The sequence below is a fragment of the Sarcophilus harrisii genome, chromosome 5 (assembly GCF_902635505.1).
Source record: "Sarcophilus harrisii chromosome 5, mSarHar1.11, whole genome shotgun sequence".
Taxonomy (NCBI): Eukaryota; Metazoa; Chordata; class Mammalia; order Dasyuromorphia; family Dasyuridae; genus Sarcophilus; species Sarcophilus harrisii.
This window is the reverse complement of record NC_045430.1, coordinates 164,516,485-164,804,842: the sequence shown is the minus strand read 5'-3', so window position 1 is coordinate 164,804,842 and position 288,358 is coordinate 164,516,485. Positions and strand designations below refer to the sequence as shown.

The following is a 288,358-nucleotide window of genomic DNA, read 5'->3' as shown; positions in this document are numbered from 1 at the left end:
TGATCCATTTGAACTTTTGTTCTCACATATAATTGAAAAGTGAGATCACAGACAGCACACATGCTTCCAAAAAAATGAGCTACATTTTGGTGCAAGCTTTTTAATGTGACACTAAATGACATGTGGCATTCTTAAAAGAGTTATCTCCAAAGTTTTGTGTCTATAACACATAAAAATGGCCACAGCATCATCATCAGTGAATTGTTTTTCTTTGTGTAAAATAAATTCATTTTATGAGGGGCAAGCAGAAGCACAAGATTTTTATCATGTGTTATGCCATGCTTTCCTAAACTAACAGGCCTTTATTAAACACCTGTTTTATGCAAGTTCCTCTGCTAAGTACTGAAGATACCAAGATAAACAAAATAGATTCTGCTTTCAAGGAGTTTACTTTCTATTGCAGGGATATAACACATATATAAACAGATAAGTACACAATTATTTAAGGGGCAAGTATTAATTTAGAAATTAGGAAAGACTTTCCAAAGGATATGATACAATGATACATAAAGTGCACCTTGAATGAAGCTAGAGATTTTGAAGAGCAGAGGTGAAAAGTAACAACAATAATAACAGAGACAACATGTATATTACTATGTGCCAGACACTATGGTAAGTGCTTATATCTGTAATAGAACAATATGTAGGGCAAAATGAATGAGTTGGTTCTGTGGCATATCATCACTAGTTGGAAATCTGTACCAAACCTTCACTTCCTAATATGTTTTAATTTTTTTAGTTCAGCATAATATTATTATTAACATTTTGAGTTATGCTAATTTTAAATTACCATTTTTATAATCAAAGAATTCTTGGTTCTGTTACTAATACAGAACTCACAAAGATATGCTACATTCTTAGATATGAATTTCATATATTACAAGAGTTATTTTTTTCCTAGCAAAACATCTGCAATTTTATCTTATTTCATCTACTGGAAGCATGCCAGAATAGAATTTACTTCACAGAAATTTACTTTAGGTATAACTTCAATTCAGAAACTCAATGAATATCAAGTGTCAAATAAGTCCCTAGAGCTATGGTTAGGATGCAATGACAAAAACTAGGTGGTCTTGGACCTAAGGAGTTTATCTTTTTTTAAATTATTATTGAATAAGAAATTATCATAATAAAGATAACAGCTTGTATTTACATAACACTTTAAGGTTTGCACAGTACTTTACAAACATTATCTCATTTTATCCTTACTACAACCCTGGAAGGTAAGTGCCATCATTAAACTCATTTTACAGATGAGGAAACTGAGGCAAGTAGAAATTAAGTGACTTGCCCAGAGTTATATAGTGAATTAAGTACCTGAAGCAAGATTTGAATTCATGTCTCTCCAACTCCAGATAGTGCTATTCTCTCCACTAATGTATAAAGGAGTCCTATGTAAAGGAGTTCAGACAAATGTGCCAATGAAACTTAACCAATAACTTCCCCCTTTAAAAGATTATTTTTGTAAGATATTTTAATAATAAATTATAAAAGGATTTTCATTTTCTCTATGAGTTAAGTGGCATCTTCTTCCACAAAAATTGGAAATTTCAAAGTCCAAGTAATCCAATACATACACAAAATAAAAGAAACAAGAAAATGAATAGCATCTGGTTAGGCCTTCAGAGTATAATTGAAATAGTAGAAGTTGTAAAGACATTCCTAGCATCACTTCATTTTACTAACTCTTCAACCATAGAAACAGTTAGGACACATGTTATTACTATAGAACTTGAGTGTTATCTCCATTTGATTTTGAAGAGCCAGCCATAATTGCAGGCTGTAATTGTTAATGAACCCATTTTTTCCTCCTGGTTCCAAAGAGCATAATATACCTGAAAGCTATAGTCATGGAGAAAACTCTCCATTAGCAGCTCCTATTAGAGGGTAACTAGAGAGACATATTTTTCCACCCACTACACCACTGGAGTTCCAATTTAAAAGATCAAGAACTGGCTGCAAACTCAGTAAGACAAATACAATACACACAGTAACAGTTCATCCCTTCCCTTTGGCTTTCCAAAATAGAGTATGTCCATGAATGCCAAGAATATTAGGCTGCTCCATGCATCTGATCGCTGCGGGGGTTCACACTAATGTGACTGTCATATTATAATAGTATTTTCAATATGTAGTGGATTAAGGATTTATTAGAAAACTCAGCAGCATGTTATGATGTGTTGATAATATAAGATGGGTACAGCTTTGCCGAAGCATAAAAAGAATTATCATGAGAGAGAGGGATGTACCTCTCCACAAAAACAATGTACACATATTTTGACCTTAACTGTACTTATTTATAATATTTTTCATAGGTAAACAGAATATTGAACATGTTTAGCATGTGTCATCACACTTTCAACTAGTACAAACACAGTGGGAATGGTGTTTTCATAAATAAAAAGCTGCAGACCATACCATTATCCTCCTCTTTGACTCTAACTCCTCTCTGCATGACTCTGGTGGGAGTTGTGCTTCACAGTAGGCAACAGAACTGAATGCTGATGAAATCTGGTCCACCCCTGGGCAGTTATTTTGTGGGTGAAGTGTATAAACATGGAACAAAGTCTATGTTTTCTAGAAATTCACCTGGGTTTAATCTGATCTGCCAATTAGTCACTAATGTAATAACTGTATTCAGGGTTGCAAAGTAATTCAACTAAATAAAATCCACATTACAATAGCACCTAAATTTGATACTATTACTCATTCACTACTTAATAATGGGCCTAGTTCCCCCCTTTTAGGCATTTGAAGCAGTGTCTAAGAAAAATTATGCACCTCCCTGAGTGTGTAATTTACTGCCAGAAAGTGACCTGGGCACTTGAAAAGGATAGTCCATTATTCCAATAAAACTTTCTTACCAAAAAACCTTTTTAAGTAAATATGCATTCACTCTTCTGAAATTTCCTGTATAAAATTTATGACTTATGTAAAAATAGAAATGGAAATAAACCACAAAACAGCTTTGTGAGATGTGACTGGTGGCTGAAATATGTCAATAGAAAGGTATAACTTATTCAAAAGGAACAGATAAATAAAGTGGTGGTTGTATGATATTACACACACACACACACACACACACACACACACACGCATGCACATACTCAAGTGAGGAAATTCAAAAAACAGGGTTGAGAAGTATGATGGAAAATATTTGGGCAAAAATCAGTGGAGGGAGGATTACAGGTTGTATTGCTTTGGAAGAACACTGCAGACCACATGAATAGAAGGAAAAAATGCAGGACTTCTGCAATAGATTGCAAAAATGGCACAGAGACATGAACCAAGATCAGTTCATAAAAATTACTCATTTCTACTTTTAACAAGATAACTAGCTTATATAAGTGTTACAGATATAGTGTAACTATTTTATAGTTTAACATTTGACAAAATGTTTCATGATACCCGGTTAGACCCAGAGAGATTTACCTAGATGAAAGTAGTTAAGTGGATTCGGGAAATCCACAAGACACAAACAACAATGATAAATAGAACTATGTTAGTCTAGACAGTGGTAGCTCATGAATTCACTTGCTCCTATTCACTTCAACAAGTTTACCAGTAATCTGCATGAAAGAATACCTGGATATTTATCATCTTTTCTGATGATATGAAATTGGAAAAAGTAACCAACATGTTGGATGATGGATTCAAGATCCTAAAAGATCCTGGCACACTAGGATGATGGCCAAACATAGCAATATGTATTAACAGAGATAAACAACTTCATTGGGATTTTAAAACATATTGATCAATTTCACATATACAGTAATGGAAAAGCCTAATTACCAAAAAAAAAGTTTCTATAAAAGGGGCTTGACTTCCAGAGAGGAAAATACAAACTATATTACTAATGTCATTCTTCTATGGATTATTTCCATATTATTTCCATATTTCCCATTTATCTTGTATATAATCTACTTTAGAGTAGTTGTTTACATGTAATCTCCCCCATTAGACTATGAATTTCTGGAGAGCAAGGTCTTTCCTTTGCCTTCTTTGTATTCTCAGAGCTTAACAAAGTGCTTGGCACTTGCTATGCATATACAAGGCAATAAATAAATATGTGTTGACCACCTGAAAAGGCAGTCAAAAAAGTTTATTTAATCTTGAGCTGCAATAATAGAAATACAAAATGCAGAATTAAGAAAGCCATAGTCTCACTGTTCTCAGATCTCATCAGACTGAGATATCTTTGGGATATTTCTAGATATATCTGGTATATTTTGCTCAAGGGATATGTGACACATTCTAATGCATTTCAATTTTTAGAAAATGTGAAATAAGCTCCTATTTTTGTATAAGTGTTCATTGTAAGGACACAAAGACTTTTTGACTTTGTATAGAAAATTAGGGAATTATTAGAATAGGGAAATATTCTCTACCCTTAAAAGAATGAATGGCTCACACTTTTTTGGAAGAAAATAAAATATGCAAAGACAAATCAGAAAAAAAGGTATATAGAATAATAAAAAAACAATTCCAGGTGGATAGAGATGAGACATTAATGACAAAAAAGATTAGGAAAAGTTTTATCCATGAGGACACACAAGTTGAGCTTTGAAGAAAAGCAGGAGATACAAAAGAAGGAAAACATTTCAGGCCGTAGAATATAAGCTTTGCTAAAATACAATCATAGGAAATAGAATTTTATGCACAGAGAACAGCAAGTAAGCAACAGGGTAAGGAAAATTTGAATGACAGATTCAAGAAAAGACAGATTGGAAAGGACAGATTGGAACCAGATTGTGAAATACTTTTAAAGCCAAAGTTTTATTTTATTCTAGAGGCAATAAGAAATCACTAAAGGTTTTTTTGAGGAGCAAAGTGACATAGACTTGTGGCTTAGGAAAATCAATTTGATACTGTGTAGGTAATGGATTAGAAAGGTTTGGAAAGACATGAGGCAGGAAGACAAATTATAGAGTTGTTGCAAGAGTCCAGATAAAAATTGGTAAGGCCCAAAACAGAAATATATGTATATGAGTGGAGAAAAGAAAATAAAGATGAGAGATGTAGAAACAAAACCATTAGGATTTATAAGTTGATTAGATATAAGAAGATGAAGGAGAAGGGAAAATTTGAAACTCCTGATTTTCACACAGGTGGTAGCAGAAGAAAGGGTATTGACTATGACAGAAACAGGGGAGTTAGGGACATGATTAGTCAGGGATAGAGAAAACAAGTGAACTCTACTTTCTACATTCTGAGTTATACCCAAGTGGAGATTCCAATGGCAGTTGGAGCCTAATGCTCAGCATAGATAGTAGGACTAGTTATATAGATCTGGGAGCCTTCTACATAGAGAGGATCATTGAACCTATGAAACAGAAAAATATCATGAGACTTCTGAGAGAGAAAGGAGACTTAGGTCAGAGACCTAGGAGACACATTGATGCTCCTGGAGAGCATCTAGAAGAAAGCAAATAGTACAAAAAAGGAACCAAAAATATTCCACATGAATACTTGTTGTGAATATGCAAACTGAAGAAGCAAAATATAGAGAATGCTAAAGGTTCAATGAAATATTAATAGACAAAATTAATTGTATCAATGAAGAAGCAGAATATAAAAAATAAAATAAAATACAGTTTTCCTGAATTTTTCTAACAAAACTTCACAGGAATAGGTAGAGAAATTCCATTCAAAATAATGAAATACAATATCTGTAAGTTTCCCTAACAAGATATGTCAGGAATTATAAGAACACAGCCAAGAAACTTAACATATAACTGTAGATATTAAATAAATAAATAAATAAAATAAAATGAGTCCCAAATAGATACAAGTGTAAAGCACTTGGCAAATCTCACAATACTATATAAGTGCTGGTTATTAATATTATTGAATGTGTTTATGAATTACAAAGCACAGGAGAAATTTAGGTATGTAGTTTCTTATTGCTTATCATTATATCTTTTGCTACTGTTTCTGGGCTATGTAGGAAGAGCCAGTTTGGTGTAGTAGAGAACCAGGCAAACTTCAGTCACATCCCACTTCAGACTTCTAGTCCTTATGGAACCCTGAAAAAATCATTTAACTTCTTAGCACTTTAGGCAAAGATGATGAGTGGCAGAAAATGTGAGCCATATTGAAGGAAAATTTTTTAGGAGTTTCCCATGACAGTGAAATTATAGGCCCAGTTCTAATTACTAATACTGTAATGCAGTGAAACTGAGGCAAGCAGAGACTTGCTTTTAATCTTTAAAGAGGAGTTTAAACTTGTTGACTGCATGGGATTTTTGTCCAAAGCATTCAGTGCAGATCAATTGAGGCAGGGAACTTATATAGGATTTTAGCTAACCAGGACTTGCCAACAGAATATAATGTGAGTGTACAATCTTATTGGAAAAACAAAAGTAAATAAGATAAGGGGGGAGCAAGATCACTGGGAGGATGGACAAGTCATAATTCCAAGAAAGGATCATAACTTAATCCTGACAGGATAATGGTCGAGATAAGAAGGTCTAGGATATGAGACAATGAGGTGAGGGCCAACACTCAAAAGCAGGGGGAATTATCCTAGCAAGGATTGAGATAAAGCATCTGAAATATGACTCAGTAGTATGTAAAGATTGTTGGAGTTGCAAAGTTTTTCCTGGGCTCTTTTTTTAAACTCAGTGTCTAGTCCTAATGGCAAGGAAGGGAGGGTGACTGATTTTTTTTTTTATCCAGTGCTCAATATTACTATCTCTTATCTTTAAATGTATTCCTTTTTAAAACAAATGTTAAATCTGTTTAAGGGGAACCATCAAAATGACTAGCAGTCTTCTTAAAAGAATGATACCGAGATGTGAAACAACTCAGTTCAAATTATTTAAGTTGAACCTTCCCCTCCCTCTCAGCAACAAACCCATTCTCTAAAAATCAAGGTGGTGTCTTGGAATCTCCATCATCGCTCCATTTTTGCAGTGGTCTCAGAGATTGGGATGGTCCTTCTATTTTGCAATATCATTACCTCAGTACCCTTGATTTTAGCCCTCATCTTCTCCAAGAGCTTTCTCCTTCAATCATACTCTTTCTATTTATATTTAATCTTTCTCTATCTGTTGATCCATTCCTACTACTCTGAAATATACATTGCTCTCCCCACTCTTAAGAAAATTTCAGTTAATCTAACTATTCCTATAAATTGTAAGTCTATCTTATTCCTCATTTTCATTGCCAAACTCCTAGAGGAAAAAAAAACTATCTTTACTTATTACATCCATTTCTTTATCACTCAACTATGTCTCAGCTCTTTACTATCTGACTTCCTATTCTGCCATTCAACTGAACTAGCTTGCCCAAAGATTACCAAAATATTATTAACTAATAAATCTAGGGGTCTTCTCTTAATTGTCATTCTTCTTGACTCCTTAGTGGCTTTTGACATCAATGACCATGTCTTCCTTGTAGACACTTTCTCTCCTATTTAATTTTTTGTAATCTTGGGCTCTCCTTGTTTTCTTCTTATCTCTTTCTACCCTTCCTTTTAGAACCTCTTTGCTAAATCACAATCCATGCCCCTCTTTTTTGCATAAATGTTCCTACAAGTTTTCTCCTGAGTCTTTTTTCTCTTCATTATACTCTCTCTTAGTTAGATCACCTCCCCCAATATTCAAAGACCATCGCTATGCATATGATTCCTAAATATATAATATATAGTCAAAGTTCATCTTTTGTAAGCTGCAATTGCACGTAACTAATTGCCTTAACATTTAACATGTTAAAATGAAACTCACAATCTTATCCAAAGATCCTAACTTTTGGGATAAGAATTCATTATTTGACAAAAACTGCTGGGATAACTGGAAATTAGTGTGGCAGAAATTAGCCATGGACCCACACTGAACACTATATACCAAGATTAGATCAAAATGGGTCCATGATTTAGGCATAAAGAATGAGATTATAAATAAATTGGAGGAACATAGGATAGTTTATCTCTCAGACTTGTGAAGGAGGAAGAAATTTATGACCAAAGATGAACTAAAAACCATTATTGATCACAAAATAGAAAAGTTTGATTACATCAAATTAAAAGGCCTTTGTACAAACAAAACTAATACAAGCAACATTAGAAGGGAAACAACAAACTGGGAAAACATCTTCACAGTTAAAGGTTCTGATAAAGGCCTCATTTCCAAAATATATAGAGAATTGACTCTAATTTATAAGAAATCAAGCCATTCTCCAATTGATAAACGGTCAAAGGATATAAAGACAATTTTCAGATGATGAAATTGAAACAATTTCCACTCCTATGAAAGAGTGTTCCAAATCACTATTGATCAGAGAAATGCAAATTAAGGCAACTCTGAGATACCACTACACACCTGTCAGATTGGCTAAGATGACAGGAAAAATTAATGATGAATGTTGGAGGGGATGCGGGGAAAACTGGGACACTGATGCATTGTTGGTGGAGTTGTGAACGAATCCAACCATTCTGGGAGAGCAATCTGGAATTATGCCCCAAAAGTCATCAAATTGTGCATACCCTTTGATGCAGCAGTGCTACTACTGGGCTTATACCCCAAAATGATATTAAAGAAGGGAAAGGGACCTGTATGTGCCAAAATGTTTGTGGCAGCCCTGTTTGTAGTGGCTAGAAACTGGAAACTGAATGGATGCCCATCAATTGGAGAATGGTTGGGTAAATTGTGGTATATGAATGTTATGGAATATTATTGTTCTGTAAGAAATGACCAGCAGGATGAATACAGAGAGGCTTGGAAAGACTTACATGAACTGATGCTAAGTGAAATGAGCAGAACCAGGAGATCATTATATACTTCAACAACGATACTGTAGGGTGATGTATTCTGATGGAAGTGGATTTCTTTGACAAAGAGAAAATGTAACTCAGTTTCAATTGATCAATGATGGACAGAAGCAGCTACACCCAAAGAAAGAACATTGGGAAATGAATGTAAACTGTTGGCATTTTTGTTTTTCTTCCCAGGTTATTTCTACCTTCTGAATCCAATTCTCCCTGTGCAACAAGAGAATTGTTCGGTTCTGCACACATATATTGTATCTAAGATATACCGTGACCTGTTTAACATGTATAGGGCTGCTTGCCATCTAGGGGAGGGGGTAGAGGGAGGGAGGGGAAAAATCAGAATAGAAGTGAGTGCAAGGGATAATGTAAAAAAATTACCCTGGCATGGGTTGTGTCAATAAAAAGTTATTAATAAAAAAAAAAAGAAAGAAACTCACAATCTTTCTCCACCACACCCATCCCTATTCAAAACTTTCTTATTCTGTCAAAGGCACCATGAAGTTCCAGGCACTCAGATTCCCAGCCTTGGATTCATGCAATTAGTTCTTCTCTTCCATGCCTGAAATACCCCTCATCTCACTTTTACTTACAAGAAGTCCTGATTTCCTTCAAAGCACTACTCAGATACCACATCCAGAGGTGGATTTTCCTAATTACTGTTATTAGTACTCCACAAAGAAATACTTAGTGTTTATTCTGTAAATATACTTATCCATATTCATATTACTTTCTCCTAGTAGAGTGACTGCTTCTTAGGGAGAGGGATTTTTCATATGTTATTTTTATGTTTAAAGCACTTAGCACAGTAACTGGCAATTCTAGGCATTTAACAAGTTCTTCTTGAACTGAATTGAACAAGAAAGTTAATAATTTCTGTACTCTGTTCTGAGCAAGCCACATCTGGAATATTGTGTGTATTATAGGCATTACATTTTAGAGAAAATATTGACAAGCCAGATTATACCGTGAAAAGAGCAAACAGGATTTTAAAAGTCTGGTGGAGGCATTAAAATCTATGCCATGTGAGAATATGTTGGAAAAATTTAAAGAAGAAAAGCCTTAGCTTGGAGCAGAGAAAACATAAGAAAAAACATAATTAATGAATCCAAGAATTTAGAAGAATGTAATATGTAGGACATCTGAAGGAAAAAAATGTCCTGCTAGATCCAATGGACAGTAACTCAAATAATGAATGAAAGTTAATGTTTATGTAGATTTTGACTCAAAATGAGAAAGAAATCCCTAAGAATAATATATATTCAAAAATTAATTATGCCATAAGGGTCCCCCTCCATTTCAGAGAGGTCTTTGAGAGAAAACTAGATGACTACTTCACAGGAAATTTATGGAGGGAATTACTAACAGGCATAGGTAGTAACAGAAAGTTTCAATTCCCTTTCAATTCTAAATTGCTGATTGTGGCTTAATTGCATAAATATACATAAATAACACACTTTGAATTGCCCTTTCTGTTAATTTTGCCTATTACTAAGGTCAGTTGAAGGCTTGAAGATCTCCATACAAGAGATCTTGTATGTGGAAAGGGAAAACTCATTTAGCCTGATCTAAAGTGATTCTAGAGTCCCATAAGCTAAAATATCCCCACTGAGTTCTGAAAGAAGTTTTAGATTCTTTTCTTGAAAGTAAGTTTTGAAAGGGAAAACACTTGAGAACATTTTGGTCCCTGAATAGTAAAGGGAAAATATAGTCAAGGAGAGAAAAGAATACAAATGGAAAGCTGAGGGGAGAAGATGGAATCCCCCTAAAAATTTTTGCCTATTTCACAGTTTTTCTTAAAGCTACCATTGACAGATTATCTCTGAAATATGGTAGCTTTCCACAAACATCAGGTTTTGCCAAACAGAAATCAATTTACATGTATCTATTGAGCCCATATTGCCCAGCACATTAAAAAAAAAAATCTTGTATGCTAAGAAGTAGTTTAGAATCTTGAAATAAATGCAAATTAAACAAAGAGAAATGTATAAATAAAACTTGTTGAAGTAGTACAAAATGGAGCAATATTTATTTTGGGATAAATGGAATAAACTGAGTGATGATCTCTCATAGGAATATGGCTTTCACCTATCCCCTAATTGTGATTTGAGACTTTGCAACAGCAACAAGTTGAGCTATAGCTAAAAAGCTACAGTTATTCGATTATCTTGGATGAACAGTTCCCCTCCAGTTCCCCCCACCATTTAATTAGCATTTGAGTACTTAATGAATAAAGAGTTTGCTATTCATTAGTATTCTTTTGTTTCTGGAATAGATTTCCATATTTTGTGTAAACCTGGACTCTCCCAGATAATGGGAGAAAAGGTGAAAGGGGGGTGGTAATTTGAGACTTCTGCATTAGGGTTTATATAATTTTGAGTTTGGAGGTTTGCAGTTTCCACTTCTCTACTGATACCTGGTCTGTTGGGAATTACCCTTTCTCTCATGAGGTGCAAGAATTGAGGGTCATTGTGGCAGTTCTTTGGGAAAGAATTCGCAAACCCGAAGTCTGTGGCAAAAAGGAATTTATTTACACTAAGAAGACAGCTTTCTTAGTGATCAAAGAATCTTGGCAGGATAGTTTTGCAAAGATGGATTTGCACTGAGAAGAAAATATCTTCATCAATAAGTTAAGTCCAGAGGGGTAAACAGCTCCTGATTAGGAATTAGCAAAGGGGTTAAGAAAATAGTATGCTAGGAAGCAACTTTCTTAGCAGGCAAAACTTCTGATTAGGAATTTGGCAAAGGTGAGTTAACACTGAGAAGAAAATATCTTCATCAGTGGGCAAAATCCTGTTAGGACTTCTGCAAAGATTGAGGCTTCATAGTTGTCTTTTATTAGCCTTCTGAGGTCTTATTGGTGTTTTCCCAGGGCCCCAAGCTGAAAGCAGTTCAATGGACTGATCTCCAATTCAGTAATGGGTGGTAATTATGCCCCTGGCCAAGATCTCCAATTGAATGAGACCACTTAATATGGAAAGGATATTGTCAGGGAAAAGTGTTTGAGGCTCAGGAACACCCTCCCCCCAAAAAGAGAACACAGTTTCAGGGCCTCCACAAAGGTTAAAGGGGACACAATTTACATCATTTCCCCCCAAAAAGATCTCAGTTTACATCAATTGTAATAAATCCTTTTTTTGCTTTTTACCTTGAGAGTCTCTGATTTTAACTTGGATTGAGACCATATCTGGGACACATGGATTTACCATAGAAGTATAGAGTTGGAAAGAAGTTTAGAGATAATTTAATCCAGTGCTTTCTTTTACTGATGAGGAAATTAAAACTCAAATAAGATAAAAAATATGCCCAAGTCACAGAAAAAATGTTGTAGTAAAACTAGAAATAAAACCCAGGTTTCTTAACTTTCAGTCCAATATGCTTTCCTTTATACCACAGCATCTACTGCTTACATTAAAAAAGATTATTACAAGTGAATGTGAGTAGGAAATAAGATTATTTATTATTCTTAAATTTAATTAAGTTACATATATATCTGAATAACAGAAAATACATAAAATATTCTTATTTTCCATATCTAGAATTTATTAGACCTTATTTAAGACTTGAGAGTTAACTTTAGACAAAATTTATTTTGAGATAACACTTCTAGTATACACAGACTATATGAAGACTTAGAATGAATTGAAAAATTTTCTTATTAATCATGATTTTATTTGTGGAACTCAGATGCCATCTATTGTTGAAAAGAGTGAATGCACTTTCATGCCTTTGCCACTGAGCACCTTGAAAGCTGTTTTAAAGATCAAGAAGACAATAAGTAATATTATTTTCCAGTTCAAAGATTTGAAACTTTAAGAGAATTTTAAGAGAGAAATACCTGGTAGGTTTGTTTTGGGATACAAAATTTTAAATCTTTTTCAAACTCCTGATCTCAATGATTCTAGAAGCAAGGAAAAACATTTTTAAATGAAAAATTAAAAGTTCTAGATGACATACTTTAATTTCTTGATGCAAGAAGTACATTCTATCATGTGCTAGTCTCTTTGTGCTCTCTCAGGCTTTATGTACTTCTGACAGATTTCTATTTGCTGACTGGTTACTTCCATTCTGACTATGGTATTATTATTCATCTTGCAATATAACTTATCTAATGTGATGTTTCAGAATCTATTTCTGATTCTTTGGCTTGAGTTTCCATTAATTAGCATTGAATTCTTACAATTTTAATCTTGACCCTCAAGATAACATCCTTCTCCATTCTCCTTTCCACTATTTCCATCACTCTTATGAATTCTATTCTTCCTTTCCATAACTTTTTAGTGGTACCATTAACTTCTTTCTGAATTAGCAATTCTTACCCCTACTACCACCACCACCACAAAAGTAACCACTAAAGTGTTTCCTCCACTAGAAAGGATTGGAGATTAAGTTGTTGCAATACAATCCTGGCTCCTTTTGAAGATATAGGATATTGTTATGTAGAATAAGGCTATTAAACTCTCCAGGTAAATTAGTTTAAGAGAAAGCAATTTTAATAAAATTCAGTTGTATTCAAATAACCTCCAATCAACATTTTGCTAACATAAAAATGTATGTAGAAAGGACCAAATGAACTTTGAAATATCTGTGAAATTTAAAATATCAAGAGAGAGAAATCAAGGCAATAGCTGTGAAATAATCTGAAGTCTTTACAGGAACATGCAGTGGTTTTATTGCTGGCAAGAAGTTGCAAAGGTAATCAACTCATTCAGTCTGCAATCCCCAGGTTAGTGATTTGCATGGGGGGGAAAGTATAGAATTATGAGTATAAGAGTAGTAGGGATGGGAGTATTTGGAATATCCTCACTACAGATTCCCAGCTTCTTTACAGTTTTGCTAAGTGATATTCTTGGAATTGACATCCTGGGATTAAGAATTAAGACGAATTTTCTGATGGTAAATAACCTAAGGACAATTCTGAGGCACTCCAAATGAATGTCAGCAGGAAAATCAGTTCAAAAGGACATACATAAATGCCTAAGGGCTGTTCTTGCTAACTGGAGGATGAGATGTGGTTGGCTGAAGTATACATTGCAAAAAATAAAAAAAGCAAAATGGCCTACGGCCATTTTCTGAATTGAAATCTTAGTAGCTGCCACAATAGCTCAGCAAAGAAGCCATTGCTGCTAAAACCAGTAGACAGCAATGGAAAGAAAGCAATTCAGTAAAGTTGTTACCAAGTACAAACAATCCCTTAGCATGGATACTTACAGAAATGCCCAGCAAAAAGTAGAAGTGCCCAACAGAGTGTAGATATGAGCAGAAAGAAAAAAACACTATGACGTCTTGTGATGGTGGAGGACGTTGATTCTTCTGCAATGAAGAGACATGAGATGCTCTAATTGAATACATTCCTAAGACACACATGTTCCCTTTATGTATGTTTCTTCATGCATGTTCACTATTCATGTGACCCTCTATATTTGTTTCCTGGTCACATGTGTTTCAAATAGATTGTTCCTGAATGTATGTTCCCTGTTGTGTTTCTTGATGTTCCTATTTGTGTTCCCTAAATGTGTCCTGTTGCCAACTAATGGCATGGTACATATAAAAATATAATTTTGTATATATGGTGTCTCAAAAATCTTAGTGCAGTTTTAAGTTATCTTAAGCCAAAACTTTAGCAAGATTTGGGGGATGCTCTGTATATGGGGACAAATATTCCTTTCTGATGTGGTATAGGGAGACCAAATAATGTGATCTAGGAGAACAATTTCTGATCACCAAATGATGAGATTGTTGTAGGCACCAAATATTGGGATTTCGTCATGTGAAGAATTCACAATGGCCATTCTCTTTAACAAAATATGTTTATTGAGGAAAACAAGTTACAGAAAAAATGAAGATGAAACCAGTAGAGATAAATATGAGATAAATATGAGTTGGGAGAGCATACAGCTAGCAAACAAAGAGGTTTCAATAATTAATGATGGAAAAGACAAGTTCCCTAGTACAATTCACAATTTACCAGGAAAAAGAAAATACCATCCAAGAGATTAGAGTATGTCCTTACCTGTAGACTAAATAACAAAAGATATTTATCACCTTAAAATAACTAGTTAGCTATAAGGAGAAAAACACCATAAGACATGGTGGAGGGTTAATAAGAAAGACACCACATGGCATGAGGGAGGATGAGAAGAAAAACACTTTGGTGGACCATATCCCCAAGAGGGATTCAGCAAAGATGGCATAAATCATGGACAGATTTATATGGGAAATTTAACTTCAAAGGTTTGACAAAATTAGAATTATTGACCAGACATAGCAAAAGGAGGCTAGACCTCTATAAAAGGTGGGACCAGGCTGCTAGCTGATTCCTTATCAGTGCCTTTCCCTGGCTGTCCCAAGAAGCAATCCCATCAATACTCCAGTTACTCTCTGCTAACCAGTTACTGAGGACCTCATCACTTTCCACTTTTTTTATATTAAATGTCTTTTTCTTTGAATTGTATTCTTTAATAAAAGATACTGGTTGAAAGTTGTGAAGTAGGGTTCTGAATGAATGCTGACCTACTAAGTTCCTTGAACCTGAGATATCATCAAAGCCCCATATCTGATGGGGATCCCAGAGTTATGTGAATATTGTAGTATTCTTGTTTTACCAATATTTGAAATAAAACGATTCCTATTTTAAAAGCAAATAGTTTTTCTCTTAAAAAAATTAAATTGAGTCTTGTCCTATTTTAAGAAGATAATGACTACAAATCAAATAAATTAATCCCCACTCCAATCTGGCTTCTACAAAGCTATCAAACTGATCTTCCCAAAATATAGATCTGACCACGTCACCTCCTTATTTAATATGACTTCTAGGGTCAAAAATAAAATACTTTATTTGGCTTTTAAGGTCCTTCATAATCTAGCCCTTTTCTACTTTTGCGGTCTTCATATTACTGACCTATATGTTGTTGTTTTTGTCCTTCATTATCAAAAAGGACCATGACATCAGTGAGATGATGCTATGACATGCAAGTGAACTGGATTTAAGTGAGCAATCTAGGTCCAGTGGCATAGATCCTGGATGCAAGGGGAGACCTTGGCCTTTTTAAGCAAAGGTGTTTCAATAAGTCACAGTTTGACTAAGGCCACACCAACTTAGGGATAAAGGCTTGGTATAAATTGAGGTAAATAATGGCCTCTTTCATCTAGTCAGAAAAAAAAATCTAAATAAATATAACTGGGAGAGGAAGACCCTCAAGGTTTCTAACCAAAATAAAAATGACTGCTATTTGCATTCACTCTGAGTCAATCAGGACCCAAATAAGGTCCACTTAAGGCTTGACCTAGGACCTATTGTTGGCCAATCCACGCTAGTCCTTAAGAAAAAAATCTAAGTCAATAAACTCCAAGATATCTTGGGAGGGTTCAGAGATCCAAAAGGAAAAAATGTTTTTAGGAGCATCTGTAGATAAAGGTATGATACCCTACGTGGACAGAGGGAGGGAAGGAAGGAAAGGAATAAAAAGAGGAAAGAGGAGGAGGGGAGGTGAAAAGGGAGGGAAGGGAGTAAGGAAAGCAAGGGAAGGAATGATAGGAAGAAAGAAGAGAGGGAAGGAGAGAGGAAGAGAGGGAGAGAAGAGGAAGGAAGGAAGAGAGGGAAAAAGGCATGTGGGATAGTAGAGAAGGCAAAAGAAAACAGAGACTCTCAGAATAAGAAAAGCAAAAAGGAGGTTATTATGATCTCCAGACAAAGAGCAACTCCCATGTGATAAGGTGTTAGTAAAGAAGTGCAAAGCACAAACTGCAAAACACATTAAATAGAACAGAAGTATCTCTCCCTCCCCCTTTGACCTTTTTTCCCATTGTCTGGGGCAGTCCAGGCTTGTACACTAAATATGGAAATCTATTCCAGAAACAAAAGAATAAATTGTCTTTAAAAGAAGTACTTAAATGCTAATTAAGCAGTGTTGGGAAACTGGAGGAGAATGTTCATTCAAACAATGGAACACCTGCAGCTTTTTAGCTATAACTTAACTTATTATTGCAAAGCCTCAAGTCACAATTACGGATTTGTCTTTTTTTTTTTTCCTACTAGAATACTGCTTCTCTAGTCTGAGTGGCTTAATCTGTTAACAAATCCACTGTCTTGTGGTCTGAGTCTAATAAACTTATTCAGCATACAAACTGGAGTTCTGTACCCCCACCTCCCATCTAGGGGCCATCTAAAACCCCAACCATTTGTGTCCCCAGTAATTACAATGGGTAATAAAAATGTCTATCACGAAAGTCAGCAATAAGAAAAATACTAAAAGAAACAGATATATACATTCAGCAACAAGTAGATGACTAGGCCAAATGCTCACTTACTTATTAGAATATAATGGCCACACATTTTAAGATAGGAAACTGCAAGATCTTACATACTTGAATTGTGCTCATAACTTTTAATGAATACTTGCTCTTAATATAGAAATTTGCTATAAGAGGAAAAAGCAGGGACATGAGTATAATCAAAAAGTAGTCCTTTAGGCCTTAGCCTGAGAGCATATACATGACAGAATAAAGCATCCTTAGCTCAGTTTAACAATTCCATCTTCTAGCCAGATGAAGGAATAATCAGGTTAAGTTCTTATTCACAGAAACACTACTGGAAAACTGAATGAGAAAGATCTCACCTTAAGTGGAGGCCAAAGTTGTCCTCCCAACTCTTGCCCAGATACTAATCTCCATCTGTAACAATTCATGATCACAGTCTTCTGAATAGCTTTCATATGGTAGATTACTTGCTTGATAATACATCAGACAGTCATATCTGAATTCAAAACTCCATATAATATCAGCTATAGTCCCAAGTGATTTTATCTTAAAGAGCAAGTCTCATTAATCAAAGGATCAGATGAATTTAGCTCTTAAGGATCACATATCCTATCAGTATTGACTATACTTACATTCATAACAGTAAAAGATTCTTCCTAGAAAGTTCAGTTTATCTTCATATCTAAGTAGATGGGTTTTAAATTCAATATCATACAAATCTTTTTACTTTAAGATGCTCAATAACCATCTATATCAAAACATGTTCAGGTATTAATAATATTCAAAGAGATAAAGAGACCACTGTTCTCAGAATCTTCCTAAGCAATGGGAATAGCTTTAAAATGACAGCATAACCAATTGAAACTAATATATAATATCTTGATTTCACATTAAAGAACCATATCAGAATTAACATTAATAATTTCTTCATCCTAAAAAATGTTAATTTAACATCCTCCAATTGAGGAGTCCCAATAAACTTTCCTGGAAATATAAATAACAGGTACAACACCAATATTGTTAAAATTCCTCTAAGCACAATTAATTTCCCCTTTCACCAAAACATTCCTAATTGCAGAGTCAATTTTAGAGCTTAGAAATTGTGCTTAAAAAAAAAAAAGAAATTGTGCTTAACACTTCATTCTTGAGGTTCATTCACATATGCTTTAAGTCTGGTGTTCTCAAACTCCAGACCGCTGTCTCAGTCATCTATAATATCTGGTAAAGCCCTTCCCACTCTGCTTCTTCAAGGATTTAGTAAGTGCACATTCTTCCACCAATTGCAAACTATAAAGGTGTTTTCTGGATTAACAATCCTTGTTTTTTACATGCTAAAAATGGATGAGGACATTGCCAGTATATAATTCCTTAAAAATTTGTCCTTTGTTTCAAAAGAGGGTCTTTCTTTTTCTTCTCCCAAATAAAATAAACCAATCTCATATGGAGAAAGTTCCAGGTTGCTTCTGGGAACAGTTCTAATCTTTAACAAAGCAACAGGCAAACATTTAGTCCAAGGCAATTTAGTCTCTAATATGAATTTAGTAATCAATTTCTTAAGAATCTGATCCATTCTTTCCACTTTCCCTGATGAGGGCAGATACCCAGGTATATGGAATTGCCACTCAATTTGCAATCCCTCCCCATTATTTATTATAAAACCTTAGAGTAAAATATGTTCCTTTATCAGAATCATTGGTCTCTATCAACCCATACTTAGGTAGAATCTTTTCCAGTGTTACCACTAACCACTCTTAAAGCAGCAGAGCCCAGGAGAAAGCTTCCACCCATTCCTATTATATCTCAGTTTCCCCACTGTTGTTATTTCATTAAAACCCAATCTGAATATTTTTGGAGTCCATCTCCCTCCCTCCAGAGTGACACTTCAATACCTTCTTATTTATCTTTGACATATTACATACTTTTCAGATACAATTTGTTCTACAGTTACACATATCATTATAAGCCAGATTTTCTTGATTTCAATTCTTTGTTAAAGGGAGAAAGTAAGACAAACCAGCCTTAAGAGTAATATTCAAAATAGCTTTGGACCAAATTTCACAAAATTTATATAACATATCCAACTAATTAGGAGATACAAACATGTGACCTTTTTAGATGAGTTACCAGGGAACCAAAATGCTTAACTTAAAATCAAATCAAATACAGATTTAAACTTCTAGTAGCAATACTTCAATATTAGTGTACACATATTTTTAAAAATCTTATACCAAAATAAACAACAATTTTAGCTAGTACTTGTTAATAGTAATTATCTCAAACATGAGAATTTCAATTTAAACACACATAGCCCCAAAATTTAAGGTGGCAGAAAATTGCCTTTTCAAATCCATCTACAGGGGCTTTAAGAAATTGGAAGACTTTAGTATCTGGAAGAGAAGGTCAAAGAAATTTGAACCCAGATGTCCGGCTGCAGGTCTACGGCCCAGTGACTAGCCCACCCTCTGTCCAGTGACTAACCTACCTTCCATGCCAGAAATGGAGGGGCATATCAAAGATATTGGGGTACCAGTGCAAACCCCAGAAGAATTCAAGCCAGCCAGAGACACTAGCCTAAGAGGCTTGGAAAATCCCAGAGAAGGCAGTTTTGGTTTTTCTGTTAGATAAGTTCTGGCCCTCAGAAGGCTTTTGTGTAAATGAGGCTCTACTCACAGGTTGTTGTTTGTCCTTCATTTTCAAAGAGTGAAGTGCCCACATCCCAAGAGAAAATACAAGACATACAAAATAATGAAAATTTAAGAGCATTTATTGCTAGCTTGCAACTGAACCCCACCAGAACAGGGGAGTCAGTATCAAGGAATTTCAGACACATATTTGTAGAAAGAGACATAAAAGTTCCCTAATACATTCGTCATACTAAAGGAATTTCATCCTAGACAGGAGGCAAAGGTTATCACACTAATGGTGCCATTCCCAGACAGGCAATAAGACAGTATTTTTTTGTTTGTTTGTTTATCAAGTTGTCAAGGTCTTCAGTCTTTTAGGACAGCACATCTAGGAGTGTAAAAATACTATCTGCACTAGGGTGTGAACAGCTAGTAACAAACTTCTAACTACAAAGTTTCAAGATTATGTTTCTCATGGTCCAGAGGTATGTCCTTCCATTTCAAGAGGATCATGAGTTCAGGGAGATGATGGCATGACATGCAAATGAATTGAATTTAAGTGAGAGAGGGCTCTGGGTCCTGTACATAATGCTCTCTGATCCAGTGTCACTGGAGTCCTTGCTCTTTTTCAGTCAGTTCTAAGCAATTTCACTGGAAATCTCTCCCTTTTCATCTTCACCTCTTGGCTTCCTCTAACTTTTTTCAAGTCCCAGATTAAAAAAAAAAAAAAATCCCATCAAAAGCCTTTCCTGGTCCTCCCTAATACTATTGCCTTTCTCTTTGAAATTATTACAAATTTCTCCTGTTTTAGCTTCTATTTTCAACATAGTTTTCTTGATGCCTCTTCCATTAGACTATAAATTCCTTAAGAGTAAAGGTTGTATATTTTCCTTTATTTATATTTGCAAATGCAAATCCCTTCCCTGATGCCCCATTGACTGAGTATACAACCTGCCTTGAATGTATAATCACCCCAAGAGTGTGAATCTCCATTCCTGATTACATAATTATGCCTCCCTTGGCAGTTCACTTTATTTGCACATAATTCACTTCTTCCCCTGAATCCGTTTTGGCTGAGCACTATCCTATTTGAAGAGTGTAACTGCCCCATATAAATCAAAGTCTCCTCTTCCTATTAGTCATTACATCTGCCTTCTCCCCCACATGTGTAAGTGGAACTCCACCTCTAATTATATCTCAGCAGTTTCTTATTCTAAATATCCACCTCATTTTTATTTTAAATCTTTACCCTTGTTTTTATTCTAAATCTCCATCTTTAATTGCATTCTCTTTTTGTTTTTAAATCTAAATCCCCCATCCCCATTACATTCTCCTTTTATTATCCTTTATTATTATTTCCTTGTTCCACATCCTAGTCTCCATTTTTGGGGTTTCAATTTTATTTTTCTAACTTAAGTTTCAATTCTCTGTATTTTTCCAATCCAATTTTCATAATTGTGGAAACTAAGCCTCCATACAATTCTTACATTTACTTACCTCAGAGCCTGTTTCCTCATTTGTAAAATGAAAATAATAATGGAACTTATCTCACCAAGTTATTGATCAAACAAAGCAGTACTTCTAAAGAACTTTTGTCGTTTTGTTGTTTTTCATTCATGTCCAACTTCTCATTACCCTTTTTGGGATTTTCTTGGCAGAAATAATGGAGAAATAATGTTCCATTTTCTTTTCCAACCCATTTTACAGATGAGGAAAGTTAGGCAAACAAGGTCAAATGACTTTTCCAGAGTCTTTCCCAACTGACACAAGTTGAATGCAAAAGACTGGTTCACCTCGAGCACTCTATCCACTGTCACCTAACTGCTCCTTTACAAATCATCAAATAGTGCTACATACATGTAATCTGTTATCTATAGTTCTGCTGTATTAAAATTTTATTTCAAAAAACCTTTTTTTTGGTTTGGGCTTGTCATTTAATAATTGTAGATTACTACATGTGTAGAAACCCCTAATCTTTATACAGATGGGTAATTTTTCTATAATTGTGGTCTTGGAGAATTACCCAGGAGAGAGAGAAATTAAGTTACTAATAGGCCCAATTAGTGCTAGAACTTGAAACTGTGCCTTCCAACTCCAAAACTGAGCCTCTTTTACATTATATTCTACTATATTATTGCAGTATATTATATCTACCTCCAACAGAATATTGATTAAATGCATCTTCATTTCATTGGTAAACTCTCTGTCTTTTAAAGCAGTTCCAAAAGAGGCTGTCAAGAAATATTCTGAGCAAAAGCAGCATGATGAAAATAAATAAATTATGTAATGGAATGATCCCTTTCAAAGGTAAATATAAAAAGAATAGCACATTTATTTCTAATACAAATATACAAGTCTGATAAATATTAATCTTCAAATAACCATTTTGTTAAACAATTAGCTTATTTACAATTACATTCTGAGATTAGAGATTAGATTCAAGGAAAGTGATGAAAGAACATGAAAATTAAGTTTATTTATTTTCTTAAATCTTTCATAATGAGTGTAAACTTTAAAACTCAGAATTACATAAGAATCTGTAGAATAAAAGATGTTTTATTTTCATGGTTTGTTCTTCATGATCCCCAAAGAGATGGACTTTTTTTTAATGTAATGAGGAAACAAATATATTATTTCTTTTCTTTGGTACTAGTAATTCACAGAAGTTTATTGGTTTTGGGAAAAGACATTGTAGTTGTTTTTAATCTACCTCTTAAGTATCCCATAGGAATCAGTTAATTTAATATAATAGGAACATGAACATTTGTTGTTGAATTAGGATTGCTAGCAGTGCCCACCATCTCTGTCTCTTTCCTCTCCAGAGTTTTAAGGGGCCATTCTAAGGTTTCTCTGAATCACAGAATAATTTTCATGGCTTCTTTCTAATCACAAACAGAATATCAGTAGTTAGAAAGACAAGCTAAAAGATATTTGAGGAGTAATTATTTCCAGACTCAAAAAGAATCAATAAAAGATACTGACTGTTTGAGTGGCTAAGTGGTGGCTAGGGACTTTTGGTTAAGAAGAATGAATCAATTGATCTTCAGACTATTTTCAGAATTGTTGAGGGAGTCCCTTCATACCAGCCCAACACTACTGAAGGACAAAAAACTGGCAACGGAACCGACCCTGAGCTGGTTAAGATGCTCTGAGCTGACTCTCTCTAAAAGAGCTGTGGTAGTAGTAGCATAAAGCAAAAGAGGCAAGGGATATAGCTAGAGGTAACTGATACTGAGTGGAATGAAAACAGTAGAAAAAGAATCAAGTAGCACCAATAGTTAAAACAGTAGACAGAAAAGAGAAATGGAAGTGATCCTGGAAAAGGCTAAAACTCACAGGAATCAGAACAAAGGGGAAATAAGATAAAGACCCATTAAAAAGAAGAGTACAGCCAGATCTTGCCCTTTAATGGTATTTAATCACATTGACTCTTTGTAAAGTGGTGTGACTTGATGTAGTGGGCTGAGGCTTGAGTTGATGCACTGAGGTCCCAAACACGTGTGGCTAAATAGTAATTGGACTATACTCTATTAATATATATGCTTGGAGAAAGAATGGCCCCCGTCCACTCTCTGTGCAAGTCCTGATGTGTTGTATAGGAAATGACAATTTTGGTGGATGGAGGCAGAGGGGCAGGAAGAGAAGTGGAGAGAGACTGCTCCCTGGGTTCTGCTCTGGTGGCTGCTGCTCTCGTGGCTTCTGGTCTGGCTAGCTTCTTGATTGAGCTGCACACATTGCTATTGCCAATTCCCTTTTACTTCTGATCCTTCTTCATCTCTACTGAGAATAAAGATTGAAGATTTTCCCCTAACCTGAATTCCTGACTCCTGCTGACTTTAAAATACACAGTCATCACAACTTTCTATTAACCTCAGTTGTTTCCTCACTTAGGAAAGGGAACACCAATCTCTGAATGACACTATAGATACTGAGGTGAAAGTGGGACTTAGGAGAGGGGAGAGGAGGTTAAGTTCACTATCTCTCAACCCTCATATTCTACCTGTGAACAAAGCCTGTTGATTTCACTTTTGCAATATCTCTCATATGAGTCCCCTTTTCTCCACTGATGCTGTCACCACTTCTTCCTTCACCACCTCACACCTTGAATACTACAAAAGTCTATTGAGACAAAAGACCTGTCTCAAGTCTTTCCCCACTCCTACTGTTCTTATACCTTATTCCAGCCACATACTCTTTGCTCCAGTGCTAATGGTCTCTTAGCTGTTGCACCAAAAAGATACTTTGATCTCTTGAACTTAGGCTTTTTTTCTGATTGTTCCCCATGCCTAGAATATTCTACCTCCAATTGCTAATCTTTCTTAATGCTAATGTTTTCCTTGTCTAGAAATATTTCCTATTTATCCTGTAGGTAGCTTGTTTGTACAAGTTTATTTGCTTGCAGTCTTCCCTATTAGACAGTGAGCTCTTTGAGGGCAGAAGTGGGGATGATTTTTTTGTTTTGTTTTGTTTTTACCACTTTTTTGTATCTCTGGCATAAAGCACAGTAGTAGATGCCAAATAAATGTTTTTGACTGACTACCAACTTGAATTCCTTTTGGAAAAAGGGAGCTAATACCAAGGTGGCACTAACATTATAAATCAATTCTATAAGATCCTGGGAAGAGGGGTGTTTACTAGAGTGGGAAAAGATTATGACTATCTAAAGGCTCAAATATAAATTCTTTCTGAATTTTTTTTATTGAATTTAATGTGAATTGTTGTATATGCCATATATTATAAATTTGGTGATTGTATGGCAATTGAAAAAACCTAGGGAAGAACTACAAATAAACTGAATTTTTTGTTAAGGAAATTCTCTGGGTAGCAGAACATATCATCTAGATATGTTAGGATATCTGAATATCCAAAACTGAATTTAGTCCTCTAACTGCACATGGATTATATCAGTAATTTGGATGCAAATATATCTTTGTGGTGTTCATTTTTTTCATCATTCTGAATTTGAGGGAGAACTAGTTAATCTAATTTTTATATATTTGATATCTATTTAGAACATCTTATTATTGTGACACTAAGCATAAGCCAAGTTAATTTTTATTTACATATAACTAAATATCTAATTTTCATTATTCATAAGAACTGGCATTGCCATCTATGTTGTGGTGTCTCCTATCTACAGTTAGCCAACTTTTCAACTCTTAGGTATATCGAGTATTATACAGAGTAAGAAATTTTAAAAAAATCTAGTCAATCAATTTTGTTGCTTTTTAGTAAGTGGAAAAGATGATCAAAACTAAACAAAATTTAAATAACATTTAGTATTATCTGTTTTACTTTTCTATAATATTCTAGACTCCCATAGTTAAAATTGATTATATCAAAGCTACCTAATCAAGTTTGAGTGTATGTATGTATGTGTGTGTTAGTATACTCAGTCTCAAATGACAGCACTTTTTTATTTTAAGTAAATAGCAACACATCTTTTGGGTACTAATTCCTATCCTTTTCTCTTTTTTATGTGTTCTCTATACAAAGATGGCCCTAAATTCTTATATGGTCTCTAAATGATATCATTGACTCTTCAATGAAAATAAAATAAAGGGGGATTGCATATTGAGGAAAACTAGAGTAGAAAATAAAAATAGGATTTCAAGTAAAAAAGGAGCCTCAGAGAACAACTATGGTAAATCTCGTTTTGCAGAAGAAATTGGGACCCAGAGAGATTATATAATTTATCCACAGCCTATAACTAGTTGGTAACAGAGTTTGAATTTGAATCCAGATGCCCTAATTTCTCATTCAGTTCATGAGGAACCACTTAAATGACTTACATAGGATATTCGAGGAGAATTAGAAAATTTGCTTATTTAACACTATTATCAAGATTAGTAATTTATAAGTTTTAACTAATATGCTTTGCTTCATTAAAGATAGAATGCAGACCCAGAAAAAAATGGCCATGTGCTTAAATTTTTAGAATTATATATAAATATATATATATACATATATATACACACATCTTACATTCAAAAGACATAACATAGACTCAGTTAATACTCTTCCATACGGAAACGTGTAATTAAAACACTGAGTCTAAACAATCTGAAAACTACAGTTGATACATAATCAGTTCATTTTTATATAGTACTTTTAAGATTGGCAAAGTGCCTTATATGTTGTCTCTTTGTGCCTCACAAAACAAGTAATATTACTATGCCAAAGTTATAGATATTATATATAACATGAGAAAGAGTAAGTGATTTGCCCAAGGCCATATATGGTGACTTAAGTATTTGAAACAGGATTTGAAATCAGGTCCTCCTGATTCAGTCTTCTGTCCATTACTCATACCCATTATATTAACAAATATAATTATAATTATAAAAGTACATAATTATTCTTCCAAATGTATAAACAGAATAATATATCAAAAATGATACAGCTTTTTCTCTGCAGAAAGCCTATAACTTACATTATTTCTCTTTCTATCTGTATCTCTATCCCACTGCTGCTTCAGGACATCTAAGATTTCAACTTTATATACTAGGTATTTGGATATTCTAAAAAGCAAATAACTTTTAAAGACTTAAGAACTCCGATTAAAACAGTGATCAATCATAATTCTAGAGGAACAATGATGAAGAATGCTATGCCCTTGCAGAAAGATGTGGAATAAATATGCAAAAAAAAAGACATTTTCAAATACCAACATGGGAATTTCCTTGGCTTGACTACATATTTGTTACAAGTACTTTGTTTTTCTTTTTTTAGTGAATTGAAAGATAAAAAAGAAAATTTTTAAAAATTGTTTATTGAAAAAATGTAATAAAAGGAAAAATAGCTACTCTTTTCTAAGAATTGATAAGGTTTTATAAATAAGACAATGTAAGAATGACATCAGTCAGCAAGTGTTAAATACTTTATAATTTATCTTCAGATCTGAAAATTGTTCTTTAAAAAAAAAACTTTTTTAAACCTCCACATTAAAATTATTCTGATACAATTCAGCTCTTGCTGACTTTACTGAATAATAGATGCTACAGGCTTGGAACATCATTAAACCCATCCTCTCCCCATGTATTTATAATAGATTTCAGCAAAGCTACTTATTTGGGGCAGTCAGGGTGGAATAACAGGACTGGGGAAGATGTTAACCACCTGACTCATCACTTTTTGTACATAATATTTTCCTTTTTTATATAATCAAACAATGGAAAACATATGGAAACATGGAAACATGGAAACAATGGAAAACATATTATGCCAAGTACTATGGCACTGACTTCATAACAGCAGGGCACAGAATGGATTTGAAAAAAATTCAATTAATTCAATTAGGCACAACCTTCAATAACCCAAGGTCACTCCCACACCATGATTAGATGCTAAAGGATGTGCAGTATAATCTCCTTCTATATTGCAAACTCTTTGAAGACAGGGATATTCTTAAGTATACTTTGTACTTTTCCTCTTCATCTAAGCATAGTGGTATGCTTATCATAACATAATAAATATTAGACAGTTGCTATCCATATAAGTGGAAGGAGTATCCTTCCTTGGTGTTCTGAAGTATGATACCTATTCCAATAATTACAGTTAAAGGAAAATTTCAATACTTTGACAGATTAATAATTAATTCTCTGTGAATGTTTCCTCCGTCATTATAAAGACTCTCTTTGCCCATTCTCTCTGTATGATTCTTGTGTATATTCTTTAATAAACTCTCTTTGAGGAACATATCCAATTCAATGGAGACACTCCTCTAATTCTTTTTCTATTTTGTGGATCTTGTGCAATCCTCAGGCTGTCTATCAGTTATACCTCAATCTCACTATCTGATCAACTGACGTTCCTTTGAGGCATACACTACTCAATAATATCATCTTTATGACTCTTTTATCCTTGAGTAAATTAATAATATATTGCAATCTACTTATTTCTACCACATCTTTGAGTCACTTATTATTTTTATTTGATTCAGATAAACAAATATTTCCTGAACATTTGTTTCTTACAAAGCATTAGGCTACACTGAAGGACAGAATGACAAAAATAAGACAATCTTTATCCATAAAATTTGCATCATTAAATTATGGCACTTTGTGAATTTTAGCCCTATGGTAAGAAAAGAATGATATTTAAAAAGTGGGTTTTGTGACAGGGAAGAGGTTGGCCCCAGTGAAAGCACTGTGCAATTTTTCCAAACCATGTACTTCAATCCCTCCCAATTTCATTCTGGGCCATTCATTGCCCATCTACATTTTGCCTATTCCAACAAACAAACAAGAAGTTAACAACAAAAAGAAACACATTAGGTACACCTATATATGAGTTCTCTGCTTGGTGGCAAGGATTCTAACGAAGGGAAAACATAATTACCCCTGCCCTTAAGAAGCTACCCTCTACTGGAGAAATACAAATGCAACTGTCTATATAGTTGGATAGATAGATACATAGATGCTTAGATGGATAAATGAATGAATGAATGACTAGAAGAATGAATGAATTCTTGGATAAATTAATTGTTGGATGAATGAATGAACAAACAAATGAATGAATTGTACACTATTTATCCCAAAAATTTTAGTGCAGTTTTTCAGTCTTATAACATGATTATAGCATGTTAATAATAAGATATTTAATAAGATAAGCATAATAATTCTAAGGATCACATCTGGGTCATCCAATAAAGTCTCATAGCTCAGAATCTTAGCTTGCTGGCTGCTCTCCTTCATCCTAGATTTTTTTGGGATGAGGCAGTTGGTTGACTTGCCTAGAGTAACACAACTTGTAAGTGTTAAACATTTCAGGCCAGATTTGAAGTTGAATCTCCCCTACTTCAACACTGCTATTCTATCCATTGTGCCTTCTATAGGCCCCTCATTCTAGAATTTAAAATCATTTGTAAGGACAAGCTGAATGAAAGCTTTCAGGAGAGTGAAGAAATAAAACAAGTTGATATTTCTGCTTCCTTCCTTTATTACATACTTTAGTACCTATGACCTTGGAGAAGTCGCCTGACTTCTATGAATGTCAGATCTGTAAAGTGAAGCAACGTAATATTTTTCCATTAAAAAATCTTTTTCAGAGAAATTTTTGTTGATACAATGAGTACTCAAGAGAGTAAGAACTTGAAATTTCTGTTGGTCTCTTCTAAAGAGATGGTAACACTGGAGATAATTTCACATGCACAGAATCACCAAATCTGAGAGATGGAAAAGAACTCAGGATCCATCTAGTTTAACCTTAACGCTAAAAAAACTTCCACTATAGCATAGCAAACGAATCTATGTGAAACACTACTTTCCAAGGTAGCCCATCCTACTTTTGTATTGGTCTGATTTTAATACAGTGTTTTTCCCCTGATATCAAGCCTTAATTTGTCTCTTTGCCACTTTCATCTATTGCTCTCAGTTTGGCTCTCAGGAGAAAAACAAAAAATTCTAACCCTTCTTCTGCATGATGTTTGGTATTTGTAGAGTGTAATGACTGTTTAACATGTGCCCAGATTGCTCAAAATGGAAGCACCTCTGTCTAGGAACATGCATCTGGAAAACAGATAGACTGGTGATTGTCACTTCGGTTTTGTTAAAGTGATATGACTATGTGCCAAATAACTGCTAAATAAACAAAGGCACTTCAAATACTTGATGAAAGCTATCATATCTCTCCAATTTTCTTTTCTCTAGTCAAAATATGCCCTTCTATTTCATCCAAAGAAGTTTCATTCTGCACCATAATCCCTGGCTTGCTTTTTCACTTGTTTTCAGGTACATGACTTTATTTTTGCTTCTGTTCCTTTAAAAACAGGGAAACCAATGTGATGCCTTTCTCTCACACACTTCCTTATCCTCTCTCACCCTCTATGAGGTGTAAACTACTTTGCTCTCCTAGTTCTGTCAAAACTTTTGAAAAGAAGAAAGGCAGGAGTTAAAATGAGGAAGACTTCCTTTCTTTAACATCACTTTATTTTAACTTTAGCTCCTCTTTAAATTCTCTTACAGCTCTTTACTTCAAGAATCCAAGAATGCATATTCCTCAGCTATGCTTACCCTTGCCATTTTCTTGGTCATACCACCCATTTCGAATGGGAGATAACACTAACAATTGGAGAATTGCCAATTTCAGGTATAGACAAAAATCAATAGATTGACCTTCAGACTATCTATTATAATCTTAGTGAGATTATATGTGGGGGGGATTTGTGTATGTTTATATATACATATACATACACATATGTTTCATTTACATACTTTTAATTAATCTTTTTTGAATGGACATTGAGTCCTCTAATGAGATCTTACAATGTTTTCAGGCTTGATATAGCTTGCACAGTGTTATCTGCAAAGAATGGCAACTATAGAACCTCATAATCCAAAAAGAATCTCTCTGCCACTTTAACTTTGTGTAAGATATACTCCAGAGATCTTTAAAATAAGATATATACTGACTGATAATTTTTTTAAATTGACTTTGATTATTACTATTTCTTAGACAAGTCAATTAACAAACATTTATTAAGCACTTACTATGGGCCAGATACTATCCTAAGTGTTGAATATACACTAAAAGCTAAAAACATGATACCTACCCTCAAGAAATGAATATTCTAAGGGAGGAAACAATATGCAAACAATTATATACACACACACACACAAACAAGAAAGATGGGAGTGTTTTAACAGAAACATCAAAAAAGAAAATGTTTGTGGAGAGAAGTATAAAGAAATTAGAAAGATAGGACGGAGTCAATTTATTAAAGTATCTAAAAATCAAATAATTTCAAAGTTTTCAAGTAACTTCAAAGTGTTTTTTTTAATATATCATCCGTTTTCTATGAAATACCAATGTTTGTACATTTTACATGAAGAATTGATAAGGTCTAGCTTTGGGGTATCTAAATGAAATTAGGGTTTAATTGAGGTCTAATGGCAGGTTTGGGGTACAGGGAATCAAATAGAGCTTCCCTGCAACCACTTTGGATTTGGTGCAAGGATATGGAGTTAAATGAGGTCTAGTAAGGGCACAAGAGTTCCCTGTAAAGGAATTTACAGGTCTGAAAAGCTAGATTGATAAAAGAGGTTTATTATGGGGTTTGGAAGTAAGGTTAAAGTCTAGTTAAGGAAATAGGTGAAGGTAGAGAGAGGAGGACACCGGAAACAGGGATCCAGTGTACAGAGGGTCCTTGGGGCATCAGGCATGGTGCTAGCGTGTTTTGACCCTCTGCAAAGAGAGGGCTCCAGCTTGACTCTTTTATAAGGAGAGATTTAGCTAAAGGGGCCTGTGAGTGGAGTCCCAAGTTGGCTGCTTTTGGCTTTCAGTGGGGGCTCGAGTTTGCTTGGTGGGGGTTGGGAAAATTGAGCAGATCATTAGAATGGGGGCTGGCACAGCCCAAGTTGGCTTAGATCCAGGTGGGGGCTGGGACAGACCTGGATCTTTTATTGGAATTCAAAGGGATGTTTTTGATCAGGATTTGTGAATCAAAGGTCCTAGCTTCCTGGATTGATAATTCATCAGCTAGGAGGGGTTGGGAATCAGAAATAAATCAATTCTTAAAGGGACCACAACCCGCATCATTATAATGTTAGAATTGTTGAAATGTATTTTACAACTCAAAGGTGTCTTCAATCTATATGCTTATTGCCCTAGGCAATAGACTATGTCACCATTAAAAAGGGCAACAATCTGCTGTATTAAAAAAGGGCATCGATTATAAGGGTTGGAATGGGATTTCCAGAGCTAATCAAATATAATTCATGTACAATGTCATCCAAAAAGATGGAGTGATTGAAGGCCATAAAACTAATCAGAATGCCCATTTCCTACCATCTTTCTCCTTTCCCTGAAACTACCTTTTACTTATCTGACTGAACATGTTTAAAGTAGGCCATCATATCATGCTTAAATATAAGGTGCAACAAAGATTAAAGAAATTAGATACTTTTTTAAAAGTAATTCCTGAATTCTGTTAAGCAAGTTCTGTATTCCCAGTTTATTAAGTTCTGAATTCCTTTTCAATATTATTACTATATTATTCTTAATCTGTTTCCCCACCACTACTACCTCCTCCTTTTCTTTTAGCTTAAGGATAGGAAGTGGTAGGAGCTTTATTTCTTATTGGATCAAGGATAAAAGACGTGATATAAGATATTACAATTTCTGCCTATTAAATGAGATTAATTTCTCTTCATTTTCTGTTTTTCCCCTCATTTCTCCTATCACTATTACTTCTCTCTTGCTTTTTCTCACTCTGTATGTGTCTCTCTCCCCTCAAAGAAATACACACATATACACTTCTTTTAATGTAATCTTTCATTGCCATATACATTCTTCCCAACATAATACTATAAATTTGAATTACAATAAAATTCAAATACTATCATTTTTATCATTTTACTGGCATTAATTATTTATTCATATAGATATACCAGAAACATACACAAATACACCACAAAATATTTATTGTAGTCTTATCATGTCATAAAGGTAGCAGGATTTACCAAGCTGAAAATGCTTCAATTAGGGGTTTGGTGAAACTGACTACTAACAAATGGATGATCTATGACAAATTTGAGGATCCTGACAATCCACAAAATAAAAATACTAGAGCTTTCAGCCCTCTATTCCTTCTTCAGAGTTGTAGCAGAATTTAAGAGAAAGTGATGAAGGAACCTTAAAATCATAGTTCTTAGGAGTATTTACAAACATTAATTATTGATTTTTTTCTCATGCGATCTTTGTTCAATGAAATCAGAGCTAATATTCTTTGGAGAAACTGGCTGATTGGAGGAAATTTTTGCTTTAAATGAAGCCAGAAGAGATAAATAAGTTGCAGCTAAATAGAAGTATAGTTCACAGGTTCTCCTTGGAAAAACTAATAAGAAATTTAGTTTCATTATGGATACAAAATTGGGGAGTGGGAAAGATTCATTTTACTTAGACATTTGGGCATTGAGTAGTCACACTAAGTGAAGCAAATCTTGCTATGAAAATAATATTTATAATACATTCTACGTTCTCACATTTAGCACTTCAAAGTGCTAATATTTACTGAGTTCATTGTTCAGAACAATTCACTGAGATAATTAAAACTTACATGCAAACATATGTTTTAGAGAATGAAGAAATTTAGAAATTCTCTGAAGAATTTAACAAGCTCCACCACCATGATACTGGATAATAAAAACAGAAAATTGACATGGGACATGAGACACAAACTATGTGTAGAAATCTAATTAAGAATAAAGAACTGAAAGTGACTACTCTGAAATCTTGTGCCTACATAACACGAATATTTTCTTTTCGAGAGTAGAAGTCATCAAATATGGTGAACATTAACACACACACAAACACACATGTGCACATGTATGCATGTGTGCTCATATGGACAAGAGGAAACTGAAATCTTAAAAGACAGAAAATCACTGGTTCCTGGCATAGAAGTTATTTAAGAATGAGCTATCTATAGAGTCCAATCATGTACTGATTAGAACTAAGGTCAAAATCAATAGAATGTTTTTAAAGCAAGAAAAGAGGAAAATATAATGTGCAATTACATGAGTTCTAACACAAGGAATATAAATAGTCAATGAAGATTACTGGGAAATGGACAAAAGTAAAAATATAGACTATAATTTGATTTAAAAAATAATTTTATCAATCTTTTGCTTTTTTGTATCACCAGAATTTCTCTCAGTGTCTTTTCCTATGCTTCTAGAGCCGTCTTGTATAACAAAGTTTATTTTAAAAGAAAAAAATAAAAGAATGATGAAGAAAAAATCAGCAAAACATCAATTTAATTTCTCATCATTTTCTGTTTTTCCCCTTATTTCTCCAATTACTATTACTTCTCTCTTGCTGGTCTGGAAACATATGCAATGCTCCATACTTATGAATCTCCCATCCCTGCAAATAAGTGAGGTGGGAGTGTTGTCTTAATTTTCTTTGGGACCAGGATTATTATTACTATCATTATTATTAATTCCACAACATTAATTTTTGATCATTGTAGGCTTGTGGTTTCATTTACATTGTTGTAGTTTGTCCATATTACTTTACTCTATATCTGAGTCAGTCTGAGTACTCTGTATCAGATTATATAAATATTTCCCTTCTTTGTTTTCATATTTGTAGTTTCTTACAGCACAGATAAATATTCAACTTTATGTACAACGATCTATTTAGTTATTCCTCAATCATATGGTATCTATTTTGTTTCTAATTCTCACAAGTACTGCATTGATATAAATACTTTATTGTATGTGAGGACTTCATTCTCATCAAAGACCCTAACAATGTAATCTCTGGGTCAAAGAATATGGATATTATAGTCACTTTATTTGCATAATTCCAAATTGCTTCCAAAATGTTTGAACTAATTTGCAACTCTCCCAACTTTGTATTCATGTAGTTATCTTTCCCAAACCCCATATTTTGATTTCTTAGAAAAGTTTAATAGCAAAATAGTGACCACAATGAGAAAGACCAGAAATTGCCTCACCAAGAAAATACTTGATTTCCTTGCCAATCAAAGATGTTGCAGGGAAGGCAAGGGTTATACAGAGTTAGAATACAAATCCATTTGTGAGATTTTGTGGAAAGTCAACAAATCAACAAAAAGATTTTATTAAGCACCTGCTATGTGCTAGGCACTGTGCTTAGGACCAAAGGACATAAGAAAAGAAAAAGCCTAAACTCACAAAACAGTGAAAAGCAGCTGAGGAAAAAATTTGTATGGACTTCCTGGCATTCAAATAAAGTAAGACAAATTATCCCAAGACCATTTATAAATTAAACGTGGATGAACAACATGTAGATGTGAAATGGAATAGATCTGACCTTTCTATGGTAATTTTTCTCACTACTAGTGATAATGGAACTACAATATTTGGACTTCACTTTTCAGTACCTTGTTTACTGTATGAGAAAATGGCAATAGTAGTTGAACAGACAAAACTAGTATAAAAAGTTGGATCCAAGCAAATATACAAAAAAGAGATCTATAATGATTAAGATTTTGCAATAAATTAAATTTAAAAATTTTGAAGTTATTGAGGGATCTGTTTTCAAGGTATCTAAAAAAAGAAAAAGATCCAAAATAATTGAACAGATCAGGAACACAATCTTTACTTTTTAAAAGATGGAATTTAAAAAGTCAGCCACAAATAAGACTTACACACAGTTCTTATCTCCATAACCTGTAGAATTGGTCTATCCATGCATATAAAGTATCTTGAATGGATGCATCAAAAGGGAAGAATAGGTTTTCAAAGATTGTTATAAAGCAGACAATACCTTTTGAAAAGAACCTACTTTGTTATTTTTATTAATTTTCTAAAGTATTTAACTCAGAATAAAATGTTTAAGGTCCTCCTGAAACATGGTATCTCCAATTCATATGCTAAAATCAGATAAAATCCTGTGGCAAATGTAATCACTCATTTACAAAGGACAAAATAGAGAACTATAGAGGCATATATAAACACATAAAAACAAATAGAAAGTAATTTGAGGAGGGAGAGTTACCAAGGAGAGGTACTTGAGAAGATTTTGTAGAAGAAACCAAGCTTTGAATGAAAATAAAAATTCTAAGGATTGGAGATGAGGAAAGTGAGCATTCCAAGGAAGAAGATGGCTTGAATGAATTCACTGGGATGGCACATGGAATGTAACATTTGGAGAATATCTCTGTTTGGCTAGAATATAGCATATAAAGTAGGGAGGGAAGTGAAATAAGGTTGGAAAAGCAGGTTGGAGATAAATCACATTGTCTTAAATAAGAGATAATACATTCTTATTACACTATTACAATAGATTGAGTGAATAGATATTAGGGTCAATATTAAGGTGATTAGTCAAACAATACAAATACAAAAATGTTTTTGAAACAGAATATACAAAGCATGACAACAAACTAGAGAGGAATGGGGAGGGAAGGAGGGAAAAAGAGAACTCAAAGGTGACCCCCAAAGTTGAGGTGGTAATTTTTTAAATAAAAATAAAGGTGTTTTTAAAAGGAATATATTTAGAATGAAAGATAATAAAATATTAGGAATAGATATATAGATTTTAGTGTTACCTGCATAAATATTAAAACCAGGGAAAATGATAAAGCCACCAATGTGAAAAATAATAGAGTGAGTAGAGAAGAAAGTCCAGGACAGAATCTTAGGAAACACCGGTGTTTAGGAATCTGGAGATGGACAATCTCCAGAAGAGAGAAAGGAAAATAGGTGATCAGACTAGAAAGAAAATCAAGATAGCTAAACAACAGAAACCAAGCAAGGAATGAATTTCTAGGAAGAAGGAATTGATTGCCACATCATATTACAGTATCATAAGCAGCAGAGAAACCAAGAAAAATGTGAAATGGTCAACAGATTTAGCTGTTAAGAAATCACTGGCATCTTTAAGAAAGTAATTTCCATACAATGGGAAACTAAATTTCAAGGGGCTGGTTAACAGGTTAATTAATGGCATGAAAGTGAAGGGAACAAATATATATAATTCCTTCTAGGAACTTGGCAGTGAAAAAAAAAAACAAGTAGACATATTGGATTTTTAGCTTGTCCAGTGAAGACTTTTTGTAGAGACTTCAATATGTTTATAGATAGCAAAAAAGGTTTAGCAAATGGAAAGAAATAGAAGGTGAAAGAGAGAAAGAATATGATCAAACTCCCAGAAAAAAAGAGGGGGTGGCATCAAGGGCAGAAGTAGAAAGATTGCCTTTGACAAAAAGGATTGTAGAATGTGAGAAATTATAGTAGGATTTTAAGATGGAGAATAAAGGGATCAGCTCAGTGTTTTCAGCAGGGTAGAAAGTGATCTACTAAGACAGAAGAGGGATCGTAACCTAGGTGGCTTGAAGAGAAAAGAGAAAGTTTGGAAGGACAATGCAGAGACTTCAATAAAGAGTCAACCAGGAGAAAACAAGAACATTGGAATATAGATTGACTCTTTCTACAAAGTTACTGAAAAATTAAAAATCACATAAGATGAGATTGTTGATGTATTAGAGTTGCACTCAATACTGATAAAGAAAATAATCTAATTAGAAATCAGATATAATTAAATAATTATTTGTCTACACTAAAAGTTGATGAATATTGGACTAGTACAGAACTTAACAAAGAAGAAAACATGGGTTCAAATCTTACCTTATAAACTTACTTCCTCTATAATTTGGGAAGTGCCTTAACTTCTCTAGCTCCAAGTTTCTGCACCTCATAAATAAGTTCAGGATAATAACTACCCCATAGATATATGTATTTTTTTGGTCAGGAGAAAATTATATATCTTGAAAACCTTAAAGTATCATATAAACCTCATCTATTATTCCCAATTATCACTGCATCATGACTTTTGCTTCAAGTAAATATGTCTCTAAGATCAAACCTGCTGGAAAGAGAGAGAAAGAGAAACAAAGATAAAGACAGAAACAGAAACAGAGACACAGAGACAGAGAATAGGGCTTGTATGGGGACAGAATTTTCTTGTAAAGCTTTTTCTAATGTGAAATATATACACATTTTCTAATGTGAAATAATTAGAAATATATTTCTAATGTGAAATAAAGCTATTAAAGCCCTAGGAAATTTCAGTTTTCTTCAAGTTTTCAATTATGTCACTTAAATTTTGTGCTTTTCTAAGATTAAGGGTAATGTGAAATTTGACCACTAGATGGCAAAGATCTACATGAAGAAAGAAAGGATGGAAGGGTGATTTATATAGAATTGTTGGAATTTGCTATGAATCAAAGAAAGCAGAATGTGTTTACAAAAGAGACAATAATAGCTGACCCCATAAGATCTCTGCACTGAGCCTTATCTAGACCAAAATCTCCTTGCATCTTTTTAGTTGAAGGTCTTATAATCAAACACTTAAAACAACTTAAGAATAAAACTTAAAAATGCTAAATGGAGTTGTCCAGGGTGCCACCTGGAATTCACTGAGAGAAAACATTAAGATATAAAGCATTCCCAAGTAGGCCTGTTGAATCTATCTATGCTTAAGTTCTCCATGACTCTTTACCAATGACAGCTACATTTTGGGAAGGACAGCTATAGCTGAACTGCCAAAGACATTACCCAAAGAATAAGGTACACAATGGGGATTTAGTTTATCAAACTCATAACAGTGATTCACTACTTTTGAAGATTTCACTTATGCTGGCAGATATTTACTTCAGACACTATACTAAACACTACCAATAATCCCCACTTTGATACTCTACCTCCTTGCACTTGCCTGTGAGAACCAAAGCCTCCTGGTAACCACCATTGCTAATAACCACTTTCCCTGGACTCTTTTATTAATAACTTTATTCCATTCCTACCATGAACAAATGAAACAGTTGCCAAAAGAGATCCTGATGCAGCAAACTGTGCCTCAACTACATCTATCTGCCTCTTCCAAAATTCAAGAGCCTTTGAGCCCTACTTTCCCCAAGTCTGTCTGCCTAAGTGCTTTTTTGTCTTTGCCTCGACCACAGTAATCTAAGCCATGGAATTTTTCTCCTGTGCCCTAAACTATGGCTTCAAGCTAAACCAAACCAGGATGGAACAATACATATTGTTGAGGTGGCTTTTGTCACTAGGAATCTATAAGAAGAAATCAATTAATTTTTTTAAAAATATTGACTAGTAGGTAACTAATCCAAATATATAAAACTAAAACACATTTCCCCAATGGATAAGTAGTTAAAGTATATTAATATATAGTTCTCAAGAGAAAAACTATTATCTATTAACAGTCATTTGAAGAATGTTCCAACTCACCAATAAGATAAAAGTAAGTCAAAACAACTCTTAACTTTCAGCTCACACTCAGTATATTTACAAATATGACAAAATATGAAAATAATAAATTTTGGAGAGATTTTGCTACCCTAATGTGTTTTTGTTGAAGCTATAAATTGGTCCTACCATTATAGAAAGCAATTTGAAAATAGACTAAATGACTAAAATTCCCATATCTTTTGACTCATGGATCCCATGTTAGGAATCTACCAAGGAGATCATTGATAAAAAGAAGGGTCTCATGTACATCAAAATATATAAATGGTAGCAATTAAATAGTACCAAAGTACAAGAAACAAATTATGGTGCATTAATGCACCATATGCAATAATATAATATGAAGCATAGGAAAACATTAATCAATGCAAAGTAAAGAAAGCAGAATTAGGAAAACATTACATACAATGACTATAATCTACATGGAAAGCATAATAAAATAATCAAAAATACATTTGTGAAATTATAATAACCACGCTTTGCCTAAAAAGAGAACTTCACTGAGCTCCTCCTTATCTATAAAATTGCCCAGAAACATCTTTTTCACTCAAGTCTCTGATGATGGTCTTTCTATTCACCAAAACAAAACCCTCTACATGGTACACCTAGATGTCATCCTCTCCCGTATATTAACTTCATCATCATCTTCCTTTCTGTGTCTTTATCTATCTATCTCTGTCATTGTGTGTCTTTTATCTTCTCTTCTATCTATTAATTCCTTCCCATCTTTTACATTCCTAAAAACTCTTGTTGTATCCAACCATTTCTCACCAACTATTATCCTGTATCTCCACTTAGCAAAACTCCTTAAAAAATAGTTGTCTACAATTTTTGATACTTCTAAAGTCGTCTCTCACTCTCTTGTAAAACTTCTGTAGTCTGGCTTCTGAATTCTTCATTCAGCTGAAACTGCTTTCTCCAAATTATCAATAATCTCTTAATTGCTAAGTCTAATGACTTGTTCTCAATCATCATCCTTCTTATCCTTTTAATAATGTATAATGTTGATCAATATCTCCTCTTAAATATGCCTTCTTCTCTGTGTCTTCTTAATTTTACTCACTTTTTGGTCCTATTTCTATCAAACTACCCTTCCTTCTAAATTTCTTTTTTTTGGATTATCATACATGTTATGCTTAATAATTATGGGTGTCTCCTATATCTCTGTCCTGGGATCTCTTCTCTTTTCTCTTTTTACATTATGACTTGGTGATCTCATCAGTTCCCATGGCTTCAATATTCATCTCTATGTAGTTGATTAACAGAACTACTTGTCTAGCCTTACTCTTTCTTGAATTCTAGTCCCACATCACCAACTTATTACTACTCATTTAAAATTTAGTATGCTAAAAGGCATCTCAGGCTCAACATATCCAAAATGGAGCTCCTTGTTTTTTTTCCCAAAAAAACATGTTCTTCCAAATTCCTCTATTATTGTTAAGGGTACCATTCTTTTACTCACCTAGATTTACAACTCTGGTATCATCTTCAAATCTTCAGTCTTACTTATCCCAGTCAAACAATTGCTAAATATTGTAATTTAGCCCATCAATATTTCCCATATGTATATCACCTTTTCTTCCAATAAGAAATCACTATCCTACAGAAGGCCTTCATTAGCTTTCCCTACTATTGTAATAGCTTTATAAATAGACATCCAGAGTCAAATTTCTTCCCACTTCAATCCATGTGATATATATGGATATGGATATAGATATGTATTTTTTTTCTGAGTCAACTGGGGTAAAGTAACTTGCCCAGCGTCACACAGCTAGGACATGTTAAATGTCTAAGGCCAGATTTGAACTCAGATCTTCCTGACTTCAGGGCAGGTGCTCTATCCACTGCACCACCTACTTGCCCTTGATATATTTCTTTTAAAAACATAAATGTGATCATATACTTTTCACTCTATAAAAACTACTCTATTATCTCCAAAATCACATTTAAACTCCTGTGACTCAGTTTAAAAGTTCATTACAATCATATTTTTTCTGTCTTTCAATTTTTTCAACACATTCCCATTTACATGTTATGAAATCCAGTTAAGTTGGCTTATTGATGTTCCTCCCATATCTTCATACAAGATGCTGTCTTCAGCCTTCATCTCTTTGTCTACATTTTATCCATGAGTGATCCCATTTATGTCAATAATTTCATATTTTCTCTCTGCTCTAGAGGACTTCAATGACTATTTCTCAGCAAATGACATTGAAATTTGCATATGAGCCCTTACCTCTTTCCTGAGTTCCAATCCCTAACTTCCAGCTCTGATGTCCATCCATTCCTAAAGCTCCAACAACACCTGAATTCCAACATTGGCTTAAACTGAATTCATTAATTCTCTCCAAAATTTCCAATTCCTCCCAGCTTCCCTTTTTTCTATTATTGCTAACATCATTCTCCCAGTTAATAAGACTGAAAACCTAGAAATCATCGCTTATTCTTCCCTTTCCCTCATCTTCCACAATCAATTGCCAAATTCTCTATCCTCAAAAAACATCTCCTAATATACATAGAGATGTGTGTATATACATTTATATGTATAAATGCATGTGCATGATATATTACTTTTGATATATTGGTCTGACCATTTCTCCCCTACTCCAAACTTTTAAGAAGTCATCCAATGAGCAGCATAAATACAAATCTCTTATTTTATTATTTAAAGTTTTTTACAATCTGATTCCACTCAATCTTTTCAGATCTCATTTCACACTATTTCTCTTTCATAAATACTACTTTATAGCCAAACTATTTCTGGATGTACAAATAGTTTCAATAACCTCTTTTATAAAGGCTTTATATAAATGCTACTATTGTGTCTCTAAGAGCCATGAAGAATATGGAGAATAACATGTTAAATGACATTCTTTGCAGAGTGATCCTAAAATGAGACTATTATGAATTATTATTTGAGAGAAAATAAAGAAGAGAAAGAGGAAAGATAATGAGAACTTCCTTCCTGGAGAGAATCTTTTAATCTTTATTTCATGAATTGAGAAGAGAATTATTGGGAAGAAACTTTAATCAGTATCCCTAGTGAACTGAATTTTGAGACTGTTTTCAGAATTCATCTGCTATTATAAGTATGGTTTAAGTTAAATCTGGCTATAATCTTTATCATAATTAAAACATTATAATTAATTACATTTGTGTTACTATTTATTTCAGTGTTAATAAACTACATAGTCTATAATTTGGTGTTTAATTTGTCAGAGAGGATGGGAAACTTAACAATATGTATATACATACATATGCAAATTTTACATCTTACGGCTTATAGAGAGAAGCAGAGAGAGAGACTGACACAAACAACTTCTTATGGAAAATTATTTCCCCAAGTTATATAAAAATTTAATATATTCAAGAAAGAATACAAGCTAATTAATTCATGGCAAAGATGTATTTTCTGTAATTATCAAGATGAAGAGAGTGGGAAAGAAAAGGTTTTAAAATAAAATAAGTTTGTTAACAGTGGAGCAGTTATTTCTAACATTTGGAAGTATTTGGTTTGGGTGAATAGAAGTAAAGGAGCAGACAGTGAATGTTGAAAAATAGGGTTTTTATGACAGCTGGGGCATCAGATTCACTGAAATAGAAACAGTATGATGGGGTGGAATATGCTGCCTAATGAAGACTTGAGTAATAGCAGTGGCTGGAGAGATGTCTGTTGAAGGAGGCAAGTGATTAGATTTTATTCAGTGACCTTCTTTGAATGTCTAACCTAGTGGCAAGTTGTATGATATAAGGCCCAAGAGACCTAACTCACAGCAGCCAGAAGTAGAAGTTATAGCTTGTCAGAGTCTGAAGAGGAGGCAAGAGCTAGCAAATTTAGTTGGATCTGATCTGGAAAAATCAGGCAAGATATTAAGAATTAAAAGGGGTTGGAGAAAAGAAAGTGTTAGTTTCCAGCACTTTTAAATGTGAGATAGGGAATAAGTAAAAGATATTTATAAACTCTGGGCTTTTTCTCTTTGTCTATTTATTTTAGCTCATTGTAGTGTTTCCTAGTAAAAAGCCTTAAAATATTTAGAAGGATTATGTGCTATTATTAAGGAGCAACATTTATAAAAAGAGAAAGCTTATTTCTTCCATCACAAGTTAGACTTGGATGTTGTGGAGATCAAATGAAATGATATATTATGAAGCTGAGTACTTCACAAAACTGAAAGGACAATAAGCAGAAATTGACATTAATGACCTAAATTTCTGCTTCCTGGTAGAGGATTTTGTGGGGAGAAAGTATATCTCCTTTCAGGCAACTAAAGAGCTATCATTGGAAGCAATGATTAGAAATTCTTTGCTTGGTCCCAGAGTTAGAACCTGGGATCACTGGGCAAAAGTTGAAGAGAGACAGGTTTCAATGTGACATAAAAAGAATTTCCTAACAATTAAAGTGACCCAAAAGTGAAACAAGGTTCCTCTGAAGGAAGTGAATTTCTATTATTAAATCTTCAAATTAAGGTAAAATAACCCTTTGTCAGGGATATTTTAGGGGAGGTTTTTGTCTCAAATTTGAATTAGACAAAATGAATTCTGAGATCTCTATATTTTTACTTCTCCCTCCTTTCCCTTCAGAATATATGTTGCCTCTTTAAGATTTATTTTCCCTATCAATTTTTCCTTTTATGTTCATTTCAATCTTGTTTCTCCAGGATTAAAAGCTGCTAGTTGGAAGAGCGGGAGGGATAATGCAAATTTTTCCCTTGACCTGAAAAAGAATTGAATTGATCTTGAATATAATCACATGATATCTATAAATCATAGTATAGTTATAAGAAAAGAAATAATAAATATAATTATCAAAATGCCATTTTATACTATTCAGAACTATGTTGCATTGTTAATTGTTTCTGCCCATCAGATCTGTTCTGTCTTTTAATTAAATGATAGCTACATATAAGTATAAAAAATTTAATCAGGGTTGTTGCATTTATTAAATATTCAAAGACAATCATAGATGTGTGCCCAGGAGCTGAACATACCTTTTTAGGGCTTTGCTTGTTTTGTGATCTCATTCATATGTGTACTCCTTCCACTGTTTTCTTCTCCATGTTTTCATGTTTTCTTATTCTGTGATATTCCTGCCATTGTTTTTCATAAATTCTCCATGTGAGAGGGCGAGGATTCTGAAAAGATGGTGGAGGTCAGAAAAAATTTAAGCTCATCAGATTTCCTCTCAAACAGAGCAAAATTGCACCTCAGGGCAAACATAGACTGGTGAAAAACAAAAAAGACTTGGGGCAGAACAGAGGTCCTCCAGGGACAAACCAAGAAGATTTGACTCTAGATCAGGGATTAATCAGTGTGAAGTGCAGACACCCAGCTCCACAGAAACTGCAGCAGGAACTCTGAAGCTAGCTGCATTGGAGAAAGCCTCCACCTTAATTACAGGAACTTTTGCCTTGTGAAGAGTCAGGGGTCAGAGTCCAGTAAAACTGAGGAAACTTCTGATGATTATGAACACCATTCCAAGCTGTGCTCTGAGAAGCAGCTCTGGGAAAGAAGGAACCAGAGGGGGTAGCTTTGGGTTTGGAGCTCCAGGTCAGAGGTGAGAGCTGAAGTGAAGTTATAGGCACCATTCTCCCACACTATGACACTTAATATTTTTTTTTAAATGAACCTGCTGAGAATAAAGAACCCAACCATAGAAACTTCCTATGAGAATGGGGAAGACAGGGCTTCATCTTCAGAGGAGGAGAGTGAAATTAAAAAAAAAAAAAAAAAAAAAAAAAAAAAGCTTCTTCTATCCCAAAGAGTAACTTCAAATGGCTTCCTGTCCAAAAAGAATTTAAAGAATTTTAATTTAATTTACTTTAATTTTAAACTCAAAAAACTCAAGAAACTCAAAAAAACTTTTTAAAATCAAATGAGAGAGATTAAAAAGCTTTTTAAAATAATAAAAGCATCCAAGAAAAACAAGGTTATGAAAAAAAGTTAACCAACTAGAAAAGGAAATACAGTCTTTAAAAAGAAAATAAGTCTTTGAAAGTTAGAATTGGGCACGGGGAAGCCAGTGAAGCTATGAGATCAAAAAATAACAAAACAAAATATAAAGAATGAAAAAAAAGACAATGTGAAATTAGAAAAACAATAGATCTGGAAAATAGATCAAAAAGAGAAAATATGAGAATAATTGGACTACTTGAAAGCTTTGACTAAAAAAAAAAAAAAAACAAACCTTGACACAATAATGCAAGAAATAATTAATGAAAATTATTCCTGAGTGATAAAATAGGAGGGGGGAGTAAAAATAGAAAAAAAATCCATCAAATAGCATCTCAAAAGAAATCTTTTGTAGAAAATACAAAAAAATTGAATTGCCAGCTTTCAAAACAACCAGTTCAAAGAAAAATTTTGCAAGAAACAAAAATATAACAATTCAGATATGCTAGCTACAATTAGAATTTTACAGGACTTAGCAGCAGCCACAATAAAAGATTATAGGTCCTGGAATAATATTTATCAGCAATCAAAAGAATTAGGCCTGTGGCCAAAAATATATTCCATAATTATCCATAATATTGAATGAAAAAAAGGACATTAAATGAATTTGGAGATTTTCAGGACTTTGTCCCAACCAAACTTGAATTCAGCAGAAAATTTATATATGTATATAAAACAAAAGACCCAAACTAAAAAGATGATGACTTTAAAATACTGGCAAAGCAAAACCTTGAGGAAAAATGCAGTTTAGGTATCACTTCATCTGGCATTGCTTAAAAGAGATGAAGCAAGAGTTGGAAGGGTTTTAAGACTTGATGTATTTTTATATATGAAATTATTGCTTGAGAAAAAAAATGAAAAGAAATGAGATCTATGGAAGAAAATTTTGAAAAGATATTTACCACATTGACACGAGATACAAAACATTGTTCAAACAGCAAACTCTTCAAAAATTAGAATGAACAAAACTGAAACCAACGAATCAGATAGAAATATAACAACAAGAAATATTAATACACTATCAAAAGATTGAAAAAATAAGAGGAAATACACTATATCTCATAGCAAAAACAACTGATCTTAAAAAAAACAGAGTAGACAAAAAAATTAATAATAATTCAAATACTTGAATGTCATGCTCCCTCTCCCACCCACCCCAAAAAAGCATAGACATATTATTTCAAGAAATCTTAAAAGAGAACTTCTGAGATGGATAAGAACCAAAGGGAAAAATAAAAATACAAAGAATATACTGTGTTATTTCTGAAAAAAAATCCTCAAATAAAAACTCCCAAGAACATTTTAGCCAAAGTCTAGGTCTTTCAAGTCAAAGAAAAAGTACTACAAATAGCCAAGAAGAAGGAATTCTATACCAAGGAACCACAGTCAGGTGCTTTTAGAAACTAACACTGTTAAGGAGTATAGAGTTTGGAATATAATTGTTTATATACAAAATGGGAAGATGATATATGTCCTCCCTGAACCCTATCATCATCTGCTATAATAAAAGGAGTCTATTTAGAGAAGGAAGACATGAGAATACATCTTGATCATATTAAGAAAGAAATAGAAAGACAAAAGAAAAAGAATATAGTGTAAGTGTAGGGAATGAAGAGAAAAAAAGGAGGGTTAAAGAAAACTGCCCCACATAAATAGGGTAGATAGAAGATATATTTCCTCAAACAAGGAATGGGAAGCATTTAACATCGGAATCTCACTATTATTTAAACTCACCAAAGGAGGGAAGAATATTCTCTCTTTTTTTTTTTTTAATTTAATAGCCTTTTATTTACAAGTTATATGTATGGGTAACTTTACAGCATTAACAATTGCCAAATCTCTTGTTCCAATTTTTTACCTCTTACCCCCCCCACCTCCCCCAGATGACCAGTAGATGTTAAATATATTAAAATATAAATTAGATACACAATAAGTATACATGACCAAACTGTTATTTTGCTGTACAAAAAGAATCAGACTCTGAAATATTGTACAATTAGCTTATGAAGGAAATCAAAAATGCAGGTGGGCAAAAATATAGGGATTGGGAATTCAATGTAATGGTTTTTAGTCATCTCCCAGAGTTCTTTTTCTGGGCATAGCTAGTTCAGTTCATTACTGCTCCATTAGAAATGATTTGGTTGATCTCGTTGCTGAGGATGGCCTGATCCATCAGAACTGGTCATCATCTAGTATTGTTGTTGAAGTATATAATGATCTCCTGGTCCTGCTCATTTCACTCAGCATCAGTTCGTGTAAGTCTCTCCAGGCCTTTCTGAAATCATCCTGTTGGTCATTTCTTACAGAACAGTAATATTCCATAATTTTCATATACCACAATTTATTCAGCCATTCTCCAACTGATGGACATCCATTCAGTTTCCAGTTTCTAGCCACTACAAAAAGGGCTGCCACAAACATTCGTGCACATACAGGTCCCTTTCCCTTCTTTATGATCTCTTTGGGATATAAGCCCAGTAGTAACACTGCTGGATCAAAGGGTATGCACAGTTTGATAACTTTTTGAGCATAGTTCCAAACTACTCTCCAAAATGGTTGGATTCGTTCACAACTCCACCAACAATGCATCAATGTCCCAGTTTTCCCGCATCCCCTCCAACAATCATCATTATTTTTTCCTGTCATCTTAGCCAATCTGACAGGTGTGTAGTGGTATCTTAGAGTTGTCTTAATTTGCATTTCTCTGATTAATAATGACTTGGAGCATCTTTTCATATGACTAGAAATAGTTTCAATTTCTTCATCTGAGAATTGTCTGTTCATATCCTTTGACCATTTTTCAATTGGAGAATGGCTTGATTTCTTATAAATTAGAGTTAATTCTCTATATATTTTGGAAATGAGGCCTTTATCAGAACCTTTGACTGTAAAAATATTTTCCCAGTTTATTGCTTCCCTTCTAATCTTGTCTGCATTAGTTTTGTTTGTACAAAAACTTTTCAGTTTGATATAGTGGAAATTTTCTATTTTGTGATCAGTAATGATCTCTAGTTCTTCTTTGGTCATAAATTCGGGAAGAATACTCTCAAACACACAGAGAGACATGCATGCACACAGAAAAAGTTGTGTTTAGAAATACATTCATTCAACAGAGAAATAGAAAGGAAAGCAAAAAAGAGAAAGAGAACTTCATGGAATGGTAGATTAAAGCGGGGATTATTCCTGAGCAAAATAAATTCTAAGGATTAATTACTTTATTGTTTATTAATTTATTCTTATTAGTTAATCCTTTTTGATGTGACAAAGAATGACAATCTGAGGTAGTGCTCACAAATTGGGGGATGATTGAATAAATAATAGTATATAAATGTGATGCAATAAATAAGTATACAAAGTGCTAAAGGAAATGGATTTGGAAAATCTGAAAGACTTATATGAATTGTTGCAGAGTAGAATATACAGAATCAGGATAATTTATACAGTATCAATGATTTGATAAATATAAGCCTTACAACAAAAACCTGTGTCTTATGGTAATGATTTGTTTTTATTTGAAAAGCTAAATACTATGTAGATATTCTTCTCAATTTAACTTTTATAAGCCTCTTGAAAATTCACTATTAAATTTTTGCTACCATGGTACTTTTGCAATGTCAGGAGGGGAGCTATGAAAACATTGGGTCTAAGACATTGGGTGAATGAATTATTAGAGGACATAAACAAATGTTATAAAGAATCAATAGACATGGATATATTTCAGAAGTATCACTGGAGGAAATTTTAAAATTGATAGATTATAGATACATATTAGTATTCTACATAGAATAGAAGAATAATAGAACATTGGAGCTATAAAATAAATGAACAATCACTGCAGTAATAAATCAGAGATCACTTTTCACATGGAGAGAAAAAACTGTATGGAAACATGTATAGAAAAAACTACATACTGATCATGCCATGCTAGAGTGTGAATATTAGAATCACTACCAGAGATTTTAGCTTTGAATAGAAATGGTACTAAGTCACTTTAGTAGTATACAAGTTAGTATACATTATCATGCACACTGATAAGTCTAATTTTAGTAATATACACATATATTGCTGAGTTTACTAGAGGCAAATTTTTTAATAATCACATATGGGGGAAAATAAATTATATCAATGATATCATATTTTAATATTTTTCTAATTTATAATTATTTTTAAAATACAATCATATTTACTTTTTCCAAAATAAAAAACTACAGTTAACTCTAGTGGTTAGGAGGATAGGTGATGAAGAATTGCCTGGATAAATAAAACCTATAGATAATTTCTGATTTTTCATTTTAATTAGTAGTTTCAACATCTCTTTGGAAGACATTTTACCAGAATTACTAATTAGTAACTTATATCCCATTAATTCCTGGTAAGGGTTTAATGAACAATGAAAAAGTCTAGGAGTGGGCAATGGGTCATGAAGATGGAGACTCAGAGGACTGGAAAAAAACCTGGTATTAAAATTTTCCAAACACACAGTTGATTTTATGTATTTTATTGTTATCATCACTATGTCAAAGGAACCTTGCTATTCCCTCTATCGTGATTAATACAGAATTGCTATAAAGTCTTCATCCAAGTAGGGATAGTTACTGAGATACTAAGAGAATATTCTCAATATTTGCTATCACTTTTGTATGGTACAACACAAATAGACCAACACTTAGGAACTCTGAAGACTTAATTATAAAGTAAGGCACCAATACACCATAATTACCATTTCTTTTTGCCAAATCTATGATTTTCATATATGTGGGGAACTTTCTATACATCTTACAGTCTAAGTGAGCTGTATTATCTGCACAGCCAGTATGGGTGAAGAGGCAGAATTTGAACCCAGGTTTTTATTACTCTGAATTTGGCTTTTTATTTACTATATAGTGCTATCATATATACCATTATTATTAAGCAAGTATATTTAAAAACTAGTATTCATATAGCTGTCAATATGAGATATATTGACATAAATATTTTTAACAAATATAATACTTTAAATAATACTACACCCAAACCTAAGCATCCATTAAAACGAGAGTATATAAGAGTGGGATATATTACTGCATATTACAAATGGGAAATAGTTATGAAGATGTCCAATATGTAATAGGTGATTCAATAACTTGACCTTAAATCTGAGATCCTTCTTTGTGCAGATAAGAGACAATAAAAGAAAGCAGACAATTGATATATTTGAAATAGTTTTCAGAATTTATTTTATGAAAATATTTTTATTTTAACAAATTCTATTAAATGTTTAAAATATTATATTAGTAATGTCAACTAATTCATAATTCATAAAGCTATATTCTACAGCATTCAAAGGAGTTAGTTGTAAGAATAAGTACATTTAATATGATTCAATTTTATTAAAATGCATTGTGATATTACCTTTCAAGATTATTTCTTTTTTTTAACATGTATTCTTTAATTATACATCGTAAATGAATTTTTGTCATAGTGGAAATTAAGTATACCTTTGACAAATATTCTATTTTTCCAAATCTCCCCACCAATTATAACCCATAGGTTTTTAACAGGATTTAGATCCAAAACCATTGGAAACCTATAGGCTATAATAGAATTTATATTTTTATTTTTTTATTTTTAAATCACATTGCTTTATGAACCATAATGGGAGACAAAAATCAGAACAAAAGGAGAAAACCATTCTTTTTCTGGATTCAGATGGCATTTTCTAGCCAAAGTCTATTAGTATTGTCTTGGACCACTGAACCACTGAGAAAGACCAAGTCTTTCATAGTTGATGATCACACATTTTTTCTGTTATTGTATACAATGAAATCCTGGTTCTGCTTATTTTGCTCAGCACCAGTTTATGTAAATTTTTCCAGACCTTTTTAAAATCAGCTTGCTCATCGTTTTTTTATACAACAATAATATTCTATTACATCCATATACAACAACTTATTTAGCCATTTCCCAGTTGATGGGCATCTATTCATCTTCCAATTCTGTGCTACCACCAAAAGAACTGCTACAAACATTTTTTCTCATGTGGGTTCTTTTCCCTACTTTATGATTTGCTTGGGATACAGACCTAATAATGGCACTGCTGAGTCAAAGGGCATGCACAGTTTTATAGTCCTTTGGGCATAGTTCCAGATTTCTCTACAGAATGGTTGGATTATTTTACAACTCCACCAACAATGCATTTGTGTCCCAGTTTTCTCACATCCCCTCCAACATTTATCACTATCTTTTCTTGTCATTTTAGCCAATCTGGGAGGTGTGAGGTGATACCTCAGAGTTGTTTTAATTTGCATTTCTCTAATCAATAATGACTTAGAGCATTTTTCATATAACTATAGATGGTTTCAATTATGTCATCTGAAAATTGTCTGTTCATATCCTTTGACCATCTATCAATTGGTGAATGACTTGTTTTCTTATACATTTGACACAGTTCTTTATATATTTTAGAAATGAGACCTTTGTCAGAAACACTGGCTGTAAAATTGTTTTTCCCAGATTTGTACTTCCTTTTTAATCTTGTTTCCATAGATTTTTTTATGCAAAATCTTTTTAATTTAATGTGATAAAAGTTGCCCATTTTGCCTTTCATAAATCCATCCTACCTCTGGGAACCTGGCCTATCAATGGGAGTTAGACTCCTACTTTGGAGTAGCCTACTTTGGCTACAAATGCATATCCTCCCATCTTCAGTTCCTATTTATTTATCAAAAGAAAAAAAAGATGAAAAACAAATTAAAACCCTGTTTTAGTTTCACTTCACTAAATTCCATATTCCTGTTTTATTGCAAACATTCCCAAATATTGTTTTTCCACGTGAGATTATATTTTTTCACTCACCACATAAATAGAATTTTCAAGGAACTCCATTAAAAATAAGAGGCCTATTGGAAGAGCTCAAAAATGAATTTAAAAATCAAATAAGAAAAACAAGGAAAAGAAAGGCAGAAGAAAAATTGGAGAAAAATGAGAGTTATGCAGGAGAATTGAGAAAGGAGTCAACAGCTTGAAATAGGAAGCACAAAAATTGACAGAAAAAAACAACTCATTAACAACTGGATTGGCCAAATCAGGGTTTGGGGGGTGGGGGGGGGTGGAAGATGAAGAAAATATTTCCTTTAAAAGTGAATTGGCCAAATGAAAAAGAAGGTACAAATGGGGCCCTGTTCTTCTAATTGAAGAAAATAATTCCTTAAAAATTAGAATTGGATAAGTAAAAATTCATGATTCTATGAAATACCAAGAATCAGTCAAATAAGATCAGAAGAATGAAAAAAATAAAAGAAAATATAAAATATTCCATTGGAGAAACAAGTGACCCTTAAAATAGATCAGGAGAGATAATTTAAGAATTATTGGACTACCATCATTTAAAAAAAAGAGCCAGGACAGCATATTTCAAGAAATTTTTGAGGAAAACTGCCTTGATATCCTTGATATCCCAAGGTAAAATAGTCATTGAAAGAATCCACTAATCACCTCCTAAAAGACATCCTTAAATGAAAACTTCAATAAATATTGTAATCAAATTCCAGAATTATCAAGTCAAGGAGAAAATTTTATAAAAGGCCATAAAGAAGTAATTGAAATATCAAGAAGTCACAGTAAGGATTATAAAAGACTTAGAAGCTTCTACATTAAAGAATTGGAGAACTTGGAATATGATATTCCAGAAGTCAATAAACCATGAATCAAATGCCCCACAAATTGATTGTAATCTTTCAAGGGAAAATATGGATATTAATAAAACAGAGGACTGTCAAACTCTGCTAATGCAAAGACCAGAGCTGAACTAAAAATCTGATTTTCAAATACAGGAATCAAGAGTAGCATTAAAAAGTAAACAGGAAAGAAAAAACTGTTATTCAATAAGATTAAACTCTTTAAACATCACTAAACAGGAAGATGATACTTGTATGTCTTGAGAACTGTATATCAATTAAGACAATTAGAAGGAGTGTACACACCTCTTAGATAAAATTACAGGAAAAGATAATAATAAATGTTGGATGGGATATGGGAAAACTGGGTCACTAATAATACATTGTTGGTAGAGATCTGAACTGATCCAACCATATTGGAGACTGTGATGACCGCATATTTTAAAATCAGCCGGAGTAAGGAATTCAGGTTAGGGGAAAATCTTCAATCTTTTATTCTCAGTAGAGATGAAGAAAGATTGGAGGTAAAAGGGAATTGGCAATAGCAATGTGTGCAGCTGAGTTAAGAAGCTAGCTAGACCAGAAGCCACGAGACCAGCAGCCACCAGAACCAAATCCAGCCAGCAATCTCTCTGCCTCTCTTCCTGTCTCTCTGCCTCCACCCACCAAAATTTTCATTTCCTATACAACACATCAGGACTTGCACAGAGAGTGGGCAGGGGCCATTCTTTCTCCAAGCATATATATATATATTTTTTTTAATTTATTTTTTTTTATTTAATAGCCTTTTATTTACAGGTTATATGCATGGGTAACTTTACAGCGTTAACAATTGCCATACCTCTTGTTCCAATTTTTCACCTCTTACCCCCCATCCCCTCCCCTAGATGGCAGGATGACCAGTAGATGTTAAATACATTAAAATATAAATTAGATACACAATAAGTATACATGACCAAAACATTATTTTGCTGTATAAAAAGAATCAGACTCTGAAATATTGTACAATTAGCTTGTGAAGGAAATCAAAAATGCAGGTGGTCCAAGCATATATATTAATAGAGGTATAATCCAATTACTATTTAGCCTCACAAGCTTGGGACCTCAGTGCATCAACTCAAGGCTCAGCCCATTACAGAGAACATTTTGGAACTGTGCCCAAAGGGCTATCCCACTGTGCATACCCTTTGATCCAGTAGTGTCTTACTAGATCTATAACCCAAAGAGATCATAAAAACGGAAGAGGACCCACATATACAAAAATGTAGCAGCCCCTTTTGTACTGAAAGGAAATGGAAACTGAGTGGATACCCATCAGCTGGAGAATGGCTGCATAAGTTAATAGTTTATGAATATTATGGATTATTATTTTTCTGTAAGAAATGACCAAAAGAATGATTTTAGAAAGGTCTGGAGAGATTTACATGAACTGATATTAAGTGAAGTAAGTAGGACTAAAAGAACATTGTGCAAAGCAACTACAAGATTATGTGATGATCAACTCTGATGGACATAGCTCTTTTCAACATGAGGTCATTCAGGCCAGTCCAATAGACTTGTGATGGAGAGAGCCAAAGGCATCTAGAGAGAGAACTGTGGGACTGGGACTGACTGTGGATCACAACATAGAATTTTCACCTTTTTTGTTGTTATTTGCTTGCTTTTTTTTTTCTTTCTCATTTTTTTCCCTTTTGATTTGATTTTTCTTGTGCAGCAGTTGGCTATAGAGATTTATCTTACCCTATAGAGAAGATGATGAAAGGAGAAAGAAAAGGGAATGATAGAAGCTGATAGAAAGGAGGGCAGAAGTATAAGGGAAAAAAAAGGAGAGGGCTGATAGAAGGGAGAGAAGACTGATGGAGGTGCTGTTCAGAAGCAAAACACTGGTGAAGAGGGGCAGAATGAATTGAGAGAGAAAAATATAAATGGGGGAAAAGAAGATAGAGAGAAATAAACAATTAGAATCATAACTATAATGTGAATAGGATAAAATCTCCCATAAGAGTGAAGTGGATAGCAAAGTAGTTCAAAAAACAGAAATTTATTATATGTTATTTACAAAAAAACATAGGTCAGAGATTGAATGGAGCACATGGTGCACCTAGACAAAAACTGACCATGTATTAGGGCACAAAAGTCCTACAATCAAATGTAGAAAGACAGAAATAGTAAATAAATTCTTCTCAGATCATGATGTAACTAAAAATTACATGTAATAAAAAGTCATGGAAAGATTGAGTAAAAACTAATTTGAAACTAAATAATCTAATCCTAAAAAACATGTGGTTCAAAATAGCAAAAATCACAGAAACAATCAATAATGTTATTGAAGAGAATGACAATAATGAAACAATATTCCAAAACTGATAGGATACAGCCAAGGCAGTCTTTAGGAGGGATTTTATACCTCTAAATGCTTACCTGAATAAAAAAAGAAAAGAGAAGATCAATTAATTTGGCATGCAGATAAAAATAAAAAAGAACAAGTTAAAAATCCTTAAATATCAAAAGAGAAATTCTAAAAATCAAAGGAGAAATTAATACAATTAAAAGTAAAAAAAAACTATTGAACTAATAAATAAAACAAAGACTTGGTTTTATTAAAAGATAATTTTTGGTTAATTTGTTTACAAAAAAGAGAGAGAAAACCAAATTATCACAAAATTGAAAAAGATGAATGTATCAACAATGAAGAGGAAATTAAAACAATAATTAAGAGCTATTTTGCCCAACTGGATACAAATAAATCTGAAATATATTCTATTTTACTTAGATTGTCAGATTTATTTTATTGCTTTATTTATACATATATGTATATCCAAACAATAGAGAACATTATGAAATGCAAAATGAGCAATTTTGATTACATTAAATTTATTTTTTCATTACCAAAATCAATATAACCAAGTTTAGAAGCAAAGTAGAAATCTGGGAAACAATTTTACATCCAGTTTTAAAATATAAATTGAGGGCAGCTTTTAGATGAGAATTTGGCCTTGTCTCCACATAAAAGTTTGGGATCACCATGAATATTGTATTTTACTATTCAGTCAACAAGCATTCAAATAGGTGCCCAGTATGTGTCAGTCTTAGCTAAACCTATTTTTATTCCAGTCCACCAGTTTCATAAGGGTTTATTTAGATTTGCATTGGTAGAACAAATCACAATAAGATAAATGCAAATCTAATGGTTTGTCTATGGGGAAATTATCATTTTCCACAATCGGTGTTCATGAATACATATTATTTTGCTTAGAAAATATGTCACATAGAGGCAACTAGATGGCATAGTGAATAGATCACCAGCCCTGAGGTTAGTAGAACCTGAGTTCAAATCTGTTCTCAGACACTTAATTCTTCCTGTGTGACACTGGGCAAGTCACTTAACTCCAATTGTCTCAGAAAAAAATGTTAAAAAAAAAAAAAAAAGGAAAAGAAAATATACCTCATACAAGTCACCAGACCAAAAACTATCCATGATAGCAATACTGAGCTATAATAGTGTTCTGTTAATTTAAGAATAGGTTCAGAACGGTCCTTTGAATGGCCTTTTTTAACTCAATTAAAATAAAAATAAAATTATAACTCAATTAAAGTGGACATAAAGTTTAATTACACAATACATGGAATAGATTGCCTACAATAATGACCAATACAGCAAATAATACATAAAAGACAAAGAATAAGGAAAACTATGACTAAGATAGGAGAGAGAGAGAGAGAGATAGTACACATCACCGATCTAGGAGCACAGCTGGGGGCCCCGTTGCAGCTCAATTGGGAAAAGTGTTAGTCCCAGGCGGAATAGTCCCCGTGGGTGAAACCCAATGAGGAATAAACCTAGACTGATTTTATAGAAAAAAGAGCTAACCTGCTCATCTATAGAAATGCAAGTATAGGAGAAGGAAATGCCAGATGGGCTTCCAAGATATGACTTAATAAATGTAGATGTCAGGGAGGGGCCAACCCTCCCAGACACCTATTGTGTCCCAAAGAGTGGCTAGTTCCTGGGATTGTAGAGGTGAAGCTAAACAGATGTGGCATATTCCCGGTCTCAAAGAGTTAAAGAAAGGCTAAGTTCCCATGGAGAGTCACGTTCTTGAAATGATTTGAAATGAACTTACTAATAAGAAGGCATTTCTTTTTTTTAATTTTTTTTATTTAATAGCCTTTTATTTACAGGATATATACATGGGTAACTTTACAACATTAACAATTGCCAAACCTCTTGTTCCAATTTTTCATCTCTACCCCCACCCCTCCCCTAGATGGCAGGATGACCAGTAGATGTTAAATATATTAAAATATAAATTAGATACACAATAAGTATACATGACCAAACGTTATTTTGCTGTACAAAAAGAATCAGACTCTGAAATATTGTACAATTAGCTTGTGAGGGAATCAAAATGCAGGTGTGCATAAATATAGGGATTGGGAATTCAATGTAATGGTTTTTAGTCATCTCCCAGAGTTCTTTTTCTGGGCATAGCTAGTTCAGTTCATTACTGCTCCATTAGAAATGATTTGGTTGATCTCGTTGCTGAGGATGGCCTGGTCCATCAGAACTGGTCATCAGTCTTCTCATTTTTCAAAGTTTTATCTCTGCTTATCCCAGGGTAGTCTTTTCCTAAGCTATGGTATAATAAATGTCATTCTCATCAGTAGCATCTATTTAAAATCAGCAATAAGCATCATATGTAATGGGGACAAACTGCAACCATTCCCAATAAGATCAGGAGTGAAACAAGGTTGCCCACTATCACTGTTACTATTTAATATTGTATTAGAAATGCTAGCTTTGGCAATAAGAACTGAGAAAGATATTAAAGGAATAAGAATAGGCAATGAGGAAACCAAATTATCACTCTTTGCTGATGATATAATGGTATACTTAGAGAACCCCAGAGATTCTACTAAAAAGTTATTAGAAATAATCCACAATTTTAGCAAAGTTGCTGGTTATAAAATAAACCCACATAAGTCATCAGCATTCTTATATATCACTAACAAAATCTAACAGTCAGAGTTACAAAGAGAAATCCCATTTAAAGTAGCTACTGATAGTATAAAATATTTAGGAATCTATCTGCCAAGGGAAAATCAGAAACTTTATGAGCAAAATTACAAAACACTTTCCACACAAATTAAGTCTGATCTAACCAACTGGAAAAATATTAAATGCTCTTGGATTGGGTGAGTAAATATAATAAAGATGACAATACTACCTAAACTAATCTATTTATTTAGTGCTATACTAATCAGACTTCCCAAAAACTATTTTGATGACCTAGAAAAAATAACAACAAAGTTCATATGGAAAAACAAAAGGTCAAGAATTTCAAGGGAATTGATGAAAAAAAATCAAATGAAGGAGCCTAGCTGTACCAGATCTAAAATTATATTATAAGGCAGCAGTTAATAAAACTATCTGGTATTGGCTAAGAAATAGACTAGTTGATCAATGGAATAGGTTAGGTTCAAAGGACAAAACAGTCAATAACTTTAATTATCTAGTGTTTGACAAACCCAAAGACCCCAGTTTTTGGGATAAGAATGCATGATTTGACAAAATTGCTGGGAAAATTGGAAATTAGTATGGCAGAAAGTAGGCATTGACCACACTAACACCTGCATAAACAAGATAAGGTCAAAATGGGTTCATGATCTAGGCATAAAAATGAGATCATAAATAAATTGGAAGAGCATAGGATAGTTTCACCTCTCGGATGTGTGGAAGAGGAAGGTCTTTATGACCAAAGCAGAACTAGAGATCATTACTGATCACAAAATAGAAAATTTCGATTATACCAAACTGAAAAGTTTTTGTACAAACAAAACTAATGCAGGCAAGATTAGAAGGGAAACAATAAACTGGGAAAACATTTTTACAGTCAAAGGTTCTGATAAAGGACTCATTTCCAAAATATATAGAGAATTGATTCTAATTTATAAGAAATCAAGCCATTCTCCAATTAAGAACAAGCACCATTTCATTCATCTTAGCAGTTCTTCACACTGATCGTCTTCACAACTAGACAACTCTCCTTCCTTACTTCTGCATCTTAGAATCTTTGGCTTCCTTTAAAATTCAGTTCAAATCACTTTCTTAAAAAGACCTCTCTTGGTCTCTATATCTGTTAATACTATCTTCTCTAAGATTATTATATCTACTCTCTAAGTATCTCATATGTATCTATTTATATTCATGTGATATAAGCTCTTTAAAGGCAGTAACTGTTTTCATTTTTTTCTTTCCATTCCTTGCACATTACACACTTTCTGGAACACATTAAGCATTAGAATGATTATCACTTTGTTCACTGTTGACTGCTAGTTAATGGAAAGTCTTGTTGATAATGATGCCTCAGCTGGGTTTGGAGATGATGTTCATGAGTTCAAACACTATGCCAGTGTAATGCAAGCTATAATCATTTCTATGATTTTGGAAAGAGTCTGTTGTCTGAGAATCAGCCTAGTTAAAAGTGGAAAGGTTTCTAATTAGTAGACAAACCACGCGATGATGAACTATTTATCTATGGGAACCCAAAAAACAAATAAAAGGTTTTTTTGGGGGTTTTTTTTAAATAACTTTTTATTGACAGAACCCATGCCAGGGTAATTTTTTACAACATTATCCCTTGCACTCACTTCTGTTCCGATTTTTCCCTCCCTTCCTCCACCCTCTCCCCCAGATGGCAAGCTAGTCCTATTCTTGTTAAATAGATTACAGTAGATCTTGGATACAATATATGTGTGCAGAACCGAACAGTTTTCTTGTAGCTCAGGGAGAATTGGATTTAGAAGGTATAAATAACCTGGGAAGAAGAACAAAAATGCAAGCAGTTTTTACATTCATTTCCTAGTGTTCTTTCTTTGGGTGTAGCTGCTTCTGTCCATCCTTGATCAATTGAAACTAAGTTAGATCTTGTCTTTGTTGAAGAAATCCACTTCCATTAGAATACATCCTCATACAGTATCGTTGTTGAGGTATATAATGATTTCCTGGTTCTGCTCATTTCGCTCAGCATCAGTTCATGTAAGTCTCGCCAATCCTCTCTGTATTCGTCCTGCTGGTCATTTCTTACAGAACAATAATATTCCATAACATTCATATACCACAATTTACTCAACCATTCTCCAATTGATGGGTATCCATTCATTTTCCAGCTTCTGGCCACTACAAACAGGGCTGCCACAAACATTTTGGCACATACAGGTCCCTTTCCCTTTTTTAGTATCTCCTTGGGGTATAAGCCCAGTAGTAGCACTGCTGGGTCAAAGGGTATGCACAATTTGATAACTTTTTGGGCATAATTCCAGATTGCTCTCCAGAATGGTTGGATTCATTCACAACTCTACCAGCAATGTATCAGTGTCCCAGTTTTCCCGCATCCCCTTAAGAGCATTAAAAAATTAATGCTCTTTAATCTTGTATAGACCCCTTTCATTTCTGCAGGGATACTGAACAGAATAGAAGAAAAGAGATTTGAAGGTACTAAGAATACCAGTTTCTGGAATATTTATGGATATGAATTTAACTGTTGATACTATATTAAATTCTTGTGTGATGATCAACAAGTTAACCAGTTTAATCTATTATTGAGACAACAGAACCATGTTATTATTGTCATTTTCACTATAAATTTATAAGATTTAAGTTGCAATAAAATGCAAAAAATGGCTCAGAGATTATCCTTGTAAGAGCATGACAAGAGCTGACAAGAATAGTTCAATCAAAAGTTCTAAGGCAATAAGAAACATCATTCACAGAACAAACCAAAAGACTACTATGAGGATAATTACAGCTTATACAACAATATATATTGAATAAGATTTGCAGCTAAATACATTCTACAAAAAATTAATAAAACATTAAAATTAGATTAATATATAATTGAATCCCTTTCATTTTTAGGATCAAATATAAAATTTTCTTCTTGACATTCAAAACCCTTCACAAGCAGATCTTCCATCTATTCATTCTTCTTATACTATTCACACCACCCTCCCCCATCCATATTTTGTAATCCTATAAAACTGGCCTTTATGATTACTAATACATGACACTCCATCCTCTTGACTCTGGCAATATTCATTAGCTGTTCCCTATGCATCAACTGCTCTCCCCCCTCATCTCTGCTTTATAGGTTCTCTGGCTTCATTTAAGTTCCAGATAAAATCCCACTTTCTACAGGAAGGTTTTACTTCTAGCACTTTCCAATGTATCCAGCATTAGACTACTCTGGAGAATGTCTTTTTGCTTTTCTTGGAAAACTCTCAGTCCTTAGCACAGTGTCAGGTATATATGTTTGATCAATGTTTATTGATAGATTTAATTTAATGCAAAATTGAAGACAGAAAAATATAGTGAAAATGTGTTGGAAAATATTAACTGATCCAAAATCAACCCACAAATCATAATCATCATGAATTTATTAAGTGTTTACTATGTGCCAGGTACTAAGACTATTGAGACAAAAATGAAACAACCTCTGGCTTCAGAGAGCTTATATTTTATCAGAAGAAGCAACATGTGCAAGTATAGGTATTTCAAAATATATACATACTACATTTGGGATGGGCAAGGAAGCACCCTCTTCTACTAAGGCACTCTAGGTTTGGGTTCCTGTGGTCCCAGGTTAATGTCCTTTCAGATTTTTCTTGAATTCTCTGACTCATTAGCTCCTCCTAGAAAACTTCTAAAGTAAAGCTAAAGAATGGCTTGTAACTAGGATCCACCTAGAAGGGACTAATGGGATTTATTATACTACTGAAGAGGAAAAAAAAAATTACAAAGCATATCTTTTTAATTTAGCACTATTTATTCCTTTTACCGCAAAAGAAAAGCTAAAAACACAAGATTCATGAATATGCATTGACAAACATTAAAAATATGAAACAGTAACTAATCACTACTACACTAATACACATACTACTATAATATTCTGTCAGGTGATTGTTACTTAAAGCATTAAATCATGAAAAATTTAATAGGATTAACAAACAGGCTCTTCATTGTCTAAGTATATTCATATCACTTAGTCTCTGGACAATAGTTATCTTTACTTTGAGTAGTTGCTAAGAAAATCATTCTTCTATGAAGCAATCATCAAGAAAGTAAAGAATTTCTTTAAATTATAAGGTTGCCTGCTCTGAGGCAAGAAAAACCAGTCTCAAGATCACTGTTTGCTTAAAATAAGGGAAAGGGACACAAAGTAGAAGAGGCAGCTATGACCTGGGTATCTATTCTCATAGATCTCCCATTGCCATCTTCCTTAATGTCTGAGAAAAACATGAAAATTCTTAATGTATTCAACAGAAAGGAAAAGAAAGTGAGCAAATAAGAGTTCTTACAAGTCTAATGAATGGGGCAGGTTTTTTTTGGATGTGACCAGTCTTTTCCTGCCACTCCAAAAATGGTGAGCAAAGGGCCAACCAGGAGCCAGTCTCTGTTCATTCATATACCCTTCAGCAAGGACTTAAGGCATATGTGTCAATGGAAGTGGGTTAGTAATGAGGTAACCATAAAGAAATAGGGCATTTGCTCATCTCCTGGGAAATATTCTAGCCAAAACAGAGAAAAGCAGAAGGAGAATTCAAATAACTTTCACCACAAAGTAGAAACAAAGCAGTTTTATGAGGGAAGGTACAACAAGTTTTGAAAGGTAGTCAGGAACTACATTACAACTGATTGACTTGAGATTTAAAGAAAAGTAGATATTTGAACAAAGGAAGTTACAGAAGATATGAATTTCAGGTATGGGGGATAGATCCCAGGGGTGTGAGATGGAACGTTATATGTGGGGAACAAGAAGGTCAATTTTACTGGGCCAAAACATGCATGATGAGGTATAATAAGTAATAAGCCTAGAAGGTATTTTCTTATTAGTTGAATAAGATAATATTTATAATAAGCCCTTAGCACAGTGCCTTGCATATATATATATATATATATATATATACATATACATATATAACTATGCCTTGCATATATGTGTGTGCTATATACTTATTCCCTTCTACTATATAAATATTATATTAATATTTACATAATTAATGGTCCTCACTTTGGAGACCACTGCTCTAGCCAAAATGGATCCACAAGCAGAAATGGACAAATAAATGTAAGGATGGTCGAATAAGGTGTACTACCTAAAATGGGCTTTGCAGTAAGCCTCCTAAGTATCTAGGAATTTTACCCAAAACAAGTTTGACTATGTAAGATTGAATAGTTTTACATAAGCAATACCAAAGTGGCTAAAATTTAAAGGGAAACAGGTAACCAGGGGAAAAAATATTCAAAGTTTCTTTGATAAAGGTATCATTTCCAAGATAATTAAAGACCTGATTCCAATTTCTAAGAATAACTGATAAAATGTCAAAAGATATGAACATGTGGTTCTCAAAGAAAAATATCTGAGCAAGTCTTATGTTCCAAGTCATTAGTAATTAGAGAAATGCAAATTAAAATGACTCTGAAATTATCGCTCATGACCATTAGATTGGCAAAGGTAAAATAGAAAAAAAAAATGCTAATGGGAAAAATTAGGAAAAACAGCATATTAATACACTTTTGGTAAAGTTGTGAGCTGGTGTAGCCATTGTGGAGAACAATCTGATAAACATAACTCAAATGTCTTTGAATTACGCATACTTTTGTCCCAATGATACCCATTCTAAATCTATATATAAAAGAGATCAAAGAAAGAGTAAAAGGTTCCATATGTATCAAAATACTTATAAATACATTTTGGGGGGGTAAGGAGTAAAGAAACATATGGATTCATCAACTGGATAACATCTAAACAAATAATGGTATATAAATATAGCAGAATAGAGTTGCCATTACCACTTCATTTCAAACAGAATGAAAATGTTGGTTGAAAATCACAATATTCAAATAATTCTATCAATTGACAAGCATTTGTTTTTTTTAATTGTAACTTTTTTTTTCAAATACATGCTAAGATAGTTTTCAATGCTCATCTTTGCAAAATTTGTGTTTAAAATTTTTTTCCGTCCCTTTCCCTCCTTCGCTAGACAGCAAGCAATCCAATATAGGCTAAATGTATAATTAATTTTTCTAAATTCATTTCCATATTCATCATGCTGTACAAGAAAAATCAAAAAGTGAAAGAAAAAAAACAAGCAAACAAACAATAACAACAATAAAAATGTGAAAAATGTTTTGATAGTTCACGCTCCATAGTTCTCTTTCTGGATGCAAGATGGCTCTTTCTATTACAAGTCTATTGGAATTACCATGAATCACCTTATTGCTGAAAAGAGACAAGTCCATCAGATGATTATTACAAAATCATTTTGTTGCTGTGTACAACATTCTCTTAGTTATGCTCACTTCATTTAGCATCAATTCATTTAAGATTTGACAAGTATATCTCAGGCACCTATTATGTTTCAGGCAATTCTGCTAACTGCTAGAGATACAAACACAAGAGTTGGGGCAAGGTTTGAAGATCAGGGTCCAGAAGGAAAGCTAAAAAAGCAGACTTCACAATTCAGCTCATGTAAACTACTGCTTGCTGCCATTACTATATGCTACTTTTATAATGAACCAAAGGTTCATTTGTTCTTGTTCCATTAAAAGCTAATTAAGTCAGTAAAATATTTTTATGGACATACTTAAAATCAAAATTGAAAATGTACAAAGCAAAACTTAAGGAAACATCTTAAATCTGATTTTAACTTCACATATCTCTAATTCTCCCTAAGCATTCATCACAATTTATAATGGTACTTTTCACCCTGGAATTGTTACCAGGACCCCAGCCACCTTATGATTTCAGGCACTGGTGTTTCTATTGTGGAACTGTATCCTACAGCTCTCTGAACCCTCTCAAGATATCTTGGGGTTTACTGACTAGATTTTTTTCTTAAGGACCAGGCTTTAAACCAAAATTAATCTGATTCTAATTGGCCATCAGTAGGTTCCTACCAAAACCCATTTGGTCATTGTTTGGGTCTTGATTGACTCAGATTGAATGTAAATAGCATTTGTTTCTGCTTTGGCCAGAAACCATGAAATTCTGCCCCTACCAGATTCATTTATTTATTTAGATTTTTGTTTTTGGACTAGGTGAAAGGAGACATTCTTTGCCTTAATTGCTATCTATCCTTATTGTTTGAATAGGTACTGCTTCAGTCAAACTGAGACCTCTTGAAGACTTAAGTTTAAAAAGGCCAAGGTCTCCCATTTCATCCAGGACCATATCTAGTCTTCTTGATCTCTATTTGATCACTGGACTCAGATGGCTCTGGAGGGAAAAGTGAGGCAGATTACCTTCCCCAGCCCTCTTTCACTTAAATACAATTCACTTGTATGTCATGGCATCACCTCCCTAATGTCATGGTACTCTTCAAGAACAAGAAAGCACAAACAACAACAACAATGTAAAGTTGACTTTGTATAATTGTGATGAATAATACTCTTTCCTAATAGTACATCTGCAAATAAGTTTGTTAACAAAAATTATCGTGCTTTCATTATTATATATTCTTTATTATATTATAATATATATATAATTATAATTATATTATAATATATTATAATTATAATATATTATATTATAATTCTCAAATAATAGGATATAAGATTTTCAGGAATACTGTGTTGTTGATTATTATAGAGATGGTACAAGGCCAATCAGGAAGACCCGAGTTCAAATCTAAATTTAGATATTCTCTGTGTGACAACAGACAAGTCACCCAACCTTTCTCAGTGTTAGTTACTTCATCTGTAAAACGGAGATAATAACACCTACCTCAGCACTAGGCTATTATAAGTATTAAATGATATTTACATATACAAAGTAATTTAAGACCTATATAAATGCTCATCGTTTTTATAGGAATATTCTCAGCAAGATTGTACTCATTTGTTTACTGATAAAACTCACAGATATTTATGAACTATATTTTTCTTTTTCCAATCACTGAATATTAACAGTACTTATAAAATAATCATTCAGTTATTTGAAGAATTATATGAAAAGAAGAAATAAGCATGATATCATCTTCTTTCTATTACCTGAGATTAAGCAATTTTCAAGAAATTTCCTGGAATAATATAGGTCACCCTCTATGCCTCGAAGATGGTTTTTTATGAGTTGCTGCTACAAAAAAAAAGTATCATCTTACAATTAATTTCTTGGAAAAATTTCAAAAATCAATATGGCTACATTACAACTATTTATTACCTATTTTGACATAGCTGCCTCATTCTTATTTTATCTTGCTCTGGGTTCTGTTAATGTAAAATGTTGAAACAACAATTTTGTCCACTTAGAAATTATAGCCAAACAAAAACAAACAGAATACAACTTGTTTTGAAGTCCATAACTTGTACTTTTTGTTTGTAAAAGATAAATCACAGGATAATAGCTTTACAAAATCAAGAACCTTATTCTTTTAAACAATCCTAGAACTATAAAGCCTGCTATGTCTGGAGAAAAGGAAATAGGAACAAGAATTCAAGTCCATGAGAAATATTGAGAGTGGTGCTAAATGTAAATCCACTTTCCCCAAACTTGATAGTATTTTACCAAAGAAAAAATGAATTTCCTTAGCTTCTCCCAGCACCAGAGAAGCCCAGTTAGTAATACTTTCTCTCCATTTGGGATAATATCTAGCATAGTAGCTAGTGAAGCATAGTTTAACTGAGGTTCCAAGTGCCAACAATTTGGACCAAAACCAGGCTTTCACTTGCCATTGTAGTTTGTCAAAGTTTCCACACTAAGCTTGGAAGCTTGACTTCTCAATACAATTGTCCCCTCCCCAACTCCTGGGACAATTCTATAAATTGTTATCTATGATTTCCTGAAAAAAAAGGAAAAGTTGTGTGTGTGTGTGTGTGTGTATTTGTAAAGATGGAACAGGCAGCTTTGTTCCTAAACAGAAAAGAAAATGCTAAGTAATAATCATAGAATGATTAGATGAAAATCCAGTAATTTATTAGTATGAGATACTTTAGTAAGCTAATATTCAGTTTTTGCAGTGCTGCTAATTAGTTCAGTACAGTTCACTTTTACTAGATATGAAAATTTAATACTCGATAGAATTTTCTTCCTGATTTCAGTCTCTTTTTCTCTACCTGTTTTTCTTTCTCTCCTGCCCTCCCCATGAAAAACTATTCCCATGGCACCAGCTTTATGTTGTAATTACAAACACCCTTGGCATAAACTCTTGCTTCTATTATCTCTAGGACCTCACAATATTCTCAAGATCATTGCTAAAGGAAATAAATACCCAAGAAAGTAAAAGGAAATCTAGAGGCCCTGGAAGAAATCTAACTAGTTGATCTATACTTAGACTCTCCATAAGCCCCTCAATAACTACAAAAATCTTCTATGAAAAACCTCTCCAATATTTATAATCATCATCATTGCTAATATTTATATAGTGTTTACTAAATTCCAGGCACTATACTTCACAAAGATTATCTCACTTGAAACTCACAACAATCCTAGGAGGTGGGTGCTATTATTAGCCCCATTTTAAAGATGAGGAAACTAAAGCAAACAGAAGTGACTTGTTCAGACTCTCATAAGTAGAATATATCTGAGGCTGAGTTTGAATTAAGGTCTTCATTCCCTGTTCTGCACTCAAGCCACAGAGCCTCCTAATTACCCTACAAATGCAAAGACTTCCAAAATTATGTCAAAGTCTCATATCAAGTAAAATGACTATTTAGATACCCCTTGGCTTAGCCACAAAGACTCTCAACTTCCACAAATTTTGGTACTTTACCCACCAACAATTTTCTCAGGTTTCAATTCTAGGAGATGTCTGATTTTCAAATAGCAGAAGAAAGCTATGAAATTGGAAGATATTTGAACATTCATTGGCTGCTCACCTCACCTCAGCTTCACAAGGAAAATGGCTGTTAGGTTGCTTAAGAGAATCTAGGATTTCCCCAAAGAAGAAGAAATAAGAATGCTATCTTATGCATCAGACAATAGAACAGGTTGTTTTCTTTCCATATAGAGAGAGCAATGATGAGCATAAAAGAATCAGAGTCTGAATGAAAAGAATAACTTAAATAGGATTTGGAAACTCAACTTGTAGCCAACTTGTAACTTGTAGTTATCTGGCAGGAGACTAAGAGAAAGCAGTGTGTGTGTGTATTTCCAAGGCAGAGATTTTCACTGGTTCATCTTTCTCAAATGCCAACTCTTCCCATTTTTTTCCAGCTTGCTGCTACCATCACAAGTTACCACTTTAGTAGATATTGCAGCCATAGCTATAGTGACCTTCCAGGACCTCATGATTTTCTGAAACTTACAAGATCACCTGGGCTCAATCAACTTAAGATTTCAGCTTAGTCACCTGGTGACTTTGGAAGAGCTTCCATCATTTCTTTATTTTACTCTCCCATGAGGCTTTAAGAGAGACCTCATGATTTGAAGCCATAAAGGAAAAAGAACACTTTGAGGTGGAGGTAGACCAGGGGTTTGAAGCAACTTACTGATTTTTGAGCCAGAACTGTCCATTTACAGCTAAGTCCTGATTAGTACATATAATGATTTCTGTGACGTTATCCCAAGTATTTACACTTTTTGAAGATATGATTATGTGAAATATAGCAGTTTATTCTAGCTCAATTCAAATATGTAGTACAAATCCAAATAAAGTGACCAATACACAATATTCATTATTTTCATTAATTGAAAGCTATCTAAGTTCTGGCTTGAGAACCAATGGAAAGACTTAACATATTGACAGAATCTATATAGTCTCAAAAACAGATGGGGAAAAGGACACACATTACACATGTGTCCCATAAGTAGAAAAACTAATGAAAAACTTCATTACACGTAAGTTTATTAGATTTGATATCCAAATAACTAGGTTTGAATCTAGTCTCTGTCATTTATTAGCTGTGTCCCTAGCCATGAAATATAGAAAATCATACTTAAATTGCCTGTTTGTTGTAAAATTTGAGATAAAGTATAGAAAATACTATATGAAAGACAAGCTACTAAGTACATGGGAGTGATTAGTATCACCAATAATAATTATAAGAGGAATAATTTATCCATTTTCATCACGTTTAATCTAGCCATCTGTTTTTCTTTAAAAATTCATAAAAATGTTTTTCAACTTCCACAAACTTCATATTAGGTTTCAACCAAATATCTGTAATTAAGTCATGAAATTTTAATTGATGATTATTCTATTTGATTTTATTTGACTTGTTTGATTTTATTTGATTAACATTCTACTTGATTCTACTTGATTAATAAACTTAATTTTCATCTTTACTCTTCACATACATTGGCCTTCTCCCCAATAAGTATATATATTTTCAAATAATTATGTAATTCATTACTAATTTTCTGTCCACAAATTATATGAAATAATATGTATATAATCATGGAGTCTGTTACTTGCTCGATAGGATTTCTAAATAGCTATGCCATAGTTCAAATATATTTAAAGGAATAGATCATGGTGGTAGATGGTAGAAAATGTTATAGAATACCACATGCCATTTAGAGTCATTCTACAAGATATCAAGTACGGCATATATAATAGAATCTATCCTTTGAAAAGATATTGGCAGGTTAAGGCACAAGTACAACCAACAACATATGGACCACCTGATTTATATACTGTCACAGGCAATGCACTTTGGAGTCCAAAAAACCTAGAAGAAGGAAAAGGAGGGGGAGAAGCAGAGGGAGGAAAAAGAGAAAAGGGGAGGGGAAAGGAAGAAGAAAAAGGAAAGGGGAAATGAGAAGGGGAAGGGAGAATGGGGAAAGGAAGGAGGAATGGAGAAAATGAAAGGAAGACTGGAGGGGAAAAAAAGGAAGCAGGGAAAAGAATAAGCAGGAGCAGCAAGAGCTGGTGGTCAAGATGGGTATGCATCCTTTCTGCATTCTCAACATCCTGGAACTGAAAAAACAAATCAATGTGAGCTAATAGTGAAAAGGATACATTTCACATCATGAATGTTAAGTAGAAGAGAAAAGGGGGAAAGGAGGGGGAACTGCAAGCCAGTTAGATAATCTATGCTGTTCCCCCTTGCAGAAATTTCCTCATGTTTTTTTTTTTTTTGGGGGGGGGGGAGAGTTGAACCAAGATCAGTAAAACAAAATATTACTAGCTTCTACTCTACATTATGTGTACCTTAAAAACAAAGTAAGCTTTGATGATCTGTCCTAATGGAAGCTCGCAACAATATGATATAATTTAATATTGAGAAAAAGTGTCCCTGTTGGATTTTAAACATAGACATAGTTTTCCTTCGTCTTCTCTATCTCAATCATTCTTAGTTATTCCGTATCTCTTGTCTCTGAATCCATCACCGTCCTTCCTAGAAAGTAGCATCTATAAATAAACAATACTTTGGATAGGGTCCCATTAGCCCAGAGTTAAACGGGACTTATTCTCTCTGTGATTTAAACGCTATTTCCATCGTCTTGGGGTGTGTTTAAATCTTTCAATTAAAGCTGACAAATCTGTTGCCATATAGTCCTTCTTCCCATTAATAACAGAATCAGTGCGGCAATTTACGTAATGCACAGAGGCTTGGCTTGAACTCAGGTCTTACTGGCTAAAATCAGCTCTTCCCTCGCTGTGTCAGACTCTGAGTATACAAATCCGCTCCGGAAGGCAGCAAAGGGGAAGGAAGAATCAGAAGAGGAAACTACACTGTATCTGTTCCAGGGGAGTCCATCAGCACCCCCCCCACCCCCACCCCCGCCTCGTTTTCAGTCTAGGCTTCATCGTACCATTAATAACTACAAGAGACTTGGGAGATGATCAAGTCAAATCTCGTTTTACAAGAAAAGAAGCCGAAGTTCGGAAAGGAAGGGATTTGTCCGTGGTCACAAAGGAAAGCATCGAGAGCGGGTCCCGAATTCGAATGTGGCTCCTTCCAATCCAGATCCATCCGGCTCCATCAGGCCGCACCTTAACTACTTTCCATTTCCAGATTCCATTTCCAGCCCGCCCCGACGCGTCGGGTTTCGGAGCGATGCTCGAAGGAACCTAGAGTTCTGGAAGTAATCAGCCCGGAGCTCAACCACGTCGGGAATCGGATCTGCGGCCTAGCCCGGCCACAAGTTACCGAGCCGGCACATGCGCACTCATCCTTGGGTGACTACCTTTGGGCCCATCCCCGTGACCCGCGGCTCTTGCTCACGCGTGCGCAGTTCAGTTCCCTCCCGGCGTTGCCAGGGTTGCAGCCGGCTCTGGGTTTCGATTGGTTCTAACTGCTGCGCGCTCGCAGCTCCCCGAACCTCTGGACTCTGGTGATTGAGATTTCCCCCTTTAATTCTGGAGCGGAGCCTAGGCCTCGGAGCGGGCCGAGGGGCCAGGGAAGGACTCCCCCGCGGGTTCTTCCGACGGCGCCGAAGTCTGCCTCCAGCATGAAGAAGATTTTCAATTTCGGCAGCAAGAAAGGTCAGTCTCCATCTCGCTCCTTCGCCGTCCCGCGGAGGGACTGCGGGGTCCCGGAGTCCGACACCAGCGCGGGATACCTCCTCCGGGACAAGGAGCTCGGGAAGCTCCACAAAGCCGCCTCGGTCGGGGATGTGGCGAAGGTGCAGCAGCTGCTGCTGCTCGGGAAGCACGACGTGAACGATTTGGATAAAGTGAAGCGGTAAGAGCAGGAGTTGGGGGATGGGGGAGAGAAGGTAAGGCCCCGTGGAGGAGCCTGAGGTAACCCTCCTTCCCTCCACGTGGGTCCGTTTCTCCCCTCCCTTTCCCTTCCATCCCCCTCTCCCCTTTCCCGCAGATAACCCTTGGAAAAGCAATTCCCCTGGCCAGTCAGGATTTGCCTCGCAGAGACAGGGTAACAAGTCCTGCTGTCCTTTTTAATGAATGGGAAACTCCATCGTTTTACTTTTCGCCAGTGTCCAACGAACTCATTCATAGTCCGTAGCGAAGTGGGAGCAATACTGTTCTGCTGAAATCTTGGATTCAACCGTGGCGACGTTTGGGAAGTTTTCTTGGAAAAGTTGCTGGAATGGTTTACCATTTTCTTTTCCAGCTCATTTTTACAGATAAGGAAACTGAGGCAAATAGGGTGAAGCGACATGCCTACAGTCAAACAACTGCTATATATAGCAGTTATATATATTATATATAATATATATAATATAATATATCTCATCTTTCTGAGTTCAAATCTGATACTGTTATATTATATATATATATATATATATAATATAACAGTATCAGATTTATATATATATATATATAACAGTATCAGATTTATATATATATATATATATAATATAACAGTATCAGATTTGAACTCAGAAAGATGAGTCTGCTGATGAAATATGGACAGGATATGGGAAGTGTGAAAGTATCAAAGCAGGAAACTAATTACTGCTTTTATTAAGTATTTACCATATGTATCAGGCACCTGACTAACAGCAATAGCTACAGAGAAATGGGGAGCAAGGATTGCCTCTATATTGGGATTGCCTCTATATTCTAGGAGGTTAAATGGGGGACTAAATCTGCAAGGGTGACTGAGAAGCAGAGGATCAGATACATAGGAGAATCAGGAGAGAGCAGTGTTATAAAACCTGGAGAGAAGGGGATATCAAGGAGAAAAAGGGGATAGTTTTCAAAGTTTTCAAAGAGGTAAAAAAAGGGTGATTATTGAGAAAAGACCATTCGATTTGGAAATTCAGTGATCAATAGTATCTTTGGAGAATTTAGAAGCCAAATTGTAGAGTGTTAAAAGAAAATGACAAAAGAGTAAGTGGAGACACTTTTTGTCCACAGTCCTCAAGTGACATTCAGCTACAAAAGACAGGAGAGATGTGAGGTGATAGTGGGGATGGATTGATCAAGTGAAAGTTCTTTGGAGAATGGGGGAGAAGACATGGGCATAGGGAATAGCTAGGATGCAGAGAGAGTGAGGTTTAAGTGAGAAGAGTAATAAGAGAGGGGGCAATCTGTTGTGGAGATAAGAGGGGACTATCGGTTGTAAATATAAATTTTCATTGGCAAGGGGAAAGGCCACCTCTTTATGTGAGATAGGTGAAGAAAAAGAGAATGGCGGAAGGCATTTAGATGATATTAAGTGAGGACGGGAGAAGAGGGAGATCTCAGGTAATGAATCATTTTTTTTTTTTTTAGTAAAGTATGAGGCAAGATTCTTAGCTCAGTGCAGAGTGAACCATAAGGTTCACACAGTTTGAGGAGGGATGAAAAGGTTTGGAAGAACTGCTGTGGTAAGTGACATAGTGAATTATTTAGGAAGATAAAGCCTTGCATCAGTGAGAACCCAGTTGAGGTTATATAATAACATACTCTCTTGAGTTTATTAAATAGTATATATAATAGAACCTTTCAACTTGAGGCACCGAAATTGTACATAGGGAAGTTAAATTTCATATTTTTAAAAGGACAGGTATGTTTTATTTTGTTAACAAACATAAATTTGTAGTGGACCTAGTAAGCGCAATTGCATGATTTTCTCCACCTTTTTTAGTATGTGCATGAGCAAAGGCAGCAGATGGCAGGAGTGATTCAAGGCTGAGGCTTAGCAGGACATAGTTGGCAATATGATAACGGATCACTGGACTCAAGGGAAAACATTGTGGAGTTGAACAAAACTATTGAATGGTTCATCAAGGAGTAAAGATAGGAAATGGAGAAGAGTGTATCTAGTATAGGAGTGATAGCCTTGAATTAGAGATCATAGTCTAGATGAAAAACAGGTTTGCACAGCAAAAGAAGAGGTGAAATGACCATTGATTGTGATCAGATAAGAGAAACTTAGTATTTGTAACTATAACTGTGCTATGTTTGTGGGTGATCAAAGATAAAATTATCTGTGTATCTGGCTGAAATAGGATGAAGATTTAGATCATATAAAACGAGGAAGTTGAGGAATTGTGAAGTGAGGGTGTTTGAGGGATTATTAGCATGTATGTGGAAGTATAATGCTTTGGAAAGGAGAGATTGTAAAATAATGGGTTGAAAAGAATTATATATAAATAGGGTACATACAAGCTGAGGTGGGAGTACCAGAGGGAAGGCAATAGTTTTAAGGGAATTGGAAAAAGGCTTCTTGTAGAAGGCAAGCCCTGAAAGAAACCCGGAGGGGAAAGCGAGCAGCACTCCAGGAATGCAGAGAGCCAGTGGAGACAACACTTAATCAGGAGATGGAGTGCTGTATGTGAACAGCAGTCAGTCAAGAAAGATTTAAGTGTCTACTATGTAACTGGCACTGTGCTAAGAGCTGGGTATACAAAGAATGCTAAAAGACAGTCCCTGTTGTGAAGGCACTCACATTCCAATGGGGAAGACAACATGAAAACAGCTAAGTACAAACATGATACTACAGATAGGTTAAACTAAAATAATCAGCGGAGAAAGACATCAGCAGTAAGAGGATTGGGGAAAGCTTCTTGTAGAAAGTAAGACTTCAGCAAGTCAGGTAGGGCAACAAATGAGAGGAGAGGGGAGAGAATTCCATGAGTGGGGGAATATTTAGTGAAAATGGCTGGAGTCAGGAGATGGTAATGCATTGTACTAGGATCAGCAATCAATATTTACTTCATGCATACTCTCTCATACCAAATTACTGGTAGCAATAGGCTAATTTGTTATACCCAATATTGAGTGGAAGGAGACCCTATTAATCATAGAAAATGCAACTCATCCTACAATTTGCTCAGTCTTTTATATCTACAGCTACCACACGACATAGCTTCAATGGGATTTCTCTTCTATTTATTTTCTTTTAAATAATAATAAGGAGAACTGTCCTGCCCCAAACAAATCCTAAATTCTTGAAAACAAGTCATTTATCTGTATTTTCAATTTAAAATAAACATTTAAAACATGATTTCCATATAAAGGTAGATTTAAAAAAAAACAGATAATGAAGTTATGACTATAATGTAAGGAGACTGATTTTTCATATGTAGTTTATACAAAAACTTCATTATTATCTCAGCATACTAATATAGTTGTCCAATTAAATGTGTATAATAAAGTTTCTCATGGACTATAGACTGGATGTGTGGTTTCATTGATAATAAGGAATCCCTTTACCATTGCAGGTCAGTTTCTTCTCCACCAGTTGAATGTCAGAAAATTGCTTAAATCAGTGAGAAGTTAAATGACTTTACCCAATCTCATACATAGCCAGTATATGTCAGAGGTAGGACTTGAAACAAGTAATTTTCAGACTTCAAGATGACTTTCTATCAACCATACTGTCCTGCATCTCTTGAGTTTATTAAATTATATGTATATATATATAATAGGACCTTTAAACTCGAGGCACCGAAATTGTACATAGGGAAGTTAAATTTCATATTTTTAAAAGGACAGGTATGTTTTAAATACTGAAAATCAGTGAAATCCTGGCTGGAAATTTGATGGTACATTATTTACTTATCCAAACTGAATTTTATATCAGTAATTGGTGAAATATACAAGTGATCATATGTGTTGTTAAAAATAATGTTAAAAAACTTATTTTTATGTCATTTCCAATATGCCATTCATTAGCTTTGAAAAATAAGTGACAAAGTATTTCTTAATATTTTTACTTATCCTAAAAGCCAAGAAATAAAAGCATAGGCATGTTACTTGTGTACATACGTTTTATACATCTGTGTACCTGACAGCACTTGCAGAGTAAAAGTAGGAGTGGATACGTGAGAACACTAAAGTAAAAAACACTAGAATGTCTGAAACCAAAGGCCTTCATGGTTGGCTGATTATCTTTACTGATTTTCTTCTAATGGATATGGTGTGATTTACAGGTTAATTAGTTCAGAACATGTATAGATTTAGATGTTTTGTTGATAAGATTATTTTTTATTAAATTTGTTTTAATATTTTTATTTTACCAAGTTAAATATAAAATAATTTTTTACATTTGTTTTTAAATTTTTGAGTTCCAGATTTTTTTCCTTCCTGTTTACCAGTCCCCTGTTGAGAAGGCACATGGGAAATTATATAAAACTTTTCCATGAAAGTAATACTGGGAAAGAAAGTGTAGTTCTCTCCCCAAAAAATTCAAGAAAAATATAGTTTAAAAAAGTATGCTTTGATCTGTATTCACACACAATCACTTCTTTCTCTGGGTATGGAAAACATTTTTAGTCTTAAGTCCTTCAGAATAATCCTGGATCATTACATTACTGAGAATAGCAAAGTCATTTAAAGTTCATCATCCTACAGCATTGCTATTACTTTGTACACAGTATATTTCACTTTGCTTGAATTCATTGAGGATTTTCCAGGTTTTTCTGAGAACATTCTGCTATTGATGTGATTATTAAAATCCCATTTAAATATAATAATGATAATGGATATGAGTGTAGGTAACCATTGACTTAAAATACAAATGTTTTCTAAAATTAAAGAAAAACAAAATCCTACAGCCATGACAGTTAAAAAAACTATTAGTACCTATTCGAGATTGCGATACTTTTAAATGTGTTCATTAGCTATCAGAGAACTCTTGTTAGTTGAGTATAAACAGTATGTCAACTATTTAGTTATCCACTAGTTTTAATATATAAACACTCCCAGAATGATGAAGAGTGAAGCTACATGTAAACTCAAAGACTCTTCTCTCCCCTTTGTATTTATGGTTATATTTTCCCCTAAAATGCACAGTGACTACATTGCCCTCCAACCATGGTGCCACTCAACCAATAATATGATGACTGACCCAACATCTTTGTCTTTCAATATCTTTTCCCCTAATGTGAGCATTTTATGCTGCTTTGCTTCCTTCCCTTCTGATTTCTTTTACTATTCACAAATCAGTTTCCTACTTAAGTAATTTCACTAATGTACATGAATACATTTTTAATAGCTTTCTCTTTCTCTGACAATTCTTTCCCAGTAATACAACAGACATATTAGGCTCTTACTTCACACCTTTCCAGCATGGTAGAACTACCAATGCATGCACCCTGCTCAAATAGCCTTTAGCAGTACAAAGCCACTTCAACTATACAATGTAGTATTTGCAATAAGGCGTTCATGGAGAATACACACATATGTACACATGTACTTATACAAATATACAATATTCAAATGTGTAAATGTTTTTCTAAGGCAGTTGCTTTATAAACTATTTTGTAATTGTCAATACTCTTAGTGGAAAAAAGTTGTTATTAGACTTAACAGCCAAACTTGGTGATGCATAGCAGTAATCCCATATACTAGTGAGGTCTAAGGCTGGCAGTTGTATAAGGAGAGGTGAACCAGCTGAGGTCAGAAACTGAGCAAAGTTTCCATGCCAATCTGTAATAAAATATAAATCTACCTGCTGTATTTATTTTTCAGTCCTGATAGTTTTGTTCATTAAATCCATCAATAAGAGTTAATGCATATTTTATATTTCTTTAGGTAACAGTAGTAGCCACATATTTATTTTGGCAATGATTTATAGTTTAGCTATAAGAATAATAATGCATATTTTATTAAAAATTATACTAACAATGGTACAATTTTGATTATTATAGTACATTGTCAAATAATTACATTGCTTTCTCATTCCATAGGACTCCTCTCCATCTGGCCTGTGCAAAAGGATATCCAGATGTTGTGTCTCTCTTAGTACAAAGAAAATGTAAACTAAACTTGTGTGATAATGACAACCGAACACCTTTAATTAAGGTACTCATTAGTTAACCATGCTGGTCAATGAAATGCTTTTTGATTTCTCTCCTTGACTAAGAAAATATGCTTTACTAACATTTTTATATGCCACTAATGATACTTTAATATACTAAATTTTATATTTAGAGTATTTATTATCTCTTTGTATTATACTGACAGGCAGTACAGTGTCAGCAGGAGGAGTGTGCAACAATCCTGCTGGAACATGGTGCAGACCCTAATCTTGTGGACTCGAACAACAACACTGCACTTCACTATGCTGCCTCTGGTCAGAACAAAGCCATAGCAGCACAGCTGCTTAAACATAAAGGTGATATTGAAGCAAAAAACAAGGTAGAAGCCCACTTCTTGTATAATAAAAGTATTTTACAAACTAAAATGTATAATCGGATAATGTTCAATTTATTTATTGAAACCTTTCTTTAATGAAAATAACTTAAAATTATTCTGTAGCAAAAAATTATTGTCCTGTGGAATTTTCTAATGCAGGTTGGAGAGGTAAGAAAGGGAGAAAAGGGGCACAACTCAGGAAGATATTTCAATTCACCTTGGAATTCCTTCTACTGATTTAGACCAGCATCTACTGTATAATTTAATCTTAGAGTAGGAATTCTTTTTTTTATTTTTTTATTTAATAGCCTTTTATTTACAGGTTATATGTATGGGTAACTTTACAGCATTGACAATTGCCAAACCTCTTGTTCAAATTTTTCCCCTCTTTCCCCCCCCCCACCCCCAGATGGCAAGATAACCAGTAAATGTTAAATATATTAAAATATAAATTAGATACACAATAAGTATACGTGACCAATCCGTTATTTTGCTATACAAAAAGAATCAGACTCTGAAATAGTGTACAATTAGCCTGTGAAGGAAATCCAAAATGCAGGTGGGCAAAAATATGGGGATTGGGAATTCAATGTAATGGTTCTTAGTCATCTCCCAGAGTTCTTTCGCTGGGTGTAGCTGGTTCAGTTCATTACTGATCCATTGGAAATGATTTGGTTGATCACATTGCTGAGGATGGCCAAGTCCATCAGAATTGGTCATCATATAGTATTGTTATTGAAGTATATGATGATCTCTTGGCCCTGCTTGTTTCACTCAGCATCAGTTCATGTAAGTCTCTCCAGGCCTTTCTGAAATCTTCCTGTTGGTCACTTCTTACAGAACAATAATATTCCATAATATTCATATACCACAATTTATTCAGCCATTTTCCAACTGATGGGCATCCACTCATTTTCCAGTTTTAGAGTAGGAATTCTTAACCTGGGTCCATTAATTTTAAAAAGACAACAATAACTTTATAGTTATTTCAATGTAATTGGCTTTGTTTGTACTTTATATATTTAGGCATTTAAAAACATTATTCTAGAAAGAGGTCATTAGCAAATTCATAAGATATTCACAAAATATCTTAAGCTGAATTGAAATATAAATAGAATTCTTCCATATTATAACAATGTCTTTCTTATGATTTTACAGGAAGGCTATACACCACTTTTGCTTGCAGTTACAGAAAATAACCATGATATAGTAGATTTTTTCTTAAAGAATGGAGCAAATGTGAATGCCTCAGATAAGTCTAAAAGGTACAGTAATTAAAGCTAAAAATAAAAAAAGCAAAAAATTAAAAGAAAAATTTCCAGAGGAATAATAATTTAAATGGTGGACATTTAGTTAATAGCAATAATTGAAATTGATTATTATTGCAAAAGGATGAACTAAATCCCCATATATCAACTATGAAAGGAAAAATAATTATTTATGACTGCAACAGCTCATGGCTTTGATATCACTTATTACATCAAAGTCATTATTACTTTTATCTATTTCTATTCATTGTGCATATTCCCATGGCCTTTGGTACTATCTATAATTTTGATTCTTCTGAGCTTGGTATTTATAAAATGAGCTTTTGTGGCAGTGGAATCATTAGAAGTGTGATGTAGTTTCTCAAATGAGATACAGTTATATCTCCTTTTCAGTAATTTTGAGACCAGTGCTTTGTTCTTCAGTGACCTTGGAGGCTATGTGCATGTTTATGTATAAACAGATTAAGCACATCTACAAAGATATAGGTAGACTAACTACAAGGGGCTGCCCATTAAACAACACAATTACTTTTCATCTACTTTTACAGGTTGGATTCTTAGACCAATCTCTTTTTACTAAGGTGGGATTTCATCATGGAGCATTTTTCATGTTCCATGACTTGATGCAGATAGCACAATACTTAAAATAATAGCATTTGTAAATACAATCTCTATTATATTTGGACTTTGTAAAGGACAACCTACATAGCATTGGCAAACACCTTAGGTGAGCATGTGCTTCACTATTTACATCTAGCTTAATGCTGATAATTACAGAATAAAGTTATCCCTTTGGATGGCATGTGCCATAGAATCTTGTATAATTTTAACATTTGCATGGGAGAAACTTGCTTGATATCACAAAAAAAATTTTTTTAACAAGCCAACTCCAGACATAGAACTGACATTATCTAGTAGACAAAAATGACTGGTTATTAAATGTCTACATTCCATTCAAATCATAGACTAGCCAGAGTGAAGGTCAAAATTATATAAATGAGAAGTAAGAATAAAGATGAAAAGTAGACAGTGGTTGTAACAGTCATAACCTGTTGCGATTAAACAATCTCTTAGCTCCCTAAAATGGGAAATGGACATATCAATCATCCAGTTAACAAGCATATAATAAGCACTGCTATATGCTAAGCATTGTGGTAGACAATGTATATATATAATTTCTCAGAAGTTTGTTCGATACAAAACAGTTGTCCCAAAAAGGAGGCCAAAATGGTGCAAAAATTGTACCACTTGGGAAAAATAGTCTCTGCCAAAAAGAGAACTATTTTGCTAAGATTAACTCAAGCTTAGAATACAACAAAAATAATCAAGAAATAAGAAAATACTAGATGGAGACTAATATTTCTTCACAAAACAATGAAAAGCAATTGAGGAAAGAATAGGTCTGTAAGTTGTTTGCCTTGAATCCTAAGCCAGATCTTCTTCAAACACTTCTGAATGACTTCTGGGTTTCAAGATAGCAGCTAGCAGGAAATTGTTGTAACTCTCTTGTATTCACCTCCAAACAACCATAAAATAGTTACAATAAAATTGCTTCCAAAACAAATCCTGACCCAGTAGAATCATCAAAAAGACAGAGTGAAGAAACTTGGAAGATCAGCAGGAAATGTCTTAGGTAAAAGTAGAGCACAGTCCAAGAGAGAGCAAGCCAGTAGCTAGCACTACCTCACAAAACTAGCTATAGACCTTGAACACCAGTGTGATGCAGTAAGCAGATGCCAGCACTAGAATCCCCATATAACTCATAGTCAGGGGAACAGGTAGACTCCAGGTTTTAGAATTGCCACATGGCTTCAGCACAGAACCATGCAAACAGGCAGAATCCAGAAGCCAGACCTTCTTTAAGTGCAGTACTAGACAAATAAGTAAACCCCAGACCTTCAGGACTCTAAGCAAATAGGCAGCTGCCAGTGGCTGGATCACCACATGCTTCAGTATATTCAAGTAAATACAGGAACATTCCAATAGCCTTAGCACAGACCAGAAACAAGCATTAGGACACTGACTCAATACCAAGTACACTGCTAGATCCCTACAGCCTTCAGCAATGTCACCCAGCCACCCCCTCAGCACAGTACCAGACATGAGAATCCCCACCCCACCCCAGGACTTGCCCATATCAGTGAGCAAGACCAGGCAAACAGCCAGGGTTCCTTCCATCTTGGGAGCAGAGCTGAAATTTAAAAGAAATTATAAAGGGCAAAGGGCAAATTAAAGATAAGCCCCCAAAAAAATCCAAAACAAAAAAGAAAAAGAATATGACCATAGAAAGTTATTATGGTGACAGGGAAGATCAAGACACAACTCAGAAGAGGATGGCAATGTCAAAATATCTATGGGCAAAATCCCAAGGAAAAATTCTCATCTTTCCCCAGTTTTTCTGCTACCTCTCATATCATTTTGAAGCTCCTTTTTGAGCTCTTCTATGATTTTGAGTTCTTCCTGGGCTTGAAACCACTTCCCGTTTTTCTTTGAGGGTGGGGTGGCTAATGCTGCTGAAGGGCTTAGGGGTCTAGCAGCTTACCAGTGTCCTAGCACTTGTATCTGGCTTGTGCTGAGGCTGCTGGGCTGTCTGCATTTTCTCAGGGATACACTGAAGCATGTCTTAGTCTGACCACTGGTGGCGCTATTTTAGCCTAAGTATCTATAGGTTTGGGGTCTACCTGTTTGCCCACGTCTATGCTGAAACACATAGAGGTCTAACCTCTGGAGGTTACCTGTCTTCTTGGGACTACGATGAAGTATGCAGCAGTTCTCAGAACTGGAGGTGGCTCATTTCCCTGGCTAGCTGAGATTCATGCGGGATCCTGATGTTGGCATCTGCCTACTGCACTGCTGGTTATCTGAAGTGGAGCTTGCTGCTGGCTGGTTGGGATACTTGTCCTGGACTGCACTCAAGTGAGATATTTCAGATCTTCCAAGATTCTTGGGCTCACAGATTGTTCTTTTTGATGGTTCTGCTGTTAATAGAATTTGTTTGGGGAAACTATTTTGTGTTGTTTAGAGGTGAATATGAAAGAGTTAAAGCAATTTACTGTTTATTCCACCATCTTGCCTCCCTGAACTGAATATTAAAAAATTATTTTATTAAATATTAATAAATATTAAAATATTTTATATTAATATTATTACTTAATTAATAATTATAATATAATAATTAATTAATTAATAATAACATTAATTAAGAAATAATATTTTAAAAACATAACTTTTTAAACATATGATAATATTAACTAGTAATCCCAAATTACTAGTTAGTTACTATTTATGACTCCATCAGTTTCAATTTCTCTCATAATCCCCTATTTGCCACCCAAATATATTTCATGTTCCTTTTGACCCTTTATTATGTTTGGTATAAGAGAGTTAAGATCAGAGAAAAAAAGATTTAAAGAGAGTAAATATTTCAGTCTGCTAGAAAGAGATTATTAATACTTCAGAAGATCATTTAAAATGTTCATGATTTCACCAGTGAGCATTCTCTTTATACTAATTCATCCTTTAATGGAATCGAGCTATTTGTAAATTATCACTAAGTAGTCAAGGGACAACAAATCTTCCCATGGCATTATTGATATCGCTTCAGTACTTCAGTACTATTATTATTTAGACAAAAAGCCAGTGCATCATTCAGCATAGAACAAACTCAGTACTAAAGAAGATTTCTGTTTTCATCAATGTGGATATTTCCTCGCTTTGTATAGCTCAAAACCAATCTGCATCTTAATAAACTGCTTTCTTGAGTTAATGGTCCTTGCCCAATCAACTGGTGCTAGTTTTCTGATGATGAACCTTTCTTAAGTTCATTGATGTATTCTTGTTCAGAGACTTATTAAGACAAAATATCTTGTTCTAGTTTCATTTTTGACAACCTAGGGTCACTTCCACATTATAATGGGGCATTGGAGTAGGAATTTAGTGGAATAAGTTACTAAGATTATTTTTTAATCCTTTTCAAAGAGCTCCCACTTTACTTTGAAGGTGAGTGAACAAGTGGAAACTCTTTTAAGGGTCCCTAGCTGAAAGTCCTAAACTGTTTCACACAAATGGCTTTAACATACTCCCTTCTTGTCTATTATAAAACCTAAATTTTGTCAATCCTTGCTAAAAATCCAAGGGAACAAAAAAAGTTCTCTTTTATCTTTCTTTCTGGTTTTATTGCCATTATTAATATTGCACATGAGCACTTAAAATACTCCTATCCATTCCTATGTGTTCATACTCCACAATACTTATTAACACTAACAATATCCTCTTTTTTGTAGAATATCAAGAAAAATCTGCTTAAATGTGATTTGTTTAAATTTTTAAATATGAATTGTTTCTTTGTTATTCTAGAACAGCCCTCATGATTGCTGTCAGTAGTGAACCAACTGGCATAGTCAGTCTTCTTCTTGGATATGATGTTGATCTCTCTTGTCAAGATATATACGGATGGACAGTTGAGCAGTATGCTAAGCTCAGTGGATATCCTATGTAAGTATTAATATCATTCTAATTATCTTTATATAATTGCATCTAAAAGAATTTTCCTCCATGCAACTGAGAATGATGCGACTTTCTAAAGTAACCATCCAGCAAGCATACTTAAGTATGCTTCAGTAGGATACTTCATACTTCAGTAGGATATAAGTAAAAAATGGAATACAAGGTAGAATCATGTAATCTGAGATCAGAATGTTCAGAAGTAATTATGATGATAAAAACTTCCATTTTTATAGTTTGTATAAATTAGTATAGTTTATAGTTGGTTATTATAGTATAGTTTTATAATTTGTAAGGTTTTCCAGTGTTTTATATGCATTTTATTATTTGATCTTCACAAAAGTTCTGTAATTTAATAATAAGATCTGATTTAAATGAGGTAATAGTTTTTTGTTTTGTTTTTGTTTTTGGGGTTTTTGTTTTTTTTTTACCTGTGCTGACACCTCTCAATTATAATAAACCTAAAGTTAGTTTTAGGGAAAATTGCATTATGTCTTGGATGCCTTCATATGAGTGAAAACTCAAAAGAATCATAAATGTTAATAGTCAACATTAGAATTTATAGAGAGGCAATTTAGTACAAATGAAAGAGTACTCCTTTGTAAAGTCAGAGGACCTAGGGAGGGATCATACTTCTCTTACTATATGTGTGATCTTGGACAACTGTAACCTTTTCTGTGATTCAGACAGAGATTAGAATTAGTGACCTGTATGAACTTTAAATTCTAAAGCTACATATGATACTGGGTCTCTGAAGACAAACATATTACATCCAGATAGAATGATTACAATAAAAAATTTTGTTGATAATCTGATTATTTATGATTTGAGATGCACAGACTTGGTGCATGTAATTTTTATCTTCGTTGATGTAGAATTATTACATTTTATATTCTATTTTATATACAGTCATCGCCAACTAATTAATCAATATGAAATACAGAAGGAACGTAATCAGCACCTTTCACCTCAGATCAACTGTTCAAAGAGGGTGTCTAGTACTGGCTTTATTTTGGGTGGACCTGCCCTGGACAAAGAAGGTAGGATTGACAAATCCAAAAAAATAGTTAATTAAAAAAAATAATGAAACATCAATCTTAAAATTCATGTGTAGTCTATATTTGCTATTTAACTGGTTTATTTTTGTTTAGTTACTTAATTATCCTTGTAGGTCTACTATTCTGAAACTGCAAAAAAGTTTCAAGACCTTTTATTATTATCTACTTTTATCAAAAATAAATTTTTTTTAGATAGGCTACAATAGCAATTTTCTGATTCTGTATTTTTCCAAATATGCTTAAGTAAATAATAGAAAAACTCTTAACACTTTAAAAATATATTAAGTTTAGAATTATTATTTGTTTCTGATTTTTAAATATGGGGGAAATAATACATACAATGACCTGTAAGTATAACATGTGCATACATGCACATGTACATGTACAAACTCACACACACATAAATAGAGAGACTGATCTAATATATGATATATAAAGTTTGAACAGTAGAGTCCTCGTTCAATTTTTGGAACTCCATGTAAATCAGTTATCCAAGCTTTGGAAATACATTTTAAATGTTTCCAATATTTTTAAATGTTCATAAAGCTTTCTCTTTACACAGTGAGAATAATAAAGCCATAGGAATTAGTGGGAGTGGGGAACAGAGAAAGTTGAAAGGTAATGGATGTGTTCCTAAATTTTCAGTAGATGTTTTCAAATGTGTCTACCTCCAACATGACCCTTGAAAGACTTACAGTTTCCTGATTTAAGCAGTTAAACTTCAAAATAGAGAGCATTTTCTGACTTAGCTCCTAACATTTTATCCTGATAGCTGCGTTGAAATCTTACTGACCCGGGCTTGTAATAATAAATTGATCTCACACTTGTAAGATTTTTTTTTCAAATAAACCCATTACTTTATGAAAAAGATAGTTTAGTATTCTGGTTACCTCCCATTTGACTGGTGATGAAACTGAAGAACAGAAAGCTTAGATGATTTGTGAGGATTTAACCTATGTCTTTTCTGCCCAAGTTAAGTAGGAAACTGTGCCTTTTTCAAAGAATATGAAAAGCCTGTACAACTATTTTGGGATTTTCAATTCAATTCAAAGGAATGTCATTCTGAGGGAATGGAAGAGACAGTTAAATAAAATGTTCTTTATTACCATTAAAATCCATAACCAAAATAACCTATATTTATTTGGATTTGGTTAATCTGATTTTACTTTTTATAAATAATAGAAAATATCAAAAAAGATGACTTGTACCAATCCTAATTTCCTGTATATCCATATTATAATTATAATTTATATCTATAATTACTTTCTAAAAGTGATGATGGATGCTATAAATTCTCTATAAATTAAATTTTGTTTAATATAGTTTTAGAGTGAAATGCATTTAAAGGAACAGTGCATTCCTCATGGAATATTAAAAAAAAACATGCCAGATAAATAATTTATGTTTTTTATAGCAAGAATAAATTCTCTTAAAAATATTGATATTCATAAGCCAATGATCTGGGAGGAAGAGAAGCCATCTTACTTGTATTGAAATTGCTAAATTGTAGTAGCACATCATTTTTCTTTGTACAGCAACTTATTAGGTAAGAAATATTTTTAATATTGTGCTATTAGATAAGAAATGAGATTGGAAGTAAAAGAGAATCATATTATCAGTAGTGGATTAATTGTATAGACAGAGGCATCTCAGTTGGCAGATTGGCATATAAACTTTTGAAATGAAGTGAGTGAGAGAAAATCAGTTAACTTTGTTTCAATAAGGTTTTAATAATATCTTTTATTTCTCTTTATGTACTTTCACAATTAGTAAATCAAATAGTTTACATTCCTTTTAGAATAGAGTTGCTTGTCTTCATGGGTTTTTTTTCTGATTTCATTGTTTCATCTATCCCTTTCATGCCTATTCCTAAATGGATTTAGAAATGCAGGAATCTCCATTGCAGACATCAGGAACAAGAATTTCAGGGAAAGGTATTCTGTGAAATAACAAAATAAAAATGTTTATTCGAATAATGATTAAACTATTTCAGGTGGTGTTCTAGTTCAAATTTTATTTTTGGTGTTTTTTTGTTTGTTTGTTTTTTGTTTTTTTACTAATTTTGTTTTTGTTTAGTCTAAAGATTACATAGAACAAAATAGGATAGGATAAGTTATATTCATATTTTCTTTGTGGCATGCCATTAGAGAGTAATTTACAATTTATGAACTTGATAAGCTTTGAACATTTTGTTAAGAATCATTAAGAGATTATTTCTTTTCTAAAGAGTTTCTTGCTGTAAGGAATCTGTTCTCTGCAGGAGGCTGCTTTTTTTTTTTTTTTTTTTTTTTTTTTGCTTTTGCTGAGGCAATTAGGGTTAAGTGACTTGCCCAGGGTCACACAGCCAGGACGTGTTAAGTGTCTGAGGTCACATTTGAACTCAGGTCCTCCTGACTTCAGGGCTGGTGCTCTATCTACTACACCAATTAGCTGCCCCGATTAAGAGATTATTTCAGTGGTAAAAAGTAGTAGTAGAATCTGTTTTGGCATTCCACTATTTTTTGAAACATAATCTTAAGAGTTTAAAATTTTTATAAAGATCTTCATTTGAAATTCCTATTTTCAAAATCATTTTGTAATGTCATTTTTTGATGTTACTCATAATTGAATTGAGTTAATTCTACTCATGTTTCTATTGATATTATATTGACTATATTATAATGATCATATTCCTATTATAGATACACTCTTTGTTATATATAAAGAGATAAACAAATCAGAGAGTTTTGCAAGCTATTTTAATTTGTGTGTCTAGTTTAAGTTAATTGCTTATGAATGCTACAAAAAGGGAAGGGATATCATCTGGCTACTACTCTGATTTTGATAAAATTTTCAGATAATTGCTAACTATACTGAAGTTATGCTTCAATCATTCTATATTGCAGGTTGAGTACTTTCCTATTATTTAAAAAAAAAAGTATGATTTTTCTAAACCATGAGTCTTAAGTTACTTGAGATCCTTCACCATAAGAGGCTCTGAAGAGGTAGTGATGTACAAGCCCACAAATCATGATGATTCTTCTTGGCTTTATTATGTAAACTTCATTTTGCCACATAACATAAGGCTGTCTCTTCAAATCATGTTTAGAATGAAATGAGACTGGAGACAATGTGCCAGCTTTGAGAGTCTTAGAGCTTTTATGCTTTTAAAAACCACTACAGTAAAATCTTTCCTGACTGTATCTACTAACTAAGGAGGAGATCTATATACTTTATTTTGTGTGAATTTAGCTGACTTTTGATGTTCTATCCTTTGGGAAAATGATTAGGAATTTTTTTGGAATACTTTTATCCTGCACAATAGAGCATAACATTTTTAGCTTAGTTACATTTTAATGGGGAGAAACTATATTTGTCACTCATTAAATAATTACTAAGTACCCCCAGTATTTATTATGCTCTATACTGAAATGCACTGAAACCTTATTCTAAAATTCATCAAAGGGTAGACAAAAGTGAACCTTCTTGAACATGCTAGCCAATGGGAAAGACTGGATAGAGAGCTGGTCTTTATATTAAGTCATGGATTTAAAACCTACTTCTTGTAGATACTGGCTGGTTGGTTTTATACAAATTGCTTAACCTTTCAGTGCCTCAAGTCATTAACTCGCTAAAACTATAATTTGCAAAGAAATTGCCTGTCTGTATCAGTGGATAATATTTATCACTGTGCATTCCATACAAATGAGATCTCATATCTAGTTGAACATAACGAGTTCAAAAGTAAGCTGGCAGCAACTTGTTGGGCAATTTGAAGAAAGTAAAGTTTGGAGGTTGTTTATGAATCCAAAAATAAAATTATATATCCAGTGAAATGGCAAATGGTCACCTCTTAGTTGCTTCTCTTAGACTAGTGTGATGGATGATAGAAAAAAGAAGTGCTTATTTCACTGCCCATCTAACTATCTTTACATATATTTGGGCAGAGAAGGTCACAGGAAATAATAGATGTGCATTGTAAAACATAAGTTTTTTTGGTTTTGTTTTTAGCTTCCCTCCCCAAGAAGGCTTGAAAAGAAAAAATATATTGATTTGAAACTCATCAACCCCTTTCTTTTAGGGGTTGTAGAGGTTTGTACAAGGTACATTGTTTCTGGATCATTTGCCAATGGAGAAGAACTAGAAATATGTTATGTCATACTAAACATTCTCTGGATCTGTCCTGATTTATAGAATCGACCAAACAGGTCCTGCCATGTCATATTGTACATGTCCATACTATATCTCCAAGCATTCCATCTATGAAGAGTGTGGTGAGAAAGGTGAAACAAATTAGGCCTTTCTTAATCTACCTAAATAAAAAGTCCAGATTAATCATGTTATGTCAGCTTGTTCCTTCTATTTACAATATCTGCTTATGTTCCTTCTGTTTATTATGATCTGTCAGTGTGAAGAAGGCTACTAATGAAATGGTTAATGTAAACAAATCACTGGCATATCTCATACTTTAAGAAGACCCCTTTGTATTCATGGAATCTTGATACTTAATACATTTATCTATAGCATTTTATAGCATCTCTAGATATAGCACATCTATAGCAATTCCATGTGAATCATAGGTCCTTGTCATGTCCCAGCAGACACATTGTAACCAATCTTCATAAATTATACTTTTCACATTAATGTCATGTGTTGATATTTATGTTTTAATTGTATTTTACTTCTTTCTACAATAGTGGAAGAAAGTTCTGCAGAAGAATCTCTAAGCAGGTAGGCTTCATAATAAGTTAATATTATATTTAATTAATTAATCCTAATTAAATAATAGCCCATTCTCCAATAGGTTTTTCTATCCAACACAAAGCAGATTTTCATGCTTCCCCAAAAAAGACATACCTTCAATTTAACCAATTACCACTATTACATTAATCCATATTTTTACTTCATTATCTTGCATAGAATTAGGTTTACTAAACAGCTAGTATGTATCTATATACATATATATTCACAAAGCAATTACAAATACAAAAGAAAGTTTATTTTTACAAATAAATAATCATTCAAACACACACAGGTGTATATATGTTTGTATGTATACAATATACAAAATAAATTTATAAATAATATACAAATAAGTAAACATATATATGTACATGTGTACACATTCATGAATGTTTGTGTATATGTTTGTTTAGTTAGCAGATTGATACTATTCTTTGTTAGTTGCTTGAGAACTCTGAAGGTTTAAATCACTTGCTTGGGTTTACAAAATCAGTATATAACAAGTGGAGAACTTGAATCCACTATATTTTTACTCCCAAATCTATTCTCTATTGACAATGCCCTAATGTAACTATTAGAAAGTAGTTATTAGATCAGTTAAGAATGAACAAGCTACATTCTTCCATGTGAACACACTATATATTATTTACCTGCAATGGATTCCTAATAAGCCTACAGTGCAGCTAAGCAAAGCAGTGAATAGAGCCCTGGGCTTGGAATCAGGAAGATTCATCTTTATTAGTTCCACACTGGCTCAGACACTTATCAGACACTTATTAGCTTGTGATGCTAAACAATTTATGTAATCCTGTTTGCCTCAGTTTCCTCACCTGTAAAATGAGCTGGGGGAAAAAATGGCAAACCATCCCAGTACCTTTGCCAAAAAAATGCCAAATGGAGTCACAAAGAGAAAGACACTACTGAAATGATCAAACAGCAACAAATACAACTCATGTCTTGAGCCAAAATCAATTGAGTTTAACTTCAAGAAAAAATGAGAAACCATGTAAACGTTTGTCAGAACCTAGTGAGATACAGAGGGCAATAACATGCTACAAATACATTGCAGGTTTTTGATGATTACATGATTTACAGGGTCCCATCGTGTTCATTTGTCAACTTTAAAAGACAATAAAAATTAGAAGTGTGATTATTCTGGAAGATAGATCCACTGATCATTTCTATACCAATATTTTCTTCTCTGCCAAACTAAATCTTGGAAAAATGTATCATTTGGTGGTAAACTATCTTGCAACAACTGAAAAGTCTTCTTGATCATTGTCTTCTGGAAATAAAACTAATTTTTGTTTTCTTTTTGAAAAGACTCTCTGACAAACCAGGAGCTGATGATTCCTGGCCAACCACAGATGATGAAGAATTAGATTTTACTACAAAGGTAAATTTTCTTTATGGAATTTTTTTCTACTATTAAATTTCTGTTTGGAGGATACTTTGATCTGTAAAAAGACCTTTTTTTCGTAAATATAATTAGCCATCAACAAAAGCAAACAATCAAAAAAGTAAAATTTTAAACAATATCTTTAATATTTAACACCAAATGAATTCAAAACATTTGGAGCCAAAATAAACGAAAAGCAAATAAGCTTTTGTTGTGTCAAACTTTAGATTTCTTTTGAGTTTCTCCACCACTAGATTTTTGATTTTTTTACTGAAAACTAGGTGAAACATTTTTCTGACTATTGGAAAATTGGAACATTTTTCATAAAATTGTTCATATATGTCATTCAGTCATTGCTTCATTTGGAGATATTTTACTAGATTTAGAGATACGTATCAGATACAGTCAAACCTCAGTTTTTGTGGAGGTAACATTCTTAGAAAATAACATGGTGGTCAAAAGCTTGAATGTGTATACAAAGAATATATGGAAAGTAGAGAGGAAAGGGTTCCCTTGACTAACAATATCTATAATCTTTCACTAGAGGTGGCTGATCATACCATTTTGAACCAAGTGTAGCCTAACCTACTTCTCTTTAGTCTAATTTTCTGCCAAGCTCCCCAGGTAGATCCTTTCCCTTTGGACTCTTTTATAGCTTCCTTTTATGTACTGTTTTCTCATTGGAATTTAAACTCCTTAAGGGGAGGGCTGTTTTTCCTTTTGCTTGTATTTGTTTTCCCAGTACTTAACATTGTTTGACTTATTCTAAGTGTTTAATAAATATCTTTTCTAAGCTATAGAATCTTATGATCACAGTATTAATTACAGTTTTATTGTTGTTGTGTAATTTGTAAAGTTTGTTTTTAAAATTTTTGCCTTAAAAAAACCTTCTCATTTCAGTGAGGCAATCTGCTTTCTTATAAGTTCCATGTGATAATGAGATGTATTTATACAATGGTCTTGTTCAGAGGACCTCATGAGACTTGCACATTTGAGGAACATAATTGTAACACAAAACTTTAGTTTTAAAGGCAAACAATAAAATTACACAAAAGAATGCACAGGCAGTTCTTTAATCTACAAAGGTAGTGTGAACATGACCAGTGAAGTGCCCACTAGACACCAGCAGTTCGACAAATTTGCAACATTGTGCCTCTCATTTTTTGTTTGTTTCTTGTACATACAGGTTGTCAATGTGACAGGGAAAATAAAGTTAAAGTTGCCAAAGTTAAAAGCACATTAATGTTAAGGATGTAACTTGTATGTTACATGTTGTCTTTATTCATTAGTTTTTAAAAATACTTTTCTGAACTTTTTCTATTCTTTTAGAATAGAAAATTCTTTTAGAAGCATAAATTTTTGTTATACAGATTTCTATATAATCACATCTAGTGATTTTTTCTCCAATAATTCTTTTGTTTGGTGAAAAGTGTCTTCCATAGCCGATCAATTTTTTTACATTTATTACAGCTTTTAATTTTAAATACTTAATTAATAATATAGTTTATTGTAGTATATAGTATGAGATATAAATCTAAAACCTTACTTTCAGTAAGATAATTTTAAAATTATCTTACTTGCCTAAAAAAAATCCTAAAAACCATAGAAATTTGATTACTCTTCTCTGACTATGTTTTGTAATCTAATTTCCAAGACTTAATTCACAGTTTCTTCCTCCTGAAATGTCTTTCCCCTTCATTTGCTTATTGATCCTGTAAATTATAGATTAATGTATAAATAAAAGCCTGAGTCAAATGCTGCTTATTTCATGAAATCTTCCTTTATCCCATTTCTTTCTCCTTTCCTATATGGAAGTAAGCTCTCCTTCTTTTGATGTCCATTAATAACCTAAGTTGTATCACATTTCTCATATTTATCACACTGTTTTATATTATAGTTAGTGGTATAAATATCTTATACCTCTTTAGGGGTAGAACTCTATTTTTATCTCCCATTGAATCTAGTAAAAATATGATTGAATGAACTTTTTTCTTAAGTGAATAGATATTAATAATGGGCTATATGTATTTAATAATAACTAATATTTATATAGCACTTGCCACATGGCAAATGGTGTGCTAAGCACATAACAAATATTATCTCATTTGATTCAAACAACAACCCTGAGAGGTAAGTGCTTACCATCATTTTACAAATGAAGAAATTGAAGCAATCACTGAGTAAGTGACTTGCTTGCAGTCACAAAGCTAGTAAATGTCTGAGGCAGAAATTGGATTTGCATCTTCCTGACTTAAGATTTGGTATTCTAGTCATTATTTTTGTTCAAATATCGATCTCTACTACCTTTCCAGAATAAACTTGAGTTTTATTTGGTAGATAATTTTGGGTTGTAACTCATATTTCTTTATTTTGTAAATACTGGGTTTCAGTTTCATTGTCCCTTGTCTTAAGAAATTCTTGAAAAATCTGCTTTGATTCTATTAATTACTTGGTACATGATGCTTCTAGTAAAAAGGTAGTATATTGTGATAGCAATGACTTAAAGAACTACAAAGGACAGAAGAGAGAAGATAGCAGGGATGGAAAGACCTGTGAGGGTTTTTTCAGGATGTGGGAGAAATGGACATGTTTGTAGGCAATAAGCAATAATCTAGTAGAAGGCAGAAATTAAAAATAAATGAGTTTGAATGAGAAGAGGGAGCAAATCTGTTGGAGGAGCTAGGATAGGATGGGATCACCTGAACAAATAGAGGGCTCAACCTTGGAAAGGAGTAAACATACTTCATCATTTGATATAGAGATGAAGGAGATGGTGACAGAAAACATATGAGAAGAGGGGGCTCATGTCAAATGGTATGAAATTTTTCTTGTAAAATATGAAGCAATTTTATCAGCTGAAAATATGGGGGAAGAAAAAAACCATGGAAGGTAATAAAGGGGATGAAAAGGTATAGAAGAGCTACTGTGGGGAATAGGATATGAATTGATAAGGGAGGTTTGGAAGGCTTGCTAGAAGCAATAAAAATCCAGTTGAGGTTATATAACATAAATATGTGATGGTCCAAGTCAGAATGATTAGATTATTTTTTACTTTTTAATGGGTTTCCTATTTAAACTTATGTATTTTATTTCATGAGCTTAAAAGCATTTGTTTGAATAGCAAGTCATAGGTTTTACTAAACTGCCAAAGAGGCCTATGGCTTGCGCTCTCTCACTCTCTCTTTCTCTCGCTCTTTCTCTTTCACAAACACATACACACACATCACACACATATAAAATGTAAGAAACCTCTGTTTTAAATGTATTTTTTAATTGAATGTATATAGTGCTTGACTGTTGACATTGACTTAAATAGTACATAATAAAATATCCATCATTACATTGAACTTTCACAGCTTTTCCTAGACCTAGATATTTCTACAAGGTAAAACTCAGTCCTCCAAATCATTTATGTATTTACATAAAACACAAAAAAATTCTTACAGTACAAAAGTTTGCAGCTGATGTTCAGAAGTGAAACCTAAACTTAAAGATCTCAGCTTTTCTCACTAGTACAGTGAAAGCATTCAAGATCTTGTATAAACTGAAGTTTTCATAGATTGAATTTTTCAGTTTAGTGATCTCTTAGCTAGCAAGAGCCTTTGATATTTTCCTGCTGTAGGTGTCAAGTATAATGAGTGAACCCAAAAACCAGATCTAGAAAAAGTCAGCCTGACATTAGCATTTCCCTAGTTTCCCCAGGTATCCCCAACTACCTGACTGCTACTCATGTCCTTCCTTTAGTTTTAACAAAACAAATAATTCAGACTAATTTTTTACTATTCCAAAACATATAATCTAAAACTAATGACTAAGATACTTTAAATACTAATTTCTAAAATCTAGTATTTTTCAATAATATGACAAAGTGTTGAAGTATAAAAACATTTCTTCTTGTATTGATTTTTGGTGAACAAAATAGTCCAGAAGATTTTATTTTCTATAAAATGATCAGATTAAATAATAGCAAACCTCAAAGAAAAGTGAACTATTTAATGTTAGTATTGATACTCATTATTCTTACCATCTTTTTCTTTTTTTTTTCTTTTGGCAGAAACTACCCAAGTCAAACATAACCAAAATAATAAATGTTTCTCAGCAAATAAGAAAAAGCAGTAAGCTATTTGAAGAATTTCCACTCTTGTATTTATTATTTATTGCTTTGAAATGATAGATTTGTTCATGTACTCTTTTATTTGTTTTCAATATAGTAGATGAAAAGAGTAGCACTGTCAATACAGAACATAGAACTTTTCTTGGGCACCATCAGTCAGATAGTGAAAAAGAAGATATGACAGATTCCCTTCCTAAGCCTTCATCCCAAGCCCAGTGCTCCCCTCATCCTGCCCATCCCTCACTTCGCTCCTTTTCAAAGTCTTCCCATATGATGTCTACTCTTCTGGCTATTAATAAGGTAATTATGTTTATTATAATTCCTATCCTTCTTTCCACATTTTTCACCTTCTGTCCTTTCCTCCCATGCTCATAATCACTTCATGAAGAAGGGGAAGGATTCTAGAAATGGAAGTTCTCAAAAGTCACATCACAAGAAAATTCATGATTATTTACGTATTAAAGATAAAACATTGATGGGTCTAAAGAATTCATGTGTGAATTCTCAAAAAGAAGAAGAATTAGAAAGCAATCAAGAGGAAGGACAATTAGAAGACTATGAAGGTAAAGTGGCAGAGGAAGAAGAAAGTGAGGAAGAGGAGGAAGGAGAAGAAGAGGAATACAGTCAAGATGTTCAGGATGTGATAGATGGAGAGGAAGAATCAGACTATGTAGATACAGAGGATGAAGATGAAGAAGACTTTGAAAATACGAAGGAAAAAGAGGGTGTGAATAATCATCAGAATCTCTGTCTTCCTACTGTTAAGTATGATAGAATTGAAGCTAAATGCAAAATAAGTAAAGAAAAACAAGTAACGAACATTTCTACAGAATTTCCTGTGTCAGTTATAACTGATATTTATGGAAAATCAGATGCCACTTCTCTTAAGGTAAAAAAAATGACAGAATATTTGTTTCGTTAAAAAACCTTTTATTTTTTTAGAAGTATAAGATATAGATCTAAAATGATCTTTAGAGCTTACCTATTTTATTCAGCACCTTAATTTTAAAGTTCTAAAATTTGGTTGTTTTGTTCTTAAAGGTAAGTTAAAACAAGGAGAATTATGTGAAAAAATATTTTAGGCTATAATAACTTTCATTTATTCAAAAACTTGTATATCTACTACATATTATAAGTGTTAAAATTAATGAAAATGGAATTTTTGATCATAAGGTAAAATATATCTAGTAATAATAGAATTATAAAAACAGAAGGAACTTTGAAAGGTTTAAGTTGTATATATATATTTGCATTTATTTAAAATGTATGTGAAACATCCCTAACATTCCATATTTTAAAATTTAGAAAATAATGATTCCAGAGTATTTCCATCAGACCTTTGTAATTTTAACCTCAAGAGCAAGAAAACTTAGAATTGAATTTTTTTTAAAATTGTGATCAATTTTAAGCTTACCTCTCTTTGTTCTTCAGATGGACACAGATTTTTTTAAGGTAATTACTAACATATAGCAGAGGAATTTAAATCAGAACATGAATAATAATTTTATTGTAATGCTTTATCTTCTAATCTAATTTTTAAAATAGACCTAGTTTTCAAAACTTTATATCTGTTACATATAGTAAATGTCATTAATGAACATTGTATTGTGACTTCATGTAAAAGTGGGAAAAAGAAGTAGTAAAATCAAATCCCAAAATTTCAGTTCTAATTTCTCCATTATATTTTAAGAGCAGTCATGTTTTAATAATGGAGTTCAGCAATTTATTGCACACTTATAAAATATACATTCAAGGTATTTTGTTTTATGGCATTCAGAGACAAAGACAACACAGACCCAGCCATTCTGTAATTTATAATTTAATTGGGGATCTAACACATCCACAAAAACTTGAATTTTTCATAGCAATGGAAAAAGTCAGTTTAAAAACTGACAATATTATTAACTTACTTGAAGTATGTGGAATTTTAGTACTTTAAATGAAATTAATTACGTCTGTCCCTTTTCATGTATCTCTGTTTCAGTCAAGTATTTCCTGGATATATATCTTCATCTTTTTCTCCCTCATTGCTGTTTCTGGTGTTTGGAATATCTTCCTTGGCTTCTTTTTTGCCTCTTGAAATTCTAGCTGTGGTTGAAGGCCCGAATGGAAACCTATATAAACCCCTATATAAAGCGTTTATTGATCTTTTTTAATTGTTATAGCTTTTTGTAATTCTCTAATACATTTCACAGATTGTTCTTGCTTTCATATTTATATCTTAGTAAACACTGCTTAAGTGCCTACCAGGACCAGGCAGTATATAATTTCAGGAATATTAATATTTAAAAAAAAAAAAAGAAAGAAAGAAAAAGTCTCTGTCCTCAAGGAGCTACAGTCTAATGGAGAAAGATAGCATACTATATAAAAGAAAACCAAGAATTTGGAAGTTTGGAGAAACTATGTAGTGCTGAGATATGGTGGAGAAGTCTGAGAAGTCCCAAAAAGTAGAAAAGTGAGAGGTGACATGTCTGTGCTGAGTCCCCTATTTAAATAGAGGCTTTGAAATTCAAGGCACTTCCTCCAGTGAGAGAGTATCTTCCTTCCTAAATTCTTGAGAATACTAGAACTTTGTATTCTATTGTTTTTCTCTACTATTTGAATTTGTTGAAGAATTGAAACACTCATCAGCATATATACTGCTGTAAATCAATATTTCTGAAAAGTTTTTCTATAAATCAAAAGTCTAAAAGAGATGATTAGAAAAATTAATTCTTTGCATTACTTGATTGTTAGATCCATCAACATCTGGCAGTTGTAGTATGGTCAATGGGCTTGCATTGTTTCTGCTAGCAATAGATTAAAGAAAATCTTTAGAAGACATTGTATATTTCATTTTTATTAATTATAGGAAGACTCAACAGACTCAGAAGAGGAAGAAAAGGAAGATGGTATATTAGTTGACAATGATACTGGAAAGCAAACACCTCATGAAACTCCAAGTATTCCCAACGAACACAGTACATCAGCAAGAAGTGTTGTTAGAAAAGGTAAATTATTGTTTTGATAGTACATGTAATTTCAGCATTAGGGAATGTCCAATGAAGACGTTTCTAGCAATGCATATTGGCTATACAGCTTAGTCTTTCTAAGTATCCTGAGATACTAAGAAATTCAGTCTTTTGCCTGTGGTCCTACCGCCAATATATCAGAAATAGCACTGGAACCCAATTCCAAACTGGCCCTGTATCCACTATGCTGTGTTATCCCTCAAGTTGTAAAATATGCTTATAAAACTTTCATGTTAGAAATTGCCATTATAAATTTATAAGTTTAATGCATATTCTCTAACATTGGAGTATGTTAAATATAGATAATCTTCCTTTTTCTCTTTTTTACCCATTATATTAAGTGTATTATAGAAAAATAATTGTCCCATAATTTCACATAAAATTACTACTTAGCTCCTAATTTCTGCCCATAATCCCTGAATTCAAATGTTGCTCTTTTAATCTATTTTTGTTTCCTCGAATTTTTCTATTGTAATTTTCATTTAATTTTTCTTGAAGCAGTTGTGAAATAGACACATTTGAACAGTTTTTATGTTCTCTTAGCCACACATTTTCCAATTATTAATGTGGTTATTTACCTATATTTTATAGATATGATGTCAGCATTAGGATTGGAAGAGGAAGATGATGCAGAATCACCTTGGGATTCAGAGGTATTTTTATTAAGTTATTTTGAAGCTTCGGTATTAATGGTTACATTTCAGATTTCCTTATTTACTAATTACTCCAATTGCCTGGGTAGAATTAGAATCAGAATTTTAGAGCTGGAAGGGGCCTTAAAGATAATCTAGTACAACTAATCATTTAACACATGAGGAAAATAAACCCAGAGAAGTCAGTTAATTTGCCTCTGGTCTTAGAACTAGTTTAGTGATAAAGCCAAGAATAGAATTCAAGGATCTTAACTTTCAGGACTTCACACTTTGCACTCTATCCCTTATTACCTTATCAATTTCAGTATGTCATTTATTCATTAGTCAAGTCAATCTTTCAGTGAATAAATGCCATAGTACCATATATTGTCCTATTTATTAAGATGTATTTTAGTAAAGAAAGAGATTTTAGGCAAAGACTTAGTATACAACCCTGCTTCTGTACTACATGAGTAGCTTCACTTTAAATAAGGGGATAGGACATAAACAAATATGTAGTTAATTTTATGGCTGCTAGCAGATGCAACTTGTATACACAACTGCTAAGGCCAATACAAAGGGAAATGGCAGAATATATTGTGGTTAATCAGGAAAGACTTCATCAATTAGGGCATAATGATAGAGCCAAATTGTGATTGGCAGAGAGAAAGGAGGAGAATATTCCAGGAGAAAAGATAGGCAGAAGGAAATAAGGATACTTGCAAGGAATGTAAATTGTGAGATATAGCTATAACAAATGGCCTACTATAGAGAGCATATAGTATTTTCTGTAAATGAGATAGTGTAAGTAGAGGCCTTGAATGAGAGCTTTAGGATTTGAGGTCAAGGAGCCATTATCATTTCTTTATGCCATATTTTGAAATGTATTTTAGTAAAACTTTTTTGTGATCAGTATAGAAGATAAACTAGTAAAGAGGTGTATTATAGGCAAAAAATGTAATTTCTTTTTTTATATAAGATTTTATTTTTCAAAATACATGTAGAAATGGTCAATATTCATTTTTGTAAAACTTTATGTGCCAAATTTTTCTTTTCCCCTCCCTTATTACTCCCCCTCCCAGCAAGCAATCTGATATGTTAAATATGTATGATTCAAAAAATAGAGTTTTAGTAGATATAAGGTGATAAACAGGACTGCTTTTGGAAATAGGAAAGGTTAAATAATAATTTGTTTATTTTAGAGAAAGATTCAGCCATATCTAATGATTACTTGAATACTGTAGCAAAGGAGATAACTAAGTTTTTAAGTCTAAGGATTTGTAAAAATGTAGCTTTCACTAATAGAAAGTTGGAAAAGGCTAAGGAGCTTACTTGATGACAGACTAAGATAACTTTTTCATGTGTTAATTCTCAGAAAACACTTCAATGGAGCTATCTTGTTGATTGCTTGAATTTAGAAACTTGAGAGAAAAGTCAGGTGGTTTTCCATGTTTTCCTGTAAAAGAAGATCAGAAATCTGGGTCATGCAAGAATCTCTCTTGAGATAGGCTGAATTGAAGGGATTAACTCTCAGTTTTATGTTGGAAATAACCAGAGGCAGAGGCATGAAGTGTAAAGACAATAAAAGGACAATGAGTATACTTATGCTTAGTAGTGTATGTAAAATGTAGTATGAAGACTGTTTTTACCAGATACCATACAACAAAGAAAAAATCATGATTCATAAGAGATTTGGAGGCCATCATATATGTTAAGGACATCAAGCATGAGGACTGGCAATTAAATTAAAAAAAAAATCTAAGTATGGGAGAGTTTTAGAGAAGGTGGTAATTGTATTGAATATTAGATTATCAATATTGTTCATTACAGTAGATATGGTTGATGTGATTAAGCTAAACTATTTTGTGTGCTATTTGGAGAAATGTCATTGGGGAATTTACAGAAGGCTAAGCCCTCCTTTTTTTTTATAGCATTTGCATATTTGTATGTGTATGTGTTTATATATAAGTATGTATAGGAGTGTATATATGTATAAATGTGTGTATAGATATATAATCTGTGATAAACCTAGATCAGTTTGCCTAGTGCAAAACTTTGTTGTTATTCAGTAATTTGGATCATTTGTGATCTCATTTGGGGTTTTCTTGGCAAAGGTTCTGACATGGTTTCCCATTTCCTTCTCAGTAATAAAATAAGGAAAACAAGGTTTAGTGCCTTGGCCAGGACCATATAGCTAATAAGTATCAGGCTAGATTTGAACTCAAAAAGATGAGTCTTCCTGACTCTAAGCCTAGGACTCTGTGAACTGTGCCACCACTTCTGAGGTAATTATGTATTGTACATTCATCCTCAAATAATTTCTTCTTCAATGTTGTTAGCATGTGGGAAATAGTATCTTACATGTACCATAAACTATTATTATGACTATCATAGCAATAATATCCTGACTCATAATTCTACCATTACTGACAAGTCAGCCATTTCTGTATGAAAAAGTAAACTCCAACCCACAACATTAGGTTTTACTAGAGTTATATCATCTAAAGACAGAAGAGTAAACTTACATGTGAGCATCAGGTTGTTCTTTTGAAGAAAATATTTTATAAAAACCATTTTTATTTTCTGTAGAGTTCACATTTCTCTCTAAGTGATCCTCACAATTTTTTAGCAGAAAGCATTCAGGACTGCTTTCACCAGTGATTTTACTAATTATTTTGTTGATCTTTTCATTTGACAAGTGTACTTCTGAAAGTCTTCCAAAAGGATCTTCCAGGCATATGCTTGCAGCCACAAATCAAACCATAAAAAACAGTATTTCAATGGAACAACTTGAAGGTAAGATTATATTATATAGATGGCTAATTTTGTTTTTAAAAAGAAGAAAAGAAAAGTGGTATCAAGGATCCAGAGATAAGGAGGTTTTTGGAGGGAGGGTTAGAAGAAAATCTATCATCAAATATGTAGATTTGAAAGTACATGAAGTCTTAGTGCTAATAACATAATAGAATCATTGAAGGCTTGCCTGAGCAAGATCAGAAACGAGGGAGATAAAAAGGAATGTAAGGGAGAAAAATAAGGAAGAAGAGATAATGGAAGAGTTAAATGGGGGAAAAAAAAGAGAAAAGAAATAGAAATGAATGATGTGGAAAGACGGATTTGCTCTAGTAATAATATTTTTTCCTTTAGAAACTTTCTCATGTGTATATTCCATAAAGCTTTCCTAGATTTTACTAGTCTTCCTGATAATTATTTCCCAATATATTAATTTGTTGCTTTCTTTAAAAGGCATACTTGTTGTTAACAATTTCAACTAATGTTATAGAGCACCTATAACCTATCCCACTTTACTAAATTTAGACATAATAGCCATTGCTGTTTCTGAACTTTTCCTAATGGTAAACATAGGACAAATGTAAAATAGTAACAAAAAGAATTATATGTAAATATTCACTTACCCCAAGGACCCCTGAATTCATTTCATCTCGATGCTCTAGAAGCTGATGGATTGTGGATGAGTTCCCCTCCCTACCTTTTCTGAGTTATAAACAGTCTTCATTAATTTCTGAGGCTCAAAAAAAAAAAAAAAAATCACTACATTATTGTCAGTCTTTCAGTGATGCCCACACAGAAAGACACATAAGGCAAGTACTGTTCACCTCTAACAGAATAGACTGTCCCTCCCTCTTGGAAATTAAACACATGTTCCAGCTGTGCATAGCTATTAGAGTATATTCTGCCCCAATCAAAAAATGCTGTCACCAGGAGTGAAGAAAAAGAGAGCCAGAGTTAGAAAGAAACATACAAGGTAATTTGTCTATCCTCTCTCTTTGTCGTGAAGTCTCTATTTTATCCTAGTTGAGTAAGGATTTTTTTTTTTTTTACACAGAAGTTAGTTAAAATGCATATATAACATATATATGGAATAAGAGATAAAGTAATATTATGCTGTTTTAGAAATATCTATTTTAAAACCTTTCAATTTCTTAATGCTTGTGTGTACTAACATAATAAGTCTAATTTTATCACTTATTATAGTAAACAATTTCTTAAGATTTTTTGAACTGATATATAGTAAATGAATTTAATATTGTAAAATAAGTAATTTTCTTGCAGTTTTAAATTTTATTTTCTAAGATTTATTGTCAATATCTATGTAAATAGCTTTGTTTTCCATTAATGTTAAATTACATATGTTGAAAGAGTTTTTGTATATTAATAGCATAGATTTAGTAATTAAGATGATTAAAACAATTTTGCTTTTTAAAAATTACTTGCAAAATTGAATGCTTTTGTACATCATTTCTTAGATGTACCTTATATACCTTCTTTCCTGAATGAATCAAGAAACTTTAAGATGGATAAACTAACGGATACAAGAAGTATACGTATGCCAGTAGGCAGTTTGGGTATGGAAAGAAATGAAAATATATTTACTATTCTACAAGTGTACATCTAAGTGGATGTATTCAGAACATTCATTTCTCTAGCCTCCTATTTCTATGATAAGATTGTGGTTTATAGATTTTGTTTAAGATTTATTTTCTCTTATTGTTTACAGTATTTTTTTTTTTTTTTGCAAATTATATACCTAATTAAGGAATCATCCACACTATGAGCACTTGTAGTATAATTGCATTAATCACTCTCATTGCTTGGAAAATACGTTGCTGCATTAGAACATCAACTTCGTAATTAACCCCTTGTGGAACTTAATCATCCATCTCTTAAAAAGATAACTTTTATGTGTGTCATTGATGAGCATGTTTATATATTGTTATATATGTACACATATGTTTTTGAGTTCCTTAAAATCTGATCCATTTGAAATGTAAATTGCATGTTGGGCCAACAGTACGTTCTTGTTTTATTTCTAGCACTAATACTTGATTCTAATTACTGTCACGCAAATGCCATAATAAGAATTATACCAAATTGAAACATTAATTCTTTAAATCCTGTGATGGGATCCAACAAACCTGTTCATTTTGCATGGAGTTGTGATTGAATTATACTGTTTAATTACATTGATGATAAAACTTTTTTTTTTCAGATCATCCTCAGAGAAATCCTATTTTCAAGGTATTAATATTGACATTTTAAATTTATTTTCTGATATGTGCTGAAAACTTTTAATATAACTATCTTATTTAATTATCTTGTTTCATAGCCTATTCAATCCACTCTTGAAATGAAAGATTCTTTCACAAACCAAGAAGTAGAAAAGGAAGTTAAGGAAAAACAAAAGTCAGGTAAATTTCATAATTCTATAATTTAGGAAGAAAAGTATATTTTAAATATTTTTCAGTATTCATATTTATTTTATTCTTCCTCTCCATTTGTATTACAGATTTCATGGAAGAATTTGGTTTAGATGATGCAGATGACATTGATGGTATTTACCTTTTTTCCCCTTATTTCCAAGTATGAGAATAAATGATTTTTTAAAAATCACGCCTAATAGAAGATGAATCCTATAGTCTTCAGGTTTTTACTTTTGTATTTTGAACACCATATTTCAAATTGATGTTTATACTTCCTGGCTGTTGTCTGTATTGCATGAAGGCACATGTATTATAATATTCTTCTCTAAAATATAATATTCTCTGGTGAGGTTTTCTTGGGATCTCTGGAGGCAGCCTTAGTTTCAGTTCAGTAATCACCCCAAATGCAACCAAGTATTATTGTCTCTTTCTAAGTCTTCTCTCCTTTCCTGCGGCTGGGCAGCTTTCTGGAGAGCCTTTCAGTTTGGCTTTGGTTCCGAGAACTTGAGCTCCCACCTGCCTTGTCTGGCTTCTAAATCACCCCAACTTCCAAGGGTTTGTGCTTCAGCTTGCAGCCACAACAAAGGTGGACGATAGAATGAATCTCTCTCAGCTTCTGAGAGTTTCTAGTGTGCTTGTGTGTCTGGCCCTGAGAGCTTCTAGTTTATATGCTGTACACTGAGTATACACCAATCATTATATCACTAGGAAACCATTATTTGTTGTAGTACTAAATCAGAGCTAAACTAGATTTAACCATTTTCTCCTCAATTCCACTTAGTACTTTGTTTCAAATTCTGGCCCATAACATCCCCTTGTAGGATTAAATCAATCATACTGAACCATGCTAAGATAACTATTGTCTCTATCAATTCCACTGACTTAGCACCTTGTTTCAAGTTCTGGCCCATAAAAATGTATGTATTCTCCCAATTCAAGTTAAAATGTATTAATCAGCTATTATGTTTCATCCAATATCAAATGTCTACTGTTTGCTCTAGGATAAAAAGATAAAAAGAAATAGTTCTTTGCCTCAAGAAATTTACTTTCTGTGAGGGGATACAATATATAAACTGAAGGTTTGAATGGTCTGAAGTAAAGGAGGGAAGAGAGAAACAAAAGTGCTCTGAGAAAATTGAGGGGAGAGAGCAGGAAAAGGTAATTAATAGTTGTTGAAGAAGGGTTTCATATCTCTGATGCCTCCCGAAGTGGAAGAGTATGAAACCACAGTAGGCTTTAGAGCAAGAGAATGGCCTACGTAAGTGCCTTAAGAAGACTACCTGACAGCATTGTGTAGAATTGACTAGAGAAGGTAGGAATCAGGGATAAAGCCAGTTAGTAATTTACTGCAAAAATCCAGGTAAAAGTTGTTGAGGTTATGAAGTGGGAGAGTGGATTTAGGAATTATGAAAAAAGGGAAATGACAGATGTTGTGGAAATAGAATCAGTGGGATTTAGGAATTTTTGTGTGTGTGTGTGTGTGTGTGTGTACACACATATGTTTAGTTAAGAGGGAAATGTCAAAGACGTAGATCCAAATGACAGAGAAGATGGTCTGTTTTTAACAAAGATAAAAATATTAGTGGACTAAAGAGATAGAAGAGGGGAGGAAAGGAAATGATAAATTTAAGCTTGTTTATGTTTAATTTGAAGGTCTAGGAAAGCATACAGGCTGAGAGGTCCAAAAGCCAGTCCTAATATGTGGTGTCCAAAACTAAGCACAAGATTCAGGTGTTGTTTGACCAAAGCAAAAATCAGTCAGACTAGCATCTCCCTTCCTCTGGATGTTATATCTTTCTTAATGAAATATAAAATTGCTCCAGGTTTTATGGCAGCTATATTAACTGATATTGAGCATATAATCAACAAAATCCAATAAATTCTGACCAATTCTTATGTATCTATATTTCTGTTTTGTGTTTGTGCTTATGTTTTTCATTTTGTCCACCAAGATAATGAAAGAATTTGCCAAATACTTTGCTGAAATTTAAGTAAGCTATAATGAAAATAATTTCTCGATTATTCAATCTAGTAACCCTGTCAGAATGTGAAGATAATCAATATGACCTGTTCTGAAATCATGAGAGTGGGATGAGATCACCAACAAAAACTATCAGAAAAGATTTTTCTAGTGAGGCAGTATCTGAAGCTATATAATGTGGTCAAGAAAGATGAAAAGTAAGAAAGAGTTGATCAGATTTAACATATAAAATATCATTGATCATCTTGGAGTAAGCCCAAAGCCAAATAAAAGGGTTTGAGGAGTCACTATAAATAACTCTGGTAATTAGATAATGAAAAGGATGGGAGATAGTTGGACAATAACTGAGGTGGTACCATGATTAAATAAAAGAAGGGAGAAACTTTAAAGACATAGAAAAATAAATGTTTATTGTGTATTCTGACACGTTTATCCCTTTATACATAATGGCCCTTTGCACTTTTTTGAAACTAGTATAATTGTAGTCTTGTCATATTTTAAAAGTGAATACTTAAACTTATAAATTGTCATTTTCATGTTGAATTTGTAATGCATATTAAAAGTTAAAAGACTAATCTTCAAAAAGAATAATGAAAAAGATGGGAGATAATTGGACAATAACCGAGGTGGTGCCATGATTAAATAAAAGAAGGGAGAAATTTTAAAGACACAGAAAATAAAATGTTTATTGTATATTCTGACATGTTTATCCTTTTGTTTGCACTTTTTTTGAAACTAGTATAATTATAGTCTTGTCATATTTTAAAACTGAATACTTAAACTCATAAATTGTAATTTTCATGCTGAATTTGTAATGCATATTAAAAGATAAAAGACTAATCTTCAAAAAGTTAGATTATTCTGAAAAAGCTTATAGTTAAAATAGTTCATATTTGAAAAAAAATGATGCAACCATGATTAGAAGAAATGGCAGTTCTTTTTTCTAAAAATAAGGTCACTGAAGGGATCTTAATTGCCAGCATTTTCTATGGGAAAATATTTTAGCATAACAGATACAGAGCTATTCTTATAGCCAAAAAGACGTAATTTCAAGTGTTATCTGTGACCTCTTCTGACTATGTGATCATGCACAAGTCATTTAACCTCTAAATACTCTAGGAAGCTATAAGATATATAGTTGTAGAGAAGGTACCTACTTACCTTATTACAGATAGTTTCCTTATTAAGCATTCTTTGTTAATAAACCATAGGTTAAAAATCACAGGTTTCACAATTCTATTTCCTAATCCTAAGTAATTTGAAAAATCACATGTTATACATGTTATTTTTAAAAGATATTCAACAAAAGTAAAACTTTCCCTCAAGGATCTTAATAATAAATTCTTTAGCATCACACATGAAAATAGATATTGTTGAGAAAATTAGAGCTGTTAATCTAAGGAAAAGAGGATAGACTGGATAATGAAAGAAAACAGGTATTTGTGCTTTTTTCTCATGTAACCTAAAAGATAAAATACCATAAATAAACAAAGTTACAAAACTGGTGGTATTTTTAGTGACATCCTGTGAAAAAAATTAAATAAGATCTCAGGTGGAAAAACTGATGTATTATTTAACACTAGTATTTACATTTCAGATGCTTCTGATTGGGATTCTACCAGCATTTCTCAGAAAAATGAGAGTCACAGAAATTCCAAGGATTTAAATTTTAATGGGAATTATCCTTGCAAATCACTGCCTCTAATCAAAAATTGGTCAGGATCCACAGAATTTGAAAAGATACCTTTAAAAGAAGATGAAGCAACAGAAACTGCGACTGAAGCTGAAAGTGGGCCTGCAACTAGATTTAGAGTTGCAACTTTAGTAGAAAATGCAGTCCTTCGGAAGCAGTGTGAATCACCTTTAGAGAAAGAAGATGATAAAGAAGGTAAGAAAAAAGTGTGTAAGGTTAACAGTCTGAATTTTCCATATGTAGATTGGTGCTCAATTTGTTCCATTCCAATTTTTACTAGGATAGGTAAGCAAAATAAATGGTAAAATCATGTGCTCACAAAATTCACTGCCTGTTTTTAGTCCTCTCAGCAGACTAGAATCTAGCGGGTGTTTTTGTAGCAGGTATTTGGATTTTCTCCTCTAATCAGTGCAATATATTCCACAAACACTGAAGGGGGGTAGTTTAAGTTTGTGTCCTAAATTAGTCTTCTCCTCTCTAATTTACTGTTATTTCCTACTTCATTTTTTTTTTTTTTTTTGGTTTTTTGATTGTTTCAAATTCTAAAACCACTTGATATTTCTATTCATATATAAAATCCATATATGAATGATTTTTCTTTTTTTCTGTCATTTTGGATTATTTATAGCTATCTTCTCCAAAACTAAATATAATCAATTTAACTTTCTCCATGTATTAAATTACCTAGTTAGGTGATGTTTCGCGGTCATTGTTTCAATAACATTAATTTGACTGGAATGCAATTATATAATATGGAATAATTTATTATTATTATTATTATAGTAACTTTTTATTGACAGAACCCATGCCAGGAAAATTTTATTACAACATTGTCCCTTGCACTCACTTCTGTTCTGATTTTTCCCTCCCACCCTCCACCCCCTCCCCTAGATGCAAGCAGTCCTATATATGTTGAATATGTCGTAGTATATCCTAGGTACAATGTATGTGTGCAGATCCAAACAGTTTTCTTGTTGCACAGGGAGAATTGGATTCAGAAGGTAAAAATAACCCCAGGAAGAAAAACAAAAATGCAAACAGTTTACATTCATTTCCCAGTGTTTTTTCTTTGAGTGTATCTGTTTCTGTCCATCATTGATCAATTGAAACTGAATTAGGTCTCTTTGTCAAAGAAATCCACTTCCATCAGATCGCATCTTCATACAGTATAGTTGTTGACGTATATAATGATCTCTTGGTTCTGCTCATTTCACTTAACATCAGTTCATGTAATTCTTTCCAAGCCTCTCTGTATTCATCCTGCTGGTCATTTCTTACAGAACAATAATATTCCGTAACATTCATATACCACAATTTACCCAACCATTCTCCAATTGATGGGCATCCATTCATTTTCCAGTTTCTAGCCACTACAAACAGGGCTGCCACTAACATTTTGGCACATACTGGTCCCTTTCCCTTCTTTAGTATCTCCTTGGGGTATAAGCCCAGTAGAAACACTGTTGGATCAAAGGGTATGCACGATAACTAAAAGTTTTACAGTGAATATCAAGTTAATTGCTGAAATATTATCTGCATATTTTGTTTTCACATTTCTTTGGCTTAATCGGAGAGGCTTATAGAGTTACTGAAGGATACAGATCTCATTTACTTTTATTTCCCTATTTCTTTTTGGATAGTTCAGGCCAGTGGTTTGCTGTATTAAAACTTAGATTTCGTTCCTTCTGTGATTTGAAATAATCAAATTTATGAGGCAGCAAGGTGGCACAGTAGATAGAACATCAGCCCTGAAGCTAGGAGGATCTGAGTTCAAATCTGGTCTCAGACACTTAACACTTCCTAGCTGTGTGACCCTGGGCAAGTCATTTAACCCCAATTGCCTCAGCCAAAAAAAAAAAAAAAAAGGAAGAAAGAAAGAATCAAATTGATTCTGTCTTTTTAAAATTGATTTTGTCCTCTCTCTGCTTAAGCCATGATTTTATTGTCTCTGAACTTAGTTCAAAAATTCATCTGTTCTGTCGTGAATTAAATTTAGCTATCCACTTCCTTTATTATACTTTTGTATTCTTATGTCAAAGAAATCTGTTACCCTTAAAGGAAGTATATGGATATGGAGAATGTGATCTGCTGTCTTTTTACTGCCGAGCTATCCTTCAACGATACCTGGCTTGTTATCCAAAGACAAGTTTACTGATTCAAACCTTTCAGATATACTCAAACAATGAACATTCCTTAGTCACAAAAGAGAAGGAAGGGATTGTTGCTAATCCCTCATTCCCAATTTTCCAGTTCTATTTCTGTGATGCTATCTGTTCTCTAACCTATCTCATTATTTTCCCTACCTCCCCAATTCTGTTCTTTGTTCTCTTGTATTCCCAAAATTATGTGAAGGCTAGTAATCCCTATCTTTTTGGTTATTGAGAAAGCCCACTGACCAAATTTATTAATAACTGCTAGCCTAACTTATAAATTGAACGTGCACAGACATTCATCCCTCTTTTTACCTTTAATTTTCAAGTGTAACCATTTCAGCTAGATTAAATATATTAATCAATCGTTAAAGGTTCCTGTGATTTACTCCTAAAATGTAGCAGTAGATTGAAATTTCAAACTAATCAGCTAAATGCATAATTAGCAAAATAGATATTTCTTACATTTTTATATCTTATTTCAAAATCAGTTACACTAGATAAAATTATAGCTATCATAATTACCATTAATCGGGTGGGATTTAATTCATATAAGAAAAATAATTCTAACTAAAATAAAATTTTACTTAAATATTAATTTAGATTTTACACGAGAATTGGAATTTAAAGGATCATCAGAGGGAAACCAAGAAAGTTTTGATAAAAGTGACCAAGAACAGGTATGGAAAAAAATGATATTGAAATTTCTGATATTTTATTCCAGTAAACATGCCTTTTATGATTATTTTATTGGAAGTCTGTCAGAACTTTGTATACTTTTAAATGCATTTTTGTCTTACTTCACTGTATTTTTGGAGGTACAGGAACCAGCAGCAAACCTTCAACCCTAATTGTATAATAATTTAGAGTAAAGGACACCTCAATAGATAGTATTTATGCTGAAATTTTTATAAATTTTACATGATAAAGAAGCTAATTAACTATTTGATCATGTAATTATTTTGTTCTTTGTAGGCAAACTAATTGTGATAATAGAATTATCATAGAACTGGATGCATGTGAAAATGTCTTAGACTTGTATTCTTATAGACAGTCTCAAATTATTAGTTGCCAACTGAAAGATAATAACTTGAAATGTCAATATCTGGGAATATATATCATTTTATACAAATACACTAAATTCTATCAATATGTTAAAATGTTAATGTATGGCATTGAAAATACCATGATAATAAAACCTTACATTGATAATTCAATTTAATCTAGTCTATCCTTATCCCAAATAATGAATCCTGTCTTCAGTGTCCCTCAAGTAAATGCAACTCTTCTGTGACTGAAAAGGTACTACACAAATGAAGCAGCCCATTGTATATTTGAAGAACTTTCATTGTTGGGGTATTTTCCTTATATTAAGCTATAATTTGCCTTCCCATATTGTGCATCCAGGGCTCGTGGTTCTGACTTCAAGAGTCAAGTTGAACAAATCAAGCCACCCTTCTGCATTCTGTTCCCCTAACTGTTAATGATTATTATCCTGGCATCCCTTAAATCTAGTCCTATAGACTAGATACCCCACTTTCTTAGGAGATCTTCCTATGATATTAATCATAATTAATTTCTATGGATCTCTTTTAGTTCTTCTGAACTACACTTTTTCAGTGTCCTATCTAAGCATAATAATATACATGAGGTCTGAACATAGTAGAGAATTATTCTGTCTTACTGAGGATGCTATACAACTGTTACTGCAAAGATCATATTTGACCTTGTGATAGCCCCGTCATATTAAACTATAACTCACTAACAAACTTTTAATCTAGTCTTCTATTCTTTAGCGTATTGAAAATTAAAAGAAAAAGGAAACTTATAAGTTATCTAGTATAACTTGTTTTTATTGAACTCATATCAATTCTTTTAGATTCCCCCTTTAGAACTAGAACCTTTTTTCTGGAAGTATGCACATACTATTACTTTGATAACTTAAGTTAGAATTTCCCAGGAATCAATAACATTCACCTTTTTCTACTTCCATGGCAACTCCTTCTTAAACTGTAACTGCTTAAAGATTTCAAATAAAGATTCTTCAGTCCAATATGCAAATTAATTTCAGTGTTTTGTGATGCTAACTCTAATCATATAACTTGAAATCACTGGGGATGTTATCAGGATGTCCCATGCACTAGAACCTTCCAGCATTGTCTTCAGATATTCTATACAAGATATTTGATCTTAAGAGTCTTTTGATCATGTCTCACTTAGTTGGCATAACCTGCACAATTAAAAGACCAGAGAAAAATCAGGTCACACAGTCTTACCTTCCCACAGAATCTTTGAAGTATTAGATTCCAGTTCACAACCAGGGCCTTCAATTCTATACTTTATCTAACCTACGCAATTTTATTCATTCTATCACTACACTGTAACTATTCCAATGTGATTTCTTAAAAATCAAAAACTTATTACTGTATAACTTATCCTCATGAATTATAGAACATTAATCTGAATATTGCCCAAATAGCATCACAGTCATCAACAAGTCAATGATTTGAATATTTTCTTAGAATTCATAGATTTTAGTTCAAGGAGTAGCCATAACATGCAATCAAAAGTACTTATGATCTAGAGCTATAATAACCTTTTGAGTCCATACTGTTACATGATATGATTTTATTGTCTCATTTGCATTCATTAAAGAAAATAATTGTCTCTATAATTAATAGATCAATGAAGAACATAAGTACTTTAGAAAGTAATATGTATCCTAACATTGGTTAGCTGGAAGCTTACTTGTTAGTCAGCTTATTAGGGATATTGTAGATGAGATTTCTGTCCAAATGTAATGAACTCATTTTCTTGATAGATTTGTATATTTAGAATACAGTGAAAATCAGTCAAATAAAATGTTGCCACCATAGTAGTTTATTTTGTTATGGACAATTAAGTAGTATGGTGGATAGAGTGCTACCAGGCTGTAGTCAGGAAGATCCATCTTCATGAGTTCAAATTTGCCTTCAAATGATTACTGTTTTATGATCCTGATCGAGTCCCTTAATCCTGTTTACTTTAGTTTCTTTAACTGTGAAATGAGCTGGAGAAGGAAATGGCAAACCTTTCCCATATCTTTGTCAAGAAAATTCCAAAAAGAGTCCTGAAAAGTCAGATATGACTGAACAATAAAAAGTTATTGTAGTCATTTGTAAACAATAGAATGTGTTTCTGTCATGTAAACAGTTTTAATATAATTTATTCATGAATACTTGTATATCAATTAACTACAGTGCTTTATCACATGCAAACTAATTGTGGGAATATAATTCTAACACATCTGAATATCTGAAGAACATTGTTTTTAGAGTAGATCCATGATTCTTATAATCCATGGTTCTTACCTGTACTGGGGTCAGGGAATCATGTCTGTTTTAAAACAGTTACTTCTTACCCTATAAAAATCTTATTAATTCTTTTAATGTGTCTAAATTATATATTATAATAATTTTTATTTCTTGTTCCTAATTATATATTAAAAAATCATTTGGCTTCTCTTGCCAATTCCAACCCTCCAATTAGTTAAATAAGTATTGAAGTTTTCTGAACTGGCACCAATCTTAGAAGGGAACAATCTAGACAGGTATATTTTTTGACAGTACAGTTTTTTAAAATCATATTTTAATTTCCCATAGACTTATGTAATAATTTAGAGTTGCTATTTTTATACTTCTAATTGTCCCTCAATTAAAAGAAATATTAAAGTGAGCAACAAATACATAAATGTAGCGAAGAATCTTACTACTTAAAAGGAGTTGTAAGGTGAGTTTTTTATCCCATCCTGAGTTTTATTTTATTTTTTTTTATTGAATATATCTGTATTATAATTTTGAACATTGAAAATTATCTTTTTAAACCTATTTTAAAAGTATTGTCTTATTAAAGCAGAAAAAATTAAGATGTGAAATGGAAAATTGTTCCTGTTTTGTTATGAATATAGTATGACATGTATATTAATACATTTACCCTAAATCAGAATACCCTGAATAAAACTTATGAAATTTTATTTGTGTTGTTATTTAGAGAAAGTTTAAATAAATTTTTAACTTTCCTTTGAAACACAATGATTTATGATTAGGTAAGATCCTAAGCATAAAAGATTAATTTTAACTATTGTTTGTTTATTCTTTAATTCTTCTTTGTCCATATTTTATTATCCAAGGATAAAGTTACTTTAGAAACAGCCAACATACCAGAACAAACTGCATTTAACAAACAAGTTAAGCCACTTGATTTACCAGTTTTGTATCTGAAAAGAATGCCTCAAGGACCAGAATGCAATAAGAAAGCTCATGGTGATGATGTACATTTAGAGGCAGATCCAAATTGGGAAGAAAAATATGAAAAAATGTGGGTGGCAGAAGAGAAAATGGAAGTCAAAAAGAATTTTAAAATCATTACAACTGAGTTAAAGCAGATGTTTGGTGAAATTTATGAAAAAGACAAAATTGCTGATCAGCCAACAGAGAAACTACAAGAAGAGATACTACCAGGCTTTGAAGAGGAATTAAAACAATTACAGGAAGTGTCCCCTTCTTTGACAAATAACTCAAGTGATTCTGAGGAAAAGAAGAAACATGGAGGCCCTTTCAGTGTAGAAGTTCTATCATTTCCTAGACAAAGGGAATATGGTATGGAAAGTGCTACTTTGCAGAATTTAAAACTCATTTTTGACAAAAATGTTCTTCAGTCATCTTGTAATCTATGCTCAGAAAGTAGCAACCTACATCTTAAGAATGATAATAAGCCAGAAATTGAATGTACCTGTGATGTAAATGAAGAGGATATTGCTTATAATGCAGAAAATATAAAAAGAGCTGACTCAAAAAGAGGTATAAATGAAATGAAGGAAGATGAAGCATTTGGTATGCAAATGGCAGGAAGTCTGAACAAACATACCACAAATTTGGAACCAGATTCAGGACGTTTGCTACAGTCAAATGGTCTAGGAAGCCAATTTGCTGTCTGCCTTACCTGCTCTGATGAAATGAAATCAGTCGTGCAAGAAAAAAAACCTACACTTATTACTGCAACAAAATTTAATGAGAAAACAAAAGTAAATGAAACCTTATTCCAGAATAGTGATCACAATGCCAATAATGCTACAAACAAGCTAAGACATTGGAGACACTCCCTTCCATATAGTGACAAAATATCAAATGTGCAACTGGATAAAGAATTAAAGGAAGACATGCAAAGATTTAAAAATGAGTTAGGAATATTGCAAGTAGAGTTCCTGACTTTGGAGAAAGAAAAAATACAACTACAAAAAGAGGTAGATTCACCTCCTGGCCTCTACATTCTATTTATTTTTCCTACTCATCAATCATCCTGTGGAACTGATTTTTCACATGATGAAAAAGCCATGTTTAAATGCTTGCTATATGTAAAAGGTATATTGAAATTTGAATTAAGAAAAATATCCAGAAAGCCTTTTTTATAGTTCTTATTTTGGTAATGTAATTTATTTCATCTTATTCCAAAATATTTAGCATGTAAACAAGAAACTCTCTCAAGTAGATATGTAAATTGGAATATTAAACTAGGTTGCCAAAAGAACAATAAGTTAGGATACAGATTGAAAAGAAATGTAATGAACTCAGATGCTCTTTTATGCAAATCCTTGTAATATTTGAAAGAATTTTGCTTTCTATGAACATTTTTTTTTTAGCAAAGTATAAGATGTAAGTAGCTTAATTTTTGAAAACATAAGCTAATACTGGGAAATTTTTAATTTATCCATTAGATTTAGACTAATACTTTTATTATGATCTGTTAAGTTTATCTTTACTGACTTTACTAAAATGATTTGATATTACTTAATTTTTTACTAAAATTTTTTGCTAAAATGATTAGATTTTATTTAATTTTTTTGCTAATAATTTTTTCTAATAACATGAAACTTAGTTTTCCTAATTAATAGCAATTTTCAAAAAGGCATTAATACAGTATTTGTTTATCCTACAACTAATAAATGATGGAGTTGGAATTTAAATCTAGATTTTCTGACTACAAGTTCAATACTCTTTTTCAATTTAGTTGTTTTAAAAATATTTTCATTTGCTATAGATATTTGTCATTTTAGCACATAAAAATGATGTAAAATGTGAGAAAAGATGGAAAAATAACGTCAAAACAATGACTTGTGATATATTTCAATAACTGACTGGCTTTAGATACTATCAAATTAGCACAGTTCATTTAATCATTCAATTTTATTTTTTGTAAGGGGCTTTGGCAGTCTTTGAGTCAAAACCCACTATTTTATGAATGAGGAAAGATTATGAATGAGGGAATTATATTACAAGTCATTTTATGTTTTATGTTTTGTCCATAAATTCACGTGTCTTTGTTATAATTACCCTTTCACAATAGTAAGATACAACAGAGGATAGTGGATAGATAACCAAACTCAATTAGCCCTAACTCAGTTAGATTGAAGTTCTGCTTCTGACACATACTAGCTGTGTTACCATGGACAAGTCCATTTATCTTATCAGGCAATCCCAAGACTAGAAGCAGGAGATATTTGCATTTCTAGAAGGAGTTTCTTCATTTAGAGTAACCTACACTGATTTTATCAGCTTTTATACAAAAAATAAATAGTAATTCACATTTTATTTAATTACAAATCTCAACAAATCATTTAATCTTCATTACTATTCCTATAAAGTACATGTGACCCATATTTACAGACAAGGAAATTGAAGCTGAGAAAATTTAAATGACTTTTGGGAATGGTATTTAAGCCTTAAAGCTTCTGACCAAATTCAATGCTATCTCATATATATATATATATATATATATATATATATATATATATATTTTAAGTACTAAATAATGCAACTTCATTATGAGTGTCTTCCAAATCAAATATGGATAGATTCTGCTACTAGTTCATTAGTATGATTTTGACTAAGTTACTTAATGTTTCTGTGCTTCAGAATCCTCATCTATAAAATGATAGAATTAGACTAAGATTTTTACCAAAACTAAAAAGATTATGCTTCTGTGAACATGCACAGTGAACAACCATTGTTTTTCCAGCAGTCACAAATGCCTAGATTCCACTGTGCTTGATTTCTATGTTGTTAAGAATGTTGATCCAATATTTTAGTGACTACCTTAAGTTTTTTTCTCCTTCCTTAACTTCACAGTAAGGAATAAGAAATGAGAAATGGGATGGGAAATACCCATTGTATGGTGAAAAATAAGGCAAGGTAATTATTTCCATCCTCAGCTTGGTCTATCTGTTCTTTGTGGAATCAAAGTAGAAAAGGCTGAAAAAGAGTCTGAATGTGCATCTCTTTCTCCCATATGTTTGTTAAAAAGGAAAAAATAATAGTAGAACCTGAAGAAAGGATGAGAAAACAAAATGAGATAGTAATTGGCTATCATTTTGAAAGTTGAATAAATTTATCTTCTTTCAAACAAAATTTTTTAAAAGTTATGAGAATTTTGACTTCCAAAATAAAAAAAATTGAATATAATATATTTAGACTTATAATTCAAAATAAAAATAGGTAAATGAAAAGCAGTATATCATAATGGTTGGTGTGCCAAGAAGATGTTCTTTTAAGTCCTGCCTTTGATTAGATAGATAGATATAGACAAGACATTTAAGATCTCAATGTTCCAGACAACTCTACAACTATAAATTGCCAAGAAAGTATAGACCAGGTAGGGGGAATTTTCTCTTCGGATAGTTCCTTATACTATTTAAATCACAGGTCTAGTATTTGTCTCTAAGTAAGTATGTGTGTGTGTGTGTATGTGTGTGTGTGTATTTTTTTAAGAAAGTGACATTAAGTACTAAACTTTCCTTTTAGGTTGAAGAGGAAAAGAAAAAGCATCAACACAATGAAATGGAAACATTGGAGGGCAAAAATGGTGATAAATTAAGTGAAAATATAATGGCTGGCAAAGTTAATGAGCTATTTTCTATGGAGAGCAATCAACTTAATAAAGATGATGAAAACAAAATCCCTAGGGAAGAAATTCCAATAATGAGCATTTCTAAGGAAATTTCAGCACCTGTCCACCATCTTTTAAAGAAGTAAGTTTGTCAAATAATTAACTGAAATATAATTGTAAAATATTAATGTTAATAGTAAGTTCAGTTTGCTCAACATCTGAATTCAAATTCACTGTGCATACATTTCTGTCTTGTTTTTTTATCAAGAAAGTCCCATGAATTTTTCTTTTTGACTTTCAGTTTTTGTTTTTTTGTTTTTGTTTTTGTTTTTTTCTTTTGGAACGGTTTCATCATTTTCTATTGAAAGAAGGTAGGTAGCTTTTAATGAGATCCAAAAGAATAACATGAAATATAAGATATCTGTGGCAAAAAGCAAAAGCAAGACAGTTTGCAAATGTATAAATACTACATCCTAATGAGGTGAAAATATGCTTGTTAGAAAGTTAAGAAAGAAAAACCCCACAAAATTAGATGGACTCTCTTAATAGTTAGAAAGTTCCCCATCAGTAGACGTGTTCATGAACAAATCAGTTTAAGTACTTCTCATTTGTCAAGCACTGAGGATTCAAAAAAAAAAAAAAAAAGTCAGACAATCTAGATTCTCAAGAACCTCACCCTTTTAAATATTGATATGCAAAAAATAGAAAAGAACTACCCACCAACCCACCATCATGTGAAGGGTGGTTAGAGGGCAGCAGCCAGAGGTCCAAATGGAAAAATATTCTGGTTCTTCCCATGAGGATGGAACTGAGTAGAAAAAGAGGAAGGATGAAAGAAGAAAAATGGGAAATTGACAAAAAAAAAAAAATAGAGAAGGTTTCATGTAGCACTTGCTCCATAAGGCCTTCTATTGCTCATATGGGTTATAGACAGGCTGGGGAAAAGCAAAAATAGCAGATAACTGCTACTTCCTGCCTCATCAAAAAAATCATAGGACCTAATCATAGGACCTTAAGATGATAGGTAACAACCTGACAGGATTATGATAAAAAGGATTCACAATTCAAATTTGGATTATACTTACTAGACCACCTCTAAAGTTCCAACTCATAAGAGTTGGAATCTGGAAGTGTTCTGGATTGACATTTAGAAAGTAGCAAATGTAAAAAAAGCAAGCCCAAGCATACTTTTATTAAACTGATAATTTAACAATAGTATTAAAAAACCTATCATATAGAATAATTAATTTCAAGAGCAAAAATGGCATAAGTTCAAGAAGACAACATTTATACAAGCATAACATATTTGACAGCCACTGAAAAGGGGATCTTTCCCTGCCTCAATAACAGACCTCAGTGGCATACGGAGAAAAATTGTTTACTTTTCCTTTGATTAGTAAGAAGTAACAACATTGGACTTATTTGTGAAAGACAGTAAAGTCATGGACAGTTGAAAGAAAGTATACTTTTGTTTTAATTGTCATCTTTTCTTTTTGTATTAGCCTCATTTTCTACTCTGTCTCCTTATCCTTCTAGAAAAACATCCTTAATCACCACATCAGTATTAAGTTCAACTTACTACATAAATAGTCCTCTAGCCTGCCTAAATGGAAGGAGAGATATTCTCATCTAGATGAAGCTTGGTCAATATAATTTATAGGCATTCAATTTCAGTTGTTTTATTGTCCTTAATTTTTACGTTATTGTAGTTACTATTTATATCATTATCCTTCATTTGCATTAATTCTTAAAAATATTCTGATGCATCTAAATAGTTATTTCTAACCACACATTGTGAGTCCTATTACATTAATAGACATGTTTAGCCTTTCTCCAGTCAATTAACAACTACTCTCTTCCCAGTTATTTGCCACTATAAAAAGTGTTGCTATGATTATTTTGGTTTTATCTAGGACTTTCCTTGCTTGGGTAAAAATACCTCATTGGGATATATATTTAGCAGTGGGAGAGAAAAATAATTTTAAAGCACTAGAGAAATTATTATTATTTGGAAAAGTTTTGCTTAAAAGTCAGGGCAAAACAGGGTGAGTTGCAAGAGAACATTCTGTTCAAATTCTTCGAAATTTATGAATAAGATTAGGGGCTGGAATAAATTGATATCAAGAATGATAACAAAATGTGCCAGTTATCCATTTTTTCCCAACAAAGTACTTCTTTGATACTATATTAGAGTGGGAAGGGGAAAGTCCTTACAGGTTACGTGAACAGAGCAACAGACAAAGTTTGTGAGATCCATTCAAACTAGAATCAAAGCACAATCTTCCCACATTTGTGATTGTTAATTGTTTACTGATTTTGTCCACATACACACTCATACATGCATATAAACACACATATACATGCACACACATAAGCACATTGTGCTTAATTCCTAGGATATCCATTCCTCTTTAAATAAGTCTAATTGTTTGAGAAGTTGGTTGTTTTTTTTTTTTTGATTTTTGTGTATTGATCCCAAATGTGTTTTTCTGTCCCTAGTCCTACTTTTTGGGAGAGTCAAATAAATATAATAGTCTTTTATATATGTTAAGTGTATTTATCACTCCCTATACTCCCAATTCTTCATCTTCTCTTCTCTAGCTAGGGTAAACATCTGCATATCTTCTGAGTGCTAAATATATTTCCTAAAATATGTCTCCCAGAAATGAATATGTTCTTCATATTCTGTTCAGAATGTAGCATGAGGAAACTGTCCTCTCCTTCTTCCTAGATTCTAAGCCTCTTAGAATTCAGTCTACAATTAAATTAAATTTTTGGACTCTCTCCTGGTATTGTTATCTCTAATCAGGCCTGCCTTGATAATTCTCAGATATTTTGCACATGAATTATCTACTCAAAACTATCCAGTTTTGTATAGTTGTTGTCTTTTAATCCAAGTATAGGTAGAAAATGAGGAACATTGTAGGTGAAGAAAAGTTTGGTAGAGAAATAAGCAAAACACATTCCTAGACTAGGGAAGATACAAATCTGACTGGAATAGACCTTGCATTCTGAAAAGTAGTGTGAAAATCTTTGATAGATTAAGAATGTAGGCTTGAATATGAAGAAACTTCATAGCCTGGCAGTGCAGATTTGATTCACTGCAAAACAGGGGACCATCAAAGATTTATTATCTGAGAAATGATGTGATCAGAGTCTTAATTAAGAAAGCTTAGTAGGGAAGCAAAATCTAATATGTGTTAAAAGAGAAAGAAAAATCACTCCCCCATTGTTTTGTTAAAAAGTTTTCTCTATTCCAATAGAGAATAGTCTAAATTAAACATCCCTACATGAACTTTTTTTTCAGCAATGATTTTGCCACGAATAGGAAAAATGTTAAAAAACCTCAGAATAATAAGTGGATTCCCAAGGATCCTGGTATGACTTTATCTTCTGAAAAGGTGAATTCCTCATCTGGTATCTTACTCCACAGTTGTGATGACAGCAGTTTAAGTGAAACAGATAATTATGAATTAAGGTAAGCTGTTACTTTTTGTAGTGGCAGAAGATTATTGTCCTGATATTCTTTGTTCTAAGGGTTTAGAATTCTTTCTAAATAGGTGGGAGCATGAGACATATGCACAATAGCACTTTTCTCTTCAGGCAACTGAATTCCAAATGCCAAGAAAGCTAGCTATTATGGTAAAACAAGGAGGCCCAGACTCCTCCTTTATATATATGCCACACTACTTCCCACTATTTGACAGTTGAAATTCTCATTTTCTCCAACGTGACTAACCGGTCATAGTGATAATGCACTCTAATTTTCTCATTGTGGTGACACAATACAGCAGGATCGACATTAGTTCATAGGAATGGGGTTTTCACTATACAAACCTAAGCACTAGTAATACCAACCCTAGAATCAGAAGATGAAGGCTGAAGTTTCCACTCTCCTCCTGTCCTAGTATAGACTGAAAACTGGAAGACGCTGTAGGGCTTTGTGGTTTACCTACAGTCACACAAGTGAAAAGAGGAAGAGCCAGGGTTTGCTCTCCAGATTCAGCTCACTTTCCACTGTACCACAAGGCCATCATTAGCAGTGGAATATAGGACATATCACACATTTGTAAAATAAGAATGATAATCTTTGGGTTATCAGCAGGATTGTTGTAAAGAAAGTTCTTTGTAAAGTGCTATAGAAACAAACTATTATTCATTCAATAAATATATTTCTCTTGCTTTCAGTATGATATTCTGCTAATGATTGCTATTGTTATAAGTCTTCATTGAAACAGATCATATTTCTAAAATTATGTGGCAGTAGATATACTAACTTTTAAGTTATATAATGTATATATATTAGTTAAAGTCTGTTTAACTTTTAATTGTTTTTAACAGAATGGTTGCTTAAGCCCCTGGGAACTGATAGAACCCATTTTCTTCACTTATAATTCGTCAAAATTTACTTACTTCTGCCTGATTTTTCTCCCTCCAGTTTATACGTTATTAGGTCACTGAAGCTAAAATATCTCATTATTTTCTAAATACCTAGAAAGAGCCGATCATTCTTTCATAGAATTTCTGTCTCTGAATTTTGTTATTTTATTTAATCGCATTTAAATTTGAGAATTTGTGTATAGTCTTATCATCATGAGTACTTTCTCCAGAGGAGAATATCATGGTTTCTCATCTTGTCAGAGATAATGTACATCCTTTCCTATATCTTCCACAAGGAGTCCATCCAATGTAGTGATAAAATTATTTAAAAAATCATTAATTGCATGCAATATGAAGTTATGCCAGGCCCTGGGAAAGATAGAAAGGTGAATAAGATAGTATGTGATTTAGGAGTTTGCAATATGGTAAATAGAACATACATGCATATAAATTGAATTTTAAAAATTATGATTATGTTGGTTATTATGTATAATATTTTCTAAAACTTAGAATACAATGAAACATAATGGATATAATTTAATATTTATTGGTGGCTCAGTTCATACTAACAATTGTTACAGTATTCTGTCAAAATTCTTGTTATTTTAAAATCTTAATAACAAGGAATTTAGGATGCAAATTATTGTTATTCTATTACAAGTTAAGATTTTTTTGGCTCATGTTTATTTTTAAAATATATTCTTTCTATTAATGGAAGAAATTCAGATGTTATTTAAATTTCTTTGTTTCTTTAAAAACTTTAATGAGCAAAGAAAAGAATTATGGTTATGAGATTAAATACCGTTGTATACTATAACTTATGTGGTTTACTAGAAACATGAAAAAGCTTGATTTTCAAATGAGTATATATTAAACCAAATAGCTAAAATGATAAGAAACTTTATGTGTATCTTCTCTATTATATTCACACTAAAAAGAATTATTTGTCTTTTAGGCCTGCAAAGAAAACATTGAATGAAAAGAATAAGGTACTGTAAAAAATGCTAGAATTATAAATTAGAAAATAATATAATATTCAATGAATAAAATAGGACCTCTTTTCTGCATTATAAAGTATAGGACTATTTAACCTCAAAATTGATACTTTTAGAAATAGTCTCCTAGTAAAATGTGAAATATGACTATCGGAAAGCTAATTATGTTGCCTGATTTTCTTCATTTCCCCCCATAAATAAAATGAAGACCATTTACTATTTATAAGAAATATTGTGATGATTTGTGATCATTTTCATAAAGTTGCTAAATAATTCAGCTTTTAGATAGTAAGTGGCCTAATGAATAGAATGAAGAAGACCCTAAGTGTGAATCCATCTTTGAGCTTTTAAATAGCTTTATGATTTTGGATAACTCACCTAATTTCTCTAATAACGTGTTTCAATAATTACGAGTGGTGCTTATCTTATGAAATTGTTGTGAAGATGCCATGAGATAATGTATACAAATTGTTGTAAAAAAACCTTAAAGTACTATGTAAATGTTAGCCAATATTGTTATTTTTAAGTTTTTGTTATTTTATAGTACTTTTATTTATTTTATAGGACAAAGTACAGGTGGATGCAGATGATCTTGATGATCTCACTCAGTCATCTGACACAGCTACAGAGGATTATGATTTGCCTCCCTCAAACTATAAGAATATTATGTTATTGATCGAACAGCTTAGTGTTGATTGCAAAGGTAAGAATATTTTTAAATTTTGCTAACAGAATATTAGTATTAAATAGAATCCAAAAATGTGTGTAGCAGAATAGAAGTGACTTTAATTCTTGTAGGCTCTGACATTGGAGTCTAATCTATGGCTGAAAAGGATTATGATGTTGGCTTCAAAGTGATGAATTTTTCAGCCACAGACATTCTCAAAGTTGACCTATTTGTTTCAATTCAAAAAGATATTAAATACTTAGTGTGCCAAATACACAAATTTTAAATGAGACAACCTTTTTCCTTATTGAGTGTGTAATCTACTAGGGGGATAGAGCATATTTAGGTAACTCTAATATTAAAAAATACATACATTTTTGAAGAATTTAGTCATATCGCTATATGAGATAAAGTGGCAAAGAACATTAGCTATCAAGAATAAAAAAAAATCTATTTATGAAGATAGTATTTGAGTTAAGTTTTAAAAGATGGCTTTGAATTCAATAGGTCATGGAATTATAGGGGAAATGAAATGAACATTTCAAACATGGGAATTGTGAGCAAAGAGGAAGGAAAATGATAGTGAAAATCCAGTTTTACTGGAAAATATATATCAATAAGAAGTAAATATGGAAAGATAGAGTATTACAAAATTATAGATCTAGCTTTGTGTGTATAGAAAAATCATTTAATCATTTAGAGTTTTGTTTTCTATAAAATACTTTATTTCAAAGGATTGTTATGGAGAAAGTATTTTGTAAGCCTATATGTGCTATATTAGTACTTCATGCGAGTTGTTCATATTGAGTACTAGGATAAAGTGTATGAATTTTACTTGGTTGGTTAATAGAAGAGCATTGTTGAAGCAACATGATTTGTTGCATAAAGTGCTCTCTTCCATGGAAAGAATAGCCAAAATCTTAAAATCTTTCACCGAGTGGCCAAAAATGTCACCAATCTCACACATTTTCTAATTTTTATAATTTTTCTGTCAGCATGGCTCATAAGATAGTGTACTGAACATGATATCTTAATACCTATTTTCAAATTCTGCCTAATATAGCTACTGACTAATCTGAACAAATCCTTTAACTTCTCTGTGACTCAGTTTCTTCTTTTGCTTTGAAACTTTGATGTTATGATTTCCCTTACTGTCAACTTCACCACCCACTACAGTTACTGTGTCTACCTCTAAAAGTCCTGTTTTCCCCCATATCCTTGCTGCTTCAGTTCTGCTAAATGCTGAAAAATATGAAGAATTAAATGTTGACAAGGGAAACCAGATAATCAAGTCTGTCTGTAACTTTATAATTTTTTCTACTTTTAATAGTATTTCATTTTTTCAAAAAAAAAATGCAAAGATAGTTTTCAACATTCACCCTTGCAAATTTTTGTGTTCCACATTTTTTTCCCTTTCCTCCCATCTCTTCCTTCCCCCCCCCCCCCATATATGCCATATCCTATATGGCAATCCCATATAGGATAAATATGTGCAATTCTTCTAAACATATTTTCACATTCATTATGCTGTGCAAAAAAAAAAAAATCAAAAGGGAATAAGAAGAAAAAAATAAACAAGCAATAACAACAAAAAAAATGAAAATACAATTCTTCAATCTACATTCAGTCTTCATAGTTCTCTCTCTGGTTGTGGATGGTACTTTCCATACAAATCTGTTGAAATTGCATGAATCACCTCATTGTTGAAAAGAGCTAAGTCCATCTTTGTGTACAGTATTCTGGTTCTGCATACTTCACTTAGCACCAGTTCATGTTTGTAAGACACTGCTGGATCAAAGGATATGCAGTTTTATAGCCCTTTGGGCTTAGTTCTAAATTGCTCTCCAGAATGGTTGTTTCACAACTCCACCAACAGTGCATTGTTGTAAAATACACATTTCTAACTCTGGATTAAGTCTAAATTTATCTCTGTAGAATAAAGTACATGGGTTTTATGCCATCTATTTTTCTTAAGGCTTGGAAGATTGTCTTTTTCTTTTTCTTCTAGTATATTTTGTTTAAAGTTACCAAAAATCTGGCCAGTGAATAAATGAAAAAGAATTTTATTGTATGATCTTGCACCTGATTTATATTATGTCTCTAAAAAATAAGCAGTGTTTTAATAATAATAGCTTTTTATTTTTCAAAATACAGGCAAAGATAGTTTTCAACATTCATCCTTTCCTAACCCTGCATTCCAAATTTTCCTCTCCCCTTCAACTGCTCTGCCCCCTAAACAGCCAATATAGGTTAATCATAGGCATAATTCTTCTAAACATATTTCCACATCTGTCGTGCTGCACAAAAAAAAAAAAAAAAATCAGATCCAAAGGAGTGGGGAAATGAGGAAGAAAAACACAAGCAGGCAAACAACCAAAGGTGAAAATACTATGTTGTAAACTACATTCAGTCCCCATAGTCCTCTCTCTGGATGCAGATGGTTTTCTCCAACACAAATCTATTGGAATTGACCCGAATCACCTCATTGTTGAACAGAGCAAAATCCATCAGAATTGATCATCACATAATCTTGTTACTGTAAATGTTTTCTTGGTTCTACTCAACTTACTTAGCATTAGTTCATGTACGTTTCTTCAGGTCTTTCTGAAATCAGCATTCTGTTCATTTCTTATAGAACAATAATATTACATTACATTAATATACCATAACTTATTCAGCCATTCCCCACTTGATGAGTATCTATTCAGTTTCAAGTTCCTTGACACTACAAAAAGGGCTGCTACAAAACAAACAGTGTTACATGTAACTATTTGGGGTAAAATGTTTATTATACTTACAAAATAATTCAGCATATTTGTAATATATAGATATTAAATATATAAATTATTTTATTGATCTTACTTGTCCCACTTTCAGTACACATCAGAATGTTTACTTTTCACATTTTTTTTATTATTGTGAAGAATTCTGAGGTTTCAATTAGTTTTTTTTTTTTAATAAAATAATGTGTAACTTAGAGATTCTTTTTAATTGTTCACACTTCTCACAGGAAAGTAGGATATTTTCAAATTCAATTTAAATGTAGAGGCAAAATAATATTTTTGGCATAACCTTATGATTCATATATGGATACTATTTTATCAGTGCCAAAGAATCTGAATTCTAAGTATACTGCTGCTGTGCTGAAGATTTTATAAAATATTTTTATTTATTTGTGTTTTTTCTATACAGATTCTATTCACCTTCTGAAAATTCAGGATGCAGTTCTTAAATATGAACGATCAGTAGAACTTAAAAAAGCACGATGTACACAACTCAAAAGGAAAGTTAAGAGTTTGGAAAATAAGATTACTGGACTACAGGAAGAATTATCAGAAACAAGAAAAATGAAATCCCAGTTAGAGCATCAAAAAGTAGAATGGGATAGAGAACTCTATAGACTCAGGTATGGAACTCCTAACTTTAAATAAAGACTTGAAAGCTTTTCTCTAACATTGAAGCAATATGACAGAAGATTTAAGTAGGAAAGAAAAAAATGACACATCTTTAAAATAATACTTGGGGCAGCTAGATGGCACAGTGTATAGAGCACCAGCCCTGAAGTAAGGAGGACCTGAATTCAAATCTTTAAAATAATATTCTAAGGAATCCTACTTTAATGAAGTATTATCTATCTTCCTGTTTGGAATAATTTCCATTGAGTTCAACTATTACTACATGATATTACTTTTTGAAGGGCAGATAGTTGTCTTTAATCAGCAAACATTTATCAAGTCCCTTCTATGTGCCAAGTACTGTGCTAGGCACTGGAGCTATAAAAACAAAAATGAAATGCCATCAGGGAGTTTACATTCAATACAAGAATACAACATGTAAATACAATTAAGTCACAGAAATTTGAAACGGGAAACAGGGGTGTTGTTTTCAGGGGATAGTACTAGCAGCTGGTGGAAGGATTGAGGAAGCCTTTATGTAGAAGGAGGTACCTAAGCAGAGTTTTAAAAGAAACAAGAAATTCTAAGACATGGGGAGATTAGAAGAAGAGTAGGAGTACATCCAGTCATAGAAGACAACCAGGACTAAGGTGAGTCCTTAGGAAATAGAGTCTGTATTGTCCTGTGTAGAAAAAAAGATCAGTTTGACTGGACTATAGAATACAAGAAAGGGAGCAATGTATAATAAGGTTAGAAATATAATTTCTATTTCTCATATACAGTAAACACCCACTTATTCAAATTCCTCGACAAATTTACTATCTCCCAGCTATATATGCAAAATGCTTTATGAAACTCTAGGGGAGACATGAGATGAATATGACTTGACCTCAGCTTTAATGGAGTTTACAATTTATTAAGGTGTTTTACCTCTTTTTAAGCTCATCTATTTCTCATGAATTCACATAATATTCCTATGAAGAAATGGTTTCCTGTTCTGTATATTCAGTCCTAGTTTCTCTCTTGAGAACATCCATACATCACTAATTTTTTTTTACATCTCAAACTGGACATTCTATATACATCTTGAACTTAACATTATCTTTCTTCTTAGGCCCTCCTCTTATGAATGTGTCTATTACTATCAGTGACACCACCTTTCTCTTATTCACCCAGATGTACTTCCTTAACTCCTCCTTTTTAGGCTTCATATTCAATCTGGTGACAAATTTTCTATCTTTGTAGCATTTCTCATAGATGTCCATTTCTATCTCCTCACATAGTCACCACTTTAATTCAGTTCTTCATTACTTCTTTTATATTATTGCACTAGGCATCCATTTTCTTTCTGATTCAAGACCTTCCATGATACCATCTATTCTTTGCTCACTTCCAAAAAGAGATTTTCCTAAAGCATAGATCTTACTATGTCTTTCTTTCTTTTCATTAAGCAGTAGTGACTGTATTGCTTCCAAGATCAAATGCTCCTATTTTGGGCATTCAGAAGGCCTTATTACCTGGTTTCTTCCTGCCTTTCCAGTTTTCTCATATTTTCCTCCTTTCCCCCTGACTCTACAATCCAGTCACACTGACCTACCTCTTAACATTTCCAATTATATATAAAAATTATTTTGTGCATCCATTTTAAAAATATTTTGAGTTACAGATTTTTTCTCTTCTTTCCTTTCCATCCCTCCTCCCTGAAAAAAACAAGCAATTTGATATAGGTTGTATATGTAAAATCACGTAAATTCAGTCATGTTGTGAGAGAAGAAAAAACCAAAAGGGAAAAAAAAACATGAAAAAATAAAATGAAAATAGCATAATTCAACCTATTCAGTATCCATCAGATCTTTCTTTGCATGTGGATAGCATTTTCCATTATGAGACCTTTGGGATTGTCTTAGATCATTATATTGATGAAAGAGTTAAGTTATCGATAGATGATCATTACATAATGTTCCTGTTACTGAGTACAATGTTCTTTGGGCTCTACTCCCTTAACTTTCCATCAGTTCATGTAACTTTCTAGGTTTCTCTGAAATTCACCTGCTCTTCAATATTCAGTTCCCTTATCTACTGGTGCTTTTTTTTTTTTTCCAATATTATCTCCCAGATATTGTCTGTAACTTGCATGTACCTATTTATTTACATGTTGCTTTTCCCATTTATAAAGTAAGCACCGTAAGGACAGAATCCGTTGTTTTTGTCTTTGTTTATATACCCATTGTTTAGCACAATACTTGGCATAGAGGAAGCACTTAATAAATGCTTGTTTTCTAATAGTGATTGACTTTTTGGGAGGTCTAATATATACAAAAATAGCTCATAAACAGCATTCAGAATCTCTCTTGACTTTCTTAATGGAGTCTTTGGGAATGATTTCTCTGCCAATACGTAATCTATCCTATATATTTGCAATAACAGAACCATTCTGTATGCTTTTAATCGAACATCATTTAAAGTTAACACTCTTAATTCTTTTTTATTATTTTATTTTCTCAATCAATATTGAATTTTATGATAATAATATGACAATATTGCCTTAATTCCTCATCCTGGAGGATTATGAAGTACTGAAAATAATAAGCCAATAAGAAGAAAATAATGTCAGTAATAAAATTTGATCTCCTTACTTTTTCCTAGAAATCACTTCAAATTGTGATTGTCACTTCAAAGAATTGAGTATTAATTCTTAAGTATGAATGGTATACACAGGGTTGCTAACTCTTAAGTGGTTCAGGCACCTCCATTTAGGATGTAGTCTGAAATAATATCTTCAAATCCTAAGCTCAATGGCAAAAACAGACAGTAGACAGATTTTTAGACAAATGTTGGGTTTCAAATAGAAAATAGAAAAAAATAGAAGGGGTTTCCTGATAATGAATTTCCTACAAAAATCCAATTCCTCCCAAATTTATAATTTCCTTTAGACTTCCAGATAAATATACTTAAATGGGATTGTAATCCTTATTTCAACTGACCTGTGATTTTAAAACAAAGAATTTTAATCTAGGTTTACACTAAAACAAGAGAAAGAAAAGCAATTGAGTACAGAAATGCTATTTGAAAAAACTAGGGAACAACTAAGAAGAAAAGAAGAACAATATAGTAAAGAAGTGGAGCTAAAACAACAACTTGAATTCACCCTTAGAACTCTGGACTTAGAACTGAGAACAGTAAAAAGTAATTTTAAACAGGTAAGTTGGAATTTAAAAGTCACTATTTCCATCTTTTCTTTGTTAAATATTTATATGTGGGTTTCCTGGGTATGGGGAAGTCAGTACAATAAAATCTTTTCAATCTTAAAAAAGGGTCATGGTATTTATATGTAATATAAGGAAATCAGATGCAATTATTCATAAATATATAAAGAAAAATGTAAAAACATTTTAGCATTTTAATGTAAAATTTCAGCTTAAATACCCATGATAAAGGTAAGTACCTTTTAGAGTCTATCTCACAGTAGAGAATCAGAATGGTATAGTGTATAGAAGTGTTGCTACTGATCCATCTTAATTGGGTGACCTGAGACAAGTTGTTTCACTTGACCCCAAGCCAGGTGTCCAACTTCCCAAAAGCTGCCCACAAAACTCAATACTGGGGAGAATCAATTTGACACCTCTGCTCTAAGCAACTCACTTAAGTTCCAGTGGAGACATGAACACCTACATTAATAGAAGGAATTTCCTTATCTGAGAAATCTCTAGGTCAAGAAAATTGCAAGTTCAATCCCTTTCTCTGTTCCATATATTCCACATATAAGTACTACATTCTTCAGTCTTTCAGAACAGTTTTTTGTTCTCTAGCACCTTTAAAATATAATTATATATAATTAAAATTATATATAACTAATATGTGTTATTAGTTATATATATAATTATATATTTATAACTAATATATATTAATTATGCATGTAATTATATATTTATAACTAATATATTATTAATTATATATAATTACATAACTATAAATATTTATTTATATATAATTATATAATTAAATTTATCTTACCTAATTATATATATAATGAAATACTTTATATAATTATATGCATTTACATATATATAATATAATTAAAATTATCTAAGCCTTAAAAATGGAAGAATGGCAAAGTTTGAATAGGTCAGAAACTGGATTGAACCTACTAATAAGATGAAATTCAATTAAAATGAATGTAAAGCTTTATCCTTATGTAAAAAGAAATAGTTTCACAAGTATGAGTTGTAGGAAATATGATTCGCTAGCATTTTGATTTGTTCATTTGCGGCCACCACAGAATTACTGCCACCACAGAATGGCAGTAAGCAAGATGGCAAATAAGATGAGAAAAGAAGTCTAGAAAATATGAGGATCTTTTAAAGGAACTAGAGATTGGAGGCCCATGGTAACTGTTTTCACATTTCTAAAGGACAGTCATGTGGAAAACAGACTTAAGTTTGCTTTGTTTCAGGCTCAGAGACAGAATTAAGAGCAATGGATAGTAGTTGCAAAAATGTACATTTTTAAAGTTATTGTCAGCAAGAATTTGCCAACAAATGGAACCATCCATAAATAGAATAAGTTGTCTTGAAATATGGTATTCTTCCACCTGCAAAGACTTCAAGTTGAGGCTGAGTAAAGTCTACTAAAACTGAGGTACAATGAGGTTTATTTACAACTCTTAATATTCTATCCTTTTTGTTTCCTTTTTTTTTTTTTTTTGCTCAGGCAATTGACTTGCCCAGGGTCACATAGCCAGGAAGGGTTAAGTAGCTGAGGCTGAGGCTACATTTGAACTCTGGTCCTCCTGACTTAAGGGTTGCTGCTCTATCTACTACACCAACCAGCTGCCCCTCCTTTTATTTTCAGTAGTCTACTTTTCAGATTCTAAATTCTCTTAAAAATGAATTTTTTTACTGACTTTTGAAGAAAAAATGTAATTAAAACTGTTACGAAATTGTTGTTTCCAGGTTGAAGAAGAGCGAAATGATGCTCAAAGACAACTTTCTCGAGAGCAGAGCGCCAGAGTTTTGCAAGACGGAATTCTGAATAATTATCTATGGAAGCAAAAGGAAATTGAAGCAGCTGCTTCCAAAATGATTCAGAGTTCTGAGGTATTTACTTTGGTCATTTTCAAATCTATGTGCATATTTAAAAAGTCAGGGTTGTGGTAAGTCATTTTTGGATATATTTGTCATCCTCAGTGATATACATATGTCTGCAACAAACAAGCAGTGATACATAAATGATGACCAAAATCAGCACAGGTTGTTAGGTTTGCTTTGTTGATTCTTTTCCTTGAATTGCATGTTCCCTCCAGAGAACCAAGAGTACTCCCATTGAAAAGATTCCTGCTTTTCAGTAGTGCCCCTGCCCTTTCTGGCCATAGGAAGGGGACAGCTCATCAGTTTAACTAACCCCTAAGGGGAAAAAAGAATGCAGCCATGTAGGAAATGACACCTAAAACACAAACAAATTTTTTTCTTTAATTAAGTAATTCCTTCTGTCTATCCTTTCCTGGGCAGAAAGTGAGGGTTACCAAACATGATAATAATTTGGTCTATTTCACATTATTGTCTTATGTTTCATGAAAAAAAATACATTAAAATATTTACAATCAAAGTAAGTTTCACTTGGATTTCTCAAATAAAGATGTATACATTACAAGGGTTCATTCATTCATTCACATTCATCATTGCTCAACATAATGAAAGCACCAGTTCATAAAATGCCAGATTTAGTCTTTTTCATTTATTTTTAACAATGGTGTGAAGTAAATTATCAGACTTTTTTTCTTAGTAATCATTTGGTACCTGAATACTGGAGTGTTTCATTTAACTCAGCTGCTTATTCATACTTCCCTCCTGGTTTCATTGAAAAGATCTCAAAGAATAGGGTTTCCAAGCTTTTGGATATAGCATTTTTTACTTATCCTGAAAGAGGCCAAATGTTCCTGGACCACTTTGACCATGATGGGAGTACAACATCAAAATTTTCTACTTTGGTCTTAATAATTCTTTTTATTATTTCTTTAAAATGTGATGGTTATGGTTATATTATCATCTACTGATCACACACTGGGCCTCACTTTTCCCATCTGTAACATGAGAAGTTTGGACTAGATAATCTCTAAAGATTTTGAATTAGTGATTCTATGATAATGCTACAGATGTGTGAGAGAACAAGTTATTCTCGAAATGTATACTAAGATATTTGAGGATTGTTATTTCTTCATTGTTCTGCAATTAAGATACTTGTACTTGGACAGTAACTCTAAATGTAGGACAATTTTATATCTTCAACTCCTAAGAGGGAATTAGCTATTATAAAAGAATCCTATATATTTGGAGTATGAAGAGGCCTGAATTCAAATACTCTTTTAATATTTACTAGCTGTGTGACAATAATCAGGTTGTTTAATAACTTCTCCTACCTGATATCTTTATCTGTAAAATGGGTATAATAATATGAGTATTTCTCACAAGGCTTAAATGAGATAGTGTTGAAAGTACTTGGCAAACTTTAAAAGTCTTGTATGATATAGTACATCTTCTTGTTTTTGTCATAACCCTATGAAAAACTAAAATGGATATAGAAAATAAAATAAAATATCCTAAAAATCAGACCAATTTGAGTGCCTAAAAATACAGCGTTTGTAAAATGTACTCTGCAATTATAAACTGAAATGCCTATTTATCTTGAAGACTGAATATATCTTAAGTATATATCTTCTGATTGATGTTGCACTTTTAATGTCTGTTCTTTGGGAAAATTGAATCTGACAGAAATGTGAAATAGGTAAAATTCCCTCAATTTACTTTTTCCTTACAAAAGTATGCTTCCTGGCCTATTGGAGTTTATTTATAATTACTAAGAAAAAATCAAAATATATAATTTTTTTGAGGAGCAATATTTTTTTCTGTTTTTTGTGTTTAGGTTCCTGATAGTCATGAAAAAGAAAAATGTCTGCTACATGAAAATCAATCCCTATTGGATGAAGTTGCGAAACTCAAACTAGAACTAGACACAATAAAAATTAAAGATCAGGAAAAAGAAGATCGATATACTGAAGAAAATGAAGTTTTAAAAGAAAAGAATGATGAGCTTCAAAAAGAATTAAAACTGAAGGAAGAAGCATTAAGAGAAACAATATTCCAGTATAGCGGACAAGTAAATGTTCTGACAACTGAGAATACAATGCTGAGCTCTAAACTGGATAATGAAAAACAAAATAGAGACAAACTAGAGACAGAAGTTGAATCATACCGTTCCCGTCTAAATTCTGCTATTCTTGATCATGAACGAAGTCAGACATCAAAACTAGACCTTGAAAATATCTTTCAGCGAGAACGAGATGAGTGGCTTCATTTACAGGACAAACTAAGAGATAACAATGGTGTCCTTTCTCAAGAGCTTTCTAAAGCTGAAAGTAAAGCTAATAGATTAGAAAATGAGCTGTATCAAGTATGTGATTCACTCAGAGAAAAGACACTAATTTTAGAAAGCACACAGAGAGAATTAAACCAGACCCAAAATAAAGCAAAGGAACTTGAAAATAAAAATCAAATGGATAAGGAAAAGCTGGACAGATATATTATCAAACAAGAATCCATCCAAGAAAGATTAGCCCAAATCCAGAGTGAAAATATGTTGCTTCGACAACAACTTGAAGATGCCCAAAACAAAGGTGTCATTAAAGAAAAAGTAGTAAATGATGTCCAGGTACAGTTTAGTGATCTCTTCAACAAACTCCGTGCTGATACTGAAAAACAAGTTCTTTTGGTAGAAGAGAGAAATAAAGAGTTAATCAATGAATGTAACCACTTAAGAGAGCAAATGTGTAAATATGAAAATGAGAAAGCAGAAAGAGAGGTAGGTCTTTAATATCATTTGATAAGTATTTAACTTTTTGAAATGAATTTCAAAGTTATTTTGACCAACATAAATTATGAATTTGAATTTTAAGCAGGTAGATGATATATTAGGTATTATTAATTATAAAACTTCTGACATAGGAAAGGAGAATGAAGAAGCAATAACATGATAAAAATTAACCTGATATCCATCTTTTAGATAAGATGACTCAGTTATTTCATATATATATATATATATATATATATATATATATATATATATACACACACACATATATATATATATAATATAGCTATCCTATAAAATGTTAAGAGCAGAGTGTTGGTTAATAAATGCAGCTAGAGTTACATTACTTCTAAGTAAATATTGATAAACTTACCATTCTAATAATATGCCTGATATTCCATTTAATGCTGCAATGAAATAAATATTTGATATGGTAAAACTCAAAATAAATCCTGAAAAATTATTCTAGGAGTAATGTAACAATTCCAATTAGACATCTGAATTGAAATATTGTGGGATATATTGTACTTACTCTTTTCATAAGCATTTAAATATGTTTATCAATCTGACTGGTTTTAAGTCAAACTACTTAGAACTATTTTTAATGAAATTGCGAAGATTAGCAACTACTTTGCTATCAAAATTTAGTATAGTAATTTTTTTCAAAGGCTTTATTTATACATTAAACATTAATTTCTTTGTGTGGCAGTAAGAGCCATTTTTAATGTGTTTCTGATTTCCTACTACTTTTATTATTTGTCTCAATTTTTTTACTGTTTTTTATTAACACTGCTTAATGTCCACAATTGCAATTTCTGGGATTACTACTTTCATTTGTTGAAGATATGTTTTCCAGTTTTAAAACAGTTCTCATTGTCTGTGATTTGTTTATATATATATGCAGTGCAGGGCTATCAAAACTTTTTGGACAAAAAAATTTCAGATTTTTTTTTTTTTAGTCTTTATGCTTACATGTTTGAATCTATTTCATGCTAGAATTTAGTTAATTGTTGTAATTCAATTAATTATACCAATTTTTTTCCTTTAACAATTTTTACATCGGCTTCTTTCCACTTGTTTCTTTTTAAAAATTACTAGGCTTCAGTTGAATATATTTTTACACGTCACTTAATCTTATCTAATGAGATAGATAATTTTAAATTTCTTTTGCTTTTTAAGCTTCATTTGCTATTAGTGATATAAACAACAATTTTTATTGCTGTGTAGTGAAATGCACAGGATTTTTTATTAGTATAAATAAACATATATGTGTGTGTTTTTGTATATATATGTATATAGACATGTGTGTGTATTTATATTTTTATGTATGTATTTTGGTATTCCTACTAGATTAAACAATGAAATGAAATTACTTCCCTTTAGAAATGATTTGTGTTATACTCTATATTCATAGATGGGAAAGCTACCATATTTCCTATCATTTCCCCCTTTTTCTCTCCATTGACTATGATCAGTAGTATAATTCTTCTCACAAAAAAAAAGGAACTGCTTTGAAAGCTTGGTAAGGACAGTTGAAGATATGAACAGTAGCTAGCAACATATCTACCCTTCCTTTTTTTGCTTTCAGCAAACTAGATCAATCACTTTCACTGCTTTTTTTTTATCAAGGCCAACAAGCATATATCACTTGTATATGATCATTCTTCAGGGGAAAACATATGAGGAGAAAGAAAATACATATTTTTCTTATAGATGGATGCCTGCATTCTTGTAAGAGTAGGTACAAAAAAATGATAGTTAACTTTTTTGAGAAATGGGAGGGAAAAACTCCTAATATACAAGTATATTATCAAGTATAAAAATCTATATATTCTTCCCTTCCCCATATCCCACCTTCCATGTGAATTACACATAAAAACTTGTATGTAGCTTTGGAGGGGTTATAATTCTCAAAAAGATAGAATGGGGAAATCAGACTATGTATTGTTTTATCATGAGAGTACTGAGCAAGTAAGAAGATACTGTTTGGTCCATGCTGGTTGGAAAGTGAATGGTATAGTCAAATAGTGGTATCAGAAACCAAGTTCACATACTTTTTTCCTTTACTATCTTTATGACTTCAAGTAATTGATTTAACCTATTTGGGGCTTAGTTTCGCAAAATGAGGTGTTTGGATTAACTAGTCATTCAGATTTTGTGTAGTTTTAAATCTGTGATAACCATATGAATATTTTTGTGATATTAAGTTGTATATAAAATATTTATATGAATTAATTTTAAAGGTATATTTATTTCACATAAGCTAATATTGATTTATGAAATCAATAGTTGAAATAATATGGACATATTTCTATAAGGGTACAGTAAGAAAGCTTCAACAAGAACTTGCTGATTCCCTGAAAAAACAATCCATGACTGAAGCTTCACTAGAAGTTACATCACGTTATCGAAATGATTTAGAAGATAAGAAAAAGCAACTCCAGAAGGAAGTAGATCAAATCAAAAGTAAAGTATGTATAACAAAAATCAATAATTTGTCATTGATTAGGTGAAAATGTTTTCAGTATAACATTTATTTTTTTCCTATATTATGTATTCTCCGGCACTATGCCTTCATTTAAATTAATTGAACAAGACCTATAATATCTACCATTTGTACCCTTAAATTGGGATGATTATTCACTGTTTAGGTAGTTAACAATTTTGTTTATCTATCCTCATAGTGGGAATGAAGTATTTTTCTAAGTCATAAAAATAAATAAATCATTTATATCATATTATGATTAGAAAGCCTTGTACCATAAATAAATAAGGTTCATTCATTCTCCCTCTCCTCCTCCTCTTCCCTTCACTATAAAAGCTTTTTCTTGACTCTTTCATGATAGATAATTTGCACCATTCCACTCCTTCCTTTTCCTTTCTCCCAATACATTCCTCTTTCATCCCTTAATTTTATTATTTTAGATATTATTCCTACATATTCAGTTCACACTGGTGCCCTCTATCTTTATATACTCTTTTAATTGCCAGTATAATGAGAAAGTTCTAATGAATTACAAGTATCATCCTCCCATGGAGGAATGTAAACAGATAAAATCTTATTAAGTCCATTATAATCACTTTCCTTATTATCTCCTTATGCTTCTCCTGAGTCCTGTATTTAAAAATCAAATTTTCTGTTCAGCTCTAGTCTTTTCATCATGAATGCTTGAAAATCCTGTTTCATTGAATTTCCATGTTTTCCCTAAAGGATTATACTGTTTTGCTGGATAGGTGATTGTTGATTGCTCTCTGAAATAACATATACCAAGTCTCTGATCCTTTAATATAAAAATTGCTAAATCTTGTGTTATCCTCATGATGGCTCCACTATACTTGAATTGTTTCTTTCTCAATGTTTACAAAATTTTTTCCTTGACCTGGGAATTCTGTAATTTGGCTATAATATTCCTGAGAGTTTTTCATTTTGGGATCTCTTTCAGGAAGTAATCAGTAGATTCTTTCAATTTCTATTTGACCCTCTGGTTCTAGAATATCAGATAATTTCTTTAAAGTTGATGTCTAGGCTCTTTCTTTGATCATGACTTTTAGGTGGACCCAAATTTTTTAAATTATCCCTTCTGGATCTATTTTCCAGGTCAGTTGTTTTTTTTTTTACCCCCCAATGAGATTTTAAACATTCATTTTTCTATTTTTTGATTCTTGGTTTTGCTTTATTGTATCTTTCTTTCTCAAAAAAAGTCATCTTCCATTGACTCAGTTTTCCTTTTCAAGGAATTATTTTTCTCAGTGAGCTTTTACACCTCCTTTCTCATTTGGCTTATTTTGCTTTTGAAAGCATTCTTTTCCTCATTAGCTTTTTGTATTTCCGTTTGCACCTCCATTTTCTCCCTAATTTTTCCTCTCTCTCTCTCTCAATTGATTTTCAAAATTTCTTTTGAGTTCTTCCATGGCCATAAACCAAATATTATTTTACTTGGAGGCTTTGGATGTAGGAACTTTGACTTTGTTATCATCTTGTGAGTGTGTGTTTTGATTTTCCTTGTCAGAAACTTTTTTGTTGTCTGCTCACTTTCATAGCTTATTATTCTGCTTTAATTCTTTGTTAAAGTAGGGCTCTGTTTCCAAGATAGATAGTGCAGTGCCCCAAGTTTCAGGGGTTTTGTGCAGATATTTTCAGAGATCTTTCTAGGGACCTGACTCTTTTCTGCCCTAGAATTGTTGTGTTCTTGCCCCTCTGTAGCTATAAGGTCTAAACCACAGAGTCTTTCCTTAATGCTAGTAAAGAGACCTCTTGTGAACTAAGTTTTGCAGTGTCTGGCATAAGGCCTCAAGAAACTACTACTCCCAACACCTGCTGATTTCCAGTGCCTTTCATCTTAGTGACAAACTTTTTCTGCCACTTTTCCAAGTCATCTTTTGTGTCTGAGCTGAGAGGTCTAGAAAACACCAGTTCTGCTATTGATTTAGAGGTCCCTAAGCTCATTCCTGCATTGCTGGTATGGGGCCAGGGTCAGGCAGTACTGGTGTGGTCTGTACCAAGACTGCATGCTGGACTCCTGCCCTAGTGCCCCAGACCTTTCCTGCTGACCTTTTAAGTTATATCCAGCTCTAAAATTTGTTTAGAATCATTCTTTAAAGTAATTTAGAGTGGTTTCAGGGAGAGCACATCAATTTTCTCCCTTTACTCCATGATTTTGGCTTCACTTTACCCTCCTATTCTTTTTGATCCACATTGATTAACTTTCAAAATATTAACTTTCAAAAAAAAGCATTAAGCTTCAGGCTATACAGTCTAGAAAATAGGTATGGAGTGAACCATAGAAGGAATAGAAAGGAAGCAATAAATTAGTGTCTATCTTTGGCAATATGAATCAGCTCAGTTAATTGGCATTTAGGACAAACTGGCACCATTTCTTCCCTTCTTTCCTTGATCATGCAAGTAACTAAACTTTTGCTGTATAGTAATTAGATAAAATTACTATTTCTTCCTTTTTCAATATTTAATCCATCAGCTAATGAATATCATTTATGTGAATTATAGTATGATGGGTTTTGACTAAGTTACAAAGAGTATGTGTAAGATGTATCCTCTGTTCTTGAAAAATTTCCAGTCTCTCTGGGAAGCCAATGCAAAATAGGGAAAATTCATTTATAATACAAGTCAGCATGTAAACAAATATAAGCATTTGTAAAAGGAAGAAAATAATTTGGTTAGAAATTAGATCAGATGATACTTAATCCAGTCCTCTTCTTCCCAACATGAAAAAAAAATACTCATTGCAAATTTCCTGAGTTAGAACTTTTTGGGGAAAAACAACTGTCAAACAGCTAGATTTAGTAACAAATATTCTGGATAAGCATAAATATAAATTATTAAAAACCTACGTTTGAAGGTTATTTTTCCAAAAGTTACTTTTTTAAAAAACATGTGTTTGTTCCTTAGGAGCAAGAGTTTTCATTATGCAGCTTCATAATCACCAAGCATAATCTTGCTCATTTTACATTGGACAACTTTCATGTAGAATATTGGTTTGGAATTAGGAAAGTGAAGTTCAATTCACCTTCTGAGATTTACTAGCTACTGTAACACCCCAGGAAAAATTTCTTAAGGCTGTTTGCTTCAGGCAAGTCTCTTGGCTTTATAGTTATAGATGGCTGTGATCTACATTGATGAAATTTCCTATGGTACTAAAATCATGTATTTTTCACTTAATGTATGGCATGTGCTCATAAAAATGAAATTGGTCATTTGGAATATAAAAATCTATATAATGGGCTACTACTTGATATAATAGTAGAAATTTTGGTAAATTTTAATATTTATGTACTGACATTGTTAATTCACAATTCTATAGAAGACTGTGATTTTATTTTTAAAACTGTAAAACCTGAGACATTTTGTTTGCAATTTTCATAGCTACAAGAATCTCAAGAACGGCACATACAGTCGCAACGATCTACTAATGAGTTGGAAGATCATATACAAAAGTAAGAGTTAAGGCATTTTAAAAATTTAGCATTATGATTAGTTGTAGAGCAGATAAAAGTGATAAACTACTACAATTTATTCAGAATATAACATAACTCAATACTATTATCTTTAAAAGTTTTATGTTCAGTGGGAGAAAAGAACATCTACTTAACTATGGCTTATTTAGAGATGAATGAATGAATTGTATTAAACACTAAGGATATCAATGCCAAAAACAAAGTGTCTGTGCCCTTAAGTAGAATTTACATCCTAATCATGGACATCCTAATCTCAGGACTTGGGTCCTGAGAATTGTAGGGGTGATGAATAGAGCTATAGGGAAGTAAATTGGATTACATATCCAAAAAAAGCATTGATTTTTAAGTTTTCAGTATATTTGAGTGCTACACTTTGATTGTAATGGAAATCTTCAGCAGAATTTGATGGATAAGCAGTATAAATTGCTCCTTAAAAAAAAAACCTATGCCAAATTATCTATTTTTCCCCTCAAGAACTAGGTGAGAAGCAGTGTAATCAAATGTAGAGAAAACCTGCCTACAAATCATGAAAATCCCCATGCAAGTTGTATGTTTGACATGTTATTAGCTGTGTGTCCTGGGAAATTTGTTCCCCATACAATTCCCCAAAAGTATACATTGCAGAGCTGGCACAGTTACACACTAGTGGGAGGAGTTTCCTCATCAAGAGTTCCTTCCCTATGCCAATAAAAATTTCATGTTTTGCTACACGTCCAGCCCTTAAAAATGCCCCCTCAAAAAATCTTGGATAATTATGCTTTATCAGTGTTTTTTTCTTTTCAAAAATAATACATTGTTTTTCATATCTAATTGCTAGTGTGGTATGTATGTACATTAAGAAAGTGTGTCTTAAGAATTATCAAAAGACAGGTTTTCTTTAAAACAAAAAAATTGATTGGCTTTATAATCTCCAGAAACAGTTATAAGACAACCAAGTTTAATAGAGAGAAGAACCTTGGAGTCAGGAAGAGCTGGATTCATATCCTGCTTCTGACATACACTAACTGTATGACCCTGGTCCAGTCACTGAATCTTTAAGTGCTAGCAGGCAACTTTGGAAGACTTGAAGTTGGAGGTTTGAATATATAGTGTCTTTCTACACCTAGGAAATCACAGCTCCAAAACATTATGATTTTAGATGCTGATCGTGTATGTATGAGAATTTATTAAAAGAATTATATTTATCTAAACATATCATATCATAAAGATAGCAGTAGGTATATACAAATGTAACATAAATTTCCTTAAAAGGAAGTACTGCTTTTTTAATTTTTGTATCCCAGATTTCAACTGCTGTCTATCTTCAGCTTCTGTGACTTTGAATGGACTGATTCTCTTTTTCTCCTCACTTCCACTTCATGCAATCCCTTACAAAAGCCCACCCCAAAAAAGCACTGCCTCTGGATTAATTCTTTTAACTCCTTTATTAAATTACTTTACTTCAAATATACTTCACATATTTATTTGCCTCTAGATGTTATTTTCATTTAGTAAGATAAAATCTCAAGACTGAAGCCCTTTTTACTTTTGTCCTTCTATCTATCTTCTAGAAATTGCAATTAAGCCCCTAAACTTTAATAAGAACTTGTTTAATTAAATTAAATATAAGAAGTCCTTGATATATATTGAATTGTTGAAAATATATTTATCTTTTTTAGGCTTGAAATTGAAAATGCCAGGTTAGAAGCTACAGTAAAACAGCAAGTGGGAAAAATTGAGAACATTCAGAAAAATATTTTGGATTCTACTAAAGTAAGTCAGCTCTGGGATTTCGTTTTTCTCATTTTAAAAACCTTTCCTTTTTTAAGCAATAGAATGGTAAGAATTTTTAATTGTAAAAAAAAACCAGTAGTTTATGTCATTTGATAACTAACTATATTCATATTGATTTAAGATGCTGTTGGTGTTAATCATTATTTTGTGGGAGGGATGAACTTTTTCCATATAAAATTAAAATTTTATTGGCATTGCATTATCAGATTAAAAAGTTATAATGAAATTTCAGGCAAGTGTTCACATTTTGCAAAGAATTAAAGAATAATTCAGTGTTGATCATGGTTATGATTTAGTCATCTTGATCAAAAGCTTTTTGATGAATTTTTTATATCAGATTAGTTGTCATAATTATACTTCTTACTAAATTATATCTAAATTATTAATAAATAAGATTTTTTTTTACTTGAGGATTTGTTTGAACTAATTAAAACCATGAATCAAATTAAAACATATTAAGTGCTTAGTTTGCGGCAAATCTCAGTAGCCACATGCCCAGATGGCCTGGGCCTAATGTGTAGCATTAATTTGTAGGAGACAGGTTTTACTTACTGGCATTTGTTTCTCTTCTCCTGTCTTTTCTGTTTAAGCCTTCCTAGTAATCCTAGAAAGTGGAAGCATTGGCTGATGATTCAAAAGCTACTATTACCAGGTGTGAAATGGAGTTCATTTTCCATATTCATGAAACAAATTCTACTTAGAGATTTTTTTCATATATTGAACTCCTTAAACAAGGAAGGAACAACCCGAAAAACCTAAAATTTAATCCTAATCCTATGATACTATTACAGTATTAGAGAAATAGTCACACATTGAAGATTGAGTCCTGGGCCAGCCCCTTGCTGTCTGTATAATTTGACAAATGGTTTTCTGTCTTTAGACCTCAGTTTTCTCATTATAAAATGATGTAGTAACTAATCACTAGGGTCCCTTTTTCTTCTAAAAGTCTACAGTTCTAAATGAGTGTTTTCCAGTTGCTTATTATTCTCCTATCAAGTCAGCTTTCCCAAATGTAGCATTAAAAAAAAATTTAATCTGTTCTTGCTATGTTTCTATGCGATATAACATAGATACTGAAAAAAATAAAAAATTAAAGTGGGTGGTTGTACACAAATTAGAAGCTAGTTGGAATGGCAGGCTTAATGTATGCCACAGACAAAAATAGAGAATGTAATGAAGAAAGAGCTTATTGTTGCAAGGTAAGAAGAAAAAACTGTATCAAAAAGATAGAACCTTGAGTTGCCTTTGAAGTGGGAAGGTATTAGTAGTAAGAGGACAGGAGAACAAGAACAGTACAGCCTAGGAAAATTAATTGCATGAGCAAAAAAACAGAAAAGTAAGTAAAGAAACAAGAAATAAAAGTTAGAAAAAGTAGATTGAGGTTAAATTTTAGAGAAGGAAAGGTTAGATAAGATAAATTAAGTCCCAATCTGTTGATCATAGTAATCTCATTGTGGGTTTTTGAGTAGGGAATTAATATGATCTAAACAGTGTTTTATAAAAAATTAACTTAGTATCTTCTAATAAGGATTAATGTAGGAGCAAAATTAAAAACAGAAAGACCCTTTAGGAGATTTTTGTTTTTATTAAATCATTGGCAAGTTACTTAATATCACTGTGCCAGTTTCCTAATTTGTAAAATTAGAAAGTTGGACTAAGGTGTTCACCTCTCAGTTTATGATCGTCTTATTGAGATTATGAGTTTGGACTAAAGTGGTACCCATGAGATATATGAGGAAACAAAAACAGTGTGAAGAAAAAATGTATGGGGATGATAAATAACAAATCAGATAAGAGAAACAGAATCCTGTACTGCAACAAAATGAAGGACTAAAAGAAAAGTTTTTGAGTATGTATAGAACTTCTGCCTAATGGGAATGCAGTTTCAGTAGACTAGTAGGAAGTTAATTCAGATTTCAAGGAAATAAACAAAAGTACTATGTTAGAGACTCAGCTTCAGAGCCAGGAGAACATGTTTTCAAATCTTAACTTTGACATGAAAGGTTTTGTAATCTGGGGCAAGCCTTGTAACCTCTTGATATCGTACTCCATTCCCTGAAACTAGAATTGCAGTTTCTAAATTGAAGACTAGGCTCAGGGTCTATTTCCCAAATGAGGAGGGCTATTTATTCCTTTGTAAGGTGGAGAAGACCATTAGACAAGGGAAAGGTTAAAAACCTTGAAAGGAAGATGTAAAGAAGACAGGTCATTTAGCTGGATCATAATCTAAAGCAAAAGGTACCTCAAGGATAATAACAAAATAAATTTACACAGGTTTCACCTCAGCCAAATACAAAGAGATTTGGGGAACAGCCTAACATAAGAACACATTTATAAGCCATTTCAACATGGGAATTCTTAGAGCATGGGCCCAATTGTGCCAAGACAAGTGAAATGGGGATGAGGGTCCATTTCCATTGGCTATTGACAAAGGGGAAAGGCCAGTACTTCTCCAAAGTGTGTTGAGAAAATTAATGCACATTCTATTGTTTTCTATGCATTTCAATGATTTTTTCAATTTATTAACATTATTAGTAAAAAGTAACACTTATGTGGAAATCCAATGAAAACTTTCATTGACCTAAATTTAAAAAAAAAAGTCTGTAATGAAATTAGAGGAAAGGTCATTTTAAATAAGAATAATCACTTTCAAATCTCTCTATATTTGTTTTGATTTTATAAACTACACTTAAATTGATATTTATAGTAGAATATGAAATGAATGAAAAGTACCTTTTTTTAAAATGTCAGTTTAGTTCTAGTAATATTTTTCTTTTTAAAAATGTTATCAAAGCTTGATACTGAAAGAGAAAAATTAAAGAAACTAATTGAATTAAAGCAATCCCTGGAAAATCGTCTAGAACAAGAAATGAAGAGAAATGATGAATTACAGAAAGACGTGAGTGGGTAAGACTCCTTTTTTTTCCAGAATGTTTCAACCAAGCATTAAGTAAGCAAGGACTTAACTATTTTGTTAAATCCTAAGTATAAATTCATTTTTATACATTAATGCTTGGATAATTAAAGTACACCAATTCTGAAATTTTTATTTTCATTTTATACTTAAAATTATTGCTGAAAATTAACACTTCTTACCTACATCTTTGAAATTATAGTAAAATGTTATATAGCACCTGTACTTAAACTATGTTTTTCAGAATCACATTTTGCAGCATTTGACAGTCTCTTGTTAAGTACACTATTTCTGCACATTAGTTTCTATAAGATTTCTATTCTGTTTTCTGATTTGTATTCTGTTTTCTATTCCAATTTAATTTCCTTTATTATTCCCCTAATTATTCATTCAAAAAGCATGATTCAGCATGTGTTGTGTGTAAAATATTGTGCTAGTCTCCAGAGCTGCAGAGATGGATATTATACAGTCACTGGTTTAAAAGTGATTACAATATAATAAAAGAGTTAGTACACAAATAACTGTTGTGCAAATAAGAAGATAGTAAGTGCTTAGGCAGTGATCCAAAGAAAATGCTATCAGAGACTGGAGGAGGAAAAGATCTCTTTTTACTTTATGGGATCAGCAAGATTCTATTAAGGATATGACTTTTGAACAAAAACCAATAAAATTTCTAGATCTCAAATTTAAGGCCCTTTACTTTGTGACAGAAACCTGCATTTTCATACTTTAATTATATTATTTTTTTTTATACAATAAGTTTCAATTAAACTGCACTGTTCTCTTCAAAACTTGCCTTGTGTTTTCCCACCTCTGCCCTGTTCCTGTAATGTTCACATATGCCTTCTGCACTCAACCTCACACAACTGCAGTTCCCCTATGGGCCTCTTCTGATCTTTGTTGTTGATAACATGTGGCCTTAACCATCACACTTCACATCCAACTTTTTGTGATATTTCCCTAATGGTCTTACTCTTTGTTGTTTACCATAACAATCTACATGTATGTCCTGTATTCTAGTTGCATGAGAGAACGGACCATAGTCTATCTAAATTTTGTATTCTATCACAGTCTTAAGAGTAAGCACTTAACGCTTTTTGATTGAACCTGAATTGAATATGGCAAGAGCCACCACTATTGAGGTATCAGATCCTTTAACCTCTAACCTCTCAGGGTATATTTAAGTGGCAGAGGAGTCTCCAAATCATCATGCATTTTCCAGGACTGTAATTCAGCTATATTATATTAAATAAGTTTTAGTGGGTTTATATTGAACTGCTTTTTTAGAGTACTAGTTCTAAGGGGAGAAATTCATTTCCTGTTTCAATCAGTCCAATTTGAAGTTACTTTTCAAGTTAGGGACTGCCTATATTTCATCCATTTAACAAACCTTTTAAATACAACTTTTTATTCTAATAACTGAAAATGGTATCATTTGTATTTTGTGGGCTAGGCCATTTAAATACTTCATGGGCTAATTTATACAAATCTAGACTTAAAATTACAAAGGCACAAATCATCACCATAAAGTTTTAAAAATAAATTTACTTATTTGAATTTCTGATAATATTAATGAAAGGTATCTCCCTTTTTAAAATTATTACACCTTGACCAGAATCATTTGGGGAATATTCTTCAATGAAGTGATATTACTGAAGATCTGACAATAAAAATACATCTTTTGAAATGAGTTGAAATTTAACAAAATATTGTCAGATTCAAGTTAAATGATTTCATTTATTTTATTCTTTGTGATTGAAAATAATTTAAGGCATTGGGTCAAACATAATATTTCAAAATGTATAATATTTAAACCATAAAGAGTTGGGCTTAATTATTCTGTTCATTCTCACAGATTTAAAAAATTGTTGAAAACAACAAAAAAGAAATTAAGAGAATATGAAAAAGGAGAGGTTATTTCCCAAGAAGTACTGAAGCAAACACATTTTGATGAGGATAGACAAATTAATAGGTTGAAAAATAAGGTAATTCTTAATATTGGAAAATGTGCAATGTCTTATCTTTTTATTTCTTTTGAAATGGATATAGATGTAGCAGGTTCTTAGACATCATGGGAAAATATAAAGTCTCCATGTTCAATATGCAAAACTTCCTACCTAAAGCTTAGTCATACAGTTCTTACTGCTCTCAGGAACTCAGTAGCTTTCTATATAGATTTGTATATTAAGAATTTTTCTTTTCTTCACATTATAGAAGTCATGTCAAAAAGAATTATTTTGATTGTGAATGGAAGTTGTAAAGATACAAATTTAGTTTTAATGTATAGAAAAATTTCTAATAGAGGGATCCCAAAGGGGAAAAAACTGTTTCAAGAAACCAAATTCTCAAAAGCCTTTTAAGATCAGTATTTGCAGGCCCCCTTAGAACCACAGAGTTCCTCTCAACACTCTACTTCTGTATGAAAAGAATATCTCTTTAAGAAATTTTTAAATGAAAAAGAATAAATAAAGCAACAGTTTGCTGGTAAGGTGATCTCTACTAATATTAAATATATACATATATCCATATACATACATACATACATATATATAATACAGAGTTAAAAGTTAAGGACTGGTTTAAGATTGGGAAGTACTCTCAAACTTAGATTTTCTTTCATTGCACCAATAATTGGGGGAGCACTATTCCATTGCACTATGCCCTATATACATTGCTTTTCTATTTTAGGGAAGCAAAGATTTTTCCCCCTGCTAAAAGAATAATATATTGACTAATATATCTAAAGCTACTATGTTTTGTTTTTAAGATTCTAGCATTTAATAATATTGAGACATTTCCCCCACTCTTAAGACTTTATACAAGTTATAATAGGAAAGTCCTAAAGAGGTTTTGAAAAACATAAGTATTCAAATAAGGTTACATTTACTAATTCTGTTTGGTCTGTATATATGATAACTAGTAAGTAGTATTACTTTTTAATATAATGACAAATGACTCTTTAGAAACATTTTATTTTACTATCATTACTTTGTTGTCCTGCAGTTCTCATCAATATTTATCACAAAGAATTGACTTCTTAACATTTAAGGAGTTTGTGCCATTTGGACCTCAGTAGTGTCACACTTTTTTATTTATCACTTATTTGAGTTGGTCATTTAACTCCTGGGACTAAAGGAAAAGAGGTAGAAATCCTGCTAAGCTTGTTGGTTTATTTTGTTGAGGCATTTGGGAAACAAGAAGAGGGCCACAACACAATAAAATCTTTGGCAAATGTAATATATTCCCTGGGTACTATTGCCAGATCTTTTGGATCAGAAAGAAATTATTTTCTGTGGCTCTGTGTTACACATCTCACCATGTAATATTCAAATTATCATAAATTCATTTGTTTTCTCATTAATGTCTGTCACCATAGAATCAGTGTTTTCATTGGAATGACAAAAAAGAATCTCATTGCTTTCCAAATTCCTTTTAAGATTTATTTATGCTTTAGGCCTAGCATTACTTAAGAAGGATTTGTTGATATCCATCTACGATGAATTTTTTTGATATGTGCTCACTATAATAGAAGTTGAAAAGAAAAAACACGTAAAAAATGAGAGAGAATCCAGAAGACAATTTGGGGTCAAGTACTAAATATAGATTATACAGATTGTAAAAAACTAGTAAATTAATTTTATGATTTCTGCTTTCAATCTTAACTTTGTTTTGGATTTGTAAATTTACCTAAATAATTGCTTTAGGAAATATATAATGTAAGGATAATGATGCATTTCATTACAATTTAATTAAAAATAATTAAATCCTTATAATCTTAAATTAGCATTTAAGTTGAAAGACTTTTTTTTACCTGTGTAATTTGCTAAATTGATATTTTATCTAAACAGAATGAAGACCTTACACAACAATTGGAAGCAACATCTTCAAAATGTATACAGTTGGAATCAATAAATAGAAATCTTCGAGAAGAATTACTTTCTATGAAAAGCTTGCAAAAAAAATGTGACAGACTGGAAAGGAATAAACGAGAATTAGAAGAAGAAGTAGTTGATCTTAAGCATCATTTAGAAATTACTAAACTAGAACATAGTCAAGTAGAACAATATAAACGAGAGATTGAAGAACGTGCAAACCAAGAGATTGTAGAAAAACTAAAGGAAGTCAACCTATTCTTACAGGTTACTTTATTTATCACTACTACACTTTTAAAATATTTCCATGTAAATGAAGATTTAGGATTTTTTTTCCCCTTTCTAAATCCAGGATTTTTTTCCCCCCTTTGCCTTCTTTTTTCTATGGTCTCGATAAAGTTGGTGTCACCATAAAAAAAGAAAGTAATGGCCTTTGAAATTTTAAGTGAAAATAACCATATATGCTATCAAGTATTTTGGGGTTTTTTTATTGATTTTGTGGGGGGGTTCCAAATTTATTTTATTTAAAGAAACAGAATAAGAAAAACAGAAAAGGAGTACAAAACGAAACAAAACAAAAGGAACATTGTCATATGCCCAGCAGAATGTCAGGGAGAACTCAAAACATATAACAACAAACACCAGTTCAAGAAAAGTAGAAGAAATGTCCATCTTTTCTTTAGTTCCTCATAAATTGCTTTTTTGTTCTGTTACGCACCTTTTTTATTTTATTTTTTTTCTTTTCATCTTTCACCACTCCCAAGCAGTTTGTAGTTAAGAAATTATATATTTTTATATACATATGTAGATAGATATATACACATACATCCACACATGCATACACATATTTTCCTATCCCTGCTGACCTTTTGCTTTAATTCTACTCCTAACTTACCTTACTCTTACTCTTACTTAACCTCTCCCCACATATGGATCTCTCCTTTGTCTTCTTCCCTCACCCTTTGCTTCCCTGTTCACCCATATCTTCCCCCCCTTATTTCTTTATAGATTGTGGAGGGTACTATACCCTTCATAAATTGTTACCTATTTAACCTATTCTGATGTAAGTAGGTTTTCAGAAGTAGGAGTTCTCCTTCTCCCTCTAATGCCTCTGTATCTATTCTTCCTTTGCATCTCATTCATATAATCTAATTATTATTTTTACCTTAACTCTACCCCAATTTTTCTTTTGAATTGTCCTATCGTTCCAATCTTAAACATATGCTATACATTTCCTATGTTAAAAAAAAAAATAAACAATTTATCCATGTTGAGTTCCTTAAAATTGATCTTTGATATCGGCTCTTATATGTTAAATTTTCTTTAAAATTTGGGTTTGGTTGATAGAAAGTCCTGAAAATCTGCAAGTTCATTGAATGTCCTTTTTTTTTTTTCTCTCTTTCAGTATTATAATTTTGCTGGATATGATTTTTTTTTTTTTTTTTTTTGGCCACAGGCCTCATTCTTTTGATTGTTGATAGATATGATTCTAGGATCTGGGCTCTTTTATTGTGGCTGCTAAGTCCTATACAGTTCAAATTGTAATTCCAATATATTTGTTTTTTTCTTGTTTCTTGTGAAATTTTCCATGTGATCTGGGGGTTTTGAAAATTTGGCAATAATGTTCCTATGTGTTTTTCATATTTAGGTGGGGATTGGTGGATTTTTTTGTTTCTACTTTCTCCTCCTGTTCTATCACTTTAGGACATTATTCTTGGATTATTTCGTGCATTATTGTGTCAAGGTCACAATTTTCAGGCAGTCCAGTTATTCTTACATTTTCTCCTCTTAATCTGTTCTCCATAGCTGTCATTTTTATTTTGTTTCACATTCTGTTCTATTTTTTCATTCTTTATAATCTGGTTTTTTTTTTTGTTTGTTTGTTTTTTTGTAATCTCATAGCTTCACTGGCTTCCCCCCTTGCCCAATTCTGATTTTCAAAGAGTTATTTTCATCTTTGAGACTGATCTCCTTTTCTAGTTGGCTAACAATTTTTTTCATAATCATCATGTTTTCCTTGTATGATTTTTGTTTATTTGTTTATTTAGTTTTTAGTTTTTCCTCAAGATGTTTCATTTGATTTTTAAATTCTTTTTTGAGTTCTTCCATAAATTCTCTTTGGGCAGAGAGCCATATCACATTACTCTTTGGGGTAGAAGCTTTTTTTTTATTTCAGGGTTCTTCTAAAGAACCACAGTCTTCCCTGTTCCCATAGTAGGTTTTTATAGTTGAGGTCTTTCTTCTTTGCTGGTTTATTTAAAAAAAAAAAAAAAAAAGACAAGAGAGATTAGTGTAAATACCTTTAGTCCTGGAGTGGTGCCTCAAGCTTTACCTTGGTTCTCCCATCTGACCTAGATTTCCAAACCAAGAGCTCCATTCTCCAGTAAGTGCCTGCAGTTAGCAGTGTCCCTGCCCATCTACTTCTGCACTTAGCAGGTGCTGATTCCTTCTCACCTAGGGCTGTGTCTACAGCACAGGTGGGCCTGGCATTCCTAATCATCCCTCTGTCTTCCCAGACTTAGACCCTGACTCCACACAGTCCAGGATATGAAATTCTCTGTGGTTCCTGCTGAAGCTCTAGCCATACCCAGCTAGCCTCAGGGTTCCCCATTCAGTGTTTCTGTGGAACTAACCCAGAGGTGTTTGCACTTCACACTGGTTAATCCCAGGCCTGAGTCTTCAGATCTTCTCCTGTTTTGTGTGGAGGATCTTTGTTCTGCCCCAAGTCTTCTTGGTTTTTCACCAATCTATGTTTTCCCTGAGGTACAAATTTGTTCTATCTGTGGGGGAAATTGGGAGAGTTTGAAATGTACCAACCTACTCTGCCATCTTCCAGAATCCTCCCCTTGCTAAGTAATTGGCATAATTTTAAAAAATTTTCTTCCCAATAGATATTTCAGTTGTAACAAAATATTCTGGAAAATTCTAGAGTTTAAAATTTCTTTAAAATTATAACTATTGTTTTTTATAATTTAATATATTAGCACAAGAATTAGAATTTATGAACTAACATCCAGTAGAAATAGTTTGGGTTTTTCTTAACTTCAAATTTAACTCAGCTGACCTTGATGATAAGTTCTTTCAAAGTTAGATCTATTTTTAGGAATTCAGAATTGTTCTCTGAATCACTGACTGAAATAGAAATTGAAACAGAATGTGGCAACGAACATCTTATAATTTTCAGGATAGAGTCAGGCATTTTTTTGTTAACTTTTTTTCCTTTATTTTCCATTTGGTTTAGACACAAGCAGCAACCCAAGATTACTTAGAACAATCAAGAGAAAATAGCAATGCTTCAATAAGAAACCAAATGGAGAATCGAATTCGAGATCTGGAAGCTGAACTCTCCAAAATGAAAAACTCACATCAAGACTCCACTAAGGCAGAACTAGAAATATATAGACAGCTTTATTCTGAAGAATTAAAAATCAGAGAATCATTGTCAAACAAATTAGACAGGTAAATCTGAATATATAGACACTTAATCTTATCAGATTACTTTTAAAGTTTTCCATTTTGAATATAACTAATACTTAATGGATATATTTATGATTTTATTGAGAAATGAAAGAATATTCTTTTGTAAATGTTAGCAAGCCAAATATTTTTAAATGTTACATACCAAGGAATGCATTGGAAAGATGATACTATGGCTATAGAGTCAGAGGACCTGACTTCAAATTTTTCCTCTGATGCTTACTTCTGTATAACCTTGAACAAGCTCCAACCCTGGGGCTTCAGTTTCTTCATTTTTAAAATCAGGATGTTTTATTAGGTGGCTTCTAAGATCCCTTTCCATCTCTAATCTATGATCCTATGAAATTTATTTTTAAGTGTGCCTTGTTTATATGCTATATTTCTTTTCACTATTTGCTACAGATTAGTCCTTCTATGACGATTAGATAACTTGAAAATTAGAATAACATTTCTATTATTTCACTGAATTACAATATTAAAAGGTTTAAAGTATTTTGCAAAATGTATAACAGAATCATAGCAGTATATGACACATTATAACTACTCTTCGCCTAATGGTAACAGTCAGGACTACAAGACTCAGGGCCATCCTGTAGGATCTTGAACCATACCCTTCAATTGCCTGCTGCCTGTCTCTTCCATTTTCTGTACAGGTGAAAACTTATTGAAGAATGAATGGAAGGGAAAAAATATCATACATATATTACATAAGGGTTTAGAGTAAAGTGTTGTATAGCCAAAAGACACCATCTATTAAAGAAAAAGGCATTCGTCAATATTCCTTGCTATATGTCTTGGTGACTATGCTGGGTAGGTTTTATGAGCTAGTTAATTATTTGAGATCTTCAGGACATTTTTTTTTTAGCTTCAACTGAGTCACCTCCTTTTCTCCCTAGAGACTGCAACCCTGAGTCATTTGGCTACTACCTGATACTCTTAAAATAATTCTAGTAATTTTTATAGGAATTTATAGAATACAAGTGCTTTTAATGGCTTCCATAAAAATCAGATTAATAAGGAATCCCAAATTTGCAAGTATCTTTTGTGGTTTGTTTTGTTTTGAATTTTCCCAGGACACTCTGAAAATCCTTTTCTTCTCTCAGTTTCCATTTGTTAGGAAAGGATCCTAATGGAAGTAACTGAATTATATAAAAACCTTTAATAACCTATATACTTTAATTGTTTTTGGAGTAAAGAACTATGGGGGAAACATTATGATAACATTGACAAAAAATATCATTTATGTGCTTTGAATTGTTCACAGAACTAATGAGAGGCTAGCTGAGTTGAGTTCCAGACTATTAAATGAAAAACAAAAGAGTAGAATTTTAATCAACAGTTTTACTACAAGTCCAGTTCTGGAGCCTCCTCATGTTGGGGATCTTCATACTACTATGGTTCTCAATAGGCGTCTCATTCCAAGAGGAAATTTATTATATTCTACTGGAAACACAGTGTCTTCAACAAACAGTATGGAGGCCTACTTGACAAAGGTTAGTTATTTAGAAATTTTATTTTTACTTTCTTTATATTAAAGATATAATGTAAAATATTCATTGAGACGAAATTTCCTATTTATGTATTTTTGAATGTATCATTGATTTTTGTGATTTATTAAAATAAAGGTGGTTCTTCTAACTAATGATAATTTAAAATAACGGATAATTAGTTTTAAAATGTTTTTTGGATCCACAACTATCACATGTTCCAGTTTGTTAACTTCTCAAATATAGTCATACCTAGTTTTACACAATTTTTGTAACCTTGAAATGAAATTCATATAAGAATTCTTTAAATTGAATATTAGTTTCCACCAACCAATATTTAAAGAGAGACTTAACTTTACTGATTTATTTTCCCATGGTAATAGTATTGAGGTTGGGAAGGCTGGGGATCACAGACCAATGTCATGAGGTGTCTCCAAAGAAAGACAGACTGCCAGAAGAGTAACATTTCAAGGTTGGGGTAGGGGGGAACTTGGGATCAAAGATTCTAAAGCCAGAAGCCTTTAGAATCACTGATAGCTTGTTAGGACAGAACACCCCCTTCTACCCCCAAGGTCAGGGGAACCTCCCTAGTGCTATCTCCCCTAGAACCTACATTCCTTCAATAACATCTTAACATTTAAAAAAAAAAAAAAAAACTATGATTCTTTTGTTTCTTTTTCAGAATTTCTTAAAACAAATGTGTGTATAAATACAAAAATCCCCACACATATAAACACACCCCTTTTTAGAGTATCCTAGAGAAATCTTTTGCAAAGCAATCTCATGTGATGTGGATAATTATGTGCTACATTTTTTCTTAGTTCATATTTGTATGAAGATTTTCACAAGGTATATAGCCTTAAGAGGCACTGTAGATCTGTAGTGTCTTTCTCCTCCTAAGGACCTTCCAGCCTTGACACAGTACATGTAATGTAGTCAACATTACTGCAAAGTGCCCTCAAAAATTTATTAATAAATTAGTCAAGATGAAAGCATCTTGTAAGCATGATATTGATATGATAAATATGAATGTTAGTTAATAAATAAATCTTTCCTCTGAAGCATTTAATTAAAATGTTCATTTTAAAAACAGATTGTTTTGCAATTTTAAAGAAAATAATACCATGAAAGTCTCCTTCTCAACTCTTAGTTGATCACTTCATTTTACCTGTATAGACACAGACATTATATTTATTCTTTGGGAATAAATCTCACTTTCACTACTTTCTACTGACTCTCTTTGTGTAAGATATATGCGAGTTCTTAATTATTCAGTTCCTTGATCAGCAGTCTGTTTCTCCCTACTCTTCTCTATAACCAGATTAGTGAAAAGGTGTGTAGTCAACTTTGCTCAGTATTCTTATTGTCTCTTCATTTGTGAGTTGCACCACTATGGTCTAATAACTCATTTTTTGAAAGTATCCTCCATATTAATGCATTTTTTGGTAATCATACTTTATTCCAATGGTACAAAGCTGATAGGAAAAAATTATATCACTTACACAGTCCAATAAAGGGTAAGAAAAAAGTGATATGGGAAAACCAAATTTATTCTTTTTTTTTTTAAACAGTGCATTCAGTGATTTATCATCTTAAAATTTTCATTTCTCTTTTATGTGTTTATTTAAAATTTAAATACAAAATAAAAAAATTAGAAACATACGTGTACATACACAAATTGTCAAGTGCTCAGTAGAACATTGGGAAGGATTCAGAATATTGAACAATAAATTCCCATTTCAAGAAAGTATGTATAGTTTATGTATTATTACATAAGAATTATTGTATTATATAATGTAATATTACAATGTTACATTATTACATAAAGCCTATGTAATAATATAAGGCATTCATAAACTGTCCATTTTTTTCTTTGTTGTACTTTTTATTTTATTATTTCTTATCCTTTTCCTCCCCATCTTCCCAAAATAGGCAACAGCATTACATAAAGAATAATTAATTCCAATTACTGTGTAAACTAACTGGAAAAATAGGTAAAAAAGGAGTCCTGCCAAATTCCTTTTATGAAACAAATATGATACTGAAATCTAAACCAAGACAAAACAAAGAGAGAAAATTACAGACCAATCTCCCTAATGAATATTGATGCAAAAATTGTAAATAAAATATTAGCAAAGAGATTATAAGAACTTACCAGTAAGATAATATACTTTGACCAAGTGGGATTTATACCAGGAATGCAGGCTAGTTCAATATGAGAAAATTTTCCATAATCGACCACATCAATAACAAAACCAGCAGAAATCACATGATAATCTCAATAGGTGCAGAAAAAGCCTTTGACAAAATACAGCACCAATTTCTATTAAAAACACTAGAGAACATAGAGATAAAGAGTGCTTTCCTTAAAATAATAAGTAATGTCTATTTAAGACCAACAGCAAGCATTATTTATAATGGAGAGAAGCTGGATTCATTCCCAGTAAGATCAGGGGTGAAACAAGGATGTTCATTATCAGCACTGTTATTCAACATTGTACCAGAAATGTTGACTTTAGCAATAAGAAAAGAAAAAAATTAAAGCAATTAGGATAGGCAGTGAGGAAATAAAACTATCACTTTTTGCAGATGATATGATGTTATATTTAGAGAATCCTAGGAACTCACCCAAAAACCTACAGGAAACAATTAACAGCTTTAGCAAAGCTGCAGGATATAAAATAAATGCACACAAATCATCAGCATTTCTATATATTGCTGACAAAGCCCAGTAGATAGAGCAATTCCATTTAAAATAACTATAAATAAAATAAGATTTTTGGGTGTCTACTTGCCAAGACAAACCCAGAAACTATATGAACATAATTACAAAACACTTTTCACACAAAGTCATATCTAAACAATTGATAAAATATAAATTGCTGGTGGGTAGGCCAAGCTAGTATAATAAAAATGACAATTCTGCCTAAATTGAACCTACTATTTCAGTGGCATACAAATCAAATTGCCAAAAAATTATTTTTTAGAACTAGAAAAAAATAACACAATTCATCTGAAAGAACAAATGGTCAAGAATATCAAGGGAATTAAAGAAAAAATTTACGAAGGATGGTGACTTAACAGTACCAAACCTATATTACAAAACAACACTCTATTTGAAACAGAGTGGTGATAAATGGAATAGATTAGATATACATGACATAATAACCAAGTAATCTGGTTTTTGATAAACCTACAAACTCCAGCTTCTGGAATAAGAACTCACTATTTGATAAAAATTGCTGGGGAAACTGGAAAATAATATCAGAAACTCAGCATAGATCTACATCTCACATCCCATACTAAAATAAGGTCAAAATGGCTACGTGGTTTGGACATAAAGGATGATTCCATAAATAATAAGAGAGCAAGGGATAATTTACCTGTCAGATCTTTAGAGAAGGGAGGAATTTGTGACCAAAGAAAAACTGAAAAACATTATAAAAGGCAAAATGGACAACTTTAATTATATTAAGAATACACTGGTGTGTGTATTTCATTCTTATAAAGATTTTGTAAAGTTTAAAAAGTCTGTAAATGGACCATTTGTCCTTGTCATTGTTCTTGCAGTGAACTTTCTTGGGTACAACAATATTTTTTTTATCTCTCTACTGAAAAGTCTTATATATTAAAAAACCCTTCAGTGCTTTTTAAATTATATTTCCATGAGTAAAGATTTCTTCATACTTGATCTGATTCAACTGCTCTTCCTAATTCATCTTTAATGCTGTATCTACATTCTCTTATTGAAAACTAAAGTGTTAAAATCCAGTTGTCTTGACTTTTGAAAATAATTCTCCCATTTTACAAATGAGCAAAGTCAAAGAGAAGTTTATTGACTTGCTTAGGAACTGTGAAATATCTCAAATAGGATTTGAATATAGATCTTCCTGACGCCCAACTCCAGTATCTTAACCTTGATATCTCATCTCTCCAGAAATCTAGATTGTTTATATAACTTTCTATAATCTTGTTCTTCCTTTTCACATTTGTATGTGTTCTGCTCAATGTTTTACAAATGAATTTATCTTCTAAACCATGTCACCCTCTTTGTCTCTCAGCTTTATCAGGAACTTCAGTATAATCTGGCTAACATCACTTCTTGGCTCTTTTGACCTTCTCGTTGAGGCGTCTCTTTTTTATCATTTGATCTTGATTTTCACCATTTCCCACAAAACTTACATAGTTTGTCATTTTGCATATCTGATCTTTTGGTGTCACTATCTGATTTTTAATGGGTTAGATTGAAGTAATATATAAAAATGCCTTCTCATGTTTTATCACTTATGACTTGATGTATATTTTTATCATTAAAAAAAAATACTCAATATTCATATTACACTCAGACTGCTAATGTCATTCCCAAAACAGTAGCCAGTCTTTCCTTATCCTTTAATAATGAATTTCATTTCTTTTAATTTTTTTTTTATTTACCTTCTAACTCTTCAGGAAGAAGTCAGAAAAGACATACAGACAGACAAACAGATTTCTTGGAATCTTGAAAACTTTTGTCTCCTTCATTTCTCAAGTATGAACTATGTTTTCTAGCATTCTTCCTGGAATCCCATCCTATTCTTATTTTTGTTTCAAAGTTACTAAGGATCAAAATTAGTTTTGACTTGATTAAGAAAATCTGTTTTTAATAGATTTTCTCTATTTAATTCTTTTCAACAGATATTGGCCCAAAAGCTACAATTATCATCATGGTGAACTTTTTTGAAAATACTTATAATAAACATTGTGATGGGAAATGTCCAAATAACATGAGAAATTATGGTTCTTGTTGCCTTTGGGTACATAGTAGAACTAACTGTGGTCCATCCTTCTAAGTCATCCTTCCCTTTAACTAAAACTTCATTTTGTCTTCTCACTTAATTCAGTAATATCAATATGGGTGTTAGTTGATTTCTTCCAATAGCATAGCACTTTATTAGTCATCGAAAACTTACATTACCAACAGTTAAGTTAATGTTTATAAAAATAATTAAAAACTATGATTTATTCTTAGCAACATTTCTCTATTTGTGGAGGAAGGGTGCCATTCAGGAGGACTAAAAGATATTTATAATTTTTCTTTGTTTCATTGGTTAACCTAAATTCATTACTACCTGTCAGTAGTCAAGAACAATTATATAAATCTAAGTAAATACAAATCATATACAAGTACCTAAAAAGTAATTTGGTTGTACAGGGAGGGAGCCTATCAATTAGGACTATCAAGATAGGACTTAAATACACTTGAGCTGAGGCTTCAAATGAAACTGGGGATTCTGAAAGACCCAAGTCAGATGGGATTACATTTTGATATGGAAAAAAGTCCTTGGAAAAGCCTGGAGACAGAAGATAGATATCTTTTATAAAAAAGGTCAGATAGGCCAGTTTGCTTGGAATTTAAAGTGTGTCTGAAAGGAATTAATATACAGTAAGCTAGAAAAAGTATGGTGAAGCCAGATTATGAGAGACCTGAAATACCCAATAGCAGTTTCAGTTTTTTTCCAGAATACTTTAAGCTTTTCAATTCTGGTAGAACCAGGCAGATAGTGTAGTGCATGGGTTTAAGCTTTCAAGATCAGCTTCATGTCACAAAGAGACCTCAGAGAAGCTCTTTTGCTTGGAAAAACTAGCTACTGTGTGAACATAAATCCAGCAAATGCCTCCAGTAATAAGAAAGCCACCAATAAGTAATCTGTTTGTTCTGTCTCAGAAAAAAGCGTTCTAATTTCTCACAGTGTTAGACTGATCTGAATCTTGCTTTTTACCTTTATTGAGGATCCCAGCCATTTCTGTGATCATCATGGCAGTTACCGGTGACCCAGTATCAGTGTACTATTTTCTGATACCAAAACATATTCATACCTATGACCACTTTTACAGAAGGGCCAGATCCCTGCCCTGGAGCTTGTTTTATACTTGAAGATGTTTTACAAATGGATATTCGGGTCTAATTCAATGACTACTTGAGGTAGTTCCAACAGACAGATTTCTATAATAAAACATTTTCTGCAAATTACTTGTAGGGAACTTCAAAAATATCTTGAGGCAGTGTTTCTGCTGAGCATAGTTATGCATCTCTTTGCACAAGGCTTTGATTGCCAAAGTAGGAATTCATAGAATGCTAAACACAACCAATAGAGCATGTGACAAGCTAGCATCTAGATGCTATATTTGTTTAATTTATCCAGAAGTGCTGCCCCAGGATAACTTGGTCACTCCTACAGCTTTGTACACTGAAGATGAAGGATTCTAAACAGAATAAATTTCTTACTGTATTCTTTTGGGATATAGGTAATGCTTTGAAAAAAAATAACCATTTCACATCCATTTTTATAATTACTTTGTGGTCATATTATAGAGATCTCTGTAAGAGCTAAGAATGTTTTACATTTTGAAGTGTTCTTCAGAAGACCCTATATAGTGATGACTATATGAATTGTCAAATATGTCTGTGAGAATCCTAAAGATAATTAGAAAAGAGTTATTGATGGAGTTCATTCGGAGAATGTGTGTGATTTATTTAAAGAAATGAAGTTTTATAAAACTCTCTGAAAGGTAGGAGTTTGCTGAAAATTTGTCACTGATAACCATCTTTTTTAGAAATGTAATTTTTCAAAATATTTAATCATAACCAAAGCACCACATGCTTCAGGGTATATGCTAAGAAAAAGAATATTAACAATAGTTTTCCTAATAACAAGAGTTTGAGTTAGTGGAAAAAATCAAAATCATTTTTAAAAGTTGTAGGATTTCAGGGGCACTTAAGTTGCACAGTGCATAGAGCACCAGTCTGAAGTCAGAAGGACAGGTGTTCAGATTTGGTCTCAGACACTCTACACTTCCTAGCTTTGTGACCCTGGGCAAGTCACTTAATTCAAATTGCCTCAAGGGGAAAAAAAGTTATAGGATTTCAGACAAAAGTTAGGTTCTAACTACCCCTAATAGACAGGATGGGTACCAGGCCAAATTGATTGTTATTGGTGCCTTCTTATCTCCCTTTCTTGTACTTTATTCTTTCTTGTACATTCCCCTTTTCTTGAATTTTCAGGGCCATTATGCTGTTGCTAGCCACTCATTGTTGTGCTATTAGATGACTTATACATACCTTACCTGGACCTTGTTCTTTATTCTAGTAACAACAACAACGATTGTGTAGTTATTTTTTAGCTGACTGTCATACAGCAATTTAAAGTTTACAAAATGTTTTAGGCATATTACCTCACGTGATTGTCACAACAACCCTGTAAAAACAACCCAGTAATGCAGATGAAGAGACCCAGAATCAGAGGGGCTAAATAACTTAGCCATAACTGCTGTCTGGAAATTAGACTATATAGAGATGTAGATGCAATGTGACTATAGATACACAGACTTGGTGAGCAAGAAGAGCCTAAAACACTTGATAAAAAAAAAGTGTTAGATACACAATTGGAACAAAGACTCTCTTGAAGTTCATTGTTCTTTCTATCACACCACATTGCTCCTCCTATTAGAATGACCTGCTATGTATCATCTCATACTCAAAAGAGAAATGTTCTCGGCCCTTTCATATTGTAAAGTATTTAATCATCTCATTCATGCTAAAGTGTTCAAAGCCTATGCAGATTTAATCTGTTTCTGTCTCCTAAGGTTATATATGTTACCATTACCCAGAGGAATGAATCTGAATTTCAGACTTCACTGAAAGTCTAGTAAAGAATCTGTTTGAGAATAGGAAGCTTTTCCAGGAACAGGAAACCTTCTCAAAATGAGACACTTGGCTTATGATTTACCCTACCCTTGGGTAAGGCCAGCCTTATTGAGAAATATCATAATAATAGGTTGAGTGGTTAGGGTATCAATATGATAACTTCTCAAATCTAAAAGCTGAAATTGTGTTGGAGGATGTATAGATGTATAGGTAGTGCTTTATACTTAGCAGAACATTTGACATGTATTATCTAATGTCATCCTTATAATACTCTATAAAGTATCAGTGTAAGTATCATTCCCATTTTGCATATGAGAAAATTGTAGTTCATAGATTAACTTTGTCTAAGTTTATATAGCTATTAAGTTGGAAAGTAACTTTAATATAAAAGAATGCCTTTTTTTATGGATTTTTTGAAAACTACCTGTTTCTTTTTTTAAAAAAAATATTTATTTTTTAACATCTATAAATAGCTTATAAATTTTGCTTTATTGGTATTACAGCTTGGGTTAAAATGAAGACCTCGAATTGACTCTTTCCAGGAAATTGGCACTGATGTGTGGAAACTGATATGAATAAGAATCTTCTTATGCAGCATAGCAAGCCTGGGGCAACAAAGCATACATACAAATGCTTTCTATGGCTATATTGAGTTTATTAGTAATTTCTTTGGATGTATATGATACTTTAAAAGATTTTTTGAGTTCTGTATATTATCTGTGGTTCTTTGTTCCTCATTTACTTCATTGTTCAGAACAGTGTTTTATTGTTTTTTTCAGATGCGGCAGGAGTTGGACAAAAGTATAAGTAGGGAACTTGATGAAGGTATGTATATCCAAATGGTTCATAAATAAAATATCATGATTTGATGCTATACCTGATTTTTATAAACTGCCACAAAAGAGCTATTCCTTCTTTACCACTTTAAAGTAACCATGAATTCCTCTATGCCAGTGAAATGTAAAATCTAGCAGGTTCTTCCTAATAAGCTCTAAAGCTAGCACAAGCCCAGAGATAGACTGTATCTGTTTCTAGAAGACAAGCCTGGTTACTTACAGAGAGGCTTAGATACAGATGATTGGTCAGTAAGTGATGAAGTCTTTGGTTACAATATCCCATGAAACAGAAATATAATTGGTCCTCAGTTCTGTATAACCCCTTCTGATCTTTAGATGTGAAGCCAGTCAACTATTTTTGGAGGATGCAGTTGGAAAAGAAGCTTGCTGTTCAAAAAAAGTTTGTACCAGAGAGCTTTTGAAATCATATCCAAGTCTTGAGATTCTGTTATTCTGTTTAATCCTGTGATTTCAAGAGAATGATGGGAGAGGGGTCAAAGATGCTCAGAATCCTATAATTCAAAAACCACCTACAAATAGCATCTACAAAAATTAATCCTTAATTTACATCTTTTTCCAGTAATCGCCAGTACTGGAAGAACAAAGTAATATTCATATGACAGCCTCGTTGCAGATTTCAACAAAATTTAGAAAGAAGTGAATAGCTACATAGAAGTGTACTTCACTTTTTCCTCAAATAGGCAAATAAAATAATTGGCAAAGTTTCATTGTGATCCCAAAGGCAATAATAAACATAATTAAATAGGAAATAGAGCTCAACAGAAGCAAAAATAAACAGATCACCATGAACATAATTATATTTGCAGCTTATATATTGACTTGTATTACAGAGTATAAAAATACTGTATGAATTTGATGAGTTGCTCCAAATGTAATTATAGTATCCAACATTTATATAGCACTTTAAACTTTGCAAAACATTTTGCATACAATGTCTAATTTGAACTTCAAAACATACCTAGTATGATAGGAGATTTCCAGGAAAACTTGAGTTCAAGTCCTCCCTATGATATATATTATCCGTAAGACCATAGGTAAGTCATTTAACTTCAAATGTAAATTGTTTTTTTCTTCCTTTTTTTTCCTCCAGCTAATGCTGAATTTGAATCGAGATCTTGCTGGGCTTTTCCAGTAGGATCTACCGATGAGTCCACAAGAATGCCAAATCTGAATCAGGATCCAGTTTCCAGGGCAACTCAGGAATATTTAGAAGTTTTAAAAAAAAATTACATGCTTTAAAAAAGGAAGAAATAATGTACATTTATGAAATGAGCTATGTTTACATAATATTTAATGGGTTTCCACTAAATATATAAATGAGAAAAAAAATCTAATGTATTAGAAAATGTATCATAAGTTTTAATATGTACTATTTGAATATATGTATATGTAAATATATTTGTATAGTTATTAAAAATTTATTCATATTTATAACACTATCCCCTAAATTGTGTGTTGTTGACTCTCTAGAAACCACTAAATTGTGTAACACTTTAATTATCTTTCTCTAAAAGTTGTATTGTGTTTTCTGTTAAATATGTAAGATTAAGCATTTAGGAAATTTAGATATAATTATTTTGATAAATTGCTGCTATTTCTACTGTCAGTATTTGAATTTTAATATAAATAACAGTGTCATAAACTTTATATGTAGCACTTCAACTTATTGTAAGTTGCAGTGCACTTAAACTATTTTGTTTTTAAACTTTAGTTAAATGAATCAAATACATCATTTCTCCTACAAGTTTTATGATAATAATACTTTTCATTATGAATTTTCTAATCTAGTAAACCTATATTCATTCAAATCCTAATTTTCTTATCTTTTTTTCTTAAAAATATGCAGAGTTGAACATATCATTACCTAAGAATCAAATCTGGCTGCTGCTTATTTTTGTACCAAGATAAGAATTATTTTTTTACATTTTTAAAATAAAATTGTACTATATTTATTAAAAAGCATTCTTAACTCTATAGCCTAACAGAACCAAGCATGATTGGTATTTAGCCAGCTTAATGTAGTTTGCCAACTCTTAAGTTAAATCATCCATGGAGGAAATTTCCACATTGGGAGTTTCCTACAGTGATAATATTATGGGTCAAGGCTTATGAAGATGTGCATATAGATACACACATACCTTTACAAGTGCACACATATACATATACAGACATATCCTGTATGTGCCAGACTTTCACTTCATCTCAGGTAATCATTCAGCAGGTCACATACTCTTATAGGGGGAAAAAGATTTTATACGTATGGTCATAAGAGAGAATGTAAAGCATAATTAGAAAGTACAAAACAGTATGGGCAGAATGAATTCAGAGAATTATACAAAGGGAACAAATTCAGTAGAACTGAAGTTCTGGAAAAGAGATCATATATATATGAAGCTGTAAAGGCCTTTAAAGTTCATCCAATACAGAAGTTCTTAAAGACCTATTTGAAAGTCTGGTAAAACCTGTGGACTAATCAGAATAACATTTTTCAGTAAATGAAATACAAAGGAAATGAAAAGTTAATATGTGACTATATAAACATAATTCTTTTCCCATCAAAATTCATACAACTCTCCCCCAAAAAAATCTACCCAGAGACCACTTGGGGGTCTATAGATCCCAGGTTAGGGACCCTGATCTAATTCAGTAGCTTTATTTTAGTTATAAGGAACTGAGGCCCAGAATTACACCTAAGGCTTCTTGCCATTGTTTAGTTATTTTAGTTATGTCCAATCTTAGTGACATGTGGATTTTCTAGGCAAAGATGCTGGAGTAGTTGCCATATCCTTTCTTCTCCAGCTCATTTTTCCAGGAGAAAACTAAGGCAAAAAAGATGAAGTGACTTGCCTAGAATTAAACAGTTAGCAAGTGTCTTGAGGCCAGTTTTGAACTCAGGCATTCCTGACTCTAGGCCCAGAGGGTTGCCCACTGCACCACAAGTTTACACAGGTAGTAACTATCAGAACTGGGATTCAAAATTAAGTTCTCTGATTCCAAGTTCCACTCTCTCCTTTTATTTATTATAAATATTATAAATACCAATATTTCCACATATAAATAAAAACAAAATGATTTATAGTCAATTGAATCTTTATTATGTAACTTTTTAAATATATACTTTTTTCTACATATTGTTGATTTTTTTTATTTTTACATTGCATTTTCATATCAATAAGTCCCTTGTAAGAAAGTAAAGCTAAAAAAACAAAATTAAGAATATGGTGACTTCATCAGAACATGGAAAATTTCCACATCTGTTACTTCCCTCTACCTCTTTATTCTTAAAAAACAAATATATATTTTCTCTCCCTTTCTGAAAGAAAGAAAATTCATTGTAACAAATATGCATAGTTTTGATGACCACATTAGCACCCTGGATACTTTAGAATCATCCAGAGTCAGGATAAACAAAAGTCCTTGATCTTTATTTATTGTTGACGGGGAGGAATGGCTACACGAATCTGGCCAGGAGTCACTCTGCTTTCTTACTCTACACTTTAATCCCTCCTCCAAATCTCTCTATAGGCCAACAGATCAAGCCCGCGCAGAATGGTGGGAAGGGCCATTTTCCAAGCAAATGCTAATAGAGTATTGTCCAATTGGTAATTAGCCTTAAGTCCTTGCTTGTTCAAACCTCAGTGCATCTGCTCAGTTTCAGCCCATTACACATAGTCAAGCAAAACAAATTTTCTCATTGGCCCTAAAAATCTTGATGGCATTTTAAGCTTTAATAACTTCAAGCTGAATGCTACAAAAAAAAAATAATAATAATAATAATTTGAAAGTTTTAATTATTTAAATTTCGCATTTAGAGCACACTGCCAGTATGTCATTCAGAAACTGTTGCACTAGAAAAACAATCTCAAACTTGTGGATCAGTCTGTGGAGAAGGTCCTTCCTTCTTAGCTACTTTTGTCATCTGATATATGTCCATTAGATATTTTTTTTTTCATTTCTTATCCCATCAAAACTTTTACATCAATCAAAACCTCATTCCTGGATGATTTTAAGACTAAGATTGCAGATGCAATCCTTTACAAATGCTGCTTACTTGCTAATGAAAGTTTAAACAATATAGCACAAGACAGAAATTTTAATTTTATTAAGTATATTGATATTTTCAAATGATTTTTCAGATGTTGGTTTTGTAAGTGTTTTTGTTTTTAGCATTTATATTTCTGAAGTTTTTAAAGTTTAAAAGTTGACTAAGATTTTTGAAATGTCTTGTTATATAGAGCTCTCCTTCTGCCACCTAAAACTACCACCTCTATGTCAGGAGGTAAATAGTATGTTTCATCAATGATCCTTTGGAATCAGTAGTCAGTCATTGTATTGATCATAGTTCTTACAGCTTTCACAGTTGGGTTTGGGGAAAGGGGAGGATATTATTTGATGCACATTTTTTTAAAGTTTCATTTTTTTTTCTTTTTGAAATCACTTTCACTACTCCCTCATTTTTCTCTCTATCCCATCTCCAAAATACATCTTTAAATTAAAGTCCTTTGTAAAGTCCTTTGTAATTAAAGTCCAATGTAACAGTCCTTTTGCAAAACAAAATTATACATTGTTCTTACCTGAAAACATGTCACTCTCCTTTATTAGCTTTCTGACAGTATGTAGAGAGCATGCTTTATTATCCAGAAATCTGTCCAATACACCATGATGTCTCTTCAACAGTAAAAAAGAGCCTCTTTCTGAAGTCAGAAGATTTGGGTTCAAAGCTTCCCTCTGACACTTAACTACTTATATCACTCAGCCAAGTCACAATCTCTTTGAGCCTCAGTTTCCTCATTTATAAAATGAGGGATTGAACTAAAATTCCTCTGCAGTCCCTTTCAATTCTGTATCTATGATTCAATGAAGAGAAGAAAGAAATATGTATAATTAGTTCCTTGAGGGCAGGTGCATTTTTCCTTTTCTATTCATCTTTCTTACCTGGCTCAGCTACTTTTGTATAGTGTTGTTCTGCTGTGTCCATCCCTTTGTGACCTTGTAGACTATGCTGTCCATTAGATTTTCTAAGCAAAGATGTGGGAGTGGTTTGCCATTTCCCCCTCTGGTGGAATAAGGCAAACAGATTAAGTGACTAGCTTAGAGTCATACGATAAATGTCCGAGACTACAAGCCAGGACTCTATGCTTGACCCACCTACTTGGCAACAGAGATCAAGTGTCTTGGCCAAGGTCACACAGCCAGTAAGTGTCTGAGGCTGGATTTGAAGTTTGGTCTACCAGACTCAGGCCCATCTAACTGCCCCAAGTGTACGTTCTTAATTAATGCTTACCAGAATTAAAGATAGGTTTACTAATCATTAATATCCAACTGCTAAACCAATTGGGATTTTTATTTTAAGATGAGCTTTCAGATATTTTTCTTCAGTTTTGGGTTTGTTGGAGAAAACTCTGCTAATACCTATGAGAACCTGCTACTGATTGCTACTGTCAGAGTATTAACAGAGGCTAGCAGGAAGGATAGGATGCAGCTAAACTGGATTAAAGGTAGGGTTTCAAGGAATCTGTATATATCTGAAAGGCATGAGAAACTGGCTCACTTTGGTGTCCAGGACATAACCAAAGGAACAGATCTTTGCTACAGGGCATTTGCTCATCAATTACGTATATCAATTGTATATACAGGCTATAAAAATACATCTGATCCCTCCACTCAGAAAGAAGGTAAAGAGAGCGAGAAGCAGCACCTTTATGTATATTTTGTATTATTTGGAAAAGTTCCATAGACAGTCCAGGACAGGACAGAAGATAATCCAAATACAAAAAGGAAAAAAAATTCCTGAGAAGGTAGAGGAAAATTTATAGATATCTCAGATACTGGTGGTTATAGAAAAATACTCCAGGAGAAAGACAGGAGGCAAATCTAATGCTGGAGTTATATAAATGTATCTCATAAATGTAAATAAAATAATAACAGCCCATATTTCACAGTATATTGAATCTGGGCAAGGCTAACAGACATAGATTGGCTTATGGTACATATGTCAAAGTCCTGCAACTAATGGCTTTCATACCTATATCATTATGGGGTTGTGGAGTGATTTAGGAAAATGCAGTGGCAACTTGTTTAGAAAATACATTTTGGTGTTGACTCATTTAGGAATTATTTCCCTAATTGTAGTCCCACCTCTTCATTACCTTCAATAAGGTTTATAGGATGCGTCTGTTTGAAAATTAAACAAAATGTCAACACATTATCTTAAGGCCATGCAACTGTACTGAGCCAAACTCACTAACTATATACTGAAATAATGCTGACTGAAGCTGGTAATCCTTTGAGGTAGTGCATCCTCTCTTTGTTCAGCCTTACAGGTTCACAAACTCTTTTCTCAGTTCATGTAGAAGTAACTCTTCCCATTTGATCCAGCAGTGCAGAACTGGGCCTCATCAACCAATTCTTAAGAGATTTCCATGTGAAACAAGCATCTAACTTATAAATTTACAATCAAAAATGATATGCCTGGGAAGATGCATTGTGGCACATAATTGGCAAAAAATTAGTCTTGAAGTCAAGAAGACCTAGGGTTCAGATCCCACCTCTGACACATATATGTGATCCTGGGCAAGTCATTTAACTGCTCTGTGTCCTAATGATTCTCTGTGACTAGAAGTTACAAAGAAAGAATTGACCTGCATTGGTGGAGGGAGCACTTCAAGGGAAACCCTATGTATCAGTGAAATTACAAGTCAGAAGGGAAAAAAGGCCTACTTGGGATCCAGGCCTTAGTCCGTCCTTGGTAGATCAACTCAGAAAATTAATCAGGTGGTTTCCCCGATGAAAGGAGAATCAAGTTGGAAAAAAATAATTCCTAATGCTGTATTTTCTTATAAACCATATTTCTATTTCAAATGTGATTATATAATAAAGATGATTTATGATCATGTGATAATCATAATCATTTATATATAATATCAATATCATTTGAATTACTGAATAGAATTTTTTTTAAGTTATATTAGTGAAGTTAGCCTTATATTAGTGAAATTAGACTTATGAAAAGTGGTCATTATATAGCTTTGATTTGAGCTTCAGTGCTAAAATGTCATTACTAAAATAATAGTCATAAACACAGTGCATTAATTTGTTAGACACTTTACAAGACGTATACAACATTCCCAACTCTATCAAAATAATTACTAAAATATTTGTCAAAGTTCACAAAAATTTATTGAGTCCCAAAAGAAAGCTAACTTATTATTAGTATCTTGGGAGAGACCCTTAATCTACTCTAATTCTCAATATAGGCAAAAACCATTTCTCCTCCTAACCCCACACTGGCCAAGTCTTAACTCTGTTTCTTTTGTAAAGAGTCAGTTTTGAATTTTAAACTGATCCTTTCCCCACTCTCCTCACAAACATACATTCAGAACAACTCAGTTGATTTAATGATAAATGATAAATTGTAAATATGTTAATGAAATGTTAACACCTGGTTTTTCCTTTACAAAGTGTAAACAGTTTTCTCTTAATAGAATGGAATGATACTGTTGGCTGGAATAAACATTGGTCTGGGTTTTAAATAACTAAGCTCTGACGTTAATAAATCAGTGACGTCAATTTAGCATTTGCTTTAGCAGGAAGCAGTTAAGAAGCATCCTAGTTGGAAGAAATTTCCCCAGAAATAAAATCACTTGATTCTGCTAGTGCAAATGCAAATAGCATCTTTTGGTTATTTCCAGGTTATTTAGTGGAGATCTTTACCTCATTGCCATTCTCTGCCCTTTAGATTTTCTTTGTCTTAAATGCATGCCTAGCCTTTGACTATCTTCTTTATTCTGGGAGTTTTGATACTTCTCTCTATTACCTAACTGGATTTTACTTCAGGAAAGAAGTGGGTTTTGCAGATTAAAGTGTTCCACTTCATTTTACTGCAGGTTCTGCTAGTAGGAGATCAGCAAAAGAGAACTTGACCTATATGCAAGTCTCCTGGTCCTCTGTTACAGCTATGCTAGATAGGCCCTTTATCTCTTCTCTATATCTGTCTTTTGGGAAACTATATAAAGAACCTTTATAAAAGTTAAATATAAACCAAAATTTAGCCATTATAAAAAGAAACATATAGAAGAAGCTCTTTTTCAATGTGATACCATGAGTGTAGAACACTGTTAGAAATACTAGCTTTAGCAGCAGGATAAAAGAAATATCCCAATTTGCAGTTAACATGATGGCTTACTAATAAGACCCCACAGAATCAGTAAAGAAACTAATGAGAATTAATCTATAAAGAAACTTCACTGAAGAAGCAGAAAACACAAAATTCTCAACAAAATTCATATTCCTGTACAGCTCTAACAAAAAAATTGAAGGGATAGAAATTCAAAATAAATTATAAAATATATAGGAATCACTTTACATCCCTAGGATATTCATAAATGCAATCACAAAACATTCTTTACAGAAATAAAAGAAGATAAATAATTGAAGGGTTAGTGATTTTTCATGGTTGGCTACAAAAATCTATGTGTGGTGTGTGTGTGTATGTGTATGTGCTTTTATATATGTATATATATGAGATCACAGTTTCTAAATTAGATTATAAATTCAGTTTTTTACCAGAGTAACATTTTGCAAATTAGAAAAATAGAGCAATAAAGTTAATTTAAGTGACTATCAAAATTAGTTTTTGACTAATTGACAAAAAAAGCACTCAAAAAGCTAGAAAGCAATTGCATAGAAATTAAGTTTTAGATTACTATTTTATACCTTTTACCACAACCAAACTATAATAGGATATGTGACCTGAATTTAAAAGGTCCAATTTTTTAAATTATAGGAAAATGGAAAGTAGTGTTATTAACAAATATAATTAAGCTATAAGTAGGATTCTTAATCAAATATAATTAAGGTATAGGTAGGATTCTTAAAGGGTTATAGAGGTTAGGATAAAATAAAAAGAATATTTTTCATATAAAATTTAAAGACAGTGTAGTAAGTAGAGGACTAGTCAAAAATAACTAGTCTTGCCTGTGGCACAAACTAGCTGCATGACCATGGCCAAGTCATTTAATTCTCAGGGCTCCACTCAATTGTAAAACAAAAGGACTCAGATGAATTGCTGATCTCCATTAGTGGATGAAATTTCTACACTAAAATTTCCCCTTATACATAGTGTGGAAAAGTGGATGGAAAGTTGGACTTGAGTCAGGAAGAATTGGTTTAAATTCTCACTTCTGATTAATCACATAGTTGATTACTCATCCTCTGGAAGTCATTTTGCCTCTGAGTGGCCCAGGCAACTCTCCATGGCTGTAAATTGCAAAGAAGATACCAATCTGCCTTTGTAGAGGAATGTTGGGATATACAGGAGTTGTTGGAATACACAGGAGCCACCTGACAGTGGCTGCTGGACCCAAACCTGCAGAATGAATCTCCTCTTGTGAGAGGATGATAAAAAGGAGACTGAGAGGCAGTTGCTGTTCTCTGACCTCTCTAACTAAGAGGCCCTTGCATTGTCTGACTTCTCTCCTCTTCCCTCTGCCTCCAATTTATCTCACAACACCTGTCTCAGCAAAGGCTGCCCTACAACTCTTTCAGATGTTATGATCCACAGCTGTGGAGGCTCTCGGAGAATTGACCTGTCCCTTAACAGAGGAAGTTCCTTTTTGAGCACTCCTTGATTTAACCCAATCATACCAGTATGAGATATGTATTTAAAAAAAAAATTCTGATACCTGAGATATATAAGGGATGGAAATATGTCCAGACCTACTCACTGGAGGATTTTGGTACCAGCCCAAATCCTGATCATGGATGAGAAGTGAAAGGGCAGAACTCAGGAAGGATGGTCAAAACAGGAGTTCATTTATTCAAAATTCTCTCAGCCTTAAATACCCTAATACTCTTACATAACTATAGCAATATTGTGCATGCGCTAACTATATACTGTACATGCAGGACCACATAAACGACTTGCTATTGTGCAGATGTCTCCTTGCCACTTTGGTGTAACTGCTTTAATTACAACACAGATTGTCACACCCCTGATTTCTTAGGAAGGCCCAATCACCCTGGGCAGGGATGGGGATCCAAATCAGACACATCAGCAGGTTCCCTGGCGGCTGGAGGAATTCATCCAGAATTTCCCCACTAACTGTAAACCTCTGCAGAAGTAAAGCTCTAAGATGAGTCATTCCTAATAAGATATGAAAATACAGTTCTCAAAAGAATTGTAAGCTATGTGATAAAAATGCACCCCATCACCAAGGGATAACGGATGAAAATAACTCTGTGGTTTTACTTCACACCCTACAAATTGGCTGAATATGATAAAAGATGGAGATGTAAGTGGTGAAAAAGTCAGTACATTTGCACACAAAATTTCTATTGATGGAGCAGTGAATTTGTCATACCATTCTAGAAAAAAATTAATTTTATACTATACAAGAAAAATCGTTGCAGTACTAACTTGTAATAATCATTCACCTAGACAATCCCTTCTCTTACTAGAGAGATTAGGCCTTTAGATGCATAAAAATGCATATGCAATTAGGTACAAGTGCTATGTAACTGTTTCCAACTTTTTTTTTTTCTTCTGATACTACAAGGGAAAGGTTTATTAGGAGAAAGGAATGGAGAAATCATAAAAGGACTGATATATATATATATATATATATGATATATATGATATATATCAATATCAGGAAAGTTTAATAATTTTCTTTTAAAGCATTCTTAATACTCTTTCTAGGCCAGAGAGTATCCAGAGATGGGTATATATTTCATTGCTGGAGTTGTAGCCATCGTGGTAATCTTTGAATTTGAAGTTTACAAGAGATTTTAAGAGGATCATCAAATTCAAAACTTCTTAAACTGTGGTTTGCAGCCCCACATGAAGTCATATAACTGAAATTATGATTTATTATCCATAAATGTTTGATTTGTATATCTATTTTATATACCTATATACTCGAGATCATATAAAAATTTCTTGGATGAAAAGGGGTCGTGAGTGGAAAAAGTTTAAGAAGCCCTGATCTGGGCCAATCCTATGAATAATTTATAAATGATGAAACTAATGCACAGAGCAATTAAGTCATCTGATCCGGACTGCACAATTTGTGCTTGACCTGTGAAGGGCTTTGTTCAACTTAGGATATTCTAAAGGGGTGGCTAAGTGGCACAGTAACTAGACTCACAAGTCTAGATTTCATTAGCCAGCAACTGGCTAATAGCACCATCATCATACTATACAAATCTTTCATTTAAAAAGGCATTCTACATGGTATATTGGACTCCAAATCCAGAGCTCTTTCCAGTGTACATACAACATGCTTTTTCAAATGAAAATACATTTGAGTTTTGTATAGTATCACAATGACAGTTATTCTTATATGCAGAAACATGAGTTTATATGTAAAAGATATTTTTATATACTGTGCAAATTAAAATCTAGTAGTAGAAAAAGACCAAGCTGCCTATAGTCCATCTGTTGGGAAAGGGAAATAATCTGATAGCACCAAAATAAACTATAGCATAGATATGAATAGAAAGTTTATAGCATTTGTCTTTCTTATAAGTTTACCCAGAATGAAACAGAAATTCTTTATTTAGAGCTCTGATCAAAAACAGGGGAACCCAAAGAAATTAAAAACTTCTCAATTCCTTGCTGAAGGAAGCCTGAAAATTGAAATGTAGCCTTCTGGACATTCCACTTACTACAAAAGTTACCTCAACCAAATAAGTCCATTATGTCAGTCCCCTGGCAAGGAACTATATGTTCTCACTTTCAAAGGTGTATATTTGTCTCCAGGTGCCTTCAAAAGCTGCTTTGAAAAGAATGCGGCAGATCCATTCTAAGTCTACACTGTTAGAAGTTAATATCCTAGCTAACAGGTACCAGGAAAAGAAGAACGGAACATTCTCTTCAAGAAATAAGGATCCCTATATGGACTTTTTGAGTGTCCAACAAATATATATATATTCATGCTGATGAGTCTTTTTTTTAATTTTTTGTTTGTTTTAATCATCCAATTAGCTTTACAAAATCAAGGCTTATTTTCTTAAATGTTCCTAGAATCATAAACCCTCCTCTGTTTGATAAGAGGGGAACAGGAACAAAAATTAATAACCATGAGAAATATAAAGAGTGGTGGTAAGTTTAAAACTGGTTTCCCCAAGTCTGGTACAGGGTCTATGCTAAGCTCTTTACCAAATATTATCTTACTTGAAACCCACAACAACTCTGGGAAGTGGATACTATTATTATCCCCATTTTATAGATGAGGAAACTGAGGCAAACAGAAGTTAAGTGACTTGTTCAGGGTCATGCAGCTAGTATGTAACTGAGACTAGGCTTGAATTAAGGTCCTGCACTCAATCCTAGTTACCCTACAAATGCAAAGGATTCCAAAATTATGCCAAAGTTCCAAATCAAGTACAATGGCTGGCAAAATATCCCTTGGCTGAAGTCACAAAGACTCTCAACTTCCATAAATTTTGGTCTTTTACTCACCATCATCCTTTTCCCAGAGTTTAATTCTAGAAGCCTGACTTTCGAATAGCAGAAAAAAGGTATGAAATTGGAAGCTATTTGAACAACCATTGGCTCCGCATCTTACCTCTGTTTTGCAAGGAAAATGGCTGTTTACAATAATGTTGCTTTGAGGAATCTAGAATTTCCCCAAAAGAGAAAAAATAAAAATGTTATCCTATGCATCAGATAATAGGACAGGTTGTTTTTAATTTAAACAGGATTTGGAAATTCAACTTGTAGCTAACTTGTAACTTGTAGTTATCTGCCAGAAAGCTAAGAGCAAGTCTTGACGTGAAATTCAGTTTGAAAATTCTCCTAATTAGCGATTTCACATTTTTCATCAACAACATTCAAACGCCTTGTGTGTCTGTATGTGTGTCTCCAAGGGAGATCTTTTCCAGTGTCTCTACTTTTTTAAACACAACTTTTCCTTTTATTCCAGCCCACTCCTACAGCTGCTATCACCACAATTCACCACTTCAGTAGACACTAAAGCCATAGCTTTAGTGATCTTCCAGGAACTCATGACCTTTTGTAACTTACAAGGTCACCTCAGTTAATCCATCTTAAAACTTCAGCTCAGTCACCTTGTGATTTTGGAAGAGATAAAGCTTCCATTCTTACCTTACACTACTTTCCCCTGAAGCTTTGAAGAATCTTTGTGATTGGAAACTATACAGGGAAAGGAACAATGGGATTAAGGGGAAGGGATTTGAACCTCCCCATTGGTTCTTGAGCCAGAACTGTATGTATATAGATAAGATTTGATTAGTACAAATAATGACTTCCTTGAAATTGTCCCAAGTATTCATACTATTTTAAGTTATAATTATGTAAAATATGGCAGTTGGTTCTAGCCCAATTCAAACATTTACTGCAAATCCAAATAATGAATGTGACCAATTCACAAAATTCATTATCTGCAGTAATCAGAACATCTCTAAAGTTCTGACCTGAGAACCCATGGGAAGACTTTATATAGACTCAAACAGATGTAGACAAAATCTATATAGTCTCAAAAATAGATGGGGAAAAGGGCATATATTATAAGTACCCAGTAAGTAGAAAAATCAATGAGAAACTTCATACCACATGACTTTATTAGATTTGATATACAAAGAACTGGGTTCAAAGCTAGCTCCTGTCATTTATTAACTGTGTCCCTGGCCACAAAACAGAGATCACTGTACATAAACTGCCTATTTGTTGTTATAAACATTGAGATAAAATATGTAAAATACTGTATGAACCACAAAATACTAAGTTCACAGGAGTTATTACCAATAATAATTATAAGAGGAATGTTTTGTCCATTTTCAGTTTTCATCTAGTCTATTTTCATCTGTATTCATTAGAAATTCATGAAAATGTTTTTCAACTTCCAAAATTTCATACTTTCAATCAAATATCTGTAATTGTCCTAAGGTTTTTATTAATGATTTTTCTTTATATTTGAAGTATTACCAAAATTAATTTATTAATTTATCCATCCTTGTGTATATCAGCTAGTGTTTTGTAACATATACTTTGGCCCTCTTACCAATAAAAACTACATCTATCTATCTTTTTTGCAAATAATTATATAATTCACTACTAATTTTCTATCCATAAATTATACACTGTAATATGTATATGATGATAGAGTTTGTTACTTGCTCAATAGGACTTCTAACTAGTCTATAATTCAAATATATTATTTGTGATATACTAAATCATGATAGTAGACAGTATAGTGATAGTTATAGAATAGTCATATGTCATTTAGAGACAACATTGAGGTATCATGTATGGCAAATATAACACAGTCTATTCCTTGAAGAGATATTGCCAGGACATGGCAAAAGTACAACCAACAACATATGAACCACTAGAGTAACATACTGGGTCACAAACAGTCTAGTACTGAGACCAAAAAACCTATAGGATGAAGTTACAATTTAGTTGTTTGAAAAAGAAAAAGAGGACAAGGAGGAGGAGGACAGGGTGGGAATGAGGACCGGGAGAGGGAAGGGGGAAAGAAAAGGGAAAGGGAAATGAGGAGGGAAAGAGGAAGAAGAAGAGGGAAAAGAATAAGCAGCAGCAACCATTCATCAGGGTGGGTATATATCAATTCTGTATTCTCAAGTTCAGTGATCCTGCAGCTGAAAGAAGAAATTGTGAGGTAGTGATGCAGAGAATATATTTCCACAACATAAATGGAAAGTAGGAGAGGAGAAAATTTGGAGTGAGAGGAAGATTATCTAAGACCAGTTAGATAATAGATTATACTATTCCCCTTTGCAGAAATTTCCTTTGAGGGTTGAATAAACATGAGTAAAATAAAATACTGTTAACTTCTACTCTACATTATATGTACCTGAAAAACAAAGCTAATTTTGAAGATATGTCCTAATGGAATCTTGCAACAGTATGATGTATACTAATATTGAAAATAAGTGTCCCTGATGGATATTGAAAATAGACAACTTTTTCCTTAGTCTTCTCTATCTTAATCCTTCTTATTTCGTCCATATCTCTTGTCTCTGAATTCTTCAATATCCCTCCTAAAATGTAGCATCCATAAATAAATACAATACTCTGGACAGGGTTCCATTAGGCTAGAGTTGAATGGAACTATTATACTCTATGATTTAAACACTATTATTCTATAGACTTAAGATATGTTTAAAACTTTCAACTAAAGCTGATATATCTTTTTCCAGTCAATTGATGGAATCCCCTCCCTCCCCCTTAATAACATCATCAATATGGCTATTTTAAATTCTGCAGAGGCTGGACTTAAACCAAGTCTTTATAGCCAAAGCCAGTTCTCCCCTTCCCTGTGCCACGATGTCTGTCTGTACAATTCCTCTTCTGAAGGCAGTTAAAGAGAAGGGAGAATCAGAAGAGGAACCTAGATTTCATTTGCCCCAGGGCGTCCATCAGCTCCCTCCCTTTTCAATTTGGACGTCTTTGGCTTCAGAGAATCATTTTTAAATTTTTCAATAATAATTTATTTTTCCAAATACTTATAAAGACAGTTTTCACCATTCATTTTTGTGTTCCACATTTTGTGTTCCGAATTTTCTTCCCTCTTCCCCTTCCCAGGATTGCAAGCAACCTGATAATGGGCTTCAAGGAATTATTAAGAGTTAAGCTAGTAAAAAGTCTTCATTTACAGGAGAAACCGAGATTCAGAGAGGAAGTGCTTTGTCCTTCATCAGAAAAGTTAGCAACAAAGCCGGTTGTAATATTTGAATCCCAGCCCTGGACTTCACCTACTCTCGCGACTTGGAGCTGTGGACTCCTGGTACTGAGGGCTAACGGACCGGGTATATGTGCACTCACCCGAGCGTGACTTTACAGTTGGGTCCACTCTCGTGGCCCCCAATCGGACAAACGCAGGCAGAGTTCAGTTCCGCCTCTCGGAGGTACCAGGGATGCAGCCCGCTCTAAGTTTCAATTGGTTTTAACTATGGCTCTCTCGCAGGTCTCTGAACCTCCAGCAGCCAGTTATCGAAATTTCCCCCCTTAATTCTGGAGTGGAGCCTAGGCCTCGGAGAAGGCTGAAGGGGCCAAGGGAGGACTCCCCCGCGAGTTCTTCCGACAGCCCTCAAATCTGCCTCTATGATGAGGAAATTTTTCAGCTTCCGCGGCAGGAAAGGACACTCTCGCACCTCCGCCATCCCGCGGAGGGACTGCGGGGTCCCGGAGTCCGACACCAGCGCGGGATACCTCCTCCGGGACAAGGAGCTCGGGAAGCTCCACAAAGCCGCCTCGATCGGGGATGTGGCGAAGGTCCAGCAGCTCCTACTGGGCGGGAAGCACGACGTGAACGATTTGGATAAAATGAAGAGGTAAGAACAGGAGTTGGGGGATGGGAGAGAGAAGAGAAACCCCCCACTCCCCACAGAGAGGAGGCAAGACACCCGCCCCCCACAATCCCTGCATGCGGTGTATGTGGGTCCTCTCTCCCTTTGCCCTCTGCTCCTCGAGTTAACCCTTGGAAAATCAATCTTCCTCAGCACCTGGGACAGGATCAGAGTCAGGTTTTGCACTCTGGAGATCCGGATAGCCAGTCCTGAAACTTGGATCACTTCCCAATTCCTGCCTGTCCATTTTTAATGAATGGGAAGCTCCTTCACCTTACTTTTAGCCAAAGTCCAACCAATTTAATCCGTAGTGACATGGGAGCAAATACCATTCTGTTGAAATGTGAGACTAACCTTGACGGCAGTTGGGGTGTTTTCTTGGCAAAATTAATGGAATGGTTTGCCGTTTCCTTCTCCAGCTCATTTTTATAGATAAGGAGATTGAGGCAAACAGCTTACGTGCCCATGGTCGCATAACTTTTAAGTATCTGAGGTCAAATTTGAACTCAGGAAGATGCGGGAGCAGGTATTGTCCCTGAATTCTCCGTGTTCAGTCAAATAGGGGACTTAATCAGCAAAGGAGACTGAAAAGGAGAGGACCTGCTGCTTAGGAGGAGAACCAGGAGAGAGCAGTGTTACAAAACCTGAAGAGCAGGGAAAAACTTAAGGAGAAAAAGGTGACAGTTTCAAAGATTTTAGCGAGGTAAAGGATGAAAATTGAGAAAAGACCATTAGATTTGGTAATTAAGAGACCATTAGTATCTTTAAGAATTTGGAAGTCAGATTGTAAAGCGTTCAAAGAAAATGACAAGAGAGAAAGTGGAGACACTTTTTGTCAACAGTTCCTTCCTGGCATTTAGCTAAAAAAAGACAGGAGAAAATCAGAACTCAGACACTTGGCATTCCCTAGCTGTGTGACCCTGGGCAAATCACTTAACCCCAATTACCTCAGAGGGGGCAAAAAAGACAGAAGAGATATGGGGTGATAACGGGGATAGATTGATCAGGTAAAGATCCTTTGGGGAATTGTGGAGAAGACATGGACATGTTTGTAATCAAGCAGGGAAATAGCTAGGATACAGAGAAAGAGTGAAATTAAGTGAGAATAGGAATGAGAGAGGGGGCAATTGGAGGAGATAAGATAGGATGCTATCACTTATAAATGTAAAGGCATTTTCATTGGCAAGGGGAAGGGCCACCTCTTCATGTTAGGATAGATGAAGAAAAAGATAATGGCAGAAGGCATTTAGATGATATGAAGTGAGAGGGAAAAGGGTAACCTTAGATAATGGCCTCAGTTTTTTCTATAAAATATGAGGCAAGATTTTTTAGCTGAGAAGGTGCAGAGTAAACTATGAAAGGGAAGCAAAAGTTTGGAAGAACTGCTATGGTAAGGGGGATAGTGAATTGTTTAGGGAGTTGTAATACGAAAGGATTGCCTTGCTTCAGTGAGAACCCAAATGAGATTATGTAACATAAATTTGTAGTTCACCTAGTAAACATAGATGATTTTTTTCTACCTTTATTTAGCAGCATGTGTATAATAGGATAGACAGCAGATGGCAAGAGTGAGTCAATGCTGTGTACACAATTGGCAAAATAATAAGGGATGACTGAACTAGTGTTTAACAAACATATTGGATGATTCACCAATGAGTCAAGATGGGGAAAGGAGAGAAGTGTATCTTGTGCAGAAATGATGGTCTTTGATTAAAGACCATAGTCCAGATGAAAAAGAGTTTCAGTTTGCAAGGCAAAGGAAGAGGTGGAATGATAACAGATTATGAATAGGATAAGAGAAACTTAGAATTTGAAAGTATAGTAGTACTGCATTTATGAGCAATCAAAGGTATAGCTATTTTTGTATCAGGCTGGATGGGATGAAGAATTAGATCATATGAAATGACAAAGTTAAAGTTAATTGTGAAGCAAGGATGGTTAAGGGAGTATTGATATATATGTTGAAGAAGTATGAGGCTTTGGAAAGGACAGTGAGAATGTAAAATAATGTGGGTGAAAACAACTATGTATAAATAATATACATACAAGCTCAGAGGGAAAGCACTAGTTTTAAGGAAGATGGGGAAAGGCTTCTTATAGAAAACAAGACTTTAGCTGAGCCTTGAAGGAAGCCAGGAGATGGAAGTGAAGAGCATTCCAGGCATGGAGATAGTTAGTGAAGACACTTAGTATCAGGAGATGAAGTGCTATGTGAAAAGAGCACTTAGTCAACAAATATTTGTTGTCTATTATGTAACTGACACTGTGCTAAGAGCTGGGTATACAAAGAATGATCAAAGAGGTCCCTGCTGTGAGCACACTGACATTCCAATGGGGAAGGCAACATGAAAACAGTTAAGTACAAACATGATACTACAAATAGGTTAAACTAAAAAATAATCAACAAAGGAAGACGTCAGCATTAAGGGAGATTGGAGAAATCTTCTTGTAGAAAGTAGGATTTTAGCTGAGTTTCAGTAAGCCATTAGGACAAGAGATAGTGAGGAGAAAGGAGAGATTTCCATGAGTCAGGAAAAGGAATGGCGTACTAGTATGGGCAAACAGTCAATGTCTTCTTCTTACTCTCAAACCAAACTACTGAAAATAATAGGCCAATCTCTTGTGTCCAGTATGGAGTAGGAGACTCTAATACTCATAGAAAATGCAATTCATTCTACAATTTGTTCAAACTCTTTTATATCTACAGCACTACCAAATGACATATATTAAAAGGAGTATCATCTCTTCCACTTACTTTTTTTAAATCTAATAAGAACTCCCATCCCTCAAATTAATCCTAAATTCTTGAAAAGAAATTATTTATCCTTATTTTCAATTTAAAATAAAGATTTAGAAGATGATTTCCATATAAAGACAAGTAAAAAAAAGATATGAAGTAATCACTATAATGGAAAGAGACTGGTTTATAAAATTAGCTTTATTACTCTCTCAGCATACTAACATAGGTGCCCAATTAAATTTATATGATACTTTCTCATGGAATATAGACTGGATGTGTGTTTTCATTGATAATAAGGAATTTCTTTTATCACTGCAGGTCAGAATCTTCTCCACAATTTAGAATCTTAGAAAATTGTTTAGATTAGTGAGAAGTCAAATGACTTGCCCAATGTCATAAACAGTCAATATGTGTCAGAGCTAGCGTTTGAACCAAGTAGTCTTCAAGCTGTCAAGATAGTTGTCTATCCACCATGCTATGCTGTCTCTCTTGAGTTTATTAAATAATATATAATAGGACCTTTAAATATTAGTCATAGAAATTGTACATAGGGAATTCCAATTTTTTTTAGGGACATGTATGTTTTATTTCATTTGTTAAATACTGAAAATCTGTGAAATCCTGGGTGGAAATTTGATGGTTCAAAGTACATTATTCTTCACTTGTCCAAACTGAATTTTGTATCATTTCTTAATTTGTGAAAATATACAAGTAATTATGTATGTATTTAGAAGCAATGGAACCCTGTCTTGATGTATACTTATTTTCATGTCATTTCTAATATCTGTAATTAATTTGGGAAATTAAAAGTGACAGGCTATATTTTGAATGTTGTTTAATATTTTTACTTATCCAAATATGCAAGAAATAAAGGTGTAGGCATGTTACTTGTGCACATATGTCCATGCATCAGTCAACTTAACAGAGTCAAAGTAGGAGTGGATAGTGAGAAGAAGCCTATAGGTTAAAGTAGCTAAGGTAGTGGCTCACTAAAATGTTTGAAGACAAAGGCCTTTGTGATTTGCAGATTAATTAGGTTCAGGACATATAGTCATATAATTTTTTGATATGATTATTCAAAATCATTTAAATATAGTAATGATAATGAAAATTAGTGTAGGTAACCATTGGCTTAAAATCCAACTATTTACTAAAACTAAATTCTACAGCCAATCAGTATGACAATTAAAAAAAAAAATGAGTTTTACATACTTTTAAATGTGTTCAATAGCAATCAGAAAACCCTCACCAGTTAAGCCTACCAATATGTCAACTATTTAATTATCCACTAATTTTAAGATTAATTGTATTTATTATACAGACACACTCAAAAATGATTGAAACATTGAAAAGAACATTGAATTTGCAAACATCAGCTACATGTAAATTCAATGAAAACTGTCCTTAAGACTTTTCTCTCCTCTACCTTTATGGTTGTTCTCCCTGAAAATACACAGCAACTAAGTTGCCCTTCCACCGTGGTGTAACTCAACAAGCAAGATGGCTAACCCAATATTTTTCTCTTTTCCTCTAATATGAACATTTATGATGCTTTGTTTTCTTTCTGATTTCTTTCACTATTCATAACTTAGACTCCTGCTTAAGCAATTTCTCCTGCTTAAGCAATTTCACAAATGTACACAAACCCATTTTTAAAATTTCTTTCCCTCTTTCTACTAACTCCTTCCAAGAAATATTGCTCTTTCACCCTTTCTCTTTATTTTCCTTATCCATTTTTTGAGTAAAAAATTCTACCTTAATCATAACTGATAAGAATGAAGTACACTGGATTAAGAAAGAGAAAATTAATGCAAATTGAACTGAATTTTTAAAAAATTCTCTCCATAATCTCCATAATAAAAGGCTTCATTTCATCTCCCCTAGAAAGAGTCAAATAGTACTGAAATGACTGAACAACAAAGATGATCTTTGAGATTTATCCATCAATAAAAAATTCATCCTTCTTTATGATCTTAATTAGATTGGTTTGTGGAAATCAGACATAACAGGCTTTTAGTGCAAACCTTTCCAGCATGTAGAACTACCAATACATATACCTTGCTGGAATAACCTTTAGCAACAGAGAGCCACTTCCACTGTACAATGCAGCATTGCAGTAAGGCTTCAATGGAGAATGCACACATATGCATACATGTGCTTGTATAAATATATAATATGTAAATGATAGCTATATATAATATGAAAATTGTTTCATAATTGTGAATACTCTTAGTGGGAAAAAGTAATTAGACTTAACAAGTAGGCCTGGTGATTCACACCGGTAATCCGAGTTACCAGTGAGGCTGGCAGACCACTTGGACTCATGGGTTCTGAGTTGCAGTGGGCTATCCCAGTAGGATGTCTACACTAAGTCAGATATCAATATGGTGAGTTCCAAGGTATAAGAGGCCAGCAAATTACCTACGGAGAGGTGAGCCAGCTGAAATCATATTTCACATTAATGCACATTTTGTATTTCTTTAGGTTGATGAGAGAGGCCAGTTTTACTTAGTTTGGCAATGAATTACAGTTTGGGGATAATAATAATAATGCATATTATGTTAAAAATTAAACTAACACTGACACATATTTGATTGTTGTAGTACAGATTGAACAATCACATTGTTCTCATTTCCATAGGACCCCTCTCCACCTGGCCTGCGCTAAAGGATATCCAGATGTTGTGTCTGCCTTGGTAGAAGGAAAATGCAAACTAGACTTGTGTGACAATGAAAATCGAACACCTTTAATTAAGGTATGCATTAGTGAACCATGCTGGTCAATGAAATGTATATTGATTTCTCTCTTTGACTAAGAAAATATGCTTTATCTGGAATTATGCTCAAAAAGTTATCAAGGTGTGAATACCCTTTGATCCAGCAGTGCTACTACTGGGCTTATACCCCAAAGAGATACTAAAGAAGGGAAAGGGACCTGTATGTGCCAAAATGGTTTGTGGCAGCCCTGTTTGTAGTGGCCAGAAACTGGAAACTGAGTGGATGCCCATCAATTGGAGAATGGCTGAATAAATTGTGGTATATGAATGTTATGAAATATTATTGTCCTGTAAGAAATGACCAGCAGATTGAATACAGAGAGGCTTGGAGAGACTTACATGAACTGATGCTGAGTGAAATGAGCAGAACAAGAAGATCATTATATACTTCAACAACAATACTGTATGAGGATGTATTCCGATGGAAGTGGATTTCTTTGACAAAAAGATCTCAGTTTCAATTGATCAATGATAGACAGAAGCAGCTACACCCAAAGAAAGAACACTGGGAAATGAATGTACTGCTTGCATTTTTGTTTGTCTTCCCAAGTTATTTTTACCTTCTGAATCCAATTTTTTTTTTTTTACCTTCTGAATCCAATTTTCCCTGTGCAACAAGAGAACTGTTCGGTTCTGCACACATATATTGTATCTAGGATATACTGTGCCATATTTAACATATATAAGACTGCTTGCCATCTAAGGGAGGGGGTGGAGGGAGGGAGGGAAAAAGTCAGAACAGAAGTGAGTGCAAGGGATAATATTGTAAAGAAATTTTTTTTCAAAATAAAAAAATATAAATAAGAAAAGAAAATATGCTTTACTAACTTATTTAAATAGTACTAATGGTACTTTAATATACTAAATTTTACATTAAAGAATTATCTCTTTGTCTATATTATACTGACAGGCAGTACAGTGTCAGCAAGAGGAGTGTACAACAATCCTGCTTGAACATGGTGCAGATGTTAATCTTGTGGAGTTCAACAACAACACTGCACTTCACTATGCTGCCTCTGGTCAGAACAAAGCCATAGCAGCACAGCTGCTTAAACATAAATGTGATATTGAAGCAAAAAACAAGGTAGAAGCCCACCTCTTGTATAATAATTTAAGAGCTAAAATATATAATCAGATAGTGTCCAATTCATATATCATTCATTTATTCATAGAGACTTTTCTTTAATGAAAATAATTTAAAATGATTCTGTAATCAAAATGTACTGATCTTTGGAATTTTCTAATGCAGCTTGGAGGGATAAAGAAGGGGAAAGAGGGGCAAAACTCAGGAGATTTGATTCACATTAGAACTCCTAATGCAGAAAATCGCTTTACTGATTTAAACCAGGGTCTGTTGTTCTATAATTTAATCTTAAGAGTAGGCATTCTTAACCTGGAGTTCATAAACTTAAAAGACAACAGTAACTTTATAGTTATTTCAACATAATTGGCTTTGTTTGTATTCTATACATTTTAGGCATTTAAAAACATTCTGGAAAATGGTCCATGACACAAAAAAACTTTGTTTTAGGGAGTGTCTTGAAATACGTCCCTGAGTATATGTGGCAGCAGTGGGCCTTCAATCTAAGTCTTACTGACTTTGAAGCTAGCTTTCTATCTATTCTATCACATCTATCTCTCTAGACTCTTCTTTGCATAATATATAGTAGGTCTGCTCCCCAGAATGCAATAGTTCTGCCAGATATTGCCTACAAGGTTTTTCTACATATAGATCTTTACTTATAATAATACAATGTTAATTTGTACTGAAGAAATGCCATAATTTTTTAAAAACCTTTTTTAAAAAAAATGTATCAAGTATAATTACACAAAGATTTTCATAAGAATAAAGTCTTAAGTTTATATGGGTTGAGGTAATGATTACCCATCATTGTCTTTCTAGAAGTACTTAATTCTTGATCACTGCCACTTGAGAGTGGGGGAAAACATATTTCATATTAGGAGAATTGGGAAGAGAGGGAAAATGCCAGGTAAATTACTTTCTTTTAGGTTTAATCTCCTCAAGGCAAGACTTTCTTTAGTTTTGGAGATGCAGTAAAGGGGAATGGGTAAAGAGAAATAGTCAACTTTAAATCCGACAAGAGTATAGCTTTAGCTTAACAGAGTTCTGAGGAAATAAGGTTGGCTACCTGTAGACAATAATTGATCATGAAACGGAGATGACAAGAAAGGAGATACCCTAATAATAAGGAAATGATATGAAAGTCTTCTATAAATCAGGGGTTTCTATCTTCTGATTACAGAATAATAGCCAGAAGGAATTTGAGATACCTAGTTTCATTCTATCATTTTATATATATGAAAACTAAGGCCCAAAGAGGTGATATAATTTGCTTTATGATCACATAGGGATTAACTAACAAAGAGAAGCAAGATTTATGTCCTAGGCTTCTCACTCTAAAGTTCCATTGTACCATGTTTCCTTAATTTGTCATTAGCAAATTCACAAGATGTTCACAAAATGTCTTAAGTTGAATTAAGTATGTTCTTGCATACTATATAAAAATATTTTTATGATGATTTTGCAGAATGGCTACACACCGCTTTTGCTTGCAATTACAGAAGAAAATCATGAAATGGTAGATTTTTTCTTAAAGAATGGAGCAAGTGTGAATACCCCAGATAAGTCTAGCAGGTATAGTAATTAAAGTTAAAAATAAAAAAGTTTCTAGAGAATAAGAACAACTTAAATCATTGGATACTGAATGGTAACAACAATTAAAAATGATCATTGCAAAAAAGATAAAAAATATCCCCAAACATCAATTGTGAAAAGAAAAAAAATTACTATTTATAACTCTGCAACAGTTCATAGCTTTGATATCACTTAATACATCAAAGTTATTATTACCTACTTATACTCACTGTGCATATTTCCTTGACCTTTGGTACCATCAAAAATTTTGATTCGTCTGAGATTGGCTTTAATAAAATGATCATTGGAAGTGCTGTGTAGTTTCTCAAATGAGATCCAGTTAGATCTCCTTTTCCCAGTAATTTTGAGACCAGTGCTTAATTGTTCTTAAATGGTTATGAAGACAGTATGTGTGTGTATGTCTATACATATAAACACATTTACAAAGCTATAGATGCACCAACTAGATGGGAAATCTAGAAAATACTTTTCATCCACTTTTTCAGAGTGGATTCTTAGATCAGTGTCTTTTTACTAAGTTTGGATTTCATCAAGGAGCCTTTTTCATGTGCCATGATTTGATGCAGTTTGCACAATGTCATAGAAAAATAGGAGTATTTGGAAATGTTTGTCACCATGTACAATCTCTATACTATTTGGACTCTGTGCAGCACATCCTGCTTAGCACTAGCAAACAATCAGAGGTGAGCATATGTCTCACTATTTATATCTAGTTTAATGTTGATACTTACTAAACAATGTTGATACTTACTGAACAAAATTATCCCTTTGGGTGGCATGTGTCACAGAATCTTGTATGATTTTAATATTTACATGGGAAAAACTTGTTTGACATCATCCAAAAAAAAGCTATAGAACTGACACAATTTGAACATTCAGAAATGCCTGGTTACCATTGTTGGAATAATTTCATAATTAGTTATTTATGTTCATTCATATTACTAGCTAGAATAAGGGTCCAAATTAATACAAATGAGAATAAAGGATAAAGATGAAAAAAGTGATTATAATAACTATAGCCTGTATGGGAAATGGACATTTCAATCATCCAGTTAACAAGCATATATTAAGCACTGTTATTTGCTGAGCACTGTACTAGACACTGTACATATGTAATTTCTCATAAGTTTAATTAATACAAAACATTGTCTCAAAGAGGAGGCCAAAATACCCCAGAAGGTATATCAGTTGGAAATGTGATCTCTACTACAAAGAAAGCTATTATGCCTAAGATTAACTCAAGCTTATAATATAATACAATTTGTTTTGGTTTTGGTTTTGCTGAGGCATTTGGGGTTAAGCGACTTGCCCAGGGTCACAGAGCTAGGAAGTATTAAGTGTCTGAGATTAGATTTGAACTAAGGTCCTCCTGAATTCAAGGATGGTGCTCTATCCACTACTCCAACTAGTCGCTCTCAATATAATACAATTTATTAAAAATTAGGGAATAAGCTAGAAGATTAAGACTAGTGCATTTCATGGAAGAATTAAAAAGCAGTTGAGGAAAGAATAATTATGATGGCATTTTTAATGCACATTGCTTTATGAATCATTTGGGGAGAAAGATAGTAGAACAAAAGGAAAAACCATTCAAGAGGAGGAAAAAAAAGAAAAAAGTGAGCAAAGCATGTGTTAATTTACATTCAATCTCCATAATTATTTTTTCTGAATACAGATGGTGTTTTTGTATCCAAAGTCTATAGGGAATGCCTTGGATCACTGAACCATGGAGAAGAACCAAGTCTTCTATAGCTGATTATCACAAATTCTTACTGTTATTGTGTACTTCACTCAGCATCAGTTCATGTAACTCTTTCCAGGCCTTTCTAAAATCAGCTTGTTCATCCTCTTTTATAGAACAATAATATTACATTATCTTCTACATCAGAACTTGTTTGGCCATTCCCCAATTGATGGGCATCTATTCATTTTCCAGTTCTTTGCTACCACAAAAAGAACTGCTACAAATACTTTTGCATGTTGGTCCTTTTCTCTCCTTTTTGATTCTCTTAGGATACTGACTCAATAGTGGCACTGCTGGATGAAAGAGTATACACAATTTTATAATCCTTTGGGCAGAGTCCAAATTACTCTGATGATATAGTTTGATCATTTCAAACTCCATCAACAATGCATCAATGTCACAGTTTTTCCACATAGCCTCCAACATTTATCATTATCTTTTCATGTCTCTTAGCTAATCTGAGAGGTGTGAAGTGACACCTCAGAGTTGTTTTACATATCTCTAATCAATAGTGATTTAGAGCATTTTTTCTTATGCTTAAAGATGACTTTAATTTCTTCATCTGAAAACTGTTCATATCCTTTGGGCATTTAATCAATTGGAGAATGACTTGTATTATTATAAATTTAGCACAGTTCTTTATATATTTTAGAAATGAGACTTTTATCAAAAACAATAGCTGTAAAAAATTTTCCCATGTTTGTACTTTCCTTTAAATCTTGTTTCTGTTGGTTTTATTTGTGCAAACCCTTTTTAATTTAATGCAATCAAAATTATCCATTTTGTCTCTCATAATATTCTCTAGTTTATTTGGTCACAAATTTCTCCCTTCTGCAAAGATCTGATAGATAAATTTTCTCTTGCTCTCTTAATTTGGTTATGGTATCACCCTTTATGCTTAAATCATGTATTCATTTTGACCATGTTTTGGTATAGGGTCTGAGATGTAGGTCTATGCTGAGTTTCTATTATTTTCTAGTTTCCTCACCAATTTTTGTCAAATAGTTCTTCAAAAGGTCAAGAATTTCAAGGGAACTAATGAAAAAAATACAAATGAGGGTGGTTTAGCTGTGCCAGACCTAAAACTATATTATAAAGCAGAGGTCATCAATATCATTTTGGTACTGCCTAAGAAATAGAGCAGTCCATTAGTAGAATAGGTTAGGTTCAGAAGACATAATAGTCAATGATTATAGTAATTTAGTGTTTGATAAATCCAAAGACCCCAGCTTCTTGGATAAGAACTCACTATTTGACAAAAATTGCTGGGAAAATTGAAAATTAGGATAGCAGAAACTAGGCATTGACCCACACTTAGCACTTACCCTATACCAAGATAAGGTCAAAATGGGTTTGTGATTTAGACATAAAGTGTGACGCTATAAGCAAATTAGCAGAACAAAGGATAGTCTACCTTTCAGATCTGTGGAGAAGGAAGGAATTTGTGGCCAAAGAAGAACTAAAGTACATTATGGAATGCAAAATGGATAATTATGATGACATTAAGTTAAAAAGGGTCTGTACAAACAAAAACAATGCAGACAAGATTAGAAGGGAAGCAATAAAATGGGAAAATGTTTTTACATTTAAGGTATAATAAAGGCCTCATTTCTAAAATTCTAGAACTGACTCAAATTTATAAGAATTCAAGCCATTCTCCAATTGATAAATGGTCAAAGAATATGAACAGACAATTTTCAGATGAAGAAGTTAAAACCATTTCTACTCATGTGAAAAGGTGCTCTAAATCACTGATGCAAATTAAGATAACTCTGAGGTGCTACTACCTGCCTCTCAGATTGGCTAAGATGACAGAAAAAGATAATGATGAAGGTTGGAGGGAAGTGGATGTGGACAAACTGGGACACGAATACATTGTTGATGGAGTTGTGAACTGACCCAACCATGCTGGAGAGCAATTTGGAACATGCCCAAAGGGCTATCAAACTGTGTATACTCTTTGATCCAGAAGTCTCAATACTGGGCCTGTATCCCAAAGAGATCATAAAAAAGGGAAAAGGACACATGTGCAAAAATGTTTGTAGCAGTCCTTTTTGTAGTGGCAAGAAACTGGAAATTGAGTGGCTGCTCATAAGCTGGAGAATGCCTGAAGTAAGTTATGGTATATAAATATCATGGAATAGTATTGTTTATGAGAAACAATCAGTAGGATGATTTCAGAAATTAGAGAGATTTACATGAATTGAGGCTAAGTGAAATGAGTAGAACCAGGAGAACATTGGACATAACAACAAGATTATATGATGATCAACTCTGACAGATGTGGCTCTTTTCAATAGTGAGATGATTCAGGCCAGTTTCAATGGTCTTGTGATGAAGAGAGCCATTTGTACCCAGAGAGAGGACTGTGGGCACTGAATATGTACAATATAGCATTTTTGTTGTTGTTGTTGTTGTTTGCTTGCATTTTGTTTTCTTATTTTTTCCTACTTGATCTGATTTTTCCTGTGGGGCATAATTGTGGAAATATATATAGAAGAATTGCATATATTCAATATGTATTGGATTACTTGCTGTCTAGGGGAAGGAGTGGGAGAAAAGGAAGGAAAAAAATTTGGAACACAAGATTTTGCCAGGATGAATGCTGAAAATTATTCATATATTTTGAAATTTTAAAAAATATATTTTAATAATTTAAAAAATTAGTGAGTTCTTAGCCCAGAAGCTGGAATTTGAAGATTTATCAAATACTAGATTATTAAAGGCCTTGATTATTGTGTCATGTGTATCTAATCTATTCCACTGATCTACCACTCTATTTCTTAGCCAATACCAAATGGTTTTAATGACTATTACTTTATAATACAGTTTTAGGTTTGGTACTGCTAAGCCACTAATCTTTGTAGTTTTTTCATTAATTCCCTTGATATTCTTGATCTTTTATTCTTCCAGATGAATTTTGTTATGATTTTTCTAGTTCCATAAAATAATGTTTTGGCAGTTTGATTAGAATGGCACTGAACAGTAGACCAATTTAGGCAGAATTGTCATTTTTATTATAGTAACTTGGCCTACTCATGAGCAATTGATATTTTTCCAATTGTTTAGATCTGTCTTTGTGTGCAAAATGTCTTTTAATTGTGTTAATATAATTCCTGAGTTTGTCTTGGCAGGGCAAAATAGCTCTTAATTATTGTTTTAATTTCTTTTTAGTGGTGGTAAATTCATCCTTTTCATTTTTGATGCTAGCTAATTGTTTTTTTTTTATTTTTTTTTTCTAATCAAATTAACCAAAGGTTTATCTATTTGTTTTTTTTTTTCATAAAAGCACCTCTTAATTTTATTATTTCAATAGTTTTCTTAGTTTTAATTTTATTAATCTCAAGGAGAAAATAATTATGCCTATAGATTGTTTGACATGAATCTGAGAACATTTGTTTATTGCCTTTTGGGCACAGCTCCAAATTGCTCTCCAGAATGGTTGGATCAATGTTCACAACTCTACCAACAGCGCATTAGTGTCCCAATTTTCTTGCACACTCTCCAATATTTATCATTTTCCTTTTTTGACATATTAGCCCATCTGACAGGTGTATAGTGATACTTCAAAGTTGTTTTAAATTACATTTTTCTGATCAAAAGTGATTTAGAGTATTTCTTCTTATGTTTATAGAAAGCTTTGATATCTTCATCTGAAAACTTACTATACACAGTGTCCTTTGACCATCTATCAACTGGGACATGTTTTATATTCTTATAAATATGACTTAATTCTCTGTGTTTTTGAAAAGTGAGACCTCTATCATAGACACTTGATGTTTTCCAGCTTTTCTTCTAATATATGTTGCATTGGTTTTGTTTATGTAAGAGCTTTATATTATCAAAATTAATGTATTTTACATTTCATGATGCTTTCTATCTCTTGTTTGTTCATTAATACTTCCTTTCCTCATAGATCTGACAGGTAAACTATTTCTTACTCTTCTAATTTGCATATGGTATTACCCTTCAAAAAAAATTGGGCATCCATTTTGACAGCATATCAAGAAAAATCTAATTAAATGTGACATTTAAATTCTTAAATATGAATTTTTTCTTTGTTATTCTAGAACAGCACTCATGATTGCTGTCAGTCAAAAACCAAGTGGCATAGTCAATCTTCTTCTTCGATATGATGTTGATCTCTCTTATCAAGATACAGGTGGATGGACAGCTGAGCAGTATGCTAATGTCAGTGGTTATCCTATGTAAGTACTAAATTAATTCTTATTATTTTTATATAATTTAATCTAAAATTACTTTTCCTCCATACAAATGAAAAATGAAGATTTCATAATTGCATAATAAGGATCTGATAAGCACACTGCCAAACCCCAGCTCTGAGAAGTGCCACATGATTCAACATGATCCAGGATAAACTGGCAACCTCCAGAAATCTGACTTTCACATGTTTCATACTTAGAGATAAAAAGAAGAAATCAGGCAAATGACAAAGTTAGGTTATTGAAGTTCAGTAGGAAAGAATAGACAGGATACAAGACAGAGTCACATAATGCAAGATCAGAATTTTCAGAAGTATCAATGATAATAATAGCTGCCATTTTTATAAATCTTTAAGGTTTCCCAGTGTTTTACACACATTTTATTATTACATCTTCACAAAAGTTCTATGACTAATAACAATAATATCTGATTTAAATAGGCAGTAATTTTTTATTATAGCTTTTTATTTACAAAATATATGCATGGGTAATTTTTCAGCATTGACAATTGCAACACCTTTTGTTCCAACTTTTCTCCTCCTTCCTCCCACCCCTTCTCCCAGATGGCAGGTTGACCAATACATGTTAAATATGTTAGAGTATAAGTTAAATACAATATATGTATACATGTCTATACAGTTATTTTGCTGTACAAAAAGAATCGGACTTAGAAATATTGTACAATTGGCCTGTGAAGGAAATAAAAAATGCAAGTGGACAAAAATTGATGGATTGGGAATTCTATGTAGTGGTTCATAGTCATCTCCCAGAGTTCTTTTGCTGGTTGTAGCTGGTTCAATTCATTACTGTTCTATTGAAATTGATTTGGTTCTATTGTTGAAGAGAACCATGTCCATCAGAATTGATCATCATATAGTACTGTTGTTGAAATATATAATGATCTCCTGGTCCTACTCATTTCACTCAACATCAGTTCATGTAAGTCTCTCCAGTAGGCAGTAATTTTTTGTAAATTTTTTTAACCTTTGTTGATACCACTCAATTATAATAGACCTAAAATTAGTTTTAGGGGAAAATCACATTATGCCTTGGATTCCTTAATGAGTGATAACTAAGAAGAATCATAAATGTTGATGGTCAAAATTTGAATTTACAGAGAGGCAGTTTGGTATAGGGCTAAGAGTGTTCAATTTGGAGTCAGAGAACCTGACAAGAGACCATACCTCTCACTATATATCTGACCTTGAATATCTGTAACCTTTTCTGGGACTCAGTTAATGACCTATATATGCCTTTTCATATCTAAGCCTACAATTCTATAAAACTCTGACTCAGAAGACAAGTGCAGTACATCTAGATTGAGTGGTTGGTTTTGTTGTATAGACCTTATTAAAACAAACACTAATCTGATTATTTAAATTTGAGATACACAAAGATTTGGTGCCTATAATTTTTATCTTGGTTTATATAGACTTATCTTTTATATTTTATTTTATATACAGTCATCGCCAACTAGTTAATCAATATGAAATTCAGAAGGAACATAATCAGCACCTTTCATCCCAAATCAGTTGTTCACCGAGGGCTTCTGGATTTACTTTGGGTGGACTTGCCCTGGACAAAGAAGGTAGGGCTGACAAACCCAAAGAAATAGTTAATTTAAAAGATAATGAAAGAGCAATTTTAAGATTCATATATGTGCTATTTTTTCTATTACCATTTTATACTTTAAAGGGCTAGAAGTTGGTTTAATTTTAGGTAGTTACTCAAATATCCTTACACGTCTACTATTCTGAAATTATCCCCCCCCCCAAAAAAAAATTGTGTGTTCAAGGAAGATATCAGAATGTAGACGCTGACTTTATGAATATATAGTAATCTATGACATTTTCTATACAAGCCAAAATCCTAGTTTATGCATAAATAAAAGGTTAAAAAAAAACTAGGGATATAAATAAAAAGAAAAGTTAATTATAATGATTTGCTATTGTAAGATATATTTGTTTTCCTTTAAATATTCATTTTCTACCATAAGATATTTATTTGTTCTACCTTATTTCCTATTGATCCAAAAATTGGTAAAATTTGTTATTTAATAGGTAAGTATATCAGTAACGACATTGTTTTAACCCATCATTACACTCAAAACTGATGATCTCTCAGTACTTTTGAACTTGAGTGAATAATCTAGCACCATAATTGCTAAATCTTCATTGTTTGGGAGTCAAAACTTAGAGCAATAATAATGTGAGAACCTCATATTTTTCCTTGAGTTTTACCAATGGTGAACCCTTTGCATATAAATTTTCATGTAAATTATATTGTCAAAGGGAACCAAACTCTTATTATAAAGAATGAATGGACTAGAGCCCTAGTCCCGGGGTCTGGTAGTCATTTTTGCTTCCCTGGAACCAACATCTTACTTTCTTGACATTATTTCTTTGGCAGACATTAATTGTGAATAACCCCCATTTTGTTTTTAAAAATTGAGTTTTCTGATACTTTAACAAATTATTATTTTCTGGAACTGAACATTCCCCAGTTCTAATGGTTACTTTGATATTTTAATTCGCAATTGGGGGGGGAAAGCCAAGTTTATCTAAAACATTGGATTCCAAAAGTTCTTTTTTTCCTGCCCTCTGAAAATTGATAATTAAATTTGCTTATTAATAAGTAAAATATAGCCTTCTCATCTGAGTCAGTGTTGTAGTGTACATACATAAGACAGGCAGGATTTAGGAACATGTGTTCTAGCTAACTCTTTCATCTCTTTGAATCTCAGTTTCCTCTTATTTCTATTTACAAAGTAAAGCATTTGAAATGCCCTCTCACATTCTATGTAGTCTAAAACACAGTAAAAATGATTAGAATATAGTTACAGAAACTTGGAATTGGAAATTACTTTAAAAGTAATCCAATCCAAATGCCATCACTTGAGAAAATTAATTATTAACAGCAGGTTTACTTCCATCTTTGCAAAGAATATGTACTTCTCATAGTTCTGTTTTGTTTTGGGTCTTATTTTTATTTAAGATATTATTTTGCAGTGGGAAAATGACAAGCTTTGGGGTTAGGAAATCCTGGAATTCCTTAGGAATATCAATATGAACTTTTTGTTTATCTCTAAGAAGGAATTCAATTAGATGATTTCTAAGTTTTTAAATTCTAAATTATATAATATAAAATCATTCTTTAATTTGACAGGCAGTGATTACTTATTATATAATAGCTAATGCTTTAAAATTTAATATTTGCATAAATTTAAGACAGTATCATGTTAAAATCTATAGAGATTTAATCTATGTCTTTTCTGCCCAACTTAAGTAGAGAACTGTGTAGTTCTTCAGAGAATATGAAAAGCCTGCACAACCAATTTGGGATATTCAAGGCAATTCAAAGGAATATCATTTTTAAGGGTTGGAGAAGACAGGAAAATAAAATGTTCTTAATTATTATCAAAGTTCATAGCCAAAATGACTTATATTTACTTGTATTTAATTAAGCTGACTTTACCCTATTATAAATAATAGTAAATAATCAAATTTATACCATTCTTAATTTCCTGCATATCCATATTATACTGATAATTTATATCCATAATAACTTTGTAAAAGTGATTATAAATTCTCTAAAAATTAAATTTTATTCAATGTAGTTTGAGTAAAATGCATTTTAGATAAGTTTTTTGATAACTTAATTTAGATCTATATGTGTGTCATTATTTTTAAGCATTTCATTTAAAAGAACAGTTCATTTCTCAAGAAATAGGGAAACGTGCCAGATAAAAAAATTTGTTTTTAATAGCAAAGGTAAATTCTCTTATCATAAGAAAAAGAGGCCATCTTACTTGTACTGCTTGGACAAATTGATTTTTACTTTTTGCCCTGCTCTTTCTATAATAGCACATAATGACTTTCTTTGTACAAAAGCATTTATTAAAGAAGTAGTGTTTTTTAGTATTGTGCTGTTAGATAAGGAACCAGATTGGAAATAAATAAAGAAAACAGTTTTTTCGGTAGTGGAATAAATTGTATGGACAGTGATTGTGTCTTTGAAGAGGTAACCCAATTGGTAGATTGACACATAAACTTTTGAAATGAGGAAGTAAAACACAGTGAGAGAGAAGAGAAAATGCCTTGACTCTGTCTAATTAAGTATTTAATAAAATCTGTTACCTCCTTATGTACTTACACATTAGTAAAAAAAAAAAAGAAAGAAAGAAAGTACTAGCAATTCCTACATTCCTTTTAGAATAAAGTTGCTTGGCTTCATTTTTTTTTTTTTTCTGATTTCATTGTTTCATCTATCCCTTTCATGCCTGTTGCTAAATAGATATAAAAATGCAGAAATCTCCAGTGCAAAAATCGGGAGCAAGAACTTCAGGGAAAGGTACAGTGTGAAATAATCAAATAAAAATATTTATTCAAATAATAATTAAACTACTCCAGTTGCTGCTCTAATTAGAATTTTATTTTTGGTGTTTTTACTATTTTTGTTTAATTTAGACATTACATAGAACAAAATAAGATATGATCTATTATATTGATGCTTTCTTTATGGTATGCCATTAGGAAGTAGTATATAGTTAATGAACTTGATAAAGTTTGAATATTTTGTTAAGAATAATTAAGAGATGATTTCAGGGGAGAGGGAAATAGTAGTAGAAACTGTTTAGCATTTCTACTATTTTGTGCCACCTCTCTAGCTTTGAGAAGCTTAGAGCTTTTATGTTTTTAAAAAACACCAGAGTGAAATCTTTTCTGATTATATGTAACTAACTAGGGAGAACTGTATACTTTGTTCTGTGTTAATTTAGCTGACTTCTGACCCTCCTCCCTTTGGAAAAGGGTTTAGGAATACATTTTTTAGGGATACTTTTATCCTGCACAATAAAGCATAACATTTTAAGCTTAATTACATTTTAATAGCGAGAAATAATATTTGTCACTCATTAAATAGTTACTAAGTATCCCCAGAATTTATTGTGTTCTATACTAAAATGCACTGAAGCTTTATTCTAAAATTCATCAAGTGCAGATAAAGTGAACACTCTTGTAGGTGCCAGCCAGTAGGAAAGACTGTATGGAGGGTTGGTTTATACAATAAGTCATGGGTTTAAAACCCACTTCAATACATTCTGACTGGTTGATTTTTACACAAGTTGTTTAACCTTTCAGTTCCTCAAGTCACAAACTCACTAAGACTATAATTTGCAGAGAAATTGATTGTATCAGTGGAGATAATTTTTGTCACTGTGAATTCCATACAATTGAAATCTCATATCTAGTTGAACATAATTAGTTCAAAAGAAATCTGGCAGCATCTTGTTGGACAGATTGGAGAAAGTAAAGTTTGGAGAATGGTTATGAATCAAATAATAAAATAATGTACCCAGTGAAATGAACAGATGATCACCTCTTAGTTGCTTCTTTTAGACCAGTGTGATGGTTGATAGAAAAAAGAAGTGCTTATTTCACTGTTCATCTAACTATCTTTAGACTATATTTGGGAGGAGAAAGTCAGAAAAAATAATAGATGTGCATCATAAATCATAAGTTTTTTAGTTTGTTTTTAGCTTCCCTCCCCAGGAAGGCTTGTAAAGACAAAATATATTGGTTTGCAACTCATCAACCCCTTTCTTTTAGGGATTGTAGAGGTCTGTACATTCTTTCTGGATCACTTGCTCATGAGAAGAGCTAGAAATATGTTATGTCATACTAAACACAGAGCATTCTCTGGATCTGCCTTGATTTACAGAAAGACCAAACAGGTCCTGCCATGTGGTGGTGGTACTATATCTCCAAACATTCCATCTATGAGGAGTGTAATAAGAAAGGTAAAACAAACAAGGCCTTTCTCAATGTACCTACCTAAAAAGCCTAGATTTATCATGTTATATCAGCTTATTCCTTCTATTTATGATATCTGCTAGTAATGTTATGCTCTCAGTGTGAAGAAGACGGTAGATGAAATGGTTAATGTAAACAAATCAGTAACAGATATCTAATACTTTAAGAAGACCTCTTTCCACCCATAAACCCTTGATACTTAAGACATTTATCTATATTATAAGTCATTGTCACATTCCACCAGACACATTGTAACCAAGTTTCATAAATTATACTTTCCATATTTATATTCATAATTTCATTTATTGATATTTATGTTTTAATTGTATTTTACTTCTTTCTACAATAGAGGAAAGAAGTTTTGCAGAGGAATCTCTAAGCAGGTAGGTTTCATAGCAGTTTGATATTTCTTTTAATTAATTGATCCTCATTGCCCATTCTCCAAAAGGTTTTTCTATCCTTCAAGGCAAAGCAGATTCTCATGCTCCCCAAAATGACATCTCTTCAGTTTAACCAATTCCCACTATCATATAAATCTATGTTTTTACTTCAATATCTTGAACATAATTAGGTTTACTAAATATCTGGTATGTACACACACACACACACACACACACGCACACACACACAAAGTAATTATAAATACAAAGCAAAGATTGTACAAATAAACATGTACACATGTTTATGTGTTTTTATGTGTGTATATGTACACACACACATATAATATACAAATAATAAACCAATTAGAGTTCATATCATTCCCTCCTCTTTCAATTCTTAAAGAAATCTTTTTGAAAGGTCAAATCCAGATATAACAAATAGATATCCAGAAGATAGATGTTGAATACAGTAGCTTGTAGAGAAGTATAACAGGAACCAGAAAGAAATGCAGATCAATATTTAGTTGCCCTACAGTAGTACAAGGTGGTATTGGTGACCAGGCTACAGCAGTGGGCATCAGTACAGGTTAGATCACTTTAGCATTATCATGTAGAGTACAAAATAATTCTAGCTTGCTCTTTACTAGGGCCCACTCAAATACTGGGTAGTATTTTGCTAGAGTCTATTTACTTCATTATCTTGTTCCCCCTCTTAAAAAACTAGGTCCCACCGTCTTTTGGAATATGGGGCAATTATCTCATCTTCTCAATCTGTTTCCTGCTGGGAGTGGGAATAGATCTGAGTCTGCCTTACAGAGTCTCATTTGAAGGGGTGGGTAAACTTCAGGATCCAGGAGGAGCTAGTCGAATCAGTGTCCAATGGGTTCTAACTCTCAGGATCAAGATTCCTGAAGTTGGTCCACATTCAGTATTCAGTGCTAGTCATTTGAAGGTGAATTGACCAAAGCCCAGAAGAAATAATTAAAGTAGGGGTTTAGGGATGGTATCATTAAAAAGGTGTTAAGCATTGGGTAGAGAAGATGAATGACTCTGATAGAAGACATTTCTCTTGATAGGCTAGTCTTCAGAAATGTTTAGGGAAGACTCATCTTAGAAAGAATATGCTTTAGCCTGACCAAAAAATTATGCAGAGAGGGGAAGAGAGAGGACACTAAAAGCAGAGCGTTCATCCTTGAGATGTTAAAGGAGTCAAGAAGCATAAGAGGAATCATTTGACCTGAAGAGAGTTAAGATTAATTTTCTCTACCTCCTCTGAAGACTGAGGATAACAGGCAAAGTGAAAATAATTTAAGTGCCTCAGCCACAGTTTGGATTATTTGTGATGTGAAAGCTGGGACACTTGTCACTGTAACTGGGACACTTAACTTTTGTCTCTTTTAGTAGAGACTTGACTAACTGCAGAGAAAGACTTCAACTTAGTTGGCAAAGGTGTCAACAAAAGAAACCCCTAAGAAATGTGAAAGGTAGAGGAGGTGAACCTTCAGAATTCATTTGGGCGCGAATTTGTATTGAAAAATATAGAAAAATGTTTCTAGCATAGGATACACAGATATCATTCCCACAATAGTAATAAATTTAAATAAAATTGAAATTTTCATTGATGTAACACAAAATATTCCATAAGTTACATCTTCTAAGGAAACTGGTTACATTAAAATTCTCTTTATCCAAACCACACCAAAGATGTTTCAGGTTTAATTTTAATAATCAATTGAATAACAATTGGATCCCACAAATGGTTATATCAATAGCCTATCATCATTGAGAAACATTTCAGGACCTTATTTCATATATACATATACATTCACACACATATATATACACATATACCAATACACACAAATAAATATGCATATACACATTTATATGTGTATGGAGGGCGGGGTATCCCTGTAACAGTTCAGGATCACATGCTTCTGAATAGTTTATGGCCTTTCCCTTGAATGGTGGATTGGTTACTTGTCCATCAGATAATCATACCTGAATTCAAAACTTCAAACAATGTCAGCTACTGCCTCAGGAGATTTTATCTCAAATAAGAATTTCAGATTTGGTTCTAAATAACAATTGACTATAATCTTATATTGACTATAATCTTACACTGTTAGCAGTAACTTTGATATCTAAGTAGATTATTTTAAGTCCAACATAACAGAAGTGTTTTTACTTTATAAGATAGCAATAAACTAAGCAATAAATAGCAATAAACTAAGACATAAGATGTAGAATATAAAAATTCAAAAGTATATTAGAAACAAATGTACAGTTGTTAACTGTTCAAAGGGACTTATCACTTTTCTTTTTCTTTAAACTCTTCCTGTTATAAAAAGATTATTAGAAATAATTTCTATATAATAAACAGATATGTAGATTCTCACTAGACTCATTTCTTTTGTGGGAATTTCATCACCCATACCAAGCTTTTTTCCTAAGGCTGCATGATAGTTTAAAGAAACCTTACTAGTTTATAAATTAGGGAATTTAGCAGGAACCCAGAAAGAGCTGTACCTGCCATTCCAGCCTGTGGGGCTAGCATGCATTTTCTTTTCTTTCACCTCTAGCACCGCCCCCCTCCTTCCTCACCAGTGGAGGAAGAAGATACTCTCAAATCCCAAGGCAAAGGGATCTAAAAAAATCTTAGCAAAACCCATCTAGATAAGGTTTTCACCTTAAACCTTCCTTTCTATACACCATAATTTAGGTTTAAAATTGTGACAATACTTTCAAATAACTTAGTTAACAATCATACAATTTCCAATTACCAATTTTGGATTTTAACATCAAAAAAATGACTGCCAATAACTTAATTGACTATTTATGACAATCTTAAATTTTTTGTGATTGGCGAATTGTGACTTCCTCTTAAAATTTCCTAAAAACCAAATGAGACAGTCTCCTTAGAGTTGTCTATTCAGTAGATCCAAATGACTAGGTACCTAGTGAAACGTTAGTTTCCAAAGAGCATCTTGCAGAATTTCTGGGCTTCCTAAGGAGACTTATTAAATCAGAGTAACTTTACTTGTGTCTATAATAAAGCCATATGGGTTTGACACTTTATGAAAAAGTATTAGAGGAATGAAGTATTCAGTTACCAGGAGAGTGATTCAAAATATCATAAATTCACATAAGACATTTCTCAAACCCACAAAGGATGCCATTTATTAATGTGAAATACCTTTGGGGCTATATCAAATAAGAATAAGCTAAGCTAAATCATATATGATTAAGCATGATGCTTTCAGTGACATGGCTTTTTAAAGTCAGAGTAGGAGGGAAGTGAGGGCCAGGTCTAGGGATTAAGGGAGGAATTAGGAAATTAAGGAGGGGAGTGGAAGGAGCCCAGGCTAGAAAATACAAGCATGCACATTATGAGTAGTTGCACTAAGCATAACAAAGTGGATTGAGTCTGTAGTAGATAATGCTAACCTGATCTTTTGAATAAGATTATGGTTGATAATGGGAATAGGATAGTCTTGTTTCTACATTTACATTATTCCTGATAATCTGGACTGAATGAGTTCTTTTAGAGTTCACATTAATGAGATTGTGTGAAAAAGCAAGAGGAGCTGAACTCAAGAAGGAATTTGAAAAGGATTTGAAGTCTTTAAAATTTTGCAAAAGGTTCCAGAGATTGAAAGTTAATAAATCCAGGAAGCTTTAAGAAAATGAAGTGAGTTGAGATGGAGAGAAAGACTCCATCTAAAAGAGGAAAAAGTGAGATCAAAGATAAGGATTTGAAGAGATGGAGGACATAACAAGAGACATGAAGGTTATGAGAAGGAGGAGGAAATGGAATCAAAGTGAAAAGAGGAATTTAAAAGGTCAAATAACTAAAATTGCAAGTTTAAAGAAAAGGAAAAGGAAATTGGGTGTGTCTTTCAAAGAATTAAGAAATTAAAAAGAAGGACAAAGCTGCCTTGGTGTAACAGATTCTAAAGAGCTGAGAAAAGATGCTAGGTTAGTGAATAGGGAAGGAGTTTGGAAGTAGAGATAACAGTGTTCAGTTTCCCCTTTTGTCACATAATCCATTTGTGATCCCAAGCAGGTCATCAAATCCTGAGTATCCCCAGGGAATTCTCTGACACAGAACAGTTGACAAATCTCATTATTTCCTCTGGAAATTCTTGGCACCAATCAATTGATCACAATACTCCAAGCTCCTTGAATTTTAAACCCTCCCTTCCTCCAACTATTTCCCCTCCATTTGAATAGATAAATCTGGAGTTGACCTTCCTAAAAGCAGATTACCACAGCAATTGTAGAAAAATGCTGCTAGCAGCAAAGAAAGACTAATAATTTTATGATTTGCACGTATGGAAAACAGGTAAATTTTTTAGTGACCTAAATTGACTTTTCTGATTTTGTGATTCATGGAAGATTTCTATAATGAGGTAAGTCTTAAATTAGGTCCTGAAGGGAAGCACGATATTCATGGATTTGTATTAGATGGACATTCGAAACCAAAAAGTTATCATGAATATTTTACAAATTGTTTCATATATATATATATATATATATATATATATATATATATATATACATATATATATACATATTCATACATATACATACATATATACATATATATTCATATACATATATATATATACATATATAATCTGACCAGATTCTTCAGTGATTATATCTAGGAAGAATTGCACTTGTATTAAATACCTTTATGAGATTGGAATATATGACCTACTCACCTATCTGAATGGCAGCTATTCAAAGCAGTGGATAGAGAGAACCCTGACCTTGGAAGCAGGAAAATTCATCTTTATTAGTTCTACTCTGGCTCAGATACTTACTAGCTTAGTCCTGTTTGCCTCAGTTTCCTCATATGTAAAATGAGCTGGGGAAAGAAATGGCAAACCATTCTGATGAGGTTCGGTGCAGGGCCAAGAGTTATGGGAACCCCTTCTGGTCAGCACAGGGCCCTCCTAAAAGAATTTATGAACCCAAAAAGTTAGAATGACAAAAAATTTATTGTTGGCTCTGAGAAGTCAGCCTTTGCTAGGAAGAGGAAGACTGACTCCCTCAGTGGCAAGGTAAACTTCCTAGCAGAGAAATTCCGACAGGTGTAGTCCTGTTAGGGAAATAGGTGAGAGAGATAAAGAGGGGTTAATACTGAGAAAGAATGCCTTCTCAAGGGATAGGGGATCCTCTCAGGTAGTTATGTCAAGGAGGTCCCTTGGCCTGGCATGATTCCAGCTTTGGGCCTCTGCAAGGTCCTGTTAGGGAAATGAAGGCTGACACTGAGAAGAGAATGCTTTCTCAGGCAACAGAGGGTCCTAGCAGGCAGCTTTGCCAAGTTGAGAGAGAGGTTCCTTGGCATGGCATGTTCCTGCTTTTAGGTCCTCTGTGAAGAACTGAGCTAGCAAATAACTATTTTATCTTGATTGGGAGCTGAAGGCAGTTTGAGTTGAAATCAGACCGCAATCTTCCAATAGAATAGATTTTCAATTGAATGAGTATCCCTTGACTAATCTTCAACTCAGTAAAGAGTGTAATCAATGGGAAGTGTGCTGGTTTCCTCCAGGATAACAGAAAGAAATCACTTTATCTTGATTCCCTGAGGCAGGACTCTCCTAGAATTCAAGGAGTTTTTCCCCTTCAAGGAGTTCTCAAGCATTTATCCCAAAGTCAGGACAGTTTCAGGGTTCCTCCCCAAAGTCAGAAAGAGATAGTTTCAGGATTCCCCCCATCAATTCCACTTTTGCCAAGAAAACACCAAATGGGGTCACAAAGAGTCAAAAACTTACAAAATAATCAATAAAAAATACAACTCAAATCTAGAGTTGAAATCTGTAAAGGGTAACTTCAAGAAAAAAAGAGACTCAGTGAAATTATTGATAAGAATCCAGTAAAGAGGACACAGAGAATGACATGCAACAAATAAATTTCAGGATTTTAGTGATTAATCCCTTGTGTTCATTTTTCAACTTTGGAGTATAAAAAATAAAGATTATTTTGGAGGACAGACTCATAACTTCTACACAAATATTTTCTTCTTTGCCAAATTGAATCTCTGAGTAGGAATACATACCCTGTTCTAAAGTCATTCTTGTAATGTATCATTTGGTGGTAAAGCACCTTGCAACAACTAAAAAGCCTTGATTGTCTTCTGGAAATAAAACTACTAATTTTTGGTTTCTTTTTAAAAGATTCTCTGACAAACCAGGGACTGGTGAATTCTGGCCAACCAAAGATAAGGAAGAATTAGATTTTATTAAGAAGGTAAAGTTTCTTTATGGAATTTTTTTTTTTATTATTATTCTTAAATTTCAGTTTGGAGGATGCTTTTGATGAATTCCTGGGTTTCTAGGTGGGATTGACATGGAGAGCCTGAAGTATTGATAAAATTATTCCCTGAGGCAAGCAGGAAAGGACACTGATGTTTACTTTATAGTCTCACCCTCTGTAGGACCCACTTTACCTTCAGGCAGAAATCCAAGTTATGTCAAAAATCCCCTGAGGGTAAAATTTTCTCTATACATTTGTCTATGGCTCATGCCACAGCTTCTGTCTAATGGTCTGATCTACCTCATTTCCCACCATGCCTCATGGTATCTTTCTTCCCTTTATATTTAATTCTTTTAGGGTGCTAAACTCTTCCATGAATTTAGCCTGTCAATTAATGGGATAATCTCACCTCATGGAATATACTCTTTTCTTCTGGTTAGTTGTGAGCTCCACATTATTTCTCAAAACCACTTTGATGTCTCTCAATATTCTCCTAACTCTTATCTTATCTTAACTTTTTATCTGAAAAATGTAATTTACTTTGAGATGATATGTTTGTATCATTCTCCATTTTTCCTTGTAGCTTTGTATTTATTTGTGCATTGGAAAAAGTATTGTATCCCATGATACTCTCAAGTAGATGATCTTTGAGGGAAAAAAAATCTTTATATCCTAGGTGATATTTAATCTCTTCTAGGTCTAAATCTATGAGCCATTCCATAATATTTTTCAAATGTTATGTATAGAGGTTGTTTATAATTTTTTGCTGCTACAAATAGAACTCTGTACATACTTTTGTATGGCTAGTTCCTTTTTTCCCCCTGTGCTGTTTTTAGGATGAATTCTTGGCAATGGAATGATAGCAATGAAACTAAAAGATAATAATGTATGTTGTCCTCCAAAATGCCTGTACCAATGTGCAGTCCTGCCAGTGGCATATTAAAATTTCCCATAGTCCTAATTTATATATTTTTTTTGCAATTTTTGACAACCTAGTTGATAAACTTGCATTGATTTACATTTCTCTATTGGGAAATTGGGACATTTTTCACGAAGTTATTATTATTTTTTATTCAGTCACTGCTTTATTTTGAGGCATTTTTACATTTGCAATCTTTCCCTAGCTAGAGATAATTCTTCATACCATTTCTAACACAGCATAAGCCTCTTACTCTATTTAGACTAATTTCCTGCCATCTCCCACCCACCCCAGCCAGATGGATCCCTTCCCCAACTTCCTTTTATGTAGTATTTTCTCATAGAATTTATTCTCTTTGAGGGGAGGAGTGTCTTTGCTTTTCTTATATTTATTTTCCCAGTTCTTAGCACAGTATCTGAAATATATTAATGCTTAATAAGTATCTTTTCTAAGCTATAGAATCTTGTGATCACAGTATTGTTTACAGTTTTATTGTTGTATGATTTGCAAAGTTTTTGTTTAAAATATCTCCCTTTAAAAAAAATTTCTCATTTCACGGTGTCCTCATCTACTTTCTTAATGGTTCTATAATGAGACATATACAATGTTGTTGTTCAGAGGACCCCATGAGACTTGCACTACAAAACTTGAGTTTAAAGGCAGATAACAAAAATATGTAAAGAAATGCATAGGGACTTCTTTAATCTCCAGAAATAGGGTGAACAAGCCCAATGAAGTGCCTAGTATATACCAACTGCTACACAAATTTGCGACATTTTGCCTCTCCTTTTTTTTTTCTCTGTTGAGAATACTAGTTGTCAACATGAAAGTGAAAATGAAGTTACTAATTAAATTATGCAAATTCATGAAGCTGCAAAAGTTAAAGAACATGAATGTTGAGGATTGAAAGTATTTATTACATATTGTCATTATCCCACTTGATTTATAAAGTAATTTAAAATATTTTTCCAAACCTTTTCTATTCTTTTAATTTTAGAAGTGCAACTATTTTTGTTATACAAATCTCTATATAATTAAACCTGCTGATTTTGTCTCCATTAATTTTTTTTTTTTTACAAAAGGCATCCTTTATAGTTGATGAGTAGCCCTTAAGAAGTTGCAATCTAATGGAGGAAGATAATACACAGTATAAGAGGAAATTAAGCTTTTTGAGGTTGGGGGAATTTACCTAGTGATGGGACATAATGGAGATCAGAGTCCCTAAGAGTGCAACAGAGTAAGAAATGAAATGTCTATGCTGAGTCCCCTCCTTCAGTGGAGGCTTTAAAATTCTTGGCACTTCCTTCAATCAAAGGGAAGTTTGTCTTTCCTCTTAGATTATTACTTGAGGATAAGGAACTGTGTATTATATTATTTTTCTCAGTTCCTACTATTTGAAGAAATAATTAAAAGTCATTAGCATATGTGCTGTAGTAATTGAATAGTTCTACTTGTTGAGAAAAGTTTTTATATATATTAAATGTTTAAAAATTTAATTTTTTGCATGACTTGATTTTTAGATCCATTAGTTTATAACCAACAGTTATGGTATAGTGGATAGATTTGCATTATTTGTGCTGGCAATAGGTTGAAGTAAATTTTTAGAGGACATATCATTCTCATTAATCATAGGAAGAAATAATAGAGTTGGAGCAGGAAGATGGTGTATTAGTCAAAAAAGAAACTAGAAAACAAACACCTATTGAAACACCAAATATTCCCAAAGAACACAGTACATCAGCAAGAAGTATTGCTAGAAAAGGTAAGTTATTGTTTTGACAAGAACTGTGAGTTCAACATGGTAGGAAATTCCTAATGAGGAAGTTTCTAGCAATGTAGATTTGCTGCTGTTCTACAATTTATAATACTCTTACCAGTAGCCTGGGACGCTAAAATGTTCAATGTCTTGCCTATGGTAATACAGCCAATATATCAGAAATAGGACTTCCTAATCCCAAACTGGCCTTGTGTCCACTATGCTGTGCTACTCCTCAAATTGTAGAATATGCTTACAAATTTTTTTTTTGAAAAATACCATTATTAACCTGTAAATTTAATATATATAACCTAACTCTGAGCTATTTCAAATATAAGCCATCTTTCTCTCCTTTTTATCCATAATGTGTGTTTTAGAACAAAAGAATCATTGTATACCACTTAGCCCCTAATTTCTTTATTTGAAGGACCCTACCTTGCCCATAATACCTAAACCAAATGTTGCTCTGAATCTATTTTTGAATCCTGGAATTTTTTTCTCTTGTCATTTCCATTTAATTTTTCCTGAAGTGACTGTGAATAGACATATTTGAATAGTTTTCATGTGCTTAGCAGCACATCTTCTAATTATTAATGTAGTCATTTACCTATATTTTACAGATATAGTGTTGGCAAATGATGCAGAATCACCTTGGAATTCAGAGGTATTTTTATTAATTTAGAAAATTTAAAAACTTTGAAACTTTGATGATTACATTTTAGATTTACTTGTTTACTAATCACTGCAGTTGCCTGGGTGGAACTAGAATCAAAACTTTAGAGCTGGAAGGGACCTTAAAGATAATCTAATCCAACTACTCATTTAACACATGAAGAAACCAAACCCACAGAAGTCAGTTAGTTAGCTTCTGGTCTTAGACCTAGTTTAGTGAGGACAGAGCCAAGAAAATAATGTAAGGATTCTAGCTTTCAGGACCCCCTACTTTCCACTCTACCTTTATTACCATATCAATTTCAAAATGTCATTCAGTTAGTCAATCATTCAATGAACAAATACCAATACCATATGCTGTCCTAGTTATTAAGAAATATTCCAGGGGCAGCTGATAGAGCACCAGCCCTGAAGTCAGGAGGATATGAGTTCAAATTTGGCCTCAGACACTTAACACTTTCTAGCTGTATGACCCTGGGCAAGTGATTTAACCCCAATTGTCTCAGCATATATATATATTCCAGTAAAGAAACTTAAAGCAAAAAACCAACCCTGCTTCCCTACTACATGAATAGTTTAAGTGAAGGGATAGGACATAGGTACATATATAAGTAGATTTTATGGCTAATTGTTAGAAGATTTTTGTGCAATTTGAATATAAAATTCCTGAGGTCAACACAAGGGAAATGACCAAGGAGGTTGTGACTAATCAGGAAAGACTTCACAAAAGAGATAATAATTAGGGCATATTGACTGGGCCAAATTGTGACTGGTAGAGGGGAAGGAAGAAAACATTTCAGGAGAAAGGATAGCTAGAAAGAAGTAAGGATATTTGCAAGGAATGTAAATCATAAGGTTTAATTATAATAGAACTTATAATAGAGAGCACAAAGTATTTCCTATAAGATAGTAAGAGTTGAGGCCTTGAAAGTTAGTTTGAAGATTTTAAGTTTGATATGTATCAAGGAGTCATTATGCAGTACAATAATATTTAGAAATACATTTTGGGAAACCTTTTTATAAATCAGTATAGAAAATTAACTGGAACAGAGGTACATTATAGGCAAAAAAGATGTACTTTCAATAGATATTAGATGATAAAATAAACAGGAGTGATTATGGAAATAGGAAGGTTTAAATAATAACTTGTTTATTTTATAGGAAGATTCAGCAATATGTAGTGGTTACTTGCTATAAAGAGCAAAGGATGTAATTGAGTTTTTAAGACTGAGGACCTGGAAAATTGTAGATATCACTTATAGAATGAGTAAGTTGCAAAAGGTTGGAGGGCTTATGTGATGACAGACAAAAGATAAATTTTAACATATTAGTTCTCAGGAAACATTTATATGGATTTATCTCATAGATTGTTTGAATTTAAGAGCTTGAGAGTAAAATCTGATGGTTTTCCATGTCTTCTGGCAAAAGGGAATGATTTGAAATCCACGTCTCTTGTAATTGAGATGGTCAAAGTTGAAGAATTTGACTCTCAACTTTATGTTGGAAATAACCAAAGGCAGAGAAAGGAAAGATGAAAATGAGGAAATGGCAATGAATATGTGTATTAGTGTATAGAAAATGTAGTATGGAGACTGTTTTTACCAGATATCACCAAATAGATAAAAAAAAAACCATGATCCCCAGAAGGTTTAGAGACCATTATATGTATTAAAGACATAACAAATGGGGATAGGAATTTAGATGAAGAGAAACTACATAATCTAAGTGAGGGAGACCTCTAGAGAAGATGGTAATTGTACTGAATACTCAACTGTCATCAAAGAATTAATTCTTTAGTACAATAGATATGGATGACGTAATTAAAGTAAAATTTTCTATTTGTGTGAGGTTTGGAGAAATGTCATTGAGGAGTTTACAGAAGGCTAATTTTTTTTTCCCCAAAATTTACCTGTGTGTGTATGCATATATATGTATAAAATCTAAGTACATAGATATTTATTTATGATAAATCTCGATTTATTTGCTCTGTTCAAGGCTTTGTTGCTATTCAGTAGTTTTACTCACATCTGACTCTTGGGATTTTCTGGACAAAGGAACTGAAGTGGTTTGCCATTTCCTTCTCAGTAAGGAAATAAGGGAAATAGGGTTTAGTGAATTTCCCAGAGCCATACAGCAAGTGTCTGAGGCTAGATTTGAACTCAATAAGATTAGTCTTCCTGACTTCAAGCCCAGGGCTCTATGGATGCCCCTTCTAAGGGGAAAATGTGCTGTATATTCAGACCCAAATATTTTCTTCTCCCATATGACTAGCATGTAGAAAATAGTATTTTATATGCTATATTGTTAGAACTATTATAGAATAATAACCTGATGATGACTTTTATCAAGTCAGCCATTTCTGAATGATAAAGTATTCTCCAGCCCACAGTACTAAATTTAGCAGAGTTATATCATCTAAAGACAAAAGATAATAGTTTAAATTTGAAAAGTGTAAGCATTAGGTTATTCTTTTGAAGAAAATGTTTTAACATTTCATTTTCCATAGACCTGTCATTTCTAAATGGAAATTCTTCACAATTTTCCAGGAAAAAGCATTTAGGACTGCTTTATCAGTGGGCTTACTAATTATTTTGTTGATCTTTTCATTTGATAAGTGTACCTCTGCAAGTCTCCCTGAAGGATCTGCCAGTTATATATTTGCAGCTACAAATCAAACAATAAAAGGTAGTATTTCAATGGGACAACTTAAAGGTAAGCTGATATTATATAGCTAGTTAGGTTTGTTTAAAATAAAGAGAAAAGTGCTACCCTGGAGCAGGGGAAAAGGAGTTTTGTGGGTGGGGAAGCTAGATGAGACTCTATCTCCAAATATGAAAAAGATAAGAAGGTGCATGATGTCTTAGTGCTAGTAACAGGATTAAGTAGTCACTGAAGGCTTCCTTGAGTAAAATCAGAAACAGGAGATAAAAATGGAATAGTCTGTCTCATCTCCAGATTCTGAACCTTCAGTATATTTCCTGTGTCTGTCAGATAGAATGCAAACTAAAGAAAATGTGTCATAAGCTTCTAAAAAACTAAAATATCTGCTTATTAAAAGCTAGATTATTTAGTTTATGTTCATATACTTGTAAGACAAGTGATTCTGTAGACTGATGACAATAATGGTGACAGAAAAAAAATAGGCAAAAGAAACTGAGAAAAATAGACAGCTAAAGATGGCTGCATTGGAACCAGAAAGAGAAAGCAATCAAAGACTCCTTTGCTTTCATATATATTGGGAGTTCTTTTTTGGCCCATCTTGCTGCCTGTCAGACAGTCCAGGATTTTTTTTTGAGGGGGATTATGGGAATTTTTTTTATAATTTTTTTCCTATTTTCTTCTTTTTAAAACAAAACATGTGCCAAGCAGAACCTCAGGAAGGATTCAAAATATATAACATTAAATTTCAGAAATTTAGTAATACTCTTTCTATGAGTCTTCCACAAAGGATCTCTTTGAGGTGGTGATTGGTGGGTTTTTTCTGTTTCTACTTTCCCTTCATGTTCTATCCAAGACAATTTTCTTGGATTATTTCTTGCATTATTATGTCAAGGTTTTCTTTTTTGTTTGTTTGTTTGTTTGGTCACAGCTTTCAGGTAATCCAATTATTCTTATATTTTCTCTTCTGGATTTTTTATAAGCTTACAAGTTTTTCTTATAAGCTGTTTCACATTCTGTTCTTTTTTTTATTCTTTATATTTTGTTTTGTTATTTCTTGGTCTCTTACTGCATCACTGGCTTCCCCTTGCTCAATTCTAATTTTCAAAGAATTATTTTCTTCTTTAAGACTCTGGATTTCCTTTTTAAGTTGGTTAACTTTTTTTTTTTTCCAAAATCATCTTGTTTTTCTTGAATTAAAAAAAAAAAAATTCCCTCAATCTCTCTCATTTTAAGTCTTTTTTGAGTTCTTTTATAAATTCTCTCTGGGCACAGTTACTCTTTATGGTTGTGTCCTCCTCTGAAGATGGACCCCAGTTTTCCCTATTCCCATAGTAATTTTTTATGATTGTGTTCTTTCTTCTTTGCCAATTCATTTTTTTTAAATGAGAAGTATTAGTTTAAGCACCTCTAATTGTGAAGTGGGTCAATAGTGCCTGTAGTTTCACTTCAGCTCTGCCCTGACTGGAACCTCAATTCAAGAGCTCTACCCTCCCACAAGTGCTCACAATCTCCACCCCACTGCCTCTGCACATCCTCCCTCCCCGCAATGTGCTGATTCCTTCTTCTCCAGGGCCAAGACTCAGCCACACAGATGGGCCTAATGTTCCTAATCAGTGAGGTTCCCTCAGTCTTCCTGGACTCAGACCCCAAACTCCTTAAGCGGTCTTGGAGGTGAAAGTTCCTCAGAGGAACCCAGCTAGCCCCAGGACTCTTCCCTGCTGTTTCTGTGGGGTTAGCCTGGAAGTATATGCACTTCACACTGGTTAATCCCTGTCCTTAGATCTTTAATTGAGTTCTCTCCCATTATCCCAGTTCTATCCTGTTGTGTCCCAAGGCAGCTTTGTTTTTCACCAGTCTGTTCTCCCTGAGGTGCAAACTTATTCCATTTGTGGGGGGAAATCTGGAGAACTTGAAATTTCCTGACCACTTATGCCATCTTCCCCAAATCCTTCCACTAAGGATGTTAAAAAAAGATGGCCATAAGATAAAATACAAAATGAAAAAAATTTTTTCACAAAAAATTTTCAAAATAGCTAGGGAGCAAAGAATTACTTACCAGAAAACATTTAAAGATTAAAAAGGGTTAGTGTCTAAGGTCCTTGACAGTAGGAATCTGACCTATCTTTCCAGCCTTAGTCCATCTCTCTATCTTTTTCAGCCAAACTATTCTGTTTTTTCTGTATATTTTCTTGCTCTGTATCTATTTAGACCATCTATTGAAATCTTGCTCTTCCTTCAGAAACTTTTCCATGTTTAAACTCCATAAAGCTTTCCTGGATTTTACTAATCTTCCTGACAATTATTTCCCAATATGTCGATTTATTAGTTTCTTTTAAAGATATACTAACTATAAACATTATCAATTAATGTTACAGAGTACCTACTATTATGTACATGACATTATAATCCATCTCAAGATTTACTAAATTTAGACACAATAACTATTGTTCTTTTTTAACTTTTCCTAAAGGGAAATGTAGAACAAATATAAAACAATGACAAAAAGAATTATATGTAAATATTCATGTATCCCTAAGAACTTCTGAGTTCATGGTTATAGAAACTTGGGAAACTTGACAAGATTGAGGGTGACTTCTCCTCCCCACCTGGTCTGAATTATATACAGTCCTCCTCATTAATTTCTGAGGTGAAAAAAAAACAACACTTTATTGCCATGTTTTCAATGATGCCCACACAGAATATACACAAAAGAACAAGTATTATTTACCTCTAGCAGCATAGGCTATCCCTGTCTCCTGGAAATTAAACATGTGTTCCAGCTGTCCATAGCAATTGGAGTGTTTTCTGCCCCATTCAGAAAGTATTGCCAGCATGATTGAGGAAAAAGAGAGCCAAGGTCAGAAAGAAACATACTAGGCAATTTATCTATCCTTTCTGTATCGAGAAGGATAATAATTAATGTCTATTTTAGCTTCCTTGAGTGAGTAAAAATATTTACACAGAAGCTAGCTTAAATGCATATATTACTGATGCATATGGAATAAGAAGTAAAGCAATGTGCTTTGTGCGATTTTGGAAGTACCTATTTTAAAATTTCTTGCAATTTCTTAATTATGTGGATTGACATGCTAAAACTAATTTCATAATTTAGTATAATAAACAATTTCTAAATACTTTTTTGGACTGATTTAATATTATAAAATAATGTTTCTCCCAACTTAATTTTTATCTTCCAAGATTCAGTGTCAATATGTAAGTAGTTTTGTTTTCCATTAATGTTAAATTATATATGTTAAAAGGGTTGTTGTATATTAATAATATTGAATTAGTAATTGAGATAATTAAAAACAATTTTTAAATTACTTGCAAAATTAGCATGTTGTATATACATCATTTCTCATATGTATTTTATATTCCTTCTTTCATGAATGGATCAAGAAATTTTAAGATTTAGGCCACAAAAAATATAGGTATAGGCCAGTGGACAATGTGGCTATGGGCAGAAATGAAAGTATATTAACTGTTCTGTAAGTATACATTTAAATGGATGTATTCAGAATATTTGTTTCTAGATATTAATTCTATGAGAGGAATGTGGTTTTTTTCTCTTTACTGTTTATATAATAGCGGATTTTGCAAATTATATATTTAAGAAATCACCTAAACTGTAACCACTTATAGTATAATTACATTAAATATTCTCATTGCTTGGAAGACATGCTGCTGCACTAAAACATCAATTTTGTAATCTACCCCTTATAGAATATGATCATCCATCTCCTAAAAAAGAAAACTTTTATTTGTGTCATTGATGAGAAATTATCTATTGGTATATGTACACCTATGTTTTTGAGTCTCTTGAAATCTGATATAGTTGAAATATAAATTGTACTTTGGGTCAATACTATATTCTTATGTTTATTTCAAGTACTGCTTACTAATAGAGTATAATTATTCTCATGTAAATGCCATAATAAGAATTTTATCAAATTGAATATTCATTCTTTAAATCCTATGATGGGGTCCAACAACCCTATTCATTTTGCATGAAGTTGTGATTGAATTATACTGCTTAATTATAATTGATAATAAAACTTATTCTTTTTTCAGATCATTCTCAGAGAAAACCTAATTGGAAGGTAATAACATTGATAGTTTAAATTTATTATCTGATATGTACTGAAAACTTTCAATATAACTATCTTATTTAATTATCTTGTTTCATAGGCCATTCAACCCACTCTTCACATGAAAGATTCTTTGACAAATCAAAAAGTTGAAAATGGAGTTAAGGAAAAACAAACATTTCGTAAGTTTTATAATTCCATAATTTAGGAAGAAAAGTATATTTAAAGACTATTCAATATTCATATTTCTTTTTTCCTTCCCTTGTTTATATTACAGATTTCATGGAGGAATTTGATTTAGATGATGCAGATGACGTTGATGGTATTTTCCTTTTTCCTTTCATTACAAGTATGAGAATAAGTAAATTTTATACTTCCTTGTTCTTTTCTATATTGCATGAAGGAGTATAATTCCAATAAATAATCTATGTACACTCCCATTTCAAGTTAATGTATGTTAATCAACTATTATGTCTCATGTGCATCTCAAGTATGTGCTATTTGACTCCAGAATACAAAGATAAAAAGAAACAGTTCTTTGCCTCAAGGAAAAGATAATTATATTACAATTAGATAATATAAGAAGATTACTTGAGAACTTTGTGTAGACTGGATCAGAGAAGATAGGAATCAAACATAAAAAGACCTGTTAATAATTTACTACAAAAATCTGAGTAAAAGTTGATGAGATCAGGAAGTAAGAGGGTGAATTTGAGAATGAACAAAAGAGAAATGATGACAGCTGTTGTAAAATCATTGGGATTTAGCAACTTTTGAATAATTGTGTTTCTATACACACATACACACACATTTGTGTATGTGGGATAAGAAAAAAGTGTCAAAGATGTAGACCCAGATGACTGAGAAGATGGCCTGTTTTTAACAAAGATAAGAAACATTAAAAAACTGGTGATTAAACAGATAGGAGATGGGTGGAGAAAGAAAATGATGAGTTCAGACTCAGGAGGATCTACAAGTTGGGAAAGATCCAGGAGCCATTCTTAAAATATGGTGTCCAAAACTAAGCACAATTTTCAGGTGTTGTCTGACCAAGGAATTGGTCAGGCAGACTAACATCATCCTTCCTATGGACATTATATATCTTTTAATATAAAATTCCTCTAGCTTTTATGGCAGCTATATGAGCTGACACTGAACACATAATTCAACAGAATCTATCAAATTCTGATGAACATTTATATATGCATACTTCTGTTTTGTGTTTATGCTTGTGTTTGGTATTTTATCCACAAAGATGACATGAGGGAATGTGTCAAATGCTTTGCTGAAATTTAAGTAAATTATAATGACTATAATCTCCTACTCAGTCAGTATAGTACCTCTATCAAAAAATAGTCTGGTATGACTTATTTCTACCATTTCCCAATCAAATAATGAAAGTGTAAAAAGATTTTGGTAATGAGGCAGTTATCTGAGTCTATAAAAGATCAAGAAAGATAAAGGCTGAAAAAAATATCAGTAGAATGTTAGGCCCAAAGTCAGATAAGGTTTGAGGAATGACTATAAATAGCTCAAGTAATTAGACAGTGAAAAGGAGATAATTGAGCAATAACTTGGTCATTCCATGATTAAATAAAAGATGGGAGAAACTTTAAAGACCAAGAAATTAAATGTTTATATTATTCTGATGTGTTTATCTTTTTTTATACATCATTGTCCTTTATTTCCACTTTTTGAGACTAGTATAAATGTAGAAACTAGAATAGTAGAATAGAATAGAATAGAAATGTAGAAACTAGAACTAGAATAAATGTAGTCTTGTCATATTTTTAAAAGGAATACTTAAATTGTCATTTTCATGTTGAATTTATATTTGAAAATAAATGATGAAATCATTTCCAAAAGAAGTAGCAGTTCTTTTAAAAAATATAAAGGCACTGAAAGGACCTTAACTGTAAGCATTTTGGTAAGCATTTAGCAAAATGGATAGATTGGCTAGTTCTCATAGCCAAAAAGACATGGTTTCAAATCTTATTTATGATTCATTCTGGTTATGTGATCCTGGACAAGTCATTTAATTTCTAAGTGTCATAGGCATAAATGAGTTCATTTAAGACTAGAAGTTACAGTAAAGGTACTAGCCTACTTTATTAGAGGGAGCTTCCTTACCTGAGAGTTCTCTATAAATATATCCCAGGTTAAAAGTCACTGGTTGAGATTCTTATTGACTAATGAAAAGTCAAATTCGTATGTTATTTGTAAAAGGTTTTTATTTGAAGAAAAACCTTTACCCCACGGATTTTACTAATAAATTCTTTGGAACCACTCATGAAGATAGACTTTGATGTTGAGCTAGAGCTCTATAATTAGAGATAGTAATTCAATTAAAAGAGAATAGGCTGAAGGAAAATAGTTGGTGCTTTTTTCTTCATAGTACCTAAAAGATAAAATGTAGGATTCATAAATAAACAAAATAAAGTCATTAAGCTTGGTGGTATTTTAAGTGATATTTTATGAAAATATTAAAGAATATGTCAGATGGATAAAATTGACGTATTTTTTAACTGTATTTGATGTATTTATTTTTCAGATGATTCTGATTGGGATTCTACCAGCATTTCTCTGAAAAATAAGACTATCACAGATTTGAATTTTAATGGGAATTATGCTTGCAAATCACTGGCACTGACCAAAAATCATTCAGGATCCACAGAATTTGGAAAAATTACATTTAAAAAAGATGAAGCAGTTGAAGCAGCTGCTGAAGCTGGAAGTGGGCCTGAGATTGGCTTTAAGGTTTTAACTCTGGTAGAAAAACTAGGCCCCCAGGAGCAGTGTGAACAATTTCTAGAAAAAGAGGATGGTGAAAAAGGTAAGAAAGAAAGGTATATGGTTAACATTATGAATTTTCCATATGTAAATTAGTGCTCAATTTGTTACATTCCAATTTTTATTAATATAGTTAAGCAAAATAAATGGTAAAATCATGTGCTAACAAAATTCACTCTCTGTTTTTAATCTTCTCAGCAGACAAGAATCTAACAGGCGTCTTAACAGGTATTTTGATTTTCTCCTCTAATCAGAGTAATATATTCCACAAACACTGAAGGGGGGTTTAAACTTGTGTCCTGAATTAGTCTTCTCCTCTCTAATTTACTATTTCCTACTTCATTTATTTTTTATGTTTTTTTAATAAATGTTTCAAATCTTAAAACCACTAAGTATTTACATTCAGATATAAAATTCACATGTGAATAATTTTTCTTTTTTTCTGTCATTCTGGATTATTTATAGCTATCTTCCCCAAAGCTAAATTTAATCAATTTAACTTTTCCTATTTATTAAATTACCTAATTAGGTGATGTTTCCCTGTCATTGTTTTAATAGCATTAATATGACTGGAATGCAATTATCTCATACCATGGATTTTTTTTTAAATACTATAATTAATCCATAAATTAAGATGATTGTGTCACATTCATATTTAACTGTTTACGTTATATTGAAATAAAATTTCAATAGATTTATTTGACCCATGGCAAATATAATTATCTCTTCCTGATGTTAATCTTTTCACCTCTGAATTTCTCTCCATGTTATCATACTCTGTCTAGTTCTAGAGAACTAGACTAGTTCTCTCTCTAGTATGATGTCTAGATCATACTCTATCTAGTAAAACTAGATAACTAAAAGTTTTACAATGAATTTCTAATTGCTGAATATTATCTGCCTATCTTGTTTTCACATTTCCTTGGCTTAATCAGAGTCTTATAAAGTTACTGAAGGATACAGATCTCATTTATTTTTATTTCCCTATTCCTTTTCAGATAGTCCTGGCCAGTGGTTTATCATATTAAAATTTATATTTTGTTCTCTCTGTGTTTGAAATAATCAAATTGATTCTGTATTTTTAAAACTGAGAATTTTGCCCTCTTTCTGCTAAGTCATCATTTTTTGTCTCTGAACTTAGTTCAAAAATTCATCTGTTCTGTCATGAATTAAATTTAGAAACCCAATTCTCTTGCTAATCATGTTTGTATTCCTATGTCAAGGAAATCTGTTACCTTTGAAGGAGGTAAATGGACACCAGACAATGTGGTCTATTATCTTCTTACCACCAAGATATCTTTCAAGAATATCTGACTTGAAATGTAGTCCCCTCTCTCTAATCTTACAAATGGACTTAAACAATGAACATTTTTTAATCACAAAAGAAGAGAAAGAAGTTGTTGCTTAACCCCTCATTCCTAATTTCTAGTTCCCATTCTCATGATGTTGTCTACTCTAATCTATCTCATTATTTTCCCTATTTCCCCAACTCTGTTCTTTATTCTCTTCTTTATTCTTTATTCTCAAAACTATATTAAGGCTAATAATGCTTACCTCACGGTTTTAAGGTCATTGAGAAAGACCACTGATCAAATTAGTAACTGCTAGCCTAACTAATGAATTGATCATGCATAGATATTTATGTCTATTTACCTTTAATTTTCAAATGCAATAGTTTCAGCTAGATTAAATATATTAATCTTTATAATATCAATCTTTATAATTTTTGTGATATGCTCCCGTGAAATAAGTATTTCATAAGAAACTTAGAATGTAAATTAAAATTGTAATGTAACTTAGAATTGAAATTACAAAATAATCATCTAAATGCATAATCAGTAAAATAGACATTTCTTACATTTTATATATTAAAATAGATTACACTTGATAAATTATAGCTGTCATAAGTGCCATTACTCTTAATGGGATGGAATTTCATATAAAAAAGTAATTTTAAATCAAACAATTTTTTATTTAAATATTAATTTAGATTTAACACAAGAAATGGAATTTAAAAACTCAGTGAAAGGCCATGAAAGTTTTGTTAAAAGTGATCAAAAACAGGTATGGAAAAATGATATTGAAGTTTCTGATATTTTATTTCAGTAAAAGTGCCTTAAATGCTATTTTATTGGAAGTTTTTATGAACTTGGTGTACTTTTAAATGCATTTTTGTCTTATTTCAGGAATTAAAATTTTCTTTGGAGGTACAGGGATCAGTAGCAAAACTTCAGACCTAGTTTTGTAGTAAAAGAAGAGTCCCTGAACAATGTTTTTGCTGGTGTTATTTATAAATTTCTTACATGATAACCCAATTGATCATATAATTGTGATCTGAATTTGGAAAGATCATAATCTGGCATGTCATTTTAGACAAGTACACTAAATTTTATCAATGTACACTAAATTTTATCAATGTATTAAAATATTGTATGATATTAAAAATGCCATGATAATAAAATCTTAGCAGTGATGATCCAAATTAATCTAATCTAACCTTTTCCCAAATAATGAATTCTATCTGAAGTTTTCCCATAAAAGTAGTTCTTCTGTGACCAAACTACTCAAATGAAGCAGCCCATTCTATATTTGAACACCTCAAATTATTGGGGATGTCTTCCTTATGTCAAACTATATTACCTTCTTAAACTATGCAACCAAAGCTCATTATTCTGACTTTAAAATCAAGCATTCCTTCTGCATTCTAAAACCCTATTTGATGGCTACCATCCTGGCATCTCTTAAATCTTCTTTCTAAAACCTTCCTAGGTTTCTAAGATCTTTTTAAAAATTTTTTTCTCACCTTTATTTCTCTAGTGTTCTATATAAACATAATAATACAGATGTGATCTTACCAGAACAGAGTAAAGGAGTGTCCTGTCTCACTAAGGATGATGGTTACTTTTGCTGCAAAGATCATGGCCACATCATTTTAAATGATGGCTCGCTAACAAATACTTATAGGTCTTTCTGTCATGATTTCTATAAAAAACTGTTTTTCCCCATTGTATACATATACAACTGATTTTTTTTTTAAATCCATGTCCAGAATTTTATATTTAGCTCCTTTAAATTGTATCTTAAGCACTAGCACTTTGTTCTAATCTAACAAGATCCTTTGAATCTATTCTGTGACTTAATTTATCGAGCCTCTATCATTTCAATGCCATCTACAAATAACATTTTTTCACTTCATCCTGATTTTCAGTTTAAAAAGTTGAACGTAACAAGCCCTAAAGATAAAGCTACCTGCTTCCCTCCAGATTGAATTAATGTTCTCTGGTTCTTCCCAGTGAAGCTACTACTCTACTGCTACCTTTTCTTACAATCCACATTTTTCTTATAGTCCATGACTTTAAAAAATCCAGACTTACTGTTTCTTTGACATTTCTTGAATCTAGTCTTCTGTTCTCTAGTGTATTGACAATTTTTAAAAAGGAAACTTAAAAGTTGTCTAGCATAACTTGTTTTTAATGAACTTATATAAATTCTTAATTATCAGTACACACATACTATTACTTTGATAATTTTCAGAATTTTCCAGGAATCGAGAAAATTCACCTTTTTCTAGTCTCGAGGCAAATCCTTATTAAACTATAATTAAGCAGAGATTTCAGATGATTCCTCAGTTCAATATGCAAATTATTTTCAGTGTCTTGTGATGTTAACTTTAATCATATCAACTTTAACTCACTGCTGGTGGTGTCAAGATGCTCCATACCCTAGAGAATCCCATCAATGTCTTCCTTTACAGAAATTAGAGAAATTCTAAAGTCTATGATTCAGATATTTTATGCAAGATAAAATCTAATTTTTAAAGAGTCTTTTGACCATGTTTCACTTAGTTGTCATAATCTGCACAATCAAAAGGCAAGAGAAAAACAAATTAGGTCACACAGTCGTACTCTCCCATAGAATCTTTGTGATACTAAATTCCAGTTCATAACCAGGGTCTTCAATCCTATATTTTGTCTAGTCTACACAGTTTTATTCAATAGATCACTGCCTGATAAAAATAATCAAAATTGCCATTCCAATATGATTTCTTAAAAATCAAAAACTTGTTACGGTATAACTTATCTTTATAAATTAATTATAGAACTTTAATCTGAGTTTTTCCCAAATAACACTACAGTCATCAACAAGTCAGTTATTTGAATGTTTTCTTAGAATGCATAGGTTTCAACTCAAGGAATAGCCACAACAGGCAATCTAAAGTTGTACTAAAAAATGTGCTAATATATAATAATCCTTTGAACCCTTCTGTTACATGAAATGATTTTATTGCTTCATTTGCATTCATTAAAGAAAAGTGCTTCACTATCATTAATTAATAGATCAATGAACTCTGGCTAGGAGCTTCCTGACAATTTGTTCGGGATATTGTTGATGAGATTTTTTTCCATATTTAATGAACTCATTTTCTGAGTAGATCTGTATATTTGGAATATGGTGAAAAGCAGTCAAATAAAATGTTGCCATCTCATTTACATAATGATTTTTAAAATGTTCACTTGTGGGGAAACTATACTTAATTATATTTTAAAATAGTTTATTTTGGAATGGTAAGCCAAGTGGCACAGAGGATAGAATGCCAGGTGGGGAGTCAGGAAGATTCATCTTCATAAATTCAAATCTGCTCACACACAATTACTCACTTAACCCTGTTTGCCTCTTTTTGTTCTGAGTTGGAGAAGGAAATGACAAACCACTCTAGTATCTTTGCCAAGAGAATTCCAAATAGCGTCATGAAAAGTCAGACATGACTAAACAATAAATAGTTTATTGTGGTCAATTGTATGATAAAATGAAATTATGTAATGTAAATATTTTAAATAGAATTTATTCAAGAATACCTATTTTTAGACTACCAATACAATGGTTTATCCTATGCAAAATAATTGTGGAACTATAATTCCAACATATCTGAACATTTGAAGAATCTCATTTTTAGACTTGGATTCATTGTTCTTACCTGTACTACAAAAAGAGAATCATATTTTTACTTGGTTGTTTTTAGCAGTCATCTTAATCATTGATTCTATTAATATGTCTAAAGTATATATTGTAATCATTTTTGATTTCTTGCTATGAATTATATGCGAAAGTTATTGGCTTCTTTTGCTAATTTCTAACCTCAAATTAGCAAAATAAATATTGGAGTGTTTTGTACTGGAAATATCTCAGAAGAAGACAATCTTTACAGGTAAATATTTTGATAATATATGGCTTAAATCACCTTCTAGTTTCCCATAGATTTATAAAATTTAGAGTTGCTATTTTTACATTTATATTTGGACTTCCATTTAAGAAAATTTTAAAGTGAGCAATAGATAATAATAGATAAATGTAATAAAGAATCTTACTACTTAAAAAGGAGTTGTGAGATGAGTTTTCTATCCAATCTCAAGTTTATATTTTATTTGGTTTGCTTTTTTTTCCATTAGGCAGAACATAATGGTATTATAATTTTGACCATTTAAAATTATATCTTTTTAACTCACTTTGAAAAGTATTATCCTATTTGAGAAAAAAAAAATTAAGATGTGAAATCAGAAATTGTTCCTGTTTGTTTTGTTATGAATGTAGAGTATGGTACATGATGCATAATGCATTCACTCTGAATTCAGAATACCCTGGATAAAACTTATTTTGAAATTTATTTGTGCTATCATTTAGGGAAAGTTAAGTAATTTTTTTTAACATTCTTTTGAGATAAAGTGATTTGGGACTAGATAAGACCCTAAATTTAAGAGATTAATTTTAACTGTTTATTTCTCAATTTTTCTTTGTCCATATTTTATTACCAGGATAAAGTTACTTTAGAAACAGCCAACATACCAGAACAAACGGTATCTAAGAAACAAGTTAAGCCAATTAGTTTTCCAGTTTTGTATCTGAAAAGAAAACCTCAAGGACCAGAACCCGATAAGGGATATCATGTCGATGACATGCATTTGGATGAAGATCCAAATTGGGAAGAAAGATATGAAAAAATGTGGGTGGAAGAAGAGAAAATGGAAGTCAAAAAGAATTTTAAAGTCATTACAACTGAGTTAAAGCAGATGTTTGGTGAAATTTATGAAAAAGACACAATTGCTGATCAACCAACAGAGAAATTACAAGAAGTGGTACTACAAGATGTCTTTGAAGAAGAATTAGAGCAATTACAGGAAGCATCCCTTACTTTGGCAAATGATTCTGAGGAAAAAGAGAAATATGGAGGCCCTCTCAATGTAGGAGTTCAGTCATTTCCTGGACAAATGGAATGTGGCCTAAAAAATGCTGCTTTACAGGATTTAAAGCCCACTTTCATAGAAAATGTTCTTCAGGCATCTTGTAATCTATACTCAGAAAATAGCAACCTACCTTCTAACAATGATAATAAGCCAGAAACTGAAAGTACCTATAATATAAATGAAGAAGTTGTTTATGATGCAGAAAATATAACTGACTCAAAAAAAATTATAAATGAAATAAAGGAAGATAGAGCATTTGACATGCAAATTGAAGAAAATCTAAACAGAAATGTCACAAATTTGGAGTCAGATTCAGGATGTTTAATACAATCAAGGGGTCTAGGAAGCCCTTCTGGTGTCCAGCTTACTAGCTTTGATGGTATGAAATCAATCCAAATAAAAAAGCCTACACTTATTACTGCAACAAAATTTAATGAGAAAATAAAACTAAATGAAACCTTATTCCAGAATAGTGATGATCACAAGACTAGTAATGCTACAACTGAATTAAGACGTTGGAGACACTCCTTTCCATTTAGTGACAAATTATCAAAAATGCACCTGGAAAAGGAATTAAATAAAGATTTGCAAAGATTTAAAAGTGAGTTAGGAATGTTGCAAGTAGAGTTCCTGACTTTAGAGAGAGAAAAAGCACAACTACAAAAAGAGGTAAATTCACCTCCTAGCACTCTACATATTGATTTTTCCTCTTCAAAAATCATCTTGTGGAATTGACTTTCCAGTGAAAATGACATGTTTAAATGCTTGCTATTTGTAAAAGGTATATTGAAAGCTGAATTAATGAAAATATCCAGAAAGTCTTTTTTATAGCTCTTATTTTGTTCATTCAAATTAGTCCATCTGATACCAAAATATTTGACATGTAAAATAGAAACTTTCTAAAGCAGATATGCAAATTGGAATATTAGACTAGGAAGTCAAAAGGATAAGCCTAAAGATAATTAGGTCACAGGGCCTGAAAGAAATGTAATAAACACAGATGCTCTTTTTTGCAAATTCTTGTAATATTTTACATTTGAAAGAATTTTGCTTTCTGTGACTCTTTTTCAGCCAAGTGTAAGATATATGGCTTAAAATGTTGAAAATATAAACTAACATTGGGAAATTTCTAAAAATAAATCCATCTTATTGGACTAATACTTATATTGTAATCTGGGTATGTTCATCATTACTGACTTTACTAAAATCATTGAAACAGTTTTACTAATTCATTTAATCAGTTTTCAAAAAGGCCTTAATATAATACTTCTCTATCCCACAAATAATAAACCACAGATTTGGGACTTGAACCTAAATCTTCTGACTACAATTCAGTGCCCCTCTTCTTAAATTTAGATTTTAAAAATATTTTCATATGCCATAGATACAAAGAAATAATGTAAAATATGAGAAAAAATGGAAAAATATTGGCAAATAATAAAGATAAAATTTGTGATATATTTGCATAATTGATTAGCTTTAGATACTATAGAAGTAGCAAATTCATTTAATCATTGAATTTCATTTTTTGGAAGAGTCTTTGGCAATCATAGAGTCAAAACCTATTATCTTATGAATGGGGAAAGGTTAGACTCCAGGAGGTTAAATTACATGGCCAGGGTCTCTTGGCTCATTCATACATTATATTTTCACAGTAATAACTCAAGATACAGCAGAGGATAGTAAATAATCAAAGTCTAGATTCAAGTTCTGTTTCTGACACATACTATCTGTGTTAGCCTGGGCAAGTCCATTGACATTACTGGCAATCCTGAGACTAGAAGCAGGGCTGATCTGCACTTATAGAGGGAGTTTCTTCATTTGGAGTTACCTACAGTGATGAAATCACAGGTTCTGACTATTTCATATAACTGAAATCTCATTTGATCTTCATTACTGTTCCCATAAAGAAAGTATGATCCATAGTACTGATCTCACAAAATTATTGTGAGGATGCTATGGGAAAATATATATAAAGTATACTTAAAATCCTTAAAAAAGCATTACATCAATGTTAGCCAATATTATTAGTTTTAAATTTATATTATTTTAAAGTACTTTTATGTATTTTTAGGACAAAGTACAGATGGATACAGGTGATCTTGATGATTTCACTCAGTCATCTGACACAGTTACAGAGGATTATGATTTGTCTCCCTCAAACTATAAGAATGTGATGTTATTGATCGAACATCTTAGTGTTGATTGTAAAGGTAAGAATTTTTAAATTTTGTAACAGAATACCACTGTTAAACAGAATCCAAAGATGTGTGTATATCCAAGAAGATACTACCAAAGTCCTTCTCCCATGACTCCATTGACACCAGAATAGAGGTGATTTGGGGTTCTTAGAATTTAATCTGTGGCAGACTTTGCCAAGCTGAAAAGGAGCTTGTTGGATTCATGGTGATGAATTTTTCAACCACAGAAGTTTTCAAAGATTACGTATTTGATTCCATTTTTAAAGAATTATATTAAGTGCCTTCCATGTGCCAAATACTCAAATTTTAGATAAGACACAGTCTTTGTCCTCATTGAATGTGTAATCTGCTAGGAAGATAGAGCCTGCACAGATAATTCTAATATTAAAAAATACATATATTTAAAGAGTATTATATGAGGTATGAAGTAGGAAAGACAATTAGCTATCAAGAATTTTTAAAAGATACCTGTGAAGATAGTATTTGAATTTTAAGGGCTGGGTATGAATTCAATAGGTCATGAAATTATATGGGGAATGGATTGAATATTTCAAACGTGAGAATTGTGAGCAAAGAATCAGGAAAATGACAGTGAAAAAATGGACAGTATATAGCAATAAGAAGTAAATATAGAAAAGTAGGTTATTAGAACATTGTAACTGTGTGGACAGTATGTATGGACAAATCATTTAAATTTGGCGCTTTGTTTTCTATAAAACACCTTATTTCATAGGATTGTTGTGAAGAAGGTATTTTGTATTCCTATATGTGCTATTATTACTTAATGTGAGTTATCTATATTGAATACTAGAATAAAATGTATGAATTTTACCTGATTAATAATAGAAAAGCATTGAAGAGATTGACATGACTAAATGCATATGATCTTTTTCATGGAAAATATATCCAAAATATTAAAATCTTTCACTGAGTGGTCAAAAATGTCATCAATCTCACAAATTTTCTGTGTAATTCTTTTGTCAGCATGGCATATAGGATAGTGTATTGGACATGATGTCTTAATACCTAGTTTCAAATTCTGCCTTATATACCAACTAACTATCCAAATCTTAAAAAGTCCTTTAACTTTTGATTTTCTTCTTTTACTTTGGATCTTTGATCTTATGATTTCCCTTACTGTCAACTTCACTACCCATTTCAACCAGTGTGTCTACCTCTAACACCCCTGTTCTCCCCCATGTCCTTGCTGCTTCAATTCTGCTAAACACTGAAATGTATAAAGAATTGAAAGTTGGCAAGGGAAACCAAATAACCAAGTCTTGATATAATACACAATTGTAATTCTGGACTAGGTCTAAATTTAGCTATTAAAGAGCTTAGGTTTCGTGGCAGCTATTTTTCTTAAAGCTCAGAAGATTTTTTTTCCCCTTATGGTATCTCAGCTATATTTTGGTTAAAGTTTCTAGAAGTCTGGCCAATGAATAAATGAGAAAGGATATTATTGTATGACTGTTGTATTCTAATTTATATTATGTCTCTAAAGAACAAGCAGTGTTTATGTGTAACTATTTGGGATAAAACATTTAAAATATGTAAAATGATTCAGTATATTTATAATATATAGTTATTAAATATAGAATCTGTTATTAATCTTACACATCCCACTTGTAGTATATATCAGAATGTTTACTTTTCACATATATTTTTTCTAATATTATGAATAATTCTAAGGTTTCAAATAGTTTTTTTAATAAAGTAATGTGTAATGAGAGACTCTTTTTAATTATCTAGATTAGAATGTCCACAAGGAAAAGGTTATTTTCAAATTCTGTTTAAATCTATTGACAAAATATTTTTGGCATATCCTTACGATATATGGATACTATTTTATCAGTGTCAGAGAATCTGAATTCTAAGTATACTGCTACTGTCCTGCAGATTTTAAAATCCTAATATTTTTATTGTGTTTTTCTCTATACAGATTCTGTTCACCTTCTGAAAATTCAGGATGCAGTTCTTACATATGAACGATCAGTAGAACTTAAAAAAGCACAATGTTCAGAACTTGAAAGAAAAGTTAAGACTTTAGAAAAAAAGATTACTGGACTGCAGGAAAAATTATCAGAAACAAGAAAAGTGAAATCCCAATTTGAGCATCAAAAAGTAGAATGGGATAGAGAACTCTATAGAGTCAGGTATGGAACTTCTAATTTTAAATAAAGACTTGAATGTATTCCTATTACATTAAATCATTGTGACAGAGTATTTGAGGTTAGAAAGCCAAAAATGATACATCTTTAAAATAATACAGCCATCAGTTTTACTTAATCTTACTTACTCTATGGGGTGTGATCCATATTCCTTTTTGGAATAAATTTCAATGAGTGTCTGTTATTACCTGATTTTACTTTTTGAAAGACAGAGTAGTGCTTTCTGTGTGGTAAGTAATGTTCTAGGCACTGAAGCTACAAAAACAAAAATGAAATGCTATCAGGAAATTCATATAATATGAGACTATAATATATAAATACAAAAGTAAATTCAATAAAGTCTCAGAAATTAGAGCAGGGAGCAGGGCTGTGGTTTTCAGAGGAAAGTACTCCAGCTGCTTGCTGGAGGAAAGAGGAAGCCTTCATGTAGGAGGAGATTCCTAAGCAGAGTTTTAAAAGAAACAAGAAATTCTAAGACATGCGGAGGTTAGGAGAATAGCAGTACATTCCAGGCATAGAGGACCACCAGGTCAAAAGGTAGGAAATGGAAGTTCTGTGTTATCCTGTGTAGAAGAAAAAGAGTTTGACTGGACTGCAGAATATAAGAAAGGGAATAAAATAGAAAAGGTAAAAGGTTTAGAAAGGTAATTTCTATTTCTAACATACAGTAAACACCTGCTTATTCAAATTACTCAACAAATTTTTTATTCTCTAATTATATGCAAAATACTTCATGAAACTCTAGGGGAGTTAAGAGATAAAAGACTTAGTCTCAGTTGTTATGGATTTTACAATCTTATAAGCTGTAGTATTTCTCTTGGTGAGTTCATCTGCCCCTCATGAGGTCATTTAACATCCCTATGAAGAAATGATTTCCAGGTCCTAGTCTCTCTCTCTCTCTCTCTCTCTCTCTCTCTCTCTCTCTCTCTGTGTGTGTGTGTGTGTGTGTCTCTCTCTCTCTCTCTCTCTCTGTCTCTCTCTCTTTCTGTCTCTATCTTTGGCTCTGTCTCTGTCTCTCTCTCTGTCTCTGTCTCTCTCTCTGTCTCTGTCTCTCTCTATCTCTCTGTCTCTCTATCTCTGTGTCTGTCTCTCTCTCTGTGTCTCTGTCTCTTTTTCTCTGTCTCTGTCTCTCTCTCTCTCACTACATCCATACATTACTAATGTTTTTATGGAATTCTCAAACTGGATCTCCCATATGTGTCTTGAACTTATCAATTATCTTTCTCCCTAAGTCCTTCCCTCTTTTGAATGTCCCTGTTACTATTTATGACTCCAGCTTCCTCTTACTGACCCAGGTCTGGAATTTAATAACATCCTTATATTCCTCATATTCAATCTGATGACAAATTTTCTACCTTTGTCCATCTCTTATCTACTCACAAAGCCACTCTTTAATTCATGCTTTCATTACCTCTTGCTTATATAATTAAACTAGATTTCTTATTGCTTTCTCTGACTCAAGTCTTAACACACACGAATCCATTCTTCACTAACTGCCAAAGTGATTTTCCTAAGAATATATCTTACCATGTCCTTCCTCTTCCTCAATGAGCTGTAGTGGCTCCCTATTACCGTCAAGATCAAATAGAAACTTCTCTTTTTGGCATCCAAAAGCTATTTTAATGTAGTTCTTTTTTTTGCCTTATCCAGTTTTCTCATACTTATTCCTGTCCCTTAATTCTGTGATCCAATTATACTAGCCTATTTACTAATCTTTCTTTTTTTTAGTAGTATTTTCCCCAATTCTATGTATAGACTATTTAGAATTTTTTTATTTGAATTCCAAATTTTTTCTCTTCTTCCTTCCCCTCCTTCTCCCTAAAAGACTTAAGCATTTGATATGGGTTATATATGTGTAATCATGTAAAACGTCATTACCTTTTACATCGGTCATATTGTGAGAAAAGAAACAAACCAAAAGGAAAAAAAAAAACCATGAAAAAATAAAGAGAAAATCATATACTTTGACTTGATTCAGACTCCATTAGTTCTTTCTCCGGATGTGATTAGCATTTTTCACCCTGAGTCCTTTGGAGTTGTCTTAGATAATTGTATTGCTGAGAAGAGCTAAGCTATTGATAGATTATTATCATACAATGTTATTGTGGACAATGTTTTTCATGTTCTGTTCCCCTAACTTTTCAGTGGTTCATGTAAGTCTAAGTTTCTCTGAAATTAACCTGCTCATCAATTTTCAGTCCCCTTAGCTATTAATGTCTTCTTTTCAGATATTACTTCCAAGATATTCTGTCTATAACTTGGCATGCATCTATTGTTGTTTCCCCCATTTAGAAAGTAAGCACCTAAAGAGCAGACACTGGTGTTTTTGCCTTTGTTTATATCTTCAGTGCTTAAAAATACTTGGCACATAGGTAGCATTTAATAAGTGTTTGTAACTAACAGTAATTAATATATAGAGATTTGATATATATAAAAATGACTTATAAACAGCATTTAGAATTATATCCCTAACAGGGTATTTGGGAATTATTTCTCTGCCTCTATATAACTTGTCTTTTATGTTTACTATAGCAGAATGAGTCTGAATGATTCTAATCCAACATTAAAGTTAACAGTTTTCTTAATTTTAGTTATTTCTCATTCATCACTGATTTTTTAATTAAATTTAATTTTTTATGTCTTATTTTCCCAAATATAGGTTAAGATAGTTTTCACTATTCATCCTTGCAAAACCTCATGTTCCAAATTTTTCTCCCTCTCTACAACCATCCTCCCTACTCAAGACAGCAAGCAATTTGATTTAGGTTAGATGTGCAATTCTTCTAAACATACTTTCATATTCATCATGCTGCATAAAAAAAAATCAAATCAAAAAGGAAAATAACCTTAGAAAGAAAAATAACAATAACTAAAAAGCTGAAAATACTATGCTTTGATCCACATTCAGTCTCTATAGTTCACTCTCTCTGGTACCAATGGTACTTTCCACCACAAGTCTATAGAAATTTCTTTGAATCATCTCATTGCTGAAGAAGAGTTAAGTCCATCACAGTTGATCATCACATAATCTTGTTGTTGATGTGTACAATGTTCTCTTGGTTCTGGTCATTAACATCAGTTCATGTAAGCCTTCCCAGGCCTTTCTGAAATGAACCTGCTCATCATTTCTTATACAACAATACCATTCTATTGCATGCATTTACCATAACTTATTTAGCCACTTGCCAACTGATGGGCATCCACTCATTTTCCAATTCCTTGCTACTACAAAAAGGACTGCTAAAAACATTTTTGCACATGTAGATTCTTTTTCCTCTCTTATGGTTTCTTTGGGATAGACATAGTAGAAATAGTGCTGGATCAAAGAATATGCACAATTTGGCTTAGTTCCAAATTGTCTCCAGAATGATTGGATCATTTCACAAATCCACTAAAAATGCTTTAGTGTTCCAGTTTCCCTATATCCTCTTCAATATTTATCATCACCTTTTCCTTTCATTTTAGCTAGTCTGAGAGATGTGAAGGAGTACCTCAAGATCATCCTTAAATCTAAAACATTGCCTCAATACTTCAAACCTGGAGGATTATGAAGTACTGAACATAATAAGCTAATAATAAGAAGAAAATAAGTCTGTAATGAAAACAGTTAGTCTCCTTAGTTTTTCCTGTAAATCACGACAAGTTGATTGCCATGCTAGAGAATTGTCTTCTTGACTATGAATTATTTAGATAGAATTGCTGACTCTTTGGTGGTTCAGGCACTACTATTTAGTATACACTCTACATCAGAAATGCTATCTTCTAACCCTAAGGAAGAGTTTGATAAAATGGTAAAAGCAGACTGTAGGCAGACTCTTAGACTACTGTTGGATTTGAAATAATGGAAGCTATTTTAAAAAGTAAAAAATGAATTTTGAAAACCAAATTTTCAGTTTCTCCCTCACACAGTTCACTCCAACATTTCCTCTTGAATATTTTAAAATTGTATCCATTTTAGTGAATTTTCAAAATTAACACAATTGCTTACAATTTTTTTTAAATGAAGTAAAAAGTCATTTCTAAATAATGAATAATAATGGGAAAATGTATGAAGGAAATGTCAATTCCAATATCGTTGCCACTCCTAATTTTAGTCAGGAATTTTATCAACATCCCCTCTCCAAGCGTTTTACCAATCATGTATCAAAATTTGGGAACTGAAAAAGTCACTTCCTCTAGCTCCTTTCTAATGCAGTTCAGTAAACAATTTAAAGTCCAGAAGTCAAGACAGGCGGGGGGGGGGGGGGGGGGGGAGTAAATATATGTATTCAATTTATAGAATTTCTGTCCATTGACAACAAAAAGTCAAAGCGTTTCAAAAACTGTATGATATATTTTTGATAAAAGTTTTAACGCCCTGGAATAGCCTGGATTGAGAAGTAGGTTGTCTCATTTTTGATACAACCTGATTGTATGAGGCTGACCAAGTTCCATAACTCTTCAGTGTCCCCATGCAATCATCTTAAGGCTTACAAGGAGTCAATCTGCATCAATAGAAGAGGTTTCCTGATGTTGAGTTACCTACAAGAATCCATTTCCTCCCAAATTAATTGTTAATCTTTTTCTTTAGAGGTTTTGGTAAATATACTTAAATTCTACTGAGTCTGTGATTTTAAAACAAGCGATTTTAATCTAGGTTTACACTAAAACAAGAGAAAGAAAAGCAATCAAGTATAGAAATGCTATTTGAAAAAACTAAGGAGCAATTAAGAAAAAGAGAAGAACAATATAATAAAGAAGTACATCTAAAACAGCAACTGGAATTCAAGCTTAGAACTTTGGATCGAGAACTGACAAGCGTAAGAAATAATTTTAAACAGGTAAATTGGAATTTAAAAGTCACAATTTCCATCTTTTTTTTTTTTAAGTGTGTGTGTTTAGGTTTCCTGGAAATAGGGTGGTCCACAATGTAGTTTTTTTAATCCTAAAAAAGGATTTGTAGTATTTATGTGTATTAAAAGTAAGTTTGGTGCATTCATAAATAAAAGACATTTTAAAATTTCCTTTTTAGCATTTTTAATGTAAAGTTACAACCTAAATAGCCACAGTAAAGGTAAGATGGATCTAATACTTAAATATTAAAATTTGTCTCCCAGTAGAGAATCAGTATGATGTAGTAGATGAAAAAACTGACAGGGAAGAATTGGCACTGATCTATCTTGACAGTGTGACCTGGATAAACCATTTCACTCACCCCACCCAGAGGTGTCAAATTCCTCAAATGCTGCCCACAAAATTCAGTGATGGAGGGGACTCTATTGACACTACTTCTCTAAGCAATTCTCTTATAATTATAATTTCCAGTGGAGGTGTCACACTACATTGGTAGAGTTTCCTTACCTGAAAGATCTCTAGGTCAATGAAATAGCAAGTTCATTCCCTTTTCTCTGTTCCTTATATTCCACACATATGTATCACACATTTTTCAGTCTTTCAATACAGTTTATCATTCTCTAGCATATTTAGCATTTATTTACACAATTAAAATTATCTAAGCCATTCTTAAAAGAAGAATGGCAAAGTCTGCATAGGTCAGAGCCTTGGACTGAACCTATTAAGAAGAGGAAATTGGGTTAGAATGAATGTAAGGTTTTATACTTGGTTACAAAGAAATCACAAGTATGGGTGGCCGAGATTTTAACTAGCAATGCAAGGCCAACCCCTGCTTCACAAGCTGAAAAGACAATAGGATTAAGAGAGTTATGGATATTGAGAATATGTGGAAGTGGATAATTAGGAGAGTTATGAGGATGAATAGGGACAATATAAGTTGGGGGAAATATATCTAAAAAGATGTAGGAGTTTTAATGAATTCTAAACTTAATTTGAATCAATCCTATTATTTGGCAACCAAAAAGTTAATTTAATTTTGGATTACATTAAGAAAAGCATAGCTTCCAAAAGTAAGGAGGTGAAAATATATCTGTACTCTGAACCAATCAGGCATTACCTGTATTATTTTGTTTATTTGTGGCTACCGCAAAATTATGGCCACTAGAAGCAAGATTACAAAGAGGATGAGGAAGTGCCTTGTGTCCATTACATATGAGAATCTATTAAAGAAATTAATAGGTGTTTATCCTGGGCAAAAGAAAACTCATGAGACTCATGATAATTGTCTTCACATTTTTAAAGGTTAGTCATGTAGAAGAAAGATTAAACTTTGCTTCAGCCTAAGAGACAGAACTAAGAGCAATAGATAATAATTGCAAGCATGTACATTTTTAGGGTTATTGTCAGGAAGAATTTGCTAACAAATAGAAACATCCATAAAGAGAATTAGTTGCTTTGAAATACAGTGTTTTCCTACCTGCAAAGATTTCAAGCTAAGACTAAGTCTACTAAGGGTCAGGTACATAATAGAGGATATGGATTGAACTAAATAATTATTGAAATCACTTTAGAATTCTGAAATTTCTTCTTATTGCTTTATTTTCAATAGCCTATTTAAATTTTCTTCAGCTTTTTTCCATTTTTCATATTCTATATTCAACTTAAAAATTATTAATTTTATGGTTATAAAGAAAAATATGATTTAAAATGTTATGGAATTGTTGTTTCCAGGTTGAGGAAGAGCGAAATGATGTTCAAAGACAACTTTCTCAGGAGCAGAGTGCCAGAGTTTTGCAATATGAGATTCTGAATAATCATCTTTGGAAGCAGAAAGAAATAGAAGCAGCTACTTCCAAAATGATTCAGAGTTCTGAGGTATTCACTTTGGTCATTTTCAAATCTACTTACATATTTTAAAAGTTAGGATTTATCTTCTTCATATTTGGTCATATTTGTCATCTGTCCATGATGTCAATGGAAATCAGTCTATAACAAACAAGCAGTGACACATATGGTGACCAAAATCAGAACAAGTTGTTGAATTTGCTTTGTTGCTTCTGTTCTTTGAATCCAGAGATCCATGCATACCCCTACTGAAAATATTCCTGGTTCTCAGTAGTGCCCCTGCCCTTTCTAGCCATAGGAAGGGGGCAGCTCATCAGTTTCTCTATCCCCTAAGGAGAAAAAGGAATGCAGCCAGGTAGGAGAGACCTAGAAAACTAAAACACAAACCACTTTTCTTCTTTAATTAAGTGATTTCATCTATTTTCCCTTTATTATGTCATACACACATGATAGAATTTTGGTCTGTTTCACACTATTGTCTTTCTCATGTTTATATATATATATATATATATATATATATTTTTTTTTTTAATAACTTTTTATTGCCAGAACCCAAGGCAGGGTAATTTTTTACAACATTATCCCTTGTACTCACTTCTGTTCCGATTTTTCCCCTCCCTCCCTCCATCCCCTTCCCCAGATGGCAAGCAGTCCTATACATGTTAAAGAGGTTGCAGTATATCTTAGATACAATATATGTGTACAGAACCGAACAGTTCTCTTGTTGCTCAGGAAGATTTTGATTCAGAAGGTATAAATAACCTGGGAGGCAAAACAAAACTGCAAGCAGTTTACATTCATTTCCTAGTGTTCTTTCTTTGTTTCCCATGTTTTATAAAAGAGAAGAGATGAAAGGATTTGCAAAAGAATAAATTTCATTTAGATTTCTCAAATAAAGCTGTGTACATTACAACAATTCATTCATTCACATTCATCATTGCTCAACATGATAAAAACACAAGTTCATTAAATGCCAAATTTAGAATTTTTCATTTAACAGTAGTCTGAACTATCAAGGTGGTTGGCATTTAGTAATCATTTGGTTCCTGCAGACTGGAGTGCTTTTAACCTAGCTGTCACCTATTCTACCTTCCTCCTGGATTTATAAAAGGGATCTCATAGAATGGAGCCTCTAAGACATAGCAGTTTCCACCCATCCTCAAAGGGGCCAAATGCTTCTGAACAGTTTTACCATGATGGGAGAGCAATATCAACATTTTCTACTTTGGTCTCAATGATCCTTTCATTATTCCTTTAAAATATGATGGTTAGTGTGGGGAGCCGGCACTAATCTACAGGCCATAAAACCATACAGGTGATAAGGCCACATTCCAAAAGACTGCCCTAACCTTGAATAGGAATCTCCTAATCACATCATGGAGTTTCCTACATGACCAAAGACTGCCCTAACCCTGAATAGGAATCTCTTAATCACATCATGGAGTTTCTTACATGACCAAAGACCACCTTAACCTTGAATAGGCAGATATCTAGGCATCTCCTAATCACATTCTGGAGCTTCCTACAACCAAAGATAACTGATCAGCTCATCCTTGGGCGGAAAACCAATCCTTTGTCTAGGACCCCCATCCTGCCTCCTTTCCTACTGATATATATATATATATATATATATATATATATATCTGTACTATTGCACCCATAAAAATGAGGCTTGATCAGATGGTTTTGTCTTGCCTCCATTATTCTGTGTGTCCCCTCTCTCTTGCCCTTATCTCTTTTCTTCCAGGGTCCACACACTCTGCCTCAGGGGCCAAGGCAAGTTAGGGTTAAGTTCTCATTTACTGATTGCACTCTGAATTTCACTTTTCCCAAACATGAGAGGTTTAGACTAGATAACCTCTGAAAGGTTCAAATCAGCTATTCTTTTGATAATACTTTTGATCATTAGTATCTTAATGATAATACTACAGATTTATGAGAGAACAGCTTGTTTTAAAGATGTATACTAAGAAATTTGAAGACAATTACCACTCATTGCTCTGCAGTGAAAATAATTGTGCCAGGACAATGACTCTACATGTAGGACAATTGCATATCTTCAGCACCTAATAGGAAATTAGCTATGGCAAAAATTAGAATTGGAGTCTTGAAGAGACCTGGTTTCAAATACTGCTTCTTAAATTTGCTAGTTGTGTGACAATGAGCAGCTTGTTTAATTACTTCTCCTACCAAATATCCTCATCTGTAATATGGATATAATACTAGAGTATTTTCCTAGGGTGTTGCAAGGCTTAAATGAAATAATGTATCAAAAGCAATCAAACTTTAAAAGTCCTATAAAATATAATACTTATTCTTATTTTTATCATAACATTATGAAAAGTCAGTGTGAGAGAGAATGGATATAGAAAAGGAAATAATATAAAATGCTGAAGGACAGACAGATTTGGGTGCCTAAAAAATACATGGTTTGTAATATTTGCTCTATAATCATAAACTGACATAACCATCTGTTTTTAAAGAGTGAATTTCATTTTGAAGACTTAAAAGTTCATCTCTTCTGATTGATGTGGCACTTTTAAGGCTTGTTCTTTGGAAAAATCGAATCTGATGTGAAATAAGTGAAACTCCCCCAGTTTACTTACATTATAATATGCATTATAATTCTGGGCACCTCGAGGTTTGTTTGTAATTACTAAGGAAAAATCAGAATGCATAATTTTATTTTGAGGAGCAAATTTTTTTTTCTATTTATTGTGTTTAGGTTCCTGATAGCCAAGAAAAAGAAAAACGCCTACTCTGTGAAAATCAATCCCTACAGGATGAAGTTGTGAGACTCAAACTTGAACTGGAAACATTAAAAATTAAGACTCAGGAAAAAGAAAATCGATATGTTGAAGAAAATGAAATTTTAAAAAAAAACAATGATGAGCTTCGAAAGGAATTAAAACTGAAAGAAGCCTCATTAAGAGAAACAATATTGCAGTACAATGGACAAGTAAATGTTCTGACTACTGAGAATGCAATATTGAACTCTGGGTTGGAGGATGAAAAACAAAATAGAGACAAACTAGAGAAAGAAATTAAATCATACCATGCGCGTTTAAATTCTGCTATTCTTGATCATGAACGAAGTCAGACATCAAAACTAGACCTTGAACATAACTTCCAGCGAGAACGAGATGAATGGCTTCATGTACAGGCCAAATTAAATGATAACTATGGTGTCGTTTCTCAGGAACTTTCTAAAGCAGAAAGTAAAGTTAATAGATTAGAAAATGAGTTATGTCAACTACGTGATTCCCTCAGAGAAAAGACAGTAATTATAGAAAGTGTACAGAGAGAATTAAAACAAGCCCAATATAAAGCAACAGAACTTAAACATAAAAATCAAATGGATAATGAAAAGCTGGACAGATATATTGTCAAACAAGAATCCATTCAAGAAAGATTAGCCCAAATCCAGAGTGAAAATATATTGCTTCGAAAACAGCTTGAAGATGCTCAAAACAAAGATGTGATTGAAGAAGACGTGTTAAACACTGTCCAGGTACAATTTAGGGATTTCTTCAATCAACTTCATGCTGACAATGAAAAACATGTTGTTGTGGTAGAAGAAAGAAATAAAGAGTTAATCAATGAATGTAACCACTTAAGAGAACAAATGTGCAAATATGAAAATGAGAAAGCAGAAAGAGAGGTATGTCTTTAAATAATATTATTTGATTAAGCATCTACCTTTTGATCAAGACAAATTAGAAATTTCAATGTTAAATAGGTAGATGATATTAACTTTCATTGTAAAAATCCTGGCATAGCTAGTCCGTGAAATTTTAAAAGCAGGAGTATTGGTTAATAAATTTAGAATTAATCACTTGTAAATAAATAAGTTTATAATTCTAATATGCTTGATAGTTCATTTTAATGCTGCAGTGCAATAAATCATTTAAAATGGTAAAACTTAAACTAAGTCCTGAAAAAATCCTGGAGCAATATAACAATACAAATTAGAACTCTTAATTGAGACACTGTGAGATTATAATTACTCTTTTTTTGTAACCATTTAAACATGTTTATTAATCTAATTTTAATTCAAAATTATTTGAACTTATTTTAGAAATATTAAGCATTAACTCATATTTTTAATGAAATTGCAAAAATCAGAAACTACTTTCCTTTGAAAATTGACAGATATTCTGTTCAGAGAGTGATTATTCATTAAACATTAATTTTTTTTGTGTTAATGAAATCATTTTTTAAAAAATTTCTAATTCCTCACTGTGTTTTATTTATCTCAGTATTTTTTTCACTATTTTACTAACACTTCTTGCTTAATGTCCAGAATTGTAATTTTTGGGATCACTGTCTTTCATTTGTTGAAGATAGTTTTTTTACTATTATCTGTGATTTTTTTGATATATGCAATGGCAGACCTGCCAATTATTGTACTGGGTAACAATTTCATATAAAATATTTTAAAATTTTATTCTTAGTCTTTGTCTTTATGATCACACGTTTGAATCTATTCATTTCATGATGGAATTTAGTTTATTTGTAGTAGTTCAATTGATTATGACAATTTTTTTCCCCAATTTTACACTGGCTTTTGGGGGCTTATTACCTTTTAAAAGGTTACTATACTTTATTGAATTTATTTTTATAAGATGTTTAATTTTATCTAATAAGATAGAAAATTTTATATATTTTTTGCTTTTTAACTTTGCTATTATTTATGCAATAATTTTCTTTCTGCATAGTGAAAATGCACAGGACTTTTTTATAGCATATCAATACAGGTTCATATAAATATATAACATGCAGGTGTGTATTTTTATCTGTATATGTGCATATACATATGTGCTTAAGTTTACATACACACAATATATATATTGTTGGTATTCCTACTACATCCTAACAGGATGAAATGAAATGACTTCCTTTTAGCAGTGACCTTGCATCACACTGTGTATTCATGAATGGGAGAGCTGCCATATTTTCTATAGTTTCCCCTTTTTTCTGCCCCTTAACTACAACTAGGAGTATAATTGCTCTCCTTGCAAAGAAAAAAAAAAAAGGAACTATTTTGAAGGCTTGGCAAGGACAGTTGAAGATATGAATAGTAGCTAACAATCACTCCAAACACATCAAAACAAAGACTTGAAGTACTTTTATCAAGCCTGACAAACATATTGATGTATATGATTATTCTCCAAGGCAAACTATAAGAGGAAAGAAAATGCATCTTTTTCTTAAGCTGTCTTCATTCTTGAAAGGCAGATATAAAGAAATAAAGTAGTAATAACTTTTCTGAAAAAATGCAAAGGACAAACCCCTAATGTTTCTATTAGGTATAAGAAGCTATATATTTTTCTCTTCACCATTCCCCCACCTTCCATGTAAATTGGACATAAAGTTTTACCCCCATGTGAATTTGCAAGTGTTATATAATTCTTAAAAAGGTAGAAAGGGAAAATTAGACTTAATGTAATGCTTTATGATGAGAATATTGAGCAAGCAGGAAGAGAGCAGAAACTTAAGCTCAAATACTTTTCAAACACTTTTCCCTATTATTACTTTTATAACTTTAAGTAACTGATTTAATTTCTTTGAGGTTTAGTTGCCTTATCTTCAAAATGAAGTAGTTGAATTATAGTCCCTCAAAATAATTCTAAATCTATGATAAGCATAAATATATTCCTGAAATTAACTTGCTTATGAAAATATATCAATTACTTTTGAAGGTATATTATTTCATAAAAGCTAATATTGATTTATGAAATTAGTAGCAGAAATAATATGGACATATTTCTATCAGGATATCATAAAGCAACTTCAACAAGAACTAGCCGATTCCTTAAAAAAACAATCCATGACTGAAGCTTCACTTGAGGCTACATCACATTTTCAAAATAATTTGGAAGATAACAGAAAACTACAGAAAGAAGTAAACCATATCAAAAGTAAAGTATGTATGCAAAAAATCAGTAATTTGTTATTGATTAAGGGAGAATGTTTCTTTTTTTACCAATATTATATGATTCTTGAGCACTGTGCCTTCATTTAAATGGACAGAATAAGGACTATAGCATCTATCCTTTGTACCCTGAAATTGAGATATTTATATTCACACAGAAGGAATAAGGTATATTTCCAAGAATAAAAATAATTTGTTTCATATTTTATTATTGGAAGGCCCTTTACATACATTATCTCATTGAATTGCCACAACAGCTCTTACAAGTAGAAGTAGCTACTAAGTACTAACTAAATGTTTATTTGCTGACTTTGCCATAACTTTAAAAATGATATTAAAAATCCATTTGGATTCATTCATATGATTTACTCCAAAGTAAATTGGACTAAATGACTTTGAGTTGATTTCCAGTCTGATTTTTTTATAAATATTTAATTTTCCATAACCCCCTGATAGGAAAATAGGAATTCAATATAAAATTATTTTTATCATTTTTTTTATCATTTAAAACTGTAATAAAGAAGTTAAGCCATAGAATACAATTTCACAGTCAAATTTTCCTAAAGTGTTTCTCTTAAATACCCTTTCCCTATATAAATTCCCTATAAAATGTATTCCTTTATGCTAGGCTGCTTTCCTATATTTATAAGCAGTTATGGATATGTTGTTCATCATGGCAGCCAAAATCTATAGATCTGATTATTTCTGATCTCCTTCAAAACACATTTTCAGCCTGATAACTGTTATCAGGGGTAAAGTAATGGAAATCTTTGCCAAAACGACCAAACATAAGAGTTTTTGATGGTGATGGATTTCTCTGCTTAAAGGCAACTTGGTGAAAATCGGGGTAGAACTTTGAGTGTAGAGTTAGAAAGACCTGGGTTCAAATGTGGCCTCAGATGCTATTGCTGTTATCCTGGACAAGTCACTTAATCTTTCTCAACTTCCACAACTGTAAAATGGGAATAACAATAGCACCTACCTCTTCTAAATTGCTTTGAGAATCAAATAAAACAATAATTGTAAAGCTCTTAGCACAGTGACAAAAAATGGGCACTTTATAAATGCTTGTTTCTCTGTTCCAGAAATATAAAGGCCAATATAGTTAGCAATAAATAAAAATAATCAGTGTCTCCTACATTTTGATAAGCACCACCTGATGCTGAAAAATTAGAACTTTTACATTGTTAAATTTTGTATAATGGTTTTAACTAAGAAATGGTATATTATTAGTGCCAGTTTCATTCTTTTGAAAACTTCTTTCAGATTCTTATGCTTGAAAAATATTTCTAGTTTCAGAAATCAGTATTGGAACAAAATAAGTTCTTTCTGAAGTAATCCCCCATCACTCATTGTCTTCATTTCCTTTCTATTCTTTTTCCACATTGACTAAAATATCAACTTTGGAAAAAAGCATTTGGCTTCAGGCTGCATTTTAGAAAATGTGTGGACTGAACCTTACAAGGTATAGCAAAGAAGCAATATGTTATAGTTTATCTTTAACAATATGAATTAGCTCAGTTAATTGGTATTTGGGCAAACTGGCACCATTTTTTGTTTTTCTTTTTTTCATGATCATGAAAGTAACCAAGTTTTTTACCATCCAAGAATTAGGTGAAAGTATTATTTCTTCGTTTTTCAACATTTAATCCATCAATTAGTGAATGTCACTTATATGAATTAATACTAAGATGAGGTTCTGACTACGTTAAAAAGAATATGTGTAAGCTATGCTCTCTTATCATTGAAGAATTTGCAGTCTCACTTGGAAGCCAATACAAAATAGGGGAAGTTAGCACATAAAAAAAAATACCAACTATACAGTATTTAAGTAAGTAGCATAAGTATTTATAAAAGGGGAAGATCACTGTGGTTGGAGATTAGATCAGATGTTACTTAATCCAATTTTTTTCTTCCCAATATGAAAACAATATTCAATACAAATTTCCTGAGTTACAAATTTGTTGGAAGAGCAAGTGCTAAATAGTTAAATTTAATAACATGAATCCTAGATAATTGCATAAATATAAATAATTGAATACTACATTTGAAGTCTACTTTTCCAAAAGGTACAGGACTTTCAATATGCAACTTCATAATCACCAAGCAGAACTTTGATCATTTTACATGAGACAATTTTGGTGTGTAACATATTGGTTTAGAATTAAGAAAATTAAGTTCAATTCATCTTCTGAGGTTTACTAACTACAACATCCCAGCAAAGTTTCTTAAGTCTATTTGCCTCAAGCAACTCTTTAGTATTTATAGTTATAGATGGCTATGATCTATGTTGATAAAATTTCTTATGCTACTGAAATAATCAAATTTTTACAAACTTAAAGTTTATATGTGTGTATATGCCCATGTAAAATGAAAGTTGACATTTGGAATATAAAAATGCATAGATTTATTTATACAATTGGCTACTACTTGTGGACTAGTGAAAGGTTTGCTAAAATTTAATACTTATGAACAAGCATCATTAATTAAGAGTTAAGTATGAGACTGGGGTTTTATTTCTAAAGTTGCAAAACTTGAGACATTTTGTTTGGAATTTTTATAGCTGCAAGAATCTCAAGAATGGCAGAAACAGTCACAGCAATTTATTAAGGAGTTAGAAGAACATAAAGAAAAGTAAGAGTAAAAATATTCTTCTTTAATTTAGTGCTATGACTAGTTGTAGAGCAAATAAAATGATAAGCATAATATATTCAGAATATAGCATAATGCAATCATTTGTTTTTAATTGAAAGATAGAAATCAGTAGATGAGAGGAATAGTCTACTTAACGATGCCTTATTTTGAGATTTTGTGGATATCAAATGTGAATGTGGATATCAATGCTGAAAGCAAAGTGTTTCTGCCATCAAGGAAAATTTACATCCTAATGGTGGCCAGTGAAGGAGATTTGAGCCCCTAAAAATGCCCTTCAAAAAGTGTTGGCTATTTATGCCTTAGCGGGTTTTTCTTTGTTTTCAAAAATAATGTTTTTCTTTCATATCCAATTGTTAGTATGATATAGATTGACACATTAAGAAAGTATATCAAATAAATTATTAAAATTCCTGTGAAACAGAAAAGTGATTGGCTTTATAATCTCCAGAAACAATCATGAGACAACCAAGTCCAATAGGAGAGTAATATTGAGTCAGGAAAAGCTGGATTCAAATCCTGGGTCTGACATGTACTGAGTATGTGATCCTGGTCAAGTCACTGAATCTCTCAGTGCTGACATGCAACTTTGGAAAACTTCAAGTTGCAGGTGTGAATAGGTGAACAATATTTTCCTACAAGTAGGAAATTGTGGCTCCAAAATACTGACTTTACATGCTGATCATGTACAATGAGAATGTATTAAAATATATTTATCTAAATGTTTCATGTCATGAAGATAGGAATGGATACATGCAAATTTAATGTAAGTTCCTTAAAAAGGAAGTACTGCTTTTCTTGATTTTTGTATCCCAGATTCCCCCTACTATCTATCTTCAGCCTCTATGACTTCATATGGATTGACTCCTTATTCTACAAATGCTCTCCCTCCACACCTCCATTTCTTGCAGTCCCTCACTCCTAATCCCAAAGCTCAACCCAAAAAAAGCACTTTTCTGGATTAATTCTTTTAACTCCTTTCTTAAATTACTTTATCTTTACTTCAAATATACATCACACATTTATTTGCCTCTAGATGTTGTTTTCATTCCAGTAAGATAAAATCTCTTTGAAGACTGAAGCCATTTTTACTTTTGTCCTTCTATTGATAGATAAAAGTCTTGCAAGTAAATCCCTAAACCTTAAGAAGAATTTGTTGGATTAAACTGTTGACAATATATGTATCTTTTTTAGGCTTGAAATTGAAAATGCCAGGTTAGAAGCTACAGTAAAACAGCAAGTGGACAAAATTGAGCACATTCAGAAAAATGTTCTGGATTCTACTTTAATAAATCAGGTCTGGAATTTAGTTTTTCTCATTTTATAAACACCTTTTCCTTTTTTAAGCAATAGAATATGGTAAGAATTTTTCATTTAAATTTAAATTTTATAATTTATAATTTATTTATTTATATTATAAATTTTTATAAAATTTATATTTTTTTATTTAATTTATAAATTTATTTTATAAAAACCCAGTCATTTGATATCTAACTATATTCAAATTGATTAAAGATGCTATTAGTGTTAATCATTATATTATAGAAAGGATGAACTTTTTCCATATAAAACTAAAAATTTATTAGCATTACATTGTCGGATTAAAAAATTATAATGAAGTTGCAAGCCACTATTCACATTTTGCAAAGAATTAAAGATTCTTTAATTGATGTCAAATATTCACCAAAATGCTTTAGAGCAAGACAACTGAACCATAATCATGATCAACATAGCAGGCACATAATAAATATATTTTTAATGCTACACTTGGGAGAGCTGACTTGATATGAGAGAATAAGCAACTGGAGAACACTCATTTAGAATTGTAGACTGTTAGAAGAAAGTGAGATCCTAGTGATGAGTTACTACATCATTTTATAATGAGTTAACCATTTGTCAAGTTATACAGACAGCAAGGGGCTGAGTCAAGATTCAGTCTTCAACCTGTGACTATTCCTTTAATATTGAGTAATAGTATCAGAATTAAGATTAATTGTTGATCATGATTATGGCTCAGTTGTCTTGCTCTAAAGCATTTTGGTGAATATTTGACATCAAATTAGTTGTCACAATTGTACTTCTTACCAAATGATGTCTATATTATTAATAAATAACATTTTATTGAGTATTTGTTGGAATTAATTAGAACAGTGAATCAAATTAAAACATACTAGGTGCTCAGTGTGGGCAAATCTCAATAGCCATGTGTGAGTTTTCATCAGACCAGATGCCTGGTCCTAATGTGTAGCACTAATTTCTAGGAGACAGATTTTATTTTTTTGGCACTTGTTTCTCTTTTGTCTTTTCTGTCTTCATAGAAAACCTAGAAAGTGGAATCATTGGCTTATGATTCCAAAGCTACTATTACCAGGCATGAAATAGAGTTCATTTTTTATATTCATGAAACAGATTTTTCATATATTGAACTCCTAAAAAAAGAAGTAACAACCCCCAAAGCCTGAAAATTAATCTTAATTCTGATACTATTACTCAATATTAAAGGAATAGTCACAGATTGAAGACTGAATCTTGACTCAGCCCCTTGCTGTCCGTATAAATTGACAAATGGTATAATGTTAACTCATTATAAAATGATGTAGTAACTCATCACTAGGATCTCACTTTCTTCTAACGGTCTACAATTCTAAATGAGTGTTCTCCAGTTGCTTATTCTCATATCAAGTCAGCTCTCCCAAGCGTAGCATTAAAAATATATTTATTATGTGACTGCTATGTCCCTATATATCAGCATAGATACTGAAATAATAAAGATCTAAAGTGGGTAGTAGTACAAAAATTAGAAACTAACTGGAATGGCATGCTTAATGTATACCACAGACAAAAATAACAAAAGAATATAGTGAAGGAAGAGCTCATTGTTGCAAGGTAACAAGAAAAGCTATATCAAAAAGATAGAACTTTGAGTTGCTTTTGAAGTTTGGGAAGGTATCAGTAGTGAGAGGACAGAACAAGAACAATGCAGTCTAGGAAAATTGCATGAGCAAAAACACAGTAGTATGAGGAGTGTTGTTGTAAAGAAAATATAAGTAAAAGTTGGAAAAATAGATTGAGGTTAGATTTTAGAAAAGGAAATGTAGATAAGAAAAATTTAGCCTCAGCATGATAAACTATAGCAATCTGAGTAGGAAATTAATATGATCTAAACAGTGTTTTGTTAAGACTAATTTAGCATCTTGTAGTAAGGATTGGTAAAACAGTAAAACTAAAATAACAGACTCTTTAAGGGGTTGTTTTCTTGTTTGTTTTTATCAAAACATAGGATTATGGTTTATCTTAATATCACTTAATGTCACTGTGCCAGTTTCCAAATCTGAAAAATTAGAAAGTTGGACAAAGGTGTTCACACCTCAACTTATGATCTTCTGATTAAGGTTATAAATCTGGACTAAGCTGGTAGCCTTGAGATAAAAGTGCAAAGAAAAATATTGTAAAGAGTAAATTTACAGGAATAATAAATGGCTAAATTATAGAAGAGACACATTTTTTATGATGCAAAAAAGTCAAGGAATAAGAAGGTTTTGGGGTACAGACAGATAGAACATTGAGAATGCAGTTTCAGGAGACTAGTAGAAAGGTAATTCAAATTTCGTGGAAATAAACAAAAGTACTATGTTGGAAAGCCAGCTTCAGAGTCAGAAGAACATGGATTCAAATTCTACCTCTGACATGAATGGCTTTGTGATCTTGGGCAAGCCTTGTAAACTCTTGGTGCCTTATGCCATTCCATAAAATTCCTACAATTGCAGATTCTAAATTGAAGGCTAGACGCAGGGCCTACTTTCTAAATGCAGAGGACTATATGTTTGTTTTTAAGATAGAGAAGACCACTGAGAAGGAAAAAGTTGAAAACCTTTAAAGGAAAATAAAAAGAGGGCAGCTCATAATAAGTCATAAACTCATAATCTAGAGCAATAGATACCATTCAAGGAGAATAACAGATAATATCTCAGGCAAAAAGAGATTTGGAGAACAGTTTTATAGCCTAACATAAGAAGATATTTGTAGACATTTCAACATAGGAATGCTTAGAGTTAGGTCTGGTGTGACAAAATAATAGAAATGTATTACTTATCTTGATAATATTACTGTTGGCTGTAGAAAATAGGAAATAGGAAAGACTAGTTCTACTTCAAGTTGTGCATGCATTCCTATCCATTTGAACTATTTTAAACTTTATTAATATTATTAAGATAAGTAATACTTAAATTGAAAATTTTCATTGGTCTAAATTTCAAAAGAAAAAAGGAGTCTATGTTGAAATCAGAGGAAAGCTATGTCATTTTAAGAACAATCATTTTCAAACATCACCAAGAGATATTCAAATAAGCATTAATTTATTTGCTTTCCTAGTAATGTCTATCACTATAGAATCAGTGTTCTCATTTGAATGATGAAAAGGTATCCCATTTCTTCCCAAATTCTTCATTGCTGCTTTAGGCCTCACATAACTTAAGAAGGATTTGTTGATATCCATTTACTATGAATTTTCTTGATATATGCTCAATGTACTAAAAGCTGGACAGTAGACACATGAAAAAAAATGAGAGAACTCAAAAAACAATATGTGATCAAATCCTAATATAGATTATACAGACTATCAAGCTAGTAATGTAATTTCATGGTTTCTCCTTTCAATCTTACCTTTGTTTTGGATTTGTAAATTTACCTAAATAAGGTAATTTAAGGAAATACATTTTGTAGCTGTATTATAAGGATAAAACATTTCATTACAATTGAATTTAAAATAATTTAACCCTAATAATCTTAAATTAGTATTAAAGTTGAAAGATCTTTATTTTACTTGTGTAAGTTGCTAAACTGATATTTTATACAAACAGATTGAAGAACTTAAACAGCATTTGGAAGCAACAGCTTTAAAATGTAAACAGTTGAAATCAATAAATAGAAGTCTTCAAGAAGAGTTATTTTCTATGAAATATCTGCAAAATAAATATGACAACCTGGAAAAGAATAATAGAGAACTGGAAGAACTAGTACTTTATCTTAAGCATAACTTAGAAATTTCTAAATTAGAACACAGTCAAATAGAACAATTTAAACAGGAGATTAAAGAAGAAGCAAAGCAAGAGATTATAGAAAAACTAAGAGAAGTCAACTTATTCTTACAGGTTACTTTATTTATCACTGTTATACTTTTAAAATATTCCCCGGCAATTTAAAGTTTGGGATTTCCACTTCCCCCATTCTAAATCCAGAATTTTGTTTGATTTTTTTCCCTCTGCCTTCTTTTCTATTGGTCTCCATAATCTTGATATCACCCCCCCAAAAAAGAAAATAGGCTTTGAAATCATATGTGAAAATAACCATATATCATGGTATGTTTTTAAAATAATTGGCACAATTTTTTAAATTGAAATTTTGAATTAATTGAATAATTTTTTAAAATTATTCAACATATTTTAATTATAACAAAACATTCTGGAAGATTCTGAAGGTAATTTTTTTTCAGAATTACACTTGTCTTTACAATCTAATATATATTAGCACAAGGATAAGAACTAATAAACTAACATACAAAACAAATAGCTTTTTTTTAGTTCCATTTTAATTCAGCTGACCTTGATAATGAATCCTTTCAAAGTTAGAATCTATTTGGGGGGATTCAGAATTACTCTCTGAATCACTCACTGAAATTGAAATGAAAGCTAAGAGAATATGGCAACATATAATTTTCAGGATAGAGTCAGGCATTTTTGGTTAACTTTATTCTTTGTTTTCTGTTTTCATTTCCAGGAACAAGCAGCATCACAAGAGAACTTAGAACATAACAATACTTCAATAAGAAACCAAATGGAGTGTCGTATTCAAGAACTGGAAGCTGAAATCTCCAAAATGAAAAATTCACATCAAACCTATAAGGCAGCACTAGAAAGTTATAAAAAGTCTTATCGTGAAGAATTAAAAATCAAAGCATCATCAAACAAATTAGACAGGTAAGTTCAAATAAAGACTCTAAGAAAAAAGCACTTAAACATAGATTGATTTTAATGTTTTACCTGTTGAATATAACAAATCCTTAATGGACAGATCTATGACTTCATTGTGAAATGGGGGTCAGTTTTACAGATTATACTTGTACAAATATTAGCAAACCAAATATTTTTTTTTAATGTTAACTAGATAAAAAGGAATGCAGAGCATTACATTGGAAAGATAATACTCTGCCTATAGAGTCAAAGGACCTGGCTTCAAATCTTGTGTCTAATGATTATTACTCTGTGACTTTGGACAAGACCCCCTCCTGGGGCCTCAGTTTCCTCATCTTTAATTTGATTATGTAGTTTCTAAGATCCCTTTCAGTCCTTTATCTATAACCCTATGAAAACTATTTTTAAGTGTTTTATTTATATGCCTTATTATTTCTTTTTGCAATTGCTACAGATTAGTCCTCCCAGGATAATGTTAAATATCTTGAACATTAGAATGACTTTATTATCATTTCACTAAATGATAACAACAAAAAGTTTAAAGTGTTGAGTGAAATGTATAACGGGAATCATAAAATATATAAAACATTATAACTATTATTTTTTTCAATGGTGACAACCAGAACTATCAGACTCAGGGCCATCCTAATGGCCTACACAGCAAGTTGTATCATGCCCCTCCATCCCCTCCCCCCTCCCCCTTCAATTTTCTATACAGGTGAAAGCTTATTGATGAAATAATTACATATATATGTAATTACATCAGGGTTTAGATTAGAGTGTTAGACAGCCAAAAGATACCATCTGTTAAAGAAAAAGGGATGGGTCAATCTTCCTTGCTATATATCTTTGTTGACTTTGTTGGGTAGGTTATATGGAATAGCTTTCCATTTGAGATTCTCAGGACTTTTATTGTATTTTTAAATTTTTTATTTATTTAATTTTTCCCCATTTTTTAAATTAAAACTTTTTATTTGCAAAATATATGCATGGGTAATTTTTTCAACATTGACTCCTTGCAAAACCTTTTGTTCCAAATTTTCCCCTCCTTCCCTCCACCCTCTCTCCTAGCTGGCAGATAAGGACTTTTTTTTTTTTTTTATGCCTCAACTGAGTCACCCCTCCTTTTCTCCCTGGAGACTGCAGCCCTGAGTCTTTTTGCTGCTACCTGATACCCTTAAAACAGCTCTAGTAATTTTAGTATGAATTTATAGAATATAAGTGCTTTTAATGGCATCGTTAAAGATCATATTAGTAAGGAATTACAGATTTGCAAGTGTCTTTTGTGGTTTGTTTTGTGTTTTTTAATTTTCCCAAAACATTATGAAAACTTTTTTCTTCAATCAATTTCTTTATACCACTTGTTAGGAAATGGACTTAATGAAGTAACTCAATTATTCTGTAAAAGCTTTAATAAGCTACATTATTTTTTTTTTCAGAATGAACTATTCAGTGAAAAGTCACAATTATGATAGTACCAACCATTAAGAAAAATTCTAATCATTTATGTCCTTTGAAATGTTCACAGAACTAATGAGAGACTGGCTGAGTTGAGTTCCAGACCACAAACACAAAAGAGTAAAACTTTAGCCAACAGTTTTACTGTATGTCCAGTTCAGGAGATGCCTCTTATTGGGAATCTTCATTCTCCTAGTGTCCTCAATAGAAGTTTTATTCCAAGAGGAGATTTAGGATATCCCATGGGAAACACAGTGTCTTCTCCACATAGTATAGAGTCCTACTTGACAAAGGTTAGTCAAGTAGAATATTTTTTCTTTGTTAAAAGATATTGTGTAAAATATAATGTGAAATTTTCTACTTATTTATTTTTGAATGTTGTACTGTTTTTTTGTGATATATAATAAAGGTGATCCTTTTACCTAATGATAATTTAAAATACTTGATAATTTTTTAAATGTTTTTTAAATCCACAACTATTATATGTACCTGTCATACCTGGTTTTACATAATTTTGTAAACTTGACAAGTAGTATTAATATAAAATTCTATAAATTTAATGCTATTTTCTCACTATCCAAAACATAAAGAGAGGCTTTATCTCCTGATTTATTTTCTCCTTATAATAGCACTTTAGCATTTAAATTAAAATACAGTCTTTCTGTGATTCTTTCTGTTTCTTTTTTCAGAATTTCTTAAAAGAAATATATGTATATAATAAACATAAAAACCCATGCACATATAAACACATCATTTTTAAGAGTTCTAGAAAAATCTTTTGCAAAGCAATCTAATGCAATATGAATAATTATCTCCTACATTAGTTTTTTAGTTCATATTTGTATATAGATTTTCTTAAACTAGGTATAAAACCTTAAGAGGCACTATAGATCTATGGCATCTTTTTCCCATCTTATAAAATGTACCCATTTCTAAGGACCTACCAGCATCCCTGACACAGCATGTAATGTAATCAACATTAAGTTTAGCAACTATTTAGATTTTTTAAAGACTCTGCTAAGGGTCCCCAAAAAATGTATTAATGAATTAGTCAGTCAGTTGATGAATTAATCAGTCAACATGAAAGGATTAATCTTATGGATCTATATCTTGTAAGCATCTGGATGATATATGATAGAGAAATATGAATGTTAATAAATATCTTTCTTCTGAAGCATTTAATTAAAACGTTTGTTTTAAAAACAGATTGTTTGCAACTTTTGAGAAAAATATATTGTATGAAAGTCTCTTTATTATTTCTTGGTTATCACTTCATTTTATTTTAATTGGCACTGAAATTAAATTCATTCTTTGCCCTTTCAGAACCAGCTCACTTTCATTACTTTTCCTTTGTTTCAACTAATTTTTTTCCTGTAAGATATATAAATGTGTGCTTACTTGTTCAGCTCCTTGATCAACAATCTGTTTCTCCCTTCTCTGAAACCAGATTGTTAAAAAGGTGTGCAGTTAACATTGCTTAAAATTGCTTTTTCCTCTCTCTTTGTGACTTGAATCCCTTAATGGTCTAATATCTGATTTTTTTTTTTTAATGTATTCTCCATCTTGGAGCATTTTTTTGTAATTTGAGTTTATTCCAATGGTACAAAGCTGATGGAAAGAAGAATGTAGTTTACACAATTTCAGGTTAGAAAGAAAGGACTTGGGCAAATCATTTTTTCTATATTTTTTCTTTTACAGTGGATTTGATAATTTAGCCTCTTAAAATTGTTTTCTTATTTTAATGTATTTTTATTTGAAATTTAAATGAAAAATAAGAAAAAACAAAATAGAAAAATACAGGAAAAGAAAACCAAAACATTCTCATGTTTCCTACTAGAACATTAGGAAAGCTTCATAATATGTTAACAATGAATTTTCATTTCAAAAATATATATATAAGAACAAGACATTGTATTCATAACTGTCCATCTTTACTTCCTTGTAGGTTTTCTTTTGTACTCTGCTGTGCACTTATTTTATACCTTTTGTTCCTTTCCTCCCCCTTCCACATCTCCCAAAAGCAGATTTCTTTTTTGCCTTTTATAGGGCAGATAACTTAACACTACTCAACCTCTGCCTTTCTTTTTCTCCCAGTACATTTCTCTCTTCACCCTTTAATTTTTTTTAGATATTTTTAGATATTATCCCTTCATATTCAACTCACAACTATACCTTTTGTCTATCGAAACTCCTAACTGCCCTAATAATAAGAAAGTTCTTATGAGTTATAATAGATAGATAAATAGATATACATAGAGAAGTATAAACAGATTAACCTTACTGAGTCCCTTATGAAATTTCTCTTTCCTGATTACTCCTTTAGGCTTCTCCTGAGACCTGTATTTTGAAAGTCAAATTTTCTATTCAACTTTGGTCTTCTTTCTTTGAATGTCCACCTTTCTATTTTTTCATTCTTTTGTTTGTCTTATTTTTTTTCTTGTTTTCATAAAGTCATTAGCTCCTGTTAGCTCAAATCTTAATTTTTAAGGAATTATTTTACTCAGTGAGGTTTTGTTGTCTCTCCTTTCCCTTTGGCCAATTTACTTTAAACATTCTTCTCCTCATTAGTTTTTTTTATGCTTCCTTTTGCATCATTCTATTTTTCTTCCCACTTTTTTCCTCTACCTTTCTCACTTGATTTTCAAAATCCATTTTGACCTCTTCAATGGCCTTATTTTTCTTGGAAACTTTCGGTGTTTGAGCTTTGACTTTATCTTCTTCTGAAGGTGTGTTTACCATAGTGACCTTCTATAGTCAGAATCTTTTTCTGTTGTTTGTTCATTTTTTCCAACCTATTACTCAACTTTTAACTCTGTTAAAGTACATTAATCAACACACCTTATACCACTCTCCAGTCTAAACACCTTATGTATTCCAACTTATCTTTTATCCCTTGCCCATTAATAAACACATCTTATCTCACTGTCATGAATCTATACATCCCTATCTTATCTGTTTGGTCCTCCTAAAGAAATATATTTCTTTATATATTTTTCAGGCTTTTGTACCCTTTATGGTGTGTGCGTGTGTGCGTGTGTGTATACATACATACGTGTGTGTGTGAATACATATATATGTGTGTGTGTGTGTATGTGTTCCATATTTAGCCCATTCCTGATATAATTAGGTTTTCAGAACTGTGAGTCCCCCTCAGAAATAGAGAAACCTCTATTTCTATTTTTCCTCTACACCTCATTCATATAACATAATTACTATTTTTACCTTTTCCTAGACAATTTTGATTTTTACAATCAGAGCAAAATGAACTGAGCCCCAAATCTGAGCTGCCCAATTATTGTCCATCTTAAATATGTGGGATGCAGCTTTATGCAAAAAAACTAAACAATTTGTCCATCTTAAGTCCTTTGAAATTAATCTTTGATATTGATTCTTATATTGGAATTTTCTATTAAGTTTAGGTTTGATTGAGATAAAAGTCCTGAAAATCTGCAATTCCATTAAATGTCAATTATTTTGTGTTCAATATTATACTTAGTTTTACTGCAAATGATGTTTTTGGCTACAATCCTAGTTATTTTGATTGCTGATATACATTGTTCAAGGATCTGCAGACTTTTGTTATAGCTCTGGATAAATCTTGTACAATTCTATTTGTAGCTCCAACATGTTTGAATTGTTTTTTTCTTTGTTTCTTTTTTTAAAATTGTAAGTTTATTTATTTTTAATACACATTGCTTTATGAATCATGCTGAAAACAAAAATCAGAAGAGGGAAAAACCATGGGAGAAATTTTTTTAAAAATAGAAAAAAGAAGTGAACATAGCGTAGGTTGATTTATACTCGTCTCCTTAGTTTTTTTCTGGATGCAAATGGCATTTTGTGAACAAAATCTATTGGGACTGCTCTAAATCAATGAACCACTGAGAAGAGCCAAGTCTTTCATAGCTGATTATTGCTCATTCTTGCTGTTATTGTGTACAAAGTATTCCTGGTTCTGCTTGTTTCACTCAGCATCAGTTTATGTAAATCTTTCCAGGCCTTTCTGTAATCAGCTTGTTCATTAAGATGAACTTTTATATACCTTCATATGTTAATATATGAACCTGTTCAGCCACTTTGGCAATTGATGGCCATCTTCTCATTTTCCTATTCTTTGCTGGAACAAAAAAAAATGTTGCTATAAACATTTTTGCACTCCTTTTGCCTTCTTTATAATTATCTTGGGATACAGACCAAGTAATGGCACTGTTTGGTCAAAGGGTATGCATTTTTATAGCTCTTTGGGCATAGTTCCAGATTGCTCTTCAGAATGGCTAGATCATTTCACAACTAATCAATTCATCTAGTATTAATATATAATAGAAATATATATTAGTGTTAACATATAGTTAAATGACTAATAGTCAAACTAAATTAATGTCTAAGTTTATTAGCAATTTCTTTGGATGTCTACAATTCTTTAAAAGATATTTTGAGTTCTGTACATTATTTATAATTCCTTTATTCCTCATTTACCTCCTTTTAATGTTATTTCAGATGAGACGGGAGTTGGAAAAAAATATAACTAGGGAACTTCATTCAGGTATGTCCATATGGTTCATAAATAAAATGTCATACTTTGATACTATATCTAATTTTTTTTTTAATATGCTACAAAAACTTACATAAAGCTGCTACTCTCTTTTCACCACCGTCAAGTGATCATGAATTCTTCTATGCAGGCATCCTTCAAATATGAGCAATAGCCCAAATGTGGTATTACACATGAATATAGTCACATGCTCTTTAGGGATACAGCTTCAAAGTCACAATAAATATCCAACTTAAACGTTATCAGGCAATTAAGGCTTTTGTTATAAATCTAACCAAAAAATAGAGGAAAGTTACAGCTAAGTAAAAATGTGGCTCACATTTTCCTCAGACCAAAAAAAAAAAAAAAATTTGTAAGTCCAAAAGCAATAATATAATTAAAAAGGAAATAGAGCTCAATAGGAACATAAGTAAGCAAACCACCATGAATGTAATTATATTTGAGGTTTATATACCAACTTCTACTACAGAGGATGAAAAAATATTACAAAATGCTCCAAAATCAATATATATCTTAAATGTAAAAATAGTGACTGACATTTATATAATACAAACTTTGCAAAACATTTTATTTATTTTCTTTTTAAAATTTTTTATTTTTCCTCAGTTATATTCAGAATAATTTTTTCATTTGCTTTTTGCTTTTTGAATTCTAGCTTCTCTCCCTTATTCTCACCCACAATTAAGAAACCACATATGAAGTTATGCAAGATATTTCCACAAAAGTCAGATTGTGAGAGAAAATACAGATCTCCCACCCTAATGAAAATAAAAACCCTCAAGAAAAATTAAATTAAAAAGAGAGATAGGGTAAGAGAGAATGCTTCAATCTGTATTCAGACACAATTCCTTCTCTGGATATGGATAAGATTTTTCATAATAAGTCCTTCGATTAGCCATACATGATTGTACTATTGAGAATAGCAAAGTCACTTACAGCTGATCATCCCAGAACATTACTATTACTTTATATACAGTATATTTCACTTTGTTAATGGAGGACTTTCTAGGATTTTTTTTTCTGAGAACATCCTGCTCACCATTTCCCAAGGAATGACAATATTCCATCACAAATACATACCACAGTTTATTGAGTCATTCCCCAATTCATAGGTAATCCCCTCAATTTCCAATTTTTTTGCCCTAAGAAGAGAGCTGCTATCAATTTTTTTTAAAACAGGTCATTGTCCTTCCCCCCCCTTTTTTTTTCTGAATCTTTTGATATTCATGCCTAATAGTGATCTTAGGTCAAACAATATGAATGAATTTATAGCCTTTTGGGCACTGATCATATCTTTTGATCATTTATCAATTGGAGCATGGCTCTCATTTGTTATAAATTTGACTCAATTCCCTCTGTTTGATCAATAAAGGCTTATCAGCGAAACTTGGTTCAAAAAATTTTTTACAATTATTATTTCTAATTGTATTTCCCCATTTATTTCCTCACTCCTTCCACTCTCTCCCTCCTCAAAAACATTTCTTTGCAAAACATTTTGTGTACATTGTCTGATTTGGACTTCAAACCATACCCAGTATGATAGGTTACTTCCAGGAAAAATTGAGTTCAAGTCTTCCCTCTGATTCCTATTATCTATGAGACCACATAACTTCAAATGTTTAGGAAACTCAGTTGGATCAATGACCATTTTCACGATTCTCATGTCTAAAATTCCTTGAGATGATGTCCCAGATGATGTCCCACATATTATATGTGTGTGGGTGTGAGTATGTGTCTGATGTAAATTGTTTTTTTCTTCTTTTTTTTTTTTTTTCCCTCCAGATAATGCTGGGCTTGAATCTGGACCATGCTGGGCTTCTCCCATAGTACCTACTCATCAGCCTACAGGAACACCAAATGTGAATCAGGATCCGCTTTCCAGGGCAAAACAGGAATACTTAGAGGTTTTAAATAAAAAGTACATGCTTTAAATAAAGGAAGAAATAATGTATAATTATGAAATGAGGTGTGAGAAATAATTTATTTGGACCCCTACTGTATTCCAATTAGTATTAATCAATTTAACAGAATTATATCAAAATTCTGTATATAAGGCCCCAGAGCTGTAGCCTGTAGATTCTAAGTTAATTTGCTTAATCATAGAAAGTAAACTAGAGGCCCTCCTCCATTGTTTTTCCTTGTCATGATGACCAAGCCAAGTGTGATAGAAATGACAATCACATGGAAAATCCCTAAAATATTCCCATACTTCCAGACCAATCACCTGACCCTCTTATGACCATTCAGGTGACCAAACTTATAAGAGCTTGTTCCATTTCCTCCTGCCCAACCTAAGAAGAAACCTGTTCAGCTTGTGTGGAGATATTCCCTACTTCATCCAACTTGTGACCCTGCTAATGTATCACTATTATTTTATTTGCTTAGCTTATGCATCACTTCATCAATAGAATTATTCTATTAATACAGCTGTTCTTGAATCTCCAGACATCTAGCCTCATAAAAATAGGACCTGGGAGGATGAGACATCTCCAGTTGTGAAGAAGTTCTGAGGTCCCACTTCATTAGAGGGAACCATGGACTTTTTAATAAAGTGCCATTGCTTAGAACTCTGCCCAGTCTCTTTTATTGTAGGTGGAATAATTTTGATCCCCACAATGATGGTGACTCTGGTGGGATAACAATATGTGGATCCCAGCCTTGGACCCAAAAAGAAAAGTCACAGTGGCTGGTGTTTTCAGCAATGACTCCCCCAGGGACACCAGTTGTGGGAAGGTACAGCCCTTCCCTATCTGCACCCAAATTAGTGAGTCTGCCTTGATTAACATTAAATTCATTTTTTTAAAAGAAGGATCCTTTATTGGGGACTATTTCAATTTGTGACTAATTTATCTAAATTTATAAACTCCAGATAAAAAATGTAAATTTATAAACTTAAATTTTATTTTGTAAAAATTATATAGCCCTAATTTTAACTTTTCAGACATAGACTATTGAATAATTTTCTCCACTTTTCAAACTTTCATTTTGTTAAGTCCAGGGAGATTCAACAATGGAATTCTTATACTCATTTTTAGCAACTCACCACATAGTTAATTCTAAAACTTTATTTATTTATTTATTTGCATTTAAATTCTTTTACAAGGATTAATTACATCATTCTTGTCATCAAAAGAGAACTCTCAAAGTGGTTGGGGGGAGAAATTTCAGCAGCTCGTGGTATGTCAAGAAATCTCTCTTAAGATCAGAATGATATGGGAAAGATTCCTATCTTTGATTCCCAACCCCTCCTAGTTAATGTAATTACCCTTTAACTCACAAATCCTGATCCCCAGACCCACCCCGATCTGAGCCAACTTTGGGGTTACACCCAAAAGCCCCTCTAGCTAAATTTCCTATTATAAAAGGGACACACTGAGAACCCCCTCTTTGCAGAAGGGGGGCCGAATATGCTAGCCATGTGAGGACCCACTGTCCACTGGACCTTCTATCTGGTGCCCTCCTTATCTCTACTTTCATCTATCTCCTTACTTCCAAACCCAATAATAAACCTCTTTTATCAATCTAGCTTTCGGCCCAATAAATGCCTTTATTGGGGACTTGCTTGGTACTAGACCTCATTTGCCTCCGTATCCTTGCCCCGAATCCAAGGGGGTTGCAGGGTAGTTCTGTTTGACTCCCTGTACCCCAACTCTGCCACTAGACCTCAACTAAACCCTAATTTCATTTAGGTACCCCAAATCTAAACCTCAACAAGTCTCTTGATTTGTAGGGTTTAAGGGAACAAATTTCCCACTCCATTGCTCTGCTGACACCTTGAGAGAGCAATCATTTGAAGTAGAAACATTACTCACCACCACAGTAAGCTGTCCAAGAATTTGACCATACTGGGAGCAATCCCACTCTCTTCTAACCTAAAAAAGGCTCATTTTAATTTTATAAAAATGAGAAAAGAAAAAGGTTATTTTCACTTTTATTTATTTAGGATTATCAGTTATTGACAAAGCTAAATTTTCAGGAAGTTTTAAAGGAAAGTAGGCAAGTTTTGCTGAATGTTTCCTTATAAAAAACCTTTAGATCCTAATTGACCAGTTTGTTAATGTTGTTGTTGTTGTTGTTTTTAGCACAGGAATTGGAAGTAATGAAAAAGAATATTATGTTAACTGTAAAAAAAAAGATGCCCGTGTAGGCAGGTCTCAGGTGGATAGGAAATTGCTCCCCTTGCTTTCATATTCAAGGTAATGTCTAATGCTTTCAATTGGGGAACTTCTCAGAGGAATAGCCAATAAGGCAGGTATTCAGGAATCTAATTCAATTCTCTTATGGGAATTTCCTCTGAAGAAGGTTGGGAATGTCCTCAGAAGAAATGGGGTCAGGCATAAAGTTGAAAATGCATCCTACCAGATCTCAGGACAGGACTGAATTCCATACCAGGGAGATGACTAAAGAAAGAGCTTTTAAGCTGAGTAAAGATTGGTTTCAGAGTGTAGAGGATTGTTTTGGCCAAATTATGAAACTTTCAATTATTTAGAAAGTTATAAAATTTTATTGAATGCCTCCTCCCAAATCAACTTAAAATAAATGAACTATTGATATTGCTAAATTCTTTATGATTGTTTTTTCTTCCTATGGTTATAATTTGAAAGGAAAAAAAGTCTTGAAAAATGGAACTTTAACCAATTCATCTATATTCTAATAAAACTACTATTAAGGTAAACTAAAGTACTGGGTGTATGAATGAATCCAATTGGCTAAAGCAATATTATATTACATTTTTGATAAGATTTGAAAAGTACTAATATTATTAGGAAACAAAGATTATCCTAGGCAGACAACTTAAAGGTTGGCCTTATATTTAATAGAGGAGATAGGTAGATATGTTTAGGAGAAATAAAATGAAAAAGAAAGAGAAGTATTAAAATAAGAAAACCTTAGGAAATTATAGAAGAAATTAGATTTAAAATCTTGTGAGTTTAAATAATTCCACAACTCAATTTAAAAAGGAAACACATTTTCTTAGCGTAGAGAAGTTTCAACTAACCAATTTCTCACTCTGACATTTTGGAGTATTCATTTGTAAAAGTGGTTTTAATATTAGAGTAGAATAAAGATATACTTTAAAATGTACTTAAAGGTGGGATAAGTTTGTCATAGGAAGGAATGTTACTAGAAAGCAGAATAAGGAAATATTAGACCATCTTCAGAAAAGACAATAGTAGCCCTCCTCTGTTAGTTATCCTTCGTCTTTCTAGAATGTAAGCTCCTTTGGGACAGGGACTGGCTGGGTAAAGAGAGATGGAAATTCATGAGAGATGGAAATTCATTTCCTGTAACTTCTGTAACATCCAATATAATGAGGAATCAGGGGAGGGACTTGTGCTTCAGGATAGGAAATAAAATAATGCCTTTGGAGTTAAAAAAAAAAAAAGATAAAAAGGAGTAGAATTGGAGTTTATTTGCCTTTTTGTTATTGTTACTTTTCATCAAACTACTTGAGGTCACTTGATTGAAGCAAGTCCTAATAGAATGTAAATCCCAAAGTGCTCCCAGAAAATGAAAACTTCTTTTGAAATCAGAAAGCAGCTGAAATTAAGTGAGGCTTAATGATACCACTATAACTTAAGTCAATTGTTTAGATAAATTAAAAATACAGTAAAACATGTTGAAACCAATTGGTTAGTGAAAATATGTTCAAAATGTATAATTAAGTGAGTTATTATATTATAAATAAGTTTGAGAAAGAATTATTAAAGAGAGAATTGAAGAATATATATAGAAATGTAGATATAGAAATAAAATAAGTGCATAGTGTGTTTAGATAAGAAATAATCCAATTAAATTGAGCATATGGCTTATGAAGATATAAAATACTGAAATTTTGAGAGAGAAAAAAAGAACTTGAAACTTATTTAAAAACAAAAAAAATTAATTAATTTTTAATTTTTACTGATAGAGAAATAGGTTACATCCTGGATCCCTTAAGAAAAGTGCAATATCTGTCAAGTAGTGCAATTCCTGTAACTTTCTTGAGTCATAATTAGTTTTGGTTAAATCCCTTAGGCATTGTTGAAATAGCTGGATGAATGCTTTTTCTAGCATAAAATAGGCTAACTTTAAAGAGAGATAATTTCTTCTCAAAAAATCATCTTGCTTGCTTATCAATGCCACCCTAATAAATGAGAAACTTTTCACGCTGACTTGTCTTAAGTATTTGTCAATCACTAATAAAAACTTATAAAATTATGTCATTTTAACTAATTGCTGAAAAGCCCTTAAAGAAATTGGTATGATTTTTTTTCTTGCACTGAAAATGCAAACAATGTCCAATTGAATATTGTAGAGTCAGGTAAAGCAGATAGGTATATGCAGTTACTTGATTCTCTTTGTTGTGACCTTATCAGTTTTGGATAGAAATTGCACCATTTCATAGTTAAAGGAAACAGAATATATTGCTGCACTTGTAAGTTTTCAGAACAGTGTTTAAAAATTGCATTGTTTTTATTCTTTTTTTTTTTTAAACTATCAGTTTCTTTCAAAAGAGGAGTCTAAATGTGTTCCTAATTTTTGTATATGGGCTTAGATTTTGTAACCAATAAAAAGCTGCTATCAAATACAAAAAAAAAAAAAAAGAAAAGAAAAAAGAAATTGGTATGAGTTGTACATTTGCAACCATTAAAGAGCTAAAAAGGGGTTTACTAGACATTAAGTAGAAGAAAGAGTATTGTTACTAATGTAAATAAGAAAGTTAAGGATGAATGGATGGGTAAAGAAAGTTGAAGTCTGCACTTTCAGCATAGATTCAGGATTTGAAAAAAAAAAGGTTTCAGAGTTTTGAAAAGGAAATTTCAGAGGGTCTTAATCCCAGTGAAATAGAAAAGAGAAACACACAGTTTTGAAGTGCTTAACACAGTGCCTGGCTTGTATAAGGGATGAGCACTTTACTATTCAGATTTTGTGGGAATACAATTGAGTAAAATGCTATCCTATCCCATTTAGGTATCTTTTCTAGTTGGCATGGAATATTAACAAAATTGAGGGAAAAATTATAAACAAAGTTTTAAAGTATTACAAAAACAGGCTTATGCAACTTTCAAGAAAGAAAAAGCCTGGCATATGGTAGGCACTTTCCCTTATGAACTAAAAAACTATTTGGTTACAGAAGTTCTGAGGAGTGTCTTACCTTTCTCAGTAAGAAGAGATCTCTTTAGCATTGTACTGTTCTTTCTATTTTTTCACCACACATTCATACACAGTGAATACTTGATTCAATAACAACATTAAAAAACAGAGGAGTTGATCCCAAACGAAATACAATTTACTATTCAAAAGTATTATTTCTCCACTTCTGGTGGTAAAGGCCCTACTTCCTAAAATAGTAATGCTGCAGAGTTTCACATCCCTGTTAGCAGGATTCATCCCAAGGAACCTCACAAATATTTACTAAAAGGATTTTAGCAGGTTTTTCCCCCCAATGGTAAGTTATTTCCTATCATTTTCTAGTTTTTTTTTAAACATATACTTCAATATCTATATAATAGATATATTTATAATGCTACCACATTCAAATTGAAAAGAGGAAGAAATATTTAACAATTTCTCTTAGCCTTCTTGCACTTAAAGCATCACTAACCATATGATAATAATTTAGTTTAATATCTTTGAAACATCAATTTATGGAAAATCATATATTTTTTTACCCCCTGGTATTTTCATAGTAATCACAATAGTTTAGGAAGTGCCTACCATGTGCCAGGCTTTTTCTTTCTTGAAAGTTGCATAAGACATCATGAGACCCTCATGATGCAACAATCAAAATTCTCAGGTCTATTGTGTACTTTAAACATACTCATTCTTCATATAGATCTATTTTTACTTTGAGTTAAGTCTTGACACTTGACACAGATCTAGAAGAAGCCCCTTTTAGAGCTTATCTAAGTATATAACTTGTTTTAGAAATCTAAAATTAAATACCTTGCATGTGACTCTTAATAACTGAATCTACCTCAAGCTATAAAGGCATGATTATTGGAACTTAGAGTTAGACTTCTTGGGACTATAATTGATATTATTCGAGTCTGATTCCATGTATATTCATCAAGGAATCCTATTAGGCCAATGATCCTTGATGTCAGTAACCATATTGGGTTGATAATTCATGAATTTCAGGTAGAATACATGGGGAGTATGGAATGACTTGATTTACCCAATGTGATTTTCTTCTTAAATGGAAAATATTCCACCTTTTTAGACTGGCTCAATAAAATTGGCTTTCTCTGTGACTCTAACCTGAAACTGACAGGAAGTTAGGAAAGCATTTTTCCCTTACTGCATAATGTCACTATTTTCTTTCTATGGCAGATTTCTTTAATCATGGTACATTATCAAAATAAATACTATATCAAATCTTTATTTTGAAGGTTAATATCAAAGCATACCTGAATTTCTGTAATAAGATAGGTATAAGATTTGAGGTATTTAGTCTAAAAATTTAGTCTTTCCTAAAATTAGTGTGAGGATAGCTGAGTACTAATGGAACAGTTATGGTATCAACTTGTTGTTCTATTAGTCAATTAGGAGGAGACATCTCAATTTTGTGAGGAAGCTCTGAGGTAATTTCATTAGAAGGATTCATGGACTTTTAATAAAGTGTCATTGCTCAGAGTTCTGTCTTAGTCCCTTATATTATAAGCGGGAAAATTTAGTCCTTATAGAGCTATTATGTAATATTTAATGGTTTCCCATTAAGTATGTAAGTGTGAAAAAAAGAATGAATTAGAAAATAAGCTGTCTTAAGTTTTAACATATACTGTCTGGATATAGATATAAATCTAGATATAGATATTTGGATAGTTATTTTTTAAAAAGTTTATAAATTAATTGTGGCAGTCTAGAAACCACTAAATTAACTGTAACAGTTTAATTATCTATTTTTGAAGGCTGTACTGTATTTTCTATTTAATATCATCATATATCATCATACATACATAGAAAGGCCTAGAAAGATTTATATGAACTGAGACTGAGAGAAAAACAAGCAGAACTAGGAATACATTGTATGCAATAACAGCAAGAATGTGTGATGATCAACTATGAAAGGCTGTTTGGTTCTCCATAGTTCAGTGATCCAAAGCGATTGCAATAGACTTTGGACAGAAAATGCTACCTGCATCCAGAAAAAGAACTAGCTAGACTAAATGTAAATCAACACATGCTATGTTCATTCTTTTTTATTTTTTTTTTAATCTCTCCTGTGGTTGTTCCTTTTTGCTCTTATTTTTGTTTCCCAACATGATTCATAAAACAATGCATATTAAAAATAAATAAAATTACTACAAAACTGTATTTTCCTCTGTTTGTTCTATTCTCTCTCTCCTTTCACTCTGTCCCCTATCATTGTTTTGTTTTTCCAATCTATCATCCTTTTTTATACCCCTCTCATCCCCTTTTCCTCCTACTCTCCTGAAAGGTAAGATAGATTTCTAAATCCAATTGAGTGTGTATGCTATTCCCATTTTGAGCCAATTCTGATGAGAGCAAATTTAGTTTACCACCCTTAACTCCCTCCTCTTCTCCACTGTAAAATCTTTTTCTTCCTTCTTTTGCTTATAGTAATTTACCTTATTCTATTTTGTCCTTTCCCTTTCTTCCTCTATATTCCTCTTACCCTGTAATTTTATTTTTAAAAAATATTATCCCTTCATATTCGACTAATACCTGTATCCTCTAAATAGATTCCTTCTAACTGCCCAATAATAAGAAAGCTCTTCTGAGTTACAAGTATCATTTTCCCCATGAAGAAATGTAAACAGCTTGACCTTAATCTCCTTATGATTATCCTTTCTGTTTACCTTTTTATGCTTGAAAATCACATTTTCAATTCAAATCTGGTCTTTTTTATCAAGAATGCTTGAAGATCCTTTATTTCATTGAATATCCAGATTTTGTTTTGTTTTGTTTTTTCCTGAAGGATTATATATTTTCTAGCTAGGTGCTTTTGGTTGTAATCCTAGATGTTTTGCTCTCTGGCATATCATTTTCTAAACCCTCTGATTCTTTAATGTAGAAACTGCTAAATCTTGCATGATTCTGACTTTGGTTCCATGATCTTTGAAGTGTTTTCTTCTACCTGTTTCTATATTTTCTCCTTGACCCAGAAGCACTGGAATTTGACTGTGATATTTCTAAGAGTTCTTAATTTGGGATATCTTTCAGGGGGTGATCAGTGAATTCTTTTAGTTTCTATTTTCCTCTTTGTTTCTAGAATATCAAGGCATTTTTCCTCGACAATTTCTTGAAAGATGTAATCTAGGCTCTTTTTCTGTTCATGATTTTCAGATAGTTCAAAAATATGTAAATGATCTTTTCTGGATTTATTTTGTTTTTGTCAATTGTTTTTTCCAGTGAAAACCCTAAATGCTTTTTTTGGATTTATTACATCATTCATTAGCTTTTACTTGCTCAGTTCTAATTTTTAAGGAATTATTTTCTTCAGTGGGCCATCTTCAGCAATGAGATGAACCAAATCAGTTCCAATAGAGCAGTAATGAACTGAACCAGCTACACCCAGCGAAAAAACTCTGGGAGATGACTAAGAACCATTACATAGTATTCCCAAGCCCTATATTTTTGTCCGCCTGCATTTTTGATTTCCTTCACAGGCTAATTGTACATTATTTCAGAGTCCGATTCTTTTTGTACAGCAAAATAACTGTTTGGACATGTATACTTATTTTGTATTCAATTTATACTGTAACATAGTTACCATGTATTGGTCAACCTGCCATCTGGGGGAGGGGGGGAGGGAAAGGAGGGGAAAAATTGAGACAAAAGGTTTGGCATTTGTCAATGCTGTAAAATTACTCATGCATATAACTTATAAATAAAAAAAACTATAATAAAATAAAATAAAATAAATTTTTTAAAATATATTTTTCTGTTGTTGCTTATTTTCCCAGCCTATTAATTGACTTTTAACTCTTTGTAAAAGTACAACTCTGCTTCCAAGATGGAGAGTGCACTATCCCAAGCTTCAGAGGTTTTGTGCAGTTTGCAGAAATATATCTAGGGACCTGTAGGTTTGTCTGATCTAAGGAAAGATGTGTTTACCACTCTCCTGGCCTATGCTCTGGTCTGGTGGTGATTGCAAGCACTCTTTTCTGTCCTGGAACTGTGAGTATGGTCCCCTCTACTGTGGCTATGAGCTCTAGTATGCTGGTGTTCCCCTTCACCCTGGGACGGCCACCTGTCACTGTGACCCAGATTTAAGTATGGGTAAAGCAACAGAGTCCTACTAACAAAAGAGTCGCTTGTAATCTCCATTTGACCACTTGTTTGAGAAACCTCTCCCCTTCCCATCTATGAGTTAAGAGCTCTAAAATTGTCCACTACTGCTGATTCAGTGGATCCCAAGACCAGCTCCTGGTTTCTGGGGACTGTGCTAATACAACCTGCACTGGACTGTGCTCCACTTTCACCCAGGTGTGCTTTCCTTCTAATTTTGGCTGTTAATTTTATTTGTGCAAAATCTTTTAATTAATGTAATAAAAAATTATACATTTTATATTTCACAATGCTCTCTCCTATACATACATTTTTTTCTATTCATAAATCTGATGGATAATATTTTCCGTATTCTTATAATTTACTTGTATATCTGCCTTTATGTCTAGATCATGTGTCCATTTTGACCTTATCTTGGTAAATAGTGTAAGATACTGGACTATACCAAGTTTCTACCAGGTTCCCTTCTAGGTTTCTCAATTTTAAAAAAGTGAATTTTATCCTTAAAGCTTAAATCATACATTTATTAAATATAAGGTTACTATAATCATTTACCACTACATTTGCTGTGTATTGTATAGCTACTCTATTCCATTGATCCACAATACTATTTTTTAGTCAGTACCATATAGTTTTGATAACCATCACCTTATAATAGAGTTTAAGATCTAGTACTGCTGGACCTCACTTTTTTACAACTGTTATTAATTTCTTTGATATTCTTAATCTTTTTGCCTTCAAAATGAATTTTGTTAATTTTCTTTATTCAATAAAAAATGGGTAAATGGGATAGTACTGAATAAGTAGATTAATTTAGGTAGAATTGTCATTTCTATTATATTCAGCTCACCATGAATGATTAATATTTTTCAATTATTTAAATTTGATTTTATTTGCATAAAAAGTGTTTTTGCTCTTTCAAATTTAATAGTAATTTGGTTTTCTTCTCTCTTTTTAAAAAGCATACTAACCAATGGTTTGTCTATTTTATTAGTTTTTCTTCACAAAAACAACTCCATGTTTTTCTATGCTGTTATTTTTTTTGAGCTTGAAATAGGGTTCTCTTCTTCTACTGTTCTATAATCCAAGGCCAGGGTGTGGTCACTGTTCCTCCAGTTTATGCCTTGTTCTGTAAATGACCACAGTACTACTCTCTACTCCTGAGTCTTGATCTGATCTCCAGCAATGCTGATACCCAAAATGCTTTTGCTCTTGCAGTCTCTCAGGCATCCATAAAAGTTAGCTCACCCCTCTGCTCTAGAACCAAAACCAGAGACTTCACTCCTTCAAGTGACCAAAAGCAGGAGGATCCCATTCCTTTGCAATCACATGTCCTTGCTCCTCTTCACTTGCAGGGACCTCATCTATTCAGCACCCTGGGCTCTGCACTTAAGGGACCCCACAATCTTTCCCAATATGCTACCTAATTTCCACACCATCAATGGGGTAAAACTCTTTAAGCTAAGGCTGCAACAGACATAACTTCCTTCAGGTCTGGCTATTTGTTGACTTTTAGATATCTGCCTTTCAATCAGGCCAAACCACTACCCAGTGGGGCAGATTTTTTCCTAATGTTGTCCAAAATTGTCTTAAGCTGTACTCTAGTTTTAAACCATTTTTTCATTATTTCTGTTGCTCTAAAATTTACTTTGAGGCATAATTTTAGATTATTTGTGAGAGAAATTTGGAATCATAGGTATTTTCCTACCTTGTTCTGCTATTATCCCTCAATTCTCTCTGTTTAGCCATATTCATTTATTATTATTATTATTATTATTATTAATTAAAGCTTTTTATTTACAAAACATATGCATGGGTAATTTTTCCCATGCAAAATTTTCTGTTCCAAATTTTTCCCTTTCCCCCCCCCCCACTCTCTCCCCTAGGTGGCAAATAGTGCAATACATGTTAAATATGTTAAATCCAATATATGTGTATACATATTTATACAGTTATCTTGCTGCATTAGAAAAATCAGATCTAAAAATAAAAATGCAAGCATGAAAATGCTAGGTTGTGGTCCACACTCAGTTCCCACAGACCTCTCTCTGGGTGTATATAACTTTATCACTGAACAATTGGAACTGGTTTGAATCATCTCATTGTTGAAGAGAGCCATGTCATCAGAATTGATCATTGTATAATCTTGTTCTTGCCATGTATAATGATCTCCTGGTTCTGCTCATTTCATTTAGCATCAGTTCATGTGAGTCTCTCCAGGTCTCTCTGAAATCATCCTACTGACCATTTCTTACACAACAATAATATTCCATAATATTCATATACCATAACTTATTCAGCCATTCTCCAACTGATGGTCATCCAGTAAGTTTCCAGTTTTTTGCCACTACAAAGAGGGCTGCCATAAACATTTTTGAACATGTGGCTCCCTTTCCCTTTTTTTAGATCTCTTTGGGATATAAACCCAGTAGAAACACTGCTGGGTCATAGGGTATGAACAGTTTGATAATGTTTTGAGCATAGTTCCAAAATGCACTCCAGAATGGTTGGATCTCTTCACAGTTCCACCAACAATGTATCAGTGTCCCAGTTTTCCCACATCCCCTCCAATATTTGTCATTATTTTTTCCTGTCATCTTATCCAATCTGATAGGTATATAGTGGTATCTCAGAGTTGTCTTAATTTGCATTTCTCTAATCAATAGTGATTTTGAAGTACCTTTATATATGACTAGAAATAGTTTCAATTTCTTCATATGAAAATTGTCTGTTCATTTCCTTTGACCAATTATCAATTGAAGAATGGCTTGAATTCTTTTTTTCCCCCCTGAGGCAATTGCAGTTAAGTGACTTGCCCAGGGTCACATAGCTATGATGGCTTGAATTCCTATAAATTTGAGTTAATTCTCTATATATTTTAGAAATGAGGCCTTTATCAGAACCTATGAATGTAAAGACGAAATGTAAAAATGCTTCCCTTTTAATCTTTTCTGCATTAGTTTTGTTTGTACTGAAACTTTTTAACTTAATATAATCAAAATTATCTATTTTGTGATTAATATTGATTTCTAGTTCTTTGGTCACAAATTCCTTCCTCCCTCACAGATCTGAGAGCTAGCATTTCTAATACAATATTGAATAATAATGGTGATAGTGGGCAACTATGTTTCAACCTTGATCTTATTGGGAATGGTTCCAGTTTATCACCACTACATATGATGCTTGCTGATGTTTTTAAATATATGCTACTGACTATTTTAAGGAAAAGTCCATTTATTCCTATACTCTCTAGTGTTTTTAATAGGAATGGATGTTGGAATTCATCAAATGCTTTTTATGCATCTATTGAAATAATGATTTTTTTGTTAATTTGGCTATTGATATAGCCAATTATGCTAATAGTTTTCCTAATATTGAACCAGCTTTGCATTCCTGATATAAATCCTACTTGGTCATGGTGTATTATCCTGGTGATAATTTTCTGGAATCTCTGTGCTAATAGTTTATTTAAGATTTTTGCATCAATATTCATTAGGGAGATTGGTCTATAATTTTCTTTATTTTTTTTCCTACTTGGTTTAGGTATCAGTACCTTGTCTGTATCATAAAAGGAATTTAGTAGGACTCCTTCATTCCCTATTTTTCAAATAGTTTATATAGTATTGGAGTTAATTGTTCTTTAAATGTTTGATGGAATTCACATGTAAATCCATCTGGTCCTGGTGATATTTTCTTAGGGAGTTGATTAATAGCTTGTCCTATTTCTTTTTTAAAATGGTACTATTTAAGTAATTTATTTCCTCTTCTGTTAATTTGGTGAATCTATATTTTTGTAGGTATTCCTTCATTTCACTTAGGTTGTCAAATTTATTGGCACAAAAGTAACTCTTAATTATTGCTCTAATTCTTCATTGGGTGAAAGTTCTCCTTTTTCATTTTTGAGACTAATAATTTGATTTTTCCTTTTACCTTTTTCTAATCAAATTAACTAAAGGTTTATCTATTTTGTTGGTTTTTTCATAAAATCAATTTTTTAGTTTTATTTATTAATTAGTTTTTTTTTTTTACTTTCAATTTTGTTAATCTCTCCTTTTATTTTTAGAATTTCAAGTTTGGTATTTGATTAGGGTTTTTTAATTTGTTCTTTTTCTAGCTTTTTTTTTACCTGCAAGCCCAATTTATTGATTTTCTCTTTCTCTATTTTATGCAAGTAAGCATCTAGAGATATAAAATTTCCCCTTATTATCCCTTTGGCTGTATCCCACAAATTTTGGTATGTTGTCTCATTATTATCATTCTCTTGGATGAAATTATTGTGTCTATGATTTGCTGTTTCACCCATTTATTCTTTAGGCTGAGATTATTTAGTTTCCAATTACTTTTGGGTCTATTTTCCCCTGGCTTTTAGTCCAATCTGCTATTTGCTTATGTTTTATGGGAGAGTTCATCCCATTCACATTCACAGTTAAAATAACTAATTTGTATTTCCTGCCATCTTATTTACCCTGGGTTATACTTTTCTCTTTCCTATCCCCCTTCCCTTCTCCCCAATATTTTGCTTTTGATGACCACCTCTCTCAAACAGTCCTCCCCCTTTGGAGCCCCTTCCCCCCTTTTTACACCTTTCCTCTAATTCTTTTGTTCTCCCTTCTATTAGTCTTTCCCTTTCTTTTCCCCCCTTTCCCTCCTACTTCACTGTATGGTGACACAAGCTTCTTTGTGATAACAAATATGTCTGATATTCTCTCTTAGAGCTAAATCTGATGAGAGTAAGATTCACCCAATGCTTGTCCCCCTCCCTTCTTTCCCTCAATTATAATAGGTTTTCTTTACCTCTTTGTGAGATGTAATTTCCCTTATTTTATCTTCTTTTTCCTCTTCTGCCAGTACTATTCCCTTTCCACCTCTAGTTTCTTTTTCATGTTTTTATAATAATATCAAATTATACCCACATTTTCTAAGTATATCCATAACAGAAATATAATTCTTTTTTTTTTTTTTAACCTTTTTATGCTTCTCTTGAGTTCTGTGTTTGGAGATCAAAATTTTTGTTCAGTTCTGATCTTTTCATTAGAAATAGGTGAAATTCACCCATATCACTGAATATCCATCTTCTTTCCTGAAATATAATGCTCATTTCAGCCAGATACTGTAATCCAAGTTTCTTCGTTTTTTGGAATATCAGATTCCAGGTCCTCTGATCCTTTGAGGTGAAGTTACTAAATCCTTAGTAATCCTAATAGTAGTGCCTTGGTATTTGAATTGTTTCTTTCTGACTGCTTGCAATATCTTTTCCTTTGTAAAATAGCTCTGAAATGTAGCCATGATATTCCTTGGGGATTTAATTTTGGGGCCTTTTTCAGGAAGTGATTGGTGGATTCTTTCAATGGCTATTTTACCTTCTGATTGTAAAATATCAGGGCAGTTTTCTTTTATGTTTTCCTGTAAGATAATGTCTAGGTTCATTTTTCATCATGGCTTTCAGGAAGTCCAATAATCCTTAGATTGTCTCTGCTAAATCTATTTTCTAGGTCAGTTGTTTTCCTAAGAGATATTTCACATTTTCTTCTATTTTTTCATTCTTTTTTGTTTTTGGTTGACTGATTCTTGAAGTCTTATTGAGTCATACACTAAACAAATGGAAGTGAATTATTTTCTTAAGTTACCTTTTTTAGGTAATTGCCCAATTGCCCAATTAAATTTTTTTGTTCATTGTATTCTTTTTCCAATTTTTCCATTCCTTCTTGCAATGATTTCATTTGATTTTTCCATTTTTCTTCTAACTCTTTTAAGATCCTTCATGCAATCTTTGAAGAAAGCCTTATGAAATGGGGACCAGCTTATGTCTCTCTTTGGGGCTTCTTCTGGAGTTGCTTTGCCTTTAGGAACCTCAGGATTTGAGGTCTGTTCTCTCTCTCCAAAAACTATCTATACTAAGAGTTCTTTTTTCTTTTTTACTCATTTTTTTAAAGGCTTGAGGTCTGCTCAATTCAAAGGAGCCACAGCTGCTTTAATTTGCCCTGAGGCAGTTCTGCTGATTGATTTCCAGTGCTAGATAATGGTGGCTAGGTCCAGTGTTCTTCTGGGCCTCAGTGGTTTACAATTTGTCTTTTACAAAATGCAAATCTGCCAAACCACTTGCTTGCCACTAGGACAGAGTGGCCTAAGAAGCTCACAGAAGATTTCCAGGTACATGGAAGCTACAATATTCTGCCTCTCCACTCCAGCTTCTTGCCCTGGTCTCCTTGTCTTGTGGTCTGGGCTTGGCAGACTATCCCCCTGCCTGTTTGAAACAGACCTGTTCTGAAGTTCTTTCAAGGTAACTTCTTCTAGAAATGTATTGAACTCAAAATATTTGTGGATTCTTTGACTTCAAAACCGGCTTAGAGGTTTAATCTACTGTTAATTTGAGGGAAGGTTAGACGAGATTACAAAGTCATGTCTACTTTCTGCCATCTTGGCTTTGCACCCCTCCCCCAAGTCCCCACATTCATTTTCTAATGAATGTTTCCATAAATAATTTCATAAATGTTTCTAAATGCCATATGTCTCAACTGCTTTGTTATTGTTCTTCAATTACTCTATATTAGCTGTGACTTCACTTCAGTTCCATCTTGGATAATTTAAGACATTTGACATTGGCTTCCAACTTTATCTTTAGACTATGGATCAAACTTTTGTAGAATCTAATTTCATATACAGTCCTCACTTTTTTGGAGAGGTAGGCAGAGAAGGATATTTGGAAATATGTTTGTTGAGTTCTTTTTTTGAAAACATAAAATTAAAAATAAATTTGTACTAATTTTTTTTTTAATGTGACCTAAGAAGAACCTGAGAGTTGCTTAGAAGATCTTAAAAAGTCTAAGAAAAACTACAAGAACATCCTGAAGAACAAATGACTGTTTCCTGTTACTTAAAAGAAAAAAATAAATTAAATTTAAAGTTATTATTTCATAAGAAAATGCAATTGAGAGTTCCCAGGTTGTTATTCAGGAAAATGTGATTATACAATTTATTTTAAAAATTAAAATACTGTGTATGTGTGTGTGAACATTTCTTTCTCTATATGTATTTATATACATATTATCTTTGCTTCTACACAGAGAAATTCATACCATCTTTCAGTGCCTCACTCAAAAACTCTGAACCCTGAATAGAAGTGATCATTCCTTCTCTGAATTTTCATAAAGAATTCTTTGTACTTCTCTTATTTCAGACTTTTATTTTCCAAGATTATAGATTATAGATTTATAAGGAACATCAGAGAGGTCAACTATTTCAACCACCTCACTTTACAGATAAGGAAAATAAGGAAAATCATATAAACACAATAGATCTAAACAAGTGAAAGAATAACAAATACAGGTAGGTCCAGCTAATATAACAAAAGTGACTATTCTACTTAAATTAATCTACTTATTCAGTGTCATTCCAATTAAACTAAGAAATTACTTTATAGAGCTAGAAAAATAATAACAAAGTTCATCTGGAAGAACAAAAGGTCAAGAATTTCAAGGGAATTAATGAAAAAAAAAGCAAATGAAGGAGCCTAACTGTACTAGAACTAAAACTATATTATAAAACAGCAGTCATCAAAACCTTTTGCTACTGGCTAAGAAATAGAGTAATTGATCAATGGAATGAGTTAGGTTCACAAGACATGATAGTCAATGACTATATAGCATTCTATTATTTGATAAATCTAAAGACCCCAGCTTCTGGGATGAGAACTCACTTTTTGACAAAAATTGCTAGGAAAATTAGAAAATAGTATGCAGAAACTAGACATTGACCAATACCTAATATCCTATTCCAAGATAAGGTAGAAATAGGTTCATGATTTAGACATAAAAGGGGATACTATAAACAAATTAGGAGAACAAAGGATAGTCTACTTTTCAGATCTGTGGAGAAGGAAGGAATTTATGGCCAAAGAAGAAGTAGAGAACATTATGAAATGCAAAATAGATGATTTTGATTATATTAAATCAAAAGGGTTTTTGTAGCAACAAAACTAATGCATACAAAATTAGAAGTGAAGCAAAAAACTGGGGAAAATTTTTTACATTCAAATGTTTTAATAAAGGTTTCATTTCTAAAAATATATAGAGAATTGTTTCAAATTTATACAAGACATTCTCCAATTGATACATGATCAAAAGATATGAATAGGCAATTTTCAGATGAAAAAATTAATACCATTTATTGTCATATGAAAAAAAAATCTGTAAATCACTATTGATCAAAAAAATGCAAATTAAGACAACTCTGAGGCATCACTACTCACCTCTCAGATTGACTAATATGACAGGAAAAGATAATGATGAATATTGGAGGGGATATGGGAAAACTGGGACATTAATACATTGTTGATGGATTTGTGAACTGATCCAATTATTCTGGAGAGCAATTTAGAACTATGCCCACATGTACAAAAATGTTTCTGGCAGCCCTTTTTGTTGTGGCAAGAAACTGGAAACTGAGTGGATGCCCATCAATTAGAGAATGGCTAAAAACATTAGGACATATGAATTTTATGAAATATTATTGTATTAGAAATAATCATCAAGATGATTTCAGAAAGGCTTGGAGAGACATGAACTGATGCTAAGTGAAGCATGTAAAACAACGAGAACATTGTATACGACAACATCAAGATTATACAATGATCAATTCTGATGGACATGTATCTTTTCAATAACAAGATGATTCAGACCAGTACCAATATATTTGTGATGAAGAGAGCCACCTGCCCCTAGAGAGAGGACTAGTGGAGACTGAGTGTGGATCACAACATAGTATTTTCACTTTATTTGTTATTTGCTTGCTTTTTGCTTTCTTAATTTTTTTTTCTTTTTTGATTTTTCTTATGCAGCATGATAAATATTGAAATATATAGAGAAGAATTGTTTAATATTTATTGGATTACTTGTTTCTAAGGGAGGGGGTGAGGAGGAGGGAGAAAAACTTGGAATACGAAATTTTGCCAGGGTGAATGCTGAAAAGTATCTTTGCATATCTTTTGAAAACAAAAAGCTATTACTTAAAAAAAAAAAAAAAAAAAAAAAAAGAATGAGACCCAAAGTGATCAAGTCTAATGTCTCATAAGTCAGAAGCAAAATTTGAAACCAGGTCCTCTATCACTATTGCCAATCATGTAAACATTTCTTAATTATTCTTGTAAATGAGCTTTTCAAAAAAGCAAAATGAGTCATTCATATTATATCCTTCATATATACTTTCATTAGTAGGTACTCAATAAGAATTTGTTAATTGAGTGACTTAGCAAAATGAATTATATATAGACTGCACTTTCTTTCTCCTACTAGCAACCTACTATCAACAACAAAAAAAATTACATATGAAACTATTTCTGTTTACATTCAGTTTATAAAAATTGTTTTCAGACATTTCATAAATTGTGTTCATATTCTATTTTACTTGATTTTGTCTATCTTTGTAGCTATGTGCTATATATTTCAATCTATTATACTTTCCATTCTATTTTCTGACTATAATCTCTCCTTTACTAATTAATTGCAAGTAAATTTATTCTTACTTGAAGATCTTTAGTGCAATTGGAAACTTTTCTTAAATCTTTTCATGCAAAAAAGGAAAAGAGTTTTCTGTTTTTTTCCAAAATAAATAACCAACTATAATTAAAGATCACGTTTGAGACTTTTAAAAAGGAAACTAAAAATATTTAAAGAAAACAGAATAAAAAGAGAGTTGATAACATTATTTTATATTTCCATATGTGTATGCAAAGAGTTTATAACACTTGAGATAAGAGGTATTCTGAAGAAAATTCATGGGTTTAATTCCATACTAGAAAATATTCTCCATTTTTTATTCTCCATTTTTCTATCTTTAGAAAATTTCTTCTTTTTGTCTAAATTAAAAATTAATGCAGCATGACATTCCTTTTCAAAGACAAAACACAAAAAAATTATAAATAACTACATATTACCAAGCAACCAGAATAAGTTGATTTTCAAAGTCAGTTACTTATTTCAGTTGTTAGTAGCAAACATTTTCCTCACTAGTCTGGCACTAATTTTCATCAGTGACTGCCATGCCTACCAGCCTATCAACTAAGGCAAGAGGAAAAAATATATGAAGTTATGCATATATTTCTAATGCATATTATTCTCATCTGATAAAAAAAAAAAAGAGAGTATACAAGTTCGAGCAGACAAATTTTTTTTTCTATCCCCAATTAAGGGAGATCTTGATCACATAAATATTTATGTGACCCTAAATTAATGAACAAAGTCTTTGATCATGATTTTGGTAAAAACAGAGAAATATACAGATACTTGTTATACCTACTCTCTATAATAGATAAGGGTATAACTATAAATCTTAATTCAGGAAAAGCATTTTCCATGAGATGCTGAAGTAAGTAGGTAATAAGTCAGGTAATTCTGACTTTTGTCTCTCTCACTAGAAGGACAGAGTTGAGAGAATCTAGAGAACTATGTAGTGAATATCTCCATTAAATTTCTTTCTCAAATAGCAGAATTTTTAAGAAACCATTTGGTAAGTAGCACAAAATTCATGTTTAAATTCTTTGACAAGTGCCTGAAGTGCCACTATTTTGTGTTGTTGATTAAAGAGTCTCTATGCTCTAGGTACCAAACATCCTGCTATAAATTTTAAAAGCCACCCTCTTATTTATTTTACCTAGATGGAGGCAGAGTCCATTTCTATACTGAGATGAAGTATAGGAATATCTGAAGACAACACAAATATTTATCTCAAGAAGCAGCTTGTAAATATATAACTCAGTACTTTGACAGAAATCTGAGAATTCATTATATACATCAATATTTCAATACTTTGTATGCATTGCAGAGAAGAGACAAATTTGGAATCTGAATGATTTAATGACAGATGCTACCAATCAATCATCTGAACTATTTTAAAAAAATCCCAAATGGCCCCTTTAGAACACTTTAAAAAATAGAATTACGATCTATCAGGCTTGCAACTTATAACTACAAGAGCTAATCTTTATTTATTGTAATGACCAATCTTCATTCAACAGAACAGAACAAACACACTTCTCTCCTCTCATTAGAGAGCAGGAGGACTATAACAGTGGAATGTTGCTCATGCTAACAAACTGTCAGATTCATTTTGTTTCATTTGGTAATTTGAGATCAAGGGTTGCCTTTTACCTTTTTTTGTACCCTCTGTGCTTAGCATGATGATTGTTACATAGTAGATATGAAATAGATGCTTTTGGACTGAATGGATACACTGAAAAGGTAAGGGGAGTATACTAAGAAATTATATAAAAAGGCATAATTTTAAAGACATTAACATAAACCCAAATAGCTGAATGAATTGATCTGGTGAATGGTATTTAATATTTTCCTTTGAAATTAAAAAAAAAATCTGTAGGTAGAGGACGTAGTGGATAGAATGGATAGCCCTGGAATCAAGGAGACTTGAATTTAAATTGAACTTCAGGAGCTTACTTGGATAAGTCACTTAACCACTCTGCCTCAGTTGCTTCATATGTAAAATAGGGTTAATACTTATACCTATTTCCCAAGTTGCGATTAGAAAATGAGATATTTTGCAAACTTAAAGCACTGCATAAAGGTTAATTGTGTGTTATTGTTGTTGCATTCTGGATATGTTGATGTTCAATGGGGATCCCAAAAAGATTAGGATTTCAGACCAGTGTTACAAGGTGTCTCAACAGAATTTGCAGGCTCAGACACATCTCCAAGACAAGAGGCAAAGTTTATTATGATTGCAACTCCAATTAAAATGGGTGAGGCAAAAAGACAAATTTGTATGGAAAATTAAAGAGAACAGGTACTTCTTATCATTGACATGCTAATTTTATAGTTTGGAGGTAAAGTTGAAGAGTAATCTGGTTCTGATTTTGTGTGCAAATGCAATACCCATAATTCTCTGAGCAGCATTGGTGGAGGAGAAAGAACCCCCTGGAGGTGTGTTTTTAGGCCTGAAACATCTTAAGTCAAGTGGCAGGCACCTAATTTTGTTCTGGACCTGTGTCAACTTTAAGCACCTCATTATTGTTGCTTATTACTCTCAGAAACTCTATTTTCATTGACCAATATGGGTAACTGACAGATAGCAATATTTGTGGGCTCAGCATCCTGTTCATATAGAATAAACTAGGGCAGGATAACCCAGAGGGAGAAATATATCATTTCCAATTACACCCCTCCCAAGGCCAGGTGGCTTCAGGGCCACTGCTATATCTTTCCTAGGAACTGCACCACATCAGATCCATAGATTGGCCCATGGATCAGTGTTTGGCAATGACTCTGTTAAAAACAGAAATATCATACTTTTCAAATTCACATAGAACATAAAGCTAAGAGGATTGGACCAATGTACCAAAAGAGTTCTTGATGGGTTAAAACATTGGACCAAATATAAAATGAAAAGTAATAATGATAAATATCAAATCTGAAATAGGTTCAAAAATCCATTTCTAGCTGAGGGAAGGATAATCAGAGAGCATTTTGTCTAAAAAAAAAAAAATCTAAATTTTTACTGGAGGCAAACTCAAAACAGTCAACAGTGTGAAATGGCAGCCAACAAAAAGCTAATGAGAACTTGGATTGTAATAAAAGCAGCAAAAATATAAAAATATTATAGTCTTTCTAATTGCTGCCCTGCTCAGCTCATATCTATTGCTTTGCATTCAGTTCTGGATGACATTTTAAAATTGTTGCATCGGCTTTCCTGCTTGATCTCAACTTCACAGAACAAGATGGCTCTCCAAGGACAAGTTCATCATTTCTAAACTCACTATCAGGCTGCTGTCAAGCCTTGATTAATTCCACCTATTTTAGCCTCCTCTCTCCTCTTATTGGAGGGTTGGAAAATGGAGAACTATACTTCTCCCATTGCCCTCTTTTATGGAGGACAGAACGTCGCCTCATTCCACTTTCTATCTGATGCCCTACCTAGTTTCAGCTCCCTGGAGCAAAATGTGCCCATGCGTGGTATTCCTTATGTCCCTTCTTGTCTCCTGAAACCGTGCCCCCTGCCATTTTCATGCCTCCATTTTTACATTTCTTCTCTTTTAGATTGTAAATTCATTGAGGACAAGGACTGTCTTTTTATTTATTGTATTCTCAGAGCTAAGTAGAGTGCATTGCATATCATAGGCATTTACTAAATGTTTATTGGGTTGGATTTATTGAATTATTGTAATACTATTGGACTGTTGTAATATTAGTATCCACAGAAGGGCAAACAAAATAGTAAATGGTCAAAGAATATGAACAGACAGTTTTCAGATGAAGAAATTGAAACTATTTCTAGTCATATGAAAAGGTGCTCCAAATCACTATTGATCAGAGAAATGCAAATTAAGACAACTCTGAGATACCACTACACACCTCTCAGATTGGCTAAGATGACAGGAAAAGATAATGATGAATGTTGGAGGAGATGTGGGAAAATTGGGAAACTGATGCATTGTTGGTGGAGTTGTGAACGGATCCAACTATTCTGGAGAGCGATTTAGAATTTTGCTCAAAACATTATCAAACTGTGCATACCCTTTGATCCAGTAGTGTTACTACTGGCTTATATCCCAAAGAGATCTTAAAGAAGGGAAAAGGACCCACATGTGCAAAAATGTTTGTGGCAGCCCTTTTCATAGTGTCTACAAACTGGAAACTGAATGGATGCCCATCAATTGGAGAATGGTTGGGTAAATTATGGTATATGAATTTTATGGAATATTATTGTTCTGTAAGAAATGACCAGCAAGATGATTTCAGAGAGGCTTGGAGAGACTTACATGAACTGATGCTGAGTGAAATGAGCAGAATCAGCAGATTATACATGGCAATAACAAGATTATACGATGATAAATTCTGATGGACGTGGCTCTCTTCAACAATGAGATGATTCAAATCAGTTCAAATTGTTCAGTAATGAAGAGAGCCATCTACATCCAGAGAGAGGACTATGGGAACTGACTGTGGACCACAACATAGCATTTTCACTTTTTCTGTTATTGTTTGCCTGCATTTTTTTTCTTTCTCAGTTTTTTTTTTCTTTCTAGATCCTATTTTCCTTGTGCAGCAAGATAACTGTATAAATATGTGTACATATATTGCATTTAACATGTATTTTAACGTATTTAATATGTATTGGACTATCTGCCATTTAGGGGAGGGGGTGGAGGGAAGGAGGAGAAAATTTGGAATAGAAGGTTTTGCAAGGTCAATGTTGAAAAAATTACCCATGCATATGTTTTGTAAATAAAAAGCTATTTAACTGAAAGATCTGAGCACTTACATTCTACTAGGAATCAGAAGTGGATTCCTAGGGCTTTTGAACTACTAAAGAGACAGTTTTTAATGCAAGCCACTGATTAGCCAAAGTCAGCAATCTGATAAGATTTGAAAAGCAGTTTTCCAGATCTAATCCATGATTTTTCAATTTTTATCTGTATATGAATATTTATAAATATTTAAACACTAATCTGCCTTTTCTTAAAATTTTAATACACCAAAAATGCAAGTATACAGAGATACAAAGATTCAATAAATCAGAGAAATCACTATCAAGCCATTGACATGTTTGTATACATATATGCCTATATATAAATATATACATATTTATACAAAAACACAAGGCATAGATGATTAAGGATAAAATAAAGATGTATTTAACTTTTTTTTGCCCTACTTTTACCATCATTTGGGGTACGTACTTTACCATGAAAGTTCAGTAAAGTAATTTAACATTCTAATGATTTATGCATGAAAACTTAATGTGAAAACAAAGAAGACTTTTGTGCATTTTAATCTTCACAAAGGAATAATAAACTCAGACATATTCTTGAGTGAAGAAAAGTTTTTTTTTTAAATTAAGTAATTTTTTTTTTTTTACTTTCTTGTCAGTTTTACAAGCACAGGGAAAATTCTCTTAGGTTAAGAAAAATCTTAGAGGATGTGAAGGAAGATCCTTTACATTTAGGATTTTCTTTTGTACTGTCTTTGAAATATTCAGTCCTAAGAAAAAGAAATTTTGGCCACTTACAGGACTAATTCTTTGATTGTGGCAATCCATGAAAATGAGATCAAATAAAATAGCAAATACTAAATAGAATAATATGTAGGTGAATGAATATGCAAATGAATTATATATGTGAAAACACCTCAAAAATTTCATAGTTGCAAGACCTAAACATGTCTTCTTCAGTCGGGTCTATAAAGCATCAAAGACACTGCCATTGATAGCTAATGATGCTAACCCACCTGCCCCTAGAATTTCTAACTTAGCTTTCTTTGCAATATTGATTATACAGTCTAATATATAAAAGTGTTGTCTCTAAATTTTTAATCTTTATGTTCTATTGCACATAATTCCTATTAATTTGATAGCATTTTCAACATTAAATGTTTGATTAGAAAAATTTAATATACAAAATTTAGTGAACACAATAAATATATTTGTCTATGGATTATAAATATAAAATATTAAATTGTAATTACTTTAAAATAACAAATTACAAAAGATGATTAAGGCTTTGAAGCTATCATCCTTAGCTGGAATAAGAAAAATAACTTCCATTTAAGGATTTTCTATATCTCTGTAAGGAGAAAAACAAAACCTATTCCCCTATTTCTTTCTTTTCCTTTTCTTTTCTTTCACTGCTTATATCAAGAGAATGAGTGACTATAGCACTAAAGGAAGCAATCATAATATGTTGTCCAAAAAAAAAAAATATTCACATTCTGGAAGAAGGAGAAAAAATCATCTTTCAAGTACCACCAGCTTCCAGCTACCTTATTTAAAGTTACAAAATTACCTCTGAAATTTATCTTAAGCATTCACATCAATTCATTTCTTCAAGAGGGTGGTCACCACTTCTGGGTTATTTTTTTAGATAGTATTTTATTTTTCCAAATACATGCAAAGAGAGTTTTCAACATTCACTTTTGCAAAATCTTGTGTTCCAACATTTTTCTCCCTCTCTTTCTTTCTCCCCAAGTAACCAAGCAATCCAATCTAAGTTAAACATGTGTAATTCTTCTAAATATGTGTCCATATTCATGTTGTATAAGAAATATTAGATCAAAGGAGGGGAAAAAAAAACATGAGAAAGAAAAAAAAATCAAGAAAACAACAATCCATCATAGCTGATTGTCACATAATCTTGTTACCGTGTACACTGTTCTCTTGGTTCTGCTCACTTCACTTAATATCAGTTCATGTCCTTCCAAACTTTTCTGAAATCAGTCTGCTCATCATTTCTTGTTGAAGAATAATATTCCATTACATTTATATTCCATAACTTATTCAGGCATTCTTCAACTGATGATCTCAATTTCTAGTCCCTTGTAATTACAAAAAGAACTGCGACAAACATTTTTGCACATATGGGTCCTCTTCCCTTTTTTATCATCTCTTTGGGATACAGACCCTGTAGAGAGATTGCTGGTTCAAAGGATATGTACAGTTTGATAGCCCTTTGGGCATAGTTCCAAATTGCTCTCCAGAACGGTTTGATTATTTCACAAACTCCACCAATAATAGATTGGTGTCCCAGTTTACCCTTATCCTCTCCAACATTTATCATTATATTTTCCTATCATCTTAATCAATATGAGAAGTATCTGAGAAATTTTCATTTCTCTAATTAATAGTGATTTAGGGCAATTTTTTATATGTCTACAAATGGCTTTAATTTCTTCATTTGAAAATTGTCTGTTCATACACATACTTTGACCACTTAGCATTTGGCTTATATTCTTATAAATTTGAATTCAGTTCTCTATTTTAGAAATGAGTCCTTTATCAGAAACACTGACTATAAGATTTTCCCCCAGCTTTCTCCTCCACTTGGCTATATTGGTTTTGTTTGTGCAAAAAACTTTTTAATTTAATATAATCAAAGTTAGCAATTTTGCATTTCATAATTTTCTCTAATTCTTCAACCATAAATTCTTCCATTTTCTATAGATCCGAAAGATAATCTATCTGGATTATTTTCAGTAATAGCAAGTAAAAGTTGTGTGTGCCCATCCCACAAAACCATTAATGCAAAATATCATAATGCCATAATGTCTCCACAAAAGTTGGACTCAGATATCATTATAACAGACTTGGACTGATGAGAATGGTCCCTTGCTAATTTAGGTCTGAAACTAGATTGAAATAAGTTACTCATAATCCACCTAACAGTTCATTTAGGAAGATGCATGTCCTATCTAGTAGTTTTCTTTTTTCTTTTCTTTTCCTTTTTTATTAATTGTTCCATCTAATTACTTTCACTAATTAACTAATTATTCTTTGTTGCCACCAACTGAAGTAGTACTGAATATTGTCAATGTCCTCTAAATTTTGATCCCTGGAGAAGAGCAGAGAAAAGCCAAAGCAGCAGAAGGAGAATTCAAATAAAATCCATCACCGGCAGAATAGATACAACACAACTTTTATGGGAGAAGGTACTAGAAGTTGAAAGGCAATCAGGAGCTACATGACTTGCAGAAAGCAGGCTTAAATTGAGCTTTGAAGAAAATTGTGTATTTGAACATAGGAACCTAGAGAAGGTGAATTTCAGGTATGGGGAGTGGATCACAGGGATGTAAGACGGAATGTCATGTGTGAGGAAAAAGAAGAAATCAATTTGGCTGAGCCAAAATGTATGTGAAGAGGATAATAATAGCGAATAATAGCAAAGGAAAAGTAATAGCAAAGAATATATTTTCTTGTTCATCAAATGAGGTAAAATTTTAATAAGCACTCAGCAGTGTCTTGCATAATAATTTTATAATTAATGGTTCTCACTTTGAAGACCACTGCTGTATTCAAAATTGATCCACAGAATAAAAATAAACAAATAAGGGCGAAAATGGTTGATTAAATTGTTATATTACTACACATAAGATACCACACAAAATGAGCTTAGTACTAGCCTCCTAAAGTATGTTGAAAATGTTATGTAAGACAATTTTGACTATATAAGACTGAAGAGTTTTACAAAAACAAAACCAGTGTGGCTAAAATTTGAAGGGAAACAGGTAAACAGTTTTGAAGAAAGTTTCTTTCCAAGTTCATCTCCAAGATAATTAAAAAACTGAATCAAATTTCTAGGAATAACTGATAGTCAAAAGATATGAACAAGTAGTTCTCAAAATGTTCCAAATCATTATTAGAGAAATGCAAATCAGAATGACTGTGAGATTATACCTTATGACCATGAGACTGGTAAAGTAAAAAAGAAAAAAATGCTAGTGGGAAAAATGTTGGGGAAACAGGTATACACTATTGGTGGAATTGTGAGCTGGTCTAGTCATTCCGGAGAGCAATTTGGCAAGTATACCCCAATGTCTTTGAATCATGAATACCTTTGACCCAGTGATATGTATTCTAAGCTTATATGTGGAAGGGATCAAAGAAAGTATTAAAAGAATCCATATGTATAAAAATATTTATGAACACTTTTTTGGGAGGTGGAACAAAGAAATGGATGTATTCATCAATTGGATAACAGCTGAATAAATGATGGTATGTAAATATATCAGAATACAATTCTACCCTAAGAAGTAATGAAAGATGCTTTAGAGAAGATGCTTTTTGGAGAACTTGGGAAGACTAGCATGAGTTTATGTACAGTGAAGGAAGAAAGCAGAACCCAGAAAACAATTTATACAATAATGACAGCATTATGAAAACAAATAATTTTGATGTACTTAAGAGATATGAATAATGCAATGACAAAACATGATTCCAGAAATGCAAGTGACAAACTAAGGAAAGTGACAGAAAGGTAATGAATTAAAGATGTAGAAAAATGTGAAATTTAGATTATTAACAACTAAGAGTTTTAATTAATTATTGAATTGATATCTATGGATACAATGTGAAAATAATACAATGGAATTTGTAAGAGTTTAGGTTCCTTAATTTTAAGGGTTAGAATCTATTCTCTTCTCATGAGGGAGAAAAGGGAAACAAGTACAAGATGAATCAAGCTGGTTAGGAGATGTTTTGCCCAGCAGTAAGTGCCTCTATTAAGTGGTATCTGGCATGGGACTTTCCAAAAAAGATTGCTCAAGTTAGTTTTTTCCATTGCTATACATTCTAGGGACTCATCTTGCAAGTCAGTATGATTTAGCAAAATTAAAGCCCACCCTCCAACTTGGGCATCAAAATCACAGTCTTAGTTTACTTTATATCATTGCACCTTATGTAGCCAATTGCATAAAAAGCTGATCTGAATGTCAGATGCATCTCTGGCTAAGAAGGAGCCATTCACCTCCTTTTAATGGTATTTGCTTTATTAACAAATTGATCTCATGCTCAAAATTTTGGACCTCAGTCTTTCTTTATTGCAAATTTTTATCACAACAAAAAAACAAACATTTTTAGGCACAAGCAATATAGGAATTGATTTGGTTTGGTTTTCCTATTTGATATGTTGGTTTTGTTTTTCATTCAAAGAGGGGAAATTACTAGGAGGAAGAGAAAAAAATAAGTCTTGGCAATAGAAAAACTAAATAAAATGAAGATTAGAAAATGTTTTGCTATTATATAAATTATTCTCCTAGTTCTGTTCATTTTACTTTGCATTAATTGATACATCTTTTCAGACTTTTTTTTTCTCTTCTAGAATTGCCATTATCACTTCCTTTCAAACAGAATGAAGGTGTTGGTTGAAAATCACAACAGTCTGGGTTACAGTTAGGTGTGTAAATTAATGGGAGAGGATAAGGAAAGGCTGGGAGAAAAAATAAAAGAAGAATTCATGGTGGAGATATATTAAGTAATAGCAAGGCAAGTTAAGAAGCAGAATTAAAGAAGAGTTTACAGGGATAGGAAATAAGAGATATACAGAAATACAAGAATCAGAAAAAAATATAGGACTAGTAATCATTGATCCTAGACAAAATCAAGCTAAAAGATTCAATTAAGAGAGAAATATACATTATGTCAGCCATATTACTCTTGTTTTAGATGTATGTTTGTATACAAATAAATGTACATGAATATATATATATACATATATATATATGTCTTGAGTGTATGTGAGTATGTAGACATATAGCTCTGTGTATGTGTGTGGCTAGATATGAATATTTATGTATATATGTATATGTAAACATAGATATGTATATATATATTTTTTCAAATAATTTTATAATCGATTCCTAATTTTCTGTCCACAAATGAGACACATTATAATATGCATATAATGATGGAGTATGTTACTTGCTCAATAGGACTTCTAACTAGCCAAGTCATAGTCCGAATATATTTAGAGTACTAGATCATGGTGCTAGATAGTAGAAAATGTTGTGGAACAGTAATATACCATTTAGAGTAACATACCATTAGTAATATACCAATATGCCAGTAATATACCAATATGTTATTTAGAGACAGTATTAAAGTTCCACAGAATATCGGGTATGGCAAATATAACCAAGTACATCCTTGAAGAGATATTGACAGGAAATAACATAAGCACCACCAAATTTACACACTGGGTTACAAGTGGTCCACTACTGAGACCAAAAACCTTAGAAGATGACCTTACATTTTTTGGTTGTCTGGAAAGGAGAAAGAGGAGAAGGGGAGAAAGCAGGGAGAGAGAAGGAAAAGGGGAAGAAGGGAGAAGAGGAAGAACAAGGAAAGAAGAACAACAAGAAGCAGTAGCAACAGCAGCTGCAGCAGCCAGTCATCAGGGTGGTATGAATCATTTCTGTATTCTCAAGATCAGTGATCCCGGAGCTGAAAGGACAAATCAGTGTGAGCTAGTGTGCAAAGGATGCATTTCACACCTATGGAAAGGAGAAGAGAAAAAGAGTAGAAAAGGCCAAGGCAGTTAGATAATATATTGCCTGTAAAGTTCCCCTTTGCAGAAATTCCCTTATGATTTGGAGGTTGAATAAATATCAGCAAAATAAAATACTGCTAGCTTCTATATACCTTAAAAACAAAACCAACTTTGATGATCTATCTTAATGGAAGCTTGCAACAGTATGATATAAACTAACATTGAGAGTAAGTGTCTTTGTTGGATATTCAAATTAGATATGTTTTTCCTTAATCTTTTCTATCTTAATCATTCTTAGTTCATCCATAAATCATCTCTGAATTCATCAAAGTCCCTCCTAAAATGTAGCATTCGTAAATACAATATTCTAGACAGAGTCCCATTAGCCCAGAGTTGAATGAGACAATTATCTCTATGATTGAGACACTATTATTTTATTATTATAGCCTTAGAATATGTTTAAATCTTTTGCAATGAACTCTTTCCACCCATTAATAGCAGCATCAATATGGCAATTTCCATTCTGCAGAGCCTGGGTTTGAATTCAGGTCTTCCTGGCTAAGGCTAGTTCTTCCCTCTCTATGCCAGGCTCACTTGTCTATACAAATCCTCTCCAAAAAGCAGTAAAGGAGAAAGGATAATCACAAGAGATATATAGACTGCCTTTGTCTCAGG

General features: G+C 32.6%; 2 protein-coding genes across 10 annotated transcripts; both read left to right on the top strand.

Moving 5' to 3' along the window:
- Nucleotides 1-70,229: 70,229 nt before the first annotated feature.
- On the top strand, nucleotides 70,230-163,314 carry LOC100920658 (ankyrin repeat domain-containing protein 26). 6 transcript variants are annotated; one of them, XM_031938879.1, is made up of 40 exons: nucleotides 70,230-70,637; nucleotides 76,537-76,651; nucleotides 76,814-76,987; nucleotides 78,143-78,249; nucleotides 82,609-82,746; nucleotides 83,665-83,795; nucleotides 85,697-85,747; nucleotides 88,490-88,523; nucleotides 89,859-89,931; nucleotides 93,989-94,049; nucleotides 94,146-94,348; nucleotides 94,437-94,937; nucleotides 96,900-97,038; nucleotides 97,651-97,712; nucleotides 100,391-100,487; nucleotides 101,960-102,058; nucleotides 102,703-102,731; nucleotides 102,820-102,901; nucleotides 103,000-103,044; nucleotides 106,492-106,782; nucleotides 109,341-109,417; nucleotides 112,906-114,018; nucleotides 116,573-116,799; nucleotides 119,965-120,135; nucleotides 121,993-122,026; nucleotides 122,597-122,735; nucleotides 125,892-126,105; nucleotides 129,111-129,294; nucleotides 131,047-131,190; nucleotides 133,013-133,948; nucleotides 136,276-136,428; nucleotides 139,839-139,909; nucleotides 141,589-141,682; nucleotides 144,543-144,610; nucleotides 146,473-146,602; nucleotides 148,466-148,756; nucleotides 151,731-151,948; nucleotides 153,231-153,459; nucleotides 161,917-161,962; nucleotides 163,085-163,314. In XM_031938879.1, exons 1-40 carry the CDS (start codon nucleotides 70,405-70,407, stop codon nucleotides 163,231-163,233), a joined length of 7,353 nt encoding a protein of 2,450 aa, XP_031794739.1. In that variant the 5' UTR covers nucleotides 70,230-70,404; the 3' UTR covers nucleotides 163,234-163,314. The 6 variants fall into 6 exon arrangements, with proteins under 6 accessions (XP_031794739.1, XP_031794738.1, XP_031794740.1 ...); XM_031938878.1 differs by having other exon boundaries at nucleotides 70,231-70,637; nucleotides 144,498-144,610; XM_031938880.1 differs by lacking the exon at nucleotides 85,697-85,747 and having other exon boundaries at nucleotides 70,231-70,637; nucleotides 144,498-144,610.
- A 14,485-nt stretch (nucleotides 163,315-177,799) lies between these two features.
- LOC100920401 (ankyrin repeat domain-containing protein 26-like) lies at nucleotides 177,800-257,640 on the top strand. Of its 4 annotated transcripts, none has more exons than XM_031938884.1 (32): nucleotides 177,802-178,314; nucleotides 183,710-183,824; nucleotides 184,756-184,929; nucleotides 186,395-186,501; nucleotides 192,337-192,474; nucleotides 193,953-194,077; nucleotides 196,783-196,839; nucleotides 198,649-198,682; nucleotides 204,865-204,937; nucleotides 207,495-207,624; nucleotides 208,239-208,282; nucleotides 210,906-211,002; nucleotides 215,023-215,051; nucleotides 215,140-215,221; nucleotides 215,317-215,388; nucleotides 217,591-217,872; nucleotides 218,028-218,057; nucleotides 219,820-219,893; nucleotides 223,640-224,737; nucleotides 226,143-226,281; nucleotides 228,212-228,425; nucleotides 233,077-233,260; nucleotides 235,005-235,148; nucleotides 237,844-238,779; nucleotides 240,895-241,044; nucleotides 243,617-243,687; nucleotides 244,900-245,002; nucleotides 248,565-248,855; nucleotides 249,481-249,680; nucleotides 251,203-251,425; nucleotides 255,630-255,675; nucleotides 257,467-257,640. In XM_031938884.1, the coding sequence occupies exons 1-32, from the start codon at nucleotides 178,085-178,087 to the stop codon at nucleotides 257,613-257,615; spliced, it is 5,841 nt and encodes a 1,946-aa protein (XP_031794744.1). In that variant the 5' UTR covers nucleotides 177,802-178,084; the 3' UTR covers nucleotides 257,616-257,640. The 4 variants fall into 4 exon arrangements, with proteins under 4 accessions (XP_031794747.1, XP_031794744.1, XP_031794746.1 ...); XM_031938886.1 differs by having other exon boundaries at nucleotides 177,803-178,314; nucleotides 215,317-215,361; XM_031938885.1 differs by having other exon boundaries at nucleotides 177,803-178,314; nucleotides 218,031-218,057.
- The last annotated feature ends 30,718 nt before the right edge of the window (nucleotides 257,641-288,358 follow it).

Bases quoted from the DNA above. Each gene is read 5' to 3' on its own strand.
- LOC100920658 (XM_031938878.1), top strand. From the start codon at position 70,405: ATGAAGAAGATTTTCAATTTCGGCAGCAAGAAAGGTCAGTCTCCATCT. The intron at 126,106-129,110 runs GTATGGAACTCC...ATTTTAATCTAG, and splicing joins AGAGAACTCTATAGACTCAG to GTTTACACTAAAACAAGAGA. The intron at 151,949-153,230 runs GTAAATCTGAAT...AATTGTTCACAG, and splicing joins TTGTCAAACAAATTAGACAG to AACTAATGAGAGGCTAGCTG.
- LOC100920401 (XM_031938884.1), top strand. From the start codon at position 178,085: ATGATGAGGAAATTTTTCAGCTTCCGCGGCAGGAAAGGACACTCTCGC. The intron at 194,078-196,782 runs GTAGGGCTGACA...GTTGCTAAATAG, and splicing joins ACTTGCCCTGGACAAAGAAG to ATATAAAAATGCAGAAATCT. The intron at 224,738-226,142 runs GTAAATTCACCT...ATGTATTTTTAG, and splicing joins AAGCACAACTACAAAAAGAG to GACAAAGTACAGATGGATAC.